At 45.1% G+C, this 288,358-nt stretch overlaps 2 protein-coding genes and 2 non-coding genes across 11 annotated transcripts in view; 3 read left to right on the forward strand and 1 right to left on the reverse strand.

The window, feature by feature from the left end:
- TMEM250 (transmembrane protein 250) overlaps positions 1-5,005 on the forward strand; it is an 8,224-nt gene extending 3,219 nt beyond the window's left edge. For 2 of the 5 annotated variants that reach the window (XM_029063634.2, XM_029063633.2), the window contains one exon: positions 4,307-5,005. In XM_029063634.2, coding sequence (XP_028919467.1) covers positions 4,394-4,864 — 471 coding nt within the window. In that variant the 5' untranslated portion in view covers positions 4,307-4,393 and the 3' untranslated portion in view covers positions 4,865-5,005. Of the gene's footprint in view, positions 1-2,304; positions 3,113-4,306 lie in introns of those variants that run through there. The other 3 variants (XM_039911789.1, XM_007657948.4, XM_029063635.2) reach the window with 3 other exon arrangements.
- Positions 5,006-24,802: 19,797 nt separating this feature from the next.
- LOC114811393 lies at positions 24,803-24,940 on the forward strand. Its single transcript, XR_003759097.1, has one exon. It is a non-coding gene; the product is annotated as a small nucleolar RNA SNORA7 (small nucleolar RNA).
- Positions 24,941-47,061: 22,121 nt separating this feature from the next.
- LOC114811577 lies at positions 47,062-47,199 on the reverse strand. The gene has a single exon (XR_003759274.1). It is a non-coding gene; the product is annotated as a small nucleolar RNA SNORA7 (small nucleolar RNA).
- A 12,453-nt stretch (positions 47,200-59,652) lies between these two features.
- On the forward strand, positions 59,653-194,534 carry NACC2 (NACC family member 2). Of its 4 annotated transcripts, none has more exons than XM_029062460.2 (7): positions 59,653-60,026; positions 83,667-83,807; positions 162,311-163,255; positions 179,536-179,700; positions 183,638-183,743; positions 183,974-184,071; positions 187,062-194,534. In XM_029062460.2, exons 3-7 carry the CDS (start codon positions 162,373-162,375, stop codon positions 187,562-187,564), a joined length of 1,755 nt encoding a protein of 584 aa, XP_028918293.1. In that variant the 5' UTR covers positions 59,653-60,026; positions 83,667-83,807; positions 162,311-162,372; the 3' UTR covers positions 187,565-194,534. The 4 variants fall into 4 exon arrangements, with proteins under 4 accessions (XP_028918293.1, XP_028918294.1, XP_007670811.1 ...); XM_029062461.2 differs by having other exon boundaries at positions 59,653-59,865; XM_007672621.3 differs by lacking the exons at positions 59,653-60,026; positions 83,667-83,807 and adding an exon at positions 123,189-123,244.
- Positions 194,535-288,358: the final 93,824 nt, after the last annotated feature.

A 288,358-nucleotide genomic window follows, 5' to 3' on the forward strand; every position in this document is an offset into this window, starting at 1 on the left:
TGCCGAGCACTGTTCTAAGCGCTGGGGTGGACATAGGGGAATCAGGTTGTCCCACGTGGGGCTCACAGTCTTAATCCCCATTTTACAGATGAGGGAACTGAGGCGCAGAGAAGTGAAGTGACTTGCCCACAGTCACACAGCCGACAAGTGGCAGAGCTGGGATTCGAACTCATGAGCCCTGACTCCAGGGCCCGTGCTCTTTCCACTGAGCCACGCTGCTTCTCCATATATAAGGGTAGCCTGCACACGCTTACAATGAAGAGGTGTATCTTCTGTCCGGAGTGAATGATTTAGCTCTGTCAAGTCCAAATCCCTAAACTTTTGTGAATGGTTAATACTTTACCAGACAACTCTTAACAAAAGGCAGATATTCGAAGGATCAGGGTGTATGCCTGAGAGTTTAAGGAAAAGTGATCTGTCCAGTGAGTATGTTGGTAAACTCGTGGGGCCCTGCCATAACTTCAGTATTTCCAAATGTCTAAAATTATAATAGAGCGCAGAGGTATTTGAGAAGTACTATTAATGTTGGTATTTGTTAAAGTGCTTACTATATGCAGAGCACTGTTCTAAGTGCTGGGATAGATACAGGTTCATCAGGTTGTCCCACGTGAGGCTCACAGTTAATCCCCATTTTACAGAAGAGGTCACTGAGGCACAGAGAAGTTAAGTGACTTGCCCACAGTCACACAGCTGACGTGGCAGAGCCGGCATTCGAACCCATGACCTCTGACTCCCAAGCCCAGGCTCTTTCCACTGAGCCACGCTAGTACTATCGAATAGCATCTGTCAGTATCACTTGGAGCTTCTTAAATTATACTTGGTGAACTGTATTCCGCCAGGTGCTTCGTACAGTGCGAGTGCACAGTAAACACTCAGTACATGCCTTGAAAGTCACCGTGACTTTCCAGAAGATTATCATTATTATTTTTGCACCTGTTAAACCCTTACTCTGTGTCAAGCACTCTTCTGAGCGCTGGCTAGGTACAAGTTAATCAGGTTGGACACAGTCCCTGTCCCACATGGGGCTCACAGGCTAAGCAGGAGGAAGAACAGGTATCGAATCCTCATTTTAAAGATGAAGAAAGTGAGGCACAGAGAAGTAAGTGACTTGTCTGGGGTCCCGCAGCAAACAAATGGGAGAGCTGGGGTTAGAATCCAGGTCCTCCCCGGCCCGTGCTGCTTGTTTCTTTCTGGTATCTATTAAGTATTTTGTGCCAGGCACTGTACTGAGCCTTCATTCATGCATTTATTGAGTGCTTACTGTGTGTAAAGCACTGTACTAAGCACTTGGGAGAGATTAATGCCACAATAAAAAGACACATTCCCTGTCCACAATGAGCTTACAGTCTAGTTGGGGGAAGATACAAGAGGTAGATACAAGATAATTAGGTTGGACCCAATCCCACAATACGCTCACAATCTTACTGCCCATCTTGCAGGTGAGGCAGTTATGACACACAAAAGTGACCTCTCCAGGGTCACACGGCAGACAGGTGGCAGAGTCAAGATTATAACTCAGGCCCGCGCTCTTTCCACTAGGCCATGCTGCTTCCACTGACTGATTGATTGAACCATACTCTGGGCCACCTAAGATGTACATGCAGGTGACAGTGTGGAAAATGAAAGAGTGCTCGATCAGTTGGTATTTATTGAGCATTTCCCGTGCACAGAGCTCTCTGCTGAGCACTTGGGAGAGAGCAGTGGAAAGCATGCTCTTCGCCCGGGGAGACTGGTAGCCACAAGCCATCCACAAAATGCCGTGGCTGCTGACACAATAAACTGTGGAAGGAGAATTAAGGGTAGACACTAAATCTTGTATATAAAGGGGAGAAAAGAGAATGGAAATATGGGTATAAGAATAAATGCTTAAATGGTAGTGTTGGGTCTACTAACTGTTTTGCTCACCCAAGTGCTTACGACAGGACACGACGGAGTGCCTTGAAGCCTGTAATGGTAGGGGTGGATCACCTGGGAAGTTTATGAGGAGTGGGGACATGTGCCGAATGATGTTTTTGAAAAATGATCCCGGCAGCAGAATGAAGTATGGACTGGTGGAGTGGGGAGCGACTTGGGGTTAGGGAAATCAGGGAGGAGACGAGGATTTCCCCTAAATGTATCGTCTGAGGAGGCGGGAAAATGGGCTAATTCATTTATTTATGTCTGTTTATTTAGAGAAGCGGTATGAGCTTATTGAAAGAGCACGGGCCTGGGACTCAGAGGACCCGGGTTCTAATCCTTCCTCTGCCACTGTTTACCGTTGGACCTTGGACAAGTCACTTCTCGCTGCTTCACTCATTTGTAAAATAGGGGTTGAAAACCTGCCCTCCCTGCTGCTTAGACTGTGAGCCTCATGTGGGATGGGCTGTGTCTGATGTTCATATTACTGTACCCGCCCCAGCGCTTAGTACAGTGCCTGGCACATAGTAAGGGTTTAACAAATAGCCTAAAAAAATTTTTAAAGTTACCCATTTACCACAGTTGTGTATCTACCCAGTTTGCTTAAGTGGAAAAGTCGTTTTGAAGATGGTCAATTATAAAGTCCCAAGTCTTCCATGAACTGGATCTTTTCACAGAAATAAATTCATTCATTCCATTGTCTGGATTGGGTGGTTGCACGGAAGAAGATGAAGCTGTCCAAAAGAAAGTCTGGAGAGTAAAGATTTCTCCACCTAACAATAAAGACTCCCAGTGTAGGTGACCATATCTTCCATGGCTGGGTAATATATCGTAATAATAAGACACCAATTTATAGAGAGAGTGAGGAGACTGCAGAAGGCACCATTTGTTTAATAATAGTCTCTGATGAGGGTATTGTCGTCTCATAATTCCCGGAAATTGGCATGTCCAGGACACGAGGTGAAGTGCAGAACGGCTAATGGACGTACGTTAACCGATGTCAGACGAGAGCAATTTCTGCTGGAACAGATGTTAACATTATAAATCTTGAGCACTGGAGAAGAATAAAGGTGTTTCATTTATCTTTAGGAGAAGGTGAATAAACAGCTAACTAGTAGTGCCAAGCAAACAAAAGAAAGTGGGTTGTAGTCTAGAAATGTCTTCCGGACACTGGGCCTGTCAGAAGAACTTTTGTGAGTCAAAACCTGGTGGGCAGGTATGTCTTGCAGTCCGTGTGATTTTGTTTTTACTAGGAAACGGAAGCTCAGTGTCTTTCTCTAAATTGTGCCAGGGCCCTTTTGATCTGGCAACCTGAAAGTTGAAAACACTTCTTTTTCCTGTTGGTTGCCAACCTTTTCATGGGAAATATATCAATTAATTAATCAATCGTATTTATTGAGTGCTTACTGTGGTGCAGAGCACTGTATTAAGCACTTGGGAGAGTACAATTTAACAGATTCCCCACCCATAATGAGCTTACAGTCTAGAGGATGAATTTACATGGTTTCCAAGTAAAATGTTGAAATGGGTGCATGTTTGTTAGCTTAGTAGTTGGCATCTGAATGCCTTGATTTTTTTTCTAAATGGAAATGAATTGGTTTTTTTCCCCATTAAGTAGGAGAGGGGACTGTTCTTTATCTTTTGACAATGGAGTTGGTCGAATGGTGTAACTCGCCGCATCTTAATTTTTCCCCCATGCAACAAAGCAAAATACATTTATTACCTATATTACCTCTCAGAGATCCTGTTTCCTGTTAGGAAAGGTTTGAGTCCTTTAAAATTGGCTAATTAGATCTATAAATAGAAAATAATGTTTTGGGGGATTTTTTTAATGGTACGTAAACGCTTACTGTGCGCCAGGCACTGTAATAAGCACTGGAGTACATACAAGTCAGTCAGGCTGGACATAGTCCATGTCCCACATGGGGCTCCTAGTCTTAATCCCCATTTTACAGATGAGGTAACCAAGGCCCAGAGAAGTAGAGTGACTTTCCCAGGGTCACACAATGGACAAGTGGTGGAGCCAGAATTAGAACCCAGGTCCTTCTGACTCCCAGGCCCGTGCTCCATCCACTAGGCAATGCTGCTTCTATGCTGGGTAAAAGGAGTCACTTAGAATGCCCCAGTATTGGCCCCTAGTGAAGGTTCAAGAAGTAGTGTTACGAACAGTGCTCGGCACATAGTAAGCGCTTAACAAAAACCATCAGTATCATCATTAATATCTTCAGTATTATTTTTCATTAATGAATGGAAGAGGAGAGTTGCGGGGGAAGGATATCAGGAGAAACTAAGGTTTAAGTTTGTAGAAGAAATGTCCGAGTCCCACCACCGAAACTTCATTTCTCTGAAGGAGATACGTTTTTGAAATACGTTTTTGCCTTGTTGCTTTTTTTTTCTCTCCTTTCTGCAGGCATGTCTCATCCTGGAAACCCAGCAGAGAATTTACAGGCGTAGCTACGTTCTCCACTCCGTTCCCCGCTAACGGACGAGCCATGCTATGCACCCAGCCCGTCCGCCTGTAGGACTCAGTGAACCCCGCGGGTGCCCGATGCCTGTAATTCCCATACCCCGGCGTGTCCGGTCTTTCCATGGCCCCCACACCACATGCCTGCACTCTGCCTGTGGGCCGGTAAGGACCACTCACTTAGTGCGCACCAAGTACAACAACTTCGACATCTACCTGAAATCTCGGTGGATGTATGGATTTATCCGCTTCTTGCTGTACTTCAGCTGCAGCTTGTTTACCTCCATCCTCTGGGTGGCTCTCTCCATCCTGTTTTGCCTCCAGTACCTTGGCATCCGCATCTTTCTGCGTTTCCAGTACAAGCTGTCTGTCATCCTCCTCCTGCTGGGGCGAAGGCGGGTTGATTTCAGCCTGATGAATGAGCTGCTCATTTATGGAATCCACGTGACCATGCTGCTGGTCGGGGGACTGGGCTGGTGTTTTATGGTCTTTGTGGACATGTGACCAGAGCGAAGGGAAACAGGTCCGGACAGCCGGGACCGACCGACCGACTGTCTGCCGTCTGAATACCCGTCTCTCCCTTTCGTTTTATTTATTTATTTATGACCGATCTATGTATATGCAGTATGTGTCTCTTTCTTCTTCTTGGGAAAGGCAACGACCCGTCTCTGGAGTGACGTGCCCTGGGGAAGGACATTTTGCCCCAGTTCTCCTCCTGCCAAAGACGGGTTTTGCACGGTACCAAAACAGCAAGAAATGCCCTGATCAGAGGTAGTATTTTCTTTTGCCCTCTGACCATCCTACTGTGTTGGGGCAGGAGGGGAGAAAAGGAAAGGGCTGTGACTTCTTTGTAAGGGGAAATTGGGGGTCTTCCTTCCCCTCTGCCCCCTCCCCCCCCCGCCCAATTCCTCTCTGGCTCTAAATTCCCTGCACTGCACCTGTATTCTTACCCTCTCCTCTCTGCGTTTTTACGTTCACCCTTACTTAATGTAATGCAGTAGGGTCCTATTTATCAAGTCTGCACTTTGGGGACCTTGGTGTGGCTTCCCTCTTTTTCCTTTTCTCCCCCCGCCTCCCTCCCCACCGGTTTCACAGCGGGTGGGAGGGGTGATTTTCTTGCTTCCAGAGAAGCGGGAGATGCCCCAGCTCCGCTCTGTGTGCTGACCAAGGAGCAAATCTGGGACGGGTCCCCCTGTCCCTCCCTTCCCACCCCCAGTTCCTCATGGGCTGAAGCGTCCACTGTCCCTTCGTGTTCCCCAACTCCGGTTCCGCCTTAGGAAAAAGTTGGACTCCACTTTTAGCCACGCAACGCACTGCCATCCCATCATTCGTCAGGCTCCCGGCTTCACAGGCCAAATGCAAAGTTCATCTTCCTTGCGCTAAGGAAGAAGCTACGCGTCATTTGGGGGTCGGGGTGGGGGGAGGGAGGCATCTTAAGTGGAAGGACAAGCATCAGGTTGTGTCCATGAACGTGACTAGCTTGACTGCATCGGTTCTGGCCAAGGTGACCCACAGTTCCAGCTTCTGTCTACTAGTAGCCCAAAGAGATCTGTAGGTGCCAAGATATAAGTTCAGGGATTCCAATAATGATGCCACAGCTCAGAGGAGGAGAGGGTCCTGAGGGGGGACCCTGTCGGTTTTAGCCATAACAGATTCCAAAACGGGGCACGGCGCGAGGTCTCGGTTCAGGTCGAAGGAAAATGGGACAATGCAAAATTTTCAACCCATTCGAGGGTGGTGGGTGGGGAAAGCAACGCAGGGGTTCGGGCTGCTTTGGGGCTGGGGACCCTGAGGATTCCATTATTGGGAAGGAACTCTCAGGATTGAGTTAAGCATCTGAAATAGCTACCGGAGGCCTTTCGAAAGAATGTTCAGAAAGAATGTTCAGGAGGCACTGATAGCATTATGCAAATGATAAGCAAACATTTTACTTAAAAGCAGCTCTTACGGGCTTTAAGGACATCTGAATGAAAATTCAATCTCTGTGTCTTCGGGGCTTGTCTGCTCTATATTTCCAGCCTAAGATGCTCTGAAAGCATCTAGGCTGTTAAAGATGAGATGAGTTCAGGTGGATCCAGAGATGCAGGAACAGATGGGAGGCAAAGGAACAAAGATCCTGTTTTCATTTTAATGCTCTCATCAATCAAGAAAGAAGAGGAATTCAACACATTTTTCAATCATGGAAATGATTTCTATCCTGACTTGGCGTTCACAATCCCAAGGATAGTTGGTGTTTTCACAGAGGGGTGTTTTTCTATCTACAGTCCATGCTATTTATTGAGCTCTTACTGTGTGCAGAGTCCTGTACCAAGCCCTTGGATCTGCACTATACTGAGTGATTATGGAAACTTTAGAGCTGCAGTGGCGAAATTATGGAGCAGGAGAAATCATTGGTAGTCCCCGATCCGGCCTGTTCACGACACTGGCCTCAGTATTTCCTGTCTTCTGTAGATCAAAGGAGAGGCGAGAACTGGATCTGGGGAAGAAACAGAAGCATTGTGGCCTAGTGGAAAAAATACGGGCCTGAGAGAGGACCTGAGTTCTATTCCCGGCTCTGCCACTTGTCTGCTGTGTGACCTTAGGCAAGTCACTTCACTTCTCTGGGCCTCAGTAACCTCATCTATAAAATGGGGATGAAGACTGTGAGCCCCATGTGGAACAGGGACTGTGTCCAACCTAATTAGCTTGTATCTACTCCGGTGCTTGTTACAGTGCCTGGCACGTAATAAGTGCTTAACAAATACAATTATTTTTATGAAAAAACCCATAGCTAAGGTTAGCCCCAAAGTTAATCATGAGAAAAGCATCCATCAGAGAGGGGAGGGCAAAAGGGAGTTTGTGGCAGGAGCGTGATCTTTGAACAGGCTTTTAAAGTTTGCTCCAGAGCACAAGGCCAGTTCCAAGTCAACTGAATAGACTTGGGTAAGCAGGGTTGTGCAAGGAATTGATTGTGTTGCCTGAACTAGTCAAATGGGCTGAATTGATAGCTTTACATGCATTGACCCCATGCCAAGTTGCTTACTTAAATTCCAGTGCACTAGTCGAGCAGGTTGATTTTTTTTTTTTTTTTTTTTTTTTTTTTTTTACAAAAGTGCTTTTTTTCTGTCAAGTTACATGACCTAAATTCAACAAAACAGTCACACCTTGGAAGTGGAGCTCCTGATTGGTTGCACTGATTGATGAGTTAGGTCCATGTGTGCGATTAACAAAGTTGTAATAGCAGGATGAAACTTGCTATCTTGCCTATGAATGTATAAACAGCAATGCAAGTGTTGGAATTGTACCTTGTTAGACTTTGGAACACAAAAAAACAGCTCAGTGTTTTGAGTGCCTGTTAAATTCTTTATGAAACGTACCACCTGCATTAAACTTATTTTTTTAATGTGTTGACGAAGTGATTACTTAAGTCCTGAAGATGTTTTAGAAGCCATATTTTTTAAAAGAAATCCTGATAGATACAACCAAACTGCTACTCTGTTTCCATGAGAGCAATGTGAGAAAATATCACTTAATGTCTTCTTTTTAGTTACCGGTTTCCCTAAGCTTCGGGATAGCTGTGTAACTGGAGGAACATTCTCCCATCTCATTTTTTTTTAATTTCATCTCCCAGCTCTTTTAAAATTAATTCTCTGTTCCTGGTTTGAAGCAGTCATAATGCCCAGAAAATGTCATTTCCAGGGATATTTTGGCCAGTAATACACCAATGAAAATTGCTAGACATAATATTTTTCTGGCAACTAAAAACTATATTTAAATGATATCACAAAACTGTTCAGTGTTCATATTGAATATTTTAAAATTTTGTGGGTTTGGAAGCCAGATTCTTCAGAGGTGAGTGTGAGTTTCCGGCCCAGATGTTGATCCCTAAAATGAATCGTGGTGGTAACCCTGGTTCAGAGAAACTGGAAATGGAAAATGCAGATGCCCCTCTTTCCCACCCACCCTCATCCTTCACCTCTTTTGTCTCTCACCTCATTTCAAATTTATTGCCTTTGCCTTTTAGGAGCCTGTTGATTTTCAAATTCATTTGTCTCTAGACTGTAAGCTCATTGTGGGCAGGGAACATGCCCCCCAACTCCATTGTATTGTAAGCTCGTAATACGGTGCTCTGCACATAGTAAGCACTCAATAAATGCCATTAATTGATTCAGATTACCCCAGAATTTTACTTTTGATCCAGGGTAATTTAGACCCAGACTTCTTTCCTGTCACTGTCGTTAGCACCACCACCATCCTCCCTGTCTCACAAATCCATAACCCTGGCATTATCTTCGATTCATTTCTCTCATTCAATCCACAGATTCAATCTGTCACCAGATCCTGTTGGCCCTATCTTTGCTACATCACTAAAATCTGCCCTTTCCTCTTCATCCAAACTGCTACCCTGTCAATCAGAGAAGCAGCGTGGCTCAGTGGAAAGAGCACAGGCTTTGGATTCAGAGGTCATGAGTTCAAATCTCACTCTGCCACTTGCCAGCTGTGTGACTGTGGGCAAGTCACTTAACTTCTCTGTGCCTCAGTTACCTCATCTGTAAAATGGAAATTAAGACTGTGAGCCCCACGTAGGACATCCTGATTCCCCTGTGTCTACCCCAGCGCTTAGAACAGTGCTCGGAACATAGCGCTTAACAAATACCAACATTATTATTATTATTATTATTAATAATCCAAGCACTTACCCTATCCTACCTTGATTACTGCATCAACCATCTTGCTGACCTCCCTGCCTCCTGTCTCCCCACCCCAGTCCCTATTTCACTTGGTTGCCCGGATCATCTTTCTAAAAGAAATGTTCGATCCATATCTGCTCGCTCCACAGGAACCTCCAGTGGATGCCCATCCACTTTCGCCCAACTAAAACTCCCAGGGCTGGAGTTCAATCAGCTCTTAATTTCCTACTACAAACAGGCCTGACCTTTTTGCTCCTCTAAAGTCAACCTACTCACTCTACCTCAGTCTCCTTTACCTTGCCTCCGACCCCTTGCCCATGTCTTCCCTCTGGCCTGGAACTCCCTCAGCATTCTTATACAATAGACACCGCTCTCCCCATCTTTGAAATCTTATTAAAATATCTCCAAGAGGTCTTCCCTGACTAAACCCTCACTTTCCCTACTCCTCCTTTCTGTGTCATTTATGTATTTGGATTTGTACCCTTTATGTACTTGAGTCACCCCACCTTCAACCCCACGGCAGTTATGTACGTATCCATAATTTCTTTCAATGCCTACCTCCCATTCTAGACTCTAAGCTCCTTGTGGGCAACTGCCAACTCTGTTGTGGGGTACTCTCTGAAGTGCTTATTCAGTGCTCTGCACACAGTGAGTGCTCAATAAATACCATTTTTTATGGTATTTGTTAAGCACTTACTAAGTGCCAGGCCCTGAACCAAGCGCTAGGGTAGATGTAAGCTAATCAGGCTGGACCCAGTCCATGCCCCACATAAGGCTCCCAGGCTTAATCCCCATTTTACAGAGGAGGTAACTGAAGCACAGAGAAGTTAAACGACTTGCCCAAGGTCAACAGCAGATGAGTGGCAGAGCCTGGATCCAGCTGTGCAAGGTGGGGCTGCCCAGATTGCCTTGACTCTTCCTGACTCGTGCTGGTGGGGGGAGGAATTGAAGACCTCATCTCTGATACATGTCCAGGTTAGCAGTTACAGTTTTACCTGAACAACAAAGACTGTCCCGAGAACAAATCGAACCTGATCCTCTCCGTACATTTTGAAAGGTTCCAGGTTTAGGGGAGATGTACATTTCTTAAGGATTCTGACAGCATGCTTAGCTTTTACAAGTTTTGCGCAGGAACTCACATAAAAAGGGCCAAGGTGTGCGGCTTGGGGTAATGGAAAGAGCAAGGGCTTGGGAGTCAGAGGAACTGGGTTCCAGTCCCGGCTCTGTCGTTTTTCCACTGTGTAACCTTGGGCATGTTGCTTTGCTTCTCTTCTGAAAAATGGGGATTCAATTCCTGTTCTCCCTTCTATTTAGACTGTGAGCAACATGTGGGGCCTGATGATCTGGTATCTGCTCCAGCACTTAGAATAATACTTGGCACGTAGTAAACACTTAAATATCACAATTAAGGTGTGAATCTTACTCATCCAGGTCCTCCAGGCCTCCTTCATGCTTGGACTACGGTGCTGGTTAGTTACCAGATGTACCATTTGCAGTGCAAATAAACAGAAGGCAGGATTTTGTGGAAAACACCTCATTTACTGATTAAAGCCCTATTCAAAGGAAGGTCCTTTGGGTCCTCAAAAGACTTGCATAGGTAACTGCTACTCTACTTAAGGGGCTGTTTATCTATTTCTAGAATCAGGAGACAGGGTAGAATCAAAACTACAGTAATTAGTGGGAGAGATGTATGAATTATCTTTGAACCAAGTCAGTGTATGGAGAAGGGCAGATTTCCTGAAGACAGGGGAGTTTTCACATGAGGCTTCTTATTTGGGTTTATTTATTAGCTCATTATGGACTTGGCAACACAGAGGAAACGGGAGCGACTGCTGCACTTGAAAATGATGGGGGCTTGGAGTTAAAGTATTTTATTTGGGGGGAAGGCAGCGAAGTAAATTTGTGTCAACTCCTGAATTCCGGAGAGATTTCTTGCTTGCTGTGCAGCAGCAATATATTAAGGCTGAAAGATGAAATGAAAAAGATGCAGATCTCCTGCCTACAAAGAAAGCGGGAAAAGGTCCCTTGTTCCAAGCCTGTTTTGGGCAGAATCTCACACTTTGGACCAACTCCTTCCATAGAGGACAAGCCAGAAACGACCAGTTTGAAGCTTCAGCAGAAGGTATTTGGATTTGTGTAGGCACGGAAGCCCTTCCGGACTGGGTTGTCATATGCCAGAAAGGGGAACTGTGAAAGGTTGTGGCATCTCTTTTGCTAGTGAGCTTTTGAAAAAAGGATACGCTTCTCTGACTGGGTTGTTTGATGTGGAGGCCTTGCCTGGAGGCAGAGGGATGGATTGGATAACCTTTCAAGATCCTGTTGGCAAAAATCAATCAGTCAGTGGTATTTATTAGGCACTTACTATGTGCACAGGATTATACTAAGTGCTTGGGAGAGTACAACATCTCAGAGTTGGTAGTCACGTTCCCTGCCCATAGTGAGTTTACAGTTTAGAGGGACCTTACCCTTTCTAAACCCAATAGAGAAGCAGAGTGGCCTAATGGAAAAAGCAAGGGCTTGAGAGTCAGAAGGTCATGGGTTCTAATCCTGCCTCCGCTACTTGCCTGCGTTGTGACCTTGGGCAAGACACTTCACTTCTCTGTGGCCCTGTGCCTCAGTTACCTCATCTGTAAAATGGGGATTGAGACTGTGAACCCCACAGGGAACAGGGATTGTGTCCAACTTGATTTGCTTGTTTCCACCGCAGCGTTTAGTCCAGTTCCTGGCACATAGGGCTTAAATATCATCATCATTATTGTTATTAATATTTTAGGGCCAGGCTGGGTACAGTAGTGTTTGTGACAGAGCACAGAGGGATCCCCACTCCTAAAATCCAGTAGAAAATGCTGTTGCCATTAAATGGGGAAAGCACATTCTAGATGGGTAACCTGAGTTTATAACTATTTGATAGTCCAGCACTTTCTTATTTGATAGTCCAGCTAGGGGGTGAGGGAGGGGAGAGCAGAGCTCACTTCAGACCCCGAGCTAGGGGGTGGGAGGGAGGGGAGAGCAGAGGTCACTTTAGACCCCGACTATTCTGAGCCATCTCGCTGAAGTGTCTGCTCACCTATCGGAACCTCACCCTCAACGAGGAAAGTGAGCCCCAGGCTCCTTTAAGCTGCTGTTTTTCGGAGTTAAGAGAAAGAAGCACTGCTTCCTCCCATCTTATACAGTGGCAGGTCGTCCAGCTTTCTTCCCCCCTCCCTGCCCCCCTTCTTCGTCACCAGCTCCCCTCAGATGGGAGTGAGAGCCGGGCTTTCGGCCCACACCTTGGCCTGGCCTTTCCTGCGTAGAGAGGTTTACCCGGGAGAACGGGAAGAGAAGGCTTGTGAACCTCGGGTCTCATCTGGGGCAGGATATTGATGTTCTGTGACCTTGAGAGAGCTTTCCCGTGCCTTCTAGAATGTGATTGGAGAGTGGGGAGGGAAAGAGAGGGAGGGAGATGGGGATGGCACAGTATTTAAGTGCCGATTCAGCATTCGCTGGGGAGAGGAAACTTGCTTCAATCTGCAGAGATGCCAATGGATATTTTTTTTTTCCTCTTCTGATTTGGTGTTTTGGAATGAGGCCAAGCTCTGGCTGCTGAGATCCATTCAAGAACTCCTGCCTCTTCCTTCCAGAGTGGGCATCACTTTCACTACCTTAAAGATTCATTCATTCATCCAGTCGTATTTATTGAGCACTTACTGTATGCAAAGCACTGTTCTAAGCGCTTGGGAGAGTATACTACCACAGCAGACACATTCCCTGCCCACAACAAGCTCACAATCTAGAGATCCTGAATCTAATATAGATAATGTTGGTATTTGTTAAGCACTTACCATGTGCAGTGCACTGTTCTAAGCGCTGGGGGAGATACAGGGCAATCAGGTTGTCCCATGTGAGGCTCACAGTCTTAATCCCCATTTTACAGAGGCGGTAACTGAGGCACAGAGAAGTTAAGTGACTTGCCCACAGTCACACAGCTGACAAGTGGCAGAGCCCGGAATTCAAACCCATGACCTCAGACTCCCAAGCTCAGGCTCTTTCCATAGAGCCACGCTGCTTCTCTAAAGATCGCATTCTCAAATTTGGCCCCCGATTCCCTCTAGGTATTGCACTCGTTTCTCAAGCAGCTTAGGAAGAACCCGGTCATCGACTTCTTCTTGGGGAAATGGGGCGGGGACGAAGGAGAATGGAGAAGAGGAGGGGAGGGTGTTCTACCTGTAGTTCATGCGGTAGAGAAGCACTGTGACCTGTGAATAGAGAACACGTCTGAGAGTCAGAAAGACCTGGGGTTTAGTCTGGGCTCTGCCACTCATCTGTTGTGAGACCATGGGCAAGTCACTTCTCTTTGCCTCAGATCCCCCATCTGCATAGAGTTTACGATCTAAAATTGGATCTAAAATTGGCTCTCTGGTTCCAGCTGCTCTATCAAAAATGAGGAGGAGAGGGAGGAGGAAGAGGAGGAGGATTAGCTTCACAATACCTACTCTCCCTCTTATGTAGTCTGTGAGCCCCATGTGGGACCTGATGATCTCGTATCAACCCCAGTGCTTAGTACAGTGCTTGGCGCATAGTAAGCCCTCAACAAATACCGCTATTCTTATTATTGTCATTATGCCAAATACCATTTTAAAAAAAGTTCGGTTTTTTTGACCCAATCCTCTAACTACCCTGAAATACTGCTAAGCCTCAGAGCCAGTGATAGCGAGTTCTCCAGCAATGGTCTTTAATGAGGTTGAGTGAGCCCCATGTGGGTCAGGGACTGTGTCCAACCTGATTAACTTGTATCTACCTTAGCGCTTAGAACAGTGCTTGGCACATAGTAAGGGCTTAAGTACCATTATTATTATTACTATTCATTATTATATTATTATTATTATGTGTTCTTAGTTCTTTCATTCATTCATTCAATAGCATTTATTGAGCGCTTACTTCTTGGGACTTCAGGAGCACAGTACAAAATGAGACTCCTTTGCGGGGAATAATGAAGTAGGCAGTTTAAAGAAATAATAATTCCAAAGCCAAGAGGGGCAGCTGTAAGACTGGCTCCAGTTGTCTGCGATGGGGCTAAATCTCTCTAGTGATAGGGAAAAGCATATCCCCACCAAAGTGATGGAATTGAGCATGGGTAAGTGGGGCGTTTGAACACTGAAAGGGGCAATCCTCTTTCCAGCAGCTCTTCTTCCCTGCTCCTTTTGAGCTCTTAATGGGCAGAGATACGTCTGTTTCTCTCGCTTCTGGCAGGGGTAGACACCATACCACAGGCAGGTAGTAGAAGCAGCGTGGTCTGGTGGGTAGAGCATAGGCCTGGGAGTCAGAAGGACCTGGGTTCTAATCCCAGATCTGCCACTTATCTGCTGTGTGATCTTGGGTGAGTCACTTCCCTGTGCCTCTGTTCCCTCATCTGTAAAATGGGCATTAAGACTGTGAGCCCCTTGTGGGACAAGGGCTGTGTCCAACCTCAATTGATGGAATGCACCCCAGTGCTTAGTAACGAGCCTGGCAAGTAGTAAGCGCTTAAAAAATACCGCAATTATTATTATCATACCTTCCTAGTTAGTGTTCACACCCAGGGTTTGGTTGAAGACAAAAGCACTCTGCACATGAGCCCTGCTCTCAACATGTGCATGGGCTTCGTTGGACTCGCAGGGATATGAGACAGAGGAGGCTCCAAGACTACCTCAACCTCTCTCTCTCCCCCACTCTCTAAGTAGTCTAACTGCTAAAAATTGCCTCAGAGAGTCTGGGTGGGCCAGGGACTGAACCCAGCCAGGAGCATCAGAGAGGAGCTTACGATCTAAAATTGGATCTAAAATTGGTTCTTTGGTTCCAGCTGCTGTATCAAAAACGAGGAGGAGAGGGAGGAGAAAGAGGAGGAGGATTAGCTTCACAAAGATGTGGGAAGCCACCATGAGTCCTCTGTGAGAACTTGGACAGTCAGCTTGCCTGTCCCTTAGGGAGAGTCAAGGATGAAGGAGTCTCCAGGGTGAGAAGTTGGATTCCTGCAAACCGTGCTACAGCCCGGAGTCCCTTTCAGGCAGGCTGGGGATCCTTTCTGCCGCAGACTGGCCTTCCTGACCAAATTCCAACCAAGGTCATCTCTTCCCCTCAGGCCCATCGGGGCAGAAGGAGGAATGGGTCCCGGAGACACGATCCCCCGGCTCCTTTGGCTCGGAGTTGAGGTCACATTCTTGGTGGGCCCCTTGAAGAGAGCTGGATTGAAAAAGAAAGAACTTCCCCGTATATGGAGCTCCCCATTGGCCTCTCCTCAGTCCCCAAATGAAAAAAAAGACTGGAGTTGGCTTTTAAGTAGCTCTTCTCACAGCCAAGGTCTTCTAAAGGGCTTTATTTATGTAGCCAAGAGAGAGATATGAGAGAGATACAGTGACATCTCAGGCATTGGCAGGAGTTATCATGTAAGCACGGGAGGCAGAGCAGCAAATTTCTCCCTTTCTCCCTTCCCACTTTTCCCATTCTCTGTTTCTTCATCCCACCTCCCCCACCTTTTCTTGCAGGTTTCTGATAAAAGCATCCGAAGCGAATATGGATGTCTTTTTAAATGTCTGCAGTCACGTTTTCCATCAGTTACATATTTACAGTCATTCATTAATTTAGGATGTGTGTTTCATTCTTCTTTCTTAGAATATTAATGACGACTCCTGGCTGAAATGCCATATGAATATTCATAAAAAAATCAATCCATTCCCGTGCCAGGAATGATGTCACTTGAGCAGTAACCGGAGCAGTAATAGAGAGCAGTATGAAAAAGCAATGAATGCCATCAGATCTAATGTTTATTGAACTCAATGTGGGAAAATCACAGTAGGTTTTTGTCTGTGCTTCTTTGGGCGTGAGCTGGTGCTCCAGTTCCTAACTATTTACAGCTACTGCGGGTTCAGCCTTCCCCAGTTCCGAACAAGCAAAGCTCCAAGACTTTCCTGTGTTAACCTTCACTCAGCCACAATGGATTTATCCAGGGAATTCATGTGAAATCACCTCTCTGCAGAGCTCACACGAGCCGGTGGTGGAGGGTCTCAGGCTACATCACTAGAGCATACAAGGGAGAATTAGGACTCTTTTAAAAGGTTATTGGTAACAGCTGAAGGTAGCTTAATAGTGTTTTCTTCCAGAGAAATCCTTCAGCGAGGCATGTGTCTTTTCTTGGGAAATGCTATTGCATCAGATACCAGATAATTAGTGGGTGATGTGCTTTGTTATTGAACACACCACTGTTCATAATTTTGTCATAATTGGGTTTTCGTTTGTAATGACTTAGAGGTCTGGGAACCGGTCAGAGAGGCAGGCGTTGTCTGACTGCTAATTCAGCGGTGATTTGGGTTTGCTGTGTGATGTTGGCCACGGCACTTAACCTCTCCGTGTTCCAGTCAGTCATTCTGGCAATTCGGGGCATCAGAATCCTCAATCACAGAGGGATGTTGCTGCTTTACTAACATCTTAATAGAATATTAAAGCTTATTAATAGTAATAATACTAATGATGATGATATTTGTTAAGCACTTACCGTGTGTCAAGCACTGTAAAGCACTGGGGTAGACACGAAAGAATCAGGTCCCACATGGGGCTCACAGTCTAAGAAGGAGAAAGAATAGGTACTGAAGCCCCATTTTACAGATGAGGGAACTGAGGTGCAGAGAAGTGAAGTGACTTGCCCAAGGTTACACAGCAGGAATTGGAACCCAGTCCTCTGAATCCCAGGCCCATACTCTTTCTACTAAGGCCCTGTTGTTGGTTTCTGGAGCTGTTCCTCTTTTGATCATTGTTATTATTAATGATGGTACTTGTTCATTCATTCAATTGTATTTATTAATAATAATTATAATGTTGGTATTTGTTAAGCACTTATTATGTGCAGAGCACTGTTCTAAGTGCTGGGTTAGATATGGGGTAATCAGGTTATCCCACATGAGGCTCACAGTTAACCCCCATTTTACAGATGAGGTGACTGAGGCACAGAGAAGTTAAGTGGCTTGCCCACAGCCACACAGCTGACAAGTGGCAGAGCCGGAATTCGAACCCATGACCTCTGACTGCCAACCCCGGGCTCTTTCCACTGAGCCACGCTGCTTCTCTTGAGGGCTCACTCTATGCAGAGCACTGTACTAAGCACTTGGAAAAGTACAATACAGCACAAAAGAATCAACCCCTGCCCACAATTAGCTCACAATCTTGTCAAGCTCTTACTATGTGCCAAGCACTGTACTAAGCGCTTGGGTGGATACAAGTTAATCAGGTTGGACACAGGCCCTGTCACATATTAAAAAAGCAATATTAGAGAAAACTACGTCATGAAAAAATTCCAAAACGTTTCTGTGTCATGGATTGGATGATAAAAATGGAGCTTATTCCTGGCTGACAAGAAAAGAGGTGTTGAGTATATGTATGTATATAGGGAAGAAAAAGGTATTTGACTCTTTTACTGGGATATGGGGACCTAACACCTATCACATATGTTTGGGGACAGGGAACAGAGCAGAGCAAAGAACTCCATCTGGTTTGTAGTTGATTTTGTCAACCTCATAACTCGTTACTTTGTCGTTCAGCATCTTAAGCTGATGTTCAATCTGTGTCTTTTTTTTTTTTTTTACATTTCTGCTTTCCCTTTTCTGCCCTATCTGCGTTCGATCGGTGTGGCATCACAGCATCATTAATCCTAGGCAGAGGCCATCTTGGTCCAGACCCAGCATGGTTTTTTGAGAGGAATCTTCCGATTCAGGCACCATCTGTGCCTCAACACACCAAGTAATGTTAAGTGCTAACTTAACATTAGCTACCATTGCACTGTGAATCAATCGATAGGTAGGATTTCTTGAGCTCCCACTGTGTGCAAGGCACTGCAGTAGGTGCTTGGGAGGGTAGAATTAGTAGACATGATCTCTGCTCTTGAGGAGTTTGCAAACTAGTGGAAGATACAAATGTTAAAATAAATTAAAATAAGCAAGTGGAAGATGTGTACATAAGTGCTTAGTGGGGATGTGAGGAGTAATAACCGTGTTTATTAAGTGCATACAGTGTGCAGAACACTGCTCTAAGTGCTAGGAAAGAATGCAGAGGTAGGATTTAGATATGGTCCCTGTCCCTCAGGGGGCTCATATTCTAAAAATAAAAATGGGAAGAGGGAAGTCCCGGCAGCAGACACATAAGAAAAGGTGGAACAAAACGATAGGGTAGTACTCTCACTGCAGCGGCCCTGGTTTGATTCCGGTCAGGGAAGGTGTTTTGCTTCCAGCACTTAGAGCAATGCTTGACACCTAGTAGGTGCTTAACAAATAACACCATTATAAAGACAAAAAACTAAGATCTGAAGGATACTGTGGCTAGAGGAGAAGAATTACAGGTTCCTCAGGGTTCACTGTCCACAGTTACAACCACAGCCGCAGAGTCCACCAGGTCGCAGTCACCCCAGCCTGGCTGAGGTTTTGTGGGGGCAGTTCCATGCTGCGGCTTCCTTTCTCTGCCCATCTGGGGTGGCATAGACAGTCCAGGATGGAGGTTCCTCACTGACAGAAAGGAGAGCCAGTGCGGGAACCTGGAGAGTCCACGAGGTGGTCGAGCAGAGGAAGACGCTGAGGGCCCTGGGTGTCACAGAGGGAAGGCGGGAATTACAGTGGATTCGCTGAGCTGGGAAAGGCTCAGGAATGGCTTAGATCCTCGCAGTCTGGAGTGCACAGGGAATGCCAGAGGTAGGATCCAGGGAACCACAGTGGGGATCATGGCAAGTACCTGGAGAATTCCCATGGGGTGCTTAGGTGACCTGGGAGTGCTGAAGTGGGAACTGGAAGGAAGATAAGGTAGGGAGAAGTAAGCTATCTCAGGGAAAGCCCTCATAAGGAGATGAGGTTTCAGAAGGGATTGGAAGATGAAGTGTTATGAAAACAGGACTGATGCTTTTAAAGCTCTATATTAGTTTCCTGTCTCTGAACCTACCCTAGGAATTCCAGTGTGAGCCCATCCTCCTCAGATGCAATTTTTTTTGGTATTTGTTAAGCACTTACTGTGTACTAAGCACAGTTCTAAGCACTGGGGTAGATACAAGGCAATCAGGTTGGACACAGTCCATGTCCCATGAGGACTTCACAGTCTTAATCCCCATTTCACAGATGAGGCAACTGAGACACAGAGAAGCTAAGTGACTTGCCCAAGGACAAGCAGCAGACAAATGGCCAAGCCAGGATTGGAACCCAGGTCCTTCTGACTCCCGGTCCAGTGCTCTAACCACTAGGCCACATTGCTTCAACATTTCTGCATTTCTGAGTTTCCATTTCCCAGCCTTCATTCCCCAACCCCTGACCCACTACTAACTTGAGGATCCTCAGGACAGCTTCTCATAGAGCAGGCAGTAACTAATAATCATACTCTGGTGCCAAACCCACCAGGGGACATGATCTCATAGGAAAAAACCACTGTCTGAACAACCTCAAACTAACCCTTCTGAATCAATCAATCAGTGATATTTATTGAGCACTTACTGTGTGCAGAGCACTGTGCTAAGTGCTTGGAAGACTACAATACATCAGAGGTGGGAGACACATTCCCTGCCCAGAATGAGCTTACAGTCTAGAGCTTATAGTCTACTGCCTAGTCCTACTGTGCTATATTGTAACCACCTATATCAGTAACAAATCCTTCTAACTAATATTTGGAGTTTAAAGACACAGAAGAATCCCAAAACACTTGCACCTTGCTGTAATTAACTCAGACTTGGCAAGAGTAAAAGGTAAATCACTATTAAGCATGATGTCATCTCATTGTTACTCTCATCTAGCTTCATCGCTAAGGGTAACTAAGGGCACTGGCAATACAATTCACAGATGACTAAAAGACTATCTTTCTGATTATAGCCATTCTACAACATAAAACATATTCATCCTATTTACAATTCTGCTATCGAAACCAGTCAATTTATTCATGTTTCATATGTTCTGACTTGACTGTCATTCTTGTTGGGACCACTGACTTGCCTGGGTTTGGGGGATTTTCAAGGGGCTTTCCTGTAATCATCATTTCTCAGTGTCTATTGCTTCAGCCAGGATCAGACTATCTCATTCATTCATTCACTGGTATTTATTGGGCCCTCTCCTGCCACAAGCCAGGAAAATGCCTGAGGAGTGGAGCCCCTGGGTGTGGAGTGTCGAGGGGTGGGACTTCTGGGGATCGGAGACATCAATCAGTGGTAATTATGGAGCACTTACTATGTGCACAGCACTGTGCTGAGTGCTTGGGAAAGTGCAATCTAACAGAATTAGAGGACAAGTTTCCTGCCCATAACGAGTTTACAGTCTAGAGGCATCACTGAGAGGTGTGGATGGGGTCCAAGAGGAGCTTCTTTCTCCCTTTCCGAAAAAGCGCAGAAAATATCACTTTCCCCCACGGGCCACAAGACATATGCCTGAATGCTTTTGGGGGGAGACCAACCAGGCCTGCCCTGCTGAATTTTGTGACCGTTCACCTCCGATAACCTAGGCCTTTAACTTTTGCAGAATCGACTCCTTCCTACTCAAACCGTAGGCTTTCTGCCTGGTTCTCTTTCACTGTATTCTCCCAACCACTTAGTACAGTGCCGTGCACACAGTAAGCACTCAGTAATGGTTGAATGAATGAATGGATTTTTACGCTTTGGCCTGAACATCCTCAGAGCCCCTCCACCTGTGCTGACTGGCTTTCTTTTGGAAGCCGATGCTGCTCTTTCCTATGATTTAAATCCTGGTTTGAAACATGCATATATTATTTATAATAACACCATGACATAATGGTAACATGAATTATTTGTATGTTTTCCAAATTGTGCTGGGCAACCCTGTCAGTTTCTCCAGCTATCACAATGCCGAAAGACCTCCGTAATGAATACTATTATCTTTGTTAATAGCAGCACCGTGGAACTGAAACAGCCCCTACAAAGCAACTTTCTACCAGGTCATTATGCAAACACAGTGTAGAAACCCATTTCATAAATGTAACGCATTATTTAATTGAGGGCTCCTCTTCACCAGGTTGTCCTTTCAATGTCTGATTGTCCGGGGGCAACTCTTGACAGGGGGCTTAATCTGGGAGAGAGGTATGGGCCCTGAGTCCAGCTTGGGAGAAGGATTCCACAGGGAAAAGCAAAGTGAATTCACTTTGCCTTCCAACCGCCTATAAGAGGCACAAGTCTTCCAGAAGAACAGGGAGGAGTTCCCCACATAATGTTTGGGAGGTCACATGAAGACAATCAGGAGCATTATAGGATTGCTGTTTTCAAGCCCTGAGGAAAAAAAAGAAGTGTCTGCTTTTTCTGTGTTTTGTGTTTGTTTTTTTCAAACCAAGGCTTGTGCTGTTTCAATTTGCGGACTATGTGGGTCAGATAGTTACCGTCTGAACTGATTAACCTGGAAAGAAACGTGTTGTTTTTTGAATGCCTCCATTGTGTTGCATTAGGTTGTTTAGGTTGCTCCATGAGGAGCTCTTCCTGTGAGATAAGGGAAAGGAAATAAAGGGAAGATAGGGAAATTGAAAGGATTAAACAACATGTTATGAGGGTGGAAGGCGGGGAGCCAGAATGGACATTCTCATTAAAATGGGACTTTATGCCTTTCCTTGAAACTTTAAAAAAAAAAAACTCCAACTACCCATCACCACCTTCCCCTGACTGGAGGTGGGCTAAGTTAGGTCATCTTTTAGAATCGGCACCTCAGACCAGAAGAGCGTGGCAGGCTGAGGAGTGAAGGAAATGCCAAGTTCAAGTGCAACTTCCCAGCTGGGACCCCTTCCTACCCCTTCACAGGGCCTTCTCTCCTACCTCCACCCTCCCACTCCCTTCACAGGGCCACCCCCACCCCACAATTTTTTCAAGAATGGTTCCCATTCACCCAAGGGCCTGGGACAAACTGAGTCAGAGTTAGTTTGGGGCCCTTAGGGGAATCATCTTCCCAGAGACATTTCATAGGTAATGAGTCTTCCGCCTCTGCTCCCGTCCCCGCTCTTTCCTCCCTTTATGTTTCCCGGGTCGGGATGTGAAGTGTAGCAGCATTGTGATGAATTTTTGCATTGCCCATGGGAAAGTGAAACTGCAAATTCCAAGTCTCATAGACAGAGGTTTAAGGGGCCATAATCTTAGGCAGAGGTGGACTGGCTGATTTTAATGACTTTTCTAAGACAAAGATTGTAACACAGTACATCCTTCCCTTCTTTGAGAGCACAGTTCAAGGTCTACCTCCAAAAAGTGTTCCCCAACAGCACCCTTTCCTCTTACTGTAAACTCATCGTGGGCAAGGAATGTGTCTACCAACTCTGTTATATTGTTATGTTGTACTCTCCAAAGAACCTAGTACAGTGCTCGGCACACAGTAAGTGCTGAAGCACGGCTCAGTGGAAAGAGCCCGGGCTTGGGAGTCAGAGGTCATGGGTTCTAATCCCAGCTCCGCCGCTTGCCAGCTGTGTGACTTTGGGCAAGTCACTTAACTTCTGTGCCTCAGTTACCTCATCTATAAAATGGGGATTAAAACTGTGAGCCCTACGTGGGACAACCTGATCACCTTGTATCCCCCCAGCACATAGTAAGCACTTAACAAATACCACCATTATTATTACACTGTTGATTAACTGATAACTGTATCTGAAGATCCTGTTGATGTAGATGGTCTGTGTCCACTCTGCCTCCCGTTTAGGACAGTGAGATCCTTGTGGGCAGAGACCATATCTACCCCGTTAAACCCCTACTACAGGTCTACCTACCTTGTTGATGATGTTTTTCATCTTTCCATCCAAATTGTTACTACGTTAATCCAATCTTATCCTAGCCTCCCTTGATTACTGAATCAGTCTCCTTGCTAATCTCTCTGCCTCCTTTCTCTCCCCACTTCAGTCCATACTTCACTCTGCTGACCGCAGTATTTTTCTACAAAAATGCTGAGGCCATGTTTTCCCACTCCTCAAGAGGATCCAGTGGTTGCCCATCCACCTCCACATCAAACAGAAACTCCTCACCACTGGCTTTAAAGCAATCACCTTGTCCCCTTCTACCTCACCTTGCTGCACTCTTACTGGAACCCAGCCTGCATACTTCACTCCTCTAGTGCTAACCTTCTCACAGTGCCTCGATCTCATCTATCTCAGTACTGACCTCTTGCCCACATCCTGCCTCTGGCCCAGAATGCCCTCCCTCCTCATATGCGACAGACAATTACTCTCTTCCCCCTCAAAGCCTTATTGAAGACACATTTCCTCCAAGAGATCTTCCCTGGCCTTCTTTTCCCTTTCTTCAATTCCCTTCTGTATTCCCCTGATTTGCTTCCTTTATTCATCCCCTCTCCCAGTCCCACATCACTTATGCAAATGTGTACTTATGTACCTATCTGTAATTTACTTATATTAATGTGTCTCCCTTTCTAGACTGTAAGTTCATTGTGGGCAGGAAATGTGTCTGTTATATCATCCTCTGCACACAGTAAGTTCTCAATAAATACAACTAACTGACTGACTGACTTGAAGGAATTTCTCCATCTTTCCTCGATCATTCAGTTCCATCAATCCCTCAGTCGGGAAGTCCTTCTCATATAACCCTCATTCTTCTTCTGTAACATAAATCGTTCCTTCCCAGCTTCAGCTTTCCTCTTATTCAATTGACGGGTTCCTGGCTGGGGTCCATGAGAGAGCAGCTGAACCTATTTCCCCCCAAAACAGTAGCAAAAATTCCCGGAGCTGGGTGCCAATCAGAATGAGTCACCTCACCCAACTTCTGAAAGGCAGTCTTTTGAAGAGCAGGAAGAAGCAGCTGCTCAGCAGCTGCATGAGAGTGTGGAAGGAAAATTTAGGACAGAAGGGGAGGAAGAATACAGCATCCGATTTAAGCCATGGGGAGGAACACGGAAACTGCAGCGGTTGTGCCCTAATTCACGAACCAGGAGAGCCACGTGCTCTTCAGCAGCTGAGAAGAAACGGAAATACTTTACCAATGTGCTTTGGGGAAAAGAAAAGGCAAAAACCTTCTTGGTTTGAATTATCCTGGATCAAGATTAATCTACACCCTGGAATAAAACCAAAGTGATTATCTGTTCTTTTGTGTGTCCGGTCAAGTGATTGGGAAAGCCTTCTGTTGGGCTCTGAACTGCAGGATATGGTGATGATGGTGAGGCTAATGATGCCAAAGTGATGCTTGACTTCTTTTCAGATAACTTTAGATTGGTAGCCCCAAGATGGGATCAAGGACTGTGGCTGACCTGATTATCTTGTGTCTATCCCAGGACCTAATAGAGTGCTTGTCAAATAGTAAGCACTTAAGAAATACCACTATTAGTAGTAGTAGTAGTAGTAGTAATAATAATAATAATATAATAACCTTTGTTCTGTGACCACGAGATGGATTGTTCACCTCTACTTCTTTTCATGGAACTTAATTTACCCTGCCAGGAGAGAATGTTTTAGATGGAAACACATTCTTGTTCTGTTCCCAGAAAAAGAAAAACCTAATTTAAACCTTAATTCCAATGGCCAAGATCCAGAATTGAAACGAGTGATGTGTTGCTGATGTTTCAGAATGTCAGATGACTCTTGATGATGTGCTGTCTGGGATTCAATAGTTCAGTAGTACCAGCATAAATCACATCTGAAACCTAGTTCATCGATGGTATTTACTGAGTGCTTACTGTTTGCAGGGCACTGTTCTAAGCACTTTGGAGAGTGCAGTACAGTTGGCCTCTTGGAGCTTACAGTATAGTATGGGGAAACAGATATTAAAATAAGTTACAGGTGGGAGAAGCAACAGAGTATAAGGATTGTTTTTAAGGACCATGGTGCCCTCTCAGGGTGGCACCTGGAGAGTTTCCAGTACTCTACCAGTCTCGGCTACAGGAGGGAGAGTCAAGCAGAGGCCTACCCATTCCATTCCTAGCTTGGCCAGTGGCTAGCGAGTGGAAGGCAATCCGCTACAAGTCAAGACTGACCCATGCTGGGCAGCAGTGGCACGGGAGAGAGTCGAGGCCGGAAAATCAAGTTTGCCGCGTGGAAGGCGGCAATGGTAAACCACTTCCGGATTTTTACTAAGAAAACTCTCTGGATACACTACCAGAACGATTACAGATGGAGAGCGGGGCGTTCTGGGAGAGATGTGACCGTGGTGTCACTATGGGTCGGAAGCGACGTGACGGCATAAGACAAGACAAGGACCGTGGGAATGGGGTGAGTGTCCATTGGGGGAACTTTGGACTTATCGAGCCATGGAGCATGGGGGAGAACTGCTAGAGGGTGATCAAGCTTGTCCCCCTGGACAGAAATTGGAAATTTACCAGTGTTCACCTTGAGCTGAGGCTTTGGACGGGCCACAATAAAGGAAACTGAGCCAAAAACAGGAAAAGGTAGCAGTGAGGGATAGATGGCTTTTTTTTTAATGATCTCTGTTACGTGCTTACAATGTGCCAGGCCCTATACTAAACAATGGGGTAGATACAGGATAATCGGGTTGGATGCAGTCCCTGTCCCTCATGGGGCTTACAGTCTTAGTCCCCATTTTACAGATGAGGCAACTGAGTCACAGAGAAGTGAAGTGACTTTCCTAAGGTCACATAGCAGATCAGTGGTAGAGCTGGGATTAGAACCCAGGTCCTTCTGACTCCCAACTCCATGGTCTACCCATTAAGTCAAGCTGCTTTCAAACTGAAAGATGGGATTTATATCGGAATGTGCAGCAGAGGCTTTTGGCTGTATATCAGTCTCTCCAGCCACACCCGGACGCCCACAGATAATGATTCACTGCTAATTGTGTCATAGTCAAGGATTGAAGCACTATAAGTGGGCCTTAAAGACACACACACACAAACACACATACACACACAGAGCCCTCTCCCTGTCACCTCTTTCCTTTTAACGATCAATCCATGGTATTTATTGAGTGTTTACTGTCTGCAGAGCACTCTACTAAGCACTTGGGAAAGTACAAGAAAATTAGAGTTGATCTGCTCAACCTAATAGGGGAAGACAGACATTAAAACAAATTCCAGATAGTGAAAGTGCTCTGCTGTGGCTGACTTCATTAAGGGAAGCTGAATTCTAGTCCTGCTTTCCAGGCTTGGATAACAAACAAAGTCTCACCCAGCAAGAGATAGATGGAGAGAATCTCAGTTGAGCAGCATGGCATGAGAGACCGCGGTGAGCATGATGGCATTCGTTCGGTGTCGAGTTTAACGGAGACAGAGAAGGTTGTCCTAGGTGCAGTAAGAGTAAACTCTCTGATAAACCTAATATAATTACTTCTCCAAGATGGATATAGAACAGTTGAATGAAATCCCTGTCCCTCCCCCACACTCCCCCCCAAGCATCCCTCTTTGCAGAAAAATGACAAAATTGCAAGAAAAAGAAAAAATCCAGGAAAAAGGGGGGAAGAGAGGAGAAGGACCTATCTCTATCACTACTCTGCCCATCGTCAAAGCCCTAGTAGCATCATATCTCCTCCAGGAAGCCTTCCCTGACTAACCTCTCGTCTCCCCATCCTGTTCTCCCTCTTTTCCTCATCTTTCATGCACTAAAGTCTGTACCCTTTAAGCATTTTGATACTCAACCCATCCCCAACTCCACAGCACTTTTGTACAAACCTTTATTCTCTGCCATCTGTATTCCCCTATCCTTAAATCTGTCTCTTCTATTAGATTGTAAGCTCTTTGAGAGTAAGGGATCATATCGGCCAACTCTATTTTACTCTTCTGAGTGCTTAGTATAGTGCTTTGCACTCAGTAAGTGCTCAATAAACACCATTGATCTTTATTGGTGTTGTGTTTTTACCAGAGGAAGTGGTGCAGACTTATTAATAGGTTCAAGAGGTGTTTGGCCTGGTATATAAATGAGAGGCCTAGAAGAGGTTATGAGAGCAACATGACAGTGAAACTAGATGATAAATCCCAAACTTTATGATTAGGTGTCAGAGAGGACACTCTCGAGCTGTTCTTTTAAGCTTCCTTAGTTTCTACTGTCAGAGCAGAATTCTGTCTTGAATGGTGATTGGTCTGTCCCTGTACGGCATTGAGCATAGTTTTAAATTTCAGTGGAGAGAGAAAAAGAGAAAGTGAGACTATACATTGAGTATCAGGTAAGCAGGCCCTGGTAATCCCTTGCTGTTTCTGAACTGGGACTATTTCTAATTCTCACTGGTTGGGGTTATTTTGTAGATTCTAGAGAAGAGAGAAATACATTAGCTGGTCAAGAGATCCCCTGAGTGTCTTGTAAACCGGTGCTTTATACAACCAAACATGAGACTGATGATGGAAGCCTTCTGCCTGATTGGAGTGAAATCAGAATGGATGCAGGAAAAGGAAAAAAGGATGAACCAGGGTCCAGAGAGAGAAAAAGAATAGCTGAATGTGCTACCTATTAAACAGTACTTCCCCCCCTTCCATTAGAATTTAGAAATCTCCAACTCTTTGAAGCAAATTTATGACCTCAATTACAGACTGGTGCTGGAGCAGATTAGTAGGAATTGAAATAGATGGAAATTTCTGACCCAGTCTTTGTAAGGTGAATTAACACAATAAAAAAGAACGTGCTTTCCCCCGTGTTATTTGGAAGTGAACCGGTTTATGTGATAACCGGTGCTAGTACTAACCAGCAACTTGGGCTTTCCTGTAGCCTTTGCTTCTGGACTGATGAAACCTTCCCCAGTTGAGGCCAGTGGATGGATGTGGAAGAGACAGGAGATGGTTTTTAGCCAGGGATCTGGTGGAAGAAAACTTGAAAGTCTTTTTGGATTTTTTAAAATGGAATCTGTTAAGTGCTCACTATGCGCTAGGTACTGTACTAAGCGCTGGGTTAGATACAAGATAATGACGTTGGACAGAGTCCATGTCCCATATGATATTCACAGTCTTAATCCCCATTTTACAAGTGAAGTAACTATGGCATAGAGAAGTAAAATGGCTTGCCCAAAGTCACACAGCAGACAAGAGGTGGAGCCTCTGACTCCCAGGGCCAAGCTCTATCCACTACAGCATGCTACTTTCCCTAGTGAAAAAATGTAAACTCCTCACAGACAGGGAATGTGTCACATTATTATTCGGCATTTCCCAAATTCCCAGTACAGTGGACTGCACCAAGTTGGTGATCAGTAAATACTAAAACTAAAATTACTACTATTACATAATAATAATGTTGGTATTTGTTAAGCGCTTACTATGTGCAGAGCACTGTTCTAAGCGCTGGGGTAGATACAAGGTAATCAGGTTGTCCCACATGAGGCTCACAGTTAATCCCCATTTTACAGATGAGGTAACAGAGAAGGCACAGATGAGGCACAGAGAAGTGAAGTGACTTGCCCACAGTCACACAACTGACAAGTGGCAGATCCCGGGAGTCAAACCCATGACCTCTGACTCCCAAGCCCGGGCTCTTTCCACTGAGCCATGCATACCCTGGAGGCATTAGGAGAAATAGATTGCTGGATGGGAGATAGGTTAGAATTGGCTAAATAGATTTGGGTGTCTCCTCTAATTCTTTTCTTGACCCCCTGCAATCTGGCTTCAGAAACCTCCACTCAGTCAATTAATGGTATTTTATTGAATGCTTACTTTGTGCAGAACACTGAACTAAGTGCTTGGGAGAGTCCAACATAAGAAATGCTCCATATCCATGGAAACTGCCCTCATTTATGTCTCCAATAACCACCTTCTTCTTAATAATAATTACGGTATTTGTTAAGCGCTTACTATGTGCCAGGCACTGTACTAAGTGCTGGGGTGAATATATGCAAATGGGATTGGGTCACAGTCCCTGTCCTGCATAGGGCTCAGTCTTAATCCCCATTTTACAGATGAGGTAACAGCCACACAGAAGAGAAGTGACTTGTCCAAGGCCACAAAGCAGACAAGTGGCAGAGTTGGGATTAGGATCCATGTCCCCCATAACACCACTGGGTTCCTTCATCAAATTCCAACCAAGAATCTACCCTATTGGGGTTTTCTGGGAACACAGAAAGCCCATTCTCCCTTCAATTTTAGACTGTGAGACCTAAGTGAGAGAGGCACAACGTCTGACCTAATTGACTTGTTCCAACCCTAGCGTTGGGAACAGTGTTAGACATATAGTAAGTGTTTCTAACGAGCACCATAAAACAAAACCACCGGTAGTTCAGGCCCAAATTTAAACCCGGGACTCTCAGCTCAGGCTTCCTCTGAGGAGAAGACAGAAAACACAGTCACAGTGGCAGAGGGAGACCTAAAACATACCGTAATATGATTTGCAAAGGCTTCGATCACATCTTTATGCAGGAGCGATTTCCAAAGAGAAAGGTGCAGCAGAAAGCCCATTTAATGTCCGGTGTTGGCAGATTGCATCTGACAATGGCGATTATTAGTGTCACCGGCCTGTTGAAATGGCAGTTATCTCCAAAGGTCATGGGCTGGTTCAAGGAACTTAAACGCTGTCACTATTCAGCATCTGAGTCTTATACCTCCCTAAGGGTTTGGAAAGACTCACAAAAAGCCCCATTTCTGGGCTGGAATTTGGACCCCTGTGACCCAAGGGAGATTTACCACAGCAGGGTCAAGACTTTCCCACTGAGGCCCTTGCCAAAAGACTTGCTGATGATAAGGGAATAGAGCTCCCAGCTAGGAAGCCAACCGAGGACACGGGAGTTCAGAGGAGATGACTCTGAAGAAGACAACTGCCAAACCTGGAAAAGTCCAGTTCACAAGGCTCCCTGGTTGAACTTAAAGACGAGTGCCATAACTCCACCGGGACACATTAGGTCCAATTTCCCAACTGGTTTGACTTCGGTTGATTTAAGTTGAAACTCACTTGGGATTCATTCATTCATTCATTCAGTAGTATTTATTGAGCGCTTACTATGTGCAGAGCTCTGTACTAAGCACTTGGAATGTACAAATCGGTAACAGATAGAGTCAGTCCCTGTCCTTTGACGGGCTTACATTCTCATCGGGGGAGACAGACAGACAAGAACAGTGGCAATAAATAGAATCAAGGGGAAGAACATCTCATTAAAATGATAGCAAATAAATAGAATCAAGACTATTGATGCTGTTTGAAAGTAAACTCAAATATTTTTTAGTGGTTTATTCCAGGATGTGACTGAATATTCTGAGCCTAAGACACACCTCACCCTCAGTCAGAGGCACTCCAGGAGAAGTTGCATGGGCTAATGGATAGTATGGGCCTGGGAGTCAGAAGGACCTGAGTTCTAAGCCTGGCTCCGCCACCACTTGCCTGCTGTGTGACCTTGGGCAAGTCACTTAGCTTCTCTGTGTCTTGATTACCTCATCTATAAATAGGGATTAAGGCTGGGAGCTCCATGTGGGGACATGGAGACATGGACTTTGTTCAACCTGATTACCTTATATCTACTCCAGCACTTAAAACAGTGCCTAGCACATAGTGAGGGCGTTACAAATACCATTTAAAAAAAACAAAAACAGGATTTGATTAACCTCTAGACTGTAAACTTGTTGTGGGCAGGGAACTTGTCTACCAACTCCTTTGTATTGTACTCTCTCAAACACTTAGTACAGTGTTCTGCACACCGCAAGTGCCCAGTGAATACCATCAATTATTTGATTGATTGATCTCCTGAATCTATTTGCCCTGCTACTGCCAATTCAACTCAGGAAACTTGAGCTTTTGGTTACTCTCTCCTCTACCCTAGTAGCACTTAGGTATGTGTCTTTTCACTCTGTTCTTTCCCCCTTGTCTTGTTCAGTGCTGTCAAGTCATATCCGACCCATGGTGACGCCATTGAAGCATCTCTCCCAGAAGGCCCCACCTCCATCTGCAATCATTCTGGAGGTGGATCCATAGAGTTTTCTTGGTAAAAAATATGGAGTGGTTTACTGCTGCATCCTTCCGTGCAGTCAACCTGAGTCTCCAGCCTCCACTGTCTCCCCTGCTGCTGCTGCCCAGCACATGTGAGTTTTGACTTGTAGCAAATGGCCTTCCACTTACTAGCCACTGCCCAAGCTGGAAATGGAATGGATAATATGTAGTCGAGATTGGTAAGAGTACTGGAAAGTCTCCAGGTGGGATTCTGAGAGGGAGCCTTGCCCCTCTGGGTTGTCATAAAAGTGAATGACAGGATGCAATAGGTGTGTCTTAGCCTGAAAACAGATGGTGGGCTAGATCATGTTTCTCATGGTAATGCTTGACCTAAAACAAAGATATTATAATGCATGTGGATGTGGGAAGTATTTTATTCATTCAGTCATATTTATTCAATATTTTTATTAGTATTTTACTCAGTATTTTACCCCTCTCTACCCACCATTTCTTCCACGGTCACTCTCAGTTGGGCTTTCCCTGGTTTGAAGAGCTCCTCTGTTGGGGTAGAAGTATTATTTAGGGGTCTCCAAGGTTTCTACAAAAATGGAGAAGGCCTGGGAGTCAGAAGGTCATGGGTTCTAATCTCCGCTCCTTCACTTGTCTGCTGTGTGACCCCGGACAACTCACTTCACTTCTCTGTGCCTCTATTATCTCATCTGTAAAATGAGAATTGAGACTGTGAGCCTGTCTTGGGACAGGGACTTTGTCCAACCCTATTTGCTTGATTTCACCTCAAGCATATAGTACCTGGCATATAGTAAATGCTTAACACATACCATAATTATTATTATTCCCCAATCAATCAGTCAATCGTAGAGAGAAGCAGTGTGGCTTTGTGGAAAGAGCATGGGCTTGGGAGTCAGAGGACATGGGTTCTAAATCCGGCTCCATCCCTTATCTGCTGTGTGACCATGGGCAAGCCACTTAACTTCTCTGTGCTCCAGTTACCTTATCTGTAAAATGGCGATTTAAGGCCTGTGGGACAACTTGATTAGCTTGTAATTGCCTCAGTTTTTAGAACAGTACTTGGCACATAGTAAGTGCTAAACAAATACCATAATAATTATTATTATATAGACAGAAGCAGCATGGCTTAGTAGAAAGATCATGGGCCTGGGATTCAGAGGTCATGGGTTCTAATCCCAGCTCCGCCACTTATCAGCTGTGTGACTTTGGACAAATCACTTAACTTCTCTGTGTCTCAGTTACCTCATCTGGAAAATGGGGATTGAAATTTAATAATAATGTAATAATGTTGGTATTTGTTAAGCGCTTACTATGTGCAGAGCACTGTTCTAAGCGCTGGGGTAGACACAGGGGAATCAAGTTGTCCCACGTGGGGCTCACAGTCAATCCCCATTTTACAGATGAGGTAACTGAGGCACAGAGAAGTGAAATGACTCGCCCACAGTCACACAGCTGACAAGTGGCAGAGCCGGGATTCAAACTCATGACCTCTGATTCCAAAGCCCGTCCTCTTTCCACTGAGCCACGCTGCCATGTGGGACAACCTGATTACCTTGTATCTACCAATGCTTAGAACAGTGTTTGGCACATAGTAAGTGCTTAACAAATACCATTATTATTATTATTATTATTATTTGAGTACTTACTGTGTGCAGAGCACTGAACTAAGCTCTTGGGCAAATATAGTATAGCCAAGTTGGAAGACATATTCCCTGACCACAAGCAGTTTACAGTCTAGAGGGGGAGACAGACATTATTATAAATCTATAAATTACAGACCTGTGCATGAGGTCACAGGGCTAAGGGTGGGGTGAATAAAGGGTGAAAATATAGATGCAAGGGCCATGATGCATAAGAGGGTGGGTGAAAAGGAAATGAGGGCTTAATCAAGGATGGCCTCTTGGAGAAGATGGGCTTTTAATAAGGCTCTGAAGGTGGGGAGAGTTTGCTGTTGGGGATGAATTGTGGATAAAAGGCCTGGATCTGATAAGGGAACTAATGATTTAAACTCTCAGCCACTAATCTCTCTTTTACCCCCTTCTTGCCCTGGGGGATTACCCAAATAATCTATCCTCGCTTTCAATTGTTAAGCACTTACTACGTGCCAAGTACTCTACTAGGTACAATGCATTCAGTTCAGACAAGGCCCCTGTAGCTCTTGGGATTCACAAACTAAGTCTGTCTCCCTCTTAGCTTCACCAATCCTCTAGACTCCGTGTAGGCAGGGATGATGTCTACCAACTCTGTTATATTGTACTCTTCCAAGTGCTTAGTTCAGAGTTCTGCACATTAGGTAAGCCATCAATATATACGATTAATTGATTAAAAGCTAGGGAAACAGGAAAGAGTGAGGGAGAGCAGAGAGGAAGATTAAAGTGGAGCAGGGAAGCAGCAGTTGACCTTTCATTCATTCATTCATTCAATAGTATTTATTGAGCGCTTACTATGTGCAGAGCACTGTACTAAGCGCTTGGGATGAACAAGTCGGCAACAGATAGAGACAGTCCCTGCCGTTTGACGGGCTTACAGTCTAATCGGGGGAGACGGACAGACAAGAACAATGGCACTAAACAGCGTCAAGGGGAAGAACATCTCGTAAAAACAATGGCAACTAAATAGAATCAAGGCGATGTACAATTCATTAACAAAATAAATTCTGCCCCTGCCCAACAGCTGTTCACAGCCCTGCAGCTCTGGCAGCCCTTCCCCTAGCAGTCCTTCCCCCTTCTTCCCCCATCCGGGAATTCCCCTCTTATCCATTCCTTACCCAATTTCCCAGGAGCTTTCTTCCCCAGTTTGAGAAACGGCACCTGAAGTTTCCTGTTTTCCTCCACGTCTTCGCATGATCATTTCTGTAACTTTACAAGGAGCCACATCGTTTTTTAGTGATTTATAAAATGCAAGAACAATTCATCTCCCAAGCCAAAGCCACCTGGAACGTCCCTCTGACAAGATTCTTGCCTAATTAAAACATTTGGGGGATACATACGCACCAATGAGCTTGGAGGGGAGAGAAGGCAGAAGTCAGGAAATACGATAATTGGTAGTCAACGTTCCAGTATGGGGTTTGCTATTCCTTGCAACGGCAGACTCATCCTAATGAGCTTTATATGGTAATAATGTAGATGAAATGCCCTTCCCAGTTCCGTAAGAGTACCAATTATAACTCAGCATTAGTTAAATGTACCAGCACAATAAAGGTTTTCTTAGTGGGTAATCTTGTGTCCTTGTCAGGCGGATATGTGAAGTATAATTCAGTCACTTAGATAGGTGCCTGTTTCGAAGCCCGGTCACCCACGGAACTAAGAGAGAGAGACACCCCAATGTACCGAAAATTGGTTTTAAGGCCCCGTGGGAAAATATGGTCTCTGTTTGGGTGATTGATCATTTTTTTCCCTATCCATCAAGTTGTTTCTGAAAAGCCTAACTGATTTATTGTTTTGGGATTTGGATTAATTAAGAATTCTGAGTTAGTTATGGAATGATGGTGTCTCATTGGAAGGAAAGGATTAAAATCATCATCATCATAACCATCAACATTTATCTAACACCTACTGTGTGCAGAACACCCTACTAGGGACTTGGGGAAGTGCAACAAAAATTTTAAATCCAGTCCCTTATTCTCATGGAGCTTACAGTTTAATGGGGGAGATAAACAGATACAAATTGCTGAAACATATAGTTGGTAAAAGAGTAAGAACAGAACTACAAATGATAGGGAGCAATACATAAATAGAACTTAAACAGATGAACACGTGAAAATTAAGGCCCATTGTGGGCCGGAATTGTCTCTTGCTGAATTGTACTTCTCAAACGCTTAGTACAGTGCTCTGCACACAGTAAGCGCTCAATAAATACAAATGAATGAATGAACTAAGATGACTGATTTGGGCCCTGCTCAAATTGAAAGAATCTGAATCATATGGCCACCTGAAGGGTGTTCTTGGCTTAACAGCTGGAAAAAACAGCTAACCTTGTCCACACTGTTCTGTGCCTGGATGTGCCCTAAGCTCTCTCATCAGGGTTATGGACCTTACTCAACCTAGTAATTAAATTGCTCAGCCCCAGAAATTGAGATCTTGTGGGCTTCTGCTCTGCCACTGATCAAACCCAGCCTTTCCATCTTGCCACAAAAATGTTGTACGGGGAAAGATTAATGTAGGCATGGCTAGAAATGCAAACTACTTCACAAGACCCGCCCCAATCCTGACTCTCCATCCCCTTCCCTGCAAAGTCCCAAGGACTAGATTCCTCCCTCTCATCCAACCACAGTGCTTTCCCTCTTTCATTTTCTAGGCCCCGAGAGATCCAGAAGCAGCATGGCCTAGTGGAAAGATCTAATCCCAGTTCTCCAAAATGCCTGCCCTGCGACCTCGGGCAAGTCACTTCACTTACCTCAGTTTCCTCAACTGTAAATTAGGGATTCAATACCTGTTCTCCCTCCTACTTAGATTTTAAGCCCTGTGTAGGACAGAGACTATGTCCAACCTAATTAACTTGTATCTACCCCAGCTCTTAGAACAGTGTTTCACACATAGGAAGTGTTCAACAAATACCTTAAAAAAATTCCTAATCATTAACCGGAGTGGGAGGACTGGTAGGAGTCATTAGATTTCCCACTCTGATGGGGGAACTGTTAATAGTTCACAGCCCAAACAATGGAGCCAGGCAAAGTGTGTTTTCCCCACAAGGACAGGAGGTAATGTTTAGCTCTATCCTACATGGGATCCCCACCCCACTTTCACCCTGGGTGGTCTCCAGATAGTCTTTTTAGTCCGGGTAGTATGGCAGCAGCAGGAGAAGGAGGGGCACAGAGTCCTTAGAACCCTTAGGCAGAAGTGGTCAATCACACAACTTCCTATGCCTTCTGTGTTGAATTATGATGAGGCAGTTGCTGACCGTGCCCTCTAAGGACTGAGCCAAATCAGTTTTTCAGTAGGAGAGAATTTGATTGAACTCAAGAAAGGAAGGAAGAACTTCCAAACAATTGAGAAAGATCTTGAAATAAGAAAAGACATACATGATGGCTTAGAATTTTTCCTAGCCTTGCAATTGCCTGGAGAGAGACAGTGGCTGGGCAGGAATTATTCTTTGAGGGGCAACATGCTTTTACCACCACTTAGGCCCCTCTGTTGCCCTTGGGGCCACTGCTCCTTGGTTCTATACCTCATGGTTGCCCCTCTGATGCCTAGTAATAGAAATAGTAGAAGGAGGAAGAGGAGGAAGAGTAAATAGTAGTGAGAGGAGAAGTAACAACATTTTTTGAGCACTACCAGGTGCAATATACTATACTAAGCACTGGGGGATTTGGGGAGTTTAAAGAAACAGGTGACACATTCCCTGCCTACAAGGAGTTTACAATCTAATGGGGAAGACTGGCATAAACATCGCAAAAATCTGCCCTTCCCTCTCCATCCAAACTGCTACCACATTAATCCAAGAACTTATCCTATGTTGCCTTGATTACTCTTTCAGCTTCCTTGCTGACCTCCCGGCCTCCAGCCTTGCCCCATTCCGGCCCGTACTTCACTCTGCTGCCCAGATCATTCTGCTACAAAAATGTTCAAGGCCGTGTTTCCCCACTGGAGAACCCCCTGTGGTTGCCTATCCACCCCTGTATCAAACAGAAACTCCTTACCATCGGCTTAGAGAAGCAGCGTGGCTCAGTGGAAAGAGCATGGCCTTGGGAGTCAGAGGTCATGGGTTCGAATCCCGGCTCTGCCCCTTGGCAGCTGTGGGACTGTGGGCAAGTCACTTAACTTTTCTGTGTTTCAGTTCCCTCATCTGTAAAATGGGATTAAGACTGTGAGGCTCATGTGGGACAACCTGATGACCCTGTCTCTCCCCCAGCGCTTAGAACAGTGCTCTGCACATAGTAAGCACTTAACAAATTCCAACATTATTTAAAGCATTCAATCACCTTGTCCCTGCCTACTTCACCTCGCTACTCTCCTACTACCATCCAGCCCACACACTTGGCTCCTCCAGTGCCAACCTCCTACTGTACCTCGATCTCATCTAGCCCGCCACTGACCTCTCATTCATGTCCTGCCTCTGGCCTGGAACGCCCTCCCTCTTCATATCCAACAGACAATCACTCTCCCCTTCTTAAAAGCCTTATCAAAGGCACATCTCCTCTAAGAGGCCTTCCCTTATTAAGCCCTCCTTTCCTCTCCTCCCACTCCCTTCTGTGTTGCCTTGACTTGCTCCCTTTATTCACCCCCTCCCCAGCCCCACAGCACTCATGTATATATCTGTAATTTTATTTATATTAATGTCTGTCTACCCCCTCTACACTTTGAGCTTGTCGTGGGGCAGGGAATGTGTCTGTTGTAATGTACTCTCCCAAGTGCTTAGTACACATAAGTGCTCAATAAAAAGGATTGACTGACTGACATAAACATATTTACAAGCAAGAGTTTTCCAAATAAATCATTCAATGGGCCATTCAAAGAGCACCTGTACAAAAATGTTGAGGATGGGGAGAAATAAGTACATAAGTGCTAGTAATGGCTCCTGTTGCTTGGACAGGTGGCAGGGAAGAGTATGCAAAATCCAGATCCTCAGAAAAAATCTGGAATCGGTGCCAGAGACAAAAGCTCAGGCATGGCCTCTTCTGGCCCAATCACCAGGAGCTGCCAGTGCCTGGTTTGGCATTCACTTGCCTGAAGTCAACAGTTTGGATCTCTTGAGGTCTTTTCCAAGCACTAGAATTCAGTGATTTAATGCCATTCCACTTCACCTGCATAGATATGGGAAAGATTACCCTTCTCCCCCGTGTAATGTATAAACCAATAACCCCATGATAAGCTATTGCTACAACAGTGATCAGACTGAAAATTGAATCCTCTCCTCCTTATTTACCTCCTTTGCTGTTTTTCATAAACAAAATGGTCTCTCTAAACCACTCTCACATAGAGAAATTTTTCAATGTGCCATTTCTTATTTCCGTTGGGTATAAAACTAGAAAGCAGGAGGCGATACCCATCACTTTTCTGATGGCTCCCATTGAAGAGAGTGAATGCTTTAATAACTTGGATAAGGAATATTTGATTTTCATAATTTTTGTAGTAAATTGACTCTGACTCAAATCCTCCCCATCTCAGAAAGGCTCCCCTGAAGACTTCCTCCTGGTCAGTGTAAGTAAAGGATTTTATGACATTGAAACATTATTTCCTTTGCTTCACTATTCAGATAATAAAGGGTCGTTTCCCCATGAAAGAATGTAAATCGCTGGTCTTTCATCAACTACTTCCTTTTGTCCTGGAGCTGTTTTTCTCTTGAAAATGCTAGATTAAAGACCAAACAAAATATTTTTCTCTGGCCCAAGAGCCGTTTGTAAACAATATAGTAAATGTCGTATGTCATGTTTTTTCTATTCTCAATAACCAATCTTTTGCATCCAGCACACCCTAGAAGTAAATAAGTAGGGTTGCTTCAGGCCCAGAGCATTTTTCAAACTTCAGATGGTAAATAAGAAAGGTTTCCTTCTACCATAAAGCAATTTTAAAATGACAAAGAGTCCATTTTCAAAGCAGCAGGGCAGGAGATTGTTCACACATTTCTCTCTTCTTTCTCACGGAGGAGCTTTGGAGTGGCAGACCCAAGTCACTGAACCTTGGAGTGGCAGACCCAAGTCACTGAACCATTTGAAAAGTTTGACCCACACCACCAAAGTGAAAGCAAAGCCAGTGTGTTGATCCAGGCTTAACACAATTTCTGAAAGTGTCGAGTGTTACCAAAATGCTTTCATCCCGGACAGTTTTGAAACATCAAATGTTGATTTTAAAAATATTTTGTCCAGTCCTTAATCCCTCTCTCCTTCACAGGACTGTTGTGAGGACCAACTCTAACATCTTTTGAACATACTTTGAGCCATTTGGAAGGAACTGTAGAAATAGAGCAATTGCTTCAAAAAGTTCTTGAAGTTTTGAAAAAATACTAATGCTGGGGAAAAACCTCAGGTGTTGAGGGTCTGGAGAATGGAAAAACAAAGGAAAACCCCAAGGTGTCCTTAAAATTCATCTCTCTGGACAAAGTCTTTGCAGCCCAAGTGGAAAAGAGAGAGATGTTGAAGCAGCATGTCTAGTGGAAAGAGCGTGGGCCTGGGAGTCAGAGGACATGGGTTCTAATCCTGGCTCCTCCACTTACCTGCTGTGTGACCTTGGGCAAGTCACTTAACTTCTCTGACCCTCAGTTCCTTCATCTGCAAAATGGGGATTCAATACCTATTCTTCCTCCTACTTAGTCTGTCAGCCCCATGTGGAACCTGATTATCTTGTATCTACCCCAGCACTTAGTACAGTGCTTGGCCCCTAAGAAGCAGTGTGGCTTCGTGGCAAGAGCCCAGGTTTGGGAATTGGAGGTCATGGGTTCTAATTCTGTTTCTGCCACTTATCAGCTGGGTGACTTTGGGCAAGTCACTTCACTTCTCTGTGCCTCAGATACTTCATCTGCCATATGGGGATGAAGACTGTGAGCCCCATGTGGGACAACCTGATGACCTTGTATCTCCCTCAGCAATTAGCACAGTGCTTGGCACATAGTAGGCGCTTCACAAACACCATCATTATTGTTAATTCTGGTTCTGCTGCCCCCAGGCCCCTTCCCTATCTCCTCTGCACCTCTTCCCCCCAGCAATTCCTGGAGGATTTGAAGCCCCCAGCATGAGTTTTTTCCCTCCCCTCTCCTCCCCCCCACCCGCTCTTCCCCCTTCCCCTCCCCTCAGCACTGTGCTCATTTATAAATTTTATTTATTACCCTATTTATTTTGTTAATGAGGTGTATATCTCCTTGATTCTATTTATCTTGATGATATTGTCTCGTTTCTGTTTTGTTCTCTCTTGCTTTGCTCTTTGTCTTCCCCCCATTTAGACTGTGAGCCCATCATTGGGCAGGGATTGTCTCTATCTGTTGCTGAATTGTACATTCCAAGCGCTTAGTACACTCCTCTGCACATAGTAAGCAATAAATACTATTGAATGAATGTAGACTGTAAACTCATCTCTAGAATGTAAGCTCATTATAGACAGGGGAAGTGTCTGCTAAGAATGCTGAATTGAACTCTCCCAAGAGTTTAGCACAGTGCTCTGCCCATAGTAAGTGCTCAATAAATACCACTAACTGATTATATAGTAAGTGCTTAACAAACACTCTGTTTATTAATGATCTATTAAACAGGGAATTCAGGCTGGTAGAAAGCCCATCACATCATCTAGGCAAGGTAGGATTTGGGACCCTGCATTAGGTGAAGAAGTAGTTAGCTAGAGAAGCTGCTTAGCCTAGTGCATAGAGCACGGGCCTGGGAGTCAGAAGGGTCTGGGTTCAAATCCCACTCTGCCACTTGTCTGCTGTTTGGCCTTGGGCAAGTCACTTAACTTCTTTGTGCCTGTGACCTCATCTATAAAATGAGGATTAAGATTGGAGTCCCATGTGGGATATAGGCTTTGTCCAACTTGATTAGTTTGTTTAATACAGTGCCTGGCACATAGTAAGGGCTTAATGAACACCATTAAAAAAAAAACCAAAACAACTCAACATCTGAAGTTGAGTAGATCTAGATTTGGTCCTCTCATGCTGGATTTCCAAGGGCTTCTGTCACCTTACAAGCTTTGTGAATCTGGGTGCTGGCCAGTTCCTATTTTAAAATGGGAAATCCAAGACATCGAGAGTAGAGGTTGGAAGAGCTGAGTATAGAATCCAGGAGTCAAGCCGTCCAATTTTAGTCTTAAAAGAAAAAACGCCAATTCCTGTCTTTGTGCCAGTAAAATGGAATCTTTCCTTGCTAGATAAATGAAAAAAACAACACCCCTCAAGCCCACATGTCATTCTCAAAGCTCTTCAGAGATGCTAAGCAAGGAGAAAGGACTTCGGGGTACAAAGAAAAACATTCTGTATCTTCAGTGATTGACATTAGTCTGTGCTCCTGAAGGGACAGAATAGAATATTGAAGGAAAAATAAAAGCCTGAATAACTGGACAAAAATGTTGACTTCACTCCCGGAACCCTTTGAGAATATCATATCTGGACAGTAATGTATTGTAAGTCAGAAGCACTGAAGTGGGAAACAAAATTTAAGCTGATGGTGAGATCATATGTATAGCTTGGAAGAATTGAACCTGAGGGAATTTAAGAGCCCCTGGGAACATCTGACTTTCCCTACTGGACTGTAAACTCCTTGAGGGCGGGGATCACATCTACTAACTTTTGTATCGTACTCATTCAGGTGCTGAGTATAGTGCTCTGCACACAATATGTGCCCAATAAATACCACTGATTGATGTCTTATGTCAAAAGCAGATTACATGCTAAGAGTTATGAGGATGTTCTTCTTTGAACATTAGGAATCTAAAAGAGCTATCGCTGGGATAGGCCAGAGATCCCCAGATTAACATTTGGACTCCAACAGTGGCTCCAAGATACTTAGAGGGACAGTTTGATGGTTTCCTTCCTAAGCACTTAACAAATTGAGAGGCAGCATAGCCGAATGGAAAGAACATGGGCCTGGGAGTCAGAAGGGCCTGGTTCTAATTCAGATTTCACCACTTGGCTGCTGTGTAACCTTGGGCAAGCCACTGAACTTCTCTGTGCCTCAGTTACCTTATCTGTAAAGTGGGGATTAAGACTGTTGATCCTATATGGGACAGGGGCTGTGTCTATCCTGATTATCTTGCCTCTATCCCAGTGCTTAGTACAGTATCTGGCATATGACCTTGGGCAAGTCACTTCACTGCTCTCTGTCTCAGTTATCTCATCTAGAGAAGCAGCGTGGCTCAGTGGAAAGAGCACGGGCTTGGGAGTCAGAGGTCATGGGTTTGAATCCTGGCTCTGACACTTCTCAGCTGTGTGACTGTGGGCAAGTCACTTAACTTCTCTGTGCCTCATTTACCTCATCTGTAAAATGGGGATGAAGACTGTGAGCCTCACGTGGGACAACCTGATTACCCTGTATCTACCCCAGAGCTTAGAATAGTGCTCTGCACATAATAAGCGCTTAACAAATGCCAACATTATTATAAAATGGGGATAAGAGTGTGAGGCCCATATGGGACCGGAATTGTGTACAATCTGAATAACTTGTTTCTACCCCAGCACTTAGGTCAGTGCTAGGTACACAGTAAGTGCTTAATGATTACCATTATTATTATTATTATAAGCACTTAAATGTCATTTTAAAAATTCCACAATTCCTATCATTATTATTTTCTATCCACTTGGTTAGAAACAAGAGATTTAGCATCTTACTTTCTTTATCAGTGACTTCCCTATAATAAGTGCTTGTTAAGTGCTTACTATGTGCCGAGCACTGTTCTAAGCACTGGGGTAGATACAAATTAATCAGTTTCAACACAGTCCCTGTCCCACATGAGCCTCACAGTCTTATCCCCACTTTACAGATGGGGTAACTGAAGCATCGAGAAGTGAAGTGACTTACCCAAGGTCTCATAGCAGACATGTAATAATAATAATAATAATAATGTTGGTATTTGTTAAGCGCTTATTATGTGCCGAGCACTGTTCTAAGTGCTGGGGTAGACATAGGGGAATCAGGTTGTCCCACGTGGGGCTCACAGTCTTAATCCCCATTTTACAGATGAGGGAACTGAGGCACAGGGAAGTTAAGTGACTTGCCCACAGTCACACAGCCGACAAGTGGCAGAGCTGGGATTCGAACTCATGAGCCCTGACTCCAAAGAATCAGGATTAGAACCCAGGTCCTTCTAACTTCCAGGCCTGTTCTCTATCCACTAGGCTACAGTGCTTCACAATAATAACCCATTATAAACCCCATCCCCCTTCTCCATGAATTTATTCAAACTCCTTTTAAATTAACTAACATTTTTGACCTGCACCACTTTCTGTGGGAATGGATGTATTGATTCTCATCCCCATTCCAGGAATACCTCCCTCCTTATGAAACTTTGAAGACCCAGAAGGCAGGAACTGCAAGCTGCCATAAGGGTCAGCAACTGCAGGAGCAGAAGTGGCAGCAACAGTGGCGAAAACTGAGTGACCAAATCCTCTTTTTTAAAAAATATTATTTGTTAAATGCTTACTATGTGCCAGACACATAGTATATGTCATAGGACATAGGAAATTCCCAGCTCCACACTGGCTCCAGTGAGCCCCTGGAGGCACCCCGACTTGGTCATTGAAGGGTAACTAGTAGTTAAAGCACAAAAACAGGAACCTGGGTTCTAATCCTGCCTCCGCAATGTGTCTGCTGTGTGACCTTGGTCAAGTCACTTTACTTTTCTGTGCCTCATTTACCTCATCTGTAAAATGAGGATTAAGACTGTGCGCTCCACGTGGGACAGGGATTGTGTCCGACCAGCTTACCTTGTATGTACCCCAGTGCTTAGAACAGTGCCTGGCACATAGTAAGTGCTTAACAAATACCATTAAAACAAAATGTGCCACACCCAGCAAGCACTCGGTAGGTGCCACAATCTTCATGACCCTGGTCAACGAGCTATATTTCCCTCCTGGGCCTCTTCTATCTAACAGAGCGCCCTCGATCCTTCTTCAAGTCAGAAAATTTCACCTTTGGTGGCATAGCCCTAGCAGACATTCCCCCACCTGCTGAGTCAGGGCTAGAACCCAGGTCACCTGATTCCTAGAGCTGTGCTCTTCCACCTGGACTGTCAGCGGGGCTGTACCAGATAAAATAGTCAAGGCTTAGAGTCTAGGCTTTGGCTGAAGAAGGGTGCCTATGATAGAAAAGAGGTTAGGTATTCTTTTCCCAGGTGAGGATTTGGCTAGACTATAGCCTGTAAGGTCCTCGCGGGCAGGGATCGTGTGTACCAACTCTATTGCATAGTACTTTCCCAAGTGCTTAGTAGTACTCAATAAATAATAATAATAATGTTGGTATTTGTTAAGCACTTACTATGTGCAGAGCACTGTTCTAAGCGCTGGGGGAGACCCAAGGGGGAATCAGGTTGTCCCACGTGGGGCTCACAGTCTTAATCCCCGTTTTACAGATGAGGTAACTGAGGCACAGAGAAGTGAAGTGACTTGCCCACAGTCACACAGCTGACAAGTGGCAGAGCAGGGATTCGAACCCATGATCTCTGACTCCAAAGCCCGTGCTCTTTCTACTGAGCCACGCTGCTTCTCAATAAATAGCATTCATTCATTCAGTCTTATTTATTGAGCACTTTACTGTGTGCAGAGCCCTGTACTAAGTGCTTGGGAGAGTACAATACAACAATAAACAGACACATTCCCTGCCCACAGTGAGTTTACATCGATCCATATCCGGAGTTGGATCCAGATGAGGAAGGGTATGGTGTTTATTGTTGTTTTGAATTCTCCCAAGCTCTTAATACAGTGATCTGAAAGCAGTAAGAGCTCAATAAATACAATTGACTGACTGACTGATTGGACTCATCGACCCACCAGAGGACCATTGACCCAGGCCCTTGTAGTGGCTTACTCTAGAGAACTAGAATCATGCTGAAGTCCCGATTGGACGCGGTAGATTGACCTAACAGCCTTTTCCTTTCAGGCCTTGGAGGGCTGCAGCTCATTCTGTATCATAGAACTGATAGCCCTATTTGTTGCTGAGTGGAAGCGATAACTTAGGCATCTTATCCCACCCTACTTGAGGGCTCTAACATACTAAACTGCTTGTTTCAAGCAGAACTGGAGAAGGACGAATTTCGTTTGTGTGCAAAGTATAATGTTTCAAAGACTCAGCAGGAGAAACATTTTGAAAAATGAAATAATATGTAAGCCAACTTGGGTGATTTCCTCCTCTCCTTCCTTTGGCCCTCCTTCTCTCTTCAATTACCGCAAATGAACATGCTGAGCAAAGGTACCTGGGGAGTCACTGAGGCCAAAGCCTGGATCAGAAACACTTTGACCTCTATGTCCAGACACTGTCTAGAGAGGCAGGGGGAAGCCTGTCTACAAATTGTTTTCTGTTTCTAAAGATGCCGTTCTTGGGTAGTTTTTGGTTTTTGTGGGGTTTTTTTCCTCCCTTGATCTCCCCTAATGCCAGGTTCTAGGATCTCTCCTCTCTTCATTCCCAAACCAGAATGAAGCAGTATTTCCCTGCTCTGAGGAGAGGGATGGTAGTAGACTATAATGGACTTCACCCCAGGGAGGGGGATAGGCAGGGACATACCTGTACAAGAAGGAGGAGGAGGAGAAGCTTGGCCTAGTGGAAAGCACATGGGCCTGGGAGTCGGAGGACCTGGGTTCTAATCCCTGCTCCACCACTTGTCTACTCTGCACACAGTAAGCGCTCAATAAGTATGATTGAATAAATAAATGAATGCAACCCTTCAAGATTCTTCCATGAATCCCTGTCCCTTCCCGAGGACTTTGATCTCCAACCACCTCAGCCCCCCCCCCCGCCTCATTACAACCCACTCCAGTTTCCTCGAATTGACAGAATGACCAGCATAGCCTAGTGGATACAACACAGAGAAGCAGCGTGGCTCAGTGGAAAGAGCATGGGCTTGGGAGTCAGAGGTCATGGGTTCGAATCCCGGCTCGGCCACTCGTCAGCTGTGTGACTTTGGGCAAGTCACTTGACTTCTCGGTGCCTCAGTTACCTCATCTGTAAAATGGGGATTAAGACTGTGAGCCCCATGTGGGACAACCTGATTCCCCTGTGTCTACCCCAGCATTTAGAACAGTGCTTGGCACATAGTAAGCGCTTAACAAATACCAACATTAACACAGGCCTGGGAGTCAGAAAGACCTGGGTACTAATTCCACTTCTGCCACTTGTCAGTAGTATGACCCTAGGTATGTCACTTCACTTCTCTGTGCCTCAGTTATTTTATCTGTAAAATGGTGATTTAGACTGTGAACCCCATGTGGGAAATAGACTGTGTCCAACTTGATTAGCTTGTATCTACCCAAGGGCTTAGTACAGTGTCTGGCACATAGTAAGCACTTAACAAATACCATTTAAAAAAAAATGGAATCCTGGCCCCGAGAAGTGACATTCACTTTGAGTCCCCAACGTCACAGCGGGAGGTGGGGAAGAAGAGCTGAACCAGGGCAGCAACTTGGATAGATTTAGATTTCCTCTGATCTCCTTCAGCCTCTGACCTGGTAGTCACTAATAAGCAGCCATTAAGGGGATGAAGACTCTAAGTTCCATGTGGCACAGGAACTTTGTCCAACCTGAAAATCTTGTATCTGCCCCAGTGCTTGGAACGGTGTTGGACACATAGTGAGCACTTAACAAATACCATAAAAAAACTCAACTGACTCACAAGTTTGGAGCTGCGAAGGAGCAGGGACCAAGGATAATTTATCCCTGGTTAATCAGTATTCGACTTGTGGGCAGGGAATGTGGCTGTCAAGTTGTTACATTGTATTCTCCCAAATGCTTAGTACAGTATGCTGCACACAGAAAGCACTCAATAAATATGATTGACTGACTGATTTTAAGATTTTGGGGGGTTCTTGAACAATAGTTTCAGCATGGTATTCTACCAGGGAGCCAGAATGACTTATCTTTTTCTTGCAGGATGCAAATGCTGTAATCATGTTAGCTCAGCAAAGGGAATGAAAACAAACAAGATGCAGCGGCAGCATGTAAAAATCCCTTCCTCCCATGGAACTGCCTGAAACCGAGAGGCGGAAGGACATGGGGGAGCATGGCAGGATGGAGGGTCAGCAAAAGGGCCTGATTCTGGCTGGAGAATTCCATTCTGGGAGGCAGCAGAACACGAAAAACTCTGATGGAAATTGGTCCTGGGTGATTTTTTTTGAGGATAAAGTGGATGGCAACAACAGTCATTTCTACTCACCTAGCGATCTCTGTGGCAACTTGATGGGGCCGGTGACCATTGGTGGCGCAGGCAGCGGTGACCCCGTTGTCTCCTGGTAGTGGTGAATGCAGAGGTGGGACAAGATGTGAGACAGGTTACTTCCCACAGTTGGTTTGGGATGGGGGGAAGTGACTTCTTAGGGAGACCATCCCTCGCCGACCTTCCCTTTACATCCACTATGCCCTTGCCTATATATCTCTCGAGCACTTGAATACTCAAGCCAGCCCCCCAGGACTTATGTTCTTATCCTTGTTTTATCTTGCCTTACGCTGTCAAGTTGTCTCCGACCCAAAGCAACACCATGGACACACCTCTCACAGAACGCCCCACTTTCATCTGCAATCGTTCTGGTAGTTTATCCATAGAATTTTATCGGTAAAAATACAGAAGTGGTTTACCATTGTCTCCTTCATGCAGTAAACTTGAGTCTCCACCCTCAACTCTCTCCCCTGCTGCTGCTGCCCAGCACAGGTGAGTTTTGACTTGTACCAGATGGCCTTCCATTCGCTAGCCACTGCCCAAGCTAGGAATGGAATGGGTAGGCCTCTGCTTGACTCTCCCTCCCGTAGTCTAGACTGGAAGAGTACTGAAAACTCTCCAGGTGTGACCCTGAGAGGGGGTACATATCCTCATACTCTACTATTCCCCAATCTGAGATTTTTTTCTAATGTCTATCTCTCCCCTAGACTGTAAACTCCATTTGGGTGGAGATCACATCTACCAATTCTGTTGTGTCTAACTTAGAAAATCATAATAAGGAGAATAATAACAATTGAGGTATTTGTTAAGAGCTTACTATGTACCAGGCCTAAACTAGTGATGGGATAGATACAAGATAATCAGATTGGACAAGGTCCTTGTCCCACATAAGGCTCACAGAGAAGTGGCGTGACCTTGTGGATAGAGCATGGGCCTGGAAGTCAGAAAGTCTTTTTCTTCAAATGCCGTTGAGTCATTTCCGACCCACAGCGACTCCGTGACACACTCTCTTCAGAACGTCCCATCCTCTGTAATAAAGTTGTTCTGGTATGCGTATCCATAGAGTTTTCTTGGTAGAGATCCGGAAATGGTTTGCCATTGCCTACTTCCATGTGGTAAAAAACTTGAGTTGCTGCCGTTGTCTTCGATCGATGTATTGTTCGTTTGATCGCCCGCCTTTGACTCTTTTCCATGCTCTGCTCCTAGTCCTGGAGTTTCCTTTTGACAACTTTCTCCTCCCACCTACCACACCCAATCCATCAGTCAATCAATCATACTTTTTGAGCACCTACTGCACTGTATATTCAGAGCTTGGAAAAGTACAATAGAGATGAAAGACTTGCTCCCTGCCCTCAAGGAGCTTATGATATCGTAAGGAGAGAGATACATAGTAATTATAGATAGAGAAGCAGCAAATGGAAAGATGGATCCAGGAAAAAAACAAGTACTCAAATAATAGTGTGTCAGTTAAAATATGTCAGTAGCATGGGTGATTTTAACTGTACAGGTGCTGAGGTGGCGACTGGGAGGAGATGATGTGCTGAGAAATATTAAAGGGGAAAGCCTGGAGGAGGTGGGGTTTCGAAAGGGATTTGAGGACAGCTGTGGTCTAGCAAATTTGCTATGGAGAGGCAAGTCCATGCAAGAGAAAGGGTATGAAGAAGGGGTCAGAGGCAGGAGTGTCAGAAAAGATGCACATTAAGTAGGATAGCTTCAGAGGAATGAAGATTGCAAGCTGATGTGGAGTGAATGAGAGAGGGTAAAGAGCATTGGGGAGCCTTAAAGCCAATGGCAAAAAGTAACTTTTTAATGTGCAGAGGAATGGGACACCATTGAAGGCTTTTGAGGATGGAGAGACGTATACAGAATGAGTTTTAGAAAAATGACCCAGAGAGTAGTGAACTACTTACTGGAAAGGGAGAGGCTGGAGGCATTTAGAGAAGCACTGTGGCCTAGTGGATAGACCAGGGGTCTGGGAGTCAGAGGACCTGGGCTAATTCCAATTCTGCTACTTGTCTGCTGAATGACCTCAGGTGAGTCACAACTTCTCTGGGTCTCAGTTCCCTCATCTGTAAAATAGAGATTAAGACTGTGAGTCCCATGTGGGACGTGGACTTTGGCCAACATGATTAGCTTGTATCTACCCCAGAGCTTAGTACAATTCCTGGCACATAGTAAGCGCTTAACAAATGCCATAAAAAAGGGAAGCTGTTGAAGAGATTAATGCAGTAGTCTTGTCTGAATAGGGTGAGTGCCTGGACCATGGACATGGCCATTTGGATGGAGAGCAAGGGGATGATACTGGAAATGTGGTGGAGGAAAAACCAGCTGGGTTTAATGACCGACTGAATGAGCGAGTTAAAGGGTAAGAAGTCAAGAATAATATCAAGGTTGAGGACTCCAGAGAAAGGGAGGCTGGTAATGTTGTTAACTGTGATGGGAAAATTAGATGAAGGAGAAAATTTGGGAGGGAAGATCAGCTGAGTGATTTTAAACATACTGAATTTAAGATGCCAGTGTGTCCTGGAGACTAGAGGAAATGTGAGATCAAGAAGGAGGTAGTTGAATGGGATCAAAGACTGTAATCCATCAATAAATGGTATTTATTCAGTTGATCAATCGGTTGAATTTACTGAGTATTTACTGTGTGCAGAGCACTCTACTAATACTTAGGAGAGTAAATATAACAGAGATGATAGACATGTTACCTGTCCACAAGGAGCTTGCAGTCTACAGAAGGAAACAGATGCCAAAATAACAGAGGAAGTGACAGATGGGGAAAAAATAGTAGCATATAAAGATATGTAAATAATTACAATATTCTATGCTCTCCAAAAATAAATTAAATTCCCAAGAAATAACTTCATTTTACAACACAAATAGACATTATCTCTCCTTAAACTCTCTCCACGAATTCATTGCATTCCAGGGGCAGTGCTTCACCAGGGGTCACACTGTTCAAGAATTCCTGGTTATTTCCAAGGCCGGATAAATGATCATTTATCCACTAGAACACTTTCCTTATTATTCATGTCTAGAAATAGTTCTTTTAAATTTGAAGGTGTAATTTTTTTGGTTGTTCCTCCTCTATGGTAATGTGTTCTCAATTCAATCTCATGTTTTACTTCCCAAAATAGTGCTTGAAGCCTATATATATATGTATTATATATATATTATATATACGTATATATATTCATCTTTATGTTTTGTATTCAAAGAAGACCATTGGTGGTGAAATAGGTGGTGAAAAGGCCAGTGCAGGACTCACAGTCCGGGCCACAGTATACCCAAAAAGGCTGGCTCTTGTTTTGTGTTGTCTAATGTTTGCAGTGCCTGGCTTTGGTTTCTCTTTTGCCTAAATGTCTCTAGTTCTTCATGAAGATTTTGCTCAACAAAAGCCACTCCCTTCTTAATAGCAGTTGCCATATTAGCCTAATTGTACTTTCCAAGTGCTTAGTACAGTGCTGTGCACACAGTAAGCGCTCAATAAATACGATTGAATGAATGAATGAAGGCTTATTTTTCACTTGGAAAGTACAATCAGACTAATATGGCAACTGCTATTAAGAAGGGAGTGGCTTTTGTTGAGCATAATCTTCATAAAGAACTAGAGACGTTTAGGCAAAAGAGAAACCAAAGCCAGGCACTGCAAACATTAGGCAGCACAAAACAAGATAGAATGAATGAAGTCTATCCTCTGCAGTTGATTCCCAGTTTTCAGCAGGGACGCAGCACTGTCTGAGGGTTGGTTTTACTGCATCCTTAAAAAATTTCCTTTGCCTTTCTCTCTTTTGCTTTCCCAAATTCAACTCTCCAAACAGCAATTGTTTGGGGTTTCAACGGTCACATCTGCTCCTCTCATGTCCCATCCTACTTTAACTGTCTTATGGTGGCATAATTTAGATGCTAAGAGACAGACTACCATCCAGAACTTTTTTTTTCATGGTATTTGTTAAACACTTAATAAGTGCCAGGCACTGCACTAAGTGCTGGGGTAGATACAAGCTAATCAAGCAGTGTGGTCGAGTGGAAAGAGTCCAAGCCTGGGAGTCAGAGTCCCACTGGGAGTCCCCCTCTAGACTGTAAGCTTGCTGTAGGCAGGGAACATGTCTACCAATCCTGTTGTATTGTACTCTCCTAAGCACTTAGGAGAGTGCTCTGCTCACAGTAAGCACCCTCCCCACTCCCTTCAAAGCCTCACTGAAAGCACAGTTCCCCCAAGGGGCCTTCCCTGATTAAGCCCTTCTTTCCTCTTCTCTCACTCCTTTCTGTGTAGTCCTGACTTGCTCCCTTTATTCATTCATTTGTTCAGTTGTATTTATTGAGCACTTATTGTGTGCAGAGCACTGTCCTAAGCGCTTGGGAGAGTACAATGCTACAATAAACAGTGATATTCCCTGCCCACAGCAAGCTTAGAGTTTGGGGGTTGGTGGGGCGGGGGGGAGGGGAGACAGATATCAATACAAATAAATAAATTACAGATATGTACATAATTGCTGTGGGACTCATCTCCCCCGTTCCAGCCCTGAACACTTATATATGTATCTGTAATTTATTTATTTATATTAATGTCTGTCTCCTCCTCTAGACTGTAAACTCTTTATGAGCAGGGAATGTTGCTGTTTATAGTTATATTGTACTCTCCCAAGCACTTAGTAGAGTGCTCTGTACACAGTAAGCACTCAATAAATATAAGCCCGTTGTTGGGTAGGGATTCTATCTGTTGCCGAAATGTACTTTCCAAGCACTTAGTTCAATGCTCTGCACACAGTAAACGCTTGATAAATATGATTGAATGAATGAATGAATTAATTCAATAGTATTTATTGAGCGCTTACTATGTGCAGAGCACTGTACTAAGCGCTTGGGATGAACAAGTCGGCAACAGATAGAGACAGTCCCTGCCGTTTGACGGGTTTACAGTCTAATCGGGGCAGACGGACAGACAAGAACAATGGCAATAAACAGAGTCAAGGGGAAGAACATCTCGTAAAAACAATGGCAACTAAATAGAATCAAGGCGATGTACAATTCATTAACAAAATAAATAGGGTAATGAAAATATATACAGTTGAGCGGACGAGTACAGTGCTGTGGGGATGGGAAGGGAGAGGTGGAGGAGCAGAGGGAAAAGGGGAAAATGAGGCTTTAGCTGCGGAGAGGTAAAGGGGGGATGGCAGAGGGAGTAGAGGGAGAAGAGGAGCTCAGTCTGGGAAGGCCTCTTGGAGGAGGTGAGTTTTAAGTAGGGTTTTGAAGAGGGAAAGAGAATCAGTTTGGCGGAGGTGAGGAGGGAGGGCGTTCCGGGACCGCGGGAGGACGTGACCCAGGGGTCGACGGCGGGATAGGCGAGACCGAGGGACGGTGAGGAGGTGGGCGGCAGAGGAGCGGAGCGTGCGGGGTGGGCGGTAGAAAGAGAGAAGGGAGGAGAGGTAGGAAGGGGCAAGGTGATGGAGAGCCTTGAAGCCTAGAGTGAGGAGTTTTTGTTTGGAGCGGAGGTCGATAGGCAACCACTGGAGTTGTTTAAGAAGGGGAGTGACATGCCCAGATCGTTTCTGCAGGAAGATGAGCCGGGCAGTGGAGTGAAGAATAGACTGGAGCGGGGCGAGAGAGGAGGAAGGGAGGTCAGAGAGAAGGCTGACCCAGTAGTCTAGCCGGGATATAACGAGAGCCCGTAACAGTAAGGTAGCCGTTTGGGTGGAGAGGAAAGGGCGGATCTTGGCGATATTGTAGAGGTGAAACCGGCAGGTCTTGGTAACGGATAGGATGTGTGGGGTGAACGAGAGAGACGCGTCAAGGATGACACCGAGATTGCGGGCCTGAGAGACGGGAAGGATGGTCGTGCCATCAATGGTGATAGAGAAGTCTGGGAGAGGACCGGGTTTGGGAGGGAAGATGAGGAGCTCAGTCTTGCTCATGTTGAGTTTTAGGTGGCGGGCCGACATCCAGGTGGAGACGTCCTGGAGGCAGGAGGAGATGCGAGCCTCCATGAGAGCAGAGATCCCGGGTCCACGTGGTAATGGCTCCAAGGCTCCGGGTGATGAATATGATTGATTGATTGATTAATTGGGAGAACTTGGGTTCTAATCTTGGTTCAGCCACATACTTGCTGTATGTATGACCTTGGGCGAGGCACTTAAGGTTTCTGTGCCTCAGTGCCCTTATCTACAAAATGAGGATTCAAACCTGTTCTCCCGCCTGTTTAGACTGTGAGCCCCATATAGGACCTGATTATCTTGTATGCACCCCAGTGCTTGGCACATAGTAAGAGCTTAACTTAGACTCTCTAGACTGTCAGTTCGCTGTGGGCAGGGAATGTATCTGTTTATTGCTACATTATACTCTCCCCAGTGCTTAGTACAGGACTCTGCACTCAGCAAGTGCTCAATAAATACGACTGAATGAATTAATTAATTAATAAGTGCCATTAATATTGTTCATGCTCTTGTCTTGCCACTTGATAAAGCATATAGCCTGTAGATGATACTGATGGAATTGCTAAGGGCAATTAAGACCTTTATGAAGGGAGAGGGCAAATTCTGGGGAAGGACCTCAGGCAGGTCTCCACAAAGGGCATGATTCCAAGACGCTCAGGTTCATTCTGAACCGGGCCAAGAATTCATTTCTGACATTTTGTAGGCCCTGTGTTTTCAGGCATGGGGAATTATGCATCAACAAGTGGGGGAAATGATGTGCGTAATGCTGGTTTTGATTGAAAAAACTGCACAGTCTGGCAAAGTGAATTCTTAATCCTTATTTGTAAGAAAGAAAATAATGTCCCACAGCACCAAATGTGTACCGTCCATGGGGCTCTTGGATAGGGGAATTTTTTTAGCATATGTCTGACCTTGGGAATTGATTTGGAATCCCCTCAGCATCACAGAGGAGATGAATCCGATCTGATAGTGTTCCTTTGGCATTTTTCGCACTTGCTCATGAAAAAGCTCCCCTGAGCTCTATAGACGGGAGAGCCAAAAAAGTGATGTCAGCAGCACAGAAGTGGCTTTTTGGCCTTGTATTGACCTGGACTTGGGAGGAAGCTGAGCCAAAGGAAATTTGAAGCTGAGCCTGGAAAAAGGGTCCTGAAAGTAGAAATGGTGTCAGAACTCATGTGGGGCCTGCCGTTGGAGAAGTAGCATGGTCTAGTGGATAGACCTCAAGCCTGGGAGTCAGAAGGACTTGGGGTTCTAATCTGGATCCTCCCCTTGTCTGCCCTTGGGCAAGTCACTCCACTTCTCTGTGCCTCAATTACCTCATCTGAAAAATGGGGATTAAGACTGTGAGCCCTATGTGGAACAGGGATTCTTTCCAACTGAATTTGTTTGTGTCCACCCCAGAGTTTAGTTCAGCGACTGGCACATAGGAAGGGCTTAATGAATACCACGATTGTTATTATTATTATTACTGTTATTCAGAACCCTGGGCTAGGAAGAGGACTTGTCAGTCCATTATGGGACTTTATGGAGTCTAAAAGAGGCTCAAACTGAGGATGGGTGTGTGTGTGTGTGTGTATCTGTGTGTTCTGAATTTGGACCTCTGCCTGGGGAAAGCAGTTGGCCCTTTGTTTCCAAGGACAATAAAGACATAGGTGTTGATGATTTTCACCTTTACAGAATAAAGACCCTGAAATTCAGCACAATGCCCTCAGCCCAGCCCCTATTAACAAGGAATGTCAAGCTTGGAAGGAAGAACCCTAGGGGAAGAGGGCCTGGAGCCATGATGATCAGGATTGAGGAGGAAGCGGGGGATACACTGGAATCCTTCCTAAATCAATCAAAAGGTGGTATTTATTGATCACTCACTGTGTGCAGAACACTGTCCTAACAGCTTGGGAGAATACAATAGAATTGGTGCCACCCATTCCCTGTCTACAGTCTAGTGAGGGAGATACACATTAAAATAAATTATGGACTTGTACCTTTCATTCATTCATTCATTCAATCGTATTTATTGAGCACTTACTCAGTGCAGAGCACTGTACTAAGTGCTTGGAAAGTACAACTCGACAACAGAGACAATTCCTACCCAACGACAGGCTCACCGTCTACAAGGGGGAGACAGACAACAAAACAAAACAAATAGACAGGCATCAGTAGCATCAAAATAAACAGAATTATAGATATATGCACATCATTAATAAAATAAATAGAATAATAAATATGTACAAACATACACAAGTGCTGTGGGGTGGGAAAGGGGGTAGAGCAGAGGGAGGGAGTAGGGGGAATGGGGAAGGGAGGAGGAGCTGAGGAAAAAGGGGGCTCAGTCTGGGGAGGCCTCCTGGAGGAGGTGAGTTCTCAATAGGGCTTTGAAGGGAGAAAGAGCTAGTTTGGTGGATGTGAGGAGGGAGGGCATTCCAGGCCAGAGGTAGGACATGGGCCAGGGGTCGACTGCCCGTGGGGAGTTTATCAGTGCTTAAAGGGCAGGGATCCAGGTGCATAAGGGACACAGAAGGGAGAGGGTATATGTGGAAGGAGGGTTTAGTTGAGGAAGGCCTCTGGTACTTTAAGCTCTTTGTGGGCAGGAAACATATCAGTTATATTGTCATATTGTACTCTCCCAAGCACTTAGTGCAATGTTCTCCAGACAGTAAGAGCTCAATAAATATGACTGATTGGAGGAGATATATATGAGATGTAGAGAAGCAGCATGGTTCAGTGGAAAGACCATGGCCTTGGGAATCAGAGTTAATAGATTCTAATCCTGGCTCCACCACTTGTCAGCCATGTGATTTTGGGCAAATCACTTAATTTTATGCCTCAGTTACCTCATCTGTGAAATGGGGATTAAGACTGGGAGCCCCACGTGGAACAACCTGATTACCTTGTGTCCCCCGTCCCCCCCCACCAGTGCTTAGAGAAGGAGCGTGGTCCAGTGGAAAGGCCTTGGGCTTGGGAGTCAGAGGTCATGGGTTCTAATCCTGGCTCCACCACTTGTCAGCTGTGTGACTTTGGGCAAATCACTTCACTTCTCTGTGCCTCACTTCCCTCATCTGTAAAATGGGGATTAAGACTGTGAGCCCCACGTGGGACAACCTGATTACCTTGTATCCCCCAGCGCTTAGAACAGTGCTTGGCACATAGTAAGTGATTAACAAATACCATCATATTATTAGTAGTAGCAGTACAGTGCTTGGCATATAGTAAGCCCTTAAATACTATTATTATTATTATATCAACCCAGTGCTTAGAACAGTGCTTGGCCCATAGTAAGCACTTAACAAATACCATCATCATTATTATTATTATTTAAGGCTTTGATGGTGGGGACAGTGGTGGTCTGTTTGCTATGAAAAGGGGAGAGAATTTCAGGCCAGAGGGAAGATGTGAGCCAGGGATTGGCAGTGAGAGAGAGAGAGAGAAAGAGAGGCTCAGTGAATCTCCTAGATTGAATTTCCCCTGAGGAGAAAGGCCCAGGACCATTTGCACCCGGTGAAGACTGAAGGAACTGAATACCAGAGTGCTTGTGCTGAGTTCAGGGACTATTCAACCAGCAGGGGAGCTTTCCTCAGGACAAAGAACAATGGCTGGGGACTTTGAGTTCGACAAGGGACAGATTGGGCTGTATCCCTGGTGTGTGTGAGCTGGTCTTTGTTTGGGGGGACTTATGTGACTGCAAAGAGTCTGCGATTTTAGTAATATGAGTTCCTGTTAGGCAGTAATTAAACCTTGCTGAACCTTTTCTCTGACAACTGCATGAGTGTTGAGAACCTCTACTAACCGGGGAATCTTTCAGTGTCCCCAACATGTGCATATTCTATCCCAGAGACTGTGAGTACCTAGTAAGTACCTAGGCCATTAAATACTTCTAGGTTGCCTCTGGGAGTGATGGGGGTATGTAGTGAAGCCGGGTAGCCTAGTGGAAAGAACACGGGCCTGGGAGCTCGAGAACTTGAGTTACAATTCTGGCTCTATCAAATTTTTATGGTATTTGTTAAGTACTTACCATGTGGCAGGCACTGTATTAAGCATTGGGGTTGATACAAATTTATCAGGTTGGACACAGTCCTTGAGCTACTTAGGGCTCACAGTCTTAATCCCCATTTTACAGATGAGTTAACTGAGGCAGAGAGAAGTTAAATGACTTGCCCAAGGTCACCCAGCGGACAAATGGTAGAGCTGGGATTAGAACTCAGGTCCTCCGACTCCCAGGCCCCTGATCTCTCCATTAGGCCACGCTGCTTCACTTGTCTGCTCTGTGACCTTGGGCAACTCACTTAACTTCTCTGTGCCTCAACCACCTCACCTGTAAAATGCGGATTAAGACTTGGGAGCCCTATGTGGGACATGGACTGTGTCCAATCTAATTAGCTTGTATCTACCCTAGCACTTAATACAGTCCCTGGCACATAGTAAGTGGTTAACAAGTATCATTTTTTTTAAAGCCCGCCATGCTCCAGGCTGGTGACCTTTGGTTCCTCAGCTTTCCCCTTCCCTGTAGACCCAGGCTCTGTGTTTGAGCTTCGGATTTCGGGGATGTCCATGGCTCTGTGCTCATTGTCTTTGTAGGTATATTTTATTTCCATCCACTTAAAACGATGTCCTTGTTCAAATGGTCAGGAATTTAAGTTCCCTGGGAACCATGGGGGTCGGTTTGTTTATCTGTGTGGGACTAAATGGGTGTATGAGGATTGTCCCATGAGTCACAGCGTGAATGTTATGCTCACTCAGGATTTGAAGGCAGACAAGTAGCTGCATCCAAACATATTTCATTTTCTTGTCTTCTCCTTCCTCCTGAAAAATAATAAATGGCAACATTGAATAAAGAGTATTTCTTTGGTTATCTCCTTAAGCCTTTGCCAAATATGCATAATTCCACAGTGCCTCACAAAGCACTTAAGCACAGCATTAGGGCACTGTCCTACAGGCAGAATAGATGGATTCAGGAGACTTGTGGGAGGGAATGAGCACTTAACTCTTTCAGGGGTATTTCAGGGACATATAGTGGAAATGAGCAGGATAGGTGGCTCTGCCATCTTTATTCAGTGTTGTTGCTTTGGATGCACAATTTGAGGAAGAAGCTGACACAGAGGTTGCATTGTTCGTGATTAGCAAAAGGACATTTCCACATAGGTATTTTTTATGGCTCTCCATAAATGCCAATGAATAGAGTCTGTTCCCAGCTTCCCCACCTTCCATGTTGTCATTTCACTTGGGATGGACGCATTTGGAGCCGAACAGGTGCCCACGGTAGAAACACACTTAGCTAGTTCCATCTCCAGAGCACTTTCGGAACATTAACTGATAAATGCACTGTGGGGTTGCCATTGGGACAGAGGTAGTCACTGACTTCCACAACCACCCGCCCACCCCACGGCACACACCCATTCTGGAGCAATGGGAGATTTTCTGGCCTCCTCAACCCCACTGTTGGCTGGTAAGGCTCCTTCCCCTCAGGGAGAGGTCACCCCAGCTGCCTGGGGAGATTTAGACAATCTGGGGGAGACAGAGGAAGGAGTCATTGTAGGAGCCTTTTTCCTTCTGGACTCTTCTCTTTTCCATGCAGCGCTGTCCCACGTAGTCTTTTTTCTTTTATCCTGGTCTCTCTTTTCATTCCTGCTCTATTCTCTGTCCTCTTCTTTCTTTCTTTCTTTCTTTCCCTTCCCCCCATCTCTTCTCTCCCCTCTTTTCTAGGCCTTTTCTCCCCTTGGATTGGTGGGGGGCATGGGGTGGGATGGGACATACGCATGTATGAGTCTATGTGAGGGTATCTGTGATTGTGTGAGCATATGTGGGCATTTGAGTTGTATATGTGTGTGTCTCAGATGTGAGTATATGTGCATGTGACTGTGAGTGGGTGACTGAGTCTGGGTGAGTGTGTGTGAGAGTGTGTGTTTACAGGCTTTGGAGTCGTCTAGGTGTGAATGTCATGTGTGTATGTGTATCAGTCTTGAATACGTCTGTGACTTTGTGTGTGTATGAATGTGAGAGTGTGTGTGAATGTGAGTATGAGTGTGTGTGAGAGAGTGGGAGAGTACAACAAAAAACAAACACGTCTACCAACCCTGATCTAGTGTACCCAGAGCCTAGTACAGTACTCTGCACACAGTAAGCACAGACAGGGAGGGTGGGCTCAGATTAGCCCGGAGCCAGGACAGGGGTAAAAGCGCACAAGCAGATCCGTGCATACACACCAACACAAAATACTGTACTCTCCCAAGGGCTTAGTGCAGTGCTCAGCACACAGGAAGCGCTCAGTAAATACCACTGACGAACGAATGAATGAAAAGGATCAACCCACCCCTCTCTAGACTGTAAAGTCATCATGGGCAGGGAGTGCCACGGCTAAGTGTTCTACTGGTCTCTACCAAGGGTTTAGTGCAGTGCTCTGCACACAGGAGGTGTTCAATAAATACCACTGAATGAGAGAGTGTGTGAGAAAGGGTTGTGAGATAGTGTCTGTGTGAGAGAGAGCGAGAGTGTGTGTGAGAGAGATGGAGAGAGGGGGAGAGGGAGAAAGGGAGAGGGAGAGAGGGAAAGAGAGGAGAAAGGGGAGAGAGGGGGACAGAGGGAAAGAGAGGAGAAAGGGGAGGGGGGAGAGAGGGAAAGAGAGGGGACAGAGGGAAAGAGAGGAGAAAGGGGAGAGGAGAGAGGGGGAGAGAGTTAAGAGGGGAGGGGAGAGAGAGGGAGAGAGGAGAAAGGGGAGGGAGGGGGAGACAGAGGGGGAGGGAATAATAATGTGTCCATCTCCTTGATTCTATTTATCGTTCTAATGTTGTCTTGTTTTTGTTTTGTTCTGTTTTGCTCTGCCGTCCGTCTCCCCCGATTAGACCGTGAGCCCGTCATTGGACAGGGACGGTCTCTCTCTGTTGCCCAACTGTCCATTCCAAGCGTTTAGTCCAGCGCTGTGCACGGAGTAGGCGCTGAATTAATACGATCGAATGAACGAACGAATGAATGAGAGGGGAAAGAGGGCGGGGGGGGGAGGGAGGTGTCGGGGCTGTCTCTTTAAATCGTCCCTCTCCCGGGTCCGCCCCGCCCCCGCCCCGCCCCCCTGCCGTCCCCGCTCCCGCCCGGGTCCCCTCCCGGTCCGGTCCCCAACCGTGGTCTGCCGGGCCGTGCCGAGCCGAGCCGAGCCGAGCCGTGCCGAGCCGAGCCGTGCCGAGCCGAGCCACCGAGCCGTGCCGGGGGGGACCGTGCGGGGTGGGAGAAAGTCCATGTGAGCTCGCAGCCCAGCCCCGGCCCGGCCCAGCCCGGCCCGGACAGGACCAGCCAGGACCGGCCCGGCCCGGCCCGGCCCGGACGGACAGTTGCCGGCCCCGCCGGCCGGACAGAAGCACGGACAGAAGGACGGACAGAAGGACGGACCGGTGTGCAGACGGCAGGGGGGGAAGGGGCCGCCCCCGCTGCTCCTGCTGCTGCTGCTGCAAACCTGCTGCTGCTGCTGCTGCTGCTGCAAACCTGCTCCTCCTCCTCCTCCTCCTGCTGCTGCTGCTGCTGCTGCTGCAGGCCCCGGCGCTGCTCCCCGCAGGTACCAACCCTCGCCGACAACTTCCTTCCCCTGCCCGGACCCCCGCAGCCCCCGCAGGGCCAAACCCGGGGAGCCCAACTTGTTTCCATCGGGGCGGGGCCGGCCTGCCTGCCCCGGCTGGGCCCCCCTCCTCCTTCCTCCGGCTGCCGGCCGGGAAAGTGAAAGTGGGGGACCGGCTGCTGGCAAACGGGGGTCATCACCTCCCCACCACCCTCCCAAAGTGGGGAGCGAACCCCCACCCCATCCCCGACCTCCCCTCGGCAGGCCGATGTGGGTCCACATTTTGGGGGTTGCCCACCCTCCAACTCCAGGAAGGGGGTCGCAGCCGGGAGCCCTCCTCCCCCATTCCAGCTGCGTGTGTGTGTCCCCCTTTCTCCTGGGGGGCTGCAGATTCCAGCTGGATCCAGGGATGGGAGCGGAATGGGACGGCCGAAGGGAAGAGGGGGTGACCTCCCTTTTGCAGGCTCACCCCCTTCTCCCGGCTCCATCCTCTCCCTCTCTTGCTGCCCAAGGACTCACCGACTCTTCTTCCTCCCTCTCTCTCCCCTTCCACCCCGTCCCCCTCTTTTCCCTGGGTTTTGGATCTCGAATCTTTAGGCGAAACGTTGTGCCTAATTTTATCTACCAAGAATGGAAAACTATGCTGGCTGGGCAGAACTTAGCATGTTAGCGGAGCCGGTGGAGTCCCCTCCCTTCTGACTGCAGGGGGTTAACCGCCTCCCCAGGTTGACTTGCTGCTATTTTCTCTCTAGTGGATTTTTTTTTTTCTTTTCCTCCTTTCCTTTTCGTCCCCACAGAAGTTGAAAATTCTGGTCAAATCTGATTAGACCTCTCAAGGCGCATTCTCCCCGCAAGATGGAGTTGATAAAAAGGGTCATTATTCATTAAGTTACTGCTGTCCGTAGTTCATTTTTAATTGTTCTCCCCACCGCCCTTCTTCCCCACCCCATCTCCCTCCTTCCCACACCAGTGGCTTTTGTTTTGATTTCTGAAGGATTGGATAACCAGATGGAAAGTTTTTTTTTTAATCCTTTTGTGCGTGTGTGTGTGTGAGAGAGAGAGATCTGTGTATTCCTAGCATAGGAAGGATGGAAATCAAAAAGCCTTTTAGAGCAACGTAGTACTCACCGTAGAGATTCTTATTTTGGGTTGTGGTGGAAGGGGCCACGGTCATTTGTAATTAAATATCATAGAGCATGTGTTTCGATTCAGAGCCATCCGTTGGTGCTGGGACTCCTTGAGGTGTTGACCTGACAGAAAATGTGACTGCTTGTTTGAGTTTGTCAGCCTTCCTGTTCAAATGGAGCTGCATAGTCAGTTATGTGTCCTGTACCATCGCTGGAAGGGCAGAACTATGTGGGAAGACTTCTCCAGGGCAAACGATAGCAGTTTTAGCAATACAGTTTATGGCTACCTGAGTGCTGGGTTTAGTCAGATGTATTCCCAGTAAGGAAAAGTGCCACATCACCTAAAATGAGGATCCCTATTACACACTACCGGATCAGTTTTGGTATTGACTTCTCTGCCTCTCTCCTGAGAAGTTGTGGGATGACAAGGAGCACCGTTGTTTGTCTTTCCAGTTAAGACCTAGTGAAGGGTACCTGAAGGGTAGTTTACCTTGACCAACCTAAAGCCACGTTAAGCAAGAGTTTCCATGCTCCTCCAGTAGCATCTCAAAGCAATTCGAGTTAATCATCTAGCTCGGGAAGGGTGGGGTTATCTATAATCAATCAAGGGTGCAGATTGGTTGTAGAACACTGTACTAAGTGTTTGGGGAGTACCACACAACAGAGTTTCATAGGTGCATTCCCTGTCCGCCATGAGAAGCAGCATGGCCTAGTGCTTCGGCCTGGGTTCTCATCCTAGCTCTGCCTATTGCTTGCTGGGCAAGTCAATTACCTTCTCTGTGCCTCAGTTCCCCCGTTCTTCCTCCTACTTAGACTGTGAGCCCCTTGTGGGACAGGGACCGTAGCCGACGTAATAAACTTGTATCTACGGCAACGCTTAGAATGGTGTTTGACACATAGTAAGCTCTTAACAGGTACCACAGAAAAAATGAGCTTACAGTATAGAGGGGGAGAATGGGCTTCCACGACTCCTGTGGATCTATTGCACCTCGCTGGTGGAGAAGGTGGGAAGTCAGTCAGTTGTATTTAGTGAGGATTTACTGAGATCAGAGCACTGTACTAAGCTCTTGGGAGAGCACAGTACAACAATAAATGGATACATGCCCTGCCCACAATGAGCTAACAGTCTAGAAGGGGAAACAGGCATTAATATAAATAAATAATTACAGATATGTACCTAAGTGCTGTGGGGCTTGGGGAGAGTGATGAATGAAGGGAGTGGGAGAAGAGGAAAGGAGGGCTTAGTCAGGGAAGGCCTCTTGGAGAAGATGTGCCTTCAATAAGGCTTTGAAGGGTGGGGAGACTCATTATCTGTCAGATATGAGGAGGGAGGACACTCCAGGCCAGAGGCAGGGCATGGGCGAGAGGTCGGCGGTGAGATAGATTAGATAGAGGTACATTGAGAAGGCTAGCATTCAGAGGAGCGAAGCATGCGGGCTGGGTTGTAGTAGCTAACTCCCGTGAAACCCCACCGTGCTCCATGTCTGTCCCCCACCTCTTTCCAAATCCACTACTTGCTGCTCTTTAATTGCATTTTAGCTAGCTTGCTAGGCCCAGGGTAGCCACTGCAGGGCCGCTGTGTACAAAGAGTGGTCCAAATGGCTCAGCCCAAAGGGTAGACTGAGAAAATCAAAGCACAGGGAATCTTTGGTCTGTTGCTCTGGAGGATGAACATGTTATTTCCAAAGTGGATTGTTCAGAAGAGTTCATCCTCACCTCTTATTTTTATTATGAGCATGTTTTGGTTCTCTGGGGTGGTGTAGGGTTCGCATGGGGTGGTACCAGGAGGCAGTTTGTATCTAATGCCAGGAATAATCTAGGCAGGTCTATTGGCAACCCTCCTGGGGGAGGGCTGGCCCTGGAAAACAACTTTAAAGATGATTAATTTGTGTGTATGTAGACCAGATACATTTGTCTTTAAAATGAAAGATTTTAGACATTATAATTGGAGGGAAATGAAGACATTTTGTAACTAGGTATGTGTGGGCACTCACTTTCCCATCATTCCCAGCAGTATCCCAAGAGGAACTCTCCCACTTCCTCTCAAAATCTACCCCTTCCACCTGCACCTCTGACCCCATGCCTTTACACCTTTACACTTGCCCCCTCCATGACCACCATCCTCAGTTCTTCTTTTTCTAATGACTTCTTCCCCTCTGCTTTCAAACATCCTCATATATCCCCTATCCTGAAGAAACCCTCCTTTGACTCCCTCTGGTTTTTGCATCATCTCCCTCCTACCATTCCTTTCCAGACTCCTCGAGTGAGTTGCCTGTACCCGCTGCCTCCACTTCCACTCCTCCAATTCCCTCCTTGACCCTCTCCAGTCTGGTTTCTGCCCTCTTCACTCCACAGAAACTGCCCTCTCAAAGGTCACCAGTGACCTTCTGTATGCCAAATCCATCAGCTTTGACTTCATCCTAGTCTTCCTCCGCCTCTCATCAGCCTTCAGCACTGTGGACCACTCCTTTCTCCCGGAAACATCAACTGATCTTGAAAGTGCTCTGCACACAGTAAGCACTCCATAAACACAATTGATTAATTCATTGGCTTCACTGACACTGTCCTTTCCTGGTTCTCTTCCTGTCTTTCTGGCTGCTCATTCGCAGTCTCTTTTGCTGGCTCCCCTTATGCCTCCCATCCTCTAACTGTGGGAGTCCCTCAAGCCTTAGTTCATTCATTGTCGTATTTATTGAGCGCTTACTGTGTGCAAAGCACCATACTAAGCGCTTCAAAAGTACATTTCGGCAACAAACAGACAATCCGTACCCAACAACGAGTTCACAGCCTAGAAGGGGGGAGACAGACCACAAAACAAAATAAAACAAATAGGCAGGCATCAATAGCATCAGTATTAATAAATAGAGTTATAGATATTTCTTTCCAAATCAACGGGTCCCCTTCTAATTCTCCAACTACATCCATTCCCTCAAAGAACTCATTTGCTCCTCTGTCTTCAGCTACCATCTCTACACAGATGATTCCCAGCCCTGACCTCTCTCCTTAGTCTTGCTGCATTTTCTCCTACCTTCAGGATGTCTCTCCTAGGTAATCCTGTTGACACCTCAAACTTAACTTGTCCAAAGCAGAACTCCCCATCTTCATGTCCCCTCTATCCCCCACCCCTGACTTTTCCATCACTGTACTCACTGTACACAGCACCAACGTCCTCCCTGTCTCACAAGCCTTGGCATTTTCCTTGGCTCATCTCTCCCATTCAACCCACATATTCAACATGTCACCAAATCCTTCACATAATCACTAAACTCCATCCTTTCCTTTCCATCCAAACTGCTACTATGCTGATCAGCTTCCTCCCTGATCTCTCTGCCTCCTGTCTGTCCCTACTGTACTCACTTTGCTACCCGGATCATTTTTCTAAAAACGTTCAGTCCAGGTTTCCCCACTCCTCAGGAACCTTCAGCGGGTGCCCATCCACCTCTGGGTCAAACAGAAACTCCTAACCATCGGCTTTAAAGTACTCAATCACTTTTTCCATCATCATCATCAATATTTAGTGAGTGCTCACAGACTGTGAGCTCGTTGTGGGCAGGAATGTGTCTGTTGTTATATTGTAGTCTCCTGGAGTGCTTAGTACAATACTTTGTGCACAGTGAGCTCTCAATAAATATGATCGAATGAATGAATGTGTGCAGAGCATGGTACTAAACGCTTGGGAAAGTACAATACAAAGTTGGTAGTCGACATGGTCTCTGCCCATAACGAGTTTACCATCTAGAGGGGAATATAGACTTCTATCTTACCTCCCTGTTTTCCAACTACAACCTATTCCAACCACTTAGCTCCTCTAACACCAATCTACTCACTGTACCTCATGCTCGTCTGTTTCACCACTGACCTCTTATCCATGTCCTCCCTCTGGCCTGAAACTCCTTCCCCTTCATATACAACATACCAACAGTCTTCCCACCTTCAGAGTCTAATTGAAATCACATCTCTTCCAAGAGGTCGTCCGTGATTAAGCTTCATTCCCCCTACTCCCTCTCCCTTTTGAGTTGCCATGGGACTTGGTACTTTAAGCACTTGATATTCACCACCCTCCACCCACCAGCTCCACAGCAGTGATGTACCTCTCAGTAATTCACTTTAATGTCTGACTCCCTCTCTAAACTGTAAACTCCCTCTGGGCAGGGGCCAGGTCTACCAATTCTGTTGTTTTGTGATGTTTGGTTTTGTTGTCTGTTTCCCTCCTTCTAGACTATGAGCCCGTTGTTAGTTAGGGATTGTCTCTATCTGTTGCCGAATTGTACTTTCCAAGCCCTTAGTACAGTGCTGTGCACACAGTAAGTGCTCAATAATTATGATTGAATGAATGAATACTCTCTCAAGTGCTGGGTACAGCGCTCTGTACACAGAAAGTGGTGTATACCATTAATTAAATGATCTCGACTGACGAGGATGGAGAGTTTGAAACATCAGTTTCTAGATCTTACCCTGAAAAAGAACAAGGCCAGGAATCTAGTGGGGTTCCCCCAAGCCCCTCCCCAACTCCAAGCTCATTTGTGCCTTTCCTATACTGAGTTATGTATGCTGCCTTATTTTCTAAGTAGTGGACTTTAAAGGCCAGTTTATAGTCTTGTTCATGGCTCTGTAATTAGTTTAGGATGACCCACACACCCAGAAAAATAGGAATACAACTGACATGTTTTGCCTTTCCCTAAACTCAGATTAGCCCTTAGTCTCCAGAGGTGCCTGGGATGATAAAGCATATTGTGGGCCACTCTTTTCTTGCGAGCATCATCATCATCAAAGTGCTGAATAAATGCTCACTATGTGCAGAGCGGTACTGGTTAAGACACTGGGAAACATACTGAGGATCTGAAGAAGTACAAGGTGTTGCCCTGCCTTGAGGAATTTATAATCTAATGGAGGAAGACCTCTTAGCTTAAAGTAATATACAATTGTTTCGTAGAGTGGGAGAAGATATAAATAATAAGCATAAGAAAGTCAAATAAATAAACTCTAAGAAGTAAATGATGGGATGGCTGCTGATCTGAAATCTGAAAGGAATGAACTGAGGTGTTGCAGAAGAAGGCAGCAGAGAAGGAGCCTGCTGATTGAGAGGCCTCCAATCCCTAACTGTGGACAGCTACTCTCACCCACTTCAAAGCCTTATTGAAGGCACATCTCCTCCACGAGGCCTTCCCAGACTAAGCCTCTCCTTTCCTCTTCTCCCACTCCCTTCTGCCTTAGCCCTGACTTACTCTCTTGGTTCTTCCCCTCTCCCAGCCCCGCAGCACTTATGTACATATGTACCTAAGTACTTATGTACACATCTGTAACTTATTTATTTCTATTGATGTCTCCCTCCCTCCATTCATTCAATAGTATTTATTGAGCGCTTACTATGTATAGGGCACTGTACTAAGCGCTTGGAATGTACAAATCAGTAACAGATAGAGACAGTCCCTGCCCTCTGATGGGCTTACAGTCTAATCGACAGTAAAATTAGTAAGATTTTAGATTACTGTGTAATCTCTAGACAGTAAGATGGTTGTGGGCAGGGAATGTGTCTGTTTATTGTTGAATTGTACTCTCCCAAACACTTATTACAGTGCTCTGCACACAGTAAGCACTCAATAAATACAATGGAGTTGAATGAATCTCTCAGGGGTCTATTTTGGGTCTTCCTCTCGTCTCACTTTACACTTACTCCTTCTATAGCTTCAGCAGCCACCTCTCTGAGGATGATTCCCAAATTTACCTCACCAGCCTGACCCCTCCCCCTCACTGCAATTGCACATTTCCTCTTGCCTTCCAGCACACTTGTACATGGATGTTCTACTTATTCCTCAAGCTCCACATTCCATTCCTCTGCCTGTAGACGGGTGAAGGAATGAACCATCCGGACAGATCAGCGTTGATTCTTTGCTTAAAGATCCCCTGGCAGCAGGGATAGAGACTCCAACCTTCCTTGGTAGCACATTCTAGCATCTCCTACTCTGATACTTGCCTCACACGTGGCTCCCTTCTGCATGCTACATTGAGAAGCAGCGTGGCCTATTGGGAAAAAATACAGGCTCGGGAATCAGAGGACCTGGGTTCTGATCCTGGCCCTGCCAATTACCTGCTGTATGGCCTTGGGCAAGCCTTTTAACTTCTCTGGGACTAAGTTCCCTCATCAGCGAAATGGGGATTCAATACCTGTTCTCCCTGCTACTTAGACTGTAAGACCCAAGTGGGGCCTGTTTATCTTGTTTCTATCCCAGCACTTAGTACAGTGCTCGGCATATAATAAGCACTTAACAAACACTGCAGGTGTTATTTTTTCCATCAGTGCAATTTATTAAACACTTACTGTGTGCAGAGCACTGTAGTAAGCACTTGGGAGAGTAGAGTAGGTAGACAAAATTCTGGCTCACAAGGAGCTTAGAGACTAGAGGGAGAGAAAGTCAGTAAAATGAATTACAGATGGATATGTACCTAAGTGCTGTAGAGAATCATTTCCTTTGACTTGATCATCTATGGAGTAGGAAAGCAACTTCTGCTGGATTCCCAATCGAATAAGACCTGAGAGGAGCTTTATGTATTGTCATGTATATATTTTAGTGTATCTGTGAAATGCTTGAAGACTTCTCATTTATCTAGAAAGTTTTCAAAACTGGTGACATTCCTGATGTGTATTGGAGGTGTTCTGCTCCTTCAGGCAAATCTTGATTTACACACTTGAGGTTATTTTTGACCCGATATCAATTATCTGCCTCCTCAGCGGATCCCTTTTCTGCTGATTGACGATTCCTGTTAATAAGGAGCTAAGGTATTCTCAAGCTACTGAAACTGGGATTTTTGTTTGTTTATTTTTGGTTGGGAGGTGGGAAATGAATTCCATGCACCTCTCCTTCAGATCCGAACTGCGTGTTCCCTTCCTGGTCTTGTGGGAGCCCTTTCTGAGATGAAACTGGAACAAAAATGCCCCTGTCCCAGTTAAGATCAGTTTTTTTTTTTAAGACTTTGTTTAAATATTCTTTCGGCAGGTTTGATCTGAAATGTCAATTGGTTAACTCTGGGCTTTCCTTAGCAGTCCTGTGAAAGCTGAATTCTAAAATGCTAAACTTATCTCAGTGTCTTGCCTAGACTCATCCATGTCCACCGGGGGGAAATGGAGTCACAGAGACTTTGGAGGAACTTGTTCAGGGTTACTCTATATAGGGTTGAGGGTTAGACTCTGGGTCTTCTGACTTCCATATTGCTTTCTGGCTCTGTCTCTTGCAAGCTTGTGGGTGTCCTAACTCAGCTGTGCTGTGTTCCTTTTTTTTTTTTTTTTTTGCCTTTGTTTTTTGGCATTTTAGGGAAGCATCATGGCCAAGTGGAAAGAGCACTGGGCCTGGGAGCCAGAGGACCTGGATTCTAATCCTGACTCTTCTACTTTCCATACTATGTGACCTTGGGCAAGTCGCCTCACTTCTCTGTGCCTCACTTCCCTCATCTGCCAAATGGGGATGCAATTCTTGTCCTCCGTCATATTGAGGCTACGAGCCCCTTCTAGGTTCTGATTATCTTGTATCTACCCCAACATTTAGTACAGTACTTGGCAGATAGTAAGCACTTAACAAATACAATTATTTTTAAGCAGCAGAGGACCACAGAAAAAAGTTCTCTTCTCACCTTTTGAGTCAGACTGGCCCAGCCCCAGCCAAAGAATGAGGGGTAACACTCTCAAATCTGGTCTTTACCATAGCTTTAGAGGGCCTGGGGAAGAAGGACTGACTTAAAGGGCTGAAGAAAACTTGATCTGCTTTTGGGCTTTTCAGTGGATTGGTGGGTGACCTAGTTTAGAACTACCCAACCATCTCTCGCTGTTGTACTCTTCCAAGAGCTTAGGAAAGTGCTCTGCAGAGCAAGTGCTCAGGTAATGCCATTGATTGATTGAAACCTTCCATATAATCAATTCAGTCAAATCAGTCGATGGTATTTATTAACCCCTGTTGTGTGCAGAAGACTGTACTAAGCACATGGGAGAGTAAAGTAGCATTACTGAGCATCCTCAAGGAGCTTTAAGTCCAGCTGGGACAGCAGACACTAAAGTATAATACAGATAGGAGGAAGTAATAGAATAGAATGTATATGATTTAAGTCTTGAGAACATTTCCATGTTATCATCTTTCATTTTGTAGTGCATTTTAAAGATGGACCAATGGACTGTCAGTGAACTTCTAGATAATATGATTCCAGTGCCTTTATGTCCTAACAGTTGATGGTTTAGAATTTCTCAGCTCCTAAATGAGACATTACCCCGATTTTTTTTTTTTTACATGCCATCCCCTTTTTTGGGTATGACTGGAGGAGGCTGAGGATTATGGATTGGGTCAGTATAAAGACTGAAATAGAAGTTTGGTAGTTATCTGCATAATTTGCTCCAAAGAGACAACCAGTCTATTTGAGGTGGATGATATGAGGTGAATTTTCCAGTTGGTCTATCTACACTGTTCAAAGAAACTAGATTATTGTGTCTACTTTACTTGCCTGATCGTGACAGGAGGTTCTCAGAATATTTTCGGCTAGGAGGTCCCGTGACCTTTCTTGACCCTTCATCTCATCTTCCTTCCATAGGGTGATGTGGGAATTCGGCAAACAGAGTGAGAGTGTTTAGGATTTTGCTGTGTGCGGCTGTGTGTTCTCCCATGCAGACCGAAGTCTTCCCTAGGCAGAAGAAGCTGCAGAGCCGAATAGAACAGTCCGTCTTCTCCGTCAGGACACTAATGGACTGTGAATGATAACTCAACGAGGGCAAGGAGTCAAAGGTGTTGCATATTTTACCAGCCATGGCAGCTGAGACCTGCTCATACATCAAGATAGGAAAATAAGAGGTGAGGCGTGGAGTTCATTATCTCTGGAACATGTTGCAGTCCCCAAATCACTTTCCGGATAGAAGAGCAACATCCAAAAGCCTTTCCCTTCTTAAGCGGAATTGCTTGGGCTTTCACCTCTAGGGACCAGATGCAAGGGAGCTCACCTGCCCCAGGCCTGTTTGAAAAGTTAACATTTTCTTCTTTTCTCTGACTTTCTGGCTTAATCAGTGGTGACATTTCCAGCTCAGCTAACCAAGTGGCCACTGGTACTGAGTTCTGACCTGCAGTTACTAGGAATTTTCTCTGTCCAATTTTCTATGGATCAGGGGCTGATAAACCCATTTTTGGATTTTTTGGATTCACGATCACATCTCCTGGCTGCCCTGGGGCCCTTTTACTGGCCTTCAACCCCCTTGCTAGACAGTAAGCTCCTTGAGAGCAGGAATCATGCCTACCAATTCTATTGTATTTTACTCTTGCAAGAACTATCAATAAATGCCATTGATTGATAAGGTGAGCTGGGAAATCTATAGGAGGGCATGGACTTAAACCGGTTAACTTTGCCACTTCTTAGTAGCACTAGGGTAGGGAGTACATTAGAATCCGGCCGAAGTGAGGATTTTATGGGTTGAGATTTAAGTTAACAGTGTTGTGATCACCATTCAGTCTTATTTTTTTGAGTGCTTACTGTGTGCAGAGCACTGTACTAAGCGCTTGGAAAGTGCAGTTCGGCAACAGATAGAGACAATCCCTACCCAACAACGGGCTCATCGTCAGGTCACACAGAAAACCCAGAAGAGGTGGGACAGACTCAAACCTGACACTGCTGACAGTCTCCCAGGCCGCCTCAAGGCATTCAGCTAGGGGGTACATGTTGATGGTTTTTAGGTTTTTATTTTAATTCCCGTGATGTTTCATTTTATCCCCTGCTGAATGGCAGGCGATTCTGGGATCACCCCTACAGGCCTGGTTTTGTTCTCCCTCTTTCTCCTTTGCTCTTCCTCTCCTTCCATCTCCTTAGGGAGTTGGATAGGAAAACCTCTGGACGTCCTTCAGCAGTCCCTCCTAGCTCTCCGATTCTACTCTACCTCCACAGTGTAGCAGCTCTTCATGCAGACCAGTGGTAATCAAGGGCTTAGAAATCAGGTGATCCTTAATGATGACCGCCTGTGGAAGTATGGATCAAGAGTGGCTCCTGGCCCCCATGCCCAACTCTTCTTAGAAGCACCTTAGAATGGTCCGTAACCTTCACTTCAGTGAAGGAAGTCATTTGTGCTTTCCTTCGAAAGATAGGTCTTGGGAGGGAGGAGTAGGAACTTCTGGGTTCCGTACGGTGCTTAGCACCTTGCGAGTGCTGAATGAGTATCCCATGGTGGGGTGGCTGCAGGTCACCTTTGAAGCAGACCCTGTGGGATGTAGTTTTTTTTTAATTCATTGGGTGAATCAGCCAAAGGGCTTAGCTGAAGAGTTATTACCCTGGGCTTCCTTGAGTAACAAATCTTCTCAAAAAGTCTGCTGTGCAGGAGGTGTTTAAAATGCGTGGATGGGAGACTGTAGACTCAAGTGCTATTTTTCTAGAGTTGTCTGAGTTCTGTTGCTGTGTCTCACCCTCGGTCCTTGAGTAGCAGATCTTCTCAAGAAATCTGCCTTATAGGAGGTGTTACCTCATCTATAAAATGGGGATTAAGACTGTGAGTCCCACATGGAACAACCTGATTTCCTCGTATCCACTCCACTGCATATAACAGTGCTTGACACATAGTAAGCGCTTAACAAATACCATAATTACCATAATTATTATTAAAGTGCATGGATGGGAGACTGTAGAATCAAGTGCTACTTTTCTAGAGTTGTCTGAGTTCTGCTGTTTCTCACGCTGGATCTTGGATCTGCTTCCAGACAAGGTCCCTCTAGTTAATTACAACCTCTTATCCAATCAAGGTGTCTGTCTCTCTCTCTCTCTGCCCATCTTTCTTTGTTGCCATTGTGTCTGAGAAGATCACTTCCCTGAACAGCATAATTAGATTCTCAAACTGGGTAGGACGGTAAGGTCTAAACTCTTTGAGGTTTACTGCTGGGAACGACTGGAAAAATAGGTTAACCATGCAAGAGAGGGTGAGTTTGCAGTTGTCTTCACCTGACCTTATTCACACAGTGGCAGGAATTTTGACAACCTTTGTGTCTTTTTTAGCAAATCAAGTGTCACACTGGGCTTGCCTTTGGATGAGATCATTTGCAGAATTTGTTTCCCAGCTTGCTTTTGGCATAATTCATTGTGTCAACTGCAATTGCGTATTTTTTGGGAGTTGAGATTCATTAGTAAGTGGCCCTTCCCCTACCCCCCAACCCCCCCAAAAAATAGTTTTAAAACAGACACACACTCATACATACGCACACATACAACAAATGTTATTTAAACAAGCATGTAAAGAGAAGAGGCTGTTTAACGTCATTAGCCACAGTTCTCTACATATGCAGACCGAAGTTGAGAACTCTTGTTCAGGGACGTGAACTTTAGGAGAAAGTAATTTGGCCCCTAAGGAGTTGCATGGCATGAATTGCATTTGCTTGGGTAAGGAAAGAGCTCTGAAGCGGACGAGTTGATAGAATTTCCACCGATGACCCTCCCCCGACCCACAGCTCGCAGAACACTGAATAGTGGTGGGTTTTTAAAACAGCCCAGGCCCAGCACATTTGAGAATCAGAACCCAAGTTAAAAAAAGACACTAACAATGATGGAAATGTGTTCTTAAGTTGGATATGCATCCTATCAATTAATATGTTGGGTAGTGTAAGATGGAAATTTTTCCAGCTTGATTACCTCCTCCTTCTCTGTCCCATATCCCCTCCCAGACACATATTTCAGCCCTGCCTGTATTAGTCTTTTTGGGAAACAGATGTCTGTTACCTCCAATTAAGTTACATGCCGGTTTGCAGGTGCAGTGAATAGACCGCATGTTTCTGAAAGAGAAACTTGTTTCAAGGTCCCAAGAGAATATTAGACTAATATCATTTTTCTTCCTCCCTTTCTATAAAACATCATTTTCAAATAAGATCCGGAGTGAGAAGCTAGGTCTGTCTTTCCAAATGAATAATTCCTTCAATTCTCCTCCCCTGGGGGATACTTAAAAATCTGAAACCAGGCACTGGAAAAAGGGCAGAACGCATTAGTATGGACACTGTGTTACTCTCGGTCTGGTGGCACGGTGCCCAAGTCCTGCCAGTTTGCTTTGGAAGCAAATGCCAGGAGCTGAGGGCAGAGGAGAATGGGAGGGGGAACAACACAAAAGTGACCATATATAGTCATAAGGGTGAGATGTGAGTCGTGGGTTTCCAGTGAAATCTCCCCAGCAAGCGGGCCAACGTTGGGGTCCATTTATCATTTTGGTCAAAATGGTTGGGGGGTTGGGTGAGGGAGAGAGAGGGATATTCCCTTTTGCTACGGAACAACTAATTTGTAGCAATCCAGGCCCGGGGAGAATTATATTGATTTAAGGGAGGGGGGCCAGATGTTTGCATCCTTGGAAATCTGTAGAGCAAATGAATTTCAACAGCAAGTTGAAGAATAACATGTGCAAAGAATCACAAGTTATAAGGATCTGGGAATGTGCCAATGCAACTGTAGGTAGCTTGGGCATCAGAAATTTGCCCTCCAGTACCCTGTGCCAGGGGTGCTGTCTCCCTGATTGGGCATCAGCTCAGTGGGAATCCCTGGGGCCAAACCATGATCCATTGCGTTTGTATAGTCAGAGAAATATATGTGTGAATAGTGTGGAAATGTCTATAATAATAATTATGACATTTGTTAAGCGTTTACTATGTGCCAGCCACTGCATTCAGTGCCGGGGTAGATACAAGATAAATCAGATTGGGCACAATCCATATCTCACATAGGGCTCACAGTCTTAATTCCCATTTTATAGATGAGGATTATGATCATACCAGGTAATCACACTCTTTTTTGTGTCTCCACTGCCTGTGTATTATAATACTAATACTAGTACTAATAATAATGGTATTTGTTAAGCGCTAATTATGTGTCAAACACTGTTCTAAACTCTGGGTTAATTACAGGTAAATCAGGTTGGGCACAGTCCCTGTCCCACACAGGACTCACAGTCCAAGTGGGAGGGAGAACAGGAATTAAATCCCCATTTTGCAGTTTAGGAAACCAGGACCCAGAGATGTGAAGTGAGTTGCCCAAGGTCACACAGCAGACAAGTGACAGAACTGGGATTATTACCCAGAACCCAGGCATACACTCTTTCCACTAGACCAAGTTGCTTCTTGAGGGTAAATTCACTATCTGAGTGCTTCTGGCCAAAGCTTGCTTTTATCCGGATGATTTAGGCTGTGCTTATTTGGGCGTTGGATTTTTGGTGGGGATCATTAACCTGGATAATTGCTTGGGAGGACCTGCTCATGGTTAAGTTTTCACGATCTTTTGTGTCAGAAATTGACTCCACTGATGGTGATGGATCTTGGTCAGTGTGATTGTGGCTGATGAGACCACCGGTCTCTTCACCCCTCTAGACTTTAAGCTCGTTGAGACAGAGAATGTGTCAACCAACTCTGTTTGCATTGAACCCTCTCAAGCACTTAGTACAGTGCTCTGCACCTAGTAAGTGCACAATAAATACCGATTGATCGATTCCACTGAGCACAACCACTCCTGTCTCCACCTACTGCCATTGGCATTGGAGAGAGACCATAGCGAAAGGCTTCACCAGAAACATTAGACCAAATCCTGCTGGATATTAAGTTGTCCCCAGTTCTCCTATCATATAGGTTTTGTGTTCTTGCAAAACTCCATGAAAATCGCAACTGGCACTGCAGTCCTCACCAGATCTGATTGACATGGTACACTACTGTTTTCTTCATGTACTGTCCAGCTCTCATGTACTGTCCAGCTAGATATGCGCTGTTGGATGAATGTACCCCAATTCCCTAACGGCACATCCTGAAAACACCCACTGTGGCAGAACCGAGTGTACTTTCTGGCTGGGAGAGAGGTGTTTCCAGCTCACTGGAGAACAGCAGAATCAGCCTGTGAAGAGCACCCACAAAGACCACTTGTCTTTTCTAAACAGGATTATTTTGTCTGGTGGGAGTGAAAAACACACATTAGGTATCCTGTAAATGTGCGGATTCCACAGAATCTGGGCTAGGGTGAGTGAAGTGAGGGGGTTTTATATAAAGTGTCACCAGCCCCCTGCCACTTCCAAACAGCTATTCAGTATTCTACCCCACCTTTCCCCACTCACTGACGGTATTAATGAATCTTATTACCCTGCCTCCTGGGTTTTTTAGGGTATTTATTAAGTGCTAACTAGGTGTTAAACACTCTTCTTAGTGCTGGGGTTAGGTACAAATTAATTAGGTTGGACACAGTCCCTGTCCCGCATGGGGCTCACAGTCTAGGGAGGAAGGAGAACAAGTATCCCCATTTTACAGTTAAGGAAAATGAGGCAAAGAGAAATGAAGAGCCCGAGTCACAAAGCAAGCAGTTGGCAAAGTTGCGATTAAAGCCCAGGTCCTTCTGACTCTCAGGCCTGTGCTGTATCCACTAGACCACTGCTTCCCTCGGCTCCCAGCTCACTCTCCTCTCTCGGTTCTGGAACCTTTTTTGATTTCACTGAAAACCTTATGAATCAACACTCTGAGCAGCCTTTCACACCCTGTGCAGCCAAGATGGATGTTGGGGTGTCCATGGAAGAATCCCATTTTTCCAGAGCTTCTTTTAGAAGAGCAGGTGCCCACAAGTTCTCTGAATCCACAGCTAGGAAGAGCTGAGCTCTCTCCCACCTTTCTCTGCTCTTGTGGGGGTCGACGGAAAAGGCACAAATCACCGCCCCCCCTTCACTATTCTGAAAATCCAGCTGCTTTTTTTCTCGATCTTTCTCTAGGTGTTTTGAAGGCCTGGCAGGTATTCTTGCCTCTCTTGGGGTCTGATCCCAACCCTCTTCCCTGAATCCCAGAAACTTCATGAGCTGAATTTCTCTTAACAAAGATTTTGTGAACTGGGAAAGAATATCAGTGCATTTTGAGCCTCAGTTCTCCCTTGGCTATTTTACACCCATGATAGTAGTTTGGAAATTGTCCCAAGGTTGGGTTAGACAGGTGGTTTGGGGATGCAGGTTCAAAGTATATTTGTTCTGTTGGAAATCAGTATGGAGGTCTAAAGGTCTCTGAAGCGAGTGACCATCATATTCAGGGGATCTTCTCAGCACATGTCTCTGGGGCCCTAAAAGACAGTGTTCCCTAAATTTTATTAGTTGGGAAGTCAGTGTGGGAATCATGTTCTTGGATTTTACTGCCCATGTTTTAGGTAGTGCCTGTCATTGGAAGCACACCTGTTCATGACAGTGGCATTTATTACATGCTCATGACTTTAAAGCATGCAATCAGTTTTCCCCGCTCCTACTTCACCTCGCTGATCTATTGCAACCCAGCCCACACACTTTGTTCTTCCAACGCCAACCTGCTCGCTGAACCTCGATCTCGTCTATCTCACGGCCAGCCTCTGGCCCACATCCTCCCTCTGAACGGGAACTCCCTCCCGAGTCATATGCAACAGATCACCACTCTCTCCAACTTCCAATCCTTATTAAAAATTAATCTCCTTCAAAAGACCTTCCCCAAGTAAGCCTTAATTTCCCTTACTCTCTCTCCCTTCTACATTACCTGTCTATTTGGATCTGTTTCCTTTATGCACTTGATAATCACCCCACTGTCTGACCCACAGAACTCATATGCACAGCTGTAATTTATTTTATGTCTCTCTCCCCCTCTAAACTGTAAACTCCTTGTGGGTAGGGAACAAGTCTATCAACTCTGTTATGTTGTGCAATTCCAAGTGCTTAGTAGAGTGCTTGGCACAGAGTAAGCAGTCTATATTTGATTGAATGCTAAGCACTGAAGTAAGTGGTGGGAAAGATATCAGATAATCAGATGGACACAGTCCCTGCCCCACAAAGAGAGAGAGAGCAGGTACTTTATCTCTATTTGACAGAAAAGAGAACTGAGACACAGAGAAGTTAAAGGGTTCACCCAAGGTGATGCAGCAAGCAAGTGGTGGAGGCCAAGCTCGAACCTGCGTCTCCTGACTCCTCTTCTGGTACTCCTTTCACCAGGCCTCTTGCATTAAATTCCCCTGTAGAGTTTATAAGGATGTCCTCAAGTTTTCAAGATTTGCCAAGTCCCAACAATTCACCCTAGTGTGCTTCTAGGGAAATAGCGCTAAAAACGCTGTATACTAGTGTCACCCTCAATTGTCGGAATCATTTCCATTTGGAGTTTCTGACCCACCCTTCATATGGCCCTGGAATGTCTGAATCTAACTGAATTCCTCATCATTCCATAAATTCTGTAGTCTAGAGGGAAAGCTTCTCATGGCAGGTAGTGTGTCACTTCCCAAGTGCTACTATATTAGCTTACACACAGTGTGCTGTTATTCATTCAATCGTATTTACTGAGCGCTTACTCTGTGTAGAGCCCTGTATTAAGTGCTTGGGAGAGTACAATACAACGATAAGCAGACACAATCCTTGTCCACAGAAAGTTTACAGCCTGGAGGGGGATATAGACATTAATATAAAAAAATACAGATATGTACATAAGTGCTGTGGGGCTGGGAGCGGGGAAGAACAGAGGGAGCAAGTCAAGATGATGCAGAAGAGAATGAGAGAAGAGGAAAGGAGGCGCTTAATAAGGGAAGGCCTCCTGGAAGAGATGTGCCTTCAGTAAGGTTTTGAAATGTGGGGAGAGTAACTCTCCATCGGTTTTGAAGAGGGAGGGTGTTCCAGGGCAGAGGTAGAACGTGGGCCAGGGTTCAGCGGCAAGATAAAGTTAGGTTAGATAGGCACAGTGAGAAGGTTAGCATTAGAGGAGTGAAGTGTACAGACTGGGTCGTAGTAGGAGAGTAGTGAGGTGAGGTAGGAGGGGGCAAGGTAGTGGAGTGCTTTAAAGCCAGTGGTGAGGAGTTTTTGTTTGTTGCTGAGATGGATGGGCAACCACTGGAGTTTTTGAGGAATGGGGTGACATGACCTAACGTTTTAGTAGAAAGATGATCTGGGTAGCGGAGTGAAGTATGGACTGGAGTGGGGAGAGACAGAGAACTGGGAGGTCAGCAAGGAGGCTAATGCAATAATCCAGGTGGGATAGGGTGAGTGATGGTATTCATGTGGTAACAGTTTGAATGGAGAGGAAAGCATGGATTTTAGCGATGTTGTGAAAGTGGGACCGATGGGATTTAGCTCCCTTTCCCCCATCACCCACTGGCCTTGTCTCCCCAACTACTTCTCTCCCAAGTACTAGACTAAGTTTGTGGTGAGCAGGGAACACGTCTACCAAATCTGTGATTCTGTACTCTCCCAGCAACTCTGTTATTCTGAACTCTCCCAAGTGATTAGTACAGTCTCTGCACACAGTGAGCACTCAGTAAATACAATTGATCCACTGATTAGAGACACCATGGTCTCTGCTCCCAAGGAACTTAGAATTGAAGACTATTCCCCTCAGGCCTAGGTTCAATGAGCTGTTGCATTACCTTACTGGGCCTGAAAGAAAAAACCAAAAACCTCCAGGTCTGTTAAGCACAAATTTGGCATGCTAAATGGCTGGGAAGAAGGATTATTGGGAGCATTTTAGAAAGTTCTTCAAGACATTTTATGTGCTTCGTTTACTAGTACAGTCTAAAATGTTGCTGAGCGTTGTTTGTGTGTGTTTGAGCATGTGTAATGGAGTGTGTCCATATGACACACTCTCGACTGCTAAACTCTCAGTATTTCTAGCTCCAGAATGAGACTATTATTCTTTATGTACACAGTAGCTACAATTCTCCTTAAAGCTTTAATTTTGGGGTTTGGAAAATTTTGAATATTTGAGGTTACAGGTGGCTCATATGGGGGCCGGAGACAGAGTTATCCTGGCTTGGCAATTTTGGGGAAAGGGTTGGGAACTTGAAGGCACAGACTGTCTTCAGCAATGTAACATCCAGATTTAGAAGTGGATGTGAGGTACTGGGGGAATATCTCAAGGATAAAGGAATTTTTGGTAAGGCAGGGGTTTTCAATAAGAAGGAAAACCCACCTGCTTTTGGTGGTAGGGATTTTTCTGGATCCCTTCTAGAAAGAGAGAAGTAGTGTAGCCTAGTGGAAAGAACATGAGCCAGGGAGTCAGGATCTGGGTTCTAATCCCATCTCTCCCACTTTTTTAAAAATGGTGTCTAAGCACTTACTATGTGTCAGGCACTGTACTAAACCCTGGGATAGATACAGGTTAATCGGGTTGGACACAGTACTTGTCTCACAGTAGGCTCACAGTCTTAATCCCCATTTTACAGATGGTTACTGAGGCACAGAGAATTTAAGTGACTTGCCTGAAGTCACACAGCAGACATATGGAAGAGCCGGGATTAGAATTCAGGTTCTCTGACTCCCAGGCCAATGCTCTTTTCATTAGACCATGCTACTTCTCACTTGGTTGTTTTGTGACCCTGGGAAAGTCACTTAACTTCTCTAGGCCTGAGTAACCTCATCTGTAAAATGGGGATTAAATCCTACTCCCTCCTTCTTAGAATCTGAGCCCTGTATGGCACAGGGGCTGATTACCAACTGATTACCTTGTATCTACCCCAGCGCTTAATACAGTCCTTGACACATAGTACGACTTTAACAAGCCCCCCCCCCCCCCAAAACACACCAACTCCTGACTGATGAAGAGATAGTCTTCTTTGGTCAATCACTTGGCTCTCTTTCAGTTTTTTCACCTTTCACATAGTTGGCTTCTTCTTTTTTGATTCCAAATATGTTTTTTTTAGCATGAAGTTAGGCATTCACCCACATTTTTTTGCAATAGCCAAGATTTAGTATCGATCTAAGCCTTTGTGTTTTGGGATTTTGTGGAAATTATATTTCTCTGAAGATCTTTTTTCTTTTTCTAATAGTGTCAGTATTTCTGTTAGCAGGTAATGGCTTTTCTGGAATCGAGGGCACTGAATCTTCCATGTATTTAGTAGGAAAACTGGGTGTTTAAAGTCAAGACTGTAATGCTAGAGGTTTTAGGGCTTATTTTCCCAGCATTCTGACGTTTCTTTACACAATCCCATTACGGTGGATGACTTGACGTCTCATTTGGGTAAATAATGAAACAGCGTCTAGTCTCTCCCTCCATCTCTGTGTTGAATATGTGACTGCATTTGTCCGTTAACTTATGTTGGCCACCTGTAGAATTTTATATTCCTGCAGAGGTGTTACCTCTCAAAGGATTGCATACTGAAAGGCGTTAATGCGTATCCCTAACAAGATGGAGTTGAAGCTGCTTTAGAAGCTTTAACACCAAGCCCTGACTTGGATGCAGTTAAAAATCGCAATGTTAACATAGTTTCTTGGATTTAATTTAGTTTCCATTGTATTGCTAAGCGCCTTTGTTAAATTTTGTATATTGATATTTTTTGTTGTTGTCAGCAGTTTTTTTTGCTTTTTTGAAGCATATAGAGCCATTAGTGTGAGAGAAGATTAAAAAGATACATTACAATTAAAATGTTAATGAAATCTGCATCATACAACTTTTGAAACCCTTTAGGCATTAATCTTGCTGGTGTCATGTCCATTAACTTTGGTTATTCTTATTCTACACTGACCCCTGCTGAGAGATTTGTGCTATAATTGGATTTTTTTTTTGAAAAGAAAAAAGCTTTTAAGAAAATAGACATTGAGTAGTCTACTATGTTTTTATGCATTGTGGCCTAAAATGAAGGGAAGAGGGAAGAAACAGAATTGCTGATGATACTCCCCTTTACCCCAGAAATATCTAGGTTACCCCGACTCTACTGTGCTGCCTGACATGTAGTATCTCTTCCTAGTCGATTCTCCCCTAGTTGTCTTAAATATTCAGTTGATGCTTTCCCTGTTGGGTTTCTTCTCTTGGCTGCTGCCTTGTTTCCTCACTTAAGCTGATTGCCTCAGTTTGGGGCAACATTTTCCATAACTAGGTTCCTTGCACACCTGTCTGCCTATTCTAATGGTTGAAACTTAGAGCACGGGCTAAGGTGTCAGGAGACCTGAGTTGCTTTTTTCCTTAACGGTATTTGTTATTAGTTTGATATTGGTTAAGTGCTTACTATGTGCCAGACACTGGCACTGGGGTGGATACAAACAAGTCTGGTTGGACACAGTCCTTGCCCCACATAGGGTTCACAGTCTCAATCCCCATTTTGCAGATGAGATAACTAAGGCCCAGGGAAGTGACATGACTTGCCTAAGGTCACACAGCGGACAAGTTGCAAAGCCGGCATTAGAACCCATGACCTAGAACCTAGAACCCATTAGAATGCATGATGGGGACTGATGCTTGCTTCTCTGCCTTTGCTACCTCTTCCAACAGGGAAGTTCCTGGGTTGGAGAAGTGCCCCAGTATCCCTGGGATTTAGGAAGCCTGTTTATGAGGAAGTCTGTCCATAATTGTTGGAGACCCCATGCCCCGTGGATCTGTGTGGAAGAAGGATTTTGAACCCTGACTTCTGTGATTAGGGTAGCCAGCAGAGATCCCCAAACTTCAGATTCAACTAGCACTCATCATAGATGGGGTCCAATAAGGTTTATTTCCCACCCTGGAAGCAGCATGGTCTAGTGAAAAGAGCATGGATGTGGGAGTCAGAGGACCTGATTGTAATCCTGCCCCAGCCACTTGTTTGCTGCGTGACCTGGGGCAAGTCACTTAACTTCTGTGCCTAAATTCTCTTATCTGCAAAATGGGGGTTTGATACTTGTGCTCCCTCCTTCTTAGACTGTGAGCCCCATATGGGATCAGATTACCATATATCTACCCCATTGCTTAGTACAGTGCTTGGCACATAGTAAGCATTTGCCAGGGTGTTGACCTGGCACCCTTCCAGAGAGAAGCAGCGTGGTGCAGTGGAAAGAGCACGGGCTTTGGAGTCAGGGCTCATGAGTTCGAATCCCAGCTCTGCCACTTGTCAGCTGTGTGACTGTGGGCAAGTCACTTAACTTCTCTGTGCCTCAGTTCCCTCATCTGTAAAATGGGGATTAAGACTGTGAGCCCCATGTGGGACAGCCTGATTCCCCTGTGTTTACCCCAGCGCTTAGAACAGTGCTGTGCACATAGTAAGCGCTTAACAAATACCAACATTATTATTATTAACATTATTATTAAGTGTTTAACAAATACCACAATTAATATTATTACTATTTTTATTATCCAATAAGGCCCCTGTTTTAGGCAGCTGCAGGGTTCTCAGGCAGGAAGGTCTCCTAAATGGCCATAACCCCGACCTCTTTTTCTCATTTACCCCAGCATTTATGTTATGGCCATTCTTTGTCATGCATAGTACCCGGTCGAGCACAGGCATAGCCTAGTGGAAAGCGTATGAGTTTGGGAGCCAGGAGACACCAGTTTTAGTTGAGTCGCTGCCACTGTCCTGCTTTGACATCTTGGGCAAGTCACATGACCTCTCTGTGTCTTAGTTTCCTTATCTGTAAAATAGAAGATGCCTGCTCTCCCTACATTTTAGATTGAGAGCACGTTGTGGGATAGGGACTCTGTCCTATCTGATGAGCTTGTATCTAGCTCAGTGAAAGCCCCTGGATATTCTCACGTTGTGATTTTCATTCAGTACCGATGATTCTGGGATTTTCTCTCTTGAGGATTGAATCTTGTTGACCTGGCACCCTGGCAATCACACCTTATGTCTTCACCCAGTAGAGAAGGCCTCAGGCCTTTCTTTTCCAAGGCCTGGTCTGTGAGGTGTGGGGGAGGGGTGCGAGGTGGGGGAGGGAGCGCTAAATAGGGTTTAAGTAGAATGTGAGTTATGAGGATAGGGTCAGTTTTTCATTTTCCTTTTTCTCAAAGTCCCATGCAGCATCAGTTATAAAATGCTGTGCTGAGTTAGACTCAAGCTATGGCGGTTTGCTCTTTCCCAGTTCTTTGACTGTTCAGGCCGGTTTCAGATCCCATGCCACGGTCCTGGGACGAGTAGTTTCTGGCCACATCTTCAGAGGACCCAGAAGATACAGAGCCGGGACAGACATCTAGGTCTGTGCACAGCCCGGCATCCTTGGAAATGTCCTTTGCAGCTAGCTAGGTTCCACTTGACGATGGAAAAAAAAAATAATGAGTCGAGTCGGGCCCTGGCTTTAAGAGATGAGCGATGCTCGCAAATGCCCATCCCCACTGAGCCAACAGGGTCATCCGTTGTTCCTAGCACCAGGACCGAGTTGCGTATTTAATTGATAATGGGATGGATGTGCTGTTTAACGAGGCAATAATGCAGTGCGGGAGAGAGAGCGCTTCAGAGGATGAGGATATCCTGATGAGGGAGTTGGCTCCTCGCCGAGCAAATTGGCATGCCCCAGTCTCTCCATCATAACCGTGCTGCAAAGCCTGACTAGGAAACATCTGAGCTGAAACTCGGAAATTGCTTAGGAAGAGGGGAGGGAGAAGAGGGAAGTAGGGGAATACCAGTTAACCCGCTCCTGAGAGCTCATTTGCTACAGGGGAGATGAGTCTGTCCTGGGAGTATTTTTAAAAGCCATGAAGAAAGTTCTTTAAACTTAGTTGCTTTAACTTTGTTGGTTGTCTTAAGGTTTCTTAGGGATATGGAGGGAGGGGCAGAGTAAAGGCTTATCTTCACCGTCCACTAAAGGAAGCCCTTTCAAGCTGAAACCTTATTATCTTCCCTGTAGGCTGGTGGAAGCACGTGGTCCATTGAGGCTGCCGGTATCAGAAGGTGAGGCTAGCGCAGTCAAATGTGGAAGAAGGAACCCCACCAGGAAAAAGGATCCCTGCCTTCTGGAAAGCCGGTCTGTTGCAGAAGAATTTGTTTGGTAAGATATCGAGAGCCAGTGTTGCAATCTGTAACAGTAGATTAGTGGGAAGATGGTCAGGTGGTTTGTGCTGGGGCTTCAACAGACAGATTTCATGTCTGTGTGTTTTTGCAACACCTTTCTATAAAGGGAAACATAATTTAAAATATGATTACTTAGTGTTGTAACAGTCTTCTCAAACGTCTTCTGCATTATGCCGAGATCATTATCAGAAGCTGATATTAACTTGCAAAGAATTTTATGCAAATCAGTCTCCTGCTCCAAAAAGAAATTTTCTTCCATAATGCAGTGCATGACAAAAAAAAAAAAACCCGTAGAAGCTTGGGGCAAAATTCCACTCTAGAGGTATACCAGGTGTGTGTGTGTAAGTGTGTTATTTCCACATAATCCTCCCTTTTTTCCCCCATGCAAGAAAAACCTACTTGATCCTTCACTATGCTCCAGTTTCTCCCATTAGGCAAGAAGATTAAGATTCACAAAAGGGAGAGGCAGGCTGGATCTGCCCTGCTCCAGATCTGTGGTGGTTTACCGTTGATGGGGGGAAGAAGGGAGGAGACAGGGTTGGTGGCCTTGCTCTTGGTTATAGAGGAAATTGCCTGACTGCTGGCCATCAGGGACCACCTTTGTACCTGTTTTTAACTAGAATTTACAATGGATATGTAGTGTGCTTTATCTTTTCCAAGACACCCTTGACATCAGTTTTTTTCCATTTATTTTCACACCTCATGTGAAGTAGAATGAGGCAGGTATTATCCCAGTTTTCCAGATAAGTAAGCTAAGGCATAGAAGGGTTGAGTGATTTACCCAAAAGCCATATAGCAGGCTGAACTGATGGGGTCAAACTGATATAATAATAATTATAGTAATAATAATAACTGTGATATTTGTTAAGTGCTTACTACATGCCAGGCACTGTACTAAGCATTACAAGATAATCTGGTTGGATGCAGTTCCTGTCCCACATAGGGCTCACAGTCTTAATCCCTATTTTACAGATGAGGTAACTGAGGCAAAGAGAAGTGAAGTGACTTGTCCAAGGTCACACAGTAGACAGTGGCAGTGCCAGAATTACAACCCAAGTCCTTCTGACTCCCAATCCCATGCTGTATCCACTAAGCCACACTGCTTCTCTTTCCACTTCTCTTTCTACTTTCCACTTATCTTTGCAGGTGCTTTCCACTAGGTCATACTGCCTAATCCCTAGGCACTTTGGCAAGGATTGTGAAAGAAGGGCTAGAGCCAGAGGGTGGAATTCTCTTCCTTTTTCTGGTTTTGTCCCCTTCCCCTTTCCTCCCATCCCAGGACGGAAATGGATTCCCAGAGGAAGGTTGCCACATGGGGATTCCTTGCTTGATCATTGCTCTTTGATGGGGCTACCATTTTTGAGGTAATAACTAGTCTTCCTTCCACTAGCATCAGAAATACCTTTCCCCAGGGGGTAGTGGAAGTTAATACCGGAATATTGGAGTTAGTTACTTGTGAATTCTATTCCTGGCAGAATCACTTAATGTGTGATCTTGGGCTAGTCACTTATCCTCTCCGTGTCTCTTGTTAAATCCCTTTAAAATGCCTGTCTACCCCCAAAGGAATAATATTTTATTACTAGCATTTATTAAGTACATACAATTTGCAAAGGTACTCTACTAAGTGCCGGGGTAATTATAAGAAAATCAAATGAAGACAGGGTGCCTAGTCCACAAGAGGCTCACAGTTTAAATGGGGGAAGACCAGGCACAAATAAAAAGTAATAGAATGCAAAATCAGGTTTATATTTCAGCAATAAAATATCAGCTGTAAGAAACATTTCAATCTACCTGGAGGGGAAGGCAGCATTTGGAAAGTGACGGTCCTTGATTATAAGCTGGTTCAACATTCTAAAAGTTGGGAAGGTGGTTTGCCTCATGCAGGAGCGGGAGGGGGAGGATGTCCATGGCTCCTGTGTTGTCTGGTGGGAAGGGGAGGCTGCCTGAGCCTTCTGGCAACTTGAGGCACCTAGGGCCCAGGACCTATCCCCCTCCACCTCCTACGGACCATGGGATCATGTTTAGAGTCCCAGCCCCTTGATGGTTCTTTGGCCTGGAATGGCCTGCTCTGCTTTGGACCAGATCTGTTCTTCCTGAGCTTGCCTGCAACTGAACTGGGCTCTGACTTGCTGCATTCGTTTGGTGTCGCCTCACTGAATTTGCTTCTTTGTGAATCTTGGTTAATCAATCAATCGATGATACTTAGTAGGAGGGAGCATGTTTGCTGTTCGTGTGACTTTAGACCAGTTTGCTCAGGTGGGCGAGTCCACGGGCGGAATCCCGGGTTGAATTCAGGGCCTCTGGACTTTATCTATCAAGGCTCCTTATTTTTCCCAAACCCCACTCCTTTTTGAAAGAGGAGGATGAGGATTCCAAACAAGCACAGAGTATAAATATTCTCAGCTTGGAATATGCACTGTAAGAAATAGTATCACCCATTAATAGCAAAAATTTAATAATATCCCAAAATACCCCCAAAACCTCCAGTGCCATCATACTGCCACCCCTTCCACTCCGTTATTGATTTTGCAAATTGAATATATTAACTGCCTATTAAAAATGGAGTACAAAAGGACAAAGCGGTAAATGTATTCCATTTTTAATATGCAGGACTCCTTTTCGGGGTCAGTATCAGGAAAGTCTTTGTACCAAGGCTTTGTCCTTAGAGCTGATGACTTCTTCAGGCACTTAACAGGGTGTTCCACACTCAATTGGTAACCAATAAATGCCACTGATTGAGCTTGTTAGCAGAGTGTTAGCAGAGGCTGGCCGCAACCCCTTTCAGTGTTCCAGCTCTCAAGCTTGCTCATCCTGCCATCACCTTCCTGCCCTGGGTCAATTTGACCCACTCACTCAAGTCAGTAGTTCATCTTCTGTCATCATGGCGGCAGCTTTAAGGGCTAGGAGGGAAGATGAAAGAAACAGAGTGGCCTACTGAGAAGGGGACAGGCCTGAGAGTCTGAGGACCTGGTTTCTAATCCTGATTCTGACTAATAATAATAATTCTGGTATTTGTTAAGTGCTTATTATGTGCCAGGCACTGTACTAAGTGCCGAGGTGGATACAGGCAAATTGGGTTGGACACAGTCCCTGTCCCCCGAGGGTCTCCAGTCTCAATCCCCATTTTACAGATGAGGAAACTGAGTCCCAGAGAAGTGAAGTGACTTGCCCATGGTCACACAGCAGATAAGTGGTAGAGCTGTGATTAGAACCCATGACTCTCTGACTCCAAGGCCGGTGCTCTATCCACTATGCCATGCTGCTGACTCTTGCCTGCTGTGTGGCCTTGGGCAAGTCACTTCACTTGTCTGTGCCTCTGTTTCTTCATTTGTAAAATGGGGATTCAATATCAGTGCTTAGAATAGTGCGTGGCACACAGTAAGCACTTAAATGCCATCATTATCATTATTATTCTATCTAGTCTCTCCCCCGCTTAGACTGTAAGCCCCATGTGGGACAGGGACTGTTTCCAACCTGATTGACTTGAACCTACTCAAGTGGTTAGAACAGTGCTTGACACATAATAAGCACTTAACCATTACCACAAATACCATGCATGTGAAATAGGCTGCACATGTCTGACCTTATTTCCCCACACCTTCTGATCTTGTTGGAACTTGTCCTGGACCTGACAGGCCTAGGCCAAGTTAGATCAAATACCCAGTGCCTGGTTCTGCCCTAGGGCCCCCAGTCGGAGAAGCTGTAGAGGGTTATAGCGGGCATTGACAGTAAGGAAGGGATATTTTCTTTGTAATAATAATAATAATTATAATGTTGGTATTTGTTAAGCACTTAGTATGTGCAGAGCACTGTTCTAAGTGCTGGGGTAGATACAGGGTAATCAGGTTGTCCCACATGAGATTCACAGTCTTCATCCCCATTTTACAGATGAGGTAACGGAGGCACAGAGAAGTGAAGTGACTTGCCCACAGTCACACAGCTGACAAGTGGCAGAGCTGGGATTCGAACCCATGACCTCTGACTCCCAAGCCCGGGCTCTTTCCACTTAGCCACGGTGCTTCCCACAAGGGTCATAGTATCGGGCATTTGGGATATGCCTTTTGTGAGTTGTTTAATCTCCAGGTTGATCTTCTTCCCCCCCACTCAAAAGTTCAGTCTCTTTCTGGTTTGGGGATAATTTCCTTATGGTAAAATCAGATGGTCCAGTCCTAGGAGGTAGAAAATAATTCATAAGCTGAATTTGTTGGATTTTTTCAGTAACGTGAAGTGATTAGAGAGGTGGTTTGTGTTTTATGTAGATAACTCCACCTTTAATTTTTTTGTGTGTATTTCAGTATCGATTGTTTGAGATTAGCATTCACAAATATTGTACCCTGTTTCCCAGAACATTGAGATTAATTACTTATGCCCCAAGGTCTGTCTGAGCATCTCCCTTCAAGATATTCCACAAAATATTTTTTTGTGGTGGTTCAGTAAGGGGAAACTGTAAGTTGTAGATTTGGAAATGAATTGGAGGCAGAACACTGAGCTTCTCAGAACCATTCTGTTTTTTGTGCTACAAGCATATTTACAGTTGTCCATGGTATTTGATGATGAAATTCACCTTGGTTTGTGTGAGGCTGGGAAGGCCAATGTGGATCATAGTCGTGGCCACAAAGAGTGTACCTTGTTGTGATTTGTGTGTAACGTTTGCAGTGCCTGGCACTGTTTTCTCTCTTGCCTCCTTGTTTTTTATTCCTTACGGGGCATTTACTTGAAGTGAGACACTCTGTTCTCAATAGCAGTTTCTGGTCTATCCTCAGCAACTCACTCCCAGTTTTCAGGTGGGATGCAGCACTTTCTGAAGCTCTCTTGTTTTAAGATGTCAACCACTGTTTTATGAGACTAGGATGCTTACTATCATTTTTTTAAATTATTATGGTAATTGTTAAATGACCACTAAATGCTAAGCACTGGGGTAGAAACAGTGCAGCCAAATCAGAAATGGCACCCATTCCCTTGGGACTCAGAGACTAAGGGGCACCTTCCATATGATTGTTTTATCCTATTCAAGCAGGCTCCTTAAAATTCCCAAGGAAGAAGGATGTGGTCGAAATTCTGTAAAGATGGTCAAAGCGAGAGTCCAGTGCCCCATAATTTTCAGAATATCTCCTTTGAAGTCTTAACCTTCTTCACATTATCCGAATTCTCCTGACTGAGGCACCACCAGTTCTTCGACCAGTCTATCTGCAGCCTTATGGCAAGAAGCCTATTTCATATTTCTCTGTAAGAGAGCCTTAAAGCTTGTTGTGGGCAGGGGATGTGTCTGTTATATTGTTGTTGTTGTCGTGTCCCAAGTGTTTACTACAGTGCTGCACACACAGTAAGAGCCCAATAAATACTGTTCATTGAGACTGTGTTTATTCCAGTGCTTATAACAAGCACTGTGAATCCCATGTGTCCAACCTGATTACCTTGTGTCTACACCACCGCTTAGTTCAGGATAAATACAAGGTAATCAGTTTGGACGCAGCCCACTTCCCACGTGGGACTCACAATCTTAACCCCCTTTTACAGATGAGGTGACTGAGGCACAGAAAAGTGAAATTGTGTGTTCTAGGTCACAGAGCAGACAAGTGGTGGAGCTGGAATTAGAACCCAGGTACCTCTGACTCCCAGGGCCATGCTCTATCCATTAGGCCAAGCTGCTGCTTTGACATAAATGTATAGTGTGCATGTGTGTGTACACATATAAAGACACACACCAACCATAGGATATTCTTGAGGAGTAGGGGGAGACATAGATTGAACTTGTTTTAGAAAAGTGTGTGGACAGCAGAGTGAAGTATCGACTGGAGAGAGGGGAGAAAGGAGGAAGGGAGGTCAGTGAGGAGGCTGTTGTGTTAGTCAAGGATAAGTGCTTGGATCAGCCTATTAGTAGAATACTGTCCACCATCCCCTCCTCCTCCATACCTTATCTCACCTTGGCTTCACGGACTCTGTCCTCTCCTGGTTCTCCTCTTACCTCTCTGGCCGATCATTCTCGGTCTCCTTCGCTGGAGCCTCCTCCCCCTCCCATCCTTTAACTGTTGGAGTTCCTCAAGGGTCAGTTCTTGGCCCTCTTCTGTTCTCCATTTACACTCACTCCCTCGGTGAACTCATTCGCTCTCACGGCTTTGACTACCATCTCTACGCAGATGCCACACAGATCTACATCTCTGCCCCTGTCCTCTCCCCCTCCCTTCAGGCTCGCATCTCCTCCTGCCTCCGGGACGTCTCCACCTGGATGTCGGCCCGCCACCTAAAACTCAACATGAGCAAGACTGAGCTCCTCATCTTCCCTCCCAAACCCGGTCCTCTCCCAGACTTCTCTATCACCGTGGATGGCACGACCGTCCTTCCCGTCTCTCAGGCCCGCAATCTCGGTGTCATCCTTGACTCGTCCCTCTCGTTCACCCCACACATCCTATCCGTTACCAAGACCTGCCGGTTTCACCTCTACAACATTGCCAAGATCCGCCCTTTCCTCTCCCCCCAAACGGCTACCTTACTATTATGGGCTCTCGTTATATCCCGGCTAGACTACTGTGTCAGCCTTCTCTCTGACCTCCCTTCCTCCTCTCTCGCCCCGCTCCTGTCTATTCTTCACTCCGCTGCCCGGCTCATCTTCCTGCAGAAACGATCTGGGCATGTCACTCCCCTTCTTAAACAACTCCAGTGGTTGCCTATCGACCTCCGCTCCAAACAAAAACTCCTCACTCTAGGCTTCAAGGCTCTCCATCACTTTGCCCCTTCCTACCTCTCCTCCCTTCTCTCTTTCTACCGCCCACCCTGCACGCTCCTCTCCTCTGCCGCCCACCTCCTCACCGTCCCTCGGTCTCGCCTATCCCGCCGTCGACCCCTGGGTCACGTCCTCCCGCGGTCCTGGAACGCCCTCCCTCCTCACCTCCGCCAAACTGATTCTCTTTCCCTCTTCAAAACCCTACTTAAAAATCACCTCCTCCAAGAGGCGTTCCCAGACTGAGCTCCTCTTCCCCCTCTACTCCCTCTGCCATCCCCCCTTTACCTCTCCGCAGCTAAAGCCTCATTTTCCCCTTTTCCCTCTGCTCCTCCACCTCTCCCTTCCCATCCCCACAGCACTGTACTCGTCCGCTCAACTGTATATATTTTCATTACCCTATTTATTTTGTTAATGAATTGTACATCGCCTTGATTCTATTTAGTTGCCATTGTTTTTACGAGATGTTCTTCCCCTTGACGCTGTTTATTGCCATTGTTCTTGTCTGTCCGTCTCCCCCGATTAGACTGTAAGCCCGTCAAACGGCAGGGACTGTCTCTATCTGTTGCCGACTTGTTCATCCCAAGCGCTTAGTACAGTGCTCTGCACATAGTAAGCGCTCAATAAATACTATTGAATGAATGAATGGAGAGGAACACATTTGCATGATGTTGTGAAGATAGAACCAACAGGTTTTGGTGACTGATTGAATATGTGGGTTGAGTCAGAGAAATGATTCAAGGATGATACCAAGGCTGCAGGCTTGTGAGACAGGATAGTGGTGTTGTCTAGAGTGTGGGAAAGACGGGGAGGACAGGCTTTATGTGTGGGAAGATGAGGAATTCTGTTTTGGACATGTTAAGTTTGAGGTGTCTTCTGTGGGACATCCAGGTAGAGATGTCCTGAAGGAAGGAGAAAATAGGAGACTGAAGAAAAGGAGAGCGGTCAGGGCTAAAGATGAAGATTTAGGAAACATGCACGTAGAAATGGAAAGCAATATGGCCTAATAGAAAGAGCACATTCCTGGGAGTCAGAGAACCTGGATTCTAATTCTGGCTCCTTCATTGTTGAAGGTAGGACCTTTGGCAAGTCACTTAACTCCTCATTTGTTCTCTCTCCTACTTAGACCATGAGTCTCATGAGGGGCAGGGACTGTGCCTAACCTGATTATTTTAGATAATAATAATAATAATAATGTTGGTATTTGTTAAGCGCTTACTATGTGCCGAGCACTGTTCTAAGCGCTGGGGTAGATATAGGGGAATCAGGTTGTCCCACGTGGGGCTCACAGTCTTAATCCCCATTTTACAGATGAGGGAACTGAGGCACAGAGAAGTTGTGACTTGCCCACAGACACAGCCAACAAGTGGCAGAGCTGGGATTCGAACTCATGAGCCCTGACTCCAAAGCCCATGCTCTTTCCACTGAGCCACGCTGTAGATCTATCCCAGCACTTACTACAGAGCTGGGCACATAGTAAGCACTTAACATATACTATAAGTATTAATATTCACTGGAGATGATAGTTGAAGCAATGGGAGCAAATGAGTTCTCCAAGGAAGAATAGAAGGGAACTAGAATTGAGCTTTGGTGGACTCCCACAGTTAAAAAGTGGGAGTGAGAGGAGGACCCTGTAAAAGAGACTGAGAATGAGCGGCCAGAAAGATAGGAGGAGAGCCAGGAGAGGACAATGTCGGCAAAACCAAGGTTGACTGTTTCCAGGAGAAGGGAGTGGTCCACTGTATCAAAAATATGTATGCAAAATGTCTGTGTTTGTGACAAGATAGAATGCAAGCACCCTGGTTGAGGGGGTGATGGCCCAACCTGATCCCTACAGTTGGTGTGGCCTCTTACTTTTCTCCAGGCCAAGGCATCTTGTGATCAAGAAGCCATCTCATGATCGGGAAGGCACCCCGCCTGCCTTTATGCGTCACTGATTAAATATGTAGATACAACACGGAACCTATTTCAGTGAATTACTGAGGAGGAATAGATCTTTTTTTTGCATGTTTAAGATGGAAGAGTAAGACAGTGAGATGTTTTAATTTTTTTAATTGAATGTTTTAGACTAAGTGTTTCTGGAGTTGTGATATTAATCAGACACTCTGAGGTACCCCCTTTTTCTTTTGGTTAGGACACCTTCCTCCCCACCAAACTCAAGAAAACTCGTTCATTCATTCATTCAATAGTATTTATCAAGCACTTACTATGTGCAGAGCACTGTACTAAGCACTTGGAATGTACAATTCAGCAACAGATAGAGACAATCCCTGCCCAGTGACGGGCTCACAGTCATCTGAATGCAACTCTGGAAATGGAGTGTTAGCTAACTTGTACTTCCTAACAGGCATTCTCCTGCTGCAGAATAAATCTTTTCTTCAGATAGTGGTTGACTTTCTCAGTAAGTATGATTTGGGTTAAAATAAAAAAAAAAAGACAACACAGCATCAAACACCCACCCACCACTGTTATCACATCATCTGCAAACTGGCTTTATCTTTGCCTTGAGAGAACTTCAGGGCCAGGGACATGGCAGGAGTCTCTCATCTGAACAGATGGGAAGATTGAGGTTGGGTGGGGCAGAGAGTTTTCAGAGCTGGCTTCAGATTAGAAAAAAAATAACTGTTTTCCTGGTTTTATTCTTGGACCAGAAGAAAATTAGGTTTTTAGTGTAAGGGGGGGAAAAGTTATAATAGCTCAAATCCTGTGGTATTTTGAGGGGACTGACATTGGGGCTATTTATATGTTGGCTGGCACAGCAATCCAAATTTAAAGTGAGGGGTTGGAGGAGAAAAGGAAATGGGATGGTTTATGCATTGCTTCAGTTGCAGAAATAAAGAAGAGGGACTGGATAGTTTATCCTCTAAACGGTAAGCTTGTTGTGGGCAGGGAACATGTCTATCAACTTCGTTGTACTGTACTCTCCCAAGCAATTAGTACAGTTCTCTGCACAGAGTAAGCACTCAGTGCAGTTGAGGATGATCATCATCATCATTATGATCCATGGGCTCCAATTTAACCCCTGAGAGAAATGTTTTCTGATCTTCCTGGAAAAAAGTGGGACAGTATCCCTTCTTGCTTCAGCCCATTCCCTTGCTAGTACAGTTATATAAGAAAGGTCAGATTTGCAATTACTTGTAGAAACTACTTCTGCTAGCTCAAAGCTTCATATGAAAGTATGCTATTTCACAGACTTCCTCCTCACTCATTCCTTCCCCTCTTATCCAGGCTTCCCTTTCCCCAGACATACTTACACGTACTCATACTGTTGGAAAGCAGCAACATAGTTAAAAGGTGAAAGACAATAGTAGCTTGCATGTTCCTCAGGGCCCTGAGACACTCTTACCACTTGAGAATCAGCATGGCCTAATGGAAATAACATGTTCCTAGGAATTAAGGGGCTTGGGTTATAAGCTGGCTGGGCAACTTGCCTGCGGTGGGACCTTGAGCAAGATGCTTAACTTCTCTGTGCCTCAGTTTCCTCATCTGGAAAATGGGGATCAATTACCTGACCTCTCTCATCAGCATCATCATTGGTATTTATTGAATGTTCACTAAGTGCAGAGCACCGTTCTAAGTGCTTGGGGAGTACAGTCTGACAGAATTGACAGATATGTTCCCTTTCCACGATGAGCTTATGTCCACAATGTCCCCCTGAGACATGGCCTATGTCCTACCTATTTATCACGTGTATGTTCCAGCACTTAATATAGTGCGTGGGACATATTAGGTGCTTAAATACTATAATAAGAACAGTTATCATTATTATTATTGCTGTGGTGTGGCTACTTCTCCTCTTTGTATTCCAAAGCATACCCCAGAGATTCATTACTCTTGGTGACAGCCTCAGTGATTGGCTGTCATGTGCTCTCCTGAAAAATATCTCAACTTCTGGGTAATATATGATGATGATGATGATGTTGGTGTTTAAGCGCTTACTATGTGCCAAGCACTGTTCTAAGCGTTAGGGTAGATACAGGGTAGTCCCACGTGGGGCTCACAATTTTAATCCCCATTTTACAGATGAGGTAACTTAGTCACAGAGAAGTTGTGACTTGCCCAAAGTCATACAGCTGACAAGTGGCAGAGCAGGGAGTAGAACCCATGACCTCTGACTCCCAAGCCTATGCTCTTTCCACTAAGCCATGTTGCTTCTCTGTATATGTCAGGTGGAGTTATTCAGAGCCATGACACCATCTTTAATATGTACTAGCTGTTTCTTCAAGCCCCATTTGGGGAATAAGGAAATCTCCAGTGATCCCCGCCACACAGGAAATTGGATCAGTAGTAGTTTGGGACAAAAGAAGCTTCATTACTGGATCAGAACTTTGGTCCATGCAACCCAGAATTCCCTCTCCAACAGTGGCACCAAAGTAGGCTTGGAGAAATTGTTTGGTGTTTCTCCCCCGATGACAGCCATCCTTATGATTAGCAATAGACCATCTCATTTTTCCCCCTGCAGCCTTTAGTGTAGGCCCAAATTCCAAACATTTGCTGGGTAGTGTATGAAGGAAAGGTTCTTATTGTTTATTGTGAATCTATCACTGTAAAATGGTAGATTCAATCAAATGGAGATTTAGTACCTGTTTTCCCTTCTACATAGACTGCGAGTCCCCTATGTGACAGGAACAGTGTCCAATGGAGACCAGTGCTTGATAGAAACACTTAGCAAATACTATTATTATTATTATATTTACCACCTGCAAGTATCAATAATTGCCCCACATTCTGATATTGGGGTTTACCCAGTCCTCACTCTTCATTTTATAAGTTTCAGTCATGTTCCCACCGACCATTTTGTGGTATTTGTTAAGCGCATTACTGATAAGCCATTTCAGATTCTTCATTCCTGTTGGCACTCTTATCACCATTGTTGTCTTTGTCCTATATGTGTTCCTAATGTGCTATTTCCTAGTGTGGGAGTTGTGCTCTGAATCCCATGTGATTAAAATAACACAGTTTAGGTAAGGAGAAAGTTTTTCCTGTCTTGTGGCATCATCTCAGTTGCTTATGTAAATTTCTGAGCAGATGTAATATCTGTTCATTAATCTAGCACAGCTTAATTTTTGAGAGTTTATGACATAAGTTGCCCTGGAAGTAAATTGTAATAATATTGAGCGCAGGAAGTCTTTTAACTTAAGATGTTTCAAGTTAAGATAAGCGGCACTTAGATTTCTAAATTGACATATGGTTACGGCACCTTAGTTATACTGTAAAAATACTAGCTGTGTGGAACTGGGAAAACAGTTTTAAAACCACTGGTGTTGAGAGAGATTAAAGATTTTAGATGGCATAAGTCAGCAACCCTACAATAATTATGGTATTTGTTAAATGCTTCCTATGTGCCAAGCACTATACTTAGCACTGGGGTGGATACAAGCAAAACAGGTTGGTTGGACACATGGGGCTCATAGTGTCAATCCCATTTTACAGATGAGGTTCCTGAGGCACAGAGAAGTGAAGTGACTTGCCCAAGGTCACACAGCAGACAAATGGCGGAGTGGGTTTAGAACCCACAGCCTTCTGGTGCCCAGCCCCGTGCTCTGTCCACTATGCCATGCTGACCCTATCCAGGAATCTCTCTGAGTCAATATAAATACATTAAAGTAGTTACATTATTGCTATTATTATTATTAGTTGAGCACTTATTATGTGCCAAACACTGTACTAACTGCTGGGGGCGGAGCTGGGTACAAGATAATCAGGGCTCACATGGGGTTCACAGACTAAGTAGAAGGGAGAACAAGTATTGAACCTTCATTTTACAAATGAGGGAACTGAGGCTCACAGAAGAGAAGTGACTTGCCTAAGGTCACGCAGCTGGCAGAGTGGCAGAGCCAGCTTTAGACCCCAGGTTCTCTGACTCCCAGGCCGTGCTCTTTCCACTACGCCACACTGCTTTATCTGGAATCTCTAACAGTACAACTAAGTCCTGAGTAATTTGCGTAAAAATAGGGGTACTAGGAAACAACCCCCGTTTATAATATCGTTCCTGGGTTCTGATTGAAAAAAATTTCAACTAATGACAGTTTTCAGGAACCAGTGTGTCATAGGCCACATGGCTTTATCTGTAGTCCGTAATGGTACAATCCTGAGTAATTTGTGCAAAAATAAGGCACGAAGAAACAACAGCCCTTTATAATATCGTTCCTGTGTTCTGATTGAAAAAAATTTCAACTAATGACAGTTTTCAGGAACCAGTTATGTCATAAGTCCAGGGACTGCCTGTATTCCCACAACAGCAAGGATCCCACAACTGCAGAATGTTATTAGTCCAAGTATCCACCCTCAATTCTCTCTGAGACACATTCTGAGCCATTTTAGTTCAGAAAGGTGTTCTGAGGCTTTATACTGTATGACAAAGTTCCTAAAATCTCAGCAACTTGTCTGCCAACTCTCCTCACTGACCTGTTTTCCTGAACAAGTTTGGAATTGCACGGCAGTGCTGTTGACTGGTGGGTCACATCTGAGGTTGGACTAAGTCTGCAGCCATTTCTCATAGAAGATTACAATGCGAGGAAGCTAGAGTTTGTCAGGAATGAACAAGAAATCCACTCCCTTCCCTTCCCCAGCTGTACAGCTTGAACACCACAGATACAGTAATGGTGAGTTGCTGCTATGTTTCTCCAGTCCCCATGGGGAAAAAACCATGTCTCTCTCAGAGTAAGCTCGTTGTGGGCAGGAAATGGGTCTACCAATTCTGTTGTATCGGAGAGCTCAGAACAGTACTCTGTACAGTGTAAGCACTCAGTAAATAACAATGATTGGAGTAGACTTAAGGAACACCTCAAACTAGAAACAGCCAACTAGTAGAGCTGTCTTCCTTAAACAGAAATGAGGCAAAATTGTTTTAGAATTAGACAGAATTTAAAAAGAAATGGATGAAGTTTTAAAATAGCTTGACTCTTATTGGAGAAAGAGGAGGAGCTAATTTGGGCTAAATTTTAAATATTTGGAAAATGTAAAACTCTTGGGACTTTTTAAATAATACACACAGCTAGCAGTAGTTGTTAGTCCTTCGAATTTTGTTTATCAAGTTGTTTTCTTTTAGGTCATGGAGTTTAAGAATTTATATTTAAGAGAACTGGCAAGTGATATTTTGTTTATTAAATAATGCCAAGTAGTTAGATGTGACTTTCTTCTTCTTTTTCCTAAGTTTTCATGAGGCTCTAGCCAACTTACTCTTTGCAAATTGTAATGTGTGTTATCTTTCAGAATTTCTTTGCCCTGCTTCCTCCCCCTTCTCCCCCCCACCCCCCACAACACACTTCTTCTAGCCCTCCAAGCTGAGAACCTCTCACTTTAATTATTCTATTTCACACTAGTGCAAATGAATATTTCCATGTTTGGAGGATTGAAACTCAGTTGTCATGGCAATACCACCTGAGGTCATGAGAGAACTCCTTGATGTGTTGTACCCTGCCCCTTTTTGAAAGATTTCTAATAACCGGAAAGACTGAAAGTTGTGTGGTTTTTCTTTCATTTGTATAACAAAGGACACTTTGGATTACTTTAGTGGGAGGTCTGCTTGACTCTGCTTGTTCCTGAAACCATTATCTGTGTAACCTTTTAGAAGCAGTATGGTGTAGTGAATAGAGCACTAGCCTGGGTTCTTCGCCACTCGTCTGTTGTGTGACCTTAGGCAAGTCACTTCTGTGTCTGTTACCTCATTTGAATAATGGGGATTGAGACTAAGCCCCACATGGGACAGGAACTGTGTCCAACCTGATTTGCTTGCATCTACCCCAGTGCTTAGTATAATGGCCAGCATATAGTAAGTGCTTAATAACTACCACAATTATTATTATTATTATTATTATCTGTCCCAGAATCAGAGCCCTTTGCCTTCTCAGTCAGGCAGGCAAATTTGGAAGGAAGGGATGTTAATTTCCCCCTAGACAGTCCCAGATCTCTTTACTAGTATATTTTTAATTTAGAAAAATAGTTCAAATTCGTTTTCAAAATGGCCTGCCCAGCACCTTGTTACTCAGTGTGAAAATAAAAAGAAACATAATCCTTCACCATTTGTTTGTAGAATTTTAAAGAGATACAAACCTGGTCTAGCTTTGTTTTTTCTGTTCCCTCTTTTTCTTGGGTTGACAGCAGCTACAAAGATCTTTCCTTCTTTTGACTCTAGAAGTCAATCAATTAGTGGTATTGAGTGTTTATTGGGTGCAGAACAATCAGTCAATGAATGAGATTTATTGAGTGCTTACTATGTGCAGAGGACTGCCCTAAGGGCTTGGGAAAATGCAGTAGAACAGAGTTGGCAGGCATGTTCCCTGTCCACAAGGAATTTACAGTCTAGATGGGGAGAGAGACATTAAAATAATGTTTGGATATGCACATAAATGCTGTGGGGCTTAAAGTGGGGTGACTTATTAAGTGCTTAAGGGACACAGAGCTAAATACAAGAGTGATTCATAGGGAGAGGGAGTAGGGGGCCTCTCAGAAGAGATGTGATTTTAGTATGGCTTTGAAGGTGGGGAGAGTAGTGATCTGTTGGTTATGACAGGGAAAGGAGTTCCAGGCCAGAGGGAGGACATGGGCAAGGGGTCGGCAGCAAGATAGTCAAGATTAAGGTTCACTCAGTAGGTTGGCGTTGGAAGAACGAAGCTTGCAGGCTGGGTTGTAGTAGGAAATCAGCGAGGTAAAATGAGGGCAAGCTGATCGAGTGCTTTAAAGTTGATGGCAAGGAGCTTCTGTTTGATGCGGAGGTGGATGGGCAGCTGCTGGAGATTCTTGAGGAGTGTGGAGATCTAAACTGAATGGTTTTTGAGAAAAATGATTCAGGCAGTAGAGCTAAGTAAGGACTTGAGTGGGGAGACACAGGAGGCAGTTATTATGGAATAGGAGCAGGAAGACCTGATTTTGTGTGTGTGTGTGTGTGTGTGTGTGTGTGTGTGTGTGTGTGTGTATGTGCTCGCGCCAAGGATTGGGTTAGAATTGGCAGTGGGTAGAATTCTAGGACATCCGGAGCTCATCAGGATTCAAGGGAGTAAGTAGTAATAAAGGGAGAGGTTCCAGAATAAATCTTTTCCATTTCCACCACTGTTAAACCCCTCTCTGTTGTAAAGTATATAATCATCATCAGGATTGACCCAATGCCTACAGTGTATAGAGCACTGTACTGAGAACGTGCTTAAAGTAGTTGTTCTCCTGCCCTTGAGTTGACAATCTAATGAGAGAAGATAAGGATACATAAATCCTGGCTCTTTCAAAATGAGTTCACTGAAGGCTAACAAAAGGCTCCCCATGGGTTTGGTAACTTTGGCTTTTGAAAAATGGGACCAGCTTCTCCTCAGGTTGGTCTCTTGTTAGCGACTGACCATTCCTCTGGATGATTATACTGTATGCCTTTTTTTATTTGAACCGTTGCCTTGTTGTCTGTGGAACAGAGCTGCCAGAGGAGGACTGCAAATCAAGTGGAAAATTGTCCAGTTAAAACAACTTTCATGAGGAGCCGTGCTTGGAGGCTCGGCAAAAGAAGGTAGACAGGCGAACTTCTTTTCAGGTCACTCGTTAGCAATTCACCGGGCTAGGGAAGTTTAAAAGAGAAGTAAAGAAAAACAACAAAAAAATAACCCTGCCATTTAGAGAGGGAGGGTGTACGGTAAATGATTTCAGAGTCAATTCCAAACAAACAATGCTAGAATGTTGGGTTCAAGAGGCATTGGGGAAGAAAGAGTGAGGAAACCATTTTAAGCAAGGCAGGCCTCCCCCACCAGCGGTCATCTGAAAGTGGGTTCAAACCCTCCATCTCTAAGCATTTCTGGTGTGTGTGCAGTGGGTGGGAGAGAGGCAGAGGTGGGCTCAGGGGGCAAGAACAGACCCTCTAAAGTTATTATCAAATCAACCCTACTCCAGAACCATTGCAGTTTCATCTCAGGTCCCTGTTTACACTGATCACTCATCCTTGGCACCACTTCCAGCCTGGGCTGGGTGCATTTAAAACTTTAATCTTCCTTGCTGCCACCCAATGACTTGAATCCCAAGGCAGCTGCCTCATTCACCACCTGAAGCTGGGTATAATTGGAAGTAAGCAAAATTGCAAGTTGGGAAATGCAGTAGGGAGGAAAGAGGAGAGGGTGAGCTTTCCTGAAGGCCTGGTATCATTCATTTCATATTTTCCTACCTTGGTCATGTAACCCATCCCTTCTCACCCGAAAGCACTTGGGCCCACTCTTCTTCCCTAACTGCCATTTTCAACCACTCACTCTTTAATGGCTTCACCTCTTCCTTCAGTCATGCGCATGTCTTCAACATCCTAAATAAACCCCTCTGGAACCACTGTACCACCCAGCTACCACCCCATTTCCTGGCTCTCATTCATGTTCCCAACTTCTTAATTGGGTCAAATACACCCACTACCCTCTTTCCCAAACCTTCCAACTCCTTTTTGGGCCCTCTACAGTTTCATTTCTGCCTCCTTCACTCTGCTGAGACCACTCTCTCTAAAGTCATCAATGTCCATCTCAGTAAATCAAACAGTCAACTTTATCTTAATCATTCATGACATCTTCGATTGCTTTTTACACTGTGAAGCACTCCTTTGTCATTCATTCATTTAGTCTTATTCATTGAGTGCTTACTGTGTGCAGAGTGCTGTACTAAGCAATTGGGAAAGTACAGTACAACAATAAACAGTGACATTCCCTGCCCACAACAAGCTTACAGTTTAGAGGGGGGAGACAGACATCAATACAAATAAATAAAATTACAGGTAAATATATAAGTGCTGTGGGGCTGGGAGAGGGGAAGAGCAAAGGGAGCAAGTCAGGGTGACATAGAAGTGAGTGGCAGATGAGGAGATGTGGAGCTTAGTCTGGGAAGGCCTCTTGGGGGAGATGTGCTTTCAACACTATCTAATTTCAGTGCTTCTGACACATTTCTCTCCTGTTTCTCCTCTTACCTCTCTGGTCCGTCTTTTTGCCAGCTCTTCCTTTCCCTCCCTCTCTTTCCCTCAAGGTTCTGTTTTGGGCCCTTTCCCTTTCTCAATTTAGACTCCCTCCTTTGGGGAGGACGTCCATTCCCTTGGCTTCAAATCCCCTCTCTACATGATTGACTCTCAAATTTACCTCAATACCCCTGACCTCTCCTGATCTTCCATCTCACATTTCCTCTTGCTTCTAGGTCATCCCTAACCTGATGTTCTGCTACTGCCTCAAGCTTAATAAGTTGAAAATTGAATTTCTCATCTTCTTTCCCCAGTCTTTTTTTCCACCCATCACAGTAAACACCATCACCATCCCTTCTGACATCAAGCCTACTGGCATTTTCCTGGATTCTTCCCTCTCTTCCAAAACTCGTAGTCAGTCTTTCACCAAATCTTATCAGTTCTTCACAGCATTTCCAGCATCTGTTTCCCCTCCTCCATCCAAATGACTACCACGTTGGTTCAAGCATTTCTCATATCCCGGATTGACTACAGAATTAACTTCCTTACCAACCTCCCTGTCTCTCCCTTCTACAGTCTATGGCCCAATCTTTCCCCCACATTGTTTTTTGGAATGTCATTCTTCACACACCTCCCCACTCCTCAAAAAACTTCCCATGATTGCTCTTTCAAGCAGAGGTTACTGACTATTGATTTTTAGGAAGTTTAGGCGTCCTCTCCTTCCTCTTTATCCATTCTCCTCTCCTACTTCATCCAGTTAGCACTCTTTGTTCTTTGTAAACTAAATCTCTCCACTGTGCCTTGTTCTCACCCACTGCTAACTTCTTGCTCAAACCCCCCCCTCCCCCGCCTCAAATATCTTTACCCTTCCTGATACACCATAGCTCTCTCAACTTAAAAACTCTTTTGAAAACCATCTCCTCCAGGAGGCCATTCCTGATTAATTTCTAATCTCCCTATGTTACATCCCCAGCTGCCACTTCGCCTAAGCCTAGGTTCTCCTATCCACAGGGTAAATGGGGGAAATTATCCTTGCCTCATGGCTCTGTGAACTAGATTTCCAACTTTGCCCATCTCAGATATCTAAAAGACCTAAGAATTAATAATCAGGACCAAAATGGAGCCTTTCTAGCCCATTTAACACCTGAAGTCTGTTCCCCTCCCAGTCTTAATCACTCCAAAGTTCCTTCCTCCTTTTCCCCACCAAAGAAGCATTTCCTCTATGCACTTAAATACTCACAACACCATGAACCACCCAGCTTATACTCTAATACAATAGAATACAATACCAAGTACTCAATAAATCCTATTTCTGGATTCATTCATTCCCCCTCTAGATTGTGAGCTAGTTGTGGGCAGGGATTATCTTTATTTGCTGTATTGTACTTTCCAAGGGGTTAGTACAGTACTCTGCACACAGTAAGTGCTCAATAAATATGACTGAATGAATGAATTGTTCTAAGGATCGTAATAATAATAATTAGGATATTTGTTAAGTCCCATGTGCCAAGGATTGTTCTAAGCACTGGGGTAAATACAAGGTAATCAGGTTGTCCCAAAAGGGGCTCACAGTCTTGCTCCCCATTGTACAGATTAAGTGAGGCGCAGAGAAGTTAAGTGACTTGCCTAAGGTCACAGCAGACAGGTGGCGGAGGCAGGATTAGAGCCCACGTCCTCTGACTCTCAAGCCCTTGCTCTTTCCACTAAGCCACGGGAGGCTTATGTTCATATCTCCTTTTGAGAACCTTGGTGTTGGCCTGGAGAAGGGAGAAAGCTCCAGAATCACAAAGTGAGGATCAGAAGTTCCTCCCAGGCCTTAGCTTCTTGAGTGGCAGGTCTGCTTGGTCACTCCCATAACAAAGTTCACTAGCTCCAACTGCCTCCTTGCTAATTAGCATACTGGACTCCAAGCTTGACTAGTAATCCCTGACTCTTAGCAGGTGAGGGAGAGAAAAAGGTCTCTCTGCCTTAGATCACTCATGTTGGAATTCCTTTGTTACTTTCCCTCCTCCCTCCCCTGCTCATCCTTTACTAGGAGGGCGTGTTGTATGTACAAATCTCCCTCCAAACAGGTAACCTGATATAACTGCACTTGCTAGCTAATTCTACTCCTCTTTCTCTCTCTCTCCTCCCCTTATCCACAACTCCATAGAGAACCTCAAAGTATTACCAGAAATAATGACTGGGGGTTTTTCTTTCAAGCTTAGAAGAAAGGAGAAAGCTTTAAAAAATGAACTTGGCTTTATTCAGCCAACCTAGTTTTTCTAATCTGCTGTTGACAGGAAGCTTTATCGGACCCTTGATTATCTCAAGAGCCATCAGTGGTACATTGACCAATAATAAGTTGGTAGAATTGAATCTTTGTTTTTACCCCCAGGAGCTAGAAAAGGAGCCCGGAGGGGTGAAAGCAGGCAAATTTTCCACATTCTGTTTTGATTGGTCTAGCCAATCCAGTATTTTGTCTCTTACAGGGGCACCAAGGGACATTTGGAAGAACATTTTGGTCATTTCCCTTGACACCATCTTGGTCATTAGGGATGTGACTTTGAAAATATCTCATTTTAATTCCTACATTCCTAATTTTCCCTCTAGTAACATAAGACTCTCATTTGTCCATGAAATTATCCAAACCCCACTTGACCCTTTCCATATTTTCCACCAGCTCAATTTTCTGGTAACAAATTCCTTATGGGTTCAATATATTGTTCCGAATAATAACAGTTATACAAAAGTTCTGATTTTGAAGCTCCCACCTTCAAACTTCAATGGGTGTTTGCCTCATACTGGTGTTTTTTTCCTTCTGCTGGTCTTTGGGTGGGTCTTTCTACTTAGTTGTTTGCTGACTTTCTGAAATGGGGTGCCGTGATAGTGATAGAGCTACCATAGAAGCACAGCTGGGGTAAAGCAAGGGTTGTCTGGGGTCAAAGACAATTCACTGCAGGGATCTGATAGAATCGGAAGCATCCCCCTAAGCCTGAAAATGGGGCATCAAATTGCCACTGAATCTGTGTCATTCCCCTTCCACAATGTCTGTATTTCTTTTCACTTGGGGCTCTCTGTCTCTCCACCACCCCCACCACTCTTTCCCTTCCCTCCCCCAACCACATTCCTTCTTTTTCCCCAAAATATCACCAGTATCTTGTGGATTTTTGGTAAAGTATCGGGACAAAATTGTTAAACACAGTTAGTACAAACCTCCCTTCACTCTGCCCCCACTTCCTCTCTCCTGTTTGTGTTGGAAAATTTAAGTGCATTTTTACTCCGAGATGGAGATGCTGTGTTACACAACAGAATCAGCATGTCTTTTAGTCGAGGTAAAGAAATAATGGAACCCTTGATACTGGAAAAACAGCTAATTGCATCTTCTGTAATGTCTACATTGCTTTGAAAACCTCAAATTATTCCTTGCATTGTCTGATGTAGCCTTATGGTTGACTAAAACGTTCCTCTCTCAGTGAAAATAGCATGTGAGTAAGAAGAATATCCAAATTTCTTAGCTGTATCTTGTGGCGATTTCTTAATTTCCTGAGTGAATGTAAGGTTCTTGAGGTTTTCAGTCCTCTGCCAGAAAGACTATTTGCTCACACAAAGTTCTCCATTGTAATAGGCAAAAAAATCAATTTGATTACTTTCATGTCAGCATGCATGTCTAATGGACTAGAAGTTATTGCGGCCATAAAATATACAGTATCATTCCTCTCTCTCAGAAATTTGACAGGATTAATATAGTCAGCATGAAATCTTAGTCATAAAGCCGACCATAAGTGATGGTAAAATTAGCTAATGAAATCAGTTGCTTATGGAAAACATTTTCTGTTATTTCTTCTGGGGAGGAGGAATTAAAAGAAAATAAAGTACAGGTCTAACACAGACTACAACCTTCTGAGTCTTCATTCCTATATGCCTGTTTCAACTCCTTCTCGAAAAGGGGAAAAAAACAGATAGTTGGTGCTTTAAAGCCCTGTGATGTATTGAATAGCCTGGAGTACAATGAATTTCTTCTGGAGATTGGACTGCATAGATTGATCCACCGAAAAGGGCAGTAGTGACTGTGGAGTTGGTCTGATTCCATTTGCGTCTATAGGAGGGAATCAGTAATGTCAAGTGCAAGCAATACCACTAAGACCTTTATTTTTGTAAATCATCATAATGCCTCTCCACAAGAGAATCTGACTAGGTCGAGAGAAGTTTAAAAGCTTTTCCTCTGCGCTCTTCCTTTCCTCTTTCCCTGCCCTCCATGCCCTTGTCTTTAACTCTCTTCCATCCCCTCCAACAAAGCCTTAATTACCCCGGGTTTCAGGAAAGGGTGTGTTCTGACCGTCTCTTAAAAGAGTTGAGTGTTTGCCCAGCCTGCGACGGCATTTGGCTGTATGGAGGATTGTTCTGTGAGGGTGGATGGTGCTGTAGCTGACCTCTTGAAGGTCCAGGCCTCACCCCCATCAGGGCAAAGTGGAATATTCAGTAAACCGGGACCTTTAATTCCCCTCTCCATGCTGTTTTGCCAAGAGTCTTAACTTTTCCGCAGTGTCAGAAGCAGCCCACTGATTCTGATTCGTCGGCATGTTTCTCTTACCCCCATAGCCTCTCCCCCGCCAGAAGGGAGAGGAGGGAGCTGAACCAGACACCGGCCTTAAAGCTAAGCTTCAAAGGCTCCCTGCTTGGCAAGATGGTGCGGAAGCTTGGAGTAAATTGGGGGTGAATATGGCCTCATTGTCAAGTTGTGGATGCTTGAGTCAATCAGTAGTATTTATTGAGCACTTTACTGGATGCAGAGCACTGTACTGGACTATAAGTTCGTTGTAGGCAGGGAACGCGTCAGTTATATTGTTGTGTTATTCTCACCCAAGCACTTAGAACACTGCTCTGCACACAGTAAACGAACACACAATAAATACGATCGAATTGACTGACTGACTGTACTAAGTGCTTGAGAGAGTGCCAAGGCCTGACTGAGGAAACCTTTTGGGAATGAATCAATTAAGAGGGTACCCAGCAGAGAGGCCGCTGTGCCATAAGTGCTTAGTACAGTGCTCTGCACACAGTAAACTCTCAATAAATACAACTGAATGAATTGTTGATGTTTTGGTATTTAAGCACTTACCACGTGTTAAGTTTTGGATTAGATACAGTTAATCAAGTTGGTCACAGTCCTTGTACTGCATGGGGAGAGAGTACAGGTATTGAGTCCCCCTTTTACAGTTGAGAAAACAGGCACAGAGAAGTTGAGTGATTTGCCCAAGTTCACACAGCAAGCAATGAGTGAAGCTGGGATTAGAACCCAGCTCCTCTGACTTTCAGGCCTGTGTTCCTTCTACTAGTCCATGCCATCTGCATGCCATCTGGGATTTACTCAGATCTACCTTGCACTATTCCATCTTCAACCTTCAGGCTTTTTTTGAGGAATTCAGAAACCCACGAAACCCTGCCCTCATTGGTGTTTTCTCACTCAACATGTTATTTTCATCAGCCCCCAGTATATGGGTGTGGATTTCTGTGAAACCACCTGTTTATACCTGTTTATAGTATGCCGTGTTGCTTGGAAGTTTCTGAGCTATTAATGTTCTGGTTGCAAAGATTAGGGATTAAGACAAGGGAAGGGCATGTTTTGGTATTATGGCTTTCCCCTTCTAGGTGATTCTTTTTTTTAATGTCTTGATTCAAACTAGAAGCTCAGAAAGCTTTTTAAGTTAGCCAAATCACAGAGAGGGACCTCCAGAAATCTTTAATCAATCAATTACTGTATTTATCAAGCACTTTCTATATGCAAAGCACTGTACTAAGTGCTTGGGAGAATTCAGTACAGTAGAGCTGCTGAGAAGCAACGTGGGTTCATGGAAAGAGCACGGGCTTGGGAGTCAGAGGTCGTGGGTTCTAATCCCGACTCCGCCACTTGTCTGCAGTATGAACTTGGGCAAGTCACTTACTTAACTTCCCTGTGCCTCATTTACCTCATCTGTTAAAATGGGGATTAAAAACTGTGAGCCCCACATGGGACAATCTGATTACCCTGTACCTACCGCAGCGCTTAGAACAGTGCTCTGCATATAGTAAGTGCCTAACAAATACCATAATTATTAGTCAGAGGTCATGGGTTCTGATCCCAGCTCTGCCACTTATCTGCTGTGTGACCTTGGGCAAGTCACTTAACTTCTCTGTGCCTCTTACCTCATCTGTAAAATGGGGATTAAGACTGAGCCAGCAGCGTGGCTCAGTGGAAAGAGCACGGCCTTGGGAGTCAGAGGTCATGGGTTCAAATCCCAGATCTGCCACTTGTCAGCTGTGTGACTGTGGACAAGTCTTTTAACTTCTGTGCCTCAGTTCCCTCATCTGTAAAATGGGGATTAAGACTGTGAGCCTCACGTGGGACAACCTGATTGCCCTATGTCTACTCCAGCACTTAGAACAGTGCTCTGCACATAGTAAGTGCTTAAAAAATACCAATATCATTATTATTATTATTATGTGGGTCAACCTGATTACCTTCTCTCTACCCCAGGACTTAGAACAATGGTTGGCACTAGTAAGTGCTTAACAAATGCCATAATTATTATTATTATTAGAGTTGGTAGACCCAATTCCCCGCCCTCTAAGAGTTTATAGTCTAGTGAGGGAGATGATAATTAGAATAACATTGCAGATAAGGGAAATGGCAGGGATATGTACCTAAGTGCTGAGTGTGGGTTATCAAAGTGCTTAAGGGGCGCAGATAAAATCCTAGTGCATAGATGATGTAAAGGAGAGCCTGAATAGAGTGGGAAAGTGAGGAATTAGGGTGACCCTCTTCAGTCAATCAATCAATCATACTTATTGAGCGCTTAATATGTGCAGAGCACTGTACTAAGCACTTGGGAAAGTACAAGAGAAGCAGCGTGGCTCAGTGGAAAAGAGCACGGGCTTTGGAGTCAGGGCTCATGAGTTCAAATCCCAGCTCTGCCACTTGTCGGCTGTGTGACTGCGGGCAAGTCACTTAACTTCTCTGTGCCTCAGTTCCCTCATCTGTAAAATGGGGATTAAGACTGTGAGCCCTACGTGGGACAACCTGATTCCCCTATGTCTACCCCAGCGCTTAGAACAGTGCTCGGCACATAGTAAGTGCTTAACAAATACCAACATTATTATTACAATATGATAATATAACGGACCCATTCCCTTCCCACAACGACTTTACAGTATAGAGGGGAACTGTTATTTTAATTTTATTTTAATAAGATTTTAAAGATGGGGAGAGCGGTGGCATGTCAGATATGAAGAGGGGGGAGTCTCAGGTCAGAGGGAGATAGTGGGCAAGGGAATTGGTGGTGAGATGAGACAGGTACAGAGAGTAGGCTGGATTTAAGGGAGCAGAGTGTGGGCTGGGTTGTAGAAGATTAGCAAAGTTAAGTAGGAAGGGGAGAGCTGATTGAGAACCTTAAAGTTTATGGTAAGGAGATGCTGCTTGATCAGTCAATTGTATTTTTCAGGGTTTATTCTATGCAGAGCACTGAAGTAAGTGCTTGGGAGAGTACAATGTGGCAGACTTGGTAGGCACTTTTCCTGCCCACACCAAATTTACATTCTGGAGGATTAATGTGAAGATGATTTGGCAGCCATAGGAGGTTTTGGAGGCCTGGGAAGATGTGGACTGAATTATTTTTTTTTTGAAAAATGAAGTGGGCAGCAGAGTGAAGTATGAACTGGGGTGGGATGAGACCAAAAGTAGGAAAGTCAGCGAGGAGGCTGATGCTGGTCTGGATTTTGGCCTACAAGAAATCCTTCAATCCTGGGTCCCCGTTCAGGATTTAGCAAGGCTGGGGGCACGGATGGTTAGTTCATACTGGACTGTACTTGGAATTACAGCTAACCCATTGTCTCTGATCTGTCTTAACTGCAAGCAAGGCACACCTATATCTGCACAGCACTAAACTACATGCTGGGAGAAACTAAGCAAGGAAACTCAGTTCCCTGTTTGCAAATATAGCTTTCTATCCTTGTTGATTCTTGTTACGTGGTTCCTTCATTGTGGAGACTGGTTCAGTTTTGCAAGTATGAATAGCTGTGTTGGTCTCGTCTTCTCTAAAACTGTCCCAAAATAAATTTCTCCCTGTCCAGGGCAGGTTACAGTGACTTGCCTGGGTAACTTTGTAGCCCATAGTAGAATTGTTCACATGCAATGAGCTACTTTGGTGATGAGGAATTAAGTCAATTAGTGGTATTTATTGAGTGCTTACTGTGTGCAGAGCGCACTGTACTCCGCACTTGGGAGAGTATGATATACTAGGTTTGGTAGACACGTTCCCTGCCCGCAAGGAGGTTGCAGTCTATAGGGGGGAGAAAGACATTAAATTGAATAAATAAATTATGGATCTGTGCATAAGTGCTGTGAGACTAAATGTGGTGTGTATATCAAGTGCTTAAGGGGTTCAGATCCAAGCATGGCCTAGTGGATAGAACATGGAGCTGAGAGTCAGAAGGACCTGGGTTATTATTATTATTAATAATAAAAATAATCATATTTATTGAGTGCTTACTGTTTGTAAAGCACTAATCCCGGCTCCACCACTTGTCTGCTCTGTGACCATGACCAAGTCACCTCACTTCTCTGGGCCTCAGTTACTTCCTCTGTAAAATGGGGATTAAGACTGTGAGCTCCATATGGGACAGGGACTGTGTCCACCCCGATTTGCTTGTATCCACCCCAGCGCTTAGTACAATGTGTAGCACATAGTAAGTGCTAGGCAAATACCATGATTATTATTATCATAGGTGACACAAGAGAGAGAGAGGGAGTAGGGGAAATGAGGTTGTAGTTGGGGAAGGATTGTTAGAGGAGGTATTTTAGTAAGCCTTTGAAGGTGGGGAGAGTGGTGGTCTATAACCATGAAAATATGATCCGAACAATTGCCAAAGGTAGCCAAATATCAGCATTTTGAAGACCTCCCACCTGCTAGAATCTGCTTTGCAGATAAACCCACAAAGCTTTGTACCCAGATTCTCACCACAGCATCTGCAGCAGGTCCTGGAGACAGTGTTCATGAGAAGATCTGGATTCTGGTCTACAAGAGATTCCTCAGACCTGGGGGATCTGCTTTCTTTTCAGCCTTGTAAGTGAATACTACCCAGAATGGAATGCATTAGCAGTCCATTCTGGGATGAGAAACAATCAAGTCACCCAAGAAAATCAGCCAGAGGGATTGGAGTTGCCAAAGCCATCTCTGGCCCAAATGAATAAAACCACTGGCTCTCCACATCAGCTACAGCTACATCCCGAGTTGAGCCCTGCTTAGACAAGCAGAATATAGCCCTAGGGCACCTCTATCACTGCCCCAGATTCCCCAAAAGTTAAGGAATATGAGAGGAAGCTGAAAGTCTTGAAATCATCAGAAAATAAATGCAATTTTGAGGTTGATGTGCAGGGCCATATATTATTACTCTGTTGTTTGACTTTCATCAGATTTTACGCTTCTTGAAGGTAAGTAATAAATTGAATGATTGATTTTACGTTCCTTGCGGGCAGGGACCATGTCTACCAACCCTGTCATTTACTCCCAAGTGCTTGGTACATTTCTCTGCACACAGTAAGCACTCAATATATGCAAATGATTGACTGAATTGTAACTAAAAGGAGAGGAGCTAAGAGGGTCGTTATAAGGTCTGAGAGCTATGATTGCAGTTACTAATTTATCTGAAACTTCCTAAGGGAATTGTGTATGGCTTATAATGGGAGCATTTCTGGATTTATACTCCACACCCTTTATTCCATGTACTGAAACATGCAAACAGATACAGCAATGTTTTTTAAGGCACCAAAGAAAAATGCAACCATTCTTGAGCTATTTTGGGATGTAAATTTGGTCAGACTTTTTAAAAGAGGTCTAAATATATAACTCTACTTGATTGTAACTGTTCCAGAGAAGCCATTGCATTCTAAAATGTCAATTCCCTTCCAGTGTGGTTGGTTTTATTTTAACCATTAAGTGCTTTCTGGGGTCCGTCCCCATCCCTTCCCTCTTTTTAAGTTAGTAGTTTGGAAGGCAGAGGTTCTTACACACCCCATTACAGTTGGAATACCAATCTTAAGCATTCCCCACCTGTCACTTTCATATATCCCCATCACTCTCTTTTATTGGTGATTACCCTTCCTGACTTTGTAAATGATTTTCGAAACTCTTCAAGCTGCAAGTTTCATTTTTATTTTGTTGCCCCTCTGACAAAACAACCCCCCGCCCATCGCCCCCCTCCCCCCGTCAAAAAATCCTGTGTATTACAAGCTCCATTAGCAACTCAAACAGCGTAAGGTCTTAACGTTATCTTGGTTTTGGTTTTCCCCACTCACCCCACCCCGCAGTTTCATTTCTCAGTTCTGATGGGCCTCCCTTCATGGTTTATGTACGTTTATGTATTTTGGGGGTTATCACTCCTTTTTTGTGGTATTTGATAAGTGTTTACTAAGCTCTGGGGTAGATACAAGGTAATCAGGTTGGACACAGTCCCTGTCCCACAAGAGACTCCCAGTCTTAATCCCCATTTTATAGATGAGGTAACTGAGGCCCAGAGAAGTGAAATTACTTGCCCAAGGTCACACGGCAGACAAGTGGAGGAGTGAGGATTAGAACCCAGATCCTTCTGACTCCCAGGTATGAGAATACTTGATCTGATGATGTCTATAAAGGAAAAACATCTTTCATCTTCCCATGATCAATATTTATTTCCTTTGTGGAGCACATGGAGAAGCTGGCCCCATTTTTTCTGCTTGCTGAAGCAAAATCCCCTTTTTTGGCTACCTTTGCCTGCAGTGAAGAAACTGTCACCCAACCAGCTTTGCTGCTTATTGGCCCATTACTACAACAGCCGAGTTATAATCTAGACCCCATTGTTGCCATTGGTTGGTCTGACCGGTGTCGGAAGCCTTCTATCCCATCTCCGTGGGAATTCTGACCCAGTGCTCCAGGAGAAGAAGTGGGATTTGAACTCTGGCATCTGGGTGACAGTTTCCCTGTACCTCACAGATGATCATTTGATTGCCCCCTCAGTGGGAGGAACCACTTGGGCTCAGAAGGTAGTCAGAGGCACTGATTTCACAGACTTTGTTCCCCGACTTCCTCCTGGGCTGGTAAGAGTTCTTATTTGCAAGTCTGGTGTCCTAGATCAGGTAGATTGGCTGTCCATGCTGACCTGACCCATTTTCCCCGTGCCTGACCTCTTTTATGGAGTTGCAAAGTGTGTGTGTGTGTGTGTGTGTGTGTGAGAGAGAGAGAGAGCCTTGCGCGCGTGCTCCTTTTTTAAAAACTTCCCCAAATGATATAAAAAGGAATGAGCCTCAAGCATATGTCATTGTTAATGTGCTTTGATGGGCTTTGGCTGTGGAACCGTGTCTGTCTGTTAAATTAATTTAATATCTTCTTTTTAAGAACAAGGTCTGTTTAATTGGAGAGGGCCTCAATTTCCCTGTTGACAAAATGCAGATTTCATGTTACCACCTCACTGCCTGCTTCCAGGTGTCAAGTAATGTTTTTTTCCTAAGACACCAAATAAGGAATTCGTTTCCCAGGAAATGAAGAAAAGTATTTTGTTCACCAGCATTTCTACATCTTCCAAGTGCTCAGCAATTGAAACTTCCAGCTGATTAAACAGAATTCTTCTCCTCTTTGACTCCCCACAATGATGCATAGAACTATTTTTTTTTAAAAAAATGATATTTAAGCACCTACTATGTGCCAAGCACTGTACTAAGCACTGGAGTAGATACAAGTTAATCAGATTGGACACAGTTCCTGTCCCAAATAAGGCTCACAGTCTTAATCTCCATTTTACGGATGAGGTAATTCAGGCTCAGAGAAGTTAAGTGCCTTCCCCAAGGTCACACAGCAGACAAGTGGCAGATCTGGGATTAGGACCCAAGTCATCTGATTCCCAGGGCCTGTGCTCTTTTCAGCAGGCCACTTTGCTTTTATTTTCCGTGCATCACTCCTACAGGTAGGTTTTTGTTCAGGTTGGTGAAGCAGACAAATGCGCTTGGGAGATAGAAATTTTATTCATTCATTCAGTTGTATTTATTGAGTGCTTACTGTGTGCAGAGCACTGTACTGAGCGCTTGGAGTATACAGTTTGGCAACAGATAGGGACAATCCCTGCCCAACAATGGGCTCACAGTCTAAAAGGGATAATATTGGTATTTGTTAAGCGCTTACTATGTGCCAAGCACTGTCCTAAACTCTGGGGTCAATACAAGGTAATTAGGTTGTCCCATGTGGGGCTCACAGTCTTAATCCCCGTTTTCCAGATGAGGTAACTGAGGCACAGAGAAGTGAAGTGACTTCCCCAAGGTCACACAGCAGACAAATACAGCCGGGATTAGAACCCATGACCTCTGACTCCCAAGCCTATGATCTTTCCATTAGCCACACTGGGTAATACTTTATGGCCTGATCCACACAGCCTAATCCTAGCCCCCCATCAGAATGGGCAGGAACCTACAGATTGCAGTGTGGCTTGGTGGAAAGAGCACAGGACTGGGAGTCAGGAGACCTGGGTTTGAATCCTGACTCCCCCATATATCTGCTGTGAGCCTTTGGGCAAGGCACTTAGCTTCTGTGTTTCAGTTTCCTCATCTGTAAAATGGGTTTTTAAATAACTGTGTCCCATCCCCTTGAAGTGTGACAGAGAACAAGGTCTGTCCCAGGCGGGACAGAGATTATAATAATAATGTTGGTATTTGTTAAGTGCTTACTATGTGCCGAGCACTGTTCTAAGCGCTGGGGTAGACACAGGGGAATCAGCTTGTCCCACGTGGGGCTCACAGTCTTAATCCCCATTTTACAGATGAGGTAACTGAGGCACCAAGAAGTTAAGTGACTTGCCCAAAGTCACAGCTGACAAGTGGCCGAGCCGGGATTTGAACCCATGACCTCTGACTCCAAAGCCCGTGCTCTTTCCACTGAGCCACGCTGCTCTGGTACCTCATGGCTACATGGCGTAGTGGATAAAGTATGGGCCTGGGAGTCAGGGTTCTAATCCTGGCTCCACCACTTAAATGCCATGTGACCTTGGGCAAGTCACCTCACTTCTCTGTGCCTGTTATCTAATCTGTAAAGTGGCAATTGATACAGCCTTATGTGGGACAGGGGCTGTGTCCAGTCAATTGGCTTGTATCCACCCCAGTGCTTATTACAGTGCCCGGCACATAGTAAATGCTTAATAAATACCACAGTATTTGGCACCTAATAAGCACTTAACAAATGCCATTATCATTGGTATTATTATTACTATTAGGAGAAGTAGTATTCATGCTCTAAGATGACACCACTGATGGGCAAAATTCACCTGTGTGCGCATTTGCACTGCGGTAGGTGGAAAGACAGTTGCAGGACCCAAAGTACTGATCAGATTTTGTGCACTCACAAAGACTGTTCTTTGTGCTATCATCCTACTTGTTTGAGCGCCTGGCTCTGTTTTCATTTTTCTCACTCGAGAGAAAACTTCTCTCAATGAAGTTTCTGTTCGCAAAGAGCCTCTAATTTCTTGATTGCAATGTGCCATGCCATTGTATCTCCTGCAGTTTGCTTCCATCTTTCAGCCAGACTGCAGCTTTGTCTGAGGCTTTATTATCAGTGGTATTTATTGAGTGCTTATCGTGTGTAGAGCATTGCCCTAAATTCTTGGAAGAGTTATTTTATTGTATCCATAAAATGTTTCACAATGCAACAATAAACCGACACATTCTCTGCCCACAAAGAGCTTACAGTCTAGAGGGGGAATTAGACATTAATATAAATAATGCTCCTTCATTCTCCCGATGGAGCATCTTTGGTGAGCATTGCTTCAGTGCTAGGAAACCAGGCTTAATGTTTCATCTATCCCCTTGCTTTCAGATTCCCAATTTTATGCAGCTCTCTTAGTATCCTGCTCATCATCATCAGTGGTATTTATTGAGAGCTTACTAAGGGCAGAGCACTGTGCTAAGTGCTTGGGAGAGTACAGTACAACAGAGTTGGCAGATACGTTCCCTGTCCACAGTGAACTTTGTTATCATTAGTAGACATTAATGTAAATAATGTCTACTATTATTAGTAATAATATGGGGGGTAGACATTAATGTAAATAAATAATCCTCATCTTTTCTCCCCAACCAAGCATCTTTATTGAGGTGAGCATCGCTTCAGCGCTAAGAGACCAGGGCTTTTGTGCTTGCGATCATGTATTGCTGGTCGATATTGAGCATACACCCCATAAGTGGTTGTATCTTCTGGGGGATGTCAAGGTCTAGACCATAGTCCCCTAAACTGTAAGCTCAGTGTGGGCAGGGAATGGATCTACCAACTCTGTGCTTTCTCAAACGCTTAGCTCTGCACCCAGTAAACCCTCAATAAATAACATTGATTGATGGAAGTCACGCGGATGGAGTGAAAGTTGTGTTGCAGCACAGCTCTGACAACCTTGAGTTTGGCCTGCAGCCTAATACCATGTCATTGTCACACACATTTTTTTGACAGTTGCCCAGAAGATGTATTAGCATTTGAGATTATGTATTAGCATTTGTGATTCGTTTTGCCCCTTTTTGTTTTTTAAAAAAATAGTATTAAGCATTTACTATGTTCCAGGCACTACCCTAAGTGTTAGGATAGGTACAAGATAATCAAGTTGGGCCAGTGCATGTCCCACGTGGGACTCATAGTTTTAATCTCCATTTTACAGATGAGGTAACTGAGGCACAGAGAAGTTAAGTGACTTGCCCAAGGTCATACAGCAGAGAAGTGAAGGAGCCACAGTTGAGACTTCCTTGTCTACTGTTGCATCACTAGTTTACTGCCCAAGTATCTGTGTATCTAAGTAATCTGTGACTGAGTGTAGCCCTGTGTTGTGTTGTTAGAGAAGCAGTGTGGCTCAGTGGAAAAAGCCCGGGCTTGGGAGTCAGAGGTCATGGGTTCGAATCCCAGCTCCGCCACTTGTTAGCTGTGTGACTTTGGGCAAGTCACTTGACTTCTCTGGGCCTCAGTTCCCTCATCTGTAAAATGGGGATTAAGACTGTGAGCCTCATGTGGGACAACCTGATTACCCTGTATCTTAGAATAGCTTAGAACAGTGCTCTACACATAGCGCTTAACAAATAACAACATTATTAGTATTATTAATATAGGTCTTTGTGTATGATGCTGCCCATGTGCAGGTTAATACATCACCTTAGTTTTCCTTAGGCCTCCCTTCAGCCCATGATGCCTGGCTGACTGCGAATTGGTGTTTACAGTGATTTGAACGACTTCTTGGGTGTGTACCTCTAGGTATCCTTTTCTGCGTACAGCAATACTTGAATGGCTATCTTTAGGACTTAACATAACATTTGAAGTCTGTCGAGTTTTCCAGAGTGACAGAAGTGTGTTCTAATACCACCGGGATTTTTGGTGTATTCTCCAGTATGGCTACATAGAATAAATCGAAAAGAACTGGGTCCAGTGTTAACCCTCAGACTTTATTTTATGTGCTTTATCTTGTTAGTGAAGTGAGAATGGATCGGACATGTAGGTAGGAATGTGGAGCTGAAAAAAATCCCAAGGAAAGACTCAGAAAGATTAGCTACTGTGCAGCGGAAGCGAGGTGTACTTCAGTGATTCTCAAGTCCAGTGCTAACCATCAACAAACATGTTCTATATGTCTTCTCTTTGGTTTAGAAAAGGACCTGTCTTACATTGTGCTCGTGTGACTAAAAAGAGAGTGATGTACTCACCGTTACACTGTATATCTCAAGGGTTTCTCATCTAATAACTTCAATAATTGATGACTCAGTGTCCACTGACTTTTTAAATAATGTTGACTCGTCCCCGATCCCAGTGTGACTGATGTACCATACCCCAAACCCCCTATTTTTGTTTCTTTGACCATCCGGTCTCACCCACACATAATTTTCTAGAGACAGCTTTTAAAAAATACACAAGAGCTTCATATTGGTCAGGATTGCTTTAGGTTGGTTCCCACCTGTAGTCAAGACGCTAAAGGAGTTGGTTTATACGATTGGATTGTAAATTCCCAGCTTCCCAGATTAGTGCATTACTTCATTATACACCGGATAGATGCTTGGGATAGAACTCACTATGGGCTGGAGAGATAGAATCAATCTATCAATCAGTGGAAATTATTGAGGGCTTACTGTTTGCAGAGCACTGTACTTGGGAGAGTACAGTATAACAGGGTTGGTAAACAGGCTCCCTGCCCACAGGGAGCTTATGGCCTAAAGGAGAAGTAGGAGTAAAAGGAGGGAATCCAGTGCCAAGTGATTGTCAAGGATGTCAACCTCCCTATTGGGTGGGAAGGGGGCTGAGGGGTGAGGGAGAGACTTCATCTCCTGGTGCTCAGCATCCTCAATAATTTGTTTGGATGCAGACTGATGGTGGTAAGTCAAGAGAGTGAATGATCTCCCAAGGAAAGTGGTGGAAGAAATTGAAATGATGACTTTTTTTAATGGTACATGTTAAGCGCTTACTAAGAGTCAATCACTGAATTAAGTCCTGGGGTTGATGCAAGGTAATTGCTATCCCTCAGACAGTCTTAATCCCCATTTTATAAATGGAGTAACTGAGGCCCAGAAAATTGAAGTGAGTTGCCCAAGGTCACACAGCAGACCAGTGGCAGAGCCAAGATTAGAACTCAGGTCCTTGGACTCCCTTGCCTGTCTCCACTGGCCACATTAAATTTGTCCTGATTTATTTGGAGGGGTTGGCAGTTGGCATAGGCTCTTCACCTCATCTGTAAAATGGGGATCAAGACTGCAAGCCCCATGAGGGACAGAGATTGTGCCCAGGCCTCTATGCTATGGGTGTCGTCATGGACAGCAGTCACACTGTGTGTGATGTGTGTGTGGTGTGTGTGTTTGTGTGTGTGTGTGGAACGAAAAAGACAGTTGCAGAACTTCCCTTCCTCACTGCCCACACATGGGACTGATCCTCCATTGTGCGCTGTTCCTGTGGCTACATGCCGGCTTGGCCACGATTGCGGTTTTGCCTCTGCCGTTCTGGTCTGGGAAGCCAAGGTGCCAGCTCAGACTCAGGTCTTGTGCCACCTCACTTGATCTTCCTCAGCTGGGTTACAGTTTAGGATGAGCTACAGAAGCCAAGGTCCTTCCTGGCAGCGTACCCTTTGTTTGAAAACCAGGGCAGGGGCAGTTTAGGAGAAGTCAGGATTGCTTCGCAGGGGAGTCGGGTGGAGGGGCAATTTGAGCGTGGCCTAGTGAACAGAGCAGGAGGCTGGGAGTCAGTAGGTCATGGGTTCTAATCCCATCCCCCACTTGTCTGCTGTGTGACCTTGGGCAAGTCACATATCTTCGCTGTGTTTCAGTTACCTCATCTGTAAAATGGAGATTGACATTGTAAGCCCCATGTGGGACAGGGACTGTGTCGAACCCAATTTGCTTGTATCACCCCTAGTGCTTAGAACAGTGCTTGGCATATAGTAAGCGCTTAACTAATAACCACTGTTATAATTATTATTATTATTATTAGGCCTCAAGTAAGTGAAGGACTGTTACTCAGAGGATTCTGCACCCAAGGTTTTTCAAGCAGTGATACTTGCTCCACTCATGATATTTGGTCCCTTGGTGACAGAGGGCGGGTAGGGGCCTGGCATTGTAGCATTTAGGATGTTGGAAAGGTTGGGGCACTTTTTCACATGGGGCAGTCTGCCCCTGACCTGTGAGACATGCAAGAGCAATACAGTAAAGAATGGTTATATTTTCACCATTAAAGCTGTTTGGTTGTTCTATTTTATCTGTTTTTTCCTGTTCTGATTCATTTTAATTGTTGCCTTTTCCCTGTGGGTCTGTTCTCTCTTTCCTCCTTTTCTCTCCCCTTTGAGATTGTGAGTCCCTTGTGGGCCTGGCATGGTGTGAAATAATACCCACGTATTCTTCCCAGGGTTTAGGGCAGTTTTCAGCCTATTGTAAGTGATCAGTAAATATAATTGACTGTGGATTCATTCATTAATTCATATTTATTAAGCACTTACTGTGGCAAATCACTATACTAAGCACTTGGGAAAGTACAGTGTAACAATAAACATATTCCCTATCCACAACGAACTTACAGTCTAGAGGATTTAGACTGAGGATACCCTGCTTGTTTGCTTTAGGTAACTGACAGATCTCCAGCCGGAAATAAGCCCTTCACATTGAAGTTTGCTGATGTTCACACACATCTATCATTTTTGTTTTCTGTGGTGAGGCCGTCAGCTTTTTGTGGCCTCAGAGTCAAGAGCCCGTGGCTGACCAGGAGAGAGATCAACTATCACCTGAATGGAATTGTTAAAGTTGTAATAGTAACGAAATTAATAATAATTGTGTTTAAGTGCCACGGACCATCCCTAAGTGCTGGGATAGATAGAAGATAATAATAATAATAATGTTGGTATTTGTTAAATGCTTACTATGTGCAGAGCACTGTTCTAAGCGCTGGGGTAGATACAGGGTAATCAGTTGTCCCACATGAGGTTCACAGTTTTAATCCTGTTTTACCGATGAGGTAACTTGAGGCACAGAGAAGTTAAGTGACTTGCCCAAAGTCACACAGCTGACAAGGGGCAGATCGGGATTCGAAACCATGACTTCTGACTCCCAAGCCCGTGCTCTTTCCACTGAAGATAATCATGTCAGACACAGTCCCCGTCCCACAGGGGGATCACAGTCTAAGGAATTAAAAAAAAAAGTTATTGAATCCCCTGAGGCCCAGAGAAGTTAAATGACTTACCCAGGGTCACTGAACAGGTAAGTGGCAGATCTGGGATTAGAACCCAGGCCTTAAGTCCCAGGCCTGGCTGTTTTTCACTAGGCTATGCTGCTTTTATGACTTTGATGACTTTAAGAAGCAGCGTGGCCTTATTGATAGAGCACGGGCCTGGGAGTCAGGTGGTCCTGGGTTTTAATCCCAGCTCTGCCATTTGTCTGTGTGGCCTTGGGCAAGTCACTTCTCTGTGCCTCAGTTACTTCATTTGTAAAATGGGGATTAAGACTGTGAGCCCCATGCGGGACAGGGACCGTGTCCAACCCGTTTTGCTTGTATTCACCCCAGTGCTAACTACAGTGCTCTGCACATAGTAAATGCTTAATAAATACCACAATTTGTATTATTATTCTCAGAAACCCTTCCAGCCTTGGGATTCTGTTTCCAAGATGCCGACTGACATTTGGAAGAGACCTGAAGTTAAAGGGTAATCATAAAGCTAGAAAGAACCATGCATGCCGAATGTTACAGTATCTTTCCTCCAAGCTGGACTGCTCCAAAACCCAGGGAAAGGGACAAGTATCTTTAAGACCAGAGCATTTGCTTCTCCAGGAGTGTGAGCATTGCAATTACTGAAATCTTAAAGCTGCGTCTTTTAACAACCTAAAGATTTCAACTAAGCTGCTGCAATGCTCAAGTTAGTGGGAAAAAATTACCATTAGTATCAGACTCTTATACCACACATCCCATTATTGCTTACTCAGAATAATTTCTTAGCTGCCTCACAGAACCTCGGAACTTTATTTGCTGAGTATAAAATATGCAGAAATGCTTGAATAGTTTTAAGACTCCATACCCTAAACTAATATAGCATGAGCTGCTTTTTTTTAAAAATCATGATTGAAATCAAATTAACATATTTACCTTCACTGCTCCCAGGAGGAACATTAGAAAATTCAAGAGGTGATTCAGAGTCGTTGCTCTGGTTTGCCAGATCTGACGCAGGATTTCATTTCTCAATAAGAAACTAAGCAAACACTCGACTCCCTTTGATTTAGGAATCCATTTTCCTTTCCTGGGACGTCTTTGGATGCTCCTAAGCAGATGGCAACGTGCTCCTCGTCCCCAGATTCCCATAAACATGGGCAGGGCAGAGATGGGCTCCTGGGAAATCTCAAAGTGGAGCTGAACAAAACGCATGAAAATGTTTTCTAAAGAACTCTGTTTTTTAGGGCCTGGTCTCAGGGGTCATTGAGTTTCATCTTCCACTCTCTGAATGATAATGTCTTTTATCTGAGATCCCAGGGAGTTTTATAAACAAGCAGCTCTGTTTAGGAGAGGGGTGTGGGAAGTGGGCGGGAAAAAGACATCTGGGGAGGTTTCGGTAGCCTGATAAGGTTTCTTCAGAAGTTTTGTCCTGCTGATTCCCTGTCTCAGGGAACAGGATCAGATCCCAAGAGGCTTTTAGGGCCATTCCCTTTCCTCCATCATTGTCATCAATGGTATTTATTGAGTGCATACAGTTTGCAGAGCACTGTCCTAAGCACTTGGGAGAGTGCAGTAAAACACAAATGGTAGACATATTCCCTGCCCACAGGGCATTTACTGTCTAGAGGGGGAGACAGATAATAGTAAGGATAATACTGATAATAATAATCATTGTGGTATTTGTTAAGCACTTACTTTGTGCCAGGCACAGCACTAAGCCCTGGAGGAGATACAAGGTAATCGGGTTGGACACAATCCCTCTCCCATATAGGGCTTACACTCTTAATCCCCATTTTACTGATGAGGTAACTAAGGTACATAGAAGTTAAGTGACTTGCCCAAGGTCACACAGCAGACAAGTGGCAGAACTGGGATTGGAACACTGGGATTGGAACCCAGTTTCTTCAGACTCCCAGGCTCGGGCTCTATATCCATTAGGTCATGCTGCTTCAAAATATTTATGATTATTAATATACTTATTTTACATACTACATATGATATACTAAATATGTGTATTTATACATACAGATAAATAAGGGTCATGTACATAGGTGGTGTGAGGGAGAGGGGTATGAATGGATCTGTGAATAGGGACAGTTTGAAACTTGCAGTAGGTGCTCAGTATTAGAGAGCCACCCTGCTCCTGCCACCACCAAATAGCTATTTAGAGCTCCTGAGACCCATTCTCTGGAACTCGTAACATTGAAAACACTTTCAAGGCTCTCCCTCTCCCCTGCTACTCTTTCCCCTGCCTCTGCTCCTCCATCCTTCCCAGTTTTATAGCCAGGCTTGGACTTTAGAAGTCAAAAGTTCAGGCCTTTTGGGTGTATGGTGGGGAAAGCAGGAGGAAGAGCGCCTGAGCACAAAGAGGAGGGGACTTGGTGTTTCTCGATCTAAGCCGGTGGTTGAGATGTAGAAGGTTTCAGGACCGAGAACCCGCATAGAGAGCTAGGTTCCGATGAGGATGGTTTGCACAGTGCCACGTGCACTCTGTCCTCTCTGCCTTCCGGGTTTCCACTCGGGTTTAAAGGCTGCAGCCCACACGGCGAGAGGATCAGGGAAGAGACCACGGTCCTGGATGAGGTCGCCCAAAGTAGCGCGAGTTCTCTGCAACTCGAGGCTCGTTTATTCTAGTAGAACTGAGCGTATTTGGGACACGTTTCGGCAGATGTTGTTCTGAAGCAGAAGGGGCTGGATCTAAGTGCTATGAACGGTCAGCTTGAAAAGAGAAGTGGGTGTGTGTTGGCCCTCTGCCTCCCAACTATTACTGAGTGTACTGAGTCTCTGTGAAACTTTCCTGGATTTCACAATTGCTGTGGTTCATCTAACTGGTCAGGAAGAACATGTCTCTTGCCCTCCCTTTTATGTATATTTTTTAAAATGCCTTTTGAAGGTCGGAAAAACCTTGACAAAATTTCTCTCTCTGCTTTTTGCAACACTTGAAGGTTTTGTGTTGATAATTCCTCCTCCCACCCCCCCAACCCTTCCCAGTGCCGAGCAGTTCAAATTCCAGTGTGGGCTCCTCTCACCACAGAAGGAGGGATGGGGGAGGGAAAGGGGTGTGGCCTTTGAAGAGCTCCACTTTAGTGCAGTTGGCCAAAGTGGGAGACGATGATGCTGCTGTAGACCTCGGGGTGAGCTTCTCCCTCTTCCTTTCCCCTCTGCTCCAGGAAGGAGACCCGCCATGACTCACCCACTCTTTTCCTAAATTTTCCCCCGTCTCTGCGGTCGGGGCTGGAATTCGCATTCATTTTAGGGCTTGAAACTGAAGGGAAAGTTGTGGGGGTGAGGGGTTGGGGTAGTGCCATCTGTAAGACTGAGGGGCCCCAGGGTTCAGAGGAAGGTTCGGGGAGTGTTTCTCCTTTTCTTTTTTATAAGATCACTTACTGTGGTTGCGTAAAGTTGTGAAGGGAGTGTGTGGAGCTGCTGCCTCCCTCCCGTCCCATGCTGACAGATGGGGCTGGGAGGGAGCAGGCTGCTTCCCGCAACCAAGGAACGTCGCCCATCGGTGCTTCCTGACGGCTGAGGGCTTGAGCACCATTGCAAAAATCCCCCCGATTCTGCCCCTAACATTAAAGAAGGTGCTCTTGGCAGACTGTGCCCGCTCTCTCTGCCAGACATCGACATCACTTGGCATGTGCAGCAGAAAAGTGGCCCACCAAGTCAGTCAGTTGAGCCTCCAGCATAGGGGCCGGAAAATGCCAGCCCCTCTGTCCTGTTGGCATTCCCTGACCGCCCATCGGACTGCTTTTTGTGGGTGTCTGTCTCCTACCCATGCCCTGTGTCTGCCTGTGAAAGGCCACTTTCTGCTTTATACGTTTGCCAGAAACTTCAGGAATTGGAATCTAGGGAATTGGTTCTCTCGCTGTTAGAGAATTCTGAGGGAAAAGTGAGTGGTTGTCTTGGGCAGAATTCAGGGGTAGTGACCAGGGGAAGCTTCTGTGAAATGTTGTGGACCCAAAGGCCACCTGATGGATAACTCTCCCAGGCTCCCAGGCCATCTTTCATCTCCCATGTCTGAATCCTCCTGCACAGACGGAGCATCTTCCACCTCTGTTCAGGCCCTGTGGGGGATGCCCATTTCAGAGACAGGGGAATTTGTAGCCTGGATGCTTTAGCTGTTGTTGATCTGTTAGGTGAGGTTCACCTGGTCTTGGGGGATTATATGTCTCTTGCAAATGGGCATATGGTGTCCTGGAACTAGGTAAAGCGTATCCAGACTTGGCCTAGGGGAAAGAGCACAGGACTGGGAGGGAGGAGACATGGGTTCTAATTCTGGCTTCACCATTTGCCTGCTGTATATGTTGGGCAAGTCACAGAACTTCTTTCTGCCTCCAATTCTGCATCTGTAAAATGAGGATCAAATACGTGTTCTTCCCCTTGGACTCTGAGCCTCATGTGGTATATATCATGATTAAGTTGTCTTGTTTTTATCTGTCTGTCTCCCCCAATTAGACGTAAGCCCGTCAATGGGCAGGGATTGTCTCTATCTGTTGCCGAATTGTACACTCCAAGCGCTTAGTACAGTGCTCTGCACATAGTAAGTGCTCAGTAAATACTATTGAAAGAATATGGTACAGACTCTGTGTCTGATCTAATTATAGCTTCTCTGGTGCTTAGTACAGTGCTTGGCATATAGTAAGTGCTTTACATATATTATTATTAGTATTATTCATTCATTCAATCATATTTATTGAGCGCTTACTGTGTGCAGAGCACTGTACTAAGCGTTTGGAAAGTACAGTTTGGCAACAAATAGAGACGATCCCTACCCAACAATAGGCTCACAGTCTAGAAGGGGGAAGACAGACAACGAAACAAAACAATAGACAGGCATCAATAGCATCATATAAATAAATAGAATTACAGGTATATATGCACCATTAATAAAATAAGTAGAATAATAAATATGTACATTTATACACAAGTGCTGTGGGGCGGGGAGGAGGGTAGAGCAAAGGGAGAGAGTAGGGGCGATGGGGAGGGGAGGAGGAGCAGAGTAAAAGAGAGGCTCAGTCTGGGAAGACCTCCTGGAGGAGATGAGTAGGAGTAGGGCTTGGAAGGGGGGAAGTGTGCTAGTTCGGCAGATGTGAGGAGGGAGGGCATTCCAGGCCAGAGGTAGGACGTGGGCCAGGAGTCAACAGTGGAACAGGCAAGAACGAGTCCCAGGTTAGCAGCAGAGGAGCGGAATGTATGGGCTGGGCTGTAGAAGGAGAGAAGGGAGGTGAGGCAAGAGGGGTCAAGGTGATGGAGAGCTTTGAAGCCAATAGTGAGGAGTTTTTGCTTCATGCAAAAGTTGATAGGCAACCGCTGGAGATTTTTGAGGAGGGTGACATACCCAAAGTGTTTCTGTAGAAAGATAATCCGGGCAACAGAGTGAAGTATAGACAGAAGTGGGGAGAGACAGGAGGTTGCAAGATCAGAAAGGATGCTGATGCAGTAATCCAGTCGGGATATGATGAGTGATTATACTAACAAAGTAGTGATTTGGATGGACAGGAAAGGGCGGATCTTGGAGATGCTGTGAAGGTGAGACTCCCCTTAAATACACTGGTAATGATAGCACTTAGTCTTCAGATCCATAGAGCACCTTTCTCCATCAAACTTCTAAGTACTTTCACATCTACTGTTTCTTTTTAACTTCCCATAATGGGCTTTTCAGGAACAACATGCCAATATATACTTAATATTAAACATTTTTAAAAGAGAAGATAAATGGATGAGTTCAAATTCATCCTGCAAATTCTATTAATTTTTGTTACTTTAAGAACAAGGTAGGGATTATTCTCTCTATTTTAAACAGGGTAAGACAGTGGCACAGATGGGAAGAGTTACTTGCCCAATAACTTGCCAGTAAGTTGATAGTGGGCTATAAGGTAAATCACTATCTCCCAACCTCAGGCTCTTTTTTGGGGACCCGATTGCATACTGGCATGATTGTTTCTAGAGTAGTGAGCTTCTGGACAGAACTTACATCATTAAGAGCATCAGGGAACATTTATTGACCAATGACCTGCTTAAAAAGCAGACACACTCCCAGCCCTGAGGGAATTTAGACATCTAAAATGGTTTAGCCATGAAAGCTGATCTAAGTCAGCCATGGCAAAAGGCATTCAGGGCAGCTGTAAATGGCCCACAATGCAGCTTGTTCTGGTGTCTTGTTAAAAAGGCGGGGACAGGCCTTCCGGGCAGATCCCCAGCCAATCACAGGCATCATGAAGGTTGGGGCAGATCGCCGAAGACCAAATTAGATGTGGAGTCTGTGATCAGCCCCAGCCGCCTGCAACTCGGTCCTGTTTGGGGTACCGTAGACTCTTCTGCCGGACAGGATCTCAAGGGGATGTCTGACCCAGACCCCTCCCTTAAGCCGAGGGCAGAAATTGCCGTGGACGCCTGATGACAGTAGAGATTTCCAAAAATAGATGTTGTACAGCCTCCCTCAGTAGTTGGTTCCAGTGTTCCAGCAAGCATTGTTTTGCCTAAGGGTGTTCAACAAGGGGAAAAAAAATCATTGTTTAAGACCTCTAATTGGACCAGACCAACACACACTGTTAAGTGATGATAAATTAAAAGTCTGCTTGTGTCAAGGCTAACTGGATCCAATTTGGGAAAGTCCAAACTTTAGCATGGAGGGCCTCACCCACAAAGCTTCTTGTCTTCCAGGGTCCAAGTTGAAAATAAATATACCACTCCAAAGACCGGCCAACCTCTCCAGAGTCAGAAATGGATTTGTGCAGTAGAAGTGGGGTTAGAGGGGGTGGGGTTAGAGGTGTCAGGGTTGTTGCTTGCTGGGGTCAGAGGCCCCCTGGCATCACAGCTGATGCAGGGCTGTTATTTTGAGATTGGTGCCAGGGCAAGGGGAAGGAAGGGACTATTTAAGAAATAGAATGATTGATTGGTACAGTTATTCCCTACATTAAACTAGCCCTTCCTCACCTCTCCCCACTCCTCCCCATTCCTCACCACCCTTTTCCTCTGGCCTGGTCTGAATGAGATCTCCTCACTGCCAGCCCCAACCCACTCAACTGCCACCCCTTCTCCTTAGCAGAGAAACTGCTCTGTTCCCTCTGCGAACTGTGAGTAGGGAGCCTGCATTTGTGGATCCTGAATTCCCACCCTGGATGCCCCTGTAAGAATAAAACAAAGGGTGAATCCTGCACATGTGAAGAGTAAGGGGAAGCAGTGGGTACTTTGTATTTGTATGGTGGCCATCCTGTTGAGATCTTTGATAGGGGCACCATCTTTGAATGTCTCAAGTAGCGACCATTTTGAGAGTGTCAGAAGCCTGACCGTGCCACCCAATGACCGAAGCAGCTATTTTCCTCGTTTACCATCTGAAGCTGGCACATTGAGGGCTCCTTGGCTCTCCTTGGGTCATGAGTCTCAAAGCAAGAGGCTGGGATGCAGCAGTAAGGAAGACATTTAACTGAAAGCAAGTTAGGGGGTGGATCACAAGTGCTCCAGAACACGTTCGTGTCAATTCTCTGACGACTCCTTCAACAAGAAACCCAAGAAGTGCAGGAGATGTCTGTGGAAGGTGGCCACTGATGCCACTCTAGAATACCAGATGTTGAAGCACTCATGTCACGTGGGGGTAGTATTTATTAAATGCTTACAGTGTGTAGAATTAGACCCAGACCTGTTCCCTTTCAGGGCTCATAATCTAAGGGAAGCTGTGAAGTCCATTGGTAAGAAACAGGGACCTGAAAGTCGGAAGATGTGGTCCCAGCCAGATTGCTTCCTGCCGAGTGATCTTGGGCAAGTCACTTAACGTCTCTGTGCCTCACTTTCCTCATCTTTAAACATTGGAATTAAATCCTACTCCCTCCTACTTAAGCTGTGAACCCCATATGGGACGTGAGTGAACGTCTGGGCTAATTATCTTGTATCTACCACAGTGCCAGTGCTTGGCTTAGAGTATGCACCTAACAAATACTCTAATTATTATGGCTATTATTAAGTGTATTAAGTGAGGAGAAGGACCTGGAGACAGACACATCAGAAATGATGAGACATTAAAACACAACACAGAAAAATATCTAAAATGAAAGCAGTGGGTATGGAGGGTATTGCGATGATATGTGTTTTTTTTTCCGGACATATGCCAAGTTTACTTGAATTTACACCAGTTCTCCAGAGCAGGGGAGATTCTGACCCCCTACCTTGCCCCAGAGCTATTATCTTCCCCTCTTATTATATTCACTGCTTCTGAGCTTCAGAACTAAGGGGCTGGAGTTTGCAGCGAAGGGAGGTTGGGTGTTAAAAATATAGTGGACACAAAGTCTACCTTCCTATATCTAGAGTGTAAGCTCAATTTGGGTAGGGAATGTGCCTATCAACTCTGTTACAGCATCTTCGCCCAAGCACTTAGTAGAGTGCTCTATACATCCGGCGGTGAGTACAGTGCCTGTCACATAGTAAGTGCTTAACAAATAAATTATTATTGCTTACGATTGATTGATATCAGTCCTGGACAGGCAGCAGACCACCTGAACCCCATGCTTTTCAGTTTCAAATAGGATGAATGGCCACCTTACCCCTGGCTGAGCAATCCAGCTCTGTTGCTGGAGCCATGGCTGGCTGGTGGATCCCGAACAAAAAGTGGTGCAATTATGTGGATCTGCCAGGTCACGTGACATAATGGATCTAGATTTTCAACCCCCAGCCCATTCTCAGTGAGTCTCCTGGGTTGCCTCCACAGACTAATAAGAAGAATAATTGTGGAATTTGTTAAGTGCATACTAAGTGCCAGGCACTGTACTAAGCACTGACATGGATACAAGGAAATTGGATTGGAATCAGATCAATCAGACAGGGTTGGGTCCATTACAGGTAAACTACCTTTCGTCCATGACCTTTTCCTTTCTCGCTCTCTCCTCCTCCTCACCCTTTCAGAAATGTGGCTCACTCCCGAAGACACGGTCTCCGCCACTGCCGTCCTCTCCTGGTTCTCCTCTTATCGCTCTGGGGTCATTCTCGGTCTCCTTCGCAGGCGCCTCCTCCCCCTCCCATCCTTTAACTGTTGGAGTTCCTCAAGGGTCAGTTCTTGGCCCTCTTCTGTTCTCCATTTACACTCACTCCCTCGGTGAACTCATTCGCTCTCACGGCTTTGTCTACCATCTCTGCGCAGATGACACGCAGATCTATATCTCTGCCCCTGTCCTCTCCCCCTCCCTTCAGGCTCGCATCTCCTCCTGCCTCCAGGATGTCTCCACCTGGATGTCGGCCCGCCACCTAAAACTCAACATGAGCAAGACTGTGCTCCTCATCTTCCCTCCCAAGCCCGATCCTCTTCCAGACTTCCTATCACCGTGGATGGCACGACCATCCTTCCGTCTCTCAGGCCCGCAATCTCGGTGTCATCCTTGACTCGTCTCTCTCGTTCACCCCACACATCCTATCCGTTACCAAGACCTGCCGGTTTCACCTCTACAATATCGCCAAGATCCGCCCTTTCCTCTTCACCCAAACGGCTACCTTACTGCTACGGGCTCTCGTTATATCCCGGCTAGACTTCTGTGTCAGCCTTCTCTCTGTCTCTCGCCCCGCTCCAGTCTATTCTTCACTCCGCTGCCCGGCTCATATTCCTGCAGAAACGCTCTGGACATGTCACTCCCCTTCTTAAACACCTCCAGTGGTTGCCTATCAACCTCCGCTCCAAACAAAAACTCCTCATTCTAGGCTTCGAGGCTCTCCATCACCTTGCCCCTTCCTACCTCTCCTCCCTTCTCTCTTTCTACTGCCCATCCCGCACGCTCTGCTCCTCTGCTGCCCACCTCCTCACCGTCCCTCGGTCTCGCCTATCCCGCCGTCGACCCCTGGGCCATGTCCTCCCGCGGTCCTGGAACGCCCTCCCTTCTCACCTCCGCCAAACTAATTCTCTTCCCCTCTTCAAAACCCTACTTAAAACTCACCTCCTCCAAGAGACCTTCCCAGACTGAGCTCCTCTTCTCCCTCTACTCCCTCTACCGCCCCCCCTTTACCTCTCCGCAGCTTAACCCTCTTTTCCCCCCATTTCCCTCTGCTCCTCCCCCCTCCCTTCCCATCCCCTCAGCACTGTACTCGTCTGCTCAACTGTATATATTTTCATTACCCTATTTATTTTGTTAATGAAATGTACATCGCCTTGATTCTATTTAGTTGCCATTGTTTTTACGAGATGTTCTTCCCCTTGACTCTATTTATTGCCATTGTTCTTGTCTGTCTGTCTGTCTCCGATTAGACTGTGAGCCCGTCAAACGGCAGGGACTGTCTCTATCAGTTGCCGACTTGTTCATTCCAAGTGCTTAGTACAGTGCTTTGCACATAGTAAGCGCTCAATAAATATTATAGAATGAATGACATGGCTCCTACTCGGCTATGAGGGAGAGCGATTGCTTGCACCCTGCCCCAGGAGGACCAGGACAGTGGCATCAGTGACTTCATCTTTCTGGCCCAGGGTCAAAGGTGGAGTTGCCTTTGGATCTTGGATCTCACTCCGATCTTTTTTTCAGCCCCTCAAGGGGCAGCCATAGCTAACCAGCCCATCTTGCCCCAAGGGTTATGAGGGCAAAGCTGATATTCATTCATTCAGTCAGTCAGTCAGTCGTTTTAATAATAATGTTGGTATTTGTTAAGTGCTTACTATGTGCAGAGCACTGTTCTAAGCGCTGGAGGAGATACAGGGTGATCAGGTTGTCCCACGTGGGCCTCACAGTTTTAATCTCCATTTTACAGATGAGGGAACTGAGGCACAGAGAAGTTTTGACTTGCCCACAGTCACCTAGCTGACAAGTGGCAGAACCCATGACCTATGACTCCCAAGCCCCAAGTTTTACTGAGTGCTTACTATGTGCAGAGCACTGTACTAAGCGCTTGGAATGTATGATTCGGCAACAGAGACAATCCCTGGTGCCAGCACCATTGATGTGGTGTTCCCACCCCACCCCAAATGCCAGTCGGTGCCTTTCTTCTTTTTCATCATCATCATCATCATCATTTCAGGACACTGCTAGGGTGAGCTGCCATTAAGTGAAAGTCTTTAAGGGGTTGTATTTAGAGAGCCTTGGGCTATTTGTGATTTTCAAGTTTCCGTTAGAACCATTCAATTTTATTGTATCTTTCTCAAATTCCACAGGTGTTAACTGTGAATGGGGGGTGGGGGATTTCCTCCTTTCAAATACCCGTTTCCCCCACCTCTCCCCTTCAGTTCAGAAAGAAGGCTGGGTCACTGGCTCTCTGTACAGACAGCCTTACCTTTGCTGTTCCAATTGCTAATTAGATTCTCTCTGAGGTACAACACAGCACATAAAGAAATGGGTTTGCCCTTACAAACTTGCTGTTCAAATATTTTCCCAAACCAGGACAAAAATACACACACAGGTAGTAAAAACATTGCTGGCTGTTCATTCAAAATATATAAATCTTGGAGAACATCCCATTAAGGATTGGGGTGATTAAGGATTGGGGTGATTTGGAAGAGAAGAGAAGCACGGTGGTCTAGTGGATAGAGTGTGGGTTTGGGAATCAGAAGGACCTGAGTTCCAAATCTGGCTCTACCGCTTGTCTGCTGTGTGACCCTGGACAAGTCACTTCTCAGGGCCTCACTTGCCTTATCTTTAAAATGGAGATTAAGACTGTAAACCTCATGTGGGATTGGACTGCATCCAATTTGTACAGTGCCTGGCTCAGAGTAAGCACTTAACAGAGTAAGTAACATACCATTAAAAAAAAAAAAGGGGTGAAGGGGAAGGGAAGAGTTTGGGATTTTATTTTTTTAAAACCATTTTTTGGGTTTGGGCTTTCTGCATAAATGGTACCTTCTTCCTTCCTTTCAAATGGGAGGTAAGTTGGTTTCCCTAAAGATGCCAGTGATGATCAGTCCCAAGAAGTCTTAGTTCAGATTTTTGAAGAGTTCCTACATTCTATCTGGGGAAGGCCTTGGAAGAGGAGGTCACTGAGGGAAACAAAATATAATGCTTTTTTTCCTCCATACTGGGGCTTTATGGATGTCTCATGAGTTCTGTTACAGAAATTTGTTAGTGTTTGGAAGATAAAATCACACTTGATGCCCTCCTGTCACCTTAGTCATGATTTGTAGTCATGATTTGTTTAGAGAAGTCATTGGGTTTGCTGTGTAAAAAAGAAATCCTTTTGGTTCTTGCTTCATACTGCCTGGTCCATAGCTGCTGTTACCACGTGTGAAAACTGTTGGCTTTAATTGCCATCAGAAGTTTTTGGAAATATCATGATCTAGGAGGTGCAGCTGCTGTTTTGCTCGGTTTTTGTCTTTGAAACAGTCGGAAAGTTTCCCAAAGTACCCTGTGAAGTGAGGAAGAAGAAAGCCCTCCCGCCCCTGTGCCCCTGAGGGATCAGAAGACTGGAGGGTGTAGGATGTGTCCTGTTTATGGGACAAACCCCCTGGCTGATGGGAGCCAAGAGATCCGGCCCAGAGATGAGCCTGGCAGCATCTCGTCAGGCATACTGACCTTCATGTCTTTTTCTGAAAATTCTGTTATTTAATTACTCTGCGTGTTGCATCAAGGAAAGTCCCACCCAGTTGAGTATCTGTGTGTTTTGATTCCCAAAGGGGGCCCCGATTAAAGAAAAATAGTCCCGCTTCCCAGCAAGAGATGCAAATGAAGAGAAATGGGTCAGAGAGGGGTGTGGGAAGGGGTTGTTTGCACTAGGCCCAGCCCAGCAGGAAGCAGCAAAGGAGGCTTCCAGAGACAGAAGGCTAGGCCCAAATCCTGCCAAGGGAGCTTTGCTTTAGCTCCAACTCTTTTTTTTAAGTCCCCAGGATTGAGAGTCTCCACTAAACTTGACACTTGCCCCACCAAATGACCCTGATTCCGGTCCTACCATTTTGAGAGCCAGGTGGGAAAAAGGATGGGGCATGAGAAGGCTCCAGGCAGCACACAAGTGAAGCAGCTGTCTTAGGATGCTACCCCAAAGGAACTGGTGACCTGTTTGGGGGGTGGTTTCCATTTTTTGGGGGGAGGGGGCGGTATGGCAATGGTTAAGCACTTAATAAGTGCCAGGCACTGTACTAAGCACTAGGTAGCCATAAGCCACATGGGACTCACAGTCTCAATCCCCATTTTACAGATGAGATAACTGAGGCCCAGAGAAGTGAAGTGACCCAGAGAAGTGAAGTGACTTACTTAGGGTCAACAACAGAGAAGTGTCAGAGCTGGGATTAGAACCCAGGTCCCTCTGACTCCCAGATCCATGTTCTTTCCACTAGGCTGTCCTGATTCCCTTTGCTGATGTCCCTGGTATGGCAGGGACAAGATCAGTGGGGGTGGGAGCAGTTCCAGGAGTACCGCCTATGTATATATCTGTAGTTTCATGTATTTATATTGATGACTGTTTACTTCTATTGATGTCTGTCTCCCCCAACCCCAGACTGTGAGCTCGCTGTGGGCAGGGATTGTCTCTCTTTTTTGCTGTATTGTACTTTCCCAAGCGCTTCGTACAGTGCTCTGCACACAGTAAGCGCTTAATAAATCTGGATTGAATGAATGTCAAATGAATAAGTGATTTATAAACTAACAACGCCCAGCCCAACTGGAAAATGGAGTCTGGGTTAATGGAGACCTGGGAAGGAAATGCAGAGGCTCTGGAGTAAGATGAGAGAGGGGTTGGAGGTCTTCCCAGGAAAATGCTCTAGGTTTCCAGGTTCCTACAGGCTGCTGTCTGACATACATGGCAAGTGTGCACAATGAAACACAATTGTCATACGGACCAGCGGGAACGATGAGTTTTTCCCTGTCTTGAAGAGGTCAGATGTCTGAAGCTGGCCCTGCTGGGGCTTTCTTGCACACATAATAGTAATAATATTAATAGTAATAGTATTTATTGGGTGCTTACTCTATGCCAAGCACTTTGCTAAGCACTGAGGTGGATACACTACAGCCATATCAGACACAGTCCTTATTCATGCAGGGGCTCCCTGTCTAAAGGTGAGGTAGAACAGGTATTTAATCTCCATTTTGCAGATAAGAAAACTGAGGCACAGAGATCAAATTACTTATCCAGGGTCACCAAGCAGGCAAATGGTGGTGCTGGGATTGCTTCCCTTGTCTCCCTATTCCCCGTTTCATGCTCCTTCCATTAAGCAACACTGCTCAGCAGGGCCAGGGCAGAAGCTTTTTGGTAACCCCTACCCCCTTCACCCCTCCAAGGGTTAAAAAATAAACTTTGCTTCTGTCTCTCGTTCAAGAAGGCCAATGATCAGAGGGAAAGCTTGATGGGAGTCGGATATAGGTCAGTGGTATCTTTAATGTGTTGTGGCAGAAGAGGATAATAGAACCAGAAACGGGCTGAAGCATCAACTGGTTGGGGTAAATCAATCAGTGGTATTTATTGAGCACTTATTTTGAGCAGAACATTGTACTAAACACTTGGAAGCATACCATACAGCAGAGTTGGTACACACATTCCCTGTCCATTGCAGGACTACAGTCTAGAGGATAAGTTTTGATGGGGGCCTCGGGAAGAGTAGTTGTGCTTGAAGTCCAACTATTCTTTACAAGGTTTTTTAATGAGGGATCCAGGTTAAACACGGGCACATGAACAGGCAAATAAACAGAGAGCACAAACACGTGGTATAAAGAAATAAAAAATTGTAAGAGTACGAACAGAAATGTAGGAGCCTAAATTTACAGATATGATAATAATACTTGGGGTACTAAGTGCTTACTATGTGCTAAGTGCCATTCTAAGCACCGGGGTCGATACAAGGTAATCAGGTTGTCCCACATGGGGCTCACAGTCTTAATCCCCATTTTACAGATGAGGTAACTGAGGCACAGAGAAGTTAAGTGACTTGCCCAAGGTCACACAGCAGACAAGTGGCAGAGCAGGGATTAGAACCCACCACCTCTGACTCCCAAGCCCGTGCTCTTCCATGGAGCCACGCTGCTTTTCAGTAGCTGCCTTTGAAGAAGTCCTCAAGATATCACTGTACTGGTCAGAGGGTGTATCCAGGTGGGCATAGGAGGATAAGACTGGTACATGATCAAAAGTCCTTCTGCATCCCAGCGCTTAGAACAGTGCTTGGCCCATAGTAAGCACTTAACAAATACCATCATTAATAATATTATCATCATGAGCATATAAATCAGTCAATGGTATTCATGGAGGGCTTACTATGTGCAGAGCACTGTACTAAGCGCTTGGGAGAGTACAATACAACAGAATTGGTAGATACATCCCCTGCCCTCAACAAGCTTTCGGTCTAGAGCTCCCTGTCTAAAGAGGGTCCATTTTTAATAATGTTGGTATTTGTTAAGCGCTTACTATGTGCAGAGCACTGTTCTAAGCGCTGGGGTAAACACAGGGGAATCAGATTGTCCCACATGGGGCTCACAGTCTTAACCCCCATTTTACAAATGAGGTAACTGAGGCACAGAGAAGTTAAGTGACTTGCCCACAGTCACACAGCTGACAAGTGGCAGAGCTGGGATTCGAACTCATGATCTCTGACTCCAAAGCCCATGCTCTTTCCACTGAGCCATGCTGCTTCTCTTAGCCACGCTGCTTCTCTTAGCCACGCTGGCTGCTGTCATGCCTGCTCCTGGGGTCATTTTCATTTCTGCCTCTTGGTGTTGCAATCATCTGTAAGCCCCTACCCTTAGAGAGCCACCCCTTCCTAATTGCTTAAACCAGTCTGGCCTCTCAACCATCCAGAGCTATGCCACACTGTGTGAATTTTTCCTTCAGTTTTACCTTTAAAAGTCTGTTCTGTTGTCCCTTTCTACCGCCTCTCCTCTTCAGCCCGCCACCAACTCAAGGCTCCTCACTGGCCTCTGCCATTTTGAAGCGGGGTGCCTCGAGTATGACCGTTCGTGGCAGCTGGACTGTCCAGGGATCGTGTGCTGTTGGTGATCTTATCCCTCCATTTGATGTTCACGATGGCACTTCAGCATTGTGGATGGAGGCCCAGTGCTGTGATCTGACACTTAGCGTGGAGATGGATGTCTGGGGAGGGAGAATGCAGAGGGAAGCTACCTGGTGTGGAGTGCTGCTCTGTCTTTGAGAACACTAAATGATCTCACCTTTTGCAAAGGAGGAAACTAAAGCTACATTACTGTCTAATATGGGGAAGAAAAATGTTGCGCTAACCACATTAAAGGCCCTTAGGCAAAAACCCATTTTGCCATCCTCTTGCTCTCCTTAATAATAGGCATTCAAGAGCTATAAAAGTTTGGTACTTTTATTTACCACCTTTATTTTTCGTATCAGTAATTACCTTTTATGGCTTTTGGCTTAAAGGCATATTCAGATAAACAATGTGCCTGCTAGCATTCCTTATAATCCAGAAGTGAACCAAAACCGTTTTTTCCCTATCTTCATTCCACCACCCTTCCCCCCCCCCCCCCGACCCTCTCTACCTTCCCACCCAACATGTGCATGTACGCACACACTCACATACACTGTCTCTCTCTCTTTTTTTTTACAAAACAAAATTCTCTCAGTGTTTCAAAAGAGCTTTGGGGAAATCTGGGTTTTGTGGTTAAGAATCTTCCCGTGAAGCCCAAGGAAAATTATGTGTAGCTTTTATTTGGCCCAAAGGATTCTTACAACATTATCCGTATTTCCTTTAATTTGTGGGATTTCTAGTAAATGGGCTTAAAAATAGGTCTGGGCAACGTGCCAGGTTACATACGAACAGCAAAAAAGCTTTGCACTCTCTGAGAGTTGGCTTTCACTTCTCTTTAAATGCAGATTGTATTAACTGAAAAGAGAGCTGAAAACCCGCTCACCTTGTGGAGGCAGCCTGCTGTAGTTAAATGGGTAATTCCGGGTGATTTCTCCCCTACAGCTTCTTAAAAGACAGCAATGCCCAAAAAGTTGCACTCGCTCTGGATAAAATGATACCAATTTTAAATCGGAGCCAGAGATGGAAACAGAAGTGCCTGAGGGAGGGGGCGTAGAGAGGGAGAGAGGAAGGAGGGGAGACTGGAGGGGTGTGGAGTGGGCAGGCCGTGTGGGCACTTGAAAAGGGCAGTGGGAGAATAGGCTATCAGGCTTCCTGCTGATTAGGTTGTGGTGCCTGAAATCGCCACTTAAAAAGAGAAGGGAAGAGGAGTGCAGTAAAATTATGATTATTTTTTCCCTCCACGGCCTCTTCCATCTTTCTGGAGACAGCAAGACACGGGGCTGGCTGTACTATTACCCAGGTGCTGGAGTGGTCTGCATGGAAAAGCTGATTGCCTTTTTCCCTCTGGTGATATTTAGCTTATTCCCTCTCAGAATTGTTGTGTTGAGCCCACATGCCTGCCAGACATACTTATACCCGAGAATGAAACTGACAACTTCTGAAATGACTGCTTGGTGCCCAGGTGACCGGAGATTTTATAGAGTCCCGTCAGGAATAGAAGAGCGAGCGGGGATGAGGGAGGGAATGAGACAGGGGCCATGTTTTAGTGAGAGAAGTCTGTTCTTTGTGCGGTTGCCTCTGCAGCCCTGGCCAATGTGCATCCCGAGGTAATTGTCCCCTGTCAGAGAATGGGAGGTTTGACTTCCCCTTTGGAAATCCGCTGTTCTGAAGTTTGGCAGGTAGACCTACCTCTCTGTCCGCCGGCCGTGGGTAAGCTCCACCTAAGTCATTTGGCTGGATGGCAAGGAAGATTCTTCATAGGAACTTGGTCACCCCTGCCCTCACCCCCCCACCCCCTCACATCTCCCCCCTCCCTTCCCTGTTGACCATCCCACAGCCAGAAAGAGTGCGGTGGTGGTGAACTTCATGTCAGCCTAGAAGAATGCTATTCACGCTGAGGTCGGAACCTCTCGCCGGCCTACAGATTACGGGGAATAATGGTTGCGATGGAATGAAGACCATTCGTGTTGGTGGCGCTGAGCCTGAGGAAGATGGTCAGGGTGAAGTCTGATCCTTGAACGTGGACTCGGGGTCAAGAATTGGGGGGGGTCCTTGGAGATTTGGGATCCCCAAAGAGTGCTCATTGGGACCCAAAATGCCCTCTTCAAGTTGATTTTCTGGGAAAACCTCTATCCTTTTGACTGCTAGTTTGATGGAGAAATAAAGTTGTCCTAGGGAGATATTGGTTGATCAGTCAATCAGTAGTATTTATTAACCACTTACTCTGTGGAGGGCACTCTATTAAGGGCTTGGAAGAGTACAATACAGGCTATTAAGTGCTTGGAAGAGTACAATACAGGCCAAGAGTACAGAGTTGGTAGACATATTCCCTGCCCACATCGAGCATACCCTGTAAAGGGGATGGGACACTGAGGCCTCCCAAAGTTAATGCGATAACGTTCTGCCAACTGTTGCCTTTTATATGTTTATGCCATTATCTGGACAGGTGTTTGCTATCTCAGATATTTCCCCAAGGCACACCCTGTCCTGGCCTTCATTCAGGGCACCACCCTAGAAGAGCAAACTTCTTTGTTTAGGAAATCATCGGAGACAACGTGTCTTGCATCTCTTTTTCCCCTTGGTAGCCTGAGAGTCCAGAAATGCCACGTTGCTGGGGTGGGGAATTGTATGGCAGATTTCCAAACCATGCTCCAGCACTGCCTTAAAAAAAACAACACATACTGGGCACCCCAGTCCACCGTGTCCAGTTAGGCTTTTCCCACAGAGGGAAATATAAATCCATCTGGGATCCGTAATCGAAACAGGGTCTGTTAATCGAAACAGTGGAGTTGCTTCTCAAATACCGTAGTTTCTGTGTTGCCAATCCTTCACCATTTAAGAAAATTCAGAATTAAGGTATTTTGAAAAAAAAATTAGGACCGTACTAGAAATGTAACTTTTTGCTTAAATAGCTGTGTCCGCCCCCCACCCCAGCACCCACTTCTCCCTAGGCACACACACACATACAAACTGGAAAATACATAGCGCCAGTGTTTAAACAGATTTGGTTTTTGTTTTTTGGGTTTTGTTTTTCTGGTGTGCAATCTGAAACTCTCCTGTTGGAGGGGAGACTTATAATTTATTTAGAAAAATCCCTAAGTGCCTCTAAGAAGCACACAAAATAACATGGTTATTAAGGGAAAAAAAAGAGAAAAATCTGGCTGGTTTAAAAGTTGAGGGTTCTTTTTTTTTTTTTAAGCAAAGCCATCTTGTAAATCAGAAATAGCTCTCTAGACCGGGTTTTTAAAAGGTGACCAGAGTTCCCACCTGGGGCTCTCCCCATCTCCTGGCAGGCATGAAACAGAAATCAATGATATTTATTGAGTGCTTACTGTGTGCAGAGCACTGTACTAAGTGCTTGGGAGAGTAGAATATAACAGAGTCGGTAGACACGTTCCCTGCCTACAACGAGCTGACAGCCTAGAGGATGGGTCCTGTTTTTGACTGGGGCCATGGACCAGGGCCCTTAGCTCTGCAGAGGTGATGATACAAAGTGCTTGGGAGAACAATTAGAAATAGAGGAAGACAGACACTAATAATTTGCAGCTAGGAGGAAGGAGAGAATGGAAAGGTGGAGAGGTGGGTGAATAAGTGCTTAAATAGTAGAATATTCCCATCAATATGTGTGGCAGTGAGTACCTAAGTTTGGAAGTGACCTGAAAGGGAACTGGTAGTTGGGAGAATATAATAATAGTGATTATGGTATTTGTTAAACTCTGTGCCAAGCACTGTTCTAAACTCTGGGGTAGATTCAAAGTAATCAGGTTGGACACAGTCCTTGTCCCACATGGGACTCACAGTCTTAATCCTCATTTTACCGATGAGGTAACTGAGGCACAGAGAAGTTAAGTGACTTGCCCAAGGTCCCACAGCAGACAAGTGACGGAGCGAGGATTAGAACCCACATCCTTCATCTCCCAAGCCCATGCTCTTGCCTCTAGGTCTGCTGCTTGCCACGGGGCCTGGAGAGTAGAAAAACCGGGGAAAGTCTCCTGGAGGAGGTGGAAATTGAAGATGGCCTTGACGATGGGGGCTGGAGTTGCAGGCAGGAAGTAGAGCTTGGGCAAAGGGTCGGAGGCTGGAGAGACAAGAACAAAGCATAATGAGTTAAGTTAGCTTGAGAAGAACAAAGTGCAAGCTGGAGCATCTTGTCTTATGCTGTCGAGTCGTTTCTAGACCATAGCGACACCATGGACACTTCTCTCCCAGAATGCCTCACCTCCATCTGCAGTCATTCTGGGAGTGTATCCACAAGAGTTTTCTTGGTAAAAATACGGAAGTGGGTTTACCATTGCCTCCTTCCGCACAGTAAATCTGACTCTTTGCCGTCGACTCTCTCCTGTGCCGCTGCTGCCCAACACAGGTGAGTCTTGACTTGTAGCAGTTGCCTTCCACTAGCTAGCCACTGCCCAGTCTAGGAATGGAATTGTAGGCCTCTGCTTGATTCTCCCTCCTGCAGTCAAGACCAGTAGAGAACTGGAAACTCTCCAGATGTGACCCTGAGAGGTGAGCTGGGGTGTAGTGGGAGAATACTGTGTATAGGTAAGGAGGAGGGAGTTGAATGAGTGCCTTAAACCCAGTGGTTAGGAATTTCTCCTTGAAATGGGTAACCATTGAAGGTTTTTGATGAGTGGAAAGATGTGTGCAGAATATTTTAGGATTTCCTTCTAATTCTCCCCTACCTCCCACTCAGACTGACCTAGCTCCTACAAGAACTTTGCGTTGAATTTGGGAACATTTTTCCTTCCCCTTATTTTCCTCTCTTTCGTCCTCTTGCAGTGTTCATGGTGGGCACCCACTTTTAGAGCCTCCAGGTGACAGAGGGTATCTTGGGGGGTGCCTCTAAGGGTCTCTACACTGACACAGGATCTGAAGGTGAAGGTTGAGGGGAAGGCCCATGGTATTATTATTATAATAATACATTATTATAATATATATAATAATAATTGTGGTATTTAAGTGCTTACTATGGGCCGAGCACTGTACTCAGTGCTGGGGTACATACAGGATAATCAGGTCCCACATGAGGCTCGCAGAGCAAGTAGGAGGGAAAACAGGTATCGAATCCCCATTTTACAGAGGCACAGAAAGGTTAAGTGACTTGCCCAAGGTCACCCAGCAGATAAGTGACAGAACTGGGATTAGAACCCAGATCCCCTGACTCCCAATCCCGTGTTGCTTACATGATGGCAGAAAAACAGAATTGAGAATGGGCCTGGAAGTCAGAAGGACCAGGTTTCTAATTTCAACTCTGCCACTTATCAGCTGTATGATATTGGGCAAGTCACTTCACTTCTCTGCCTCAGTTACCTCATCTGTAAAATGGGGATTAAGACTGTGAGCCCCTGTGGGACAGGGACTGGATCAAACTGATTGGCTTATATCTACCCCAGTGCTTAATGCAGTGCCTGGCACATGGTAAGTACTTAAAGAATACTACAGTTATTATTATTACAGTGCCTGGCACTTAGTAAACACTTAACAAATGCCATTATTATTATTATTATTATTATTATTATTATTATGGCCCTTTTGGACAAGGGGATGTTTTATTCTGTGACACCCATGAAAGGTGCCAGTTGGCCTTTCTTACCCTTCCTCATTCTGTCCTTTTCAACACGTGGCCTTGTGAATGGATTGAGCATAGGTTTTGGAATGGCTAGGTCATCCAAAATATGGATTTTGTAAACTAGCGATGCAATTTTAGAAAAATATTCAAATGTGTCAGAATTAGGAGTGTCCCAGATAAACTATGGCCCAGCCCCCAGCCGCTCCTTCTCACAAGCTGGGTGTGCACGTTATTTCCTTTCTCAGTGGTGGTGGTGCATTGAGCCATCCATACTCTTTGTCCTCATCTAGGCTAGCACACATTCAGGACACGTTCCAGTTGGGCCCCTCAGGATTCTGGCACTTGTAGTACAGAAGCTTCATAATCCTGCTGGACCTTAATCTCCCACTTCTCCTCAGTTGCCGAGAGAAGATGAGAAAGGCACACTAGCCTAGGCCGACGTCCTTGTGTTCAACAAAACAATCGAATCAGCTTAGCTATGATGATCTGACCTCTACAACATGTTGACTTCCATCGAGTCCTCTAGACTGTAAGCTCCCTGTGGGCAAGGGATGTGTCTACCAACTCTGTTGTATTGTACTCTTCCAAGCGCTTAGTACAGTGTTATGCACACAGTAAAAGCTCAACGAATACAAAAGATGGATTGGTTGATCTAAGAGCCTGTTTGGAGGGGCTGAGAGGGAGGTCACCCTCACTTAAGCATTTGATCTTCCCCAAGCAGTCACCAGCTTCTCTAAGGACCCTCATAAATACTTACCTTCCTTCCTCAATTTCACAAAGCAGGTGAGGAACAGGCGGACCCGATGTATGCTGAGCCCATCTTCTGCTTTTCCTTCCAATTTCTGGGCATTGCCTTGGTCCACCGTGGTCAGTTTGACCTCAACGTAAGGTGAATCTCTCTTCCCAACTAATTCTTTTTTGGAAAGGGAGAGGGAAAAACTTGATTGATACTTGCCCTGTTGGGTCATCCATGAAGTTATTTTGATGGCATGCTGTTTAAAAGTGTTCTCCTCAGCACCTCCCTCTCTCTCAACCAAATCCAGTCATTCTTTTCCTCAGCTTTTCCAGGATCAGCTCCTTCCTCTCCATCCAAATGACCACCGCATATGGTGCAGATGCCTGCCCTATCCCTGCTTGACTATCACTACCACTTGACTACCAAGTCCTCCTCACTGACCTCCCTATATCCAGTCTCTTCCCCCTCCAGTTCATACTTCACTCTGCTGTCCAGATCATTGTTCCCGAAATGTCACTCTGGGACACGTCTCCTCACTCCTCAAAAGTCCTTGAATGGCTGCCCATTCCTCTCCGCATCAGCCGGAGTCTCCTGACCGCTTGCTTTGAGGCACTCAATCAGCTCTCTTATCTTTACTTACCCTCCTCCTTTTCCTACTACTCCCCAACTCGTACTCCTTGTTCCTCTCAAGATAACGTACTCATTGCCTTGTTTTAATCTCTCCCACCACCGACCTTGCTGGTGCTCTCCCCGCCTCCCCAGAGCTCCCTCCCCTTAACTTATGACTGACCACTCACTGCTCTCCCCATCCAAACCTCCTCTGAAATCACATGCCTTCCACGGGACCTTCCCTGATTTAATTTCTAATCTCTCCTCTCCAAATTCCCCGAACTGCCACTTCCGTGCCACCTAAACACTTATGTACGCACAACCTTCCATAGCAATTTTGTCCATACCTCACATGCTCTATCACTTCCTCCTGTCTGAAACAAATTTCAATGTCTCTCTCTCCCATTTAGATTGTAAGCTAGTCAAGGGCAGGGATCATGTAGATTAATGCTGTTGCACTGTCTCAAAATGTGAAGTACAGTGCTTACCCACAGTAGGTAATCAATAAATGCAGTTTATTTACACAGCAGGTTGAGTTGGAACATAGCTTAGTACTTCTGCTTGTTCTGAAATGAATTCCCTTTGACTCCTTTTTGTAGTTTATGCAAGCATCAGCTTTTTTTCCCCCATCTCCATGGCTATGCATTTTTGGTTTGTTTGCTTTTTGGTATTTGTTAAACATTTACTATGTTTCAAACACTGTTCTAAGCACTGGGATAGGAACAAGTTAATTAGGTCAGACAAAGTCCCTGTCTTTCATGGGGCTCACATTCTAAGGAGGAAGGAGAACAGGTATTGAATCACCATTTTATAGTTGAGAACAGAGCAAAGAAAAATTAAGTGTCTTGCCCAAGATCACACAGCAAGCAATTTGCAGAGCTAGGATTGGAACCCAGGTCCTCTGACTCCCAGGCCCGTGCTCTTTCCACTTGGCCATTCTTTGCTTTCCACTGGCCTTTTTATTTTTAGTTTCTCTCAATCCTCCTCATTTTATAAATCTCCCTCCCGTCCACTGAATCTGTAACCATATATCTATATTCTTCCTATTCTAAGACAGCGCTGCATCTGATGATGAGACTTTCATGCGCGTGTGAATGCGGCCCATATATGACAGTGAATACGCTTAGTGGAAGGAAGGAGCATATCATTTCTAATCCTTGCTCAATCTGGGTGGTCAATCTCTTCCTAGATACAGAGCTTTTCAGATACCAAGGCTACTGCTGCCAAAAGCCACCGCTGCCCCTTTAGCAACCAAGGGATATATGCAGCCTATAATAGGATTTTAATAATAATAATAATGATGTTGGTATTTGTTAAGCACTTTCTGTGTGCAGAGCACTGTTCTAAGCGCTGAGGTAGATACAGGGTAATCAGGTTGTCCCACGTGAGGCTCACAGTTAATCCCCATTTTACAGAGGAGGTAACTGAGGCACCGAGAAGTTAAGTGACTTGCCCACAGTCACACAGCTGACAAGTGGCAGAGCTGGAATTCGAAGCCACGACCTCTGACTCTCAAGTCCGGGCCCTTTCCATTGAGCCACGCTAGTTTGCCAAAGCAAGGGAAGGAGGCACGAGAAGGGACTTGGGGGAGGAAGATTATCTTGCCGTCAGCAGGATGTGCACTCAGGTGCTTTTCCAGGAGTGGAGATGGACTGGGCTAATTATTCCACCCTTTTTAGCCGTTTCCTATGCGGCCCACACTTCATGGTCGAGGGCAGCTAGTAGGTAAAAAAAATGGTGGTTTTGTTAACGTTTACTCTGTGCAAAGCACTGTTCTAAGTGCTGGTGAATGCAGGTGATCAGGTTGTTCCACGTGGGGCTCACAGTTTTAATCCCCATTTTACAGATGAGGTAACTGAGGCAACGAGAAGTTAAGGGACTTGCCCACAGTCACACAGCTGACAAGTCGCAGAGCTAGGTAAAGACTGCTGTCACGGAACAGAGGATCTCTGAGGCGTCCCCATACGGCAGGCCTGTCTGTACCTGCGTCCATTTCATAGCCCATCGTTGAGTGAGGCCCCACGTTGGCCATTTCTTGCCGAACGGTCTTGGCCCTGAGTGTTTTCCTTCCTTGGCCAGTAGGTGTCAGTGCTGGCCCAACACAATTGGAGTTAGCACACCTTGGGCCGTGGTGGAAGTGGGTTCAGGTCACACCCAACGACACCCAAGCCAACGCTCGTTGTTCCTGGCCCGGACCCTGGTCTTTGGGTCCCGAGAAGGAAATAAGGAACACCAGGAGGGCCCAAGAGCGGCTCTCCATCACCTTGCCCCCTCCGACCTCTCCTCCCTTCTCTCTTTCTACTCCCCACCCCGCATGCTCCACTCCTCTGCCACCCAGCGCCTCACCGTCCCCCGTTCTCACCTATCCCGCCGTCGACCCCTGGGCCACGTCCTCTCGTGGTCCTGGAACGCCCTCCCTCCTCACCTCCGCCAAACTGATTCTCTTCCCCTCTTCAAAGCCCTACTGAGAGCTCACCTCCTCCAAGAGGCCTTCCCAGACTGAGCTTCCCCTTTTCCCTCTGCTCCCTCTGCTGCCCCTCTACCCCCCTGCTTCACCTCCCCTCAGCTAAGCCCTCTTTCCCCCCCTTTCCCTCTGCTCCTTCCCCTCCCCTCAGCCCTGTGCTCCTCCATTCATTTGTGTGTATTTTTTATTACCCTATATATTTGTTAATGAGACATACCTCACTTTGATTCTATTTATTGCTACTGTTTTAATGAGATGTACATCCCCTTGATTCTATTTATTGCTATTGTTTTTGTTTGTCTGTCTCCCCCGATTAGACTGTAAGCGCCTCAGTGGGCAGGGACTGTCTCTATCTGTTGCCGATTTGTACATTCCAAGCACTTAGTACAGTGCTCTGCACATAGTAAGCGCTCAATAAGTACTATTGAATAAATGAATGAATGGAACGCCGCTTAGTGGCCAGAGCACGGGTTCTAATCCCCGCTCCGCCGCTTATCTGCCATGTGACCTTGGGAAAGTCACTTCACTTCTCGGTGCCTCAGTTACCTTACCGGCAAAATGAGACTGAGCCTTAGAGAAGCAGCGTGGCTTAGTGGAAAGAGCCTGGGCTTGGAAGCGGAGGTCGTGGATTGTAATCCCCACCCCTCCACTTGTCAGCTGTGTGACTTTGGGCAAGTCACTTAACTTCTCGGTGCCTCAGTTACCTTGTCTGTAAAATGGGGATGAAGATTGTGAGCCCATGTGGGACAACCTGATTACCTTGTGTCTACCCCAGTACACATAGTAAGTGCTTAAAAAATACCATCATTATTATTATTACTATTATTATTATGTGGGACAGGAACTTGTCCAGCCCAATTTGCTTGTATCCACCCCAGTGCTTAGTACAGCACATAGTACTTAACAAATGCTATTATTATTATTATTATTGCTATCATCCCAGCCCATGGCTTTTGGCAAAGAAACGGACTGCTGCAGAGTGGGCTCCCTTCCAGCTTCGGTGTTGATGGTACGCAGCCCTGCAGTAATACCTTAAACACGAATGTGCCAGCTTCCTTTATCAGACTGCCAACAGTAGAAGTGAACACTGTACCGTGCTACCTGTCTTACCACTATTTACAGACTCTGTGGCCCAAGATACCCCAGACTTGACCACAGCATCAAAGCTGGGCTACCTTAGTTCCCCGGAGTTCAGAGACCAAAGTTAGTAGAACCCCGGAGTAATCTGAGTATATCCGCATTGGGGGTGTAATTTGCTTTGATTCTTCCTGTAACTGATAATTGGATTAAAAAGAAAGATTTTTTAACTGCCTGGCTGGAGATTTAATATTTTCTGTATCTTGGAAGTGTTGTGATTTACAGTTGATTTTTAAGCGTAATTAGGAATGCAAGGAACGCTTTGTGTCTTACCTCTGCTTCAACTATTTATGGCATGATATGCAAATTGGGTAAGCTATGAATATTAAAAATTGGGGTATGTTTCAAAGTATCACTGTCTTTAATGAGTTCAGTAATAGGCACGGGGCTATGCACACATTTTAATGTGCTGGTGGGGTTTTTTTGTTTTTGTTGTTGTTTTTTGATTTTTGTCTTTTAACGGTCAGGCTTTAATCTTAGGTTCACCCAAACCTCTTCAGTTACCTGTTCAATTGGGTTCTTTAGGTTCTGGTCACCGTAGTCTAGAACTCAAACCCTCCCTACCTACTGCCAGGGATGATTGTCGTTCTTGAAACTTGCCCGGACCCTGCCTGGCTGCAGTAGAGTGTGGCATTGATGAATTATTTCACCATTTTGTCTTTTGGGAGTCAATCGTATTTATTGAATGCTTACTGTGTGCAGATTAGTATATTGAGCGTTTGGCAGAGCACAGTAGAACAGAATTGGTAGCTATGTTCCCTACGCACAGTGAGCTTAGTCAAGAAGGGGAAGGGTTGAAGGTGGGGCAAGTATTAAATGCCCAAAGGTCACAGATGCAAAGGAGACGAAGCTGGGGAAAAGAGGGTTTAATCAGGGAAGATCTCCTGGAGGAGGTGGGGATGGTGGTGGTCTGGCGTATATCGAGGGGGAGGGAGTTCCAGGCTAAAGGGAGGATGGGGGAAAGGGTTCAGTGGATGAGATAGACCAGATCGGGGCACAGTGAGAAAGCTGGAGCTAGAGGAGTGAAGTGTGCAGGCTAGGGTGTAGTAGGAGATCAGTGAGATAAGGTAGGAGGGGCCGACTTGATGGGAATGAGGAAGAACCGAAGATTGGCTTTTGTGCAGTGCCCCGGAGAGGTTTTCAGGTTATTCAAATTTGCCCAGGGGTGATGAACAGAGCTATACAGTATCTAGATTACAAATACTGTGTGAGTTGGATTGTCAGCTTCATCCAAAGCACTGCTTAAAATGCTTGAAACCTCCTTGAGCCTCATGAGGATTCAGTCCCAGAGTAATTTCTTTTTCTTTCTTCCCTTTCTAGCACCTTCAGGTTCATCCCTTCAGGTAGGGTTTGTGATGGGGGAATCCACCAAAAGAGTGGGGCATCCAGGAGAGTAGGTGATTTTATAGAATTGTTTTAGATGCTTAAATGATTCCACCTCCTTTCAACATCCAAAATGCTTAGGAAGACGATTATTCCATGGTAGTTTTAATTGCTGTCTTTAGTTCTTTTGTTTTGTTATGTGTCTGTGTTTTTTCCCTACCCTAAGTCAAAATATTGAAAATTTTTAAAAAAGGTACATGCATATTTACGATCAACTTTCACTTACAAAAACAAGTGGATTTCTTCACGTTAGTTGGCTTCAATCCTTCAGTCTTTACCAGCACTCCAAATTAGATTTGATTCCTTGAAAGATTGGGTTTACTATGATCCACTGGATCCTTAATTATGGGATAAAGTGAAAGAGTTTGATGTGGGTTCCAGAATCTATCGATTGTGTTTATGGAGCACATATTGTGTGCAGAACACTGTAATAAGTGCTTGGGAGAGTACAAGTAACTGAGTTAGTAGAAACATTTCCTGAATCCATTACAGAACCTAACATGTCTGTGCAATTGTTTCAAGCTGGAGATCCTGCGTCCCCATGTGCTTTCTCTCGTTCTCTCACGCTCTCTGTCTCTCACTTGCTCACTCTCTCTTGCTCTCTCATGCTATTTCTCCCCTTCTTGCACATATTATCTCTTGCTGTCCTCCTACTCTTGTTTTTTTTTCTCTCTCTCTCACTCTCTATCCCTCTGTCTAGCATGCTGTCTCTCCGGCTCTCTCTCCCTTTCCTCCCTTATCCCCTCCCCCCGTACACTGGGTGTGTCAGTAGTACAGTGTTTGTCTTTTAAACTAGTGCACCAAAACAAAGAAAGGATTGATAGGAGATTCAGGTAATGGATCCACCCACCAAAAAGCCATTCTATTTTCAGGCACATAAATATTGGACATTTTGTGGAACACAAAGGTTTGTAAAGAGACTGGCAGTTCAGGAAATTGAAAGTTTAAAGCTGATGTTCCTTCTCTAGCCTGCAACACACCGCTTATCACTACTGCAATACAAAATCCCAAACTGCTGGGAAACTCTTCTTTGCAATATCTCGGCACAAAGGGAGAGTATTAAAGAAGAATATTAGTCTTGACTTTATACTTCCTGTCTCCTTTTTATCTTCAAACAACAACATTTTTCTGTTTGGGAATAGATGTGTAGAATGGTGGTGCTTTTCTTGGATTTGTTTTTCTCCTGGTGAAGAGGAGTGAGGGAAGAATGATCCCAGAGATTTAAAAAAAAAAAAAAACTCTCTAAGATCCTGGCATGCTGTCCCTCTGTTAAAAACATCATCCTCGGAGGCAAACATTTGGATGTGTGTAAAAAGATGTTATAATTAGTGCAGTTGGAACAGGTTTTCCGTGGTCAGATGCCAGCTCACTGTAGTTTGCATAAACAGTTGCGAGTTAGTGGGTGGGAGGAGACAGCATAGTGTCGTGACAAGTGGGCTGACTTGTGTGCAGGGAGGTCTGGGTGCTAATTCCTCCTCCTCCTCCCGACCTCCTGTGTGACCTCGGACGATTCGCTCAACCACTTGGGGTTGCAGTTCCACTCGCAGGAAAACGGACATATCCTTCCTGCCCCCTTCTTCCTCTGCCCCTCTCTACCTTGCAGGGAGGGGGTGAAGATAAATGAGCTGACAGATGGGAATGGATTTAAGGGCCTTGAGACGAACGAGGTTGCCTAGAGGTGGGGTGTGATTAGTATACCTTCATTGCCAGGGAAATATAATCACCTGAAATTTCTCCCCGACTTTGTCAGAGGTCTCTGGCTGAGGCCTCGAGCAACCGAAAGGCTGGAAAGTTGAGACCCGCAGAAGAGATTCCCAGATGTAATCTGGAAATCAGGTTCCGTGGTCTCAGTGTTCAGTTTCTTTAGAAGCAATTGTGCTTGCCCAGCCCTTCAAAGGAAGCCTGGGTTTCCATTAACGCCAAGCCCCAATGCAGTTGTAGCTTCACTTTATGGAGTATTAAAAGTTTAATGTATAAATGCCGACCGTGGCCAAAATGGTTTTGGCAGCTTCAGTTGCGTACCCTGGAAGTGGCACAAAGCAAAAGCAGCCCTTAATAGCTTCAAAAGAGATTGCTGTCCTTGAAGAGTTAATTGTATTATGTCGAGTTGCCTTTTTTTTTTAACAGGGAGAATAAACTGTATCCAAAAGTAAGAAGTCATTAATTTGAGACAGAGATGTAAGCAAAGTTCCTTTCTTTTATGCAGTTGGGTAACGGTATACTATGCAGTAATTGAAAAGTAAAGGCAATTGAATTACAGGCTGCTGTCCAAACGGAGTGCACTTTTTTTTTTTTACAACCTTCATTGCATCAGAACTAGGCAGTATTCCTGATGTTCTCATGTGTGTTAATGCTGACTCACAGACTAACTTGCACAAGAAAAAAAAAAATCCAGGCAGCTCTACCATACTAGGTAATGAGCCGAAGCAGAGAGCAGCGTCTGGGGTTCTGTAAGCTCTTTTAATTGACCTTTTAAGACATTTACTTATTTTAGGCTGTCTGGGTTGTCGAGTCATGGCGGTAAGGTGATGAGCCACGCGTGTTATAGACTGCTGGGGAGTGCCGAGGTACCCGGAGAAGTAAAGATGCTAAAATTTGACATGACAATTGTGGGGGTATTTTTTGATGTGGTGGCTCGGAATTGATGTGTGTTGGGGAATGCATGGAAGGCAGGTTGTGCTTTTTTTTTTCCTATGTTATTGCAGTTGGGATCCCTCTGGGTTTATTTATTTTTTAATGGGTTGTAACTTAGCCTGGGTCCAGAAAGCTTTTATTAGATTGTTAAAATTAAGTTCTGCAAAATAATTTTATTTAATTTGTACCTCCAGTGCCTCTCCCCACCCCCCAACTCTTTTGCTCTTGTAATCTGCAAAAATTAAATGTTGCTTCGCCTCTGCCTTGTGAGGCTCTTTAAAATCTGTGGCGAATAAAGGCGGGGGGGGATAGATTTTAATTAAAAAATAATGGAAAGAGCCCACTCTTGCTTGATTGAATTACTGTAATTTGATGGAATCGAGTTGAAGTTTATGACCTCGACTGTGAGGGGGTTCACGGAGGCTAGGTAACAGACTCACCTTGCAATATGACAGGTCCCTTGTAAAATGTAATGCATGCGGGCCACAAGCCGCTGTCGGAGGGCTTTGTGATTCTGAGGGAAAAATCTTCTAGTGTCAAAGGACCGTTGTTTCCCTGTGTTGATGGGGAGCTCTCTTCAGGAGACTCCAGCCAGCTAGAACCACGGGGTTTGTTTGGTTTTTTCCCCTCTCCTTTTCTCCCTCTCTGTGTGTGTCTATCTTCCTCTGTGTTTCTGTCTCTCTGTGTGTGAGTGTGCATGCACCCGCCAGACCCAAAGAATGACAGCCCGAACAGCCTCATCTTCAAGAGTTGCAACTTTTATCTGTTGAAATAGAGTCGTAGAGGAACAGGGTACCAAATCGACCCTAGCATACAAATCAGACCAGCCTCTTTCCGTGCTGCGGAACTTGTGCATGGGGCTCAGCCAGCCGAGCCGTGATGAAGTGTCTGTCCCCACTCCTTGCCCGTGCCCTTTCGATTTTCTTTTAGATGGACCTCTGGGCATCTGCTCTATCGATGAGGGTTCACCCAAAACCCATTGCCTTTCCTTGCCTCTAGGGCCCCCACTTGAAAAGGATGATGCTGCTGTTTCATGGGCTTCAAGTTGGTGTTTATTGCTAGCTTCCTAGAAATGTACTGTGCCTTGCATTTGGGAGGGGAAAAATGCTTTTCTTTTGCAAGTGTGATTTGTGCTTCAACTTGATCCCCTAGAGGAGGGGTTGGCATTAAAATGGCCCTGTCCTTTGTGTCATTTCTTGCTTGTAATCAGATGCTGGCTTTCTGAGAGTTGGTTCCTAATGAAAAAGGGTGCAATTATAGCCTCACCCTCTCTTTTTACAACTAACTTGGGTCACCGTTTCTCGTTCTTTTTGTCCCCTCCCCTATTAAGGCAGCTTCTTTAGCACCTCAGGAGACTGTGGCATCTGTGCTAGTCTGTCTTCTTTTTGGGAGTGAGGACAAAACTGTGTTTGACTGGGGGTGCCAGATCTTGCTGATCTCAGGGAGCCTTACAGCCCCAGGGATAATAATGTTGGTATTTGTTAAGCGCTCACTATGTGCCAAGCACTGTTCTAAGCGCTGGGGTAGATAAAAGGTCATCACCATTGTCCCACATGGGGCTCACAGTCGTTAATCCCCTAATTTAGAGGATTTGATTTGGGTTGGCATCAACTTGGGGTCCCAGTAAACAATTCCAGCTAGATAGTTCTCTCTTTCTCTTCCTTCTTTTCCCTCTTCATTCCCCCACCCTGACCCTGGCTCCATCCCTCCCGCTACCTCCCTGCCCTTCCCAGACTTATGAGGCAAACCTAACAGTGGGTTCAATTTCGCAGGCAATTTAGCTGTGGCCGGCCAGGGTCGCTGGATGAGTCTTCGGATCCCCAGCCTTGTGCACAGCCAAGTCAGGGATCAGAGAAAATCGATCAGACAGTCAGGTGAGCAGCGGTCACTGTAGGCAGAACACCGAACTGGGCACCGTAGAAGCCGTGGGGGAAAATCATATCACCTCTGCCTTTGTTGCACCGATGATCTGGTGGAGACAGGAGAGACCCACATCCATACATTTTCCTGGGTTCAGGGCAGAAGAGACTGAGGGAGAGGACACAGACCCTGAAGGAGAGAGGTGACTGGTCACAAACAAATCAACACAAGCTAAACATTCACTTAGATGGCAGTTGGTATCCCAAGAATGAAACCGAACCCAGGTGGAGTTGGATCACCCCTTCCAAAGACTCGGCTTTTCTCCCAGCTCCTCATCTGTAACCTGGCTCTGATGTATCCCTCCCAAGTAAGATTAAAAAGAATAAGGTTGTTACCCATTTGATGCGACATTTTGACTGATTTCATCTGCATTCCTGGCTGGTATATGTCCTGAAAAGTCTCTGCAGTGGTACCTCGGCTCCACTGGGGTCACGGGGGTGGGAAAGAGAGGGCAGGAGCTGTTGGGGTGTTTGGCGGAGAGGAGCAGGGGGACAGGAGGTCACTGGAGAGGCCCTCTCAATCTTCTTTCAGCACTAAATTCTCTAAGCTGACAGTTCCTTTTACATAAGTATTCTGCGCTCCCCAGACTCAGTTTATATGTCTCTTGGCAAATCTTTGGGGACATCAAAGGTAATTTCATGCTGCCCATCCACTGTTTGGGGAGGGAAGAATTTGATTGATGTTTCTGCAGTCTCTGCAGGTGATGCTATTTTGGTTTTTCTTCAATGCATTTACACATCCAAAACCCACTATTTATGGTGGTTTTCTCCTTCCCTCTCATTTAAAGACGAGAGGAAGAGTGTTGGTTGGTCTTTGGGGTTTGTTTTTCAGGTCATTTATTTATTTATTTATTTAATTTAACCATTGGGATCTTTGAAGTCAAAGCTCCCCAGCTATTTCTCTTCATGAGAATTTTGTTCAGTGAGAGTTGATAGAGCTTCCTGTGATGGTTTTAGAGTCCTGAAAGGGTAACTAAGCCTTTAATTTTCTGAAGTTCAGCTATGTTTCAGTGTGCCAGGGCTTCTAAGAAAGCAATTTAAAACCAGTGCCTCTCTCTCTCTCTCTTTATTTCTCCCCCCACCCCCTTTCTCCCTTTAAAAATATTGAATGTTGGTGTTTTGATTTAGCCTGCATGCTTCCTTCACAGGTTGCTTAAGGACATAGCAGCAAAATTACCTAATTGTCTTTCACTCCCTTGGGGGATGTGACAGCAATATCGTTTTCTAGGTGAATAATCTTTCCTTCTCCCGGGAAGTTTGTCAGGCCCTGAACACTTGGGTATTTAAAACAAACCCGGACAACAGTTTTGGAAGAAAAAAATATATCTAAAATGACTACTGTTCTGTTAACTTGAATGGCAAGTGTGAGCTTTCAGAGGTCTGAGACTACTTTCTTTCTTTTTCCCTCATTTTCCTTTTGACTCTTGTCAAGGCAGGGATGGGTATTATCGTATTGGCTGTCGTGCCTACAGGTTTTGAAAGAAGTTTACTTGAAGCAGCTTTGCAGATAGCCGATGGGCTGTTTGCACCAAGCCTACCGGCTATGATTAATGACAACCCAGCAGGAAACAAGACTGATTGGATCTATATCCCAGGCTGAATAGTCTAGGCCGAGTGAAAACAACTTTCAGGGGTTTTGGGATTTCACCTACTGGATGAATTTGGCCTTCGCTGTCATCCTTGACCTATTGGGGAAGTTAGTTCGGAAAGTCCACTGACCACTCATCGAACGTTTTGGGACAAATCAGCCAGTTCAGGGCTCTTCTCCTGGGCTTCCTTAGGGGAAACAATCGATCAGTAGTATTTATTGAATCCTTATTGTCTGCAAACCACTGTACTAAGCACTTGAAAAAGTACAATGTAATAGAGCTGGAAGACGTGATCCCTGCCCACAAGGAGCTTACTGTGTAGAAGGAAAAGTGAGTGTGGGGTCTGAAGTTTCTGAAGTTCAGTCTGAAGCAAGACCTTTCCCTGATGCCTTCCCTCAACATTCTGGTGGTCCTCGCTCTTTCCCTCCCTCTGTCTGGGTGTCCTCATTCCCCAGCTGAGTGTGCGAGCCAGCAGTCCTGGTGGCCGGCCCAGTTCTGCTCTGGCAGAGTTCTCCCAGACCGAGCAGCCCTGACATGCCCACGGGGAGAGGCGGCACCCCACTGGAGTGCATTCGCCAGGCCCTTGAGATGGCCTTGCCTCGGGATTTCCATCAGATTCTCTTCAAAATTTTTTTAAATGGGCAGCAACATCGAAACAAATTCAAGAAGTTCCACTGCCCTGGAGGCAATTCCTGGGAGTCCTGTTAAGAAATTGTGAGAAGCAGCATGATTTAGTGGATGGAGCATGGGCCTGGGAGTCAGAAAGACTTGGGTTCTAATTCCAGCTCTGCTGCATGCTGCTGTGTGACCTTGGGCAAGTCACTAAATTTCTCTGGGCCACAGTTACCGCACTTTAAAATGGGGATTAAGCATGTGAGCCCCATGTGGGACAGGGACTAAATCCAACCAGTTTAACCTAAATCTACCCTAGCCCTTTGAAGTGCTTGGCACCTAGTGCTTAGCAAATATTATTACTATTATTATTATTATTATTTTAAGTTGCCCAGACTCTTCTCCCTCACACCGCCCACAACTTCCCATCCCTGGCCTTTCCTGGACTTGGTTGATTAGTTGTTGTTTATCCTGGTATGCGAACTCCCAGAAACATGGTCCCTGATTTCCCTGTGGCCTCATGGGGCATCCCCCCAGACTGGAACAGGAACCCGGTATAAACTCTGACAGCTCAGGTTTGAGCCTGTGAAGTGCCAAGCTGGGTCAAGGAAGGGAATACCAGAGTCTCAAAACTCTTTGGTTAAAATGAACAACCACTACCGTTCCTCCTCCTCCTCCTCCTCTTCTTCTTTTCCCAGCCGGTAGGGTGACCAAGCAGATGAAAGAGACTGCTTTATTTTTGATCCCATCTGTTGGATCTCACCTGTGTAGGCTGGGTCTTTGGGGCCTGATGATGCAGAAACACAGAGAAGGGTGTAACGGAAGCCAGCATGTAATTCCAGGTAAGAACGAGTTTGTGATGAACGTTCAGGAAGTGGCCCAAAGATTTTTTCATGTCTGAGAAGAGCCTTCTTTTGGAGCAGTGTGATTGGATTGAATCCTCCACCTTTTAAGAACCTCCTGAGGTTATTTTGTCCACGCCCCTGCCTTTGGTCAGGGTTGCTCTGCCACCCACTCTGGAAAGTTGGTAGTGTCCTGGTCCAGGTCACCAGGGATGGGGATTAATAGGCTTCCTCCAATAGTGTGATGTGGGACAGGGACTGTGTCCAAGCTGATGATCTTGTATCCATCCCATTACTTAGAACGATGTTCAACACATAATAATAATGTTGGTATTTGTTAAGCGCTTACTATGTGCAGAGCACTGTTCTAAGCCCTGGGGTAGATACAGGGTAATGAGGTTGTCCCACGTGAGGCTCACAGTTAATCCCCATTTTACAGATGAGGTAACTGAGGCACAGAGAAGTTAAGTGACTTGCCCACAGTCACACAGCTGACAAGTGGCAAAGCCGGGAGTCAAACCCATGACCTCTGACTCCGAAGCCCAGGCTCTTTCCACTGAGCCACGCTGCTTCCCCTTACACATAGTAAGCACATAACAAATACCACAATTACTATTATTATTATTAGTGGATAGAGTACGGGCATGGGAGTCAGAAGGTCATGGGTTCTAATCCTGATCCACCATTTGTCTCCTGTGTGATCTCGGCAAGTCACTTAACTTCTGTGTGCCTCAGTTACCTCATCTGTAAAATGGGGATTAAGACTGTGAGCCCCACGTAGGACAGGGACAGTGTCCAACCCTATTTTCTTGTATCCTCCCCAGTGCTTAGTACAGTGGCTGACAGTAATAAATGCCATACTATCAGCACATTATCAGCGTGCATGTCCGTGCCCAATTGTGTTCGTTTTCCGAGCACGATCCCCTTTCTTGACCTCTCTCTGGAGCGTGGGAACTCGAGGTGCCCATCCGTGAAATAAATTAGCGGGTCCACCTTCCAGCGTGGTTTAGTGGAAGGAACACGGGCTTGGGAGTCAGAGGACGCGGGTTCTAATCTTGGCTCCGCCACGTGTCTTCTGTGTGACCCTGGGCAAGCCACTTCTGTGCTCAGTTACCTCATCTGTAAAATGGGGATTAAGACTATGAGCCCCATGTGGGTCAACCTGATTACCTTGTATCCCCCCAGCACTTAGAACAGTGCTTGGCACATAGTAAACGCTTAACAAATACCATTATTATCATTATTACCTGCTTCCCTGAGTTGTTGGGAGGATATGTCTGTTTATTATTGTGTTATACTCTCCCAAGCACTTAGTACAGTGCTCTGCACACAGTAAGTGCTCAATAAATGTTAATGAATGAATGAATGAATGAATGAATGAAAAAAGGCCCAAGTTGGGCAGGTGTTTAGTGCTGCAAGGCTCCGGTTTAAACCCCCTCCTAGAGAAGGAGCATTGTAGTTACTGCGTGGTTCCTCCCAAATTAAAGCCGGCCTGAGGCCAGGTGGGAAAGGGAACCCAGTAAAGCCATGGCTCTCTCTGGACACCCCCATTCTCAGTGCCATAGGAGAGGATTCCCTTGCAAAAAACTGTCCCTCGGCTGATTTGTAGTTTCATCTCCCCAGCATACCTGTTTTTCTGCACCATCACCCGATGGCTTTCACCAAGTTAATTTAGGTTGTGAAGAAAGAGCCCACAGTGCTATCTTTGCTGCGGTACCTTTGCTTGGACAGTCCTTTCATCAGAGTCCCTTCTCCACACCTGGATTTCTTGGCGCCCTTTATTCATCTCGGCTGAGTCTAATTTTCAGAAACTGAGGCTAGCGAATGAATAGGAAGCTACCAGATGGTTCCTTTCTTTACTCTCCTGTACATATCTGAAAGGAGCTCTTAGGAAAGTGAGGGTAGTGGTGTGGAGTGAGGAGGAGCAGAAGCCAAGAATGAGGTTCTGAGAAATTTGGCATGAGCCCTGGAGGCCTGGGTTCTAATCCTGGCCCTACCACTTGCCTTACCTGTTACCTTGGACAAGACTGAGAAACAGCCTGGCCTAGTGGATAGAGCATTGGCCTGTGAGTCAGGAGGACCTGAGTTCTAATTCTTCCTCCCCCACTTGTCCGCTGTGTGATTTTGTGCCTCAGTTACCTCATCTGTAAAGTGGGGATTAAGACTGTGAGCCCCATGTCGGATGTGGACTGGGTCCAACCTGATTAACTTGTATCTACCCCAGTGTTAGTACAGTGCCTGGTACATAGTAAGCGCTTAACAAATACCTCTCAAAAAAAAGTTTCTTAACTTCTTTGTGCCACGATTTCCTCATCCGTAAAATGAGGATGAAATACCTGTTCTTTCTCTATCTTAGACTGTGAACCCTAGGAGGGATACGGACTGTCAGATCTGGTTATCTTTTTATCTATCCCAGAACTCAGCACAGTGCTTGGCACATAATACTTGCTTAACGAATATTGTTATCAATATTATTACTGATCCATGGTGCTTAGTCTCTCTCCTTTTCTCTATTGGACAGGCCTCTATTCTGTAAGCTCTTTTTGGGCAGGGAACAATAATAATAATGATATTTGCTAAGTGCTTACTATGTGCCAAACACTGTTGTACCAAGCCCTCCCATGTGTATAGTACAGTGCTCTGCACATAGTAAGCACTCAATAAATACGATTGAATGAATGAATGAATCAGCTCTCCTTGCTCCTACTAGGCTGAGCACCCCACTGAGAGTCGGGGCTGGGGAACTTGATGATGATGGTATTTGTCTATGTGCCAGACACTGTACTAAGCGCTAAGGGGCATATGGGTTTTAGAGTTCGTCTGTGGGTTTGGGTGCAATTTGGCCATCGACCCCTGCACCGGTGTTTGATGTACCTGGGGTAAGCCCTTATTTCCCCTATCCACCCTCCTCTCTGCATCATCTAAACACTTAGCTGTATATCCCTTAAGCTCATCGATAGTCACCCCAGCCCCACAGAACTTACGTAAATATCCTTATACGCTATGATTTCCCCTATTTGTAATTTATTTTAATGTCTTTCTCCCCCCTAGACTGTCAAGTCCTTATGGGCAGGGATTGTGTCTATCAACCATGTATTGTACTTTCCCACGCACTTAGTACAGTGCTCTGCGTGCAGTAAGCCCTCTGTACACACTACTGATTGATTAAGGGGTCGGGCACTGGGTGTCGGGAGAAATGACCCCCGGACATTTCCTCTTCTGCTCAGTGTTTGGCGAGGAGGAGCGGCAGTCTGGGGCACGGCAGCTAGGCGAGGTGTGTTTAGCAGCAGACGTCCAGCAGGAAGCCCTTTGGGGATGTAAGGACTGACAAGGGTTGCTGGTCAGAGTCTGGGAAGGAAGGGGTCCTGCATCCTTTCCTCTGCATCCTCTGTCCCCCACAGGTCCTCTTCACGCCCCCACCTTTCCTACCCACACCAGCATACCTGCACAGGGGCTCTCCTTTGGCCTCCTCAGGATTGAAGTTAATGCATCAAATGTACATTTAACAGTAAAACCCCCCCGCACACAGACTTCCCGTCAATAGGAAGCGATCGGGCAGCAGGCCAGCGGGTCTGCGTGCTCTGGGCTCCACTGCGCTTGAATCAAGGTGAAGTGATTGTGATCATTTCAGGAAATGGAGAGGAGGGAAGAATGTTACCTGTCGCCACATGTCCCAAGCAAGTGGGACGGACTGGGAAGGCAGGGAGGCGGAGGGGCCGGAGACGGGGGAACGTCCTCCTTCCCAGAATCGGCCCCAAAACCTGCCCAATAAGTATCAAATAATTTTAAATCTGAATCGAGGAGACAATGTGACTGGGATTTCATTACTTACGCAAATGGATTTGCTTTTAGTCGATGTAGCCACAGCCTGAGAGAATTCCCCATGGGGCAGGCGTCTTTCCTGCAGTTGATAAAGCTTTCCCACATGTTAAAGGCGGGTAAGTGGAAGGGAGAAGGGAGGAGGAAGCGAAGCGGCATCGCTGGCCTTTTGCCCCTTTGCAACTCTGCTTAGCCTGGGTTGGAAGCTCACAAATAATGCCATTATTTAGAAAGTTGGTTTTTAAGGAAAAAAAGTAACTAGTGAGATTCTGGTGTCAGTGTTTAAAATCTTCAAACTGATTGGTGAGCAGGGCTCATCACAGGCAAAGCAATCGGGTAATTCTGTGTGTGTGTGTGTGTGATGTTTTTAAAAGAATGATGGGGAGAAGGGGTGTGTGTGTGTGATGATTTTAAGAGAATTCAGGGGAGAAGTGTGTGTGTGTGTGTGTGTGTGAGAGAGAGAGAGAGAGAGAGAGAGAGTTTGGGTATGTGTTTCTCTGTCTCTCATAGGTCTGCTTTGCTCCAACTAATTTCTACCTCACCCTGGAGGAGTTAAACAGCGACTGTGCCAGCCCTGCAGACTGTTTGGAATAGTTTAAATGCTTTGACACTCTGGATGTACTAGATGGCAGGGGAGGCAGTTTACAGCGTAATTCATATGCAAAACTGCACTATAAATTTAAAACCTGTCTCAGTTGCTGGGGCACCACTAAGCATTTCATCAGCATACAGTACAGTATTTCTGCCATCTTTGTTTGCATTGCAGTGACTCATCAAAAGTCTGTCTTGTACCAACACTGAGAGCATTCCTCTGGCACTGATATTTCTCTGTTTTTAAAGCTTCGGTTTGAAACTGGCATTTACTTCAGGTCCCTAATCAAAGAGGTCTATTCATTCCAGAGAGCAGTCTGAATGCTAATCTGCATCCGGCCTATTCATTTAGATGCTATGCACTGCCGTGGAGATTTGACTTGGTAAAAGCTTGAGCTCCAGCAGATACAAACGGAGGTTTTGATACTATTTTTTTTTCCCTTGAGCGATCTTCGTTTGCTGCATTTAGTGTAGCAGACGGGGCGATAAAGGGGGCTTAGGGAACCTTCACTCAACAGCGGCGGTCCTTGGGAGTCTGCGTTGTTTTAAGGTAGGTTCACATGGTATCTCAGATGAGGGGCAGGAAAGTTCTTGCTGGGAAGATGTGCTTTTTCCTCTTTAAATAGTGCAGATACAATGAAATTGGCTTTGAGTATATGTTCTCTCTCTGTCTCTGTCTCTCCCCCCAATCTGCTCCCTTTCCTCCCCCCCACCCCCACCCCCTTCTGTGCCTCTGCAGATAGGACTTTTATTTTTCACACAGGATGAACAGAGTAGGTCTTTGTGTAGCGAGGTTTTTTTTAAACCGGCTTTTTCATTCCTTTTGAGAGTTTTTTTTTCTTCAATTCTCTCTCTATTCTCACCTTTCTTTTAATTTATTATCAGGTAAACATCTCTTAAGCCTCTATCCTGTGCTTTCAAAGCCAGTTAGGACCAGTTTGTTCTCAAGTATAGAACCATCAGATGATGAGATTTAAGACAGAATGAACCTGTGTTGATTTTTCTTTCTTTTTTTATTTTTACTCTTTCCTCTATGTCCACCCAGCCCCCCCCCCCCCCGCCCCCCCCCAGACCTCACTGCCACAGTGTTAGATTTAACATCATGCAGTGATTGGTTGCCCTTTGGGGGAGGGGGGAGGGTGTGTCTGTGTGTGTGTGTGTGTGAGTGCTTGTGTATGTTCATTTGGTTACCCCCCCCCCCAGTCCCCCTTAATGTACCGATATTCCGAACTAATTTGATCTGGCTGCTTCCACAGGGGTTGATTAACCAATTTCATTTTCAAGCCTGCAGAAATTAGTCTTATGGCAAAAGATTCCAATTGCTTAAAATAGCACATCAGGTGCCGTAATTTGAGGTGAAGACTCAAGCCCAGGACAAAAGTGATATTGAATGGTTTTTGATATCGGTGGGGGCGAGGGAGGAAGTATCCTTCCGAGACCCGGGTTGGAGTTTCCCTGTTCTAAATCACTTCCTTTCTCCCCCCTTCACCCCATCCCACTACCTATCCCCTGACCCATCTTTCTAATTTCCTCTTTGAAAAATAATATTGCTCCTAGCCTGCTTTCCTTGCTTAAAGCCAGAGGGCTGCAGCTAATGCTGTCCTTGTCAGCTTTTAAAGAAAGAAAATAAATCAGAAATAAAAAGCTGCTGTCTGGTCTGCCTTCAGTACAATAGTTCTCTCTTTCATTTTGTTTTTTTGGTCTCAGGATGGGGTTGGACTCAGGTGTGGACCCTAGGTTTCTCTGGAGGACTCTGGCGTGAAGTAAATCTTGCTGCTGTTCAGGAGGGGGCTAACTTGTAAAAAAAAAAATGTGTTGGTGAAGTTGCCTTGAGTTCTCGGAAGGATCTCTGTCTGGGTTGTGTAAAACTGCAAGGTTTATTCTCACGGCGGTGTCTGCTTCACGTTGCCGTCTGTATTACGGCACCGAAAAAACGGGCTGTTGTTTATCTCCTTCTCGGGAGTGTTGAGGGTGAGATTTTTGTGACCGTCTCTGTCTCTCTGAAAGTTTGTTTCCCCCAGTTTCCATATGCCTGGATGGGCTCTGGCTGGGCAGTAGAAAACTAGGACAGCCGGGGGAAAAGTGGAAGAGATTCTGGCTTTTGACCATTCACTTACACTTTTCCACTCTTCTTAGAAAGCCAACTTTGAGACGTGGTAAGTGTAAACTGGGGGGGGTTTAAGAACCCTAGGAAAACACTTGGGAGGCGTGTTTTATTTCAAAGAGGGGGCAAAAAAAGCCACCAATGTGTTTAAAATGTTTCTTTTATATCCACAGCAAGTATTTTCACCCATTTTAAAAGGGTTTCTGTGAAACTAAATCCCCCCCGAAAGTAGCTGTGGAGTCGGTGGGTTTGGCTCTGCGATTCAAAGGCCGATTAAAGTATGTCTCCTCTCCTTCTTTCCACCCTCCCCTTCCTTCTTCGTTACAGATGTGCCCTACTTCGGAGGCTTCTGTGTTGAATGTCTAAGGTGCTCCAGCTAAGCCCTAGCCATGTCGCAGATGTTGCACATAGAAATCCCCAACTTTGGGAACACCGTCCTGGGCTGCCTGAACGAACAGAGGTTGCTGGGACTGTACTGTGATGTCTCCATCGTGGTCAAAGGTCAAGCCTTCAAGGCCCACCGGGCAGTGCTGGCAGCGAGCAGCCTGTACTTCCGAGACCTGTTCAGCGGGAACAGCAAGAGCGCGTTTGAGCTTCCGGGGACGGTGCCCCCGGCCTGCTTCCAGCAGATCCTGTCGTTCTGTTATACCGGGAAGCTCACCATGGCCGCCAGCGAACAGCTCGTGGTGATGTACACGGCCGGCTTCCTGCAGATCCAGCACATCGTGGAGAGGGGCACAGACCTCATGTTCAAAGTGAGCTCCCCTCACTGCGACTCTCAGACCGCCATGATCGAGGACGCCAGCTCGGAGCCCCAGAGTCCCTGCAACCAGCTCCAGTCGGCCTCTGGGCCCTACGTCATGTCTCCCTCCATGCCCATCCCACTCCTCACTCGGGTGAAGCATGAGACCCTGGAGCTCCAGCCCGCTGTCGCTGCCACCGGCCCAGGCCTCCCCACCAAGCGGCCCCTGGAGGCTGGGGCCCGCGACGGTCCCGGGCCCGGCGCCTCCAATGCGGCCACGGCAGCCCCCCTGAAGCTGTCGCGCGTCTCCTACTACGGGATGCCCAATTTGGCCACCCTCATCCCCAACATCCAGCAGGTGCAGTATTCCCAGGGCGAGCGGACCAGCCCTGGGGCCAGCAGCCTCCCCACCACCGACAGCCCCACGTCCTACCACAACGAGGAGGACGAGGAGGACGACGAGGCCTACGACACCATGGTCGAGGAGCAGTACGGCCAGATGTACATCAAGTCCACGGGGGGATACTCAGGTAACTCGTCCGGGCTTGGCCACCAGACCTCACTCCCCAAGTTGCTCTTTGGTAGCTTTCTTAGATTGGCGGCATTGGAAGAATTGGAATAATTGGAATAATGACAGTCATGGCATATGTTAGGCGCTTACTGCATGCCCAGCACTGTACTGAACGCTGGGGTAGGTACAAGATTAGGTCGGTCCCAGTCCCACGCCCACCTGGGGCTCACAGTCTGTGGGGGAGAAAGAACAGGAATTTGATCCTTGTTTTACAGATAAAGAAACTGAGGCACAGAGCAGTTAAATGTCTTGTCTGGTCCTCCGACTCCCAGTCCTGTGCTCTGTCCATTAGGCCACGCTGCTTCTGTGCTGGGGTGACACAGAGGAAGAGTTCTCGTTGTGGGCAGGGAACGTGTCTACTAACTGTTATATTGTCCTTTCCCAAGTCCTTAGTTCAGTGCTATGAACACAGTAAACGCTCAGTAAATGTCATCGATTGATGAACTGATTGAGTGTTGCTTCCTTCCAAGACCTCCGTACAGGTGCTGCTCTCCTCAGGCTGCTTTCCTTTCCTCACTTTCACAAAGAAGCCAGCTCAGGCTTCATCCCAACCTGAATCCTTGAGGCAGGAAGAAGGAAAGGGAACAAAGGTTGTGTGATTCACAACTGGGTATTCTTTCCCAGCGTTTAGTACAGGGCTCTGCAACTACTATTGCTAGTGGGTTAGCTGCTTGGCAAGTTTTAGGATGGGAAGAGGGATGGGGCCTCTCCTTTTGGCTGATCTCCCGCCTGGCTTCTCATCTGGGGGATAGGTTAAGTGGTCTGAATTGCCCCATACTGAATTAAGGGAGTCATCCGTAAAGAAGACGGAGAGGAGATTGCCTTGGTGATGCATTGCCCTCCTTGAAGCTAGCCACAGAAAGTTTATTTCAATTTGGCTGGTCCATTGTTTCCCCTGACTTCTCGGTTCAGTGCATTTCCCAGGAATGGTGTCCTCCCCCACCTACCACCCCAGGAATTAAACTCCAAGTTTTCCTCTGTTGAGCATGGGGGCCTGCCCCCCAGAATGCAGGCAGGCTTGTCACTGGAACATCAAGGAGGTGTCTTTTTGGCTTCGTTTCGGTTTGTGGATTTTTTTTTTTCTTGTAGAAGGCTCAGGATGCAGTCCTAACATTCAGGATTCTGGGGAGAGTTCAAACCCTCACCCCCGGAGTGGGCTCCGGAGACATCTGACTGATGCCATATGTGTCTGGGAGGAACTGGGGTGTGACTTGTATGCTGGTCCTCAGTGGGAGTACAGTATGTCTATTGGTTTAATTCACCCTGAGATTAACACAAAGATCCAGTTGGTTGTGAAGCATTTCCCAGACCGCACCTTGTTTGTCATCTTGTTGCCTTTATCTGGATTTGAAAATTGGAGATTTGGGGGAATGGGCTTCTGTCTTCTGGTTTAGGGGTGGGCTGGATACTCCATGCCCTCTCTCTCTCCCCGCCCTTACCAGAGAGGACCAGTTAGGCATGAAGAAAGTTGCAGTAGATCCTCTTCCTTTGCTCTATATCAGGTTGGGATTTTTATTTTTTTTATTTTTAGGTAATTTCTTCACATCAGTTTATTCTCTCAAACTAACCCACCAAAGTTAAAATCATCCCATGAAGAAAGGTGGGTCGGGGTGGAGGAGAGTGGCAGACAGACTCAAAATGGTGCGGCTCTTGTTAAGTCTAAATGCAAATGCTGAAATAAGGCAGTTCTCTCTAGCTTATGCAACTCCTCTGCCTCTCTAGTTGTACATCTGTCTTTCTCTCTGTCTGCTTCTCTGCCTCTCTTTCTCCCCAGCCCCCTGTCTCTCCCCCCCCTCCCCCAAACAAAGGGGTTAAAAGATAATTCAGTTCACCAGCGTCCTTGAGCTAGGGCTCTTTGCATGGAACTGAGAGAATCCTTCAAGGAATCGATCTCTTTTGGCTGCAGCTTTTGAGACTGCCTAAGCCAAATCCTGCTTCTCTGACTGTGGAAAACTTCCCAGTGCCAAAGAGCAGCCTTCCTGGGGCCGGGGGGAGAGGTGGGGGTGAAGTTGGAGGGAAAGAGGGAGGGAGAGGGAATGAACACTGCATTTTGGGTTACGTGGCCGGGTAGTTAGGGTGTGTGTGTTGTGCGTGTTTTTTCATGTGAGGCTTCTGGGCAAGACAAAAGGTATAGTGCGTTTGCTTTTAGCAGGCTAGGTTTCCTAGCAAACAGCTGATTTTGGGCTCAGCAGGACAGAGAATTTCCAGCTTGAACCTTTCCCTCAATAAAATAAGCCCTGAGTGTGTGTACGTAAATTGCCTTCTGGTAATGAGGCCAGTTTGGCCCATAGCAATTCCGAATGTATGCACTGATGTGGTATACTTTATCTCCCTTTAAATTCAGAAACATCCTCCCCCCCCACCCTCCCCGCCTTAGTCCCCCAATCCCATCGTCCACACCTCCCCCCTACCCCCAGGACAGGGAGTGCTATATGATTTACATTGCTAACCTAGCATTCTCACCTAGGTTTCTAAGATGATAGACTGGCCGGTCTAAGTCTCTAACTTTGAAGTGAAGGAACATTTCAGGAGACCTTGTCACTCTGGACCACAAATGGCAGGAGACGGCAGGGGCATTGAGACGTGGGAGCTGGAGAACAGTAAGCGAGGTTGGACAGAGCATTTGGAGAGGAGCGGTTCTGGGTTTATTCCCAAAGCAAGATTCTGGCCTAGGCAACTCCCCATTTCCCACCTCAAGCCCTTTCCAGCAGCCTCCAACTGCAGCAGATCAGAGTTTACATAAAGCATTGCAGGTTGTACAGTGACAAGTCCAGAACTGGGGCAAGAAAAGGTGGGATTTTTCTTCTTTGCTTTAAAAATCTAGGTTATTTGACTTAGTGCATCTCACTTAAACCGCCTGTGTTCGAGAGGTATTTTGTCCTCGTAAAAGTTCCTCCAGTAATAGTAATAATCATAGTGATGGTGATGATATTTATTAAAACCTTACTAGGTGCCAAGTACTGTACTAAACGTCAAGGTAGGTACAAGATAATCAGGCCCCTGTCCCATACGGAGTTCACAGCCTAACAGGAAACGTCAGCAGTTGTTTTTAATCCCCATTTTACAGAGTTTAAGTGAGTTGCCCAAGGTCATCCAGTAGGTAAGTGGCAGAGCCAGACCTAGAACCCAGGTCTCCAGATTCCCAGTCCTTTGCTCTTTCCCCCAGACCACACTGCCCCCTCTGTAAGGGAACATTAAAGGTTTAATGATAAGTGTCCAGAGCAGAAAGCTTGAGGAAGCAGGGAATGAGCACACTGCCTAGCGAACTTGACAAAGCAGTTTCTCCAAAGAGAGAGTTCCCCATTTCAAATACTCCTTGAAAGTTGTGTCTCAAGTCTGAAGATGAGATCTACATCGGGTCTTGCAACTATCTTCTGTCTACCTCCCTGCTTAGTATTTGGCACATAGTAAGTGCTTAGCAGATAAGACAAATATTATTTCATTGTTCCGTGGCTCTTTAGCTGGCAGTGATGCTTTCAAATGCACACAGTGCTCTGGAGCAAGCACTGATTTGTTTTACATTCGGGGTTGGCATTAACCAGAGGGTCTCTGATCTCTTTTGCTACATTCTGCCCTCTGAAAGTTGAATAGTGGGAATCCTTTGGGACATTAGATGGGTCTCACAATTAGCTGGTGCAGGAAACCTGGTCAGATTGCACCTACTTTGAGCTGTGTGTGTGTGTTTTCTGTGAAACCTTAGTGCTCCCTACAGCGCTAGGTAGAGGCCAAACAAATAAAGGAATCTGTGACCTAGCTGAGGTTTTGCTGGTAGGAAGGGAGCCTGAACTGAGGTATCTTTTCAAGGCGAGAGAGGTTTTTTTTCCCCTTGGATCTCGGAGGATAATGCAGAGTTCTATCAAGAACCCTAAATTCCAAAAAATGAAGCCAAAGGAGAACAAAAAGCCAGCAAGTTGGGAATTGCCTTTTATATTAAAAAGACATTGCCGGGTCGCTCTCTGTCGTTGTCAGGAAATGGGTCCCTGGTTAGAGAGTGCAGCAGCTTGTTATAACCGCATTCCTTCACTGTATTTCACGGAGATTTGAGGCGTTGGAATTGCTTTCGAGTTAGCATGGCTCTAGATGGTATTACTGCCGGCCTAATGGGATTTGCATAACTTTTTTTTGTTGTTGTTCGTCTGACTACACTCCTTCCTAAAATACTTCCATGTTCCAGGTCCCAAAGGCGAGCTCCGTTCACTAAAGGCAGCCCTCCATTTTTCAACAGGACTTTGGGACAGGGCCGAAAATTTTGCAGTTACCCCATTGAGAAATGGGAAGTCCGTTGGGCTTGGGGGTGGGAGGGTATGTGTGTGTGTGTGTGTATGTGTTTGTGTGTGTGTGTGTGTGTGTGTTTGTGAAGTCTTAACATCCCAAGATTTTCAGCAATAGAAAGGAGCGGCAGCGGGTTGGAATACTTGGCACGTCAGAAGGCACGTGTGTTTATGGGGGGTGTGTAGTCTCAAGAGTTATATTTATCAGAGTAAAAAGTGAAATTTTCCCAAATGCATTTCCCCTTGAGTCAGCCGGGTGGTGAAATCACTTTTAGAAAAAGCATGATGGGGATGTGGCGGTAGAGTGAACGTTAGAGGGGGTGGAGGTGGAAGTTGTGAAATGGCATTCAGTCCCCTGCCTCCAGATTGACCCATGTACATGCCTGACAAAAGGAGGTGGTGGGGGTTGGGAAGGGTGGATGGGCATCCATGGTTGGACATCCCACTGAAAAACTGCTCCGTTCAAATCCCACTGCCTAGATCAGGTCAGTCTATGAAAGTGTATCTTTCTGGGCCCGCTTTATGCAATCTGTCTATGGTAGAATAGGTGAAGGTCAACCAAATCCATCAATCAGTCCATCCATCAAGTAATATATATTGAGTGCTTATTCTGTGCAGAACACTAGACACAATCCCTGCCTTGAAGAAGCCTACAATCTAGTGGAGGAAACAGACACTATAATAAATTACAGATCGAGAAAACAAATGGAGGAAAAGGATATGCTCATAAGTGCCATAAGGGATAAGGGATGGGAGTGGAGTGAGTGCCTAAATGCTTAGGTGATGGAGTGGGGACTGGGGGCAATGGGACAGGGAGATGAGGAATTAAGTCATAGAAGGCTTCCTGGAGAAGATGAGATTTTAGTAAGGCTTTGAATGTGGGGAGAGGGATGGTCGTTCAGGAAGGGGGAACATGGGCTTCACATACTGACATGATCTGTAACAGTGAAGAAAGAGTCTGATGAGATTTCCAGGGTTTGAGGTGGGACACTGCTGGAGCCGAAGAGGGCAGCGGGAAAGACGGCGCTGGCTTGTGAATCTATCTGGAACCTCAGAAAGCCAGTTAGATGCTCTGCGCTCTAGCCTAGGAGGAGGTAAAAGGGCTACCTAGAGTTTGGGGGTTAGTGCATGCGTGCTCTGCTGTTTTTAAAACATTAATGTCCGGCTTTGCAGAAGGCCTGAGAGCTCGCTGCCACCCCGGCAGCAGGGATAAGGGAGTCCTACCCCTCACCGGATGCCATCCAGGACTTTCTGTGGATGGGAAGGTGGGCAGAGAAGAGGGAAAGCGTGGAGACCTGGCTCCGGCGGGCACAGAGTCAGGTAAGAAGGTGGCAGGCGTTGAATAGATGGCAATTGATCAATGGTATTTATTGAGCATTTACTTGGGACCGAGGACTGTACTAAGCCCTTGTGGGAAGTACCTTACAATGGAGTTGGAAGACTATAGAGTATAGTCAGCAGAGAAACAGTGTGGTCTAGTGGAAAGAGGGTGGGCCAGGGAGTTAGAGGACCTGGGTTCTAATTCTGGCTCCTCCACTTCCCTGCTGTGTGACCTAGGGCAAGTCACTTGACTTTTCTGTGCCTGTTCCCTCTTCTGCAAAACGGGGACTCAATGCCTTTTCTCCCTCCTACTTAAACTGTAAGCCCCATGTGGGACCTGATTATCCCGTAACTACCCCAGTGCTTAGGACATAGTAGGTGCTTAATAAATACCACAATTACTATTATTATTTTTAGGCATGATCTCTGCCCAATCGATCCATCAATGGAATATATTGAGTGCTTACTCTGTGCCAAGCACTGCACAAAGTGTTTGGGAGAGTACACTGCAACAGAGTTGGTAAGCACGTTCCCTGCCTATAAGGAGTTCTGGGAGTGAAAATTGATCCGATTGCAGAGAGGGTGGATTCTGGCAGCCTTGCACCTTCCTGATGGTGGGGGTTCATTCATTCAATCTTATTTATTGAGCACTTACTATGTGCAGAGCACTGCACTAAGCACTTGGGAAAGTACAATACAACAGTGAACAGTTATTCTCCCTGCCCACAACTAGCTTGCAGTCTAGAGCCAGGGAAGACAGACATCAGTACAAAAAAACAAATTACAGATATGTACATAAGTACTTTGGGGCTGGGAGCAGGGAAGAGCAAAGGGAGGAAGTCAGGGTGAAGCAGAAGGGAGTGGGAGATGAGGAAAGGTAGGGCTTAGTCTGGGAAAGGCCTCTTGAAGGAGATATGCCTTTGATAAGGCTTCGAAGTCAGGGGGGGGGGGATATAATTCTGTCAGATTTGAGGAGGGAAGGAGTTCCATCCACTTTCTGCTCCCAACCCCCAAACTAGAACCCACATCGCCTGAGAGGATGCTCCCTCCACAGCTCAGGGGAACTTCCGTTCCACATGGCCACAGCCCTACACAAGGGCCTCCCTCCCCATTAGACTGCAGTCCCGTTTTCTTCAGCGAACACGCAGATGTTTAATTTTAGACTGGCAGATGTTTCACTCTTCACTGAGATCTGAAACAAAGGCAAGATATGGGTATTTATAAACCAGCAACACTGCGCCGGCACTAATTCCAAATTAACTCTTTCTAAGGAGGGGCACAAATCAAATATCCTCCTTCTGGATAATGGATTTGCAAGCTAAGCACCCTGGCCGGGTTGGGGTGGCAGGGAGAGATATGTGTGGGAGATCTCCAGTTAGGTTCGCTTTTGCCACCTAATCTCTGTCATCCTGAACCGTCTCCCAAAGTTTGGGTTTGAGCAGCCTGGCGTGGGGAATTTGGATAGCCAGAGAGAGGGGCAGTTCTCATAGCAGTGGGACACCCCAGAGGTCAGCAGTCAAGATTTCAGAGAGGCAGACACACCCAGGCTTATCCCTGCCTTCCAAATCATTTTCAAAAATGTGTGTCCATCCCACTTGGGTTTCCCAAGCACTTCCCCGCCACCCCCGCCTTGCGCCTCACCATGGTCGCCTCTTGGATCCATGGTTCCCCACCTCACCACATACAAGAAGCTTCAGTTCTGGCCTGCAACAGATGCACTCAACGCTTCCCCTTCGAGGCAAGCGCACATGAAAATTAAATCGAAAGAGTCGAGGCAGGAGAAGTAATTCTTAGTCCCATTTACCTGGGCTCCCTGCCAGATCTCCTCCTGATCCCGGGCCTCCAGGCAGGGCTTTTCGGCTAGGCTGGTTTAAAGGTCGGAAGGGGCTGGTGCGGGATTGGAAAATGGCAGGTACGGACCCCTGATGGGATGACAGTGAGGAGGGCAGCCGCAGCAGGTACCGTTCATCCGGCTACCAACTAAGTCAAAGTGGGCAAGCCATTCAGTGCCAGATAATGCCGGGAAGGGCTTCCTCCTGCCAGGCAAAAGTTGACGCTTTGAATACAACTTGAGGATTCCTGTTGCTTGAGCTGGCAAGAGTCGGCAGCATTGCTGACAGGCCCTGTGTTCGCCAAGTAAATTTGAGTCTTGCTCTGTAGTTTCTTCCCCAACCACTCACCTCCCAACCCACAATCTTTCTCTGCATCTTGCTCGTCAACCATCTCCCAGCTGCCTCTCTGGCCAACTTGTCAGGAGCAAGCAACAGCTATCGATCAAGTGGAAGTGCTGTTAAAATTACTACAGTCATACCTGCTCTTTGTATGTAGTTTAATAGTTTAAATTGTAGTTTAGTTCATGGGGCCATACCCAGTCATTAACTTTTAAACTATTAATGCTCCTCCGTTGGAGGGTCTCCAAGTTTAAACTCAGTGGGATTGGTATTATCAAAGTTTCTAGGTTTTTCCCCCCCCGGGTTTTCATCTAAACTGTATGCTTCCCAACACGTTTTTTTTTCTCAACCAAGGTGAGTCAACTGACAATAGTGTATACCATCAGGGAAATGAATTTTTTTATAAAAACACCTTGACAGTTGAAATTTCTAATGTTATCTAAGCCACAGTGTCTCCACGAGACACTTCCATGCCTAGAAATAGAGCATGTGGTAATGTTTGCAACCAAATCAATTCACTGAATATTCTGACTCTGCTGCTATACAGAAAAACGGAGAGGGATTTCCTGTGTGCCTAGTTGTTCTGCTCCTGTTCTGCTTCCTCCATCTCCTTCTTCTCTTTCTCCATTTTCCTCCTTGTCCTCCCTCCTCTGTCTCATATCTTGCACCACTTCCTCCTCCTTCTGCCCTTCCTCCTGCTCCCCAAAATCTTCAGGACATATCAATCCTGGAGCAGCGTGGCCTAGTGGATAAATCACAGGCCTGGAAGTCAGAGGACCTGAGTTCTAATCACGCTCCACCCCATGCCTACTGTGGGATCTTGGGCAGGTCACTTCACTTCTCTGTGCCGCAGTTTCCTCATCTGTTAAATGGGGATTCAATACCTGTTCTCTCTCTCCTACTTAGAATGTGAGCCCCATATGGGACAGCGAGTATATTCAGCCTTATTAACTTGTGATTACCCCAGACTTAGAACAGTGCTTGACACACAATAATCACTTAACGAATACTTTTTTTTTAAAAAAAACCTAAAACCCTCACTGGTATCATTTTCACATGCACATCAGAATGGGGGCTGTGCTTCCCTTATTTTTCTCAAGGGCCTTGAGAGGATCTCTTCTCTTTCCTAGCCACTTTTGCTAGCTTGTTCACCCCTTGCTAAGCAGAGAACCACCGGCTGGATATTTTGAACAATACTCCCGATTGTTTATCCTTGGACTTGGAAGGAAGATGGAGCAGCAGATTAGTCCCAAATCAATGAGACCCTCTACTCTCGGAGGCTACAGCCAAACGAATTGCTGCTTTCAAAATCTCAGGAAAAAATTGTCCTGAACCCCCTCCTCTCAGTCCTCGTATTTAACAGCTCAGGCTGGGGAGATGTTCTCTTTTAGGCCTGTTAAAAAAGGGATAAGTTTGATGGGAAGCAGTATGGTCTAGTGGAAGGAGCACAGGCCTGGCAGTCAGAGGCCCTGGGTTCTACTCCCGGTTCCACCACTTACCTGCTGTGTGATCTTGAGCAAGTGGCTTAACTTCTCTGTGCCTCATATCCTTATACTGCAAAATGGAGATTCAACACCTATTCTCCCTCCTACGTAGACTGAGAGCCCCATGTGGGACCCGATTATACTATATCTCCCCAACACTTAGTACAGTACTGGGCATATAGTAAGGGCTTAACAAGTACCACAATTATTATTACCTTCTTCTAAACAGTACCCACTATTCATCCAAAACTGGTCCCTAAAATTGGAGTATCCCTTGGCCATGATAATGTTTTTTCAGGCTGAAAAAAGTTTCTGTCTTGAAACAATAGCAAATAAGTAGAAATGTCTTGCTGGATCTCTAAACTCGAAGCTCATTGTAGACAAGAAACGAGGCCACTAATTCTGTGTATTCTCCGAAGTGCATAGTACAGTGTTCTCCACGTAGTAAGCACTCAATTAATACATTTGATTTGGATAAATGGAGTCTCAGAGTCCACTATATCCAGGAAGACTTCCTGGGTTAACCAGCATGGGGAAGATCTGCCAAAAATGCAACCTTAAATCTCCTTCATTTGTCCTTCCTCCATGATGCAGTACAGCCTCTCTTCTCGATTTAGTCCCCACCGAGTCCCAGCCTTCTCCAAAATTACTTTATCTTTGAGAAAACAAAGTCTTTGTGCCTAACCCTCCTATCCTTTGGAACATAAACTTTTTGACAGTGGCGGGGGACTTGACCTATTGGTTGGTTTCCAATTTATGTGTGGCTCTGCTGTGCCTTTTGATGCTATTGCCTCCACTGGCCCTGAGCAGCAACTCAGAAATTACCAAGAAGCACCTGTCCTGAAAAATTTGAGAATTTTATGAGCTTGCTGGTCAGAGGAACTCACAAATTTTCAAGCAAAGGGTGTGCATTACTAAGGTGTGAGAAGCGGTGTGGCCGAGTGGAAAGAGCACAAGCCTAGGAGTCAGAGGATCTAGATTCTATTCCTGCCTCTGCCACTTGTCTGCTGCATGACCTTGGGTAAGTCACTTAACTTTTCTGTGCCTTAGTTCAATATCTGTTCTTGCCTATGACACCCATGTATAATCTGATTATCTTGGATCTACCCCAGCATGTAGTACATTGCTTGGCACATAGTAAAGACTTAACAAAAACCACTATCGTTATTATAATCGGTATTATTATTAGGCACTAGTCATTTACAAAAATCATGCTGTAGTAAGATGCTTTCAATTGCTTAACGGAGAATTAGTAAGTGATAGAATAGTGACTTATCTGAATTTTAGAGTGCTGCCTGAAGTGAATGGAAGAGTGACATTGAAGGGTATCACTCTGACTCACAAGAACAGTAACTGTGACTACTGTTCTGCTGTACTACAACAGTTTTGGATATACTGGACAGGGTGGAGAGGTTCTCATGTGCCCAGTCTTCTGATGCTGGGAGAGGGTCCAGAATCTAGGTCTACCTTAAAGTCAGAAGTAGAACTCAGGCACCTTCTGACGAACAAGGGCTGCAGTGGAGTGGGAGAGGGTCACAGATCCCGGTTTCTGACTCTGGGACTAGGGACTCCCTAAGCCCCTGCCCAAGAGCCAGAAATTGGACAGGCATCTTCTGCCTTCCTGCGCAACCTTGGCAAGTGGTTAAAGATTGCCCTCCTCCAGCTCAAAGAAAGGGATTTAAGGAGCTGGAAGGGCTTTCCGTGGATATATATGTATTACCCTGAGGTGGGTTAGAAAATGGGAACCTAACCTCCTCAATTACATGGTCCTTAAGCCATTAACATGGGAGAAAAGGACTTGTACTTTAGGTTTATGCTGAACTTTGTTCACTTGAAAGCCAATTATCTGAACCCCAGGGGCCCAGATCACCAGTTCTGTGGACTGAGGGCAGTATAGATTATTGAGAGATGGGGAGCAGAGGGAAGAGTTTGGGTAACCGAAACAAAATTGAGTATACACCTAATCATGAGAGCCAATCCCAAATTTCATTCAGTTATCCAAACCTTAAGTCATCTAATAAGAAGAAGTGTTTGATATTTGTTCAAAACTTACTAAATGCCAAACATTGTACTCAATGCTGGGGTAGATAAATGCAGCCTCGTTAGAGATCCCTGTCCCACATGGGGCTCATGGTCTCAGGGAGAGGGAAGACTGGAGTTTTTTTGCCCCATTTTACTGAAGAAGAAAGTGAAGTCCACAGAAGTCAAATGACTTGCCCAGAGTGTCATGGCAGGTGAATAGTGGAACAGGGATTAGAAGCCAGGTCTCCTAACTCCCAGTTCTGTGCTCTATCTACTAGATACCGTCTTACATTTCCTTCTGTGGATATTTTCCTCTGTTTCTATAGTGTTTTTCATTTCACACTTTAAAAAAAAAGGAAAAGAAAATAAACATGAAGGTTAATTTGACATTGTGAAAAGCCCCCCACTGAAGAAAGAAAAATGTCATATCTTATTGTTGTTGTTTTTAAGTGGATGCTATAATTTTTTTTTAATTACACTTTGAATCAAGAGCCATTTCAAAAATAGGTAGTGACAGATGTGGAGATATGAGCATCTTCTGGTGATGTCATAAGATCTGAGAGGATATGCAGGGAGGACAGAAAACAGGGGTTCAATAACAGACCAGGTTATGTGAACCGGTGCCTGCAAACATTGACATTACTTACTGCACTGACACATTGGGGAGGACAAGGAAGAAGAGGCAAGAAATCTAACCTGAGGCTCTGCTCCTGCTGGCCATGATGATAATAATCATTTATTGTATTTGTTAATTGCTTACTGTGTGCCCAGCTCTGTATCAAGAATTGGGGCAAATACATTTTGAACAGGTTGGATGTGATCCCTCCCCAACATAGGACTCAAATTCTAAAGAGAAAGGAAAATTGGTATTTTATCCCCATTTTACAGACGAGGTAACTGAGCTCATTGTGGGCAGGTAATGAGTCTACCAACTGTGTTACGTTGTACTCTCCCAAGTGCTTAGTATAGTGCTCTGCACACAGTAAGCGCTCAATAAACAGTGTTGACTGAGGCACAGAAAAGTCAAAGTCAAGAAGTCTAGTGGCATGACCAGATGGTCAGATGACAGTTGTATGACCAGAAGCCCAGCACTGTGTGCTCTTGTATTCAGGCCGCATTTTGTGGTGGCATGGGGGTGGAGGGAGAACCATTAATGAACTTGTTTACTGCTCTCATTGACACAGTTGATGCCTTTCCCCTCGCTTAGACTCCACCTTCCAGAAAATCAGAAACAAAAGATAGGGACCGGGACATACTAAGCCCCAGTGGACATCTGTCTATCCCTGGTGTTGGAATGTTCAGACATTTTTGATCATAGGGACTATTTTGGTCACCACAATTGAAGAAAGAGGCAGTGGGGATAACTGGTGAGGTCGGGGGTGGGGGGGGGAGGGAGTGGGGATGGGAAACTTGTGTAGGGAGGGGAGGGAGGGGAAGGGGAGGGGAATAGAATGCTAGAAATTGAGTGCACCTTTCCAAATGAGCTACAACTCTGTTTCTGAGTATTTTTAGCTAACGGTGGTATCCAGCACATGGTAAAACAGAAATAGAAGCTCTTTTTCTTTCTTTTTTCTGGCTCTGACAGTCTTTGCTTTTGCTCAGAAATATAAAACCGGGGGCTGCAGGGGCGGGGGGCGAGAACGGGGAGAACCCAGCAGTGTTATGGAAAGCAAACAACTTCTGCTGATAAAATCTCAGGACGTTCATAGTTGTACGTTGGGAATTATTCTGTTGGTGAAAATTCTTTATGTAAATGTCACTGCGTATCAGCATTACAAAGTAGTTCTAGTTTGCATATATTATCATGTGCAGTACTGGGGGAATTGGGGGGGGAGAAGAAAGGGTGATTAGACTTTAAAGATTCATCTGGTTGATTTTCCTAAGCTCCTTAACCAGTCCTGGTAATGACTAGCTCTCCCAGTTTGGGGAGGGATCACTGTGCTGGTGTCTAGGGGATACCAGTGGTTTTATTTTTCTCTTTGTGTGGTATGTGTGGAGTGCTTATCGCATGGCTATCTGACACCAAGTCCCCATGTCCTGCCTTGGTTTCCCTTCTGCCGTCACTGCATCATGTTAAAGGACACGACCACTCATCCTCTTTGCCGCTTCTGCTGCTGTCTAGAAACAATAGGAATTCTGACACCCCACATCCACATCTGGACATGGCTCAGATGAAGCATAAATTTCTGGGCTCGGAGAGTGAGTTTCATTTCACTTTGGGAGAGTTTTTTTTTTTCTGGCTCTGAACATTTCCAGAGTCATCACTTTTATAATCTACAGAATCAAAACTTCACTTTCAAAAGAAAGTCCCCGGCGTGGGCGGGGATGGTTGTGCCTGAAGGTTCGGAGACTGTTTCCTTGGGAGAAATCATGCACACCTCCGGCTGCCTGGAAAATGGGGATAATACATATTTGCAGAGCCTTCCGGGGCGTTTTGGATTTTCGAAGAGATGAATTCAAGTTTGTTTAATTTGGATTTAGTTTAGTCTTTCAAACAAACCCTTCCTCCCAGAGCCTCAGTGAGCTGTGAGAGATCTTCTTGAAATAGGGAAATAAGTTGTCTTTAAAAAAGAAGTCATCTGTGGGCACCAGGTGTCCTGGGCTGGGTGATGGAACTGAAAGACCTTGGAGATTGCCTTTTAGTCCCTTAAATTAGCTGTCTAGAGCAGGTCAATTTTTAGTTCTTCCTTTTTCTGATAGACGGTGATGGGAGGAGCAATTTCTGATGCTGGAACCTCCCCCAGGACCATGAGAATGTGTGGTGATCTAGACCACTTGTTCCCAAGGAACAAGTTGGAATTTCAGGTCAAAGCTAAGGAGCAGTGTGGCTTAATGGAAGGAGCACGGGCCTGGGGAGTCAGAGAACCCAGGTTCTAATGCCGGCAATGTCAATAGCTTGTTGTATGATCTTGGGCAAGTCACTTAACTTCCCTGTGCCCCAGTTTCCTCACCCGCAGAATGGGGTTCTCCCTCCAACTTAGATTACAAGCCCCATGTGGGACAGGGACTGTGTCCACTCTGATTAATTTACCTGTACCCCAGTACTTAACAAATACTACTATTATCATTATTAATAATAATAGTAAAACTTTCTGGGTTAAGGTTAGAATGGACTGCAGTCTAGGAGGAACATAGGAAGAGTGAGAACTACTAGTAATCTAGTGCCCAAATAAGTGATTTAGCAACCAACCTTTCCCTTGGAGGTGAAGAAAATGAAATAGGCAGGGAATGTGTCTACCATCCCTGCTGTATTGTACTCTCCCAGGCATTTAGTAAAGTGCACTCTACACAATAAGTGCTCAATACATGCCATTGGCTGATTGATCAAATTTCTCCCCCCCCCCCCCCCCCCATCTCCTGACAAAAAAGGTTACTTGCCCAGGTGAATAGGTAGTGTCCATTTTCATGGATGTGGTAGTTTCACTTTGGTCCCTGCTCCAGAGGCCTCAAATAACCCTTGTGGTCACCTGGCAAGGAGATGCCACAGGCATCACACCACTGAATGCCACCTGTGTTACACCAGACACACAGCGGGAAACAACAGCACCATTCGTAGACACCCCAACCTAGGGCGTTTCTCTGGGGGGGGGACCCCTGATCCCTCTGCTTACCTAGAGACCCTTGGGTCCCTCTGAACCGGGAACTGCTTCCGAGTCAGGGAACTCGGCGGCAAGAGGCCCAGGAGACAGGGAATGGAGGCCAAGCACTTAAAAACACTGGACATAAGAGTATCCAGAGCCATATCCATACCGGACTGGCAGCAGACCCTGTTAAAAACTGGACTCTCTAGGATAAGGTCAGATAACTATTGCCCTCCCTGCAGTCCCTGCCCACATTAACCAATATCTAACCCATTCTCACAGCTCCCATACCAAATTAAGCTAAAGAAGTACTTCCATTTGCCTACAGCAGACACACACAGAATTCCCCTACTATCACAGTGGAGAGAAGAAAGAAGAGGCACGAAGTAGTACATTTCTTTCAGGCCCATTGCCTGATTTTCTTTAAGCCTGGCTTGATTTCATTGAGTCATGTGGTAGTTGGCATGGCTGCTAACCATGAGTCCTTAGCCCAACTCTTCTTGAGAAGCTCATTTAAGATTATCTGACAGTGCTTTCTGAGGAGCAGCTGGCCTGTTCTGTGAAACGGTGAGGAGAAAACAGCCCTTTTCTCCATTGCCTCAGAATTGACTGGTTTTGATATTTCAGCGAGATTCTAGGCTGAGGAAGTGGGACTTAGCCAGCCAGCTCAGTCCTCTCCACTTTTTCTTTTCTCTTCCTTTCTCTCCTGCCATTCCCATCTCTCTGTCTATTACACCTGTTTCTTTCCCTTTCTCATTATAGGACAGCTATCGACAGGGGAGTATTATCAGGAAGCGATCAGGTGAAAATGAAGCATCAGGCGAATGAGGGTGTAGTGGTAAGCAAGAGGGAGGATTTCTCACAGTAGATGTGAACACTGAATCTGTGGACATTCTGTCAGGTGGCCTTCTTCCTTTTAAAATGAAACCTAAATCCCACACCCCTGCATTGAAGTCCATCCCAGCAAACCGGTTTGCAATATTCAGTTGAAGGGACCCCAGATCCCCCACTACTTCCTCCCTACTCCCCCATCCTTCTTCTTCATGGTCAACTAGGAATTCCCAATCTTGTCATCTTCCAGTTGGATCCAGTGCACCATGGGTGCCATTGCTCCTTCCCTGCAGGACCCTGCCATCTACAGGTGAAGACCACCTTAAGGGTCAATGGCCTCTTCTCATGAACGTGGCGGGCGATATAGAGAGTGACAGAGTTAGCTCTGTGGGATTTTTTTTCCTCAGTACGAACCCGGTAAAACTCCATTATATTGTACTCTCCCAACCATTTAGAATAGTGCTCGTCCCACATGGGTGCTCAATAAATACCACTGATTGATTGATTGAATGACTCTCTTTCCCCTAACTTTTTTTTCTCTCTTTTTTTCCCCACCCAGTACAAGAAAAACCAGAGCAGATTCCTTTAGAGAGCCGGTCCTGTGTGCTGATTCGGAGAGACCTGGTGGCCCTGCCAGCAAGTCTCATCAGCCAGATCGGCTACCGCTGCCACCCCAAGCTCTACTCTGAGGGAGACCCTGGAGAGAAGCTAGAATTGGTTGCAGGTAAGGAAAGAACTGATGGTCTGGTGTTCTGAGGCACTTTCTTCTTGGGCTCCCCGTATATATGCTATTACACTGCATTTAGAAGGACGAGGGGGAAGCCCTTAAGTTATAATCTTCTATATTGTATGCAACTCTTCTCTTTTTTTTCCCTTTTCAGCACTATGAACAATGTACTCATCACCAATCAGTCAAAAAAAAAAGATAGAACGTCTTAAATTTCCCCTTAATTTCCTTTTAGAAGAATGTGTCATTAAGAGGAGTTATTCAATTGAATTAATTTAGCATTTTAATTGAATTTCCTCAGCTTGCATTCTTCCTGATTGGTGTGGGGCTGCATCACAATTGTATTTTAATTTAGGTCGCAGATAAAAACATGGTGTGTATTTTTAAGGGTTTTTTTTTCCCTCTAAAGCATCAAATTACAGCATTTGCAGGGTAAGGGCTTTGGGTTTCATCTAGCAACAAACCCAGATTTAGGAATTGGATTTAAAAAAAAAGCTATGTTTTATACCAAAACTTTACTAGTGTCTCACCTATCTTCAGGATTCACCTGAAATCTTTCCAAGTGCATCTTTTTTGTGTGTGGGTTCATTTTAGTTGCCAACAGTTGACCTACTTCGTTAGGTTTTTAGATGCAGTGGCTTTATCTCTTACATTGAGGGCAGGGTCATTTTCAAATCTTGACTCTTCTCTAATGGACAGTACTAATTCTCGGCTACAGCCCTACCGCCTCACTTTGTATACATCTATAAAATGGGTAGAACAATACCAATCAAAGGAAGCACTGCAAGCTCTTTTATGTTTCTAATGTACCGAGAACCCTCTGAAAGATGCTTCCTAAAACTAGAGATAATTCTAAATTTTCCAGTCTTTCAGTGTCTCAAATTCTGGCCCTCAGGCACCCCCTTAAATGTTGCCTGAAATTATAGGCTCTATTTCCCACTTGGAATATTCATTCGATGGTCGTTTACATTTTGTCATTTGTGTGAGGCATTTTTTATATTAAAAAAAATTGTGGAGCCAGTTATTTTCACAGTGAGAGCTGTAAATTGACTGGAGGCATCTCATGTTTGATTTACATTTTTCAATCTGTAAAAAGTAGATTAATATCTTTTTAACTGATAACAGCTTCCTGGCTTATTTTTTATTTATTAAAGCGAAGTTACCCTCGGCAATGTCTGGCTCTCACTCAGCGAGCTTTATCTCGGAAAATACTGTTACCAGAGAAACAGTCGAAAGCTAATTACTGTTGCAAATTCAGTGAAAAGGACATAGGTTCCCGTTTTGGAGTGCTTGGAAAATTTCCTTAGTAAAGGTTTAGTAGCCTCAATTTACTGATTTTGCTTTTAATGATATTTTGCTTGGCATGATTGATTCAGAAAACTTAGGCAGATTCTTTTGGGGGATGTTACCAAAAGCTTGAAATGAGTACAGGTAGAACAGATGGACAGGTCGAGTGTTGGGTGTCTGATAAGAACTAGTAAGTTTCAGAAATCCTAGGGTAGCCCTGGCTTGCTCTTTTTTCTTTCCCCTCCCAATTTATCTTCTACAACCAAGGGAGTGGTGGAGAGGAGATACTTATCGCCTGGCGAGAATCCAGCCCCAGACAGGATGGTGCCCTTCTTCCCCATTTTATCTAGTTCATCCCAGATGGACCTAGGAAAGGATGGTGGTTTGGCTGGGTTGTGCTCTCCCTGCTCCTCTGGGAGGAAGATTGAGATACTCAAGACTGGACAGGCTTTGCTATTTTAATGCACAAAGCACTGTCATTGATTTCTTGAAGTGATTTCTAGAGATTGGGTTTGTTTTCATTTTTTCCTACATAAGAACCTAGACTGCTGTGATTCTGGATCGCTGATCTGCTGTGTCACTTTAATTTATTATTATTATTATTGTTATTTTTTTAATGGAGAAAATTGAAGCTCGAATACTTCACCTACCCACTTAGGCAGAGCCACACAAGCCCACTTTCTGGGTTCTGAAATGAAGCCTCAGACTTGTAGTAATAAGTTTCATTTCTCAGGGACCGATGGGTATAAAGTGCAAGCCACCTTGGAGGTAGTTTTATAAACATCTAGGATAATTTTTAAATGTAGAAATTGTGTTCTTTTAATGGTATTTAAAAGTTTACTCTATGCCAGAAACTGTTCTAAGCACTAGGTAGATACAAGCTAATCAGGTTGGATACAGTCCATGTTCCATGTGGGACTCACAGTCTCAATCCCCATTTTACAGATGAGGTAACTGAGGCACAGAGAAGTTAAGCGACTTGCCCAAGGTCACTCAGCATACGTGCAGTGCAGCTGGGAATAGAACAAAGGTCCTTCTGACTCCCAGGCCCATCCTCTATCCATGAGGCCACACTGCTCCTCTTAGGCCATGCTATTTTTTCCTCTGTCCACAAGGGTCCATTAACCCAACAAGCTCAACTACTTTCATGTACAAGAAACCAAATTCCTCATTGCTGAAAAGAGCAAGGCCTTGTGCTCCTTTTCCTGAAAGTCCTCTCAGAAAACCCACTGCAGCCTTGCAAGTTGTACGAATAATTTACCAGCTTACCTTTTCCTTTTTTTAACCTGCTCATTCTTCTCTCCCCTCATTCCAAAGTCTGCCCATCCACTTCTAATGGCTGCTCATCCACCTCTGCATCAAACACAAACTTCTCATCATTGGCTTTAAAGCACTCAGTCAGCTCACCCCACCCTACCTCTCCTCACTAATCTCCTACTATAGCCCAGCCTGCACGCTCCAGTCCTCCAGCACCAGCTTATTCACTGTGCCCCGATCTCATCTACCTCATTTCCCACATCTTCCCGCTAGCCTGGAACTCCGTCCCCTTCCATCTAAGTCAGACTACCACTCTCTCCACATTGAAAGAGTTTACTGAGGTCACATTTCTTCCAAAAGACCTTCCCTGATTAAGCCCTCTTTTCCACGACTTGCTCTCCCTCTGCATCGCCTGTGTACTTCAATCTGTGACCAGTGAACACTTGATATTCGCCCCGCCCCCAACCCCACAACGCATATATGTATCTTTAAATTGTATATTATAAAGGACTTATTCATATTAATGCCTGTATCCCTATCTAGACTGTAAGCTCACTATGGGCAGGGAATGTGTCTCCTAATTGTGTTGGCTTTTACTCTCCCGAGCACATAGTACAGCACTCTACACATAGTAAGTACTCAGTAAATATGATTGATGGATTGAAAATAAGCAAAATCTCCCTTTCCCCTCTAAGTAGCCTCTTTTAAAGCTTACATTAGCCAGAGTGAATTGATTGCCTGAACCAATCTCTTGCTGGACTGTTGAACACATACTATGTGCCAGGCACTGTACTAAGCTCTGGGGTAGATACAAGCAAATCAGCTTGGATACAGTCAATGTCCCACATCTGCCTTAATGGAGATTTTACAGATGAGGTAACTGAGACAGAGAAGCTAAGCAGTTTGTCCAAGGTCACACAGCAGAAAAGTGGCAGACCCAGGATTAAAACCCAGATCCTTCTGACTCCCAGGCCCATCCTCTGTCCACTGCTTCTCTGGACTTGGGTTTGGTCTGATTGGCAGCTGTGGCTAGGTGAAAGTGTTTCTCCTTTTTGTATACCTAAAGAAGGGAGGAATGAGGTATGGGAAAGTAGCAGGCAGGGCAACCTGTTCAGTGTTCTGCGATGGAGGGAGAGGGAGGAATATTGGAAAGTCTTTTTCTAGGGCTCTGCTCCAGCTCCTACCATTTCCTGCTCACCATCTTTGAGCCACTGCAGTTGTGTTCTCTGGAAGTGTAGAGCCTGAATTGAACCTGCACTTTATCCCCTGGTTTTGCTCTGTTCTGACATATAGCAGCGTTTTCTCACCTGGAATTACAGCTGGGGTGGAAGAGGAGGTTCCCAGGAGAGGAAGAAGCATATTTCACCTTCCGGGCTTTGATTGGTTGTAGGTTCAGGTGTCTACATCACCCGGGGCCAACTGATGAACTGTCACCTCTGTGCTGGGGTGAAGCACAAAGTTTTACTGAGGCGTCTTCTGGCTACATTCTTTGACCGGTACGTCTCGCTGCAAGTCGAGTAAATGGGAAAGGGAGGCATGGCCCGGGGGGGGAAGAGGGAGGAAGGGGGTGGTTATTGTCTGGTTCTTTTGGGCACCAGCACAGTTTGTTCTTAAAGATAACTCCCCTCATATGACTGTCCTAGGAAGAAAGATCAAGTTGTCCACGCAGTCCCTTGGGGGCACCTGTCTCCAACCTCACTTACTCTTCTTCCCTCTGCTCTCACAGGAACACCCTGGCCAACAGCTGTGGTACTGGAATCCGTTCCTCCACCAGTGATCCCAGTCGGAAACCCTTGGATAGCCGAGTCCTAAATGCCGTGAAATGTAAGGAGGGGCAGAGAGTTAAGTTTGGCACTAGAACTGGCGGGGAGAGTTTAAAAATTTCAAAACAGTAAAGACCGAGCTATGGTGGAGCAAAATAAAGCATTTCAAAAAGTCTTTGCCTTTTAAAAATTCCCATTTGACTTGGGTCATTGGACTCTTGAGTTTCTCTTTCCTTGAGGAGGTAAAAACAGCAACCATCACACTGCCCTTTGAAGCACCTTTGATGCCACTATTTTTGAAGAGAGAAACTTGGGCTGGATGGATGGTGTGTCTGTACTTGGATGACATCGATTTGGCCTTAGTTTTCATAAAGGATTCTTATTATAAATCCTCATTTCTGCTGTGATATGCTTTGTGACCGTGGACAAGTCACTTAATCAGTTGTATTCACTGGGTGATTACTGTGTGCAGATTTAACCTGTCAGGCTTCTAGTTTTCTCCCTTGAAAGCTGGGGATAGTAATGCCTACCGTACAGACACCTATAGTCCTCTAGACTGTAAGTTCATTATGGGCAGGGAACATGTCCGCTAATTCAGTGTACTGTACTCTCCCAAGCACTTAGTACAGTGCTCTGCATATGGTAAACACTCAATAAATACTATTGGTTGATTGATTACAGGGATGTTGTGAGCCTCTAATAAGATCATTTATGGAAGGTGCTTTGGAAAAATGAAAGCATTCAGCAAATACAAGATGTTATTATTCTGACTTTTTAGTTCAAATGTAAGCGTTCGGTAGGCTATTATTTTCTACTTCCCTTCTTTTGGTTTTCCCTGTTAAGAACTTTTTAGTAGCCAGTCCCTTGGAGAAAATCCTCAAGGGGGATATAAAATGCGCAGGCTTTGGTCGAAAGGCTAGCGGTCCTGCATCGAAAGCTATTGAAAGGTCAGCCATTACCAATTCCATTATCTCAAATGTGACTTTTCTGGGGTGTGTGCTAAGCATTAATTTGCAGAAAAGTAAAAAAGAGAAAATGATAAAAAGAGCAGTTTCAGAAGCAAGGTCTCTAGGTGTTAACTCTTTTGGTGAATTTCCAAGCTCGATGATTTCAGCTGTGAAACTATTTTAATATGTGAAATAGATTTAATTTTCCTTTTTGAACAAACCCCATATTTACATTTGGAGGTTATTTTCAGTTCTTGCCATCTGCTTGGTCGTCTTTACTCTCTTATTCCTGGACGATACACAATCCAAAAATGAGCTGTGCTTGGTAGACGGCTTTTTCCCCTCCCCCCCCCCCCCCCTTTTTAAGGCAGAATAAATTGGCTGATGCACATTGGATCCATGTCTTGATTCTCAGCTTCTGGTTGCCATAGCTCAGCCTGTACCACCAATGGTCAGTATTTCCCTAAATAATGCTTTCGAGTAATGACTGTAACCTTATTATGGGCAGAGAAGGTGTCTGCTAATTCTGCTGTATTCTCCCAAGTGATTAGTACAGTGTTCTGCACATAGTAAGCTCTCAATAAATGCCATTCATTGATTGATTGATTGAAAGGCCCTTCAATTTTGCCATTTAGCAGGCTGCTTGGCCTCCATCAACTGATTTTTGAAGCCATATGTTCCAATAGTAACTTGGCAACTACTACCTCTTCTGGGATGGGAATTGAATCCACTGGGAGATAGGGTGAAGGGGTGAGGAAGTTGACTAATTTTTCTAACCAGGTAATTTGCCCTTTCGGAGGGATCGGAGCTCATCCTGAATTAGAACACTAACAAGGTCGATGATGGTTCTTCATTCCACTGTCTAGATACATTACACTGAAATCAATCGAATTTATTGAGTGCTTACTGTGTGCAGAGCATTGTACTAAGCACTTAGGAAAGAACAATACAGGAGAATTTGTAGACACGTTCCCTATCCCAAGCAGCCAGTCTAGAGGTGGGGAGATAGATATTAACATAAATAAGTTATGGTTATGTTAAGTGCTGTGAAGCTGAGGGAAGGGGTGAATGAAGGGTGAAGTCTCAAGCTCATTGCCCAAGCTCTGGGAGAGATGTTAGCGGTAACCTCTCTTTTTATGCCCCCTCTCCTCCTCCTCCTCTTTGTCCCCACTTGTACATAAGGCCAGTTATCAACCAGTGTAAATCATTTTTCTGGGAGGACTTGTGAATTAGGGATAAGTCATTGGAGCAGATGGTGCTTTTTAAGCACCTCCCACCCCCCACCTCCACCCCCTTTCCTGTCATTAGGACAACCAACAATTAGCACAGCATTAATGGGGGAGAAGTCCATGACTGAGGAATTGAATCCCCAGAAAATCCTCAAATTTGCTTTCAGCATAATAGCCTCAACATCCCTCCAGCCTGACCTTCTTAAGAAGTGCTAAACAGAAACAACTCCGGCTGATTTGCCTTTTGCCTTCTCCTTCCCCTCCTACTACTCCTTTCCCTTCCCCCTTGCCCCTGGTGGAGGTCCCGATGAACAGTGAAATAGCTCCCCACTGCGAGGCTGCAGGAGGCAGGAGAAGGAGCAGGGATATGGGCAATCCCCAAACTGCCCAGGAGCAGATTATTACCCTATCCTAAATTGGCAGGGTGGAGTTCTGATCTGAACTCTGTCGGATGCCGGAATTAGACCACACCAACCCTACAGTGTTTGTGTCATTAGTGGGAGGGGAGGAGGGAAGAAGCATAGCCTAGTAGAGAGAGAGCAGGGGCCTGGGATTCAGAAAGACCAGGGTTCTAATTCTGCCTCCTCCACTTGTCCGCTGTATGACCTTGGGCAAGTCACTTAACTTCTCTGTGCCTCAGTTACCTCATCTGTAAAGTGGGGATTAAGAATGTGAATCCCATGTGGGACATAGACTGTGTCCAGTCTGATTACCTGGTATCTACCCCAGTGCTTAGAGCGGTGCCTGGTACATAGTGAGCGCTTAAGTACCATAAAATAAAAGCAGGGGATGGGGAGAGAGGCGAGGATTTGGATTTTGGCTTCCAGCAGCACAGTCCCAAACTCTGGGCCTAAACGTCTTCCCTGTCTTTGCAGTATATTGCCAGAATTTTGCCCCGAGCTTTAAGGAGAGCGAGATGAATGTCATCGCCGCCGACATGTGCACCAACGCCCGAAGGGTCCGCAAGCGCTGGCTCCCTAAGATCAAGTCCATGCTCCCGGAGGGCATGGAAATGTACCGCACCGTCATGGGCGCCACCACGACCAACGTCCCCCTGGATCCCGAATTTCAGCCCACCACTGCTCAGGTCTTTGAGCAGCGCATCTATGCAGAGCGGAGGAGCGACGCCGGCACCATTGTGGCTCTGAGAACTAACGCAGTCAATGTAGACCTGAGCAACGGGGCCAACCCGCCGTTTGAACAGAGCGAGGAGGTGGAGGGGGCCGGCGGCACCGTCATCCAGGAGGTCGCCGGCCCCGAGCCCCTGCCCTCGGATACCCAAAGCCCTCCACAGCCTTTCGAACAAGGTTCGGCCAACACGAGCAGGCCAGAAACACCGGTGAGGAGACAAGACGGTACTTACGGAGGGACTTTGTAAGGATCTTTAAAGAAAAGAAGAGAGAGAGAAAGAGAGCGAGAGAGAGAGAGCGAGAGAGAGAGAGCGAGAGAGAACGAGAACACGTTGTGACTTATAAGGGATCTAAATACTAAAGCTGCTTGCATGCATTACTAATACAAAAAAATGTGATCAATCCACTTACCTACTGAACTGCTACTGTTGCCTGAAAAAAATGTGATTTTTATTCTGCTTGTATTTAAAAATTTATGAAGGAAATAATCGCATTCGTTATACTGTAAATGATTAGGTCAACGGCGACCTATAAAGAAAAAGTTACTGGGCTCCTTTTTGATATTCCTGAGGTTAGTCTTAAAACTTGTAGCTTTTTTTTTTCTCCTTTTAAAAAGCAGGGCGAGAGAGAGGAGTAGTGATTCTGTCTCTCTTTCTCCCTGGCCTTGTCCATCACCATGTCCTCTTCAGATCAAAAGTAACCATTGTTAACTACTTCCTCAGCAGAAAGTTTTACGTCACTTGAGAGAAAAGTATCATTTCAGTGGTGTTCCTGACACTGGCTGTTCCGCGGCTGTTAGAGGCGATTCAACCCTTTAGGGCCCCTGAGTTTTGAGCTTGAGGGCGGTTGGATGCAGTGCCACTGTAGAGGTGGGGAAGGGGCTCTAGGGAGCCTTCTCCAAGCATGCTTTGGGTTTTCTTTCTTGTCAAACTGCTCCCGCCGCAGTTCCTGCCGCCCATCTTCGTGGAGAGGGGAACCGTCAGAGCTGCCTTGGTGAAATCCCCCATTGCCGTGATGACTTCTAAGATACTGGCATGCCCTTCTCTCCCCGTTTCAGCCCTCTCCAGCCCCCATCTCTTTTCCCCTTTGGTCAGGGGCAAGCTTCCCGCCTCATCTTCCGAGGGAAAGTGGCGATGCTGAGAGCAGAGCAGCTTTTCTGTCAGTCATGTTACAAAGCAGAAATCAGCTGTAATGAATGCCCAGCCTTTGCCCCACCTAGAGATTAACTTGAACAGCAGGCTTGGAGGGAAGTGGCTAAACTCTGAGGTGGGCTGTTTCTCCAGTTCTAACTGGAACAGGCTCAGATGACGTTCCTCTTTCTTCCTGCTAACGAGTGAGTGAAAGTGAAACCCCAGTTCATTCCTTTTTCTCTGTCCCATTCTGTCTCACTCTTTCTTCCCCTCTCTTTCTCTCTTTCTCTCCCCCTCTCTCTCTCTCTTTCTCCATTTACAGAATTTTTCTTGACTGTGCCATAAGCTTTGGGTCTCTGAAGGAGCTTTAAAGGGGAGGAATTCTTCTTCTTCCCATCCTTCACCCCAGTGAACCAAATCATTGCAAACCAAGCACAGTCTTGCTGGTCAGACTGTGCCGGTCATTCTTGGGGAAGGGGGCAGTTGTCTGGATCTCGTTTCTCTTCCTTTCCCTCCGTTGTCCCCCACCCGAGACAACCCACCCCATTTCCCAATTTGAGACATTTGGGAGAACGGAAATCTCGCCTCACATTGGTCGAAAAAGATATTCCTGAAATCTCAGCTGTTGTGTGGTTTGGCCAAAACCAAGATCCCTGGTTTCTCTGGCCACTAGCACCACTCTAGCAGCACAGTCTTAGAGGGCTGTGATGGGAGCACATGAAAGGAAGAGAGGGAGAAAGTTGGATGAGAGGCGTATGGGTGGGGTGTCTTCTACTGCTGCCTGGTTTCCGATGGGGCTCCCGCCATTGGCATCTGTTCCATTGGTGCCCTCAGGCAATCAGCATAGTGGTGCAGCAGCAAGCCCAGAGCGGCACGTCTTGGGGTGAGATCCTTGAGTTCAGGGCAGACTGGGATGCGGATAGGGACCTGTGCCCAAAGGGACAGAGGTCGAGAGTCAGCCGAAGTCAGGGACTGGGGAGTGTAGAGCTGGATTGAGAATCTCGTTCGGAGAGGACAATAGCCCATTGAAGCCAAACCTTCCAAAAAGTGACAGTAAGCCTTTCCCTCAAAGACAGCCCTATCGGGGAATTTTGGATGGTTTAGAGAAGCCTGTCTGATGTGCACTATAGAAATTGTATTTCTCCATTGTGTGCTTTACTTAAGACTTTTATTTGAAAAATTTTACTCTATTTTATATTCTGTTGTACTACTAATTGAGGAAGGGATGGCGAGTTGAAGTAGCCTGGTGGAAGCCAGTCCAGGAATTTTGAAGTGAATAACAGGAAGATTGTGGTGTATGTTAAAAAAGGGAAATGCCAGGTGCTTGCTGGTGTGAAAAGGGTGCTTAATACTGTAGAGTTTGGAATGCTTTAAAGTTCAAAGCATAGCCATTGGAAGGGGAGCGACTGAGAAGGTGTCGGGAAAGGCCAACTTGAGGCTCATTTTAATTTTGTGCTTTCAAAATTAGTGATGGTAAATTAGATGATGAAGAGTGCCCTAAAAGGGTCATGTAAAAAAAAAAAGCCCCCATTTTGTTTTTCAAGTTTCTGAATTCTCAACACATTGGGATGGGGAATGTGTTTGATTTCCAAACTGTCTCCATTTTGTCCCCCTATACTGGAAAGAAATGTTGGCATCATCGTTAGAATTACTGACTTCTTTTCCCCTCCCACTCTCCAAACTCATTCCTCTTGGCCCTTGCTTAAAAAATATTAGTAATTTTTTTTTAAATCCAAGGAAACTCCCACCCATGCAGCCCTCCCCCATCCTTCTCCATTTTGAACAGCGTTGAGGTCGACAGGATTTCAGTCAAGAGGCTGTTTTGCCTCGCAGCCTCGAGTTCAGTTCTGCAGAGCTGGGACTCCACTGTTCATGGGCTGGTGACCTCTTACCCTCTCCCTGCTCTTTCCCGCTGATGTCATTTCCTCAAATTGGCTCAAGAACCAAGACTGGCATCACCACCCACCTAAGGGCCCCTCCTGTCAGATCCCCTTACAGACCCACAAGCAAAAGATAAACACCCCCACAAGGATTTAGCCAACAGAAAAGCAGATCTTTCCCGACCTTGTCAAAATATTTTATTTTCATTTTAAACAAATTTTCCATCCGCCCCCCCCCGTCCACCCCCCGCCTTGCCTATAAACAGAATTCTTTCCACTGCCCCCTTCTTGGGTAGGATGTTGAAGGAAAAGCTAAAATCCTAATAAACCAAGTGTTGGCATGATAGTGTTGCTGTGGCCACCCTTGTCGGCCTACCCTTGAGGGGTCAGGATTCCATCATCTACCCTAGGGGAAAAGAGGGTCGAGAAGGCCTCCCGGGGAAGAGGATACTGCAGTACCTGGGGCACAGGACGAGGGATGGAGATTGAGACTTGGTGTGTGGTTAAGATGTGTTGAGGCTAATGACGAGGTGTCGAAGCTGGCCATTCAGACCGATGAATCGGTCACCTCACTGCTGTACTTTTAGGAAGGGGTCATTCGTTTGGGGGTTTTTGGCCTAAGAAACACAGATAACGTACTAATGAACACCTGACCTGGCCAGAGCCATAGCAGCAGAAGAGAGATGAGGCACAAGGCAGTTGTGAGGTCAGTCGTCATGATTTGGGGCTGCGTTCCCACAGGGAAACCCATGAGGCCCCATGCTTTTTGACACTGGATTGGGACCCATCTCCTCCTCCCCTCTCCTCCCCTCACCGAGAGCTGGGTGTGGAGATCGTAGAGCACCTTTGGGTGTGGTTGGGAGCTAGCATGGGTGGATGTGGGCCCGGCTGCAGCCCACCGGGATGGCCAAAGCAGACCTCCAGCTCTTTTGGTTCCCCCCCCCGGGTGACCAGGATCCAGCGGGCTGGTGAATCTGAACTTACCATGGCTTTCCTCACTGCCCCGAGGGAGGATGGTAGACAGAGGATGGAGGGGATGCCCTGTAGTGAGCAGAATCTTTATCACGTGAAAATGGTCCAGCTGCTCCTCCAAACTAAAAGATTTCCCACCCTCTCCCTCCTCCACCCAATTTGGGCCAACGAGCTGGAACCGGGAGTTCCGAGTTGGCCTTGGATCGGAGCGGGCCCAGATCCACACCTCTGGGGCAACAGGGACCCAGGCCCATGGTCTTCATCTGAGTGAGAGGGGCTGGGGCATCTGAAGGGCTGGTCTGGTTGCACGAGGTGAAAATAGATCTATTTTTATACTTAGCACAACTTTCCTGGGGTGTTTATGCGTCTGGGGGCGGGGGGGAGGGGATTGTGTTCTTTGTGGTTTTATTCTTGTTTTATTTTGTTTTTACTTTTTTTGTTGGTGTTTTTGGGTTAGGAAGGCAAGATCTGTAGGTAAAACTTTAAAAAAAAAATGTGAATGGTCCTGAGCTTTTCCTTTTCTCTCGGGAAAGGGGGGAGCATTTTGCACTAATGTTTCCTGTGTGTGGAGGATTAATGATATGTTTGAAAATGTATATGGATGATGATTGTATCCTTTAAGGAAAACAATGAATCCCTTAAGATACTGAATGTAAAGTGAACATGAAGCAGTCCTTGGCGTTTTAATGGGGCTTTCCTGAGTGCCTTAGAGTTTTTTGATCCATTTTTCCCAAGGAAAACAGATCCAGAAAATCAGACCATGTCCCCCCTCTCCTTCTTTGTTTACGACACTATTAATGATTGAAATTTGGGGCTGCTTTGTCATGTTAGTGTGAAATTGCATTCATCTAGATGCGGTAGAGCAAAGATCTCAGTATTTATGACATGTCTGCACCTTTATTCTTATGCTTGACTATTAGCAATATGCATATAAATATATATTATATAATATATCTAAATTATATCAAGCACCTTTTCAAAAAAAAAAAGAAAACTGAACAGAGTGTGAGCTGAAGTTACACGCAGCTGCCGTAGTGTAGAACTAAACCTTCCTCCGGGTGCCAAAATGGCAAAAGCCCAGAACCCTGGTTCCGATTCTGGATGTGCTTTATGATCGTGGCATCGGGATGCTTTTCTTTCCATCCATCGCGTGTCGGATACTGTGTGATTCCAGTTTAACCGAGGACTGTAGAAGACGACCGACGAAGGCCCGCTCCACTAGTGAGAGGCACGAACGACTAAGAATAAAAGAAATGTCGCTGACTGTGTGTCAAGACCCAAGGTGCGTTGGGTAGCTCTGTACTTGAAATCTCTGTAGTTTTCTTAACTGTTGCTAATCTCACCTGGAAACGTTTCAGTGACCCTCCCCCTCCCCACCATCCCCTTGACTGCCACGGAGTCTGAGACAGCACGGGTGAGCAAAGGGGGTTGTTGGAGTTTTATTTTATTGAATGAGCCTGTGATGGTGTGTGTCTGAGACGTCCTCGTTGAGACTTCTGGGCTCTGAAGGAAGACAGCTCTTTGAGGCTCATGTATACGTGTGGTCTTGAAGCACGCTCAATACAAACGTGGGCCTCGCCACCCTTTCCAACGGTGTGTTCCACTGATCATCTCCAAATGTTTCGATTCTGAAAGCCTGGAATGGAATAAAGGATAAAGAACCTGGCTTGCCGTGCCATAACAACTTAGCTGTGTTTTGTTTTTCATTTTTCTTCGGGGGGGACCTTCTCTGGGAGGAATGTCTTACACTGGGAAAGAGACCCCGGGTGTGGGCCCGGGCCCCCTCTGGAGGGGAGGGTGGAGGTTGGGAACTGGGGATGTGTCCTGCATCCAGGATCCTCTTTCGAGGTGTCTTAACTGTTAGTGAGTAGTGATCTGACTTGTGACTAGCGGGAGTTTCTGGGAACGATCCTTAGATCTCCCCTATCTCCCTCCCCATAGGAGTTTCAACCAGGCACTGGGGTCTCTTGGCTCTGTGCCGATTAGTTGGTCATACCCGTCTGGCCTGGGGGAGGGAGTCCATCAACCCATGATGGAGAAATTCAGGGTCAAGCAGCGGTGTCATCTAATCCTGCCTTCCTCAGACAGCCCCCACACTGGAACTGCGCCCTCTTTGTAACACATGTCTACGGGACCATGACATTCTAGACATGCTTTCTGTAAGGGACGAACGGATCTCCCCAGTCATTTTACTGCTAAGCTTTTGTTCAGATTGCTTATTTTTATGGAAATATCTTGCTGCAAGTGAGAAGGGTCCATGGCCCATTAACCAACTGAAACTAGAGACAGCCCCTGCATAGGTCTGCTGGCAGTAAATTCTAAACACGAAATTGAGAGTTCATAGCTGTCTTGGGCTTTAACTACTGTTTCAAAATGTTCCTGCTGTATAAATTCATCCTGATGTCAGGAAGCAAGCTCGTGGTGTGTAGATCACCATACCAGAGATATTTGGGGCTTGTTACAAGATGTTTCTAAAAGTAAAAAAGTGCTTTTTTTGGTTAGTTTATTTTTTAATCAAAAAAAGAAAAAGAGAAGAACTTTAAGTCTCAAGCACTCAAATTGGAAAAGCTTGCCGTGTTTCTGATCAATCTCTTCCATTGTTAGCATTTTGCACATGATTGTGGTTTTTATGTCAAAAAAAGCCAAAACTTGCAATACTATTTTTAGCAGACAAAAGAAAAAAAAACTAAGTATAAATGTATAAATATTTTTGACTTGAACATTTGGATGGCACTTGATTCAAATAGAACATTAATCCTTTGGACAGAATGTTTGGAAATAAGAGACATTAAAGTATAAGGTTGTTTTTAAAGAGTCTGTTTAGGGTATTAAGTAGTACTGTAATTCATGACTGTTAAAAAAAAAAAAAAGATGAGAAAAATTGCTCCTGTGCTGTTAGAAAGATTTCACAGTACCACTGAGTTATGTTTCAGCCACAAAAGTTGCTAGCTTTTTAAAAATGTTTTGGATTTTGTTTTTGTGTATTATTCACTAGTATTTATGTGCTGTTACTCTGTATAGTTAAGACTGTTATTTTATAGCCATGGCTGACACACTATATCAGTAACTAGAAAAGAAAAACAACAAAAAACCTACAAACCCCCAAGAGTTTGAAGTGTGCTCATAGCTGTTTTCATATGATGAAAAATCCATTAAAAATGATGTGATCATTAATTGTAAAACGCTTTGTAAAATTCACATTTACAAATAATAAAGTAAACTCAAATTAAAGCTTTCTTGGCCGTGGCTGCTTGACATGTTTATTTAATTTCTTGAGCTTGTGAGGTGGTATAACTTCCAAGTAGCATGACCCAGTGGATAGAGCAAAGGCCTGGGAGTCAGAGGTACTTGGGTTCTAATTCTGGCTCTGCCACTCATCTGCTATGTGACCTAAGGCAAGTCACTTAATTCCACCGTTACCTCATCTGTAAAATGGGGATTAAGATGGTGAGTCCCATGTGGGACATGGACTGTGTGCAATCTGATTAGCTACTATCTACCCCAGCCCTTAGTATACTGCCTGGCACATAGTAAGTGCATAGTAAGTGCTTAATTGTTCTTGTCTGTCCGTCTCCCCCGATTAGACTGTAAGCCCGTCAAAGGGCAGGGACTGTCTCTATCTGTTGCCGACTTGTTCATCCCAAGCGCTTAGTACAGTGCTCTGCACATAGTAAGTGCTCAATAAATACCATTGAATGAATGAATGAACAAATACTATTAAATATATATACATCTATATATACATTTGCAAATTAAAGAATTTATTGAGGTGCTAAAGTTGCCGCTAGAGCCACTGCAACAGAGCAATATGGAGAAGGTGTGTTTTATAGTGGAGCCTCACCCAGGAGAGTCTGGGCGACACCAAGAATCACTCCAAAACCCATGGTGGTGAAGGCACATGGCTTGTAGAGAGAAAATGAAGGAGCTTGAATGAACCAAGGAAGGGGATGAGTTGGGATTTCCAGATGCAACGGTGTATTTGGAGATAGCAGATTTTGCAAACCAGTTACCAGGCTCAGGTTGGATCAGAGACTTTCCTATCCTTTCCTTTCCTACTTAAGTCAGATTTCCAGATCTGGTGGTGAGAATGAGGGGAGGGGAAAATGCAGCTCTAACTCTGAAACCTGGTCTGCCCTGTCAAGCTACTCTGATGGTAGAGAGAGGGGTCAGGGCCTACTGAAGTTCAGGAGCAACCAGCTAAAGATCCAAACTGAATCAGCGGTCCCATTGTGGGCCTGCCTGGTTTTTATCTGCCTTTCTTCCTCAGTGGCTCAGCTGTTTCTTGTAAGTGAGAGTCAGGCCTTGGACACGATAGGAGGTTGACATGTCTACTGTACTGGCTTGGCGTCTGAACTCCTCATCCATCCTCCTGTGGTTTCATTTTGGGGTGAAAAGCCTCCCTCTCAAGTCTTGACTCACCAGGATGGTAAACTGGGATGGGAGATATCTGGCCACCTTTAGGGAGGGGAGAGAAGAGGATGGTGGGGATGGCTCCAGCATGGTTTGAAGATCACACTCCTTGCCTGCCTGTCTACCTGGCTGAAGAGCTCTGTTGTCTCCATCCAGAAATTTAGCCTGCCTCATTCACCTGTTCCCCAGGCCAAGCAGGAGGTCATTTATCTATTCCCAGTAGTGTTTGTTAAGCACTTACTATGTGCCAGGCACTGTACTAAGTGCTGGGGTAGATACAAACTAAACACGTTGGACCCAGTCCATTGTTCTCATGGGGCTCAGTTTTAATCCTCATTTTACAGGTTAGGTAGCTGAGGCACAGTGGAGTAAAGTGACTTGCCCAAGGTCACACAACAGACAAGTGGTGGAGTGAGGATTAGTACTCAGGTCTTTCTGACTCCCAGGCTTGGAGTCTTTCCACTAGACTATGGCACTTCATTTGGTGTGAGTCACAGGAAAGCATGAGTGGGAGCCTGGGTTCATTCATTCATTCAATCTTATTTATTGAATAAGCTTACTGTGTGCAGAACACTGTACTAAGTGCTTGGGAGACTACAATACAACAATTAACCGACAAATTCCCTGTCCACAATGAGCTTATAGTCTAGAGGTTGGGCCACAGTGTGCCATAGGACAGGAATGGTGAGGACCAGGATTATTTACCTTGTTTACACCCCCTCCTACTTTTCCTGTGACATTGTAGGTTATTGGCTTCAGAATGTTTCCGCCTGAGATCACCGAGGCTTAATTGAGTTTCATGATCATTCCAACAGGGAGCAAGGCATCCCCAGGGTGATACATCCTCTTGCCTGGAGGAATCCAAATGATCAGTTGAATAGGTCCCAGCCTTCACCTTGTGAAACCGGGCTTTTTTGTTGGTGCCGAAGGGAGGGAGTCCACCCCTGCTTCGTTCTGTGTCCAACCCAATTTTGCTTATAATAATAATAATAATGTTGGTATTTGTTAAGCACTTACTATGTGCAGAGCTCTATTCTAAGTTCTGGGGTAGATACAGAGTAATCAGGTTGTCCCACGTGGGGCTCACAGTTAATCTCCATTTTACAGATGAGGTAACTGAGGCACAGTTAAGTGACTTGCCCACAGTCACACAGCTAAGTGGCAGAGACAGAATTCGAACCCATGACCTCTGACTCCCAAGCCTGGACTCTTTCCACTGAGACTTGGGCCATTAGTAAGCAATTAACAAATACCACAAATTTTTTTTTCTGCCTCATCAAGGAAGTTCTAGCTGGATGGGGTGGGAAATAAAAGGGTGAGACTGGTCTATTGGAATAGTTATGACTCTGAACACTCCAGGTCCTAGCTCCAGTTCCACCCAGGATTGCTCTCCTCTATGACCTGAGGTGGAAACTCTCTGTAAGCCCCTTCTCTGGCTCAGCCCCTCTTCCTGAGCTTTCATGGCCCCCTTGAGGTAATTCACCTCCCTTGGTACTTCTAATCTGAGTTCACCAGAATCCAAGCCTCCGCACTTCATTCGACCTCCTCCCACCTCTGGAGGATTCATTCCTTTTTTGGAGAAGGGTTAACCGAAGCCAGAAGGTCTTGCCAAGAGCCGCTTTCCTGGGTTAAACAGATGCCAGCTCGGGTCAGGTGAGTATCTAGGTTTGCTGGACTCTTGTGTATCTTCCTTCTACCTCTCCCATCCCTGGGTATTATTCAGTATCACCCGAGGGTCCGGTTGTAATGGGGTGCGAGCCATGGGCTGTGGACTGAAGGGCTTGGTCTATATGGGGCTGGAGCCACCTCCAAACCTCGGCCTCACCAGAATGAAAGTTTCCCCTCCCACTCCCGCTCCAGAAAAAAACTAACCCATCATCCACATAAAAGTTTCTTACCTCTAACTTCATGCAACCATATTTCATTCAGTCGTATTTATTGAGTGCTTACTGTGTGCAGAGCACTGTACTAAGTTCTTGGGAGGGTGCAATACAACTGTGATAACTGGGGCAGTTTGGATGGGGAACCTGAAACAACATTGATGCCGGTTATTGCTGAGTTTTTCTCAAGTGCATGTGTGTGTGTTTGTGTGTATGTTTGTATGTCTTTTTCCATCTTTACAAGCCAAACTGTAGTGGTGAATGCTGCCGAGAACTGGCTTTCCATATTGATATGCTGGTCTGAGATGGGCTTTTTACTGGATGGAGAACCAATAGAAGCGATCCGCCTTTGTTTACAGGTGACTCCAGAGGGAAAATAGTTCCACAAAGATTAGCACCTGACAATCCGGTGTTTCCAGAGTTGTCATGTGTTTCTAAAGATTATCTCTATCGTCCCTCTTTGGCTTGGACATTTTTGATGGAAAAATACTCTAAGCTTTGATTTTTTTTTTTTTGGAATGCATAAACCCCCAAATCTGCTATCTCTGGCTTTTTGTCAAATTCAGCTGCCGAGGTCAAAAAGGATGCAGAGTCAGCCATAACCTGGGCATTCTGTGCTTCGCTGAACACTTAATGGCTGTTCATAAAGGAACACATTAAATGCTTTCCAAAAATACTGACACATAAATTACTTCCGCTGGTAGGGGAGCGGGAGGCAGAGAGTATCATCCCCTTCGGCATACAGCACCCGCCCTAACTGGCCAGCCTTTCTGTGCCTTTAAAGGAACTCCTTTCCAAGACTCTGGGCTGACTTAGGGCCAAATCCCGAGGCCGTTCACCCCATTGCTGCTGCTGATCTCTTAGGGGCTGAAAATCAAAAACTCTCTCTTAATCCTACACTGGGGTCCTTTGGAAGATTTCAAAGATCGTGCTTGTTCGTGGGAAAAGATGAGAGACAGTCCAGCACTTGCCCATGAGGAGGGATTTCGGTGACAGAGAAGATGAAACAGGATTAAATTTGGGAGGTAGTGGTGGAGGGTGGGGGGTGGGCGTTTGATTTTTAATTGTTTAATGTCTAAAATTAAATGAAGGATGAACTCTTCCTTTGGGACCCCAGGGATATAAGTGAATCCTGGACACCAAACCTGACTATGCTAGTTTAAACGCGCTCCTGGAGCGCATGTTTCTATGAACTATGGTGTGTTTTTTTTTAAAAAAATAAACGATGCCCTTTTATCTTAAACTACTTTGTATTGCTCTCAACCTGCTTTCTGGTCTCCAGCAGTCTACTGCCCCAACACCTCCTGTTCCTCTACCATTCAGTCATTTGTTCATTCATCCATTCATTGAATTTCTTTCATTCATTCATCCATTCATTCAGTCAGTCAGTCAGTCAATTAGTCACTGAGTAAGTCAGCCAGCAGTTCTCCTTTTGGTGCAGAGTAGAGATCCCTGCTCTGGGAATCAGGAGACCTGCATTCTAGTCCTGGTTCTGCTTGTATCTGGCTCAGGTGGGCAAAGGCTGCACATGTACTAACCCCGGTTCTCTTCTCGGCTCCACCACTTTGCTGTGTGAACTTGAGCAAGTCACTTCACTTCTCTGTGCCTCAGGGGATTGAGACTGTGAGCCCTTATGTGGGACAGGGACTGTGTCCAACCCGATGAGGGAACTGAGCACCAGAGAAGTTAAGTGACTTGCCCAAGATCACACAGCTGACAAGTGATGGAGGCAGAATAAGATCCCAGGTCTTCTGACTCGCAAGCAAACCCATGTTATTATTATCATTACTATTATTATTAAGTTAGGCCAGGCTACTTCTCTATTCCAGTCAGAGAAGGGAATAATTCATGATTGACTTTTTAGTTTTAGAATCTCCTAAAGATCCTGCTGAAAGAATGTGTCAACTTCTCTGGTTACTTTATCACGTCGGAGGGTCAAATTTGGATGATTGTTGGGAACAAGACTTTGAAGACAGCTCCGCCTGGAGGGTCATGCTGGGAACTCAGTTCCCAAACCAAGTAGGCATCCAGCGGCCCCCAGTTGTTTCATGTGCAGGAATGGCTATCTTCCCCCCAACCTGTGTCCAAGAGCAGATAATGATTTCCCCATACTATCTCATAAAGCTGAAAAAATCATGTAGGCTTCTTGGATCCACGGTCCCTAGATCAGCCAAAAAATCACTTTTAGGGACAGCACGATCACTAGATCTACAACGATTTCTAAGGATGCATGCAGGCAGAGCGGGAGTGGAGGTCTGCTCTCTGTAATTTTTGTCTGTCTTTTCTTTTCTGACCCAATTGTCAATAAAATTGCTGAGATGCTGCCTTTCCTCCCGTTATCAACAGAATTAAAAAAAAAAGCCTAACCGACAACCAACATTTGGGGTTTCATTTCATCTTTCCTCGGCAAAGGGAAGAAACACATGAAACTGAGATGCTCGGGTATAATCCGTACCGCTGTGTTATATAGACCATTTCAAACTGATTTATTCTAAATGAGTTGTTATAATCAGAATTTTCCTTATGAGCAGCTTTCTTGCAAACGTCAGTATTTCAGAAAACCATCGTATGGCCGTTCCAATATTTCAAACTGATTACTTATAAACACCATTTCTAAAATTAGGTCTGTGGTGTGCAGTATTGTCAGAGTGGGTGTATTATGATCTGCAGAGTGTATAAAAAGATAAATGAGTTATTTAAAAAGTAAACGATTGAGCCGGATAATGTGGCGGGGCCGGGGGGGGGGGGGCGGCCTTTAGAACAGCAATGTAATGTTTCTTTCATGGTAATGTAAAGCTCCTTTGAATTGAAGTGGGCTGGGACACAGTGGCCATGGCAGCTAACAGAATAGGTGGAACAAATTTGGAAGGAATTTTAGAGAAATAGAGCGGGCTTTTGGTGCTGTAAGCATGGCACATCGACATGCTGTGTTTTCTCCCTGGGATGCTCTCTGAGGAGGTCAGGATTCACCCACCTTGAAGCCGATCAATTAATCAATCAATGGTATTAATTGACTGCTGACTATGTCCACAGCAGCATGGCTTAGTGGATAGGGCCTGGGAGTCAGAAGGATCTGGCTTCTAATCCCGTCTCCACCTCATGTCTGCTTTGTTACCTTGGGCAAGTCACTTCCCTTATCTGGACCTCAGTTCCCTCATCTGTAAAATGAGGATTAAGTGTGAGTTCCATTTGGGACAGGGACTGAGTCCAACCTGATTAACTTGTATCTACTGTAGTGCTTAGAAATGTGCCTGGTACATAGTAAATGCTTAACAAGTACCATAATTACTATTATTTATTTTTCACAGGACTGTAATGAGCACTTGGGAGAGTCCAGTGGAATCAGTAGACTGATCCCTCTCCTCAAGCAGTTTACAGTCAAGCTGGCAGTCGCACACTGTTCTGTCTTGAGTTTGGGCGAGTTGGGAAAGAAGACATTTGTGGGAGAAAGAATTCAGATTTGAGGCGTTGGGTGAGGACTACCTTAAGAGTCACTGGGACTTTCGTAGAAGCCCCAAATGACTCAAAAGAGGCACTTAATTTGAGAGCCATTAAAAAGGACTAGTAGTCTTAGACATTTTGCTACCTCAACTTTGAAGCAAAGTTGCAACCACATATCCTGTGATGTAGTCCTCTTATACCGACTCCTGGACCTGCCTTCCCACTGATTTCCATGCCTCCCCACCGAATTCCCTGCCACCTACATACCTCTCCCCCATCCAGTCCATACTTAACTCTGCTGCACATATCATTTTTTTTAAACATCTTGTAATATATATTTCCCACACCTCAAAAACTTCCATGATCATGGCTTTAAGTCACTCAATCAACCTCTCTCTTCTTCTTTCCATTCTCATCTCCCACTACAACTTAGCTCGCGATCCTCATTCCTCTCTAGATAACCTACTCACTGTGCCTCATCCTCATCCCTCCCACCAATTACTTCTCGCTCGCTCCCTGCCCGAAACCCCTTTCCCTTTCATATGCGCCTGGCCCCAACTTTGCCCATCTTCCAAGCCCTTCTGAGATTACATCTCCTCCAGGAAGCCTTCTCTGATCAATCTCTAATCTCCCTGATTTATCACCCTGAACACCCAATTCAGCCCTTTCCCTCAACCTATGTCTTCAAATTACCAAAACCCCTGTAGCACAAGCATACATATCTTATATTCTCTATTAAATTCTCCAATCTATAATTAATTTAACTGCCTCCCCAGAAGATTGTAAGCTCCTTGGGGGAAGGGATAAAATCATCTAAAACTCTTGTATGCTTCCAACCTCTTAGTACAGTGCTCAGCACTCAGTAGACATACAATAATAACAGTAATAATGTTGGTATTTGGTAAGCGCTTATTATGTGCTTACTATGTGCTGCTACATTTGATTGTTTTCTTGGGGAATCTGTACCAAGAAAGTCATAAAGGTCTACCTTAATGGCCAACTCGAAACATTACGCCTTCCATCTGACTCATATTCATGGCTGGGCTCTCAGCCTCTTGCCTGCCTGGTCTTTCTCACCCTCTCTTTTCTAGCTCTGACCTATGGCTGCCACTGGTGTGGCCGAGTGTCTGGGAGAAGGATGAACTGGAGAAGGGATCCTGGGTCAGGGAGAGCACCAAGCAGGACGTCTGGGCTGCAGCCAGAATGGGAAAAAAACCCAGTGGGAGGAAAACTGCTGGGAAGCATTTTGTTCGGGGAATGTCCAGTTACCGTCGATTGACCCAGCCCATCAGTCTGAAGGCCAGCCAACAGGCCACCTGGAATATGACCAAAATAAGTCAATCAGTGCTATTTATTGAGCGATTCACTATGTGCAGAGCACTGATCTAAGTACTTGGGAGAGTACAATACAACAAAATTAGCAGACTGATCCCTGCCCATAATAAGCTTACAGTCTAGAGTGGGTGACAGACATTAATATTAATAAATGTCATTTATAATCTATAAATTAAGGATGTATCTGTAAGTCCTGTGGGGTTGGGGAAGGCACAAATATCAAATGCTCAAATGTCACCGATCCAAGTGTGTAGATGATGCTGAAGGGAGAGCCAGCTGGGGAAAAGAGAGGTCAATAAGGGAAGACCTCTTGGAGGAGACCTGAGAGCAGGAATCCCTGTGAGTGAAATTGGACCAGCAGACTATGCATGTAGATATGGAAGAGCAAGCAGAGAAGATAAGGTTGGGCAGCTAAGCAAGCTGTTTTTCTCCCTGTACTACCTCTGCTGTATGTATCTCTCTTCTTCTTTTCTTGAGTCTCCCTTTCTGTAATCATGCCAGGATCTGTCTGGCCCACATTGGTGTCCTCTGAAAATTCGGAGGGCCTCCAAGGCTCACAATCCCTAGTCCAGGAGCAGGGAGTTGCAGTCGGGGTGTGGGGAGATCTAGAGATATCTCTTAATGAGGAGCTGCCTGGATAACAAGGAAACAATAAAGAATCCACCCGTCAGACAGGAGCCTATTTCAGCTTGAAGGATTTCTCCTTTAAATGTAAACTGCTTCCCTCATAATTCTCCAAAACAGTGAAAACATTTTATAACATCACAATCAATATCTACATGAATATGTATGATGTCACATTAAAAATCGTTCCCATGAATAAATTAAGCCAAAGGGAGATGACTTATGAGAAAGTGTGCCTGGTGCAGTCTGCTTTTGAATACTGGATTTCAGCAATTAGACCTAGCTAGAGAGAAAGATTTGCAATTTGGTCTGACCTGTTGGTTTCCTTTCCTCCTTGGAAGGTGAATGCAAAGTGGGATCCAACTGCAATCGCAGGAGGGAGCCACAGCGTTCTTTATCAAGTGGATAGTCACCCAAACACTCAGAATGAGTAACCATTTTCCTGAGCAAGTCATAAAGAATCTCAGTCTCTTCTCCTTAGATCCATTTGGAACTTTTGCGAGATGGGTGGACTGATTTTAAAACAAAACCAAACTGGCTGGTAAAGGGTAAAAGTTGCTCGAGGAGAGGACTTGAGAGTTCTGAGAGAATGCTGTCTCTCTTTCTGTTACTGATGCTGAATTAATTTAGGCTGTGAGCCATAATATTTCACCTGCCCACACCTCAGTTTCCCATCCACTGAAGAAGATCATGGTGATTTGATTGGAGCTATTGCTCAGGAAAAAGACCTCAGAGTTAGTGTAGAGCATTCTTTTCAATCATTAGTATAATGAGTGGCTGCTGCCAAAAAACACCACCTGCATGCCAGACATTAAAAGAAAAGGGACAGAAAACAAAGATAAGACCTAGTTTGCTACTTTATAAAACCAAGGCACACCCACACCCAAAATGCTATATGTGGCTTGAGTCACCGTAATTTAGAAGGGACATAAATGAGCTGGAGAAGGTACAGAGAAAGAGAGCCAAGGTGATCAAGGAAATGGAGAGCCTTTCTTAAAATGACAAGCTGAAAGAGTTAGGGTTCCTTATTCTGGAAAGAAGTAGGTTGAAGAGGGAATGTAATTGAGAAGCAGTGTGATTTAGTGGAAAAAGCCCCAGATTGAGAATCAGGAGACTATGTTCTGACCCCTGTTCTGTCACTCGTCTGCTGGGTGACCTGGGGCAAATCACTTAACCTCCCTGTGCTTCTTAAGTTTCTTCATCTGTAAAATGGGGATTAAATAACTCTTCTCCCTCCTCCTTACAGTGGGAGTTCCATCTGGGACTGGGATTGGGTCTGATTTGATTGTATTGAATCTACCCCAACCCTTGAAAAATACAAAAATAGTAATGATTAAATTTTATAAAATTGTGTAGGGAGTGTGTAGCATGAACATAGACTCATTCACCAAATTCCACAATGCCATAGAAATTTGAGTAACCCAGTAGTCCAGCCCTGTAATAATAATATTAATATCAATAATAATGAAAATAACTTTGATATTTGTTAAGCACTTACAATATGCTAGGCACTGTACTAAGCACTGGGGCGATACAAGTAAATTGGGTTGAACACAGTCCCTGCCCCACATGGGGTTCACAGTCATAATTCCCATTTGACAGATAAGGTAAGTGAGGCACAGAGAAGTTAAGTGACTTGCCCAGGGAAGTACAACAGACAAGTGACAGAGCTGGGATTAGAACCCATATCCTTCTGACGCCCATTCTCTAACCACTAGGCCATGCTGCTTCTAAACCCTGTGCTTTGGGGTTGGGCAGGAACTGGTTCCATGACAGGTGCTTCACACAACTCCAGTTGGGGGCAGCCCAGCCCTCACCCCCACCATAGAGTTTCAGGTCCAGGCTGCTCAGCTGGACATCAGTAGAAAAAAGAAGCATCCACTTGAAATCATTCAAACTGGAACAGGCAAACCAACTCTTAGGGAGACTAGGTAATGAGGTTGAATTATTATGGCTAATAATAATAATAGTGGTATTTGTTAAGTGCTTAATAGGTGCCAGGCTTTGTACTAAATGCTGGGGTAGATACAAGGTAACTGGGTTGGACACAGTCCCTGTCCCACTTAAGACTTGAGGTCTTAATCTCCATTTTACAGATGGGGTAACTCAGGCACAGAGAATTGAAGTCACTTGCTCAGGTTCCCACAGCAGATAAGTGGCAGAGCTGAGAATAGAACCCAGATCCTTTTTACTCTCAGACCCGAATGTTGGGGTACTCAAACTGTGTTTTGGGGAATACTGGAAGGAGTAGGAAAATGTAAGTTCATTGTGGGCAGGGAATGAGTCTGTCATAATGTTATATTGTTCTCTCCTAAGCACTTAGTACAGTGCTCTGCACACAGTAGCTAGGTAAATATGATTAATTGATTGATTGATTAAAAATGGGTGGGATAGACAGGTCCTGGCAGTAACACAAAAAGACAGGTATCAGGAGCCAAACAATAGTCAGTAGAACTCAGAAGGATGATGGGATCAAGGCAGTTATAAAGGACAGTAGGGCTTCAACAAGGAATAGATCAGCCCATCACTGCCAGGAGAACTATTGGTATTGGCAATATTGAAGGAGTAGGAAACTTCTCCTGGATCATCAGCCCAAGAAGGTTATTTTAGCTCACCTAACCATAACTTTTTGCAGGAACTGCACAGACTCCCAATGAGGGGACAGCCCCTAAAATATGCACCCCTGAAATACTCTGGACCATCCAGACTGATGTCAGAAGAGAGGATGGCCACTATCACAGTGGAACCAGGAACAGGTAAGGAAAGGTGCATAAAGGGGTTCAGGGGGCATCGGTTATTGCTCTGTGGGCTGGATTCCATTGGTCTCCGCACCAGTGTAAAGGTGAACCAGTAAACTACATCACCTGGACCACTTGACATGTCATCACATTCTTAAAGGGGTAATTATATCAGGGTGACTGCTTTCCCTTTCTTAGGGGGGGATTCTCTTGTAGGAACCTCTATATGTTGTTGTTAGGAGGCGGTTGTTGGCAATGCCAGCACTTTTACTTTTACCAGTGCCCGGTTCCAGACAGTTTGCCTTTTCATTCACTCCCGGTCTTCTCATCCTCTAAATTATTCCAACCACTCTTGAACCTCTTGATAATTTCAGCCTGTCCAACTTCTTGTCATTCTGAATTCCTAATGTTTACCACTTGCTGGCTAAAGGAAAATTTCCTTTTATTTGTTTTAAAACTTCCCTTTCCATGTTGATGTCTGGATGATTTCTTGTCTCCACCAAATGATACTAATAATAATCGTGGGTTTGAATCCCCACTCTGCCACTTGTCTGCTGTGTGACCTTGGGCAAATCATTTAACTTTTCTGGACCTCGTTATCTCATCTGTAAAAAAGGGGATTAAAAAATGTGAGCCCCACATGGGACAATCTGATTACCTGTATCTACCCCAGTGCTTAGAACAGTGCTCTGCACATAGTAAGTGCTTAACAAATACCATTATTATTATAATTTTTTTTATTAAGTACTTTCTACATGTCAAGCACTGTACAAAATAATATGTTTGGGCACAGACCCTTTCCCACAGGGGGTTCACTGTCTACAGGGGAGGGAGACTAAGTATAATATCCCCATTGTGCAGATAAGGAAACCAAGTCACAGAGAAGCAATATCATCTAGTGAAAAGAGCATGGGCCTGGGAGTCAGAGGATCTGGGTTCTAATGCTAGTTCTACCACTTGTCTGCTGTATAACCTCGGGCTTAACTTCTCTGTGCTTCAATTACCTCATCTGTAAAATGGGAATTAAGACTGTGAACCCACTGTGGGACCTGGACTGTGTCCAACCTGATTTGCTTGTACCTATCCCAGCAGTTAGTACAGTGCCTCGCACTTACTAAACCCTTAACAAATGCCTTTTTTTAATTAAAAAAAAAGGTAAGTGACTTGTCCAAGATCATACAGCAGACACGTGGTGGAACCAAGATCAGAACCCAGATTCTCTGACTCCCAGCCTCTTTTCACTAAGCCACACTACTTTTCATCTTGCTGGCCCAGTGGGAAGCTCACTTGGCAATGGTCGCCAGAGTGAGATGACATTAGAGTATGGTATTTCTATTAATGTCTGTCTTCCCCCTCTAGGCAGTAAGCTCGTTACGGGTAGGGGACGTGTCTTCTAATTCTGTAGTATTGTACTCTCCCAAACATTTACTACAGTGCTCTGCACATAGTAAGCTCTCAATAAATACCACTAATTGACTGACTGATCGAGAAGGAAGTGGGCATCCAAGATGACCTCAATTGAGCAAATTATTGGAATGCCAGTTCACTGAATGCAGCTTTTAGGGGCTGAAGTTTGGTCACATCTTGTGTGATAACTCTAAGAGTGAGTCAAAATCCCTCCATTCCTCCCTACTCAGTGATCAACCACCAATGCCCACATTTCCTGGAGAGAAGTCCAACCTTTGAGAGTTATTCAGGTTGGGGATGGGTTGGCAGAGGTGTGGGCGGGGATGTGACCTTGGGGTCCCAAAGTTCTGGCCAGAACTGGGTAAACCTCAGCTGAAATGCTGCTAGCCCCTCACTGCTGGGAGGACTCGATTCAACAGCACTGTAGCTTTTAATTATATTTCTGTTGCAACTCGGCACAGTGACTAATGGGGGGAAAATCTGAATTTAGGGAAATAACTCAAGTCAAGGCAGCAGAAGATGTATTCCTTAAAAGTTTACACCATCAATTAACTCGGTGCCTTCTTTTGGGCTTTTAATCATTGGAATCATTAGAGACCAGGCTAGCTGCTGTTCAGTGGCCCCTCTTTAAATACATTAAATCATGATATGCTGGTGTGAGAGCAACGGCTGAAATTACTATGCACCATGCTCCCAAGAGACTTGGATAATTGACTAACAACTTGAGATGGAAGATGGGGCGATATAGAACCTGACACCATGGAGATAAATCGAAGAGTCCAGGAGGAGGGGCAAGATCCTCTTGAATTTTCCAGGAAAGGTCCCATTTTTCAAGAGTTGACCAGGGAGCAGAAGGGGTGGAATTGGATTTCTTCAGTTTGAGGTTGACTGTGGAGGAAGAGAGGGTGGACTATTAGAGAGTCCATCACACCACTGGATCCAACCCCTCAAGCTTGCAACACTGGAGGTTTGTCATTATTTCCCCTATCTGCAATTAATAATGATAATAACAATTATGGTAATTGTTAAGCACTTACTATGTACCAAGCACTGTTCTAAGCACTGGGGTAGATACAGGGTAATCAGCCTGTCCCATGTGGGGCTTACAGTTTTAATCCCCATTTTACAAATGAGGTAACTGAGTCACAGAGAAGTTAAGCGACTTGTCCAAGGTCACACAGCAGACAAGTGGTAGAGCCGGGATTAGAAGCCATGTCTTCTGACTCCCAAGCTCTTTCCATTAAGCCATGCTACTTTAATTTTAATATCCATCTCCCCCTGTAAACTGTAAGCTCTTTGTGAGGAGGGATTGCATCTACCGACTCTATTATATTGTACTTTCCCAAGCACTTAGTATAGTGTTCTGCACACAGTAAATGCTTAATGGATGGTATTGATGGGTGGAACTTGCCAACAGCAAGATGATTTCCCCACACAGAGTACTGCGTTGGTATTCTGCACTTGGGATGTCTGTATAAGCCTGGAGTCTAGAAAGATTTTTTCAAGACAAAGTCTAGTTTCAAGTGTATCCAAGCAAGCTATGTGAACTGATTGTAAGCTCGTCCCTCTAGACCATAAGCTCATGTAGGCAGGGAATGTGCTCATTCACTGTTGTGTTGTACTCTCCCAAGTGCTTAGAGTGCTCTGCACACAGTAAGTGCTCAATTTATACAATTGAATGAATGAACTACTGTCCACGTTGGTACACATCTCGTTAGTCTGACCCTAGGGCAAGGCTTCATTTTCTGTGGGCCATGTAAGTGTGATGTGTGTGAGTGTGTGTGTGAGTGTGTGTGTGTTTATAACAGCCCAGAGATCCTCTCTACAGGATGCAAGGGCTCCTTCTGATCCCTAGGAGAAAGTACACGTGTGTTTGCATGTGTGTGGGCATTTCTAAAATACAGAGTGACACACAACCCTCCCAACTGGGAGAGAGACTCTTAGTGTTCTTCTTGGAAATAAAATCTGCATCACTCCTGCAATATAGCTGTCTTTATAGTACAGTGTGAGTGTGGATGTTTATTTCACCGAGGCTCTCCTGTTACCTGGTACCTCAGCCTTTATTTTTTTATTGCATCATTGCTCATTCTGATTTTTTAATATTCAATGAACATTTTTAATACACCGTAAATGTCTCATTAAATCCTTATTTGAGATACTTAATTGAAATTCCGGTTAATTCTTTCACATCACGATGAGTGTTTACATTGGTATCTTAACAATGGAACTACTCAGGTTGAAAATACAGAATCCGTTTAACGCCCAGTAAGGACACCATGGGGTTCAGATTGCCTGACCAATCTAGAAAACTCTTCTCCTCAAGAGCAGATGGATTCCAATTATAGGTTAAGCCAGGGAAAGGTGTCTTTAACTCATGATAATGAGTTACCTCTGGGATTAGAGTGCTCCACAGGTGGGAACCAGTAGATTTTAAAGAAAGTCATGTAATAAGAGCAGTTCAGTGTAATTAAATGTAAGGCATTTCACCAAGTCGATCAATTAATCCATGGTATTTATTGAATGCTTGTTGTGGGTAGAACTCTGTATTAAGTTCCTGGGAGAGAGAGAGTTGTTAAATGTGTTCCCTGCCCACAAGGAGCTAATAGTCTAGAGAAAGCCAATAGTGCCCAAATAAGTGAATTTCTCAGCTTCTCCCTGCTTCTCTGTAGCAGTCATGAGTAGGAAACAAAACTAGTATACCATCAGCAATGGCAGCTAAAGCTCCATGCAACCAGGAGGCTAGAGGACAGCAATCTCCCCCTCCCCACCGAGTACTCGGTCTATGCTTCCAGCCTACCTACCTGAGTTCACAACAGTTTTTCTAATAATTGTGGTATTTGGTAAGCACTTCCTATGTGCCAGGCACTGTACTAAAAGCTGGGGTGAATACAAGCAAGTCGGGTTGGATGCAGTCCCTATCCCACACAAGGCTCGCAGCCTTAATTCCCATTTTACAGATGAGGTAACTGAGGCGCAGGGGAAGTGAAGTGACTTGCCCAAGGTCACCTGACAGACAAGTGATGGGCCTGGGATTAGAACCCATGACCTTCTGACTCACAGGCTTGTGCTCTATCCACTACGCCATCCTGTCTATACCTTTCCATGTGCTGAGCTGCATTTTCGAGGCATGGCTTTGACATTTGGCAGAGAAGCAAGATAGGGTTGGGAAGCATCTGAAAGGCATGCTGAGCTTATGTAGCAGGACATGAGATTAGGTAGTGTGCTTGTGCCACCTTGGTGCAAAGAAAAAAGCATAATGAATGCACATAATGAAGTAAATAGACTTGTTCACATTCTAGATTTCTGGTGGGTCAGACACTGTGGGACTTGTCTGATCTGACAGCACATCTCCAGTGGGAATATATCTGTAGGGCTTTTCTTTGAGGGGTGGAGGAAAGAGGAGTTTTTTGGGATTGCTGTCCATATCACCCTACTCCTAAGCCTCCAATGGCTACCCATCCACTGACGCATTAAGCAGAATCTCCTTATCACTGGCTTTAAGTTACTCAATCAGCTCTCTCCCTCTTACCTTACTATGCTGATGGCCTTCGGGATGCCTAATCCACTCTGGTCTCCCAATGCCAACCTACTTTCTGTACCTCAGTCTCATCTATCTCACCATCACCTCCATGCCCACATCCTCCCTCTGGCCTGGAACTCCCTCCCTCTTCCTATCCAACAGTCCACTACCCACTCCTCCTTCAAAACCCTCCTAAAATCACATCTCTTCCAAGACTCCTTCCTTGACTATGCCCTCATTTCCTTTATTCATTCATTCATATTTACTGAGCGCTTATTCACCTTCCCCTCTGTGCCAACTAAGCACTTGGCTGTGTACTCCTTAAAAGCACTCTGATACACACCCAGCCGCACAGCACTCATGTAAATATCCTTCTAGTCCATTTCCCCTATCTGTAATTTATTTAAATGTCTATCTCCCCCTGGAGACAGTAAACTCCTTGTGGTCAGGGATGGTACCTTCCAACTCTGTTGTAGAGTACTTCCCCAGGCATTTAGTACAGTGCTCTGCACACAGAAAGAGTCCAGTGAATACCATTGATTAATTGACTCCCATGCCCATTGCCCATGTCATTGTCCCCTCCTCCAGTCTTCCCCATCTCTTGCCCCTAACAACCTTGCCAGCTATTTCATCGATTAAATGGAAACTGTAAGGCGTGATCTCCCTAAAATCTCCACCGGGCCTCTCTAGTCCCACCCTTCTCCTGCCTCCTCTTAGACTCTCTCATCTTCCTGGCAGCATCCCACCTTCTCTTAAAGTCTACTCCTTCCACCTGGGCCTCTGTCCCAAGGTGAACCTGTGGTACCACCATCTCAAGGTCAAATGCTATCTTGTGACTGCCCAAGCCAACAAGGCAGAATTTGGAAGTAAGGTGGGATACCGCCCCCATAACCAAAACCACTAGATTGACAGTCCAAGCTGGGAATACAGAAGGTGTCCCTTGTCCCCGTGCCAAGCAAATTAGGAATAGAGGAAAGGGGAGGGAGGAGAATGGACAAACTGAGGTCGGAAGCTGGAATGGCCTAGGAGCACAGGTAATAAATAACTGCAGCCTCTGACCTTCTGGGCAGCAGATCGAGACTTGCAGCAGCCGGGTACTTTTCACCTATGCCCAGACGGTGGGATGCCCAATCTGCCTATACAGAGGAGTCTATAATGCCTATAATGAGGAGTCCTAGGTTGGGTGAGTGTCCCGCTGAACACACGTGGGGCCAGAAGCTAGGGCGCTTTGCCTTGAGTGTGTAACGCATAAATGAATTCCTCCCCGGTAGGAAGATTCCGTGGGTGGTAGCTATCTGTCTCTCCATATGCGAACAAAGCATAAGTGAATTCCTCCTGGGTGGAACCTAGGTGTTTGCCACGCGTGAGCAACACATAAGTATATTCCTCCCGATAGGGAAGCTCTAATGTCATTAAATAATCATATTCCTCCTGAAAAGGGCCTCCCAAAAGGGAGGTTCAATTCACCTTATCCAAAATAATCAAATAATTCAATTAGCCTCACGGAATAAATTTTGTATAAAACTCAGCTTTCTGTCCCCCGTCTCTCTTTCTCTCGCCAAGCCGATTCCCAAATGAACCCATCCTCAGAAGATAGATGACAGCCTCCCACTTCAGACCTCATTAAAGCTTGGATCTGTTCCCTTTAAGCACTTTGGTATGTGCCAAACACTATACTAAGCATTAAGGTAGATACAAGATAATCAAGCTGGACACAGTCTCTATTCCACATGAGGCTTATAGCCTGAGAAGAAGAGAAGAGGCATTGAATCCCTATTTTATAGATTCAGAAACTGAGACTCAGAGAAATTCAGTGACTTGTCCAAGGTGATGCGGCAGATAAGTGGTGGAGCTGGGATTAGAACCCAGGTCCTCTGACTCCTAGACCCATGCTCTTTTATAAGGCCGTGCTGCTTCTTAGGTTGTGGAGGGCTAGTCCAGGAAAGGCTTGCCTGACATGGTGAGGAGTCTGAGGACTATTATTCCCTAGTGGCATAAAGCATTGCCATTCTAATTGTGGTGGTTGATGCTGCATTCATCACATTATTCTTTCCCGGGGTGTCTTTCCTCTGGCCTCTCAACTTCAGAGACTGTAACCTGCTGTGCCCTGGGCCTGTGTCTGAATCACTTTCTCTGTATTTCTCCCCAGCCTCGGGATAATGCTTTGCACATTATAAGCCTTTAATAAATGGTGTTGCTCCTGCTTATGTACTTCGGCAAGTCCAGATCAGCAGCTGGTGAGGTTTTGGGATAGAGGATGGGTGGCGGTTTACGTTCAGAAATATATTCAGCAGTGTGGCCTAGTGGAGAGAGCATGGGCCTGAGAGTCAGAAGGACCTCTGTTCTAATCTCAGCTCTGCCACTTGGCTGCTGTGTGAACTCAGGCAAGTCACTTAGCTTCTCTGTGCCTCAGTTACCTCATCTGCAAAATGAAGATTAAAGCTGGGAACTCCATGTGCGACAGGCAATATGTCATTCATTCTTTCATTCAATATTTATTGAGTGCTCCCTGTGTGCAGAGCACTGTACTAAGCGCTTGGGAGAGTATAATGCAACAATAAACTGACACATTTTCCTGCTCACAACAAGCTTCCAGTCTAGAGTGGGGGAAACAGACATCAGTACGAATTAATAAATTACAGATATATGCATAAGTGCTGAGGGGCTGGGAGGGGAGAAGAACAAAGGGATCAAGTCAGGGCAATGCAGAAGGGAGTGGGAGAAGAGGAAAGGGGGTGGTTAGTCTTAGAAGGTCTCTTGGAGGAGATGTGCCTTCAATAAAGCTTTGAAGTGGGGGAGGGTAATTGTCTGTTGGATTTGAGGAAGGAGGCAGGACGTGGGCTAGGGGTCGGCAGGGAGATAGGCAAGATCAGGGCACAGTGAGAATGTTAGCACTAGAGAAGCAAAGTGTGTGGGGTGGGTTGTAGAAGGAGAGTAGCGAGGTGAGGTAGAAGGGGGCAAGGTGATGGAGTGCTTTAAATCCAGTTATGAGGAGGTTTTGTTTGACGCACAAGTGGATGGGCAACCACTGGAGTTTTCTGAGGAGTGGCGTGACATATCTTGGTTGTTTCTGTAGAAAAATGATCCCTGCAGCAGAGTGAAGTATGGACTGGAGAGAGGAAAAACGGGAGGTTGGGAGGTCAGCAAGGAGGCTGGTGCAGTAATCCAGGTGGGATAGGATGAGTGATTGTGTTAATGTGGTAACAGTTTGAATGGAGAGGAAAGGATACATTTTAGTGATGTTTTGAAGGTGGGACTGACAGGATTTAGCGATGAATCGAATACGTGGTTTGAATGAGAGAGAGTAGTCAAGGATAAGGTCGAGGTTACAGGCTTGTGACACCGGAAGGATGGTGGTGCCATCTACAGTGATGGGAAAGTCAGGGGGAGGTTAGGGTTTAGGTGGGAAGATGAGGAGTTTTGTTTTGGACATGTTAAACTTGAGGTGATGGGAGGCCTTCCAAGTAGAGATGTCTTGAAGGCAAAAGGAAATATAAGAGTACAGAGACGGAGAGAGCTGAGGGCTGGAGATGTAGATTTAGGTATCGCTGAAATAGCAGTGGTAGTTGAAGCCATGGGAGTGAATGAGTTCTCCAATAGAGTGGGTATAAATGGAAAATAGAACCTGGCTAACTTGTATCTACCAAACACTTGGAACAGTGCTTGACCTATAGTGCTTAACAAATACTATTATTATTATTATTATAGGCACCCAGCCTGGGGGCAGAATCGACCCAACTACAACCAACTACAACCCAACCCGCATACTTCTCTCCTCCACACCCTCTCCCTTCATATCTGACAATTACTCTCCCCTCCTTCAAAGCCTTATTGAAAGCAAATCTCCTCCAAAAGGACTTCCCTGACTTAGCCCTCTTTTCCTCTTCTCACATTCTCTTCTCTTCTGCATCACCCTGACTTGCTCCCTTTATTCTTCCCCTCCCTAAAGCCCCACAGCACTATTTTTTACCTCTCTGTAATTTATTTATATTAATGTCTGTCTGCCCCTCTAGACTGTAAGCTCACTGTGGGCAGGGAATGTATCTCTTTATTGTTATATTGTACTCTCCCAAGTGTGTAATACAGTGTTCTGCACACAGTAAATACTCAAATACAACTGGACCTTCCAAGCTTCCTGATGTAGCTTGTGGGCTGTTAGCCTCCTATCATCTGTCTTGGGGAAGCTATGGATGTGTGAATGTAGGTCATTGGAGCCTTGAAGGCAGAAAGATACTGTTTTTAAGTTAAAATAACCTGGAAAGCAGCAACCTAGAGATCTGGGCAAACAAATGGCAAACATGCCTGATCCCTTCTAAGTCAGTTGACCCACCAGTCAATCAATAGTATTTATTGAGTACTAACTGTGTGCAAAGCACTGTACTAAGTGCTTGGGAGCATACAACAGAGTTGGTTGACACATCCCTGCTGACAATCAATCAATCAATGGTATTTATTGAGCACTTTCTGTATTCAGAGCATCATACTGAGTCCTAGGTAGAGTACAGTACCACAGAGTTGGTTGACACATTCCCTGTCCACAGCAAGTTTACAGTCTAAATGGGGAGACAGACATTAAAATATAATATATAGATATGTATATAAGCGCTGTAAACACTGTATGTGCTGTAAGTCCTAGAGCGATGCTGGCCTCAGAAACTCCCCACCCCGCACCCAGAGCTGAGGTCCACAAGAGTGTTGGGAAGCCCCTGGGGTTTTTGTGAGGGTGTCAGGCAGTGTCTTCCTCTTAATCTTGTGAATCCTCTTCCCTTTCTTGAATGAACTTTCTGTTTCCAGGATTCTTTCCACAAGTCACAGAGCTATACACCAGAAGAGAGGAGTCCTTTGGTTCAGTGGTGACACTGACAACACCATGAGTGGGTGTGTATGTCTTGGAGAGAGAAACTCTTACACACCGAAAAAACAATAGTGCCCCCCTTCTGGCCTCTTCTCAGTATTTAAATACTTACTGAGTGCTTAATATGTTCAACGCACGGCAGTAAGCACTTAAGAGCTATAATACAGTAGATAGACACAAATCCCAGTTGTTTTCAAAGCCTACGGTGATGGTTTCTGAGGAGCCTTCCACAGCCTCTCACCTAGTTCCCCTCTGCCCAGTGCCATGCATTGTAAGATGGCTGGTCGGGAGAATAAGTTCAGTGTGGGATAAAAAAGAAAATACCTCAGAGACAGCAGCAGACACCTTTATCCAGTGTAGGCGCTCAGTACATACCACTGATAGGGAGGGAATATATGCTCTTCCCCAAAATAGAGGCCACAGTTCATGAATCAATGGGAACATGGCCTAGTGGAGAGAGCATAGGCCTGAGAGTCAGAGGAATTAGGTTGTGATCCCAACTCCACTGCTTGTCTGCTGTGTGGCCTTGGGCAAGTCCCTTAACTTCTCTGGGCCTAAGTTACCTCATCTGTAAAATGGGGATTACAGCTGGGAGCCCCACGTGGGACAGGGATTATGTCCAACCTGTTTATCCTGTATATGCCCCAGTGCTTAGTACAGTGCCTGGCACATAGTAAGCACTTAACAAATACCATTAAAGAAAGAAAGTGGGAATGGGGTTGAAATGGGTCCTGAAGGGGACCAGTGTGGTAGCAGAAAGCTTAAAGTGATGATTTGGGAGGTGGAGGTGTAAACCTTTCCTGGTGCAAGGACCAACTGGGGTGTTTAGGAACCGCTAGAGACCCATCCAATTCCTCCACCAAATGATGTGTCAGAGGCCAGAGAGGTCTGTGAGCTCTTGACCTTTGTCACCCATTCATTCACTCAATCGTGTTTATGGAGCATTGCTGTGAGCAGAACGCTGTACTAAGCGCTTGGGAGTGTACAATACAACAATGAACCGACACATTCAGACACTTTCAGCCCAGGGAGCTGGCTGAGAACTGCTCCCCAAAGCTTCTTCTCTGGGAAGAGTCTCTCCAAAACCCTGGCCTAAAGCTCTGTGTGTAGTTGAGGGGAGTCAGTGCTGTGGCCCTAGATGGAGGCTGCGAGATAGACCTGACGTGAGTCCCTGCCTTTCCCAGGATCCCATCCCAGAGTTTGGAGGCCACTGGGCCTTTCCGAAAGGCTGGGCCAGAGTGTCTGGGCAACCCTGCCCCTAACCAGCCCTTGCTCCCTAGTGGACACTGCTCAGACAGAAGCAATCCCAGACCAATCCCTTGGGTGAATGGAATGCGGGAGAGATTTCTAACCGAAACCCTGCCCAGTGAGTTAGTGATTCTTGAACATCAACAGAATGGCACATTTCAGTGAGTCAATCAGTCAATTGAATTTATTGAACAATGTACTAAGCGCTTGGGAGAGTACGATGTAACAGACACATTCCCTGCCAACAATGAGTTTACAGTCTAGAGCAGGAGACAGACATTAATATAAATAAATAAATTACAAATATGTAAATAGTACTGTGGGGCTGGGAGGGGGGATTCATTCATTCAATCATTCAATTTCTTGAGCCCTTAATATGTGCAGAGCACTGTACTAAGCACTTGGAATGTACAATTCAGCAACAGATAGAGACAATCCCTGCCCAACAATGGGTTCACAGTCTAAATGGGGGAGACAGACAACCAAACAAAACAGAACAAAACAAAACAAGTAGTCTGGTGTCAATATCAACAAGATAAATAGAATCATAGATACATATATACAATATCTATGATATTGTGAATAAATATGAGTAATATTTGTGGATGAATAAAGGGACCAAATCAGGGTGATGCAGAAGGGAATGGAAGAAAAAGAAAAGTGGACTTAGGGAAGGCTTCTTGGAGGAGATATGCCTTCAGTAATGTGGGGAAAGTGTCTGTTGGATATGAAGAGGGAGGGTGTTCCAGGCCAGAGGAAAGGTGAGGCCAAGTGGTCGGTGGCAAGAGACCAGTGGCAAGATAGATGAGATTGAGGTACAGTGAAAACCTTAGCATTAGAGGAGTGGAGTGTGTGGTCTGGGTTGTAGTATGAGTGTAGCAGAAACTTCCTGTTCTTCATATTTTCCAAACCTTCCTACTTCTGGATGCCACAGGGCCTCTTCTCAATTCAAAATGACTGCCCCCCTACTCCATTCTCCATTCTAGCAGAGGCTTCTCCTTTGCAGAAGTACATTCAACCCAATTAACTTGTATCTACCCCTGGGCTTAGAACAGTGCTTGGCACATAGTAAGAGCTTAACAAATACCATTATTACTGTTATTATTAAGTGCTATGTGGAGAGATTCTGGAGGCTCTGAAATCTCCTATGAGGCATTTTAGAAAGAGCTAGGTAAGTGCTTTATCTGGGTTTCAGAAAATCTAGCCTAGAAGCAAACAAGAGAATTGGATGATCTCAGCAGGGGGTTAGCATGGTCTAATAGTAAGAGCGTGGATCTGGAAGACAAGAGACCATGTTCTAGTTCCTGCTTTTCTCTTGACCCACTGAGTGACTTCAGACGACTCAAAACCATTTTGAGCCTCTGCTTCCTCATATGTACAATGGGAACAATACCTACTTCTCCTCCTTGACAAGAATGTTAAATGGATAGTTAGAGATTAGATGTAAGAAGTAAAATGTAAGATTATATAAGGTATTAGATATAAACTTACTATATAAATCCTGAATTTGAGATATTGTTTTAACCAATATCAGAGCACTGGTCATCATTAGTCATACCTCCAGATCTAGCCCACTTACCCCAAGTTTTCCTTAGTTTGTCGGAAGGATGGGAGAAGAATTGGAGGTGGCCGAAACTGATGTAGATTTTCTAGCTGAGACGATGCAGTTTCCCTTCAGGGCCCAACCGTTCAGATTTGTTGTTGCACTGGACTCTTCCAAGCATTTGGTACAGTGCTTCGCACACAGTAAGCACTCAGTAAATATGATTGAATGAAATGAATGAATCTTGCTCTGGTTTTCAGGTGCAAGCAATTCCCCTGTCTCTGGAAGAATCCTCCCCAGGAAGCCTACCACGAGGGCTCACCACTGATTTTATAGCTTTGGACATCAGGGCCTATTTCAGACAGTGAGAGAGCGAGGCGGCTGCATTAGGGCAGACCGGAGGATGGACTCACCGGGTAATAAAATGACATCATATGGCACACTGAGAGTGCACACAGCATAATGTGATTTCATCCTACAGAATGAGAGGCAGAGGCCAAGTATTCTCTGCCACTGGGCAGCCACCTAACCAAGGAACTCTGGGTACGAAAAAGATAGGTCCGTGTAGGGGTACAAGAGGGGAAAGTTAGGGATATTGTATGGTCAGTCAATCAAATACTCAGTGGACTTTATTGAGCGCTTACTATGCTTAGAGCACTGTACTAAGCACTGGAAGAGTACAACACAACAGAATTAGCAGATACGTTCCCTGGTCCCTCCATAACCTTTAAGATGGATGTCACGGAGACAACCATAACACAAATTTTTTCTTTTCTTTTTTTTTTAAATGATATTGTTAAGCACTTACTCAGTGCCAGACACTGTACTAAGATCTGGGGGTAGATGCAAACTAATCAGGTTGGACACAGTCCTTGTCCCAGATGAGATTCTTAATCTCCATTTTATAGATGAGGTAATTGAGGCACAGAGAAGTGAAGTGACTAGCCCAAGGTCACACAGCAGACAAGTGGCAGATCTGGGATTAGAACTCAGGTCCTTCTGACTCCTAAACCCGCGCTCTAACCACTAGACCATGCTACTTCCCAGATTCCACACTGCTTTTTTCCCACCATCCTTTTACTGCTGTCCAAGACAAATCCCTGAGTAGACTATACCATTGGTCTGACCCAGGATGGTAACTTGTCCTGGGAGTCAGAAGGACCTGGATTCTTATCCCGGCTCTGCCACTCGTCTGCTGTATGACCTTGGGAAAGTCACCTGACTTCTCTGTGCCTCAGTTACCTCATCTGTAAAATGAGGATTAAGAGTGTGAGCCCCATGCAGGACAGTGACTGTGTCCAACCTGATTATCTAGTATCTACCCCAGCTTTTAGATGCTGAGACTTTGGACCAAGCCTCCAGTAAGTGTGGTTCCTGACCTCTGAGAGTTGTTGTCTTAGCACCCAACCCATCATCTGTCCTGGTGGGAACCTTTTCCTCCCAGAAACGAAAAGGAAAAAAGTCTGAAATCCAGGGTCAACATCTTTTTTTCAACCCACCTGCTGGAATCCTGGAAGGTGTGATTTTCACCACCCTGAAAATGTAAGTGCTTGTTAGGGCCTGCCACTTGTGCCTCTCTATAAAAAGTGCATTAAAGGAGAGGGAAGTTAACTGGGCCCTTTAATTCAGTGACCTTATTTGGGCTTGTTCTGCTGATGTGCAAATACCGACCATTTAGTTAGCGCCATTAGCGAAAATGAAAGCAGTGTTTTGTGCCTGGTGATACCTCATTTTCAAATCTCTTTCCTTACAAGTAGTGCATCTCCCATTATGGTCTTGCCTGAGGCAAACTTCAGCCACTGTACAAAATTGAGGGCAAGTTAATTTGTCCCATTTGATAGATGTAGATGGGCCTCTATGTAATGATGTAGAAAGTCCCCGAATTTAGCTCATAGAACTGCAGACTGGCTTGGAAACAGTGCTCCTGAAAGCCAGTTTTGTAGTTTCCAGAGTCTCTGCAAGGAGAACGTTTCAATGTGGTCAACAGTGACTATTAAGCACCCACTGTGTGAAGAGCTATGACCCTGTAGGGTCACAAGATATGTGAGATGAAGATTCTGATCCCAGGGAGCTTGAAACTAAATTAGGGAGGCAGGAGGACTGTCATCAACATGCTCAGAGTACAGACAGCAGCACAGAGTTTGGGAGATGATAATAATGGATAATTATTGTATTTGTGAAGAGCTTAGCTATGTGTCAAACACTGTCCTAAGCACTGGGGTAGATACAAATTAATCAAGTTGGACAGAGTCCCAGTCCCACATGGGGCTCACAAGCTAAATAGGAAGAAAAACAGGTATTGAATCTCCAATTTACAGGTGGGGACACTGAGGCACAGAGAAGTGAAATCACATAGCAGCAGGTGATTTAGAACCCAGGTCATTTGACTTCCAGGACCATACTCTCTTCTCTAGGCCATACAGCTTCTCAAAAATGACAGTGATGGGAGCATCACCCGTGATTTATAAACATCTACCTTTGCACTAGGGAATAGCCCCAACGATGTCCCCAAAATCATGTGAGACTAATTCTAGCAAGACTTCTTTGAGGTGGCAGATTTGAAAGTGAGTGAGAGAGATGTGTTAATGAAGGGGATGAGAGGAGGGTCAGCATGAGCATCAACTCAGAGGCAGGAGTCAGGATTTCCTTACAAGAGTTGAGAAGCAGTGTGGCCTAGTGGAAAGAGACCAAGCCTGAGAGTCAAAGGACCTGGGTTCTAATTCTACTTCTATTGCCTGTCGTGTGCTTGGGCAAATCACTTAATTCCTCTGTGCCTCAGTTCTTTCATCTGCAAAATGGGAATTCAATACCTGTTCTACCTCTTAGACTGATAGTCCCACATGGGACTCATATCCACCTCAATACTGAGTACAGTGGTTGGCACATAGTAAGCATTTAACAAATGCCACAGTTATCATTATTAGTGAGGAAACCCAATTTTTGTGAGAAGAGATGGAAAATAATCCCTGGAGCTGTGTATTGGCCCTGTCCCACATGGGGCTCACAGTCTAAGTAGGAGGGAGAGCTGGCATTGAATTTCCATTTTACAGATGAGGAAACTGGGGCACAAAGAAGTTAAGTGACCTTGGACAAGTCACTAAGCAGGTAAGTGGCAGAACTCAAGTCCTCTAAGAGAAAACTCAATTCTCTCCCTCCCATAATTCACCTAATGTTCAGGAAGAGAAGGACCAGAGATAGGAGCCTTACATTCCTCAGTAATGACTGGCTGGTGCCCACAAGTCAATGTATGAGCATAGATCATCTTTATTCAATTCTTTGGCATGTCATCATCTATTTCAATAATTATAATAACAGTAATCATGTTACTTGTTAAGCACTTACTAGGTGCCAAGCACTGTTCTAAATACTGGGGAAGATATAAGTTAATCACGTTGGACACAGTAGGGCTTATAATCTAAATAAAAGGGAGTAGGATTTAATCCCCATTTCACAGATGAGGTAACTGAGGGACAGAAAGGTTAAGTGACTTGTCCAAGTCACACAGTAGACAACTGGCAGAGTTGGAATTAGAACCCAGGTCCTCTGACTCCCAAGCCCATGCTCCTTCCACTAGGCCACGCTACTTCAGTGCCTGTTCTTTCTTGACATCAAATAAGAAAACAGCGTGTCCTAGTGGAACCAGTACGAGCCTAAGACTAGAGGACCTATGTTTTCTGATCCCGACTCCACTAGTTATGTGACCCCGGGCAAGTCACTTAGCTTCTCTAAGTTAAGCAGTGTGGTTTATTGGAAAGAACACGGGCTTGGGAGTCAGAGGACACAGGTTCTAAATCCGGTTCCACCACCTGTCTGTTGTTTGACCTTGGGCAACCCACTTAACCTCTCTGTGCCTCAGTTACCTCATCTGTAAAATGGAGATTAAAATTGTGAGCTCATGTAGGACAAAGTGATTACCTTGTATCTATGCCAGGGTAGATACAGTGCATGGCCCTTAGTAAGTGCTTAACAAATACCATAATTATTGCTATTATTATTATCATTCTCTAGGCCTCAGTTTTCTCAACTGTAAAATACCTGTTCTTCCTCCTTAGACTGTGAGCCCCATATGGAACAGGGACTGAGTCCACCTGATTAATTTGTACCTACCCTAGCTCTAAGAACAGTACTTGACATATAGTAAGCGCTTAACAAATGCCACAATAAATAAATAAATAGAATCAACTAAGCGCATTTCTTTGAAATCAAGCTGCTAGACTTTGGTCCTCAAGTTTCCGATAGGACTATGAAGATTTTTTAAAAGAGGGAAGATTTCCCTCGATTCATTTTTGGAATGTATTGACTTTGGATTGGATGAGTTTCCTGTTTGGGAACAAGGAGTACCTGCAGGGCCTTCCCTGAACCATTATTTTCTCCATCCCCGCACGCATCCTTTTAGTCCACGAGACCCAGGGAAACTGGAGCGCAGCTTTACCAAAATAACAAACTGTGAAGGGAACTTTCAATGCTGGAGCTTGTGAAGGTTGGGAAAATAGCAGGTTTTAAAATAGAAGAGAGAGACACTTGAAAAGAAACCGAAAACTGTCACTGACTAAAGTCCCCAGACAAGACAGGCCTTTTCCAGTTCAGCCCCAAGGAAACTGGCAAATTCATCTGAAGCCAGGTCCTTGCCCCTTTGGCTCTGGAAGGAAGAGTTTCTTTCTCATCCTGTCTTTCCTAAAGATTTGGGTGGATCAGACTTCAGAAGGTTTCACTCAGCCCTCGGGCAACCTCCTAGCTCATCCCTCTCCAAGCAGTTCCCATGGGTAGGGGCTTGAGGGAGAAGAGAAATTACTTTTTTAGTGCCATCTCTTACAACCCAAAACACATGCCCTGCACAAATGAAAACAGGAGAATATGAGCAGTATCTTACACCAGGAAATCCCCTACAGCCTTAAATTTTTTTTATGGTATTTGTTAAGCACTTACTATGTGTCAACACTGTACTAAGCACTGGGGTAGAATCGAACTAGTCAGGTGCTCCAGTTTCCCTGGGTCTCATGGACTAAAAGGATGCGTGCGGGGATGGAGAAAATAATGGTTCAGGGAATGGTTCAGGTGTTAATGCCTTTTTCCAAAGTGGTATGTCTGGTTAAATCATGACTCCTGACTCTAATGATAGACCTGGCCCTGGCCTCTTCGAGTGTGCCCTGGAGGGCACCGGGGTGAATATGGCACAAAGAAGGACAACTGAGGCAGAAGGCAGATGGCAAATGCCTAGTCTTTTCCTTTGCAGAGCGAAGGAGAAATGAGAACTCCTTGGGCTACTAGATAGAAGATGGGGCTGGGAATCAGGAAATTTGGCTTCTGGCTCCAGCTGGACCCACTGGCTTCTTGTGTGACCATGCATATGTCCATTAACCTGCCTGGGTCTCAATTACCCCATTTGTACAATGGGAATGAGAAATAGTGTGGCTCAGTGGAAAAAGCCTGGGCTTGGGAGTCAGAGGTTGTGGGTTCTAATCCTGGCTCCTCCACTTGTCATCTGTGTGACTTTGGGCCAGTCACTTAACTTCTCTGGGCCTCAGTTACCTCATCTATAAAATGGGGACTTTGAGCCCCATGTGGGACAACCTGATTACCTTGTATCCCCCAGAGCTTAAAACAGTGCTTGGCACATAGTAAGCACTTAACAAATGCCATCATTATTATTATTATTATTCCAGAACTCGTGTTGCCCAGCCCTCCTTTGAACCCTCAGGGAATGTAGTGAGAAAAATGAATTAATAGATGAGAGCAGCCCTCTGAGTTCTCAGGACGGGAGGATTACAAATTTCAATTAACCAATCTATTCAATCAGTGGCTTTTATTGAGCACTCGCTGTGAGCAGAGCAGTATACTATAAGTGCTTAGGAAAGTACAAAACTTTTGAATATACAGGTTTTGTGTCTCCCAGTGTCCTGGAATATCAGGTTGGACTTGGGGTGGGGTGACCTGGCTTCCTCCACATCACATCACCTCTTCCTACTCCCTGTTGGGTTCTTCCAGATTGGGTGGGGGAACAATTTCATGGAGAAGAGGCACAGGGATTCTTTGGAATGATCTCTGCCTACCATGGCAGCTGTGTCCCCATTGTAGTCATAGGTGCAACACACTTGGTGAAGATATAGAAGTCTGTAATATCAGTAATAATAATAATTGCTATATCTGTTGAGCTCTTAGTATGTTCCAGGCACTATTGTAAGTGCTGAAATATAAACAAGGTTTTTGGGTTGGACACACTCCCTTTCCCACATGGGGCTCACAGTCTTAATCCCCATTTTACAAATGAGGAAACTGAGGCACAGAGAAGTCAAGTGACTTGCCCAAGGTCCCACAGCATGTGGCAGAACTGGGATTAGAACCCAGGTCTTTCTGACTCTGAGGCCCATGCCCTATCCACTAGGCCATGCTGCTTCTCTGTGTGCACCTGTGGGTTGCCAAGTCACTTTCATTCATGAGACTATTACATTATAATCCGTCTTTTTCTTTAGGATACTTTAAGGGATAGTCTTCGAGGTGGTCCCTCGGCCCCATCTATCTCAGTTTCTCTGGTCCACCAGGATACCAGCCACAAGAGAGACACTAGCAGGATGAGGGCAGCTTGGCTTTATGCCATCCTCTGAGACCCTCTGCCACAAATCGCAGGTCCTGGCACATTCTCTCTCCCTTCTCCCTTGCTTTTCCTTATGGATGAAGCATAGGATTTACGGCAGAGAGGAACACTGGGCCGAGGCTATAACTCATTTCTGGAGAACAGTCACTGCATCAAAGGCTGGGCTACTTCACAGCTTTCCTTATTTATATGCATCTTTTGCACCAAACCATTTTATAATAGACAGTCACCCGGCAGTTCACACCAGGGGTGGCTGATATACAGCACAGAAGAGAAACATGAGTAAAAGGTAGCCAGCAGAATTGTTCAGGATCCTCAAACCCTCTCCTCATCTCCGGCATTTTTAGTGGTGTTAGCTTCAACCCAGGTAGTCTACGGCAAGGGAAAGAACAGACTGTTGATGCCTGTTTACTTGTTATGCTGTCTGTCTCCCCTCTTCTAGTCTGTTAGCCTGTTATAAGCAGGGATTGTGTTTCTTTGTTGCTGAATTGTACTTTCCAAGCTCTTAGTTCAGTGCTCTGCACACAGTAAGCGCTCAGTAAATATGGTTGAATGAATGAATAAATGAACATGGCTGCTAACCCAGTTTAATGTGAACTCATATCTCTCCCAACATTCCTCATTGCTTTCATACGACCAGAGAGTCCAAGATAGGAATGTCTGATGTTTTCTAATGAAATACTCACTTTAGCAAGATGGGCTCTACAGGTAAATACGTGACTTCAGGGAACCCGAAATGAGTTATTGCCCTGGTATAAATTCTGTCTAGGGGTACAGCTGGAGCTCTGTGGGTGGAGAGTCATCACACAAATCCCTGGAAATTACCATTGATCCCACACTTTATTTGAGTCATCAATTTCAGGCACTCCCTTCCTAACAGAGTTGTTAAAAAAAAAAACAGCACACAGTCCTGTGGATGTTGCCCCTTTCCCGCTAGAGGATCAGCAGCAGCTAGAGGACCAGCAGCTGGGGAAGGGAGAAGGTGAGGAAAGAGCTCAGAAATTTCAAAAGCTGGGGCCATATTGTCCCTTCCTCACTGTCATCTGGAAAGGTTTAGGGACTTGGGGCTAGATAGTGGAACGGAATACAGATTTAGGGGAGTTGGAAGTGTCTGAGTGTGATAGGAGGCAATGCATAGCTCCTATTTTCATGTTCAGATCTTCAGAATCAGAGTGGATTCTCATAGATCTGGGATGGCTCTGTTGTAGAACTCACTTGAAACTCAGAAATGGACAAAATGGGTCTCTGCAGCCTGAGGATTTTACGTGCTGGAGAGTTTCCTGGAGGTTTTAGAAATGACAAGAAGAAGATTTAGGGTCCACATCCCATCTCCTTGTGCTTCTCCCGTCTAGCAATTGCATGTGAGTGACAGGCCTGAGGATGGGAAGGAACAGTTGTCAATGAGGGCATCAACCACTGACCAGTGATTCCTGAGATGGATAGATGTCCTTTCAGTTGGGACTGACCCCAGGCCAAGGAGGTTATAGTAATGGTGGTCGTATTTGTTAAACCCTTACTATATGCCAAGCCTCTAGATTCTAAACTCATTATGGACAGGGAATGTGTCTATATTTTGTAATATTGTATTCTCCCATGCACTTAGTACAGTGCTCTACACAGTGCTCAATAAATACAATTGACTGACTAGGGCAGATACAAGATAATCATACCCCACTGCCCTAAGTAGGAGAGAGAACAGGTATCGAATCTCCATTAGGCAGATGAGGCTACTGAGGTATGGACAAGTTAAGTGACTTGCCCAAGGTCACATAACAGGTAAGTGGCAGGCTTGGGATTAGAACCTGGGTCCTCTGACTCCCAGGCCTATGCTCTTTCCGCTACACCAAGCTGCTTTCCTAGTGTTTCACTTTAGCTGAGAGTCAAGCCTTTCTGATTCTGGCATAACTGGTAACAAAGGGGAAAATAAACCAGAGATGCTACACCTCTGAATAGAGCCAGCAATTTTGTTTGAACACTTTCTGGGTGCAGATCAGGGTTCTAAGCATTTGGAGGACATAAACAAAGAAGTCAGGGTGTAGTCCTTGTTCAGGAGGAGCAGTCAAACTAATAATATTTGAAATCTGATTTGGGGGAAGTCTTTCCTCTTAGAACCAGGGAAAAGCAGGCTCATTCCCTCCTCTCTTTTAGAAAGGAAACTCCCATCAATTAATCAGTAGTATTTATTGAGCACCTACTGTGTGCAGAACACTGTGCTAAGCATTTGGGAGAGTTCAGTAGAATTAGTAAACATTTTCCCTGTCCTCAAGGAGCTTACAATCTAATGGTGGCAACAATCTAGTTGGGAGGAAGAAGTGGATATGTAGTAGGGTATGTAAATCAATATGTGCAGAAGGGAGTTGTGTGTTTGCCGATACAGAGTTAGTGCAGAAGCACTCAAATGGTTGTCTGGGGGATATAACTGGGTGGGGGAGAAAAATGAATCTGGAAATGCCTCCTGGAGATGTGATCTAAAATTAGTATTTCCTCTTAGAAAAGTGATGGGTCCTGGGGACTCTTCTGATTATCCTCCAATCTGGTCCAGTCTATCTGTCAGTCAATAAATCAGAATATTTTGAGAATCTACCTAGGGAAGACCTCTGTTTTAAGTACTCGGCATACTGCTTTGCACACAGTAAGTGCTCAGTGAGTACCATTGATTGCTTGGGTGAGCACAATTCTTTTTTAATCATATTTGTCAAGCACAGACCATGTGCCAGACACTGTACTAAGCACTTAGGTAGATATAAGATAATCAGGTTGGACACAGTCCATGTCCCACACGGGGCTCCCAATCTTAATACCATTTTACAGATGAGGTAACTGAGGGACAGAGAAGTTAGATGATTTGCCCAAGGTCACATGGCAGACAAGTGGTGGAGCCTGAATTAGAACCCAGGTCCTCTGACTCCTAGGCCTGAACTCTTTCTGCTAGGCCACACTTCTTCCCTAACCCTATCTCCACCACTTGCTTTCTGTGTAATCTTGGGTGAGTCACTTCACTTCTCTGTGCCTCACTTTCTTCAACTGTGAAATGGGGATTCAATACCTTTTCCCCCTCCTACACAGAACGTAACCCCCAAATGAGACAGGGACTGTGTCTCACCTGATTAACATGTATCTATCTCTGCACTTAGAACAGTGCTTTAAACATAGTAATTGCTTAATAAATACTATGATTATTATTAATAATTATTATCAGCATAGTAGCCATTTAGGTGGGGAGGAAAAGACAGATTTTAGAAATGTTATGAAGGTAGAACTGGCAAGATTTGGTGACAGACTCATTCATTCATTCATTCTTTCGACCATATTTATTCAGTACTTATTGTGTGCTGAGCACTGTAGTAAATGCTTGGGAGAGTACAACACAACAATAGACACATTCCCTGCCCACAATGAGCTTATAGTCTAGAGAGGTGAGACAGACCTCAATATAAATAAAGTACAGATATGTACATAAGTGCTGTGGGGCTGGCAACAGGGGAAAAACAAAGGGAGCAAGTTAGGGTGACGCAGAAGGGAGTGAGAGAAGAGGAAGGTTGGGGGCTTAGTGAAGGCCTCCTGGAGGAGGTGTGCCTTCAATAACACCTTGAAGGTGTGTGTGTGTGTGTGTGTGTGTGTGGTGGGAGGGGTTGGGAGGTTGGGGGGACGGGTCGTGGGTGAGTAATTGTTTTTTGGATTTTAGGAGGGAGGGTGTTCCAGGCCAGAGGCAGGACATGAGTTAGGGGTCAGCAGCTAGATAGGCGAGATCAAGACACAGTGAGAAGGTTAGCATTAGAGGACAAATGGAACATTCATTCATTCATTCATTCACTCATTTATTAAGTAATTACTGTGTGTAGGACACTGTACTAAATGCTTGGGAAAGTACAATAGAGCAATAAAGAATGACAATCCCAGCCTACATTGAGCTCACAGCCTGGCAGGGGCGGGGTAAACAGGCATCAGTGCAAATAAACAGACATCAATATAAATAAAATTACAGATATATACACAAGTGCTGTGGTGCTGGGAGAAGGGGGAAGAGCAAAGGAAGTGAGTCAGTGCAATGTAGAAGGGAGTGGGAGATGAAGAAAAGCAGGGCTTAGCCTGGTAAAGCCTCTTGGAGGAGATGTGCCTTTAGTAAGGCTTTGAAGGGCAGGAGAGTAATTGTCTGGTGGATTTGAGGAAGAATGGTGTTCCAGGCCAGAGTTAAGACGTGGGTCAGGGGTTGTCAGCAAGACAGGCGAGATGGAGGCATATTGAGAAGGTTAGCACCAGAGGAGTGAAGTGTGCTGTGGGTTGAAAGAGAGATGAGTTGAAGATGAATCTAAGGTTTGGACTTTTGAACCAGGGAGGAAAGTGGGTTGTCTTCAGTAATAGGAAAGACATGGGGAAGGCATGGATTTGAGTGGGAAGTTGAAGAGTTCTGTTTTGGACACATTAAGTTTGAGGTGTCGGCAGGGCATCCAAGTAGAGATGCCTGGAGGCAGGAGTACTTGTAAGGCTGCCGAGAAGGAGAGAGGCCAGGGTTGGAGAAGTAGATTTGGAACTGTCAGCATAGAGATGGGTAGTTGATGCCAAGGGAGCCAGTGAGTTCTCCAAGGGAGTGGGTGTAGATTGAAAATAAAAGGGGACTCAGAATTGAGCCTGAGGGACTCAGGGAGAAGAGGAGAAGGGAGTGACCTATAGTGTCAAAAGCAGCTGAGAGGTGGAAGAGGATTAAGATGGAGTAGAGGTCATTGGATTTGGCAAGAAGAGTGTGAGTGTAAAGAGAGAAGAGTAGGGAGCTCAGATCGGAGTCTTGAGGTATATCCACAGTAAGGGGATAAAGAGGTGGGTGAAAAACCAGCCAAGGAGACCCAGAGGAAGCCAAACAGACTGAGCATCATTTGGAGAATATGATCTGCCAACTTGAAAATTCTAAAGGCATTTTTTCTGGGAATTTCTAAGTTAGAGAGTTCTGGGGAGTGAGGCTCAGAGCAAAGGAACTCACTTGTGTTTCTTTAGAGTGTATTGGGGGTTGTTATGGGGCCTCAGACAAATGCTAGGAGGTGAAGTGATTTCTGGGATCTCGTTCAGAAATCGGTATGTGGTTTGCCCCTGCTTTTCTCCAGCCATACATATCGATCCCCTACAGGAAGATAAACACATTAATGAGGAAACCTCCTCCGAAGAGCTTGGGTAATGGCCATCTGGTGATGTCCTTAGGAACATCCAGAAATACAAGAATCGGCAAAGCAGGCAAGATCATGACTACAATGAACAAATTTATGAAGCAGGTTTGCAGCAGGAATCAAAGTAATGAACTGGTGGTATGTTTCCAAGTGCATAATGTATGGGGATTATATAAAATGCATTTTCAATGACTGACACATTTATTCTTCGCAGTGGGAGCCTCTCCAGTCCAGTCAGCGACACCTACTGTTACTGCTTGGCGTTAACACAGACACTCCCCTCTGCCAGGCCAAAGATCCCTTCTCCCCCATCTCTTCTTCCAGAGCTTTGCACCTTATTTCAGTTTTCTAAGACGCATTGCCTCCAGAGATGCAGTGGCAGCTCAGGTTGCTCTCAACTATTGGAACTTATGAATGGGAGGGAAGCAGTGTGGCCTCCTGGATAGACCACAGAGCCGGGCGTCAGAAGGACGTGGGTTCTACTCCTGGCTCCGCTACTTGTCTGCTGTGTGACCTCGGGCAAGTCACTTCACTTCTCTGTGCCTCGGTTACCTCTTCTGCAAAATGGGGGTTAATACTGTGACCCCATGAGGGACATGGACTGTGTCCAACCTGATTAGCTTGTATTTACCCCAGCGCTTAGTTCAGTGATTGGCGCATAGTAAGCACTAACAAATACCAATAAAAAAATAAACTTTTAGGTAGCAGTAGAGACTTAATGGAAAGACTGTTTTAATCTGGGGAGAACACAGAGTTCACGAGCTCCAGGAAGCAGAGGATCAATAACTACAATCTGCATAAACCTTCCTGGTTAATGCAAAGACGCCGAGATGCTCAATTTAAAAGTGAAAAGGCGAAGAAAGGAGGCAGTGGAAAAGACCATGTTAATATAAGGTACATAGTGATATAAGGGTCTTAGCTGTATGACCATCTCATCAAAGCAAGGGATCATATTAATCGTCATCATCATTGGCATTTATTGAGAGGTTTCTATGTGTAGAGGACTCTACTCAGTGTTTGGGCGAGTACAGTACAACGGAGTTGGCAGACATGCTCCCTGCCCACAGTGAGCTCACAGTCTAGAGAGGAAGAAAGACATTAATATCATAAATTATTTATAATATATAATTTATAGTGCTGTGGGGTTGAGGATGGGATGACTCTCAAATGATCAAAGGTCAAAGACTAATCAGAGTCAAGAGAACTGACATCCCAAACCAGAAAGCAGAATACATGCAGATTATCATGTTGGGATACAGTTGAGCTAGAAGAAAGGATTCTGACTGTCTGGGTCATGACTACCAAGAGGAAGGTGACTTTGAGGTGTGGTGAGAATTTGGGAATAGGTTAATGAGAGGACTCCTGCAGTTATCTGTAGGTGTTGAGTGTTTGACTTTGAGACAAAATAATTTTTGTGGGGAAGCAGCATGGCCTAGTGAAAAGAGTATGATCCTGGGAATCAGAGGACAGGGATTCTAGAATATAGTCCTGGGAGTCAGAGGACCTGGGTTCTACCACATGTCTGCTGTGTGACCTTGGGCAAATCACTTAACTTCTCTGTGTCTCAGTTACCTCATCTGGAAAATGGCACCTAAGACTATGAGCCTCATGTGGGTCAGGGACTGTGTTCAATCTGATTACTCTGTATCTACCCCAGCACTCAGAACAGTGTTTGGCACATAGTAAGTGCTCAACAATATCACAATTATTATTATTATTAGGAGTAGCTATTTGGAGTTCAATACAGCATTCTTGTTTTATACTCGTGGGCAGGGAACATTTCAATCAGGTCTGTTATATTGTGCCCTCTCAAGTGCTTAGTAGAGTTCTCTGCACCACAGTGTGCACTCAGTAAATATTATCGACTGAAGACACATCTAAGTTATTTAAAGTGAGACGGTAAACTCATTGCAGACGGGGAAGTGGTTTGGGCTTCTGTTGTTCTTTGCCAAGTGCTTAGAACAGAGTGAGTGCTTTATAAATTCCACTACTACTTGTTCTTCCTCCCACTTAGATTGTGAGTCCTGTGTGGGTCAGGGACTGTATCCAACTTGATTATCTTGTATCAGTAATAAGTTCAGTGCTCGGTATATAATAAGTGCTCAACAAATAGCATTATTATTACTAACCTCATTGGATGGAATTTCAGTTTTTTCTCAATGGGCAACTGAGGGAAGGCCTACAGGCCTGGGTGACAGACCTTCTGAGATCTTTCAGTGGCTTTATTTCTCCTGTTTTCTACAGGATCTTAAGCCATGAACCTCTGGAGTTGTGGGGAGAGGAATAACTCTACACTAAGGGGAACCCCCACAGCCCCACCCCACTGTCCTTGAGACCAACTGGAAGTTCTTGAGTCTTCCTCTGTCGCATCTGACCTCCCAGGAGAAATAGCCGAGACAGTTGATGACAGTCCTGGGACTGTGACTCTTGGCCAGCAAATAGCCCAGAAAGGAAAGGGTTGGCATTGAATATCATCTAATCAAATTCACTCTACCTTCTATGATGCCTGTACACTCAGATCTGTACTCTTTATAAGAATTTGATATTCATCTCACCCCCAAACCCTCAACACTTAAGCACATGTCAAACAATCATATTTATTGAGTGGTAATTTCAGGCAGAGCACTAAACTAAGTGCTTGGGAGAGTACAATATAACAGATTTGATAAAGTTCCCGGCCCACAGGAAGCTTACAGTCTAGCTTACATATCCCCATACTCTCTCATTCCTCCATGAGTAATTTAGTGTCAGTCTCCCTCCCTAGACTGTAAGGTTCTTGTGGGCAGGGATCATGTTTCTACCAACTCTTCTGTATTATTCTCTCCCAAGGAACTAATACAGTGCTCGGCAAAGAGTATGCACTCGATAAATACTGTGGATTGACTGATTGATAAGCTAGCTTTATAGGTGGTGCTTACTGGCTCTGACTCGGTATCAGTTGGTCATTTGTGCCTTCCCTGTCCCACATAGGGCTCACAGCCTTAATCCCCATTTTACAGATGAGGTAATTGAGGTACAGAGAAGTGAAGTGACTTGCCCCAGGTCACACAGCAGACAAATGACAGTGCTGAGGTTAGAACCCAGGTCCTTCTGACTCCCAGGTCTGTGCTTTATCCACTACGCCATGCCACTTCTTCAGAGGTGCCAATTAGGGAAGAAGATGAAATGCTACCAGTCCTCTAGATTGCAAGCTCAGAGAAGCAGCATGGCTCAGTGGAAAGAACATGGGCTTGGTAGTCAATGGACATGGGTTCTAATCCTGATTCCGCCACTTGACTGCTGTGTGAGCTTGAGCAAGCCACTTAACTTCTCTGCACCTGAGATATCTCATCTGTAAAGTGGGGATTAAGACTGTGAGTCCCTCGTGGGACAACTTGATTACCTTGTATCTACCCCAGTGCTTAGAACAGTGCTTAGCATATAGTAAGCACTTAACAAATACCATTATTATCATTATTATAGGCAGGAAATGTGTCATCTATTTCTGTTGTCATTGTACTCTTCCAAGCTCTTAGTATCTTGCTTTGCATATAGTAAGTGCTCAATAAATACCATTGATTGACTGATTACTACCACCCAGTCTTTGGAAACTTCGATCCACCCCAGAAGCTCTGAAAATTAATTCATTCATTCAATAGTATTTATTGAGCGCTTACTATGTGCAGAGCACTGTACTAAGTGCTTGGAATGAAAAAGTCGGCAACAGATAGAGACAGTCCCTGCCCTTTGACGGGCTTACAGTCTAACCGGAGGAGACGGACAGACAAGAACAATGGCAATAAATAGAGTCAAGGGGAAGAACATCTTGTAAAAACAATGGCAACTAAATAGAATCAAGGCGATGTACAATTCATTAACAAAATAAATAGGGTAATGAAAATATATACAGTTGAGCAGACAAGTATAGTGCTGAGGGGATGGGAAGGGAGAGGGGGAGGAGCAGAGGGAAATGGGGGGAAAAGAGGGTTTAGCTGCGGAGAGATGAAGGGGGGGCGGTAGAGGGAGTAGAGAGAGAAGGGGAGCTCAGTCTGAGAAGGCCTCTTGGAGGAGGTGATTTTTAAGTAGGGTTTTGAAGAGGGAAAGAGTTTGGTGGAGGTGAGGAGGGAGGGCGTTCCAGGACCGGGGGAGGACGTGGCCCAGGGGTCGACGGCGGGATAGGCGAGACCGAGGAACAGTGAGGAGGTGAGCGGCAGAGGAGCGGAGCGTGCAGGGTGGGCGGTAGAAAGAGAGAAGGGAGGAGAGGTAGGAAGGGGCAAGGTGATGGAGAGCCTCGAAGTCTAGACTGAGGAGTTTTTGTTTGGAATGGAGGTTGATAGGCAACCACTGGAGGTGTTTAAGAAGGGGAGTGACATGCCCAGAGCGTTTCTGCAGGAAGATGAGCCGGGCAGCGGAGTGAAGAATAGCCTGGAGCGGGGAGAGAGAGGAGGAAGGGAGATCAGAGAGAAGGCTGACACAGTAGTCTAGCTGGGATATAACAAGAGCCCGTAGCAATAAGGTAGCCGTTTGGGTGGAGAGGAAAGGGCGGATTTTGGTGATACTGTAAAGGTGAAACCGGCAGGTCTTGGTAACGGATAGGATGTGTGGAGTGAACGAGAGAGACGAGTCAGAGATGACACCGAGATTGTGGGCCCGAGAGATGGGAAGGATGGTCGTGCCATCCACGGTGATAGGGAAGTCTGGGAGAGGAAGGGCTTGGGAGGGAAGATGAGGAGCTCAGTCTTGCTCATGTCGAGTTTTAGGTGGCGGGCCGACATCCAGGTGGAGACATCCTGGAGGCAGGAGGAGATGCGAGCCTGAAGGGAGGGAGAGAGGACAGGGGCAGAGATGTAGATCTGCGTGTCATCTGCATAGAGATGGTAGTCACAACCGTGAGAGCGAATGAGTTCACCGAGGGAGTGAGTGTAAATAGAGAACAGAAGGGGGCCAAGAACTGACCCTTGAGGAACTCCAACAGTTTAAGGATGGGAGGGGGAGGAGGCGCCTGTGAAGGAGACTGAGAATGACCGGCCAGAGAGATAAGAGGAGAACCAGGAGAGGACAGAGTCCATGAAGCCAAGGTGAGATAAGGTGTGGAGGAGGAGGGGATGGTCGACAGTGTCAAAGGCAGCAGAGAGGTCAAGGAGGATTAGAATGGAGTAGGAGTCATTGGATTTGGCAAGAAGGAGGTCATGGGTGACCTTAGAGAGAGCAGTCTCGGTAGAGTGGAGGGGACGGAAGCCAGATTGGAGGGGGTCCAGGAGAGAATGGGAGTTAAGGAATTCTAAGGGATTGAAAAGGGATCAGATTCCAGAATTCCCATTAGCTGGGCATGTTAGCCCCTTCCTTCCAGAGCTGCCCACTCTGCTGCTAATAAATCTCTAGGATTGAGGAATCCTCCAATAGAACCTGAAGTTCATATGTGATTTTTTCTCTTGAGAAGAGATAGCCTATGATCTGAGAATGGAAACAAGATTGAGGGCATCCCCCTTAGGAGAAATAAAGACTCTTGCCCCTCTGAAGTGAACTGGAACAGAGTAAAACCAACTAATGGCCATCTGGTGTGAAATACCAACTTCAGACAGGACAAAGCCCCCAGAAGAGAAAGACTCCTCAAAAACCCATTAGACTCGGATTCACTCTCCACCTCTAGTGGGGAAAGGCAGGATCGTGGCTCCACAAAGCCTAATTCAGACCAACTATGCAAAGCTAACTTCATGTTGGGAAAGAAATTAGATCACTCCTCTTCGATACCAAAAAATATGGAGAGCCTTAAATTTAGATGACAGATAAATTCAAGGGTTGATGCGATCTCTTTTTCTAGGCTCACACAGAAGTGGGAATACATAAATTATTAGGCCTAAAAGCTTATGTAATTTAACTTCCATTCGATTCACCATAAAGTACCACAATGCCCTCTGCATCTAGTTGTTTGATTATACGTTTGTACCAAGTCAGAGCCTATGCTTAAAATAACATTCCTGGAATAGAGATGGACAAGAGAATTCATTGGAATGGAAATCAATTTGATTAGAGAAGTAAATTACCTTGAGTATATGAGCAGTCTATTGTGGTTCTGCTCTAAAACCAACTTCTGCAAAATATGTTAAACTTTTAAAAGGAAATACATCCTTTGGATAGAAAAACCAATCTGCAGTCATCTCAAAATAAACACGGTATGGGCCGAGTGCCCCGATGAGTAATATATTTTAAAGGCAAATGGGGAACTGGAAATGATCTGAGCTCGCTGCAGAGGGAGGGGTTCAGGGTGGAAACCATCTCTCTCCCAGTAGATCATGGACCAGAGGACTGAGGAGGGCAGGGATTGAATTGGGCAGATCCTCAAGTTTGTGATCTTTTTCTTGAGGTCCCTTAGGTTTGGCAGAGGGGGAAGAGGGAGTTTGGGTCAGGTATATTAATGTCTGTCTACCCCTCTAGACCCTAAACCTATTGTGGGCAGGGAGTGTCTCTGCTTATTGTCATACTGTATTCTCCTAAATGCTTAGTTTATATTGTACTCTCCCAAGTGCTTAGTACAGTGCTTTGCATACAGTAAGTGCTCAATAAATACAACTGACTGGCTGGCTGTATGGGAAGGTTGGGGGTTTCAGCTGCTTGCAGGGAAGAGAAATTCAGGAGTTTAAAAAAGCAACTGTCTCTCTTCCCAGGATAAGCAAACACAAATCCATGAACCCTGTCTAAGAGAAATAAAGTGGCAGGAGGAAAGTGAGGCTAAGGAGGGAAATTTTATCCTCTTGATAAGACAATACCACATCTTCCCTTCCCTGGGGAGCTTTAAGCATTTAAATGCCTTAAGGCAGGGGGCTGGCCCTGGTGACCTCTTGAAGTTCTTTCTGGGTCTAGAATCCCAACATGTCTAAAAGCTTAGTAAGAATTACCAGGGCTTAAGACCCACTAGGTGACCTGTGACTTCCACTGTGCCTCCAAGTCCCTCTCTGCTCCCACCGCTGCTTGCCTTGTTCCTCCCTGACACTTCAAGTATTCAAGGGCTCCATGGAGGAAGGGGAAGGAGATGGGAGCTCGACCAGAAGCTTGAATAGGTAAAGGTGTCTTGGGATGGTGGTTCTCAGTCAGAGGGAGCTTGGCTCAGGATGGCTTGGGAGGTTGAATTTCAATAGAGTGTGGATGCATTTTCAGAATGCCCTGCCTGGGGATTCCTGCAGCCAATGTCTTCCACACAGATCTACATCTCTCGCTTTCCAGTCAATTCTGCATTCCCTCCCACTGATCTCTGCTTGATAATTTTCCACTGCTTACATCGCTCCCAGCAGTCAGTTACAGACAAAAATGGCTTCTGGTCAATTTGCTCCTGGTTTCTTTCCACAATCTGTAGGTTTGTGCCTGGGTTTTCAATGGAATTTGTTTCTAATTAGTCTTATTTAGTTACATCTCCATCTGAATCTCTGCCACTAATGGTATCAGCACCATATTTTAGATGACTATATTTAGGGTGACCGGTCATCTGGTTTTATATTGGCAATCCATCAGTGATATTTATTGAGTGCTTAGAGTGTGCAGAACACTGCACCAAGCAACTTCGGGAAAGTACAATACAAAGGAGTAGGCATAGATGATCCCTGCCCGGAAGGAGCTTACAGACTGAAAGGGGAAAAGGTCATTAAAATGAATTACAGACGAATATATGCCCAATTCTTGGGGGGCTGGAAGAGGAGGAGAATATTAAAGAGCTTGAGAGGAGCAGACCCGAGTTTTAATAATGAATGGGAGGCGTAGGTGGAGGGAGTAGATTTTGAGAGGCAGGAGATCTCTTCCACTCGTTGGGAAGGATGGGAAACTCAAAGGGGAGCAGGAGGAATGTGGGACTGGAAAGATGAGGTGGAGATTTTAGGGAGCTCACGACTTGTAGTTTCAATTTTACCAATGAGGTAGGTGGCAAGTTTGTTAGGGGCAAAATGGGGAAGATGGGAGGATAGGGGATTTGAGGAGAGAGTTAAAAGTTTGAAGCAGCTGGTATGGGCAATCAATCAATCATATTTACTGAGCACTTACTGTGTGTAGAACGCAGTACTAAGCACTTGAGAAAATATGGTATACTAGAGTAGGTAGACATGACTCCTACCAACAAGGAGTTTACAGTCTACAGGAGGAGAAAGACATTAAAATAAATTACAGATAGGAAAAGTAGTGGAGTATAAGGATATTTACATAAGTGCCATGGGGCTGGGGTGAGTATCAAAGTGCTTAAGGGTTACATAGTCAAATGCATAGTTGAGGCAGATGGGAGGGCAGATAGCAGAAATGAAGGCTTAGTCAAAGTAGGAGGGTTTTAGGAGGGCTTTGAAGGTGGGAAGAGTGGTGGACTGTCAGATATGAAGAAGGAGGTAGATCCAGGCCAGAGGGAAGACAAAGGCAAGGGTTCAGTGGTGGGATAGATGTGATTGAGGTAGAGAGAGTAGGTTGGCATTAGAGAAGTAGAATTAGAGAAGAGACGCGGTAGGATGAGGAGTGCTGATTGAGTGCCTTAAAGCCAAGGGTAATAAGGACAGAGTAGTATTAGGTAAGCAACATGTCCTAGGGGAAAGACCATGGGACTGGGAAGCAGAGGACCTAAATTTTAATCCCGGCTCTGCCACTTGTTTCTGTGTGACCACAGGTAAATCACTTAATATGATTTACTTGTATATAGCCCAGAGCTTAGTACAGTGCTTGGCACATAGCAAATGCTTAACAAGTACCACTGTTGTTATTATTATTAATTATTATTATTGCTTCTGAGCAATCAATCAATAGTATCTGTTTAGTTCTTACTGTGTGCAAAGCACCGTACTAAGCATTTGGGAGAGTACAATATAACAATATAACAGACACATTCCCTGTCCACAACAAGCTTACACTTAGAGAGGAAGACAGATATCAATATAAGTATATAAATTATGGATACGTACATGAGTGCTGTGGGACTGGGCCGGGGGGGGAGCGGCCACTAAAGGGAGCAAATCAGAGCAATATACAAGGCAGAAAGGAGAAAAGAAAAAGAGAGTTTAGTCAGGGAAGGCCTCTTGTAGGAGGTGTGCCTTCAATAAGACTTTGAAGGTGGGGAGAATAATCATCTATTGGATATGAGGAGGGAGGGCATTCCAGGCCATAGGCAGGACGTGGGCAAGAGGTTGACAGCAAGAGAGACGAGATTGAGATAAAATGAGTAGGTTGGCATTAGAGTAGTGATGTGTGAAGTGATGTGTGCAGGCTCGGTTGTGGTAGAACATCGAGGTAAGTCAGGAGGGCACAAGGTAATTGAGTGCTTTAAAGCAGATGGTAAGGAGTTTCTGTTTGATGCGGAGGTGGATGGGTAACCACTGGAGGTTCTTGGGAAATAGGGGAAATATGAACTAAACATTTTAGTAGAAATATAATCTGGGCAGCAGAGTGAAGTATGGACTGGAGTGGGGAGAGATGAGAGGCAGGGAGGTCAGCAAGGAGGCTGATTCAGTAATCAAGGCAGGATAGGATAAGTGCTTGGACTAATGTGGTAGCAGTTGGATGGAGAGAAGAGGGTGTATTTTAGTGATATTGTGAAGGTTGAACTGACAGGACTTAGTGATAGATTGAATATGTCGATTGAATGCGAGAGAAGAGAGGTATCGCAGGGAAGGTTGAATTTGAGGTGGGTGAGATGGGCCTGGTGTCTAAATTTCTTTCAGCAGCACTCTGCAGCTCGGGTGAAAGAGCAGAGGAAGTGTACTGTGCCGATTATCCAGATTTGCAGGTTGGTAGTATGAGATCAACAGAAGTAGAGAAGAGTGAAGGAGCTGGAGTTCAGTGAAGAGGATTTCTGTGTCAAGAGAGAGGAGGTTGGGAATGGAGATTAAATGGGGAATGATAACTTTGGAAGAGTGGCGATGGTCAAGAAATCAGAGAGCTCTGTGGGAAACAGAACAGTGACGTGGAAGAGGGATTTGGAAGAGAAAGCATGTGAGGTAGTTGTGGTCAGCAGAATTTCAGAGTTGTGAAAGTAGTTGTGAGGTTAGAGATTGTATGGTGTCTAGAGATGATGAGATTGAGGTGTGTCCAAGTTGCTGAGAGAGTGAGGTAGGATGAGGGGGAGAGGTTGTCACGAACATCCATGTGGATGTTTTTCGGATAGTCTGCCCACTGTCCCGAATGATTTTGTTAATGGATACTTTATATCCAAAATATGGCCTACTGTAAAGAGCACAGACCTGGGGATCAGAGGAATGTGGTTCTAATCCTGACCCTTCCACTTGCCTGCTGTGTGACCTTGGGCAAATCACTTAACTTCTCTAGGCCTTCATATCTCCATCTGTAAAATGGGGATTAAACCCCTATTCTACTTCCTATTTAGTGCTGTGTCAGGCCTGATTAATCTGTATGTGCTGTATTGCCTAATACAGTGCTTAGCACATAGTAAGGGCTTAATGAATACCAATTTTTTTTTAAATGTGTATTTTCAGAACCCAGCCTCTCCACAGTTCAGACCCTGCAACTGTTACTGCGGCTGTGATTGTCACTCTCAGCCTCTGGGCTGAGAGAAGCCCAAAGCTTTGCTCTTTTAGCCACAGTATTTTTGTATTTATCCCTTTTCTTGTCTTTTATGGTTTTTTTGTGTTCCTATTGTTTTATGTTTCCTTATGAGTCTGTTTCTTATGAGTTCCTATTTCCTTATGAGTCTGTTTCTAGTCCCCTTTCCCTCCTCCTCTCTCGCCCCGCTCCAGTCTATTCTTCACTCCGCTGCCCGGCTCATCTTCCTGCAGAAAAGATCTGGGCATGTCACTCCCCTTCTTAAACAACTCCAGTGGTTGCCTATCAACCTCCGCTCCAAACAAAAACTCCTCACTCTAGGCTTCGAGGCTCTATATCACCTTGCCCCTTCCTACCTCTCCTCCCTTCTCTCTTTCTACCACCCACCCCGCATGCTCCGCTCCTCTGCCGCCCACCTCCTCACCGTCCCTCGGTCTCGCCTATCCCGCCGTCGACCCCTGGGCCACGTCCTCCCGCGGTCCTGGAACACTCTCCCTCCTCACCTCCGCCAAACTGATTCTCTTCCCCTCTTCAAAACCCTACTTAAAACTCACCTCCTCCAAGAGGCCTTCCCAGACTGAGCTCCTCTTCTCCCTCTACTCCCTCTGCCACCCCCCTTTTACCTCTCTGCAGCTAAAGCCCCTTTTTCCCCTTTTCCCTCTGCTCCTCCACCTCTCCCTTCCCATCCCCACAGCACTGTACTCATCCGCTCAACTGTATATATTTTCATTACCCTATTTATTTTGTTAATGAATTGTACATCGCCTTGATTCTATTTAGTTGCCATTGTTTTTACGAGATGTTCTTCCCTTCGACTCTATTTATTGCCATTGTTCTTGTCTGTCCATCTCCCTCGATTAGACTGTAAGCCCGTCATACGGCAGGGACTGTCTCTATCTGTTGCCGACTTGTTCATCCCAAGCGCTTAGTACAGTGCTCTGCACATAGTAAGCGCTCAATAAATACTATTGAATGAATGAATGAATCTTTATACTTCAGTTGTGGATCCCTGAAAGGCCAGAGACCCTGTCTAATTCTCACCTGTGTACTCTTTCCCAATGCTTTGTTCAGCGAATTCAATTCCAGGTCCACTACCTGTCTGCTGGGTGACCTTGGGCAAGTGATTTAACTTCTCTGTGCCTCTGTTCCCTCATCTGTGAAATGGGGATTCAACACCTACTAACCCTCCAATTTAGACTGTGAGTGTCACCTGTCTGGCTGCCGACCCCTAGTCCACATCCTGCCTCTGGCTTGGATCATCCTCCCTTCTCTAATCTGACAGACAGCCCCTCTTTCCCACTTCAAAGCCTTACTGAAGGCACATCTCCTCCAAGAGGTCTTCCCAGAGTAAGCCCTGGTTTTCCTCAGCTCCTTTCTGCATCTCCCTGACTTGCTCCCTTTGCTCTTCCCCTCTCCTAAACCCAAAGCACTTATGTACATATCTGTAATTTTATTTACTTGTATTGATGTCTGTCTCTCCAACTCTAAACTATGAGCTCATTGTGGCCAGGGAATGTCACTGTTTATTGTTGTATTGTACTTTCCCAAGCTCTCAGTACAGTGCTCTGCTCATAGTAAGCACTCAGTGAATATGATTGAATGAATAGATGAATAAATGTGAGACTTGATAAACTTGTTTCTACCCCAGTGCTTGATAGAGTGCTTGGCATATAGTAAGTGCTTTACAAATACAAAAACAACATTGCTCATTTTAGGTCACACACAACTGGTTTTCACGTGGATGTGGGAAGGCACAATCTCTGGAGCCAGTGCAGGGTGAAATCAAGAATCATTCAGAAAAATGCTTTAGGATCAGGTATGTTTGGCGCATTTCTGCAAAATGGCACCTGTGATGTCATCACATAATTTTGTGTGCCCAACATTGCTTATTTTAGGTCACACACAACTCAATGTCCAGTATTCAAGAGTGCCACCAGTGACCTCTGTAACTGTGTTGGGAGTCACAAGACAAGCCCAAGACCATGTTTTTGTAGGTCCTATGAAAAGGGGCACTGCTTCAGCTGGGTTTTTGTTTTTTTTCCAGTGAAGTATTTAAGCAGAAAATGGAAACCTGTGGGTTATTTTTACATTAAATGAGAGCTGTGAAATCGGGTTATAAGAACAAAAGATAAGATTTGGGGTCTGAACTAATTGATCCTGTCTCTTTGATGAAGAGATCTGGGATATAAAAGTCTTCTTATGTCAGAGTTTTAATGTTGTAATAAATGGAGTGAAGGTGACTCCGATTTTTCATCAGGCAGTGGACAGGAAACTGTGATGTATGGTTGGATATGACACATAAATCCAGGGTCATAAAAATGGCATTTGTTTGTTACAGGTACAAGTGAAAGTTTATCCACCACATCAAAATAAAGGCTTGCCAGGGGAGAAACAGAACAGGAGTCTAACTATTCTCTATATGGATTCCCCAAAGTCCCTATAAAGAATTCCTTTTGGAAGAACCTATCAGTAATGGAATCAAAAGACTCCTTTGCCAAGTGAAATCCTGTGCATGGAAACCAGGGAGCATGCTAAAATTACAGCATTAATTAACCCCCTGATGTTTTGTTAGTGTCCTCGAATCCCAATACTGTGTGCTTAGGAGCAGATATCTAGGGAGAGGGAAAAACAATAAAGCATTACAGAAAGAAAATTGCTGTGCACTAAATTGCTAGGTACGAAACAATCCAGCTTCCTGACAAAATAATCCTGTGTATCATTCCTGCACAGCACATTTTCTACCCTATAAAGTGAAACTTCTAATAGATTCATTTGGATGGAGATATTTTTTCCAGCATGAGCTAGCCAAGGAGAGGAAGCTTTCCTAACTGACTTTGGAACAGAAACACATGCAGAAGAGAAATATACAGAGTGGTCCCTGTAGCTTTACTTGGATGGTGGGGCTTTTCTTTGGGTGTAGCATGATTTGGGGAAGGGCAGAGTGGGTGGGTGAGTGTGTGTGTGTATGTGTATGTGGGTGCATTGGGGGGAGGGAAGTTTATCCCTCTGAGGGCTGCACTGGGGGGCTTGAGTAGGGGCTCATTAAATACCATCAGTTGATTGATTGGCTGCTTTTCTATCCCCTGTTTCAGTGGGCAACCCCATCATTGCAGAGTGTGCAGGTTGGTTTATGGGTTCAGAAGAAGCAGCGTGGCTCAGTGGAAAGAGCCTGGGTTTAGGAGTCAGAGGTCATGGGTTCGAATCCCAGCTCTGCCACTTGGCAGCTGTGTGACTGTGGGCAAGTCACTTCACTTCTCTGTGCCTCAGTTACCTCATCTGTAAAATGGGGATTAAGACTGTGAGCCTCACGTGGGACAACCTGATGACCCTGTATCTCCCCCAGCGCTTAGAACAGTGTTCTGCACATAGTAAGCGCTTAACAAATACCAACATTATTATTATTATTATTATTAAAGGTGGCTGGGCCACTCGGTTGCACTTGATATTCATCCCATCCTCAGCCCCAGAGTACTTATGTACATGGAGCAGCGTGCCTTAGTGGAAAGAACACAGCCTTGGGAGTCAGAATTAATGGGTTCTAATCCTGCCTCTGCCACTGTCAGCTGTGTGACTTTGGGCAAGTCACTTAACTTCCATGTGTCTCACTTACCTCTTCTGGAAAATGGGGATGAAGCCTGTGAGCCCCACGTGGGACAACCTGATTACCTTGTATCTACCCCAGCGCTTAGAACAGTGCTTGGCACATAGTAAGTGCTTAACAAATACCATTATCATTATTATTATATTTGTAATTTATTTATCTTAAGATCTGTCTACCCCTCTAGACTGTACATGGGCAGGAATCATGTCTGCCAACTCTACTGCTTTGTTTTCTCAAAAGTGCTCAGTACAGTGCTCTGTACACAGTAAGCACTCAATAAACCACTTTAATTGATTGATCGACCTGTTGGAGACCCATCATCCCAAAGGGTTTATGGGGAACAAATCATTTCCCAAATCTGCAACTTTTCTGAGGTGATATGGCAGAGGTGGAAGAAGGGAGAGAAACAGAGAGTTCACAATAGCCTCTGCTGCCAAAGAGACAGGAGATCAGAGAGGCTTTGCAGAGAGCCTCTTACTCTGTTCCTGGAGCAGTCTTCCCGAGGCAACGTGATACCTCATTTATTTGTATACATGCTGCACTCAGATCCAACCTAATGGGAAACAGCCTGGAAGCAAGGAAATGGAAGATTTGGTATTGAGTTATTGAGGTGACCGGCAGATGGAGGCAGTAATTTTAGGTGCAGCTGTTTCATGAAGACACCCACTTTGACGAGCGAATTTGGTCGAGGATTTTACTGGTTGAAGAGGGAAGGAAGGGACTTCATTGGGATTGGAACAACAAAAAGAAACATGAAAGTTCTTGGGAAACCAGGAGACCTGCTGCCAGCTGTCTAGTTAAAAAAAAAGAGAGAGAGAAATAGGCAGAGGTGAGCAGGAGGGCAAACTGGTGCTGAACACTGTATCCTATAAAATCTAGGTTTGGAGACTGAAAAGAATTTCATCCCTGTTGTCTTAATGCTAAATGACTATTAAAACGTGTTCAATAAGTGCGATTTTTGAAATAAGGTGTTTTGCATAGTGGTTAAACCTCAGTATTTAACAGAAATAATCCATTGGTTTTTAATTTCCATACAATAACTGTCTTATTAAATCTGAATTTAATGTGTATTTGGAAACCTTAATTTAAAGTGTTACTGCATTCACCATCTGCTCTACTCTCTAAATACGAATGCAATAAGAACATAATTCAGAATTGCATCATAAAAGAAGATGTAAGGGATTAAAATGCACAACTGGGTTCTACAGTCAAAGCAGCCGTTACGGATGGCTCTTTTCCTGAGCTCAAGCACTAGCTGGAAAACTCAGGGCCCCGTATTGGAGGAAGGCTCCTGTCCGTGGTATAGAAATGTTTACCCCCTTGCCGATCAGGTTTCCTTGGGAGGTGAGGTTGAAGAAGGCTTGAGTTGCAGAGATTGGTCCCTGGATGCCAACCGGAAACATGTTGAAACTGAAACAGCTTTGAAATGGTTGGCAATTTCAAACCCTAAGGGACTCAAGGCACTTCAAAAACCAAAACTGTCTTCCCTGTTCTGTGGGCAACACACTCTGAGGGGAATTTCAAGTGAAAAATAACCTCCTTGAGGCAATTAACATGGGTTGAATGAAGGGCAGGAGCTGGGGTGGACCTCAGGAGAGGTAGGTGAGGTCTAGGAAAGCCAGCTGGTGGATAGCCTTGACCACCTAGATGGTCAGAAGTTCACAGTGGGTGGGGACTGCTTATGGAAGTCACTGAAGACATGGGAGAAAAGAGTAATATGGTCTGACCAATTTTTCAGGAAGTTGTGTTATACTGCTCCTTTGTAGGCCTGGGCAGGGGAAAATCAGTTTGGCCTACTGGAAAGAGTACAGGTCTGGTAGTTAGAGGACCTGGATTCTAATCCCAGCTCCCCAACTTGCCTGCTGTGTGACCTTGGGCAAGGCAATTAACTGCTCTGTGCCTCAGTTCACTCATTTGTAGAAGGAGGACGCAGTACTTTTTCTCCTCCCTACTTAGACTGAGTTCCCAGTGGGACAGGGACTTTGACTTTTTTTAAATGCTATTAAGTATTTACTATGTGACAAGCACTGTACTAAGCACTGGGATAGATGCAAGTCAATCAGGTTGGACACAGTCCATGTTCCACGTGGGGGCCACGGCCTTCATCCCTAGTTTTCAGGTGAAGTCACTGAGGCACAGAGAAGTTAACTTGCTCATGTCACACAGAGACAAGTGGCAGAGTCAGGATTAGAACCCAGGTCCTCTGACTCCCAGGCCCATGATTTTTCCCCTAGGTCATGCTGCTTCTCACCTGATCATATTATATCTACCCCAAAGCATAATACCATGCCTGACACATAGGAAGTGATCAACAGTTGTTAGTCTTGGCACATAGCACTTAACAAATACCATAATAATATTATTATTATTCTTCTCTATATATTATATAGAATACCACTGTCGTGGCTCAGTGGAAAGAGCATGGGCTTTGGAGTCAGGGCTCATGAGTTCGAATCCCAGCTCTGCCACTTGTCGGCTGTGTGACTGTGGGCAAGTCACTTAACTTCTCTGTGCCTCAGTTCCCTCATCTGTAAAATGGGGATTAAGACTGTGAGCCCCACGTGGGACAACCTGATTCCCCTGTGTCTACCCCAGTGCTTAGAACAGTGCTCGGCACATAGTAAGCGCTTAACAAATACCAACATTATTATTATTATTATAAGCTAGACTATAAGCTCCTTATGGGCAGGGAATGCATTGGCTAATTATGCTAGAGATGCACTGTATCCCCCACAGAGCTTAATATCATTATTATTATTATTATTATGTTGTATTATACTCTCCCAAGCATTTAGTACAGTGCTCTACACATAGTAAGCACTCAAATACCATTGATTGATGATTATTATTATTATTAGCAGTATAATAAGCTGGATGTGGGGAAGACAAGAAAAGAAGCAGCTTCCACAGTTGAAGTGACTGATGATTAGGCCTGTTTGAAGATAATGACAGTAAGGATCAGTGAAATATTAAGAAAGGCCAGATCCCTCCCTTTGGTTTTGGAGGGGTGGCAGGAGAATTGGGGTCTCTTACTAGGATTTGGGTTGCCCAATGTCTCAGGATTGCCAGCTTCTTTGTGGGCAGGGATCATATCCACCTGCTGTATCCTACACACACAAAATAAGTGCTCAATAAATGTCCCTAAATAACCAGATCCACATGGCTGATTCTTCTCCAGTAATTTCAGTCAGTCTTTACCTAGTCCCCTGACCTCCTAAACCCGATATTCCCCCAGTGGCCATGGACGGATGGGTAAAGCATTGAATTTTTTCTGGAACCCGGGTGGTGACTCCAATCATGACTAAAAATCATGGTTTGAATCCAACTGATTCCTTCCCTGCTGGGAGTTTAGAGTGTTTCAAGGATGTGAGCTCCTCAATCTGGACACTGTCCCCTTGGCCATTGGCCCTGTTTCACAGAGTCAAAAGCATTAAGTGCCTTCCTATAGATTGCTCTTGATTCAAAAAGATACCAGAGAAAGGGGGAGAGAGGGCAAGAGAAAGAGAGAGGGGTTGAGGGGGGAAAACAGCATGAACTAATGGAAAGAGCATGGGCCTGGAAGTCAGAGGACCTGGGTTCTAATCCCAGGTCTGCCTCTTACCTGCTGCATGACCTTAGGCAAGTCACTTAACATTTCTGTGCCTCAGTTCTCTCATTTACAAAATGGGAATCTAATACCTGTTCTCCCTCCTACTTAGACTGTGAGCTCCATATGGGACCTGATGAACTTGTATCTACCCCAGCACTTAGCACAGTGCTTTTCCATATAGGTAGCACTTAATAATAATAATAATAATAATGATAGTATTTGTTAAGTGCTTACTATGTGCCAAGCACTGTTCTAGGCATTGGAGTAGATGCAAGGCTCTAATGATTTGCAATTTAAGCATTGACTTTGTCCAAGTCTTTTTCACTGAATATGGAAGGCACTTTTCCCACCCGTCAGTCAGTCATTATGGAGTATCTAAGTAGTGTGTTTCACTCTACTTAGATAAATGATAGAAAGCGGACATGGCCCCTGTTCTTCTGAGGCTCCTAGTCTGATAAGGGGAATGAGGCAGACATCCAGGCATTCACTACTGCACAAATGGATACATTTGTAAGAAGAGTGAGCTGGCCAGCTGATGGATTGATGAGGGTTATTTGGAGGATGACCAACAGCTTTGCCCTACTTTCTAGAACAAGTCATACCTTAAGGAAGGAAATGAGAGACAGCTTCTCCCTCCATTTTCCCGCTCCCTATACAGAGACTAGAGTAAGGAGAAAGAGAGAGAGAGTAATAAAAATAATAATTACGGTGCTTGTTAAGCACTTACTATGGGCCAAGCACTGGGGTAGACACAAGTTAATCAGTTTGACACAGTCCCTGTCCCACATTGGCTCACACTCTTAATCCTTATTTTTTTTTTACAGATGAGGTAACTGAGGCACAGAGAGGTTTAGTGACTTGACCAAGGTCACAGAGCAGATAAGTGGTGGAGCTGGGATTCGAACCCATGACCTTCTGGCTCTCAGGACCATACTCTATCACCAATGTGCCCTGGAGAGAGAGAGAGAGAGAGAGAGAGAGAGAGCAAAAGAAACAGGAAAGACAGTGTAAGGGAATCAGAAACATTTGAATCCTTTTGGTAGCAACTGATGGGCAAGAGTGAATGCCAGAGTGAACTTGGAGATGATGCATGTTACTAACAGGATGTGAAGCAGACAGGCCCCCAGCCAAGTGCCTGTAACCTGGAGTTATTTCTGTTCACCAAGCAAGTTTTCCACTTTCCTCCCTAATAATTGAATCTTCAGGATGTTATTTTTCTTCAGCAGCACAGTATACAAAAGACGAACACCCTTCAGTGGACCTGCCCGCCCTCTAGCCTTGAACTGTGACAAATAAATTCCTGCAGGTGGGAGAAAACGCCTAGCTCAGGCCCAGACTTGGGGAAGGGAAGAAAGAATGACATGGCCTACAACAAGCTTGGCGCTTGAGAGTGAAAACAGGATAATTGAATCCTTGGAAACCAGAAGCAAAATGAACCTGTCCACCAGGAACACCCAGCCAGGCCAGCCTCCTCACAATGAGGCACAATCAGGCTTCTTCCCCTGTCACCTATTACACACCATTACTAATTTTTGGTAGATGGCAATGGCTAGCCAAGTCAGGCTACTGGAGATGCAGGATGGCTTAGTGGATAGAGCATGGGCCTGGGAGTCAGAAGCACCTGGGTTCTAATCCTGGCTCTGCCATTTGTCTGCTGGGTGACATTGGACAAGTCACTTCACTTCTCTGTGCCCCAGTTACCTCATCTGTAAAATGGAGATTAAAACTGTGAGCCCTCTGTATCCATCCTGATTAACTGCTTTTTACCCCAGTGTCTAGAACAGATTAGCTAGAACTAGCGCTTAACAAGTACTGTAATTATTATTATCATTGTTACTGGAGGGTGGGAGCCTGCCTGAAACTGGAAGGATTCCACCAAATGGCCCTTGGGAAGAAAGAGGCCTCGGATATCTTCCACTGTTGTATAGGAGACCTGGGGGAGAAGAAGCTTGGGTCAAAATTTGTCCTGGGATGTCACTCTGGTACATGCTCCCAGCATGTACATCCTTATCTCTACCTTCTGACACTTTTGGATCTTACTTTCTGCTGCTATACCTCAGTGAGTTATTTTTAGTGGTATTTGTTAAGCACTTACTACATGTCAAATGCTGGGGTGAATATAGGATCTAAACCCTGGAGTAGATACAAGTTAATTAGATTGGATAAAGGGCCTGTCCTGCTCACAGGCTAAGTAAGAGGGAGCTCGAGGCACAGATGTGTTAGGTGGCTTGCCCAAGGTCACAAGCAAGCAATTTGAAAGATCCGGGACTAGAACCTAGATCCTCTGACTCCCAGGCCCATGGTCTTTCCACTAGGCCCTGTGAGTCTACCAGGAGTGCCCAATTAGGAGGGTGGTTTGTCTGGTTTTATACTGGGCTGTCCAGTTTACAGCTGGACTGCAGACTGTCCAGTCCTGACACAGCTCCAGATCATTTTTTGCCTAGTATTTTTGTTTTAAGTTCCCTGTCTTCCTCCAGTTCAGCTCCAGTAGTTGAATCCGACAGCTTGGAAGAAGTGCCCATGTTCACCTGGACCTGGGATGGAAAGACAATGGTCTAGGATCAAGGGAGGAGGTCAGACTTTTGTTTGTTTGTTTGTTAAGTGCTTACTATGTGTCAAGCACTGTTCTAAGTGCTGGGGTAGATACAAGTTAATCAGGTCAGAAACAGTCCTTGTCCCAGTTGGGACTCATTGTCATTCATTCATTCATTCATTCATTAAATCTTATTTATTAAGCGCTAACTGTGTACAGAGCACTGTACTAAACACTTGGAAGAATACAATACAACAACGTCCAAGTGCTGTCTTGAAATGCCCTCCCTCCTCACCTCCTCCAAACTAACTCTCTTCCCCTCTTCAAAGCCCTACTGAGAGCTCACCTCCTCCAAGAAGCCTTCCCAGACTGAGCTTCCCCTTTTCCCTCAGCTACCTCTGCTTCCTTTCTGCTCCACCTTCACCTCTTCAGCTAAGCCCCGTTTCCCCCCTTTCCCTCTGCTCCTCCCCCTCTCCATTCCCCTCCCCTCAGCACTGTGCTCATTGGTATATATTTTATTACCCTATTTATTTTGTTAATGAGGTATACATCCCCTTGATTCTATTTATCGTGATTAAGTGGTCTTGTTTTTGTCCATCTGTCTGCTCCGATTAGACTGTAAGCCCGTCAATGGGCAGGGATTGTCTCTATCTGTTGCCGAATTATACATTCCAAGTGCTTAGTACAGTGCTCTGCACATAGTAAGCACTCAATAAATACTATTGAATGAATGAATGAATACAAGTTAATCAGGTCAGAAACAGTCCTTGTACTATTTGGGACTCACTGTCATTCATTCATTCATTCAATCTTACTTATTGAGTGCTAACTGTGTGCAGAGCACTGTACTAAACACTTGGGAGAATATAATATAGCAATAAACAGTCACATTCCCTGCCCACTAGGAGCTTAGAGTCTAGGAGAAGCAGCGTGAGAAGCAGCATGGTGCAGTGGAAAGAGCCCGGGCTTGGGAGTCAGAGACCATGGGTTCGAATCCCGGCTCTGCCACTTGTCAGCTGTGTGACCTTGGGCAAGTCACTTCACTTCTCTGTGCCTCAGTTCCCTCATTTGTAAAATGGGGATTCAATAGTATTTATTGAGCGCTTACTATGTGCAGAGCACTGTACTAAGCGCTTGGGATGAACCGTGAGCCCCACGTGGGACAACCTGATGACCCTGTATCTACCCCAGCGCTTAGAACACTGCTCTGCACATAGTAAGTGCTTAAAAAATACCAACATTATTAGGAGGGAGAACATATACTGATTCCCCATTTTACACTTGAGGAAACCAAGACACAGGGAAATTAAGTGACTTGCCCAAGATCACAGGCAGGCAGGTAGCAGAGCTGAGATTAGAATCCAGGTTCTCTAGTTCCCATGTCTGTGCTCTACTCAGTAGACCATGCTGCTTCCCAACATTCCCTGGAGGTATGCTTCAAATACCACAGATTTCCACAAAGAATCTTTTCATTGTGCCCTTATGTTATGATGCCATTACATTACAGTACATAATCCTCTAGACTGTCAGCTCCTTGAGGGCAGGAAACATATCCACCAACTCTGTTTTATTGTACTTTCCCAAGTGCTTAGTATAATGCTCTGCACATAGTAAATGCTTTATAAATACCATCGATGATGACAACCGATAGAACGTAAGTAACAGAGCCTGCGAAAGTTGGTTCAGGATCAGCAAAGGATGTCTCATGTCAGTCAGTTGTATTTATTGAGTGCTTATTATTGTAGGCCTTAATGATAACTACAATATTATTATTATTAATAATAATAATAATTACAACAATAATAGCATTTGTTAAGCACTTATTATGTGCCAGGCACTGTGTTAAGCGCTGGGGTTGATACAAGCAAATTAAGTTGGTCACAGTCCCTTGTCCCATGTGGGCTCATAGTCTCAATCCCCATTTTATAGATGAGGTTACTGAGGCCCAGAGAAGTTAAGTAATTTGCCCAAGGTTATTCAGCAGACAAGTGGCAGAGTCAGGATTAAGCCCATAACCTTCCGATTCCCAGGCCTGTGCTCTATTCACTAAGCTATGCTGCTTATTGTGTGCAGAACACTGTAGCAAGTGTTTGGGAGGGTACAATACAACAATAAACAGATTCATTCCCTGCCCACAGTGAGTTTACAGTCTCAAACTGAGTTTATAATCTAGAATGTTGTCAGCGGCCATCTTACTATCCGCCCAGACTCTTCCAAGAACGTAGTCTCCTGAAGAACTTTAGGAGGGAATCTGTCTTCACCAGGAAGGCTGGGAGAAAGCAAACTCCTCTCACTCTTCTGAAACATAAGTACCTGCTTCTGGCATGCAATTGAGGGAGGGAGCTGAATGAGTGCCTTAAATCCAATGGTCAGGTATTTATTTCAGCTTGTGGCAGAGAGGAATGGGGAAATTCTGGAGATTTTTGAGGAGCGAGGAGAAATGTGCAGAACTGTATTTTCGAAAAATGATGCAGTTGATAAAGTAAAGACAGAAAAGGGGAAAAAAATGGTGGCAGATATGTCAATGAGGAAGTGGATGCAGTAGCCTAGTCAGGATATGGCAAGAGTCTGGACCAGCATGGTGGCAGCAATGTGGATGGTGAGGAAGGAAATGTTTGGAAGAAAACTGACAGGATTTTTAACAGATTGAATATAGAGGTTGAAAGAGGGAGGATTCAAAGATGAGGCCAAGGTTGCGAGCTTCAGAGATGGGGAGGATGATGGGATAGTAAAGTAAAAGAAGTCAGGTGGAGAAAAGAATACGGGAGGGAAGATGAGTTCGGTTTTGGACATATTGAGCTGGAGGGACCACCAGGGCATCCTGTTAGAGATGTCCTGAAGGCAGGAGGAAATGTAAGATTGCAGAGGAGAGAAGTCAGGATAGTGAGGTAGATTTAGGAGTCATATGCATAGGGGTGAAGTTGTTGGAGTGGATGACTGCCTCCAGAGAATGAGTGTAGACTGAAAAGGGAAGAGGACTTAGAACAGACACTTCGAGTGATAGCCACAGTCAGAGGAAGGTATGCAGAGGAAGAGTCAGTGAACGAGTCAGAATGATTAGCCACAGAGTTCAGAAGAAAATCTGTTTCAGAATAACCAAGATTAGATAGGAGAAGGGAGTGGTCCACAGTGTTAAAAGTGGCTGAGAAATGGAAGTTCATTAGATTTAGTAAAAAGGTCATTGTGATTTGGAATCATTCAATGTTATTTATTGCGCACTTAATGTGTGCAGAGCACTGTACTCAGTACTTGGGAGAGTACAATACAATAGAGTTGGTAGACACGTTCCCTGCCCTCAAAGAGTTTGCAGCCTAGAGAGGGAGACAGACATTAATATAAATAAATAAGTTATGGATTTGTACATAAGTGCTGTGGGGCTGAGGGAAGGGTGAGTAAAGGGAGCAAATCCAAATGCAAAGATGATCCAAAAGGGAGTGGGAGAAGTGGAAATGAGGGTTTAGTTAGGGAAGGCTGCTTGGAGGAGACGTGCCTTCAATAAGACTTTGAAGGTGGGGAAAGTGATTGTCAGATATGAAGAGGGAGGAAGTGCCAGGGCAGAAGCAGAAGTGAGTGAGGGGTTTGTGGCAAAATAGACGAGATTGAGGCCTAGTGAGTAGGTTGGCATTAGAGGAGTGAATGGTGCAGGCTGGGTTGTAACAAGAGAGGCGTGAGGTGAGGTAGGAGGGATCAAGGTGATGAGTGCTTTAAAGCCTATGGAAAGGAGTTTCTGTTTGATGTGGAGGGGCATAGGACAGATTGGTCTCAGTGAACTGAAGTGGGAAGAAACCACATTGTAGAGGGTCAAGAGGGAGTTGGAAGAGAGGAAGTTGAGGCAGTGGGTGCAAATCACCCATTTGAGGAATGAGAGGAGGGAGATGGGCAGTGAGACCCAGAGGAGGTTTTTGTTAAAAAAGAGAGGATATGTTTGGTGGCATATGGGAAGAAGCCATTAGAGTGAGCAGAAGAAAATGGTTACTGAGGGAATAAGAGTGGGAACAAGAGTTTTTAGAAAGGGAGAAGAGAAAGGTCAGAGACATAGGTGGAGGGAGTAGATTTTGAAAGCAGATGCAAAATCTCCTCTTGGGAGATGGCATTCCTCTACACTCCTCCGCAGCTTGGACTCATTTATGTGTTGTTGAATTTTGTTGGATTGCAGATGGCATCATTCAGAATGTCTTCCCCACTTCCCAGCCAGGTCAGGGGTCCCAAGTGTGCCCAAGTGGTCCCAAGCCCGGCCCCATAGCTTGAGCGCCCACCAGAGCGTGGTATGCAGGGGGGTAGTTGACAGCAGTTTTCTTAAGCATCCCTTACAGACTTTTATTTAAATGCAGTCAAATATAAAACATACTTAAGTGCATCAATGATTTTTTATGGCTGCAATAAATCTAATAAGTTTGTCCAAAAAAAAAAAAATTCTCTTTTTGGACTCTAGATTGAATGAAACATGAGAGCTCATAATAGAGAGGGAAATTAAAATCCAGTTTTATTGCAGTTCCTGTAACTGGTATCTAAGCTATTAATAATCAATCCATTCTTGCTTAAAAGCTCACATTTATCACCCAACCAAAGACTAGCTGGCTGGCCCTGGGGTGGGGGCGGGGCACTCCAGGTTTGGGGGAAGGAAGGAGGGAGGAAGGTATGCACCATTGTCAAGGATTCCCACTCTGAAAAATTGCTATCCGAGCTGCTGACTACTTCTGAGAAGTGGTAGGACTGGGGCTAGTTTGATTTTCTATAGATGGCTGTATACATCGTTCTAATCAGTAGCACATTTGCTTCATTGGCCTGGGAACAATGCATCTGCCTCAGTAAAGAAATGGATGCCCCTTTGTGCTTCATGGGTTGATGGCAGATTATTTTATCTTGTGCAAACAGAGTCTTCTTTAAATGGGGAAACAGCTAGGGATTTACCTTTAGGAATGAGTCCGCTTGCCAGCTGACAAAAGTAAGGCAAAAGTAAGATTTCTGCCTCTGAAAAGAACAAATTTGCATGCAACACCTCTGAGGTCAACACTTTGCAGTTCCCTTCCTCTATGCAGGTATCAAAAAAGATCTCAGGATGTCTGCTGGGTTCTCGAGGGCCTGTAAGTGTCTGTTTTGTTGATCCTTTGAACCTAGAGGAAGTATTCTGTCCACAGGAAGGATGTGACAATACCCAGCAATGCCCAGTGACATGGACCCAAGGAAGGAGTTGCCAGCATGGCAACTTTACTTTGAAAACCAGTGGTATTCACTGAGCACATACTGTGGGCAGAGCACTGTTCTAAGTGCTTGGGAAAGCCCAATATAACTGTCACTGGTTATGCCAAGCTTACAATCTAGAGGACTATAGAAGTAAACATTTCTATGTTGTCACGTTTCAAATGCGGAATAGAGCGAGGTCCTTCTCGTAAAATGATCAGTAAAGGAAACCCATCTGTTTGAGTTCAATTTAAGGGAAGAACTGGGGAGTTATAGCAAGTAGTAGCAAGACCGATCAATCGATCGAGTGATAGAAAGGGAAAATGACTGGGAGTGTATGGATGGGGAGATTGGGATAGGACAGTGAATTATACTTTAGACACAGGAATGGCCAGGCCCAGCTCAGTAATTGTCCTCCTTGATCTTTTCTTCTCCATTCCCGTTCTCCCTGGCTAGTGACTTTGCAGCCCTAAAACTCCCAAGGTTGCCAGGGGCTTTGGTAATCACCTCAAATTATTGAGCAGTATTAGCACCCTGAATTTACTACCCAGACCCTTTATCATGTGTTATCTCACAACATCCCTGAGTTGGGAAATGGAGCAGATATTATGGGAAAACAGAGATTCAGAGAGGGCAAGTGATTTGCCCAGAGTCATACAGAGAATCAATGGCTCAGTCAGAATGAGACCCTAGGCCTCCTGAATCCCATTGCCATTCAGTTTCTGCTAAAGTAAGCTGCCTAGTCAATCACTCAAGCAATGGTATTGCCTACCCAGGCAGATTTTTCCAGGTACTCAGAAGGGCCCCTTGGAGGGTTCTATTGCTACTTTTAGGCCAGGCATCTTACTAACTGTAACAGATATTCAAGTGTTGGCATCTATTTCCAAGTTTTCATGTGAGCCGCAGAACACCTTGCTAAGGTATTAATCACTAGTCTCCTGGGACCCTTAGCCCTGGTTTGTTTTGAAATCCAGTGCTCCAGGAAGCCATGTTCTGCCCCAACCCTGAATGTGGATGACAATGTCCTTTAAAAGTGAGGGATGATGACTCAGAAATAGACAAGAAAGTTCACCTGCTGGATCCCAAAGCAGAATGCTTTGGGTGGAGGTGGTTTCATAGAAGTTCTGGAATGTTCATGCGGACTAACCATGTCCAAAACAGAGATCCTTAACTTCCCACCAAAACCCTGTCCTCCCCCTGATTTTGCCATCATTATAGATGGCACCACCATCGTTCCTGTCTCACAAGCCCATAATCATAGCGTTATCCTTGACTCCTCTCTGTCATTCAACCCACATATTTAATACATCACAAAATCCTGTCAGTCCCACCTTCACAACATAGCTAAAATCCGCCCTTTCCTCTCCATCCAAAATGCTACCACAGTAAAACAATCAATCATTCTATCCCGCCTGGATTACTGCATCAGCCTCCTTGCTGACCTTCCAGCCTCCTGCCTCTCCCCACTCTGCTACCCGGATCATTTTTCCTCAAAAATGTTCAGGACATGTTGCCCCACTCTTCAAAAAACTTCAGTGCTTGCCCATCCATCTGCACATCAAACAAAAACTCCTCATCATTGGCTTTAAAGCATTCCCCCACTTTGCTCCCTTCTACCTCACCTCACTTCTCTCCTACAACCCAGCCAGCTTACTTTGCTTCCCTAGTGTTAACCTTTTCACTGTGCCTCGATCTTGCCTGTCTCATCACTGATCCTAGCCCATGTACTGCCTCTGGCCTGGAACATTCTCTCTCCTCAAATTTAATGGACAATTTCTATCCCCCCTTCAAAGCCTTGATGAAGGCACATTTCCTCCAAGAGGCCTTCCCTAACTAAGCCCCACCTTTCCTCAACTCCCACTCCCTTCTGCGTCACCTGATCTGCTCCCTTTTTTTCTAACCCCTCCCAGCCCCACAGCATTTATGTACATTTTTGTAACATTTATTTGTACTGATGTCTGTCTTCTCCTCTCTAGACTGTAAGCTTTTTGTGGGCAGTGAATGTGTCTATTTACTGTTGTATTATTCTCTCCCAAGGTCTTAGTACAGTGCTCTGCATACAGTAAGCACTCAATAAATATGATTGAATAAATGAATGAATAAATGATTCTTTAAAGTACATTTTATAAAGTATTTATTTATATTAATGTCTGTCTCCCCATCTAGACTGTAAGCTCACTGTGGTCAGGGAATAGGTTTATGAAGTCATATGGTACTCTCCCAAGTGCTTAGTACAGTGCTCTGTACATACTAAGTGCTCAATAAATACCACTGATGATGATGATGATGATGATGGTGACGGTAAATTGATTCTTCAGACTCCACTGTAGTACAGCGACATGTAAATGGGGTCAGAACCCAGACTGGGGAGTGGAAGGTTTTGAGAAAATGGTAGCCATATTTCTACACAGGTTATTAATAAATCAACACTTTCCTGCTTTTCTTAGTTGGGAAGGTCAAAAGGGAAAGTGGCAGGAAGGGCACCCGATACATCTTTTACTGTTCTCCTCGTCCCTCTTCCCTCCCCAGGCTTACAGAACTCAAAGAATTTCAATTTCCCCTCCTCTTTGAATCCAACTCTGGGCACTGCTCACTTGTTATGTTTTTAACCATGGAGATTTCAGCTGAAAAACTGTCGGCAGCAGTCTGTAAACATCCACAAATCCACGCAGTGTCAGCGTTTCCTGCCAAGATCCTCTAATCCTTCAACAGCTTTCTTTGCAGCTTGGCAAGCGCAAGCTGCTGGAACCGGACTGGCACATTCCAAGCTTCCCCCTTTTTCTGGGAGTGGGGGACATGCGCAGCTGAGAACGGGAGATGGGACTGGTGTGTTTATGTTCTGAGGGGGCTGGTGGGAGGCTCAGAGTGGTGTGTTTATCAGAGAACCTGGGCCCCAGTCTCACCACTTTCCTTTAAGAGATCTTCCAGTCTACTCCCCTCTGAGAAGACACCTCGCTTTGCATCGGGTCTAGAGTCCCCTCCCAGAGAAGTCTTAGAATGAGAGAACAACAGCACAAAACAGAAACTCAGAGGAGTGTAACCTGATGGATAGAGCATGGGCCTGGGTTCAAATCCTGACTCCACCACTTCATTCATTCAGTTGTGTTTATTGAGTGCTTACTGTGTGCAGAGCACTGTACTAAGCGCTTGGCAGAGTACATCAATAGACTCATTTCCTACCCACAACGAGCTTACAGTCCAGAGGAGGGGAGACAGACATTAATATAAATAAATTATAGCTACATATATAAGTGCTGTGGGAAAGAAGAAAGGGAGCAAGTCAGAAAGACACAAAAGGGAGTGGGAGAAGAGGAAAGAGGGGTCTTAGTCAGAGAAGACCTCCTGGAGGAGATGTGCCTTCAATAAGGTTTCAAAGCAGGGGAGAGTAACTGTCTGTTGGATTTGAGGAGGGAGGGAGTTCTAGGCCAGAGGCAGGTGGGTGAGCCAGCGAGGTAGGTTAGATAGAGGCATAAATAGATGAGAAGGTTAGCATTAGAGGAGTGAAGTGTGTAGGCTGAGTTGTAGTGGAGAGTAACGAGGTGAGATAGGAGGGGGCAAGGTGACGGAGTGCTTCAAAGTCAATGGTGAGGAGTTTTTGTTTGCCAGAAGCAGGACGTGGGTGAGCCAGCGAGGTAAGTGAGATAGAGGCACCGTGAGACGGTTAGGCTTACAGAAGCGAAGTGTGTAGGCTGGGTTGTAGTGGAGAGTAATGAGGTGAGGTAGGAGGGGACAGGGTGATGAAGTGCTTTAAAGCCAATGGTGAGGAGTTTCTGTTTGTTGTGTGGCCTTGGGCAAGTTACTTCCCTTCTCTGGGCCTCAGTTACCTCATCTGTAAAATGGAGATTAAGACTGTGAGCTCCATGTGGGACTGTGTCCAACCTGATTAGCTTGTATCTACTCCAGTGATTAGTACAGTGCTTGGCACAAAGTAAACACTTAACAAATACCATTATAAAAAAAGACCTGAAAACCAGGCTGCATACTTGTAGTTCATTCATTAATCCATATTTATTAAGCATTAACTGTGGGCAGATCACTGTACTAAGTGCTTGGGAAAGTACAGTACAGCAATAAAGAGTGATAAACCCTGCCCACACCAAGCTTATGGTCTGGGGGGTTGGGGGTGGGGTGGAGTGAGGGGTGCAGGGAGTGCAGTTTGGAGAGACTCAATCAACCAATCCATCAGTTAGATATGATCCCTCTGTGCCACTTTTACCAAAGCTATTAAGTTCTGGGTAGACCCGAATCTCCTCTCTGCTCCTTCTTGAAACCTCCTTGTGATCTGTGGCCTCAGCCACAACTCTGGCACTAGGAATTAGTCACTTTCTGTGATTTTTTTTTTCCTTTGGTGGCTCATCTCCACTGAGGCCTCCCGTACTCGTACCGGAAGCAGACAACCTCCGCATCTTGCAAGAGGAAAATCTAGGTCTTACCCATTTCTGTTCTCAATTCAGGGGAGTCTAATAATTTGAAACAGTGTGGAGAACCCCCTAATTTCTGCCTTGAAAAATAAAACTGTATTCTCTCCTGGGGTTCTGAAGAAGGCAATTATCTCTGATAGATCTCCATTTCTCATCTCCTTTTCAAACCCCAAGATCAATCAGCTAGTCAATCAGCATAATTTATTGAGCACCTAAGGTGGGTGGAGTATTTACTGAGCACTTGGGAGAATACAGTGGACCGAGTAGACATGATCTGCCCTCTAGGATCTTTCAGCCTAGTAATTATAATAATAATAATGTTGGTATTTGTTAAGCATTTACTATGTGTCAAGCAGTGTTCTAAACCCTGGGGTAGATGCAAGGTAATCAGGTTGTCCTACAGTGGGTTCACAGTCTTAATCCCCATTTTACAGATGAGGTAACTAAGGCACAGGGAAGTTAAGTGACTTGCCCAAAGTCACACAGCTGATAAGTGGCCAAGCTGCAAGTAGAACCCACAACCTCTGACTCCCAAGCCCGTGCTCTTTCCACATAGTTTTCAGATAGGAGGAAGAATAAAAAATGAATTTGAGGATGAGTGAGTGATTAACTAATAGAGTCTGTAAATTGATATTTATAGATGTGCTATAGGTGATTGCAAGTACACAAATGTGTGGTTGCTTCAGAAGCGCTGGTAGTTAGGTATAATTGGGTAGTTGTCAGTTGGAAGGATAAACCTGGGGTGAAGGAAAATTCACTGGGGAGCCCTCCTAGAGAAGATGGGATTTCAGAAGGGCTTTGAAAATGGAGAGAGCTGTCATTTGGCCAATGTAAAGGGTGGCAGGAGTTCCCAGCAAATAGAAGAACATGAGCAAGGGGCTGGAGATGGGAGATATGGGACTGAGACCCAATGAGAAGGATAGCTTGAGCAGAATGGATTGCAAACTGGGGTATAGTGGGAAAAGAAAGAGTGATTAAGTAGCTTACTGAGTGCTTTAAAATCAATGATCAGGATTTTCTACTTGTATGCAGAGAGGAATGGGCAACCATTGGAGGATACTGATACTCACTGCAACCCCACAGTACCTGTGTAACTCTTCCTTATAATCTATTATTTTCCCTCACCTATTTCAATGTCTATCTCCCCCTGTAGACTATAAATTCCTTTTAGGCAGGGGTTGTATCCACCAACTCTGTTGTACTGTACTTTCCCTAGCACTTTCTACAGTGCTCTGCACACAGTAAATGCTCAACAAATATCACTGATTGATGGAAAATGGTCTGGGCAGCAGAGTAAAATACTAGAGAAGAGAGAAGAGAGAGATTGGAGGCAGAAAAATCAGCAAGGAGACTGATGCAGCAGTCAAGTTGGGATATAATAAGTATCGAGGCCAAAGTGGTGGCAGTTTGGGTGGGGCGGAAGAGGCAGATTCTAGGAATGTTGCTGAGGAAAAATTGATGGGATTGAAGCAACAGACTCAATACGGAGGAATCTCAGTCTCCTGTTAATTCTTGTCCATCTATTATTCTGCCACTGGCTGGTCAGGGAATATCTCAACCCCTGAGTTAGGAAATCTTCCCTCCTGGGTTAGTAGTAAATGCCTAGTAGCAGTTTAAAGCTCAGTATCAAACCCTCTATCCAATATCGTATTTGGGTGAAGTAGTGTGGTTCACTTGGAAGGTTATTAATGTGTTCACCAATTTGGGGAATTACTTTTGGAAATTTATTTTTAATGGCTTAAAAATCTCCAGACAGAAAGTATCAATCTAAGAAACGATTTACAAAAATGGCAGAAACCAAATAAGAATAAAGTGGGAGCTTAACGTTCTATTTATGCTATAGCACTTTTGTATCAGATCATTAGTAGATTCATTCTGAGAAAATATATTATAATCCAGGCAAAAGTGAAAGGTGCTCCTTTACATCCTTTTAAATATATATAGTTATTTAGGGATCGTAGAACTTTAAAGTCAGACAGAGAATGTCATTAGATATGAAACTGTTCTGGACAATGAAATCCCACTCATCCCAACCTTCAAAATAATAACAGTGCTATTCATTAAGCACTTATTCTGTGCCAAGCACTCTACTAAGCACTGGAGTAGTGGAGTAGATACAAGACAATCAGGTTGGACACAATCCCTGTCCCACATGAGGCTTCCGATCTAAGTAGCCTCAAGAGGTCTGTCTGGACCAAGTCCTTTCTTTCTTCTGCATTTTGGTGTTGTCTTTTGGGTCAAGCATTCCCATGCCTATTGTTTGGGCATGAAAGAGTCAGTCAGTATAGATTGACTGAACATTCATAGCGTTATGAACATTCATAAGTTCAAAATTGCTGATAAAGCTGGTTTCAGGGACTGGGAATTACTCCATGGAGAATATTTTTGGTTTTGATCTCCCTGTGGAACTGTATTCACCTAAAACTGTACTTTATCTCCTGGATTCAAAGTCTAGTAAAAAATGGGAAACTGGGTTAAACCTGTCAGAGAGAAGAGACAAGTAGGTGAGACAGCCCCAGCCTTACAGACAGAGGGCGGTGGGCAGGACTGGAGGGAGAGGACAGAGGGAAATGGGGCAGAATCCTAACAGTGGTGACAAAAGATTTGTGAAAGATGACAGGGGCTGGAGAACATGGGAACATGAAAGATTAGGAGGCAAGTGACTTGGTTGGAATGGCAAGAAATGGGTGTTTCATGTTTTGGCAAAGTGCTTTGTCATCCAACCATCACCCTAAGAGCTGAAAGACAAGTCTCCAAATCAAAGGATTCAACCCATTAGTTATATGTCTGAATTTTATTAACAGGAAACGAATGATTTGCTTGATTTACTCATGTTAATGAAACATCTTGCCATAGATCTCTGGTAGCAACACTAGATGCTGTGATAATTCTCCAAGCCCGCACCTTTGGAATTAGTTTTTGCAATTTAAAATTAATAATTGTTCTGTCTCATGGTGGTATAATTAAATGCCCGTTCATCCCCATTATTGTCAGCATAGTGATTTGTTGTCCTCCAGGCAATAAAAATCAACCAGGTTAAATAAGAGAGACCAAACCCGACTGTATTCAATGGTATAATGACCTGGGGTTGTGTAAATTGTGGCTTGGCATCCCAAAAGCCACTAAATGGGATGCTACTGGGAAATTTGAAATTTGAGGATATTTGGTGGGATGGAGCCTGGTCCCTCTAGAAACAACTCCAGGGTTTGGCTTCTACAATCAATCAATCAATGATATTTATTGAGTGTTTACTGTGTGCAGAGCACTGGACTAAGTGCTTGGGTAAGGAAAATATAATAAAGTCGGGAGGCACTATCCCTGCCCACAAAAGCTTACAGTCTAAAGGGGGAGACAAACATTTAAATAAATTTTGAATAGGGGAAATAGAATATAAGGCTCTGTACTCCTTATGAGGTACAGCCAAGTACCCAGGAGATAGAGAGGGGAGAATGGCTGGATATATTAGAGCTTAGTCAGGGAAGGACGCTTGGAGAAGATATGGTTTTAGGAGGGTTTTAAAGGTGGGGAGAGTTGTGGAGTCATGAATATGAAGGGCGAGGGAATTCCAGGCCCAAGGGAGGATATGGGTATTGGGCCAGTGATGGAATAGATAAGATCAAAGAGAGTAGGTTGGTTAGCAGAGAGGAGGTTGCAAATAGGATTGTAGTATAAGATCAGTGAAGTGAGGTAAGGGAGAGTGAGCTGATCAGTTGCCTTACAGTCAATGGTAAGGAGTTTCTGTTTGATATGGAGGTGGTTGAGCAACAGTTGGAGGTTTTTGAAGAGTATGGACTCAGTGGTTTTAAAGAAAAGTGGTCTGAGCAGCTGAGTGAAGTATGATCTGGAGGGGGCGAAACAGGAGGCAGGGAGGTCATCGAAGAGGCTGATGCAATAGTCAAGTGGGATATAAGTGCTTGGATCAACATGGTAACAGTTTGGAGGGGAAAAGGTGGATTCTAGGGTTGTCGTGAAGGCCGAACCAACAGGATTTTGAGACAGATGGCCTTGTGCGGATTGAATGTGAGAGATGATTTGAGGATAATGCCAAGGTTATGGGCCTGTGAGACAGGGTGGATGGTGATGATGTCTGGGGTGATAGGAGAGTCGGGGGAGGACAGGGTTTTGGTGGGGAGATGAGGAGTTCTGTTTTGGACATGTTAAGTTTTGGTTAGTGGGGCTTCCGGGCCTTAAAAACAAGGAAATAAGCAGATGATCCTTCATTGCCCCAAGTGGAAGTAATTGAACTGGCTCAAGCTAACAGTAAAATTAGGCAAGATATGGTTCTGGGGTCTCTCTGCCCTAGATGTATGAGGGAAGACCATAGATTTTTATGGGAGAACCCATAAACAACAAAAGGCTGCCCTACTCCCAAGCAAACAGGACCTGTTTTCATCAATGGTCACCCAGCCTCCTTTAGATTGTGTCAGCAAACGATTACTGAAATTCACAGACTTACGTTTCACAGTGACATCCAGTCTTTTAGGTGGGGAATCTATGCTGAGGTCCCCTTGAGCTGACAGGACCTTTTGCATTTTTGCAAGACCTTTAGGAAAACAGTCCAAGGCACCATTATGAATGCTGATTTCTTTTTGAATACTTGAAATAAGATTTGCCTAGATGGTGGATTTTCAGCCAGAGAGGTTGAACCTTGGAAAAGTCAGCATCAGGATAGTATGTTAATTAAAATGGCAGCAGTATGGACCTCTCAGGAACATGTTATAAGATGATTTCAATGCCTCCTCCACAACAAACTGCCTTATAGTCTAGATGACAGACGAGATGGTTCAAAAGCTCACAGAACTAGCCTTGGGACCTCTATGAAGCCCTGTTAATAAGATGAAAACTCATCTGTTGGGCCCCAAGCTGCTCTATTCAGATTGCTCCCTACTAACGGAAATGGGGAATAGCCAGATTCCTTCGGTTCCTATTCATGGCAACACGAAGAATGTTCCACTGTTTGTCCGATCATCTGTTTTTCCCTAGTCATTTAAGTAGGCAAGGAGTTATTTCCAAGGTTTCTTTAATAGGACCCCAAAGCAGATCCCAATTATCAATCAGTGGAATTTATTGAGTGCTTATTACATGAAGAGCATGCAATACAGTACATGCATACAATGATGCAATGCTTACATACAATGATGCAATACAATAGGTTTGGTAGACATGTTCCCTGCCCACAAGGAATTTATAGTCTAGAGGGGAGACAGATATTAAAATAAAGTATGGTTATTTATCTGTCATGTAGGGCTGAGGGGGTGGTGAATATAAAGTGCCTAAAGGGTACATATCCAAGTGCACAGGCTACACCGAAAGGAGAGGGTGTAGGGGAAAAGAGGGTTTATTAAGGGGAAAAGAGGACTTAGTTGAGGAAGACCATTTGGAAGGAGATTTGATTTTAGTAAGGCCTTGAAACTAGGGAGGGTGGTGGTTTGTCATACATGAAGGGGGAGGAAGTTCCAGGCCAGAGGGGGGATGTGGGCAAAGGGTTGGTGGCAAGAAGGATTCAATGCTTGATCTCTCTCCAACTTGACTGTGAGCCCCATGTGGGACAGGGACTGTGTCCAGCCTGATTAAATTGTACCTAACCCAGTGCATAGAACAGTGCTTGACATATAGTAAGTGCTTAACAAATGCTATTAAAAAAATGATAGATGATATTGAGGTATAAGAAATAAGTTAGCATTAGAGGAATGAAGTGTGGGGATTGGATTGTAGTAGGAAATCAGCAAGGTAAGGTAAGAGGGGGAAAGCTGATGGAGTATTTTAAAGCCAATTGTAAATAATTTCTGTTTGTTGCAGAGTTGGATGGGCAACTCTGAGAAGGTTCTTGAGAAGTAGGAAGATGTGGACTGAACAGTGTTTTAGAAAAATGATGATTGGGGCAGCAGAGGGAAGTATGACCTGGAGTGGGGAGAGACAGGAGACAGGCAGGTCAATGAGGAGACTGACTTAGTAGTCAAGGTGGTATGTGATAAGCAGTGTAAGAAACAACATGGCTTAGCAGAAAGAGCACGGGCGTGGGAATCAGAGGTTGTGGGTTCTAAACCCAGCTCTGCTGCTTGTCACCTGTGTGACTTTGGGCAAATCACTTAACTTCTCTGTGCCTCAGTTACCTCACCTGTAAATGGGGATTAAGCCTGTGAGCCTCATGTGGGACAACCTGATTACTTTGTAATAATAAGAATAATAATGTTGGTATTTGTTAATTGCTTACTATGTGCAGAGCACTGTTCTAAGCGCTGGGGGAGATATAGGGTAATCAGGTTGTCCCACATGAGGCTCACAGTCCTAATCCCCATTTTACAGATGAGGTAACTGAGGCACAGAGAAGTGAAGTGACTTGCCCGCAGTCACACAGCTGACAAGTGGAAGAGCCGGGATTCAAACCCATGACCTCAGACTCCCAAGCCTGGGCTCTTTCCACTGAGCCACGCTGCTTCCTGGGGTAGATCTAACTGTATCTACCCCAGTGCTTAGAACAGTGCTTGGCACAGAGTAAGCGCTTAACAAATACCATAATAATAATTATTATAAGTGCTTGGATCAACATAATGACAGTTTGGATTAAAAAGAAAGGGAGAATTTTAGCAATGTTGTGAATGGAGAACTGATAGGATGTGAATGCATTTTGTCAATACCTGCTCCTCCTGGATCCTTCCCCAAGCAACGTCAATTTTACAAACACACACACACACACACACACACACACACACACACACATACACACACAGTGGAATAAAGCCCTAATAGTCGCTACTGGAGAAATCATAGTTTGTGAGTCAAAATAAGATCCAAAATCCGAGTTTTGGAAGTGATTTTATCCACTTTCATGGGTAGGATCTCTAGTCTACAGTGAATCAAGCTACACTTTAACTAATGTCTTCATTTTCCTCACAACTGTATTTTGAAGTTGAGATAAAAAATCAAGAAGATTCCCCTAAAGGAGAAAAAAAGTTAAATCATGGGCTCACAAAAGAAATTTGGTCAAACATAATTTTCTAATAAGAATTGACTTGAAAATTATGGTTATTAGCTGTATTTCCTTTCAAAAGCAGTTAAAGAAGCTTTAGAAGGTGATACAATTAATTTTAAAGTTTATATTACATGTTATAATACAAGAGGCCATTAACAAAGTGGTGGTATTAAATTTAATGTTCTTGGCAAATTGGAGACTCTTCTCTCCCCATTGAATATATTCCCAGGTGGAAGAGAAGGAATAATGCTCCTCATCTATCCGATTACGTCAATGAAGAGTGATTGTCATCTGGTTCCATTGGGGAGGATGGAAAGTTAACTTTGCGTGATGCCATCCATCATTCCAAAGCACTTGATGGGAACACAGGCAATTTAAAAAGATCATCAGAAAGAATTCCGGAGTCAGTGGAAATATCAAGAAATGGAAGGGCAATCAATGTGTGAAGGACAGAAGGGAAAGACAAACAGTCTGTTCCCAAAATTTTCCCAGAAGATGAGAATGACTCACGAAGGTGAGAAGCCAATTGAGTAGAGTGTGAATGGAGTTGGATAGCAGTGGCTGATGGCTGGAGACCATAACCATAGCTGATAACTCTTCAAGAATAGAACATGCAGATCCATAACTGAAAAAAGATTGACTTTGCTTCGCACAACCTTTAGGCGTAACCTCTAGTTGGTGGACAGTCCACCACTAATTCCAATGTCCTTTTCGTCGGTCAGTCAATCTTATTTATTGAGTGCTTACTGTGTTCAGAGCACTGTACTAAGAGCTTGGGAGAGTACAACATAACAATAAATGGTCACATTCCCTGCCTACAATGAACTTACAGTCTAGAGGGAGCTTACAGTCTCCCATACCTTTGAGATTTGCAAGTACATTTTCACCCTCTCTCTTTTAGACATCGTAGAAGCCATTACCTACCAGAAGTCAGGAGCTTTTTGCAACTCATCAACAACTAAGATCCAGTCAGAGAGAAAACTTTTGGAACTGTCTTCAGAATCGAGGATCTAAATTAGCTAAAAATAGACATCAATATTGAAGGCAGGGTGCATTCTCAAAGAAAAAAACACCCTGTGAGACATTTTGTGTCTAGAGGAGGTTATCAGGTTACAGAAAATATGACATCCAGTGAGGAGATGGGGAGAGAGTGGGAGATGGGGGAAAGGAGACAACAGTAATACTCAGCTACTTACATCTCTGAAGGAAAAGATAAGTAGAGCATCTATGTAATTCAGGATATCCTTGTGGGAGTCCAAAGCTACACAAAGATAAGACAACTGGTAATGAGTTAACAGCATGTGGTCTTCCTTCACATTTGTGGTAGAACATGACTTATAGAAAGTTGATAGCATCCTGCAGAGAGCAAAAGAGTTTTACTGATTACTCCAAAATCTGAAATATCATGCCTATCATTATATCACCAGAAATGGGAAATGGAAAGGAAGAGGTGATGCGACCCATGCAGAGATGGAACAAATGCTGGGGAAAGCAACTGGGGGAAACACCTGGAGCAGAGAGAAAGGGTAGAGCATATCCTTGAGGAAAGAAGGAACTTCAGTGGAGAAGTCTTGGCAAAACTCTCCTTCAGGGCAAGAATCCTATCTACTAATTCTATTATGCTCTGACAAGCTCTTAGTACAGTGTTCTGAATGCAGTAAGTGCTCAATAAATGTAACCGATTGACTGAATTCTTTTTAGCTAGTTTAGTGGCAGGAGAGAATATTCCCCAAGGGTCTGTCAATAGTCCATGTTAGGAAATACACAAGGAATGTGTCTTCTGGAATTTCTCAGGCCAAAACCATCGTCACTTTAAGGCACCTGATGCTTTTATGGATGGTTCACAACACTGTCTTCTTGGATTGAGTTTCAAGGTTCCACTGCAGTCTTCATTCATGCATTTAACTATATTGATTGAGGATCTAATGTGGGCAAAGTAGTGAGGTAAGCACCAGAAAAAAGCACAAGGCTGAAAATTCAGAAAGGGTCCTAGGCCCAGGAAGCTCACAATCTAAGTTAAAGGAGAATGATGACAGACTCACATGGAAAGATTAAAATGCTAAATCAACAAAAACAAATTAAGGAAATTTGTGTTTCCTGGTAGAGAAACCCCATAGCTTTGGAGCACTTCAGCATATGGGTCTGAAAAAACTGAGTCTTTTTAAAATCAGTTTTTCTTATTACTTGAACTCCTTAGGTCATTGATGGGAACTCCACCCCTTAGGTTCACTTGGCTAAAGCCCAGCAAATTCATGTTGTTATCATTATAAGTTTTAATTCTTGCTGTCCTCAGAGCACATTCTGTTCTGTCCCCCGTAATTCACTCTCTCCAAAAAAAGGGCAAGCTCTGAGATAGAGCAGGTTTCATGCTTTGATTATCAAACTGGAGAAAGAGGGATGGAAGAGGATTTCTTTGAATAGGGAATATTTCACCACAGTGAACATCAGTCACGTTAAGTATCACTGAAGTGGTCTCAGAGCAAGATTTCTGAGCTGGAATCAGGCAGGCCAGTAGACACTGAAACCCCGTGATCCACCTAACCGGACCTCCTCAGGACCAGGGTTAAATGAAAGAACGTTGAGGCTCTAGAACATAGTCTCCAGCATCAAAGCTATGCTCACCTTAATGCAGCTACATTGCGTGGGATGAGTGTGGAGAGTCAGCAATCTGTAGAGAGCAGAGTGGCCTAGTGGATAAAGCACAGGCCTGGGAGTCAGAAGGACCTGGTTTCTGATCCCGGCTCTGCTGTGTGATTTTAGGCAAGTCACTTCATTTCATCTGTAAAACAGGGATTAAGACTGTGAGGCTGATGTGGCTGTCTCCAACCTGATTAGCTGATTAACAGTGCCTGGCACATAGTAAGTGCTTAACAAATACCATTCATTCATTCAATCGTATTTATTGCTGTGTGCAGAGCAGTGTCTTAAGTGCTTGGAAAGTACAATTTGGCAAGAGATAGAGACAAACCCTAAACAATGGGCACACTATAAATCCTATTGGTCCCACCTTCACAGCACCGCTAAAATCCACCCTTTCCTCTCTCTCCAAGCTGCTACCACATTAATACACTCAATCATCCTATCCTGCCTGGATTACTGTCTCAGTCTCCTTGTTTACCTCCCAGCCTCCTGTCTCTCCCCACTTTAGCCCTTACTTCACTCTGCTGCCCGAATCATTTTTCTACAAAAATGAACAGGACATGTCACCCTACCGCTCAAAACACTCCAGGGGTTGCCCATCCACCTCCACATCAAACAAAAACTCCTCTCCATTGGGTTTAAAGCACTCTATCATCTTGCCCCCTCCTACTTCACCTCACTACTATCCTTCTGCAATCCAGCCCATACACTTCACTCCACTACTGCTAACCTTCTCACCACACCTCTATCTCGCCCAATTCACTGCTGACCCCTAGCCCACATCCTGCCTCTGGCCTGGAATGCCCTCCCTCCTCAAATCTGACAGACAACTACTCTCCCCCCCTTAAAAGCCTTAATAAAGGCCCATCTCCCCCAAGAGGCCTTCAGTGACTAAGCCCCCACTTTTCTCTTCTCCCACTCCCTTCTGCATCTCCCTGACCTGCTTGGGAAGGAAGGGTTACCGCTTGTCACGCTTTATGGAGGCAGTTCCCCTAGGCCAGTAATATTTGAATCTGAGCGAGGAGGAAAGAACATCTATTCATTTGATTTACTAACTATGTCTCGCCCGGACAGAAGACGAACCCAGCAGGAATGTTGTGGGCAGGCAACTTTGAGGTCTATCTGCAAGCCGACCTTACAGTACATGTGGTTTCATTTACTACATTCTTCTGTGATTTTTTTTTATCACGCTCTGTAAGTATGATTGATTGACTGATTGGAGTTGGGAAAGGGAGAGCCTCAGCTCTGGAGAAGGAAGGGGAGAAGGACAGTTTGGGGTTTTGTGAATCACCCCTTCCAGCCCAGGGCTGTAGATCTACAGGAAAGGATCAAGGGTGGAGCTCTGGCTTCGGGAACCAGTTACAGTATGCTCCAGCCAACAAGACTCAGATGAATATAAGGAGAGTCTGAAATGTCTCATACCTATAACTTTAAATTAAAAAAGCAATGTACTGTTTATTGGTTCTCGCAAGCTTCTCTGGAGCGGCAGGCTCATAAAGATCATATTATAGTACAAGCCATTATGCAAAGAGTTTACTATATATACATTTCTAAATGGTTCAGCAAACAGCAGCCTCCTTATGGGCAGAGAAGGATAACTGGTTCATTTGGAGTAACAAATGATCCTTGATTTGATTTTAAATGCAATGACAGCCAAATTTATTTCTTATTTAATCACTTGCCTGAGCCGTTGAGGACAGGATGATATTAAACTGCACAATGCAGTATATGACTAGTGAATCAGTCGAAATAGGCAAAAGAATATATTATGTTTATGGGGTAAAGAAAGATTGTACGGCAATGCATATAACTAGAATGGGTATTTTTGTCATTTATACAGTAGCTTATATTATTATTTCTTCCTGGTTCCAATTTTTCAGTAATAAAAATACAGGAGATGTGATTCTCTTTGCATTACAGATAAACCATCCTGATTCTTTATTAAATATTTTTATTAATCTGAAGTACTACAAAGCATTTTAGCAGATAAATCAGGCTCTGAGTAGTCATTTTCCCTCTGCTAGAGCTCCATAAAGTGGATTCATTTATGAGTGCTCAGTACCGAGAAAGAAGGTTTCCATATTCATTAATACGTTCCCTTATGTCCCTGTTTTTATAGCCATGTGTACTCTGCAGAAGTGGTGCTAACGGGATATTTGTTCTCCAAAATAAAATGGGTTTGGGTAATCCCTTCCATAATCCCCTGTTCTGCGTTCTATTTAATTAGGAATTACAATGCTGACATTACTCAAACAACAATTGTTTGGAAAATGCAGTTTCTCTTTATGGACTGGGCTGGAGGGGACTGTAGCTGCCATGTTCCCACCTTGGTTTATGGCCCCAAAATGCCACCGGAGAGGCTGAAATGGCTTTGTTTCTGGATGGATGTTGCGACAGGGAAAACATCTTGGATCACTCCAGAGCAGATGCCGGCAACCTTTTTGTGCAAAAGAGCCAAACAAACAGACAGACAAAATCCTTTGAACACTTGTTGTGTGAAGAGCTAATCAGTACATTTTGAGGGAGGAATGTACCTAACTTCACTGTGGTTCTAACAGTTGCAGAGACCTTGACCCCGATCGCGCTTGGTGATGGCAGTTTTATCTCCCCCATCCTTACACAATGCCGACAGCTCGGCTGGATTAACCTCCACCCAACCCCTGGGAGGTCCGGGAATACTTGGGTTTTAAGGGGTCCCCACGTGACATATGACATCATGATGCCACTTTGCTCCTGGTGCAATGTGGTGGCATCTTTGAGCCGAGATGTTGCTACCAGTGGGGAAGGGGAGGGAAAGGGAAGGGAGAGGGAAGAAAAGAGGGGAGAGGGGAAGGAATCCTTTCAAAGGAGGGTGAGGAGGGTTAGGGTGGGGGAGGACAAGACAGTGTGATGAGCTGGCACTGTCTCCACATCCCAGGGATACCAGAAGGCAAAGCTCATGAAGCTGAGCTCAGGTGTCAGGGGCACAGCCCCTCCCTCACTGCTCAGGCTGACCAGCAGAGGACAGGAGCCCCTTCCCCTCCCCGAGGAGGGCAACAATAAGTTCTCCAAAGTCAGGTGAGCCCTGCTCGCTCTGGCTTAAACAGGATCTGTTGCCTCCTCACCCCTTGGCCAGTGGCAGTTTCAGCTGTGCTACTTGGGTTTGAGGATGGAAAAGGGCTTCCCAAGACTGTGAGGTGAAGATCTAAGACTTGGTCATACCCTTGCCCCTGTTCCTGTCCCCCTTTTGCACCCCTCATCCTGCTCCTGACCACGATCCCCTGCATCTCACCTTCCTTCCAGGCTCCAATGAGCTGTTAAGCCCCTGGGAGGCCTTCAGGGTGGGTACGAATTCCCTCCATGAAGGAGAAGGCTCTCCCTCCCCAGGCAGAGTGAGGCAAGGATACCCAGCCAGGATAAGCCAGGGTGGACAGTCTGAACGCTGTGGGTCTGGCCCCTCTTTGGGTCACCCACTGGGCCCTGAAGTCCCCTTACTTTTCCCCAATCCTCAGGACTAGATCCCAGGCCTTCTGGGGATGAATCAGTCAATCATATTTATTGAGCGCTTACTGAATGCAGAGCACAGTATGAAGCGCTTGGGAGAGTACAATATAACAATTAACAGACACGTTATCTGCCCACAACGAGCTTACAGTCTAGAGATGGAGACAGACATTAATATAAATATAAGTATGTACATGAGTGCTGTGGGGCTGGGAGGGGGGATGAATGAAGACAGCAAGTCAGGATGATGCAGAGGGGAAGGGGAGAAGAGGAATGGAGGGCTTAATCAGTGTGCACCCACCCACCCGCCCTGCCCAGTGGAGGGCTCCGGGTGGGCTCTCTGCTTCTGACTCCCCCCACTCTCCCATTCCCACCCACAGCAGTGAGGGGCCAGACAGAGCCCAGCAGGCCCACGCTATCAGGTGCCACATGCTGGCTGGAAGTTTGAAATGCCTCCCCCGCTTCCCCACCAAGTGCTAGGACCACATGTGGCTTGCAAGAAGACCTACAATAGCTGCCCCCCTGTCCCGCAACTACAGTATCCTAGCTAATCAATGCCAAACCCAATGCTAAGACATTCGTGAGCAGAGATACTTCTTCAAAGTACCCGAGAATCTTACATGCCTTCAATCTCACCGCTCCCTCCTCCAGGTAAGGATCCTTCTTTTAAAGGAAAGAAAAAATTGTCTGCTGTGTGACCTTGGGCAAGTTACTTCACTTCTCTGACCCTCAGTTACCTCATCAGTAAAATGGGGATTAAGACTGTGAGCCCCATGTGGGACAGAGACAGTGTCCAAACCGATTTGCTTGTATCCACCCCAGCTCTTAGTACAGTGGCAGGCACACAGTAAGCGCTTAACAAATGCCACAGTTATTATTATTATTATGTTTGCCTCCAGCAGGCAGCACTTTCTCTCCATTCAGTCAATTGTATTTATTGAGCGCTTACTGTGTGCAGAGCACTATGTGAAGCGCTTGGGAGAGTACAATACCATGATAAATAAACATATTTTCTGCTCACAATGAGCTTACAGACTGGTTACCCCCCACCCGTCTATCTGTTGCCTAATTGTACATTCCAAGCGCTTAGTACAGTGCTCTGCATATAGTAAGCACTCAATAAATACTATCAAATGAATAGTCTTCCCTGGGAAGGGGCTGTACGTGGCATTGTCCTGTGGGTCTGATGGCTGAAAGGAAAGATGAGGTTCCACATCTTTTCCCTTCTCAAAACCTTCCTTAAAAATTTACATCCTTCAAGAGCCATTCACGGATTAAATCTGCCATCTTTCTAATCAAGCCATCACTTCAGCCATCTCAACACCTCAGGATGCTTATCTCTTTTACCTATCTGCTTTTGATATTTTTTAACTTACCTATACTTATATATTATTTGATACAAATATGATATGTAATAATAATAATAATAATGTTGGTATTTGTTAAGCGCTTACTATGTGCAGAGCACTGTTCTAAGCGCTGGGGTAGACACAGGGGAATCAGGTTGTCCCACATGGGGCTCACAGTCTTAGACCCCATTTTACAGATGAGGAAACTGAGGCACAGAGAAGTTAAGTGACTTGCCCACAGTCACACAGTTGACAAATGGCAGAGCTGGGATTCGAACTCATGACCTCTGACTCCAAAGCCCATGCTCTTTCCACTGAGCCACACTGCTTCTCTACTTACCTGTACATGTACTTACCTGTGCTTATATTAATGTGCATATACATACGTATATATAATATACATATAAGGATTCATGTCTAAGGATGTGCTTGGATTTATCCTTTGGCCGCCCAGGCCTAGATCTCTTTATGGCTACAACCCTCTCCCTTGCATGATGTCTTTCCTCAAATTGAAGCCCAGGTACGTGGAGGCTCAACAGCTCCTTGAAGATGATGTTAGTCATGGAGATGGTTGCTTCAGGGTAGGCTGTCTGGCCAGAGAAAAGATTTCAGGGTAATGACCAAGGCTTATTGCATAGTCAGGTCCAGCTGCCTCTGGAGATGCCCAGATTCTGTCTTCTCTGCTGCACCCCACAGCTGATAATAATAATAATAATGATATTTCTTAAGCACTGGGGTGGAAATAAGCAAATCGGGTTTGACATGGCTCTATGATAATGATTTTGGTATTTATTAAACGCTTACTATGTGCCAAGCACTGTTCTAAGTACTGGGGTAGATAGAAGGTAATCAGGTTGTCCCTTGTGGGGCTCACAGTCTCAATCCCCATTTTACAGATGAGGCAAATGAGGCACAGAGAAGCAAAGTGACTTGCCTCAAGGTTACACTGCAAACAAGTGGTGGAGTAAGAATTAGAACCCATGACCTTCTGATTCCCAGGTCCGTGCTCTCTCCACTATACCATGCTGTTTCTCATGCTCATGCTCGCTGTCTTCCCAAACAAGACTATGTCTGCCTTTCCCACTGGAGTGGAAGCTCTTTTGTGGGGAGGGAACATGTCTGCTACTTCTGTTGAATTTTTTCAGAGTTTAGTATTCTTTCATTCATTCAGTCATATTTACTGAGCACTTACTATGTGCAGAACACTGTACTCTGTCCAGTGCATTGCATTTAGTTGGTGCTCAAAAATAGAATTATAATAACTAATGCTACTCCTAAATACCCCTTACTCTTAAGCAGTGTGGCCTAGTGGAGAAAGCAGGAGCCTGGGAGCCAGAAGGACCAGGGTTCTAATCCCTGCTCTGGCAACTGCTTCCTGTGTGACCTTGGGCAAATCACTTAACTTCTCTGTGCCTCAGTTTCCTCAACTCTAAAAGGGAATAACTGTTCTGCCTCCTTCTTAGACTGTGAGCCCACGTGGGACAGGGACTGTGTCTGACCTAATTAGCTTGTACCTTCTCCAGCACTTAAAACAGTGTTTGACATATAGTAAGCTTTTAACAAATACCATTAAAAACAAAACAAAACAAAGCAAAACTCTCCTGATTCAACCCACTGCTAACCCACTCCTCATTGGTTTTGCCAGATATACAATCTTTTCCCTTCTTCAAGCTCTTCCTTAAAATCTCACATCATTCAAAAGCCATTCACTGATTAAATCTGCCATCTTTCTGATCAGGCCATCCTTTCAACCAGCTTAACACCCCAGCATGCTTATCTCTTTATCTGCTTTTATTTTTTTTTTACTTACCTGTGCTTATTATATATTTATATATAATATGTATGAATAAATATTTATACATACTTTTAATGGTATTTAGTAAGTGCTTACTATGTGACAGGCACTGTACTATGCACTGGGTGGATACAAGCAAATCAGGTTGAACCAGTCCCTTGTCTTACGTGGGGCTCACAGTCTCAATCCCCATTTTACAGATGAAGTAACTGAGGCCCAGAGAAGTGAAGTGACTTGCACAAGGCCACACAGAGGACAAGTGGCAGAGCTGAGATTGAGCCTACTCTCGGCAATCAATCCATAATATTAGTTGAGTGCCTACTTTGTGCAGAGCACTATACTAAGAATTTGGGAGAGTATGGAAGAGTTAGAAAACACCTGCTCTGAAGGAGCTTACAAATTCAGTGGGGGAGACACACAAACCTATTTGTAAATAGGTAAGAGAGAGATACAGATAAAGAGAAGCAGCATGACCTAGTGGAAAAAGCTTGGGCTTAAGAATCAGAAAACCTGAGTTCTAATCCAGTCTCTGCCACTTGCCTGCTATGTGACCATGGGCAAGTCACTTAATTTATCTGTGCCTCTGTGCCCTCATCTGTAAAATGGGGATTAAGACTGTTAGCCCCACGTGGGACATGGACTGTGTTCAACCTGATTACCTTGTATCCACTGCAGCTCTTAGAACAGTGTCTACGTGCTTAACAAATACCACAAATATAAATATTATTAAGAAAGAAGATAGGCAGTAAAAATGAATGGAAAGATGTCTTTAAAAGAGCATGAACTTTCATCCTCTTTTATTTACTGTATTTTATTAATAATTATAATTGTGGTATTTGTTAAGGACTTACTATTTGGCAGGCAATATACCAAGTGTTGGGATAGATACTCATTTAGTCCCTATTTTACAGATGAGGTAACTGAGGCACAGAGAGGTGAAGTGACTTTCAAGGTCACACAGCAGGCAAGTGGCAGAGCTGGAATTGAAATCCAGGCCCTTCTGACTCCCAGGCCCATGCTCTATCCAATAGGCCATGCTGCTTCTCAAAATTAGTGTATTAATTAATTAATTAATTAATTAATGTTGGTATTTGTTAAGCGCTTACTATGTGCACTGTTCTAAGCGCTGGGGTAGATACAGGGTAATCAGGTTGTCCCACGTCAGACTCACAGTTAATCCCCATTTTACAGATGATGTAACTGAGGCACAGAGAAGTTATGTGACTTGCCCACAGTCACACAGCTGACAAGTGGCAGAGCCGGGATTTCTCTTTGCTTTTCAAATTAGAATGCAAGCTCTTTGCAGAGAAGGATCATATCCTGTACTTCTGTATGTCCCCTTGGCCCCTTAGTCTACTGCTCAACAACAGGTCAGGTGCTGATGAGAGTAGCGACAAGAAGATGTAAGTCCAGTGGGCCCATAACGCTAGGCAAAGCATGGGTGAGGGACTTGCAGTAAAGAAGATCTCCAGAGTTGTAAGCCCGCCCAGAATTATAACACTCTGCCTGTGGAGACCCCATCCAGGATTGAACAGCCTGAGAGGAAAACCAGGAGGAATTCCAAGAATTTGGTCCCACAGGGTATTATGCAGATCTAAAATATCTCCAGGTTAAAGAGAAACTTGAAAACGTTCACGAGCAAAAGGTCCACAGGGGGCCAGTAGAGGGAAAGTTTGAGATAGTTATATTGGATAGCCCATCCTTAAACTTGCGGATGAATGACAAAGTGGACAACTATTCCATGGTTCCCCAAGCATCCTGAAGCCACTGTAGGAAACAGAATCCTAGGTTGAATCGACCAGTAGTCTGGTCTAGTAAAGATGTTCCTTACAGTCTTACATCCAGATGTGGTAATCTTGTTTTATCAAACTCATTCCTTCAATTGGAAGTGATTTTAGCAGTCCCTTCAGTGGGTATCCTGAAATGGAGATGTGTACTTGGGAAACTCTACATTGACAGTAGTGCTGAGAAAACATGCCACACATTACTTCTTGGGGAGAAGGTAACCAATAAAATGCTCCCGAGCTATTATTCAGTGCAGCAGATCAACATTCCATCTGATGCAGAGCGTAGACTGGTCTCTGGCTTTCACACCAGCATCAATCTCAATTATGATGCTTCATTAACAGAAATGTCCCCTCAGGCCTTTCATAAAAATCACGGTTGCCAGGATTTGTTCGGCTGGTTTACAATCCCCCAGAGAGATGGCCTCGGGGAACAAGCTGACTCCAATTCCTCAGACTGTGAAATGAAACTATTTGATCCGGTGGCATAGATAGTTTGGGGTCCACACCTCCAGGACCTGAAAGAAATCAGGAAAGTGTGATCTGAGCCATGCTACCTTTTACATCCAGGGTCACACCCAGAGGGAAATCATGAATGACTCAGGGCCGGCCTAGGGGGACATATTTGAGTGGATCAGTCCTGAAACCAGCCCTATTCGATCTCTCTATTGATGACCTTGATGACGAAATTGAGAACAGGCTCATCACATCTGCAGATAACACTAAACTGCACAGGATGGCCAATACTTTGAAGGTCAGGAACCAAATTAAAAATGAATGACTTAGACAAATTGGGGAAAATAATCATACAAAAATACAATCAAATTCAGTAGGAAAAAGTGCAAGTTAATGCACAAGATCAGGTTACCATTCATAGTTTTGGAGTGGAGTCTCTCCCTCTGGAAATCCTTATAGAGAGCCCTGGCCTGAGAGTCAGAAAGCCTGGGTTCTAATCCTGGCTCCACCACTTGTCTGCTGTGCAACCTTAGGCAAATCACTTAATTCTCTGTGCCTCAGTTATCTTATTTGTAAAATGGGAATTAAGATCTCTGAGGCCCAAGTGGGAAACAGACTGTCCAAACTGATTATCTTGTTTCTACCCCAGAACTTAGTATATAGCCTGGCACATAGTAAGTGCTTAACTAGTACAATTTATTAAAAAAGAAGTAGAAAGGTCAGTTACTCATCTGTCCTGGACCGGTGAGTTATTCAGCTGTCTGGAGCCAGGGGGCTGGACCAGATCACCTTTTAAGGTACAATCCAAACTCCTCAGCAAAGTAGAATATGATTTGACTCAGAAATAAGCACCAGGACTATTTCTTCAGGCAACTAATACCTGGTGTCCACAGACATCGCAATACTAAGAACCTTGCACACGAGCAGAAGGTTAACAGGGTGGGCTTCCGATGATAAATGCAGGAAACCAACACCTCAGGGCACAATGTTGTGAGGGGTGGGGAGGGGGTGGGTGGGGGCAAGGGGAGGGGGGAGTGTTCAGGAGGCCCTCACAAGATGGCAGTTGTTGAAAATTTCAAAATGCCCAGCCTGAGTTGGAAGAGGCAGCATTGTTAATAGGGGGCTGGGAGAGGAACAGAAGGGCTCTGAAATATTACGGGTGGGTCAGAGCCACCCCCACTCCCCGAAATAAATGGTCTAGGTTCATGGGTTTCAAAAGGCCTCTCCATGACATCATTATGGTACACTGCCATACACAATCTAACCTGATGACTTCATATAGAATACTGTGTATGTACTAAGTGTAACATGATGACATCATATGGAACAAGATGGGGTGATGAATGTTCCCCTGCCTTGGGCAGCCTCATGCCTCAAGCCAATCTTACTACTACTACTAATAATAACTATGATATTTGTTTTTTTTAAATGGTATTTGTTAAGTGCTTACTGCGTGCCAATCACTGTTCTAAGCACTGGGGGCAGGGGGAGATTCAAGGACCTCAAGTTGTCCCACGTGGGGCTCACAGTCTTAATCCCCATTTTACAGATGAGGTAACTGAAGCACAGAGAAGTTAAGTGACTTGCCCAAAGTCACCAGCAGACAAATGGCAGAGCTGGGATTAGAACCCATGACCTTCTGACTCTCAGACCCATGCTCTATCCACTATGCCATGCTAGGTCGCCCTGTCCCTTGACAGCTAGGGACATTTTTGCAGCTCCAAACCCTGATCAGCAAGGCTTCTCCCATCGCCTTATAATAGCTGATCTCATGATAATTGGAATTGTATTTATTAAGTCCTGTACACAGAGCACTCTTCAGAGCACTGGGGAAGAACACGTGTGGAAATTTAATTCAGTCCCTGGCCGTCATGAGGCCAACAGTTTAATAATATAAGCAGGAAGAGGGGACTAGTAACAAAAATACCTGAGGGATGAAACAAAGCACCAAGACAACATAAAGACATGGACAAATAAAATAAAAACAAAAATTGGTAAAGTGACACCCTCCAGGCATTAGTCAAAATGCTTTTCCAGCTCAGTTAGGGGGTTTTTTTATGGTTTTTGTTAAGCACTTACTATGTGTCAAGCACTGTTCTAAGCACTGGATAGATAAGTTAATCAAGTAAAACCGAGTCCCAGTGCCACATGGGGCTCACAGTCTAAGCAGGAGGGAGAAGAGGGTTTTTTTGGTATTTGTTAAGCACTTACTATGTTCCAGGTACTTTACTAAGCACTGGGGTAGATACAAGGTAATCAGGTTGGACAGTCTCTGTCCCACATGCGGCTAAGAGTCTTAATCCCCATTTTGCAGGTGAGGTAGTTGAGGCAGAGAGTAAAGTAATTTGCCCAAGGTCACACAGCAAAGTGGCGGAGCAGGGATTAGAACCCATGTCCTTCTGACTTCCAGGCCCATGCTCTGTCCACTAGGCCACAATGAGTTAGGTAGCTCAGGTTAAGAATGGTCAGGAGGCTGAAGGTTCTCCCCTACCGCTGGGTGAGGCTCATCTCTGCTGAGATTCGGGCTCCCTCCCATCTTGACGTAGAATATAAAGGCAAGAGCATTTCATCTGTGTAAAACAGGTTGTTCACGAAGGAAACAGTGATTCAGGGGGAGACAGCAGAGTATTACCAATGCTGCTCTCTAATGATCACTGGGTTGCAACTAAATTATTGATGACAAGGAATGATTTCATATTTAATCTAAAGACTATTAATTACCCTGCAGAAGAGCCAGGCACCCTCCTCAGAGCCCCCTCTCACCAACTGAATTATTTAGTGTTGCCCGATATTTTAGCTATGTCAGCCTCCGCAGCGACCCGCCCCTCCGCCCTCGCCCCCCGACACACACACACACACACACACAGAGCGGGTGAGTTCTGTGAAAGATTGATGTCTCTGCACAAATGACTTTCAGAGGCTCCGAGAAACAACCAAACCAGCCCAAGCCCCCCATCCTACAGGTAACTTCCTTGATTTTGAATTTGATTTTTTTATGGTATTTGTTAAGCACTTACAATATGCCAGGCACCGTAGTAAAAACTGGGATAGTTACAAGCTAATCATTTTGGACACAGTCCCTGTCCCACATGGTGCTTATGGTCTGAATCACCATTTTACAGAGGAGGTAACTTAGGCATGCAGAAGTGAAGTGATTTGCCCAAGGACACACCACAGACAAGTGGCAGAGTCAGGATTAGAACCTGGGTCCTTTCGACTCCCAGGTCCATGCTTGCTCTCTCCACTAAGCCACACTGCTTCATGAAATGCCCAGTTGTTTTGAAATGGGTGGGACGATCAAAATCCAGGGGTTTGGGTCCATTAGGAATCATGTTTCCCTAATCCTCAAGAATCTCCAATGGTTGCCCATCCATCTCCACATAGTAATAATAATGATGATGATGGTATTTGTTAAGTGCTTACTATGTGCCAAGCACTGTTCTAAGCACTGGAGAAACTCCTCCTCATCGCTTTAAAGCACTCAATCACCTTGCCCCCTCCTTCCTTACCTCACTGCTCTCCTACTACAAACCAGCTCACACACTTCACTCCTCTATTGTCAATTTATTCACTGTACCTCCATGTCCTCTATCTCGCCGCCGATCTCTCATCTACATCCTGCTCCCGGGCTGAAACACCTCTGCCCTTCATATCTGACGGATGATCACTCTCCCCACCTTTAAAGCCTGATTGAAAGCCCATCTCCTCCAAGATGCCTTCCCCTTCTAGGCCTCTTTTCCTACTCTCTTCTGAATCACTCTTGAACTTGGATTTGCACCCTTTATTCATTCTCAGCCCCAGAGCACTTTAGTTCTTACCTGTAATTCATTTATTTATATTAAGGTCTGTCTCCCCGCCATACTGTAAGCTCAATGTGGACAGAGAACATGTCTACCAACTGCTATATTGTACTCTCCCAAGCCCTCAGTACAGTGCTCAGCACAGAGTAAATGTCCAATAAATATGATTGATTGATTAATTAGAGTTCCCTTGGGACCAGGGTAGAAGGAGGCAACTCACTGGCCATGGCATTTAGTAACAAAAACTAATAATTTTGGTACTTGTTAAGCACTTACTTTGTGCCAACCACTGTTCTAAGTGCTGGGGTAGATAGAAGTTAATAAATTGGACACAGTCCCTGTCTTAATCTCCATTTTACAGATGAGGCCCAGAGAAGTTAAGCAACCTGCCCAAGATCACACAGTAGATATGGTGGGTGTGGTCACATTATCCTACCCTCAGCATCTTGGCTGAATTGATTCTTCGTGGTCATTTATGGAAGTTCTGGTACAGCTGGAACAGGTCACAGGCTAAGCCAGAAGCTGCCATCACCTGTCTGATAGGGCCAGCTCTATTGTGGCTAGGTGGATGGGGTAATCATTGCCTTCTGATGCCCACCATGGCCCACTGTCACGCCCACCCGCCAATCCCCACTGCCAATACCCACTATTGTCCATTGTTCTATCTGGCTAGGATAGTGGAGCTGCTGGCAGTCAGCAGCGGGGACCACCCAGGGATAATAATAATAATAACTGTGTTTTTTTTAAGTGTTTACTATGTGCCAGGCACTGTACTAAGCACTGGGGTGAATACAAAGAGATTGGGTTGGACACAATCCCTGTCCCACGTGGGGCTCACAGTCTCAATCCCCATTTTACAGATGAGGGAACTGAGGCGCAGAGAACTGAAACGACTTGCCCAAGGCCATACAGCAGGAAAGTGGCAGAGCCAGAATTAGAACTCATGACCTTCTGACTCCCAGGCCCATGCTCTATCCACTATTCCATGCTGACTAACAGGGGATACTTAGCGGGGGGGATAGCAGGGGGTGGCCAAAAGGTTCAACAACCCAGGTCCATGAGGAAAGTGGGAGACAGAAGTGTGGTGATTATGGCAACAGGCATAGCAGCAGCAGTGGGGGAAGTGGATGTTAGATCTAGAATAATAATGTTGGTATTTGTTAAGCGCTTACTATGTGCCGAGCACTGTTCTAAGCGCTGGGGTAGACATAGGGGAATCAGGTTGTCCCACGTGGGGCTCACAGTCTTCATCCCCATTTTACAGATGAGGGAACTGAGGCACAGAGAAGTTAAGTGACTTGCCCACAGTCACACAGCCGACAAGTGGCAGAGCTGGGATTCGAACTCATGAGCCCTGACTCCAAAGCCCGTGCTCTTTCCACTGAGCCATGAATGTAAGCTCTAGACTGGAAACTCAATGTGGGTGGGGAGTGTGTCTGTTTAGTGTTATATTGTACTCTCCCAAGCGCTTAGTAAAGGGCTTTGCACACAGTAAATACGATTTAATAAATGGATGTACATTCCACCCTCATTCCATCCCTGCCTTCTGTCCCCTCTTTCCTATGGGGCTCTTTTCCACCTCCTTCTCCCCTTCCTCTTTGGTTTTGATTTTTCTCCTCTACCACCTCCTTCCTCCTACCTTCCTTTCTTTTTCTCCTTTTTTCCCCTCTGTCTCTCATCTCTCTCTGGTTCATTCTATCGCAGGCTCAGCCTCTACTTAAGGTGACCAGACCTTTGGTCCTTTGACTTTGGAATAACTGTGTGAGCTAAAAGGGGACTTGAGTTCCACAGGGTCTGGTCTTGGTTAAGTCCGTTAGTAGTTCAAAAGTGTCAGAGAGATTCAATAGTTATTTTGTCCGCTGTAGAGTACTCCCCCAAGTGCTTCGAACAGTGCTCTGCACATTGTAAGGACTCAATAAATACCTTTGATTGATTGGCTGATTGATTTTGTCCATCTCCCTGTGTTTAGAGAAGCAGCAAGGTCTAATGGAAAGACCATGGGCCTGGGACCTGGGTTCAAATCACAGCTCTGCCACTTGTTTGCTGTGTGACCTTGGGCAAACAAATTTTAAATCGCTAAATCTCTCTCTACCTCGAGGCTCCTTATCTATAAAATGGGAATTTGATCCCTGCTCTCCCTCCTACTTCAACAGTGAGCTATGTGGGATGGGGACTGGGCTCAACCCGCTTAACCTGTATCTCCCCCAGTACTTAGTACTGTGATTGGCATATATGCCATAACTATACATATACAACCAATACCAGGATTAGATCAGGCATGACCAGTGGCATAATTAAGATAGCTGAGTGTAGCAAGTAGACTAGATGTAACCCAAAACACGATGCAGTCTTCCAGTTACCCGATCGCTCTTTGTTCTCAGCAGAATTCCATCAACCCTTCTGAGATGGTGGTGGTGTTTTAAGGCATAAACCAGTCCTACTTGAATGGTTGGAAAGGGATATGTGCAGCTAAGGCCGGGCCCAGCTGGTTGTCCAGGGGAAAAACGAAACAAGTGTGTAGCAAGGGGGAGTACAAGACTGCCCCGCCCAGCACGTCCAGCCTCTCTCTTTCTCTCTCTCCCCCACTGGTGGAGGATGCTTGGTGGAGCGCCAGTTCCTGAAACAGCAGCCTGCCCATCAGACCTATGTGCTGACATCGGACGCAAGAGGGGAGGCAGAACTAGTGGAGTGTGGCTCCGAAAGAGTTGGCCCCATCTGTGCAGCACAGTTCCGGTAAACTTGGGTTAGTGTTTGACTTTAGACTTATCCCTTGTGGGCTTGAGCAAGAAATGGAATTTTACATGAGAAAATTGGGTTTAAAGGTTATATACTTCACTAGGGCAGGAAATGTGTCTTTTATATTGTTCTGTTGTGCTCTCCCAAGGGTTTAGTTCAGTGCTCTGCACACAGTAAGTATTCAATAAATACCAATAAATACCACTGACTGACTGACTTGGTAGAGATGACCACTGGTGCCATCAGGAAAGCAAAGCATTGGAGTGATACACTATTGGGAAGCTGCATGAACTAGTGGAAAGAGCATGGGTGTGGGAATCAGAGGACCTGGGTTCTAATCCCAGCTCTTTCAGTTTTCTGCTGTGTGACCTTTGGCAAATCACTTCACATCTCTGTGCCTCAGTCACCTCATCTGTAAAATGGGGATTAAGACAGTGAGCCCCATGTGGGATAGGGATTGTGTCCAACCTGATTAACTTGTACCAATCCCAGTCAGTCAATCGTATTTATTGAGCACTTACTGTGTGCAGAGCACTGTACTAAGCACTGGGGAGAGTGCTAAACAAATGCCATAATAAAGAAATAATACGTGGTAAAACATGATGATGATGGTATTTGTTAAGGGCTTACTATGTGTGAAGCACTGTTATAAGTACTGAGCACTGTTCTAAGTGCTGAGCACTGTTCAACACTCCTAAATCCATAGCCAAGGCTTAAGCCACGAAGCCACCCTGCCTAGACAGATGCTAGGCACAGCTGAAAATGCAGGAAATCTAAGATCCAAGACAGCTCAGATAATAATAATAATAATAATCGTATTTGTTAAGCACTTACTATGTGCCAAACTCTGTTCTAAGACCTAGGGTAGATATAAGATAATCAGGTTGGTCACAGTCCCTCTCCCACATGGGGCTCACAGTCTTAATCCCCATTTTACAGATGAGATGACTGAGGCCCAGAGAACTGAAGTAACTTGCCCGAGGTCACACAGCAAACAAGTGGCACAGGTGGGATTAGAACCCAGATCCTTCCGATTCCCAGGCCTGTGATCTATCCACTGGGCCCTGCTGCTTCCCAGATATGAGAAGCAGTGTTGACCTGGTGGAAGGAGTATGGACTGGAAAGTCAGAGGACCTGGGTACTAACTCTAGCTTGCCCATTTGCCTGCCATGTGACTTTGGGTAAATCCCTTAACTTCTCTGTGCCTCAATTTCCTCGTATGCAAAATGAGGGTTCCTGCTCTTCCAACTTAGATTATAAATCCCATGTGGGACAGGGACTGTGTTTTTTTATATTTGTTAGGTGCTTACTTTGTGGCAGGCACTGTTCTAAACCCGGGGGTAGATACAAAGTAATGGGGCTGGACACAGTCCATGTCCCACATTAAACCCCATTTTACAATTGAGGTAACTGAGGTACAGAGAAGTTAAGTGACTTGCCCAAAGTCACATAGCAGACAAGTAGTGGAGCTGGGATTAGAACCTAGCTTCTTCCAGCTCCAAGGTCCATCCTCTACCCACTAGGCCAAGCCGTTTCTGGTTATCTTGTATCTACCTCAGGACTTAGTACAGTGCTTTGCTCACAGTAAGCACTTAATAAATAACCACTCTCATTACTGGCTTGGGACTAAATTTTCTTGATCTAGTTTGGAGGCAATAACCCAATGGGAAAGATAAGGACTAGTAGAAAATGCTAAATCAAGGTGGGACTGAACATCTGGAGGCATTTTGGACCCAAAGCCCTGGCACCAATTTCAAATTAGAATAAACCCTCAGCTACTTGTCCCTCTTGCCACAGTGGTCGTTCTACAGGCAGAGGAGAGGGACTGTATAGTCAAGTATAGATGATCGTAATCTTAACTCCCCTATCCCTGAGTGGTACCAGCCCGGGAGAATGTTTCCTGAAGGACGTGGTCAGGGAGGGGGGCTTCGTGCTTCCCACCTCTTGGAAAGCTGCAATGTTTCTCCCCTTCCAGCTTCGTAAGAGACAGAGAACACTGGAGTTATTTTGGAGAGGCTGGAGGAGCCAGGGAGGGCAAAGAGAAAAAGGAAAGTGAGGGTCAACAGCTTGTCATGGTATCGACTGCACACACAGGCTGAATAGAGCCCCCTGAACAGGAGAAGCTGAAGGTGGGGTGGCATTCTTTGTCCTCCATGGAAAAGGGGCTGGTATAAACCGAGGCTGGCCTGCCTGGATCCTCTCAGAATGGGGGTAACAGTAAGAGTATTTATTAAGTGCCATACTAAGTGTTCAGAGAGATTACACAGCTGGGAATTGAACACATCCCACACCCCTCGGGGGCTCACGGTCTGTGAGTTTAAGTGGGGAGAAGGGATTGGAGACAGACACATCAGGAGTCATGAAACATTAAAAAACAGCACAAACAAATACACAAAATAGGCTCAAAGTCTCGGCGGGTATGGAGGAGTCCATGAACATGCAGGATCAGCATTTATCCCCAGCCTGGCGGGGCTTGGAGAATGCCGGGAGCGAGTTCCTTTGGTGGCAGGAAGGCGGCAGTTACCACGATGCCTTTCTCAGCAGCGATGGAGGGGTCCAAGAGCACAGAGGAGTAGCTTTTATCCCCAGCTTGGCTCACACAGAGCATCCTGGGAGCAGGGGCCCTCGGTGATGGAAGGCAGCAGTTACCACTGTGCCTTTCACAGCAGCGATGGAGAGGTCCAAGAGTGTGCGGGAGCAGTTTTTACCCCCAGCCTGACACACACAGAGCATGGAGGATATACGGACTGTCAGTGGTGGGAGGGAAGGTGGCAGTAACCATGGTGCTTTTCTCAGTGGTGATGGAGGAGTCCAAGAGCACACAGGAGCAGATTTTATCCCCGGCACATTGATCTCCGGAATGCCATATGCTTAATCGTTGGAAAGACAGATGCTGGGGAACTGCTGTTCTGCCTGTCTAAGGTTGGATGAGGGCAGGGTCACCATAGATGCCCCTTTAGCCTGCCACTTTACTCCCTCTGAGGTGAATTGGCAGGGCCGATTCTTCCTCGGGTCAAAGGTAGCAGGGAACAGTCAAATCAGGATCCCTATATGAGTCTCCAGCTGCGGCATGAGGGATAGTAAATCTCCCAGGGGAAATATGATTTTTCTGTTCCCTCAGTGTTTATTTGACCAAGAGTTGTATTAAGATCAATGATCACCGTTCCCCAGATTTGGCGGTTGATAATTAAAAAGTGTAATGGACTGTTTAATAATAATGCTACAAAGATGTCATTTGACTCCCATTAGGAGACGGCTTCAGCATAAGCTCAATTAAGCTTTTTTGCATCCCCTATTGGATGTCCCAGTTGTGTTAACTATTAGAGAAAAACAGGCTCCCCATCACGGAAGACAATGTTGGAACTTGGCACCGGGTGAGAAACCCATTTTATTTCTGAAGCTAAATTAAAATCCCATTGTGCTGGGTGGTTAATATTTCATGCTCTTGTTTTCGACAATTAAATTGTGTCATT

This window comes from Ornithorhynchus anatinus, chromosome 4 (assembly GCF_004115215.2).
Source record: "Ornithorhynchus anatinus isolate Pmale09 chromosome 4, mOrnAna1.pri.v4, whole genome shotgun sequence".
Taxonomy (NCBI): Eukaryota; Metazoa; Chordata; class Mammalia; order Monotremata; family Ornithorhynchidae; genus Ornithorhynchus; species Ornithorhynchus anatinus.

Excerpts from the sequence above, each read along its gene's own strand:
- NACC2 (XM_029062460.2), top strand. The coding sequence starts at position 162,373 with ATGTCGCAGATGTTGCACATAGAAATCCCCAACTTTGGGAACACCGTC. Across the intron at positions 179,701-183,637 it reads GAAGCTAGAATTGGTTGCAG|GTTCAGGTGTCTACATCACC; the intron begins GTAAGGAAAGAA and ends GATTGGTTGTAG. Across the intron at positions 183,744-183,973 it reads CTGGCTACATTCTTTGACCG|GAACACCCTGGCCAACAGCT; the intron begins GTACGTCTCGCT and ends CTGCTCTCACAG.